The sequence below is a fragment of the Homo sapiens genome, chromosome 4 (genome assembly GCF_000001405.40).
Source record: "Homo sapiens chromosome 4, GRCh38.p14 Primary Assembly".
Taxonomy (NCBI): Eukaryota; Metazoa; Chordata; class Mammalia; order Primates; family Hominidae; genus Homo; species Homo sapiens.
The window spans coordinates 187287778-187532578 of NC_000004.12; the positions used below are offsets into that span (position 1 = coordinate 187287778).

The 244801-nt window shown below is 39.1% G+C and overlaps 3 long non-coding RNA genes and 1 pseudogene across 4 annotated transcripts, besides 1 other annotated feature; 2 read left to right on the forward strand and 2 right to left on the reverse strand.

Moving 5' to 3' along the window:
• Positions 1 to 16305: 16305 nt before the first annotated feature.
• On the reverse strand, positions 16306 to 217836 carry LOC339975 (uncharacterized). Its single transcript, NR_038931.1, has 5 exons — positions 217515 to 217836; positions 21405 to 21901; positions 19329 to 19492; positions 16935 to 17924; positions 16306 to 16764 (listed from the first exon to the last, which is right to left on the reverse strand). It is a non-coding gene; the product is annotated as an uncharacterized LOC339975 (long non-coding RNA).
• LINC02514 (long intergenic non-protein coding RNA 2514) lies at positions 82871 to 84144 on the forward strand. Its single transcript, NR_149103.1, has 3 exons — positions 82871 to 82998; positions 83518 to 83649; positions 83907 to 84144. It is a non-coding gene; the product is annotated as a long intergenic non-protein coding RNA 2514 (long non-coding RNA).
• Positions 88894 to 89094: a silencer, noted in NCBI's record as "peak5158 fragment used in MPRA reporter construct". NCBI's record gives its function as "represses an SCP1 promoter by STARR-seq MPRAs in K562 erythroleukemia cells {active_cell/tissue: K562}" and the evidence as "EXISTENCE:reporter gene assay evidence [ECO:0000049][PMID:32103011]".
• On the forward strand, positions 121073 to 128301 carry LINC02515 (long intergenic non-protein coding RNA 2515). Of its 2 annotated transcripts, NR_183821.1 has the most exons (3): positions 121073 to 121122; positions 125785 to 125934; positions 127533 to 128301. It is a non-coding gene; the product is annotated as a long intergenic non-protein coding RNA 2515 (long non-coding RNA). The 2 variants fall into 2 exon arrangements; NR_183820.1 differs by having other exon boundaries at positions 125785 to 128301.
• On the reverse strand, positions 153901 to 156521 carry COPS3P1 (COPS3 pseudogene 1; annotated as a pseudogene).
• Positions 217837 to 244801: the final 26965 nt, after the last annotated feature.

Below are 244801 nucleotides of genomic sequence, written 5' to 3' on the forward strand. Positions count from 1 at the left end.
TGGTAATTAAAAGATGAGAACAAAATATTCATTCTGCTTTTTAAATAAGAATTTTAGTTTCAAGGTTAAAAAAAGGTGATCCTAATTGATAAAGAAAGCTTTTATTTGCAGAAGAATGCCAGTTAAAAATGTAACAGGAATAGAATTGGATAATCATTTTGCTAATCATAATGAAACAACTTAAGGAAGAAACTTAGTGGTGCTAACATCTTTCATAAAATGTTGGGAAACGGAATATTCACACAATGCTGATTATCTCTCCACAGACTACTTCATATTTTCAGAGGAGGAAACATGTATTTATAGTGGAAAGGTCTGACTGTAACAAAATTAATCCAGTATTACCACTAACTAATAGGACTCCTTAGACATTCTGTTAATGAAATGCAACCGGAAACACCAATTTTCTCCATGAACTATTATATTATGAAAATACAACCAGACAAATACAGGAAATAGAACATCACACAATATCTGGCTGATGTCTTTAAAAATTAATAGCTCAGGGAGAAAAAGGATGTAAAAACTATACTTGACTTAAAAAGACAAGTGACATAACAAAAAAATGTATTAAATGCTTTTTGATCGAATCCTGCTTAGAAAACAAGAGTTAAAACAGACATTGAGGAAACTTGAATTTGGGCCACGTATCTGGTATTAGGGAATTCCTGCTGATTTTGTGGGGTGGGTACAATAAAGCCATGGCGATCTCATGGGAGAGCACTTCTGTTCATACTGAAGAATTCAGGAGAAAGTGTCAGGACATCTGGAAGTAACTTCAAATGATTTAGCAAACAGATAGGAATAGCAATATAAATATGGATATTCATATAGAGTATAGATCTACAATATATACCCTACTCATATAGCGTACAGATCTACATAAGCTAAATATCAATAATTGTTGACTCTGGATAGTGAGTATATAGGTTTTTTTGTAGTATATTTTTTGTTTTCCTGTTTGTTTTAAAATTACTATAATAAAATTTTTTTAAAGAATGCATATGTTCATAATGCCCCAGAAGGTACTTGGGTAACAATAAAAAAGATACACTGGCCCCATGGTCTCAAGGCCTTTGCCCTAGAGATGCAAATAATCTACTTCTGGGAATGAAGGTCAAAGAGATAAAAATTTAACTTGGGATAATTAGTGGTTCTAAGGGAAACTCCATTATTGCAAACACTATAATAAATACCTGTGAAATGAAGAGTATGCGACTGTTCCAACATATATTTTTAGGGTTTAGAGTGCTTAGATCCTAGAGGATACTCAACTCTGGAGATTCTCTGGGTGTGATTTAAGAGTGGGATGGCCCAGATTGGACCTATGATCCTTTCCTTGAGCTTTCCTGGGGCCAGGCTGCCCCTGTTGAAGTCTTCCAGGCCAGGGAAGGCTGGGATCCTACCTCCCGATGCAGATATTGCAAGGCCAAAGTAAAAGCACCAATTCTCTTGAAATTTACTTCTGCTTCCAGGACAGCAGGGGAGAACTTCCAAAGGTCTCAGAGACTGGGTCACACTGTGCCCCACATCACAGCTCCCTGGCATGTCAGGTCATCCTAATAAATGCAATCAGCTCAGTAACACCTGGGCACTCTGTAAATACCCTCTCACTGGGAAATTACATGAGAAAAAACATCTTGTCCTTAAACTTCCACCTCGAGTCCAAGTTCTGTAAATCAGTCGTGCATTCAACAGCCTCTTTTTAGCCATTCCAGTCTTATGACTGACTCTCTGCTTCCTACTTCTTTGAATATGAATTTCAGTGAGAATCAATTATTTTACAGGAAAAATATTTTTCACTAGGCAGGAAATTCTTTTCATCTTACTAAAGCTGGCACATAATAGTTTAGACATTTCCATTCTCTAAAGCAGAAAACATCTAGTGCATGGCCATTACCCCAACCACTAAAGCATAATGCTCTTGAGGTAGAATGTGCTAGTATTTAGGAAACTCATTAAGTCAGAAAGTACTCACTGAGCCCCTATAGCCTGGAAAGTACAGCACTGATCACTTAAGGAAATCATCAATATCAGACTAACTCCAGGTCCTTAGGGAGTTGCAAATATTTATGAGAGAGAAGGTAATCAGCCTAAGATCAGTCTTCCTTGAATGTAGCCATAAAATATTTATTTTGCTCATATAGATTTTATGCTTTGTTTCTTTAAAAGCTAAATTCTGAAAGTTAAAACAATGCTGTTTCTGATAATGCTATGGTTGTACTTTCTGATATCTTTTATTTTTAGATACTATGAATGAAATCTTACCAAGTGTCATATTTAGTTACTAAACAAACTATGAATAAACCATCAGCATTTCCAGCATGTGGATGTTAGCATTAAAGAGTAAATTCTGATTCTTTTAGGTCAAAGCTGTTGAATTGAGGCCATAGTTTCAGAAAATGGATCACGTAGTCTTTATGTGTTTCATTTCAAATTATGTCTCTATCAACCTTTACTAGATCATGTATATTGAAGCTTCCATACAATCTCCATTTAGTATCCGCTGTGGTACAAATGTCTGTGTCCCCCGGTACTTGGCCATTTTCACACAGCTATAAAGAACTACCTGAAACTGGGTAATTTATAAAGAAAAGAGGTTAATTGACTCACAGTCCGCATGGCTGGGGAGACCTCAGGAAACTTACAATCATGGCAGAAGGCAAAGAGGAAGCAAGACACATCTTACATGGCAGCAGGAGAGAGAGAGAAAGCAAAGTGGTAAGTGCCACACACTTTTAAGCAATCAGATCTCGTGAGAACTCACTCACTGTCATGAGAACAGCAAGGGGGAGACTGCCCCCATGATTCAATCACGCCTCTCCCCCAAGACATGGGGATTAAAATTCCAGATGAGATTTGGGTGTAGACACAGAGTGGAACCATATTACCCCCTCAATTTCATATACTGTAATCCTAACTCCTAGGTGGTGGTATTCGTTGGGAGGGCTGTCTAGGGGGTAATTAGGTCATGAGCACAGACCTGTCATGAGTGGGATTAGTGTCCTTATAAATGAAGCCCTGGAAAAGCTCTCTTGCCTCTTCCTTCTGCCATGTGAAGTTAGAGTGAGATGGCTGTCTATTTCATGCTGGGATCTTAATCTTGATCTTCCCTGCCTTCAGAACTGTGAGAAATAAATTCCCACTATTTATAAGCCATCCAGTCTATGGTATTTTGTGGTAGTAGCCCAAAGGTGGTACCCATGTGATACTTCATAAATAAAAAGTTGATTATGCCACTCCCCTGTTAAAATGCTGTTATTGATTTGTACTGAGAACAGGATTAAAAAAAAAACAACCTCTTCAATGTGGCCTCTTTAACGTGGTTTACCACTGTGGCTGCACCGAAATCACACTTGTTCTTACCCCTCACTCCAGCTACCCAGGTTCTCTTTAGCAAAGACAGGCTACAGGGTCTTGGCAGGTCGTGTTCGATCCACTGGGAAGGAAAAACTCTTTTTTCCCCAGTTAGTGCCTGCTTATTTATTAGCTCTCAGCTGAGTAATTCCTTTCTCCCTTACTCCCTTGCCCTGTGTGTGGGCATTGCTCTCTCCTCGAAGGCCTGCAGTCATCTCCCTGTGCCTCATGCAAAACCAACCTGCAGCAGTGGCCCTGGTGATGGTTCACAGAAGCTCAGTTTGCGCTAGCTGGAAAGTGACCTCAGGTGGTTCCTATAAGCTTGGAAGCAGCGATACCTCTGGGGCTTCAAGGAAGTGCCTATCATCAGAGACATATTTCCCCCAAGTCTGCCTCTTTTATATTTTATGTCATTTCCCATTTTAACGCATTCATATTCCTCTGTATCTCTTTCAGGTTAAATTCCAGATTCCATATCTGACCCAATCTATTAGGTTGGTGCAAAAGATTTTGTCATTAAAAGTAATGGCAAAAACCAAGATTACTTTTGCATCAACCTAATACAACCTTCTGCAATATGTAATCAATCTCTCAACTAATCAAGTTATAAGATTAAGCTCAGTGATTTTGAGGGAGCCTGCTGGAAATCCTCTAAAGATGTTTCAAATATTATTTTTGTGGCTAGTTTTGTATTGTTGGTAATAAAAGTTTTTGAGAGACTTTCCATTTCTAAACACAAATCAAATATCTCTAATTCTTCTAGGAAAGAGACCATAAAATCTCTTGATTATAATAAAATTTTGCTCTCTCAATTTCTAATGAGAACCATGGTAGTGAAAATAATTTTGACATATAGAAATTGTTTTGATGTTTTAATAACTAGTTATCTGTATAGTGTCTGGCTTCCAGAATTTCTTTATAAATAATTCTGATGTTGATTAGCCATGTGGTTGCTAACCTTGTTCCAAGTGCATCACAAATTCAAATTTTACAAAAAATTAGGAGGAATTATGTGATCCACATGAATCACTGATGCCCCGGGGAAAGTTTTCGATGGAAACCTCACAATGTGGGAGATTTGGAGAAGAAACTGACTACATAAGGTATCTGCTTTTGAAAGGAATAGTTCTATTTTGGGAAAATTTTTCATGCCATAGAGAGGATGTTCCATAACTCACTGCAGAGACAGAAAATCATGAGAGTTCCTTTGTGTTTCTATCATAAGACAGAAGAATGTGTACCATCCGCAACATAAACCCTAAGTCCTACACTGGGATAACTTCCCTGAAGTCTTGGAACAGCGGTTCATAATAATTATAGCTGAGCGAGGGGCACCCTCTGCTTGAGGCGGAGAAACTAATACTGACCTTACAGACCAGGTTCTCTTGTTTTGTGTTGTTGAAAGGCTTTTTGCTACCATCATTCTCCACCATGATGAGAAATTTTAGATCTAGTTCATAAATGCAATTAATGATAGAAATGAGAACTTATTGTTAGATTCAGAATTTCTAAAGTACCTAGTGAGAACCTAGTAAGAAACACAATCATTCTTGACTGTGCATACAGTTAAGATCGTCTAATAGTGGAGAGAAACAAAGATGGAAGGGAAGGAGGGAGAGAGAAGAGGGGAGGGGTAGAGGAGGAGGGAGAGAAAGGGAGTGGAGAGAGAGAGAGAGGGAGACAGGAGAGAAATTCCTTTTGATCCCTGAATATTATAGAACTAATGATATTATTAAAATTTAATTTTAAATCTGCGTGTGCTTTTTTTATAAGATGAAAGGAAAATTTTGATTAAGTTTCTTAAAGAAGAATTCAATGAAAATATATAAGATGAATGCTCTGGACTAATTAAATAAAATAAATATATATGCAACAGCACACACTTCTCAAGGGTCCTAAAAGGTATTCTGTTACTTAAAAGCAAAATATTCAGTGATCTGCATGTATTTACAGAGTGAATAGCTTCTTTACTGTGGAAGAATGTTTGATTTTTTTACATTATAAGATTTTAGAAATTACAATAACATTTTATACTTCTATGAATGTTGACAGTATTTTGTTATAATTTCATTAATTATTAAAAAAATCAACTGACTCATAAATTATGATTCCTAAATAATAGCAGAACCTATTTTTTTCCTACTGGGCATTTACATTTACTTAGTTTCATTCTTGTAAGTTGACTGTTAATCTCCTTCTTTGTTCTCTTCCAATTTGTCATTAAATATTGGGATCTTCCTTTAGGGCATACAATCATAAATAAGAGGAAATTCTCCCTGAAATCAAAGGAAGCCTGCTGGAAGATGTTCATTTGTCTGTTGCTGGTTCTGACAGATTCCTTATACTTGATGCTTGTTTACACATCGGGGTTCCCCATGTTAATACGTCTGAAAAGCTCTTTTGATACAATCAATTCTGCTGTTATAGAAATGAACTGATCAAAAGTATCTTTTAAAAGACATCAGTCATCTGGCATATTATTTCCCTTATGGTTTTTCCCATTATGATTTTTAAATATTCTGAGAAATAAAAATTGCTTTACTATATGCATGCTACCACATATTTCTATGTCACTCTTCATTGAGTGTGTTAGGTCCTATATTAAGCATTTTGCATTAAGTTCTATTTAATTCTTACGAGAACCAAGTATACTGTGTATTAACAGGTCAATATTACAAATAAAGAAACAAAGTCTCACAGGTGCATTTCAGTTACCTGCATGGCCACAAAACCAGGAGTAGTAATGGAGTCAGCATTTATTCTACATTGGTCTGACTTCAGCAACTGCATTCTTCCAAATAAAGCAGTTAATAATAAAATAATACAAATAACTGGTAAAATATACTTAAATAATTATCTCCATCTATTTAAATAAAATAATTTACATAAAGTGCTTGGTACGGTGTCTAATATAATCATATAATTAAAACAAAAAGTGGTCACAACTTCTATTTGAACAGTTACAAAAACTGGGTTTTACAGTTGTATTTACCAGAAAAGGTCAATTGCTATAACAACACATCCACAATCTCAATTATTTAACAAAATAAAGGTTTGATTCTTGCAGCCGTTAGAGTCCAATGGCTATCAACAAGGTCAGAATGAAGGGGGGAGGCTTGCCAAGCAGTTACTCAGGGACTTAGGTTCCTTCCACAGAGAGGACCTGAAATCCTTGAAACCCTCCACTGAAAGATTCTATCTTTTCCCAGCAGATATGGAATCACAGGACATCTTGCGAGACATTGTAGGGGTCAGGCCTGAAAGTAGTATATATCACTCCCACTCATATCACATTGGATGGAATTCAGTTGTATGGCCTGCCCTAGCTGAAAGCAAAGCTCAGATACCTTGTGTAAACATAGAGCTTTGTGTCTGCCCCAGTAAGCAAAATACATCATCCTCCAAATGAGTGGCGATTGGAGTTTTGGCAGTGTAGTTGAAACCTTAGTGAATAGAAATTATGTTAGAGATAAAAAAAAAATTCCCCCCTTTGAGAAGAAACTTAGTTTCAGCACCCAAATTACAAAATGAACTACCAAAGATTATGCATTTATTTTAGCATTATAAATGTGTGTTACTAGTTTGATCTCCTTTGCAATGCCAGGGTAAGCTGAGTGTTTTAATTACAATGGTAATTTTTGTAGCACATTTTAATAAAACTGTAGCGTTTCATAAATTTCCCAATTATGACATCATTCTAAAGCACTATTTAATTCACACTTAATTAAATTGGAGGATTATGAAATTCGAGCTCATTTTTAAGAATAAAAAACTAATTTTCTTAAAATTATAGACAGTGACATTCTTGAAAGGAAGAAAAAGACTAATGATACTATCTCATATCCAAATATACTAGAAGCAGCAGTTGAAGAATTGTCTTCCTGGAGCTTGGCCAATGTATATGATTCGTAAGATACATTACCACACCCTGTTTACAATCCTTGGCCTGGATTCAACTGGAGACTGCCGATTCCTTCTGAAACAGCCAGAGACTTGTGGCAACCTTATTACAAATGGCCTCTTTTTTTTTTCCCACAGAAACATTTTATCCCCTTTTTCCCAGTACTATGACTCTGGGAAGAGCTTTGTTTCAAGATGGTGGCTGTTTGACCATTCTAATGACTAAGCTCTCAGAAAGGAGTTCTAGAAGGGAATGTATAACTTTACTACCACTGACATTTTTAACTCAAATCACAAATTTCATTCATCTAGGCATTTATTCTTTCACTCCAGAGTATTTTTGTCTTATCTTCTGTATTAGTCCATTTCACACTCCTGATAAAGACATAACCAAGACTGAGAGGAAAAAGAGGTTTAATTGGACTTACAGTTCCACATGGCTGGGGAGGCCTCAGAATCATGGCGGGAGGTGAAAGGTATTTCTTACATGGTGGCGGCAAGAGAAAATGAGGAAAAAGCAAAAGCAGAATCCCCTGGTAAACCCATCAGATCTCATGAGACTTATTCACTTTCATAAGAATAGCATGTGAAAGACAGGCCTCCATGATTTAATTACCTCCCACTGAGTCCCTTCCACAACACATGGGAATTCTGGGAGATACAATTCAAGTTGAGATTTGGGTGGGGTCACAGCCAAACTATGTCATTCCACCCCTGGCCCCTCCAAATCTCATGTCCTCACATTTCAAAACCAATCATGCCTTCCCAACAGTCCCCCAAAGTCTTAACTCATTTCAGCATTAACCCAAAAGGCCACAGTCCAAAGTCTCATCTGAGACAAGGCAAGTCCCTTCCGCCTATGAGCCTGTAAAATCAAAAGCAAGCTAGTTATTTCCTATGTACAATGGCGGTACAGGTATTGGGTAAATACAGCCATTCCAAATGGGAGAAATTGGTCAAAACAAAGGAGTTACAAGGCACATGCAAGTCCAAAATCCAGCAGGGCAGTCAAATTTCAAAGCCCTAAATGGTTCTCCTTTGACTACAGGTCTCCCATCCAGGTCATGCTGATGCAATGGGTAGGTTCCCATGGCCTTGAGCTGCTCCGCCCCTGTGGTTTCACAGGGTACAGCTGCCCTCTGGCTGCTTTCATGGGCTGGTGTTGAGTACCTGTGGTTTTTCCAGGTGCACAGTGCAAGCTGTCAGTGGATCTACCATTCTGGGGTCTGGAGGACGGTGGCCCTCTTCTCACAGCTCCAGTAGGCAGTGCCCCAGCAGGAACTCTGTGTGGGGGCTCCAGCCCCACATTTCCCTTATCCACTGTCCTAGCAGAGGTTCTCCATGAGGGCCCCACCCCCACAGCAAACTTCTGCCTGGGCATCCAGGAGTTTCCATACATCTTCTGAAATCTAGGCGGAGGTTCCCAAAACTCAATTCCTGACTTCTCTGCACCCTCAGGCTCAACACCAGGTGGAAGCTGCCAAGTCTTGGGGCTTTCACCCTCTGAAGCCACAGTCTAAGCTGTATGTTGGCCCCTTTCAGCCACGGCTGGATCGGCTGGGACACAGGGCACCAAGTCCCTAGGCTGCACACAGTATGGGGAACTTGGGCCTGGCCCATGAAACCACTTTTTCCTCCTGGGCCTCCAGGCCTGTAATGGGAGGTGCTGCCATGAAGGTCTCTGACTTGGCCTGGAGACATTTTCCCCATGGTCTTGGGGATTAACACTAGGCTCCTTGTTACTTATGCAGATTTCTGGAACTGGCTTGAATTTCTGCCCAGAAAATGGGTTTTACTTTTCTATCATATAGTCAGGCTTCAAATTTTCCAAACTTTTATACTCTACTTCCCTTCTAAAACTGAATGCCTTTAACAGCACCCAAGTCACCTCTTGAATGTTTTGCTGCTTAGAAATTTCATCCACCAGATATCCTAAATTATTTCTCTCAAGTTCAAAGTCCTACAAATCTCCAGGGCAGGGGCAAAATGATGCCAGTCTCTTTGCTAAAACATAGCAAGAGTCGCCTTTCCTCCAGTTCCCAACAAGCTCTTCATCTCCATCTGAGACCACCTCAGCCTAGAGTTTATTGTCCATATCACTATCAGCATTTTGGGCAAAGCCATTCAACATGTCTCTAGGAAGCTCCAAACTTTCCCACGTTTTCCTGTCTTCTTCTGAGCCCTCCAACCTGTTGCAACCTTTGTCTACTACCCAATTCCAAAGTTGTTTTCACATTTTCAGGTATCTTTTCAGCAGTGCCCCACTCTACTGGTACCAATTTAGTGTATTAGTTCGTTTTCACACTGCTGATAAACACATACTTGAGACTGGGGAAAAAAAAGACATTTAATTGGACTTACAGTTCCACATGGCTGGGGAGGCCTCAGAATCATGGCAGGAAGTGAAAGGCACTTCTTACATGGTGGCAGCAAGAGAAAATGAGGAAGAAGCAAAAGTGGAAACCCCTGAGAAACCCATCAGATCTTGAGACATATTCACCCTCATGAGAATAGCATGGGAAAGACCCACCCCCATGATTCAATTATCTCCCCCTGGGTCCCTCCTATGACACGTGGGGATTCTGGGGGATACCATTCAAGTTGAGATTTGAGTGGGCACACAGCCAAACCATATCATCTTCTATGCCACAGGTACTGGAATATAACTTGAAGAGATCCTGGATCCCAACTCACATTATTTTGGGGAAGAGAAACAAGTAGTTGAATAAACAAAATAAAATCCAGTTTATGAAAAGTGCTATAAAGAACACAAATGGGGATGCTGGGTCTTTATGTAATAACAATGGGGCCTTTAAAATAGAGTATGGAAGAAGCTACTTTAGATGGCTGCAAGTGGGAAGCCCTCCACGGAGGTTCAAGCTGAGATATAAAGGATGAGAAAAGTCCAGTCACATGAAAGCACAGGAAAAGAGAAACCTTGGAGGCCCAGCAATGGGGGAGATTGGAGTGTGACTGCTGCAGTGAGCCAGTGGCTGGGGAAATGCGTGATTGGAAAGGAGAACAAAAGCCAGGCCATGCAAAGGCTCGATGTGTCATGGAAACCTGTGGAAAGATGTTAGGTTGGGACATGTTTTGTTCCTGGGATATGAATTACATTTTTAAAAGTTTATTTTTGTCACTTAAGAGAATAGATTGAAAAGGGTAAAATTAAACACTAGGAGATCAGTTAGTGAATGATCTGGGCAAGAGAAATCTGGCTTGAATCATGGTGGTGAGGGTGCAGGTAGAAAGAGGTGAGTCTGAGATCTATCTGGGAGTGTCACAGAGAGCCTGATGAGAGGAGGTGAGGGATGGGAGAAGGGAGGAGTGGAAGTAGGTGACTTTTAGGTTGTTGCCTGGTAACCAAGTGGATAATGGTGCTATTTACTGAAATGTAAAGATGACTCTGCTGGGCGAGGGCAGGAGGGAAGTCATAGAATGTACTTGGGATATGTTGGGATATCTAAGGCTACTTGAAATGCCTATGAGACATTCAACATAAATTTCAAATAAATAGTTGGATATAAGCCTAGATCTAGGGGGAAAGTTGGAGCTAAAGACATAATTAGCATTTATCAGATTATAGATGGTAGATAGATCTACATTCATGGGAGTGTGTGAGATCAACTGCGAAAAAGTACATATGTGTAAGAAAAGAGTGCTTAAAACCTACTCGTGAGAAAATTCAATATTTAAAGATAAGTAAAGGAGGAGGCTCATGTGTAGAGTCTATATACAAATTGGAAGTGGTGGTGACTGAAAAAAATGCATTAAAATTAACCAAATTTTCTCTTTTCTAGGCACTGTCCTAATTGTAGATGCTTGAGAAAATAGAGATGTAATCATGGATACCCACCAGGTATTTGAGTCAGGTTCTTCAATGCAAAAGTCACATAGAAGCTGCTGCTTTAATGTTTGTAACAGACTTCCAAACTAATGTCTCTTATAATGTCCCTGTGTATTAAGATTTCCATAAAACCATTACAATTTCTATTTATTTTGTCTAGATGTAAAGCAGACGGCATATCATATTACATATATTGCTAAAATTCTTGCAGCCTAATGTATACAGATTTGTGAATTTTGAGTGATCTGAAGTTCATGAATATTTTGAGGTTGGTTTGTTTTGTCTTGTTCAAAGCCTAGATATCATGTTTTTTCAGTTTAACATATTTCTTGAGGGAAAAGAAATGTTTAGATTTCCAGCTAGTTATAAAATTGTCAGAAAGAATAGAAGTTAAACATACAGAGAAACAAAGGTTACACATCTGGGAAAATAGTAGAAAAGCCTTTATATAGTCTTGGCAAATGAATTCAGAGGTTTTATTTTTAATCACAACTGTGAAGAAAGAAAGATTACCTTTTGGGGAAATTAATGAATATTGTGGGCTTAGACATAAAATAATTGTTAATTGCTCCATTTATTAGAAATCATATGTCAAAAGTGTTTTATCATCAGTAATACAATAGCAATAGAGATAAAAATATATACGGATATTTGATTTTGATGATTTTAATCTCCTATGCCATTTCCATAACAACATGATTATTCACACCTGTCAAACTGATGGGTGAGAATGTCAACTTGCCCTTGAATGCCAAAGACTATTTTCAGACCCTTGAGTTTTCTCACCAATTCAATCCATTTTGCATGCTTCTGACATGCCTTTTAGAAGACCAATTTGCTTATATCTCTTTACCTATTTACTGAAACCCTCATTTATTAGCTTGGCATTCAAAGTCTTCTACAGTCTTGCCATATCTCACTTTAAATCTGTTTCTCCCCCTACTCACCTTCTCCAATGCAATCCCTATGTTGTAATATGGCTAATCTACTTGTTTTTTTAATGTATTTCATGTTACTACTATCTTGAAGTGTTTTCTATGTATTTCTGTCTCTACACTGTGATCCTGCATTGTGCCATCTACTTAGTGACATGCATTCCCTTCTTTGACACATGTGTCTTACGTGCCTTTGTCCCCCACATATTACCTAGACTGGTGCCATATCATAGACAGTAGGTTATCAATAAATGCTTCTTGGTTAGTTAGATGATTAGTATACAGTATGCTTTTGATGAGAAGGGTAAAGAAAATCATCAGAGAAGTTAATGGAATTAGACTCCACCCTGGGTGTCTCTGCCTTCAAAACTCATGTCTTTCACATTATTCCACGCCAACTCCCACAGAATAGTATTTGTCTTAGTCCATTTCTGATGTCATAACAGAAAACCGGAGATCAGGTAATTAATTATATGATTAGTTAGAAAAAGATTCATAACTAGAACCTAGTGCTCCCCATTTCCCTCATGCTTGATAGGTTTTTAAAAATTTATTGAAATAGTTGCAATTTTGTCAAATTATTTTTGACTCATAATTCATACCTTCTGATATTTCTTACTTTGTAAAAATGATTTTCTTCTTTCCATTTTGTATCTACAATTCAGCTTCGGTTTCTTTCTTTTCATTTCTACTTTTCCCTTTTGTTTAAAATATAACCCATTACAATAAACTTAGGAAAGACTGTACTGAATATTGTCTCTATAAAGGGCATGAAAGTCTCCTTAATGTGAAGTTGAGGTAGCGTTAAATATACACTTAATTCAGCAAACTGACATCTCACCAAGCAATCTTTTTGCTATGTGGACACATTTGTGTGTTTGTGTGCGTGTGTGTGCGTGTTTGTGTGTGCGTGTGTGTATGTATGTATTGCGCATGTGTGTCTGCACATTGTAGAGAATGGCATTTTCACATTACCACAAAAACACTTTATATAAGAAAATAATTCTAAATTGGTCCATAGGAGAGGGAGCCATAGGATGGGTTAGAACTGACTTCTGTCTCTGACTTCTCCATCCCCATTATTTTGTTTTGTGTTTCTGAAGCCAGTTTTACATCTTAGTAGAGCCATAAATAATGACAATAAGCTGGAAAGGCTGGCATCTACGAGGGTGGAGAGAAGAGGTCAATAACATACATATATAGTCTTGGGGGTGCTAAATGTTGAGTAAAGCTAACTCCAAGCAGAGCACAATGAGTGGCTGGAGAAAAATACCTGTCAGTCTCCACACTTTCAATTCCAGGGTGAGGAAGGGTCCTTACCAGACTTGAGGGAGCTTTTGAGGTGTTCTAGCCAAGCTCTTCAATGAATTGTCATTCAGGCTACCTGCCTACTCCTTCGGCTACTCTACCCAAAGTTCCTGCCCCATGGGTGGGGCCACTGCATCAAACAACTCTCCAGGGAGAACCATTCACATCATCACCTATGCCTATCTGAATGGCACCTATGCCTATCTGAATGGAGCCTATTCAACCACAGTCCATACGGCTTTACCTGCAGCCTTGCATAAAACCTTGTAGAAATATTTCTTCAAATTCCTTTCTATTTTCTGATTATCTTTTCTTTTCTTTTTTTTTTTTTTTTGCTTATTTTTAGGGCGCAAATATTTAAATTTTAGATTTTCTTTACATTAACAATGCAAAATACACACAATTCATTCACAAGTTAGCAACTCAGCTAATGTAGACACTTCTGGGCAATGGCTGGTGTTTTGTTTTCAGATATGGTTAAGAAAATAGCCATACAATGGCTCCTGTTTGGGCTCTGAAGCCAACAGACTCCTTCCTCTGTCCCCAAATAGGATAACAAAAGATTTAGGGAATATTCAATACTTTTCTCAAAGAAGTAAGTGATTTGAGTGTAAGTTGCTACTTCCCTGTAAGAAATAACAGCAAGCATAGATACGCCTAAGGGAAGGCAGGACGAAGCCGCCACTTTCCTTGGAGTCTAAAACTCTGACCTGAAAAGTGTTCGCAAGGGATTGGAACCAAAGCCAGGATTGATTTGCTGAGATTTGCACTCTCACCTAATGGCCTGAGGAAGCAGTGCTGCTGTCTTGGTTTGTTCTGGCAGCTATAACGAAATACCATAGACTGGGTGGCTTATAAACAACGGAAATTTATTTCTCACCGTTCTGGAAGCGGGAAGTCCGAAATCAAGGCCTGACAGTTTCCGTGTCTGTGGGAGGGCCGATTTCCTTGTTCACAGAGAGCACCATCTTGCTGCATCCTCACACGGCGTGCGGGGCGAGGCGGTTCTCTGGGCCCTCTTTCATCAGGGCACCGATCCCCTTACTGATGGGGGCTCCGCCCTTACGATCTAATCACCTCCCAACAGCCCCCCTTCCCAACACTCTCACACTGGTGACTAGATTTCAGCATGAATTCTAGGGGAGCCACAAACACTCAGACCACAGCAGTGACCAACGTAGCATTAGTCAAGAAAGCCCAAGACACTCAGTCTCTGCTAGGGAGGAAGATCTTATCGGTAAATGTGAACATGTATTTCAGGATTCAAGAGGTGATTAGAAGTGAACAGTTTTAAAGATTACAGAAAGCACAGTGGCAATGCTTTAAAAGAAAGACTGCTTTCCTGTTTGAGTAAGAGCAAGAATATTAAATCAGGAGCATTCGCCAATTGACATTCCTGTGCTGGTGTGAGGAGAGGGCAGACGTTCAAGTCAGAGCTCAGCTATCCAGCTCATCTTCACTCCACTGGACTCTGAGGCCAGATAATTAGATTCCTTCTTTTCTCCCAAATTTATATTTCATCACAAAGCTGAATGACCTTTCCTGTCAGTGCAACCAACAAAGATGGCTGGGCAGGAAGTAACCAGACGTTGCAGGCCCTCCCACACCAAGGAAGTTGTATATTGCAACCACACAGACTGATTTTTGTTTTAATGCCAAGCTATGCAGCTCGGCTGTCAGAGCAATGAAGTGAAAATAAAATTAGGGGCCAAATGTCTAAACCCTCAAGAAATGTCATGGATAAGAAGAATAAAACAAGTAAAAGGTTTTCCTTTTTTTGTTTTAATGTTTAAATATATATGAATTTTGTTATCAGTGCACTGAAAATGGAATCAGTGACCCGTTGGACCAAATGCTTATGTTCAAGAAATGCCTTGAACTTTAAATAAACTCCATGTTATTTTGCTTTGGATTAATTTACTTGCAGATGTGTGACATTGCTTGGGAATATAGGTCCAGCTGGAAAATACAGACAGAGGCAGGGCAGAACCTAATTTTCTTACGATTCAGACTTTGCTGAACAGACAACATAGCTTTCAAAAGAAACATGAACTTCTCTTTCTTATTCACTTCAGGGACAGAGAGATTGAATTGAAGGCAGAATTCGGAGTTTCCTCCAATGACCACAAAATAGCATTTTAAAATCTTGTCGTGTTTGTTTTTTGCGGCTGTTTTGATTTTTTTTTCTTTTCCTCAGCAGGCTTGTGAATTTCCAAGTAGCCCCATCCTGCTGCTTCTTCCCTTATTCCTGTATTTATTAGCAGAGAGGATGCAGTCAGCAGCTCTGCAGCCATAGGGAATTCACATCACCTCTCTGAGCCTTAGCTTTCTCTCTGTAAACTGAGAGCATTGGGCTAAATAATTTCTTCCTCCAGTGGTTGGTCTATTTCCTAGGTCTGTGTGGAGTTACTACTTGGATGTCCCTGAGGGGGAGGTAGAATCTCTTCACTATAGCCCCCAATACTAGAGGATCAGTTAGTCAGTCAGCCAAAGAGATCATTCACGTCAATTTGTGAAGGAGGCCGGGGTGGTGGCCTACCTACGCTCCAAGAACCTAGTACCTCCTTTCCCCTCTCCTATCAGATGACTTTTTTTTTTCTGTTTTCAGTTTGCTCTTCTATAGAATTATACTACACTTTTACTGGTATATATAGAAAAGCAATTTTCATTACCATAAAGGATTAGAAAGCAAAACTTTAAAAACTAAGCTCATGCAAGTATCTTCACATCTTAGAATATTAGGGGAGATATTCATATGGGATGCTGACTGATGTCAAAAGGCCAAACATACAATTATGGGGGTTACCATCCCATTTGTATATTACCTCCTTGTTAGAAATCAATAGTTTATTGATTATTTTTCACATTATTTTTAAGAATATTTTTAATTGTCAGACAGTAACAGTAAGACATTTTTAAATTGTTAGTAAAATAACTTCTATGTATAAATAACCTCTGTCTTAGTGAAGTAACTTTTATTTATTAGCAAAACTAAATCTTATTCATGCTCGTTTAAGCAAAATGAATTACAGGACTATGGGGTCTATTAATTTGCTAGGTCTGCTGCAAGAAATTACCATAAACCAGGTGGCTTAAAACAACAGGAGCTTATTCTGACAGTCTGCAGGCCAGAAGTCTGACACCCAGGTGTCAGCAGGCCGCGCTCTCTCGGAAGGCTCAGCGGGGGGTCCTTGCTTGGCTCTCTCCCAGCTTCTGGTGGCTGCCTGGCAGCCCTTGGCGGACCTCGGCCCAGCCTGTCTCAGCATCACTCCAATCTCTGCCTCCGCCTCCTCCTCTGGGTGGCCCTGTCTCTGCCTCCGTCTCCTCCTCTGGGTGGCCCTGTCTCTGCCTCCGTCTCCTCCTCTGGGTGGCCCTGTCTCTGCCTCCGTCTCCTCCTCTGGGTGGCCCTGTCTCTGCCTCCGTCTCCTCCTCTGGGTGGCCCTGCCTCTGCCTCCGTCTCCTCCTCTGGGTGGCCCTGCCTCTGCCTCCGTCTCCTCCTCTGGGTGGCCCTGCCTCTGCCTCCGTCTCCTCCTCTGGGTGGCCCTGTCTCTGCCTCCGTCTCCTCCTCTGGGTGGCCCTGTCTCTGCCTCCGTCTCCTCCTCTGGGTGGCCCTGTCTCTGCCTCCGTCTCCTCCTCTGGGTGGCCCTGTCTCTGCCTCCGTCTCCTCCTCTGGGTGGCCCTGTCTCTGCCTCCGTCTCCTCCTCTGGGTGGCCCTGTCTCTGCCTCCGTCTCCTCCTCTGGGTGGCCCTGTCTCTGCCTCCGTCTCCTCCTCTGGGTGGCCCTGTCTCTGCCTCCGTCTCCTCCTCTGGGTGGCCCTGTCTCTGCCTCCGTCTCCTCCTCTGGGTGGCCCTGTCTCTGCCTCCGTCTCCTCCTCTGGGTGGCCCTGTCTCTGCCTCCGTCTCCTCCTCTGGGTGGCCCTGTCTCTGCCTCCGTCTCCTCCTCTGGGTGGCCCTGTCTCTGCCTCCGTCTCCTCCTCTGGGTGGCCCTGTCTCTGCCTCCGTCTCCTCCTCTGGGTGGCCCTGTCTTCCCCTTTCAGACCCTGAGAAGCACACCTGCCAGTGGACCTAGGGCCTACCCTAATCCAGGAGGGTCTCATCTCCAAATCTTTACCTTACTGACATCTACAAAGACTATTCCAAATAAGATCTTATTCTGAGGTTCCAGGTGGACATATCTTTTGGAGGTCACCGTTCAACCCACCACACAGGGAGGGTCATGGAGCTCAAGTGAAGAAACAGCACCTGGGCTCAGCAGCCACCGAAAATAGCAATTGCGGAACCCGTTGGAAACCAAGCTCATTTTCTTGGCCCTCCTCTCGCCTTCCAGGCTGCATGGCTCCTTCATCTGCTTCTCTCTGACTGGCAGCATCAACCACTTTTCTCTGCAGCCTGTGTCAGCTTAGGACAGAAGAGAACCCTTACACTTACATGCGTTTAGCTCCAGAGCACACGGACAGTGGCTAACCTCTGCCTCATTTCTACATTCCTGAGAAAAACAATCTCATGGGCTAGTTTTGGTTAAGCTTCTGTCATGGATCCCATCAGCTGTAGTTGAGACAATGGTCAGGTAAGTAGGTGCTGGAAGGGAAAGACATTCTCAGTTTAACAAAGTATTTTAAATGAAGTCACAATAGTGTAAAAGTTAATAATAATGAGGTTTCTAAATACTCTTTCCAATGTTTTTCACTAAAGTTCATTAAGTACTATTCAAATAGTACTTACGTTTTTAAAACTATCCCCCAAATACTTCAGAGCCATCTAAAATGGTTGCTGGGTTTAGACTTCCCTGACACCTATGATGAGTCATAATTTAGTTATCAATTTTAGTGGTCTACTCTTATCATAAGGGCCTGTGAGGAAGGTCAAGGTAGTTTGCAGTGGCTTTTCTAGAAAATCTTTCAGAAGGCTCCAAGCTGTATTGCCTGCAATTAGGATAATAGGCTTGGCTTCTGTCAGAAGGCTCCTTTCAGTTCTGTAAAAGTTCCTGTTGGTGAGTGGTTTATTGGGCCTATGAGATGTGATCTCTTTCTTCTGGAAAGAGGTCCCTATATGGCAGTAATGGAGGAATACGTCCTGGAAATGAGAGAGCATATGTGCTTGGAAGCGAGGTGGTGGTGGTGGGGGGTGTTAATTAGCATGACAGGAAGAGAAGACCTATTCAGAAAACATAATGGTGAGAGAGGGAAATCAGAAGCGATATACTGGTTGGAAACCAAAAAGCCTCAGGGAGACAGAGTCAAATATGATGGCCATAATTAAATCAAATAATGTACTCCTTTTCCTTGACAAATCAGTGAGCCTTCAGAAGTGTGTGAAGCTTGAGATTCAGACATGAAATGCGAACATGTGAGGATATGAGACAGCCCCTGTGGCCCATCTTCCAAATCTCAGAAGTGTGTGAAGCTTGAGATTCAGACATGAAATGTGAACATGTGAGGATATGAGACAGCCCCTGTGGCCCGTCTTCCAGATCTCAGAAGGACAGAATGAACAACTTCAGAATCTTAGTGTCAAATGTAGGCATGGTGCTTGATAGCAAAAGTGCATCAGGTTCAAATCTTAGAAAATAGAATTGGCATGGATAGGGTAAAAAATTGGTCGCTATGAGAAAAGCAGCATTGTTGATTTCATTTACTAACTGTTGTAATAATGCTGTGTGTGTGTTAACTGAACCAACTAGGAGGAAAATGTAAGGAAGAGTGCTCCCTTGTTATTGAAATGGGCTTGGAAGTCAAAGAGGGAATGTCTGGTAAAGGCTATAGCATAAGTAGGATGACCCAACAATAGATTTAACAGATTATATCAATTATCTGGATAAACTTACATAAGAGTGGTACTGATATGGCTATTACATGCGAGGGACTAAATTGTGTCCCTACAAAATTCATGTGGAAGCCTTAACCCCCAGTGTGACTGTATTTGGATACCAGAATTTTAGGAGGTAATTAAAGTTAAGTGAGGTGATAATGGTGGGGTCCTAACCTGACGGGTTTGGTGGCCTTACGAGGAAATGAAGAGAGAGAGCTCTCAGTCTCTCACATAATTTGGAGGCAGAAGATCCAGTCTGAGGGCTGGTCACGTAGGCATTCTTGGGAGAGGGCAGTACAGGCATGCCTCAGAAATATTGTGAGCTCAGTTTCAGATCACTGCAATAAAGAGAACATTTCAATAAAGTGAGTCACAAGAAGAATTTGATTTACCAGTGCATATAAAAGCTACGTTTATACTATACTGTAGTCTACTAAGTGTGCAAGACACCACATGTACTTTTCTAATGTTCTCTCTCTCCATGCAGATGCACACAGGAAAGGCCATGTGAGGACACAGCAAGAAGGCTGCCTCTACAAGCCAAGAAAAGAGCCCTCATCAGGAACTGGTCTGCTGGAGCTTGATCTGGGACCTTCAGCCTCTAGAATTGTAAGAAAATAAACTTCTGTTGTTTTGACCACCAGACTTACAGTATTTTGTTATGGAAGCCTGAGAAGACTAGTACATATGACCATAGCCATTTTCACAATGTTTAGCATATGTTTACATCTCTTTTATTTATGCTATGAAATTACCCTGACATAATGCTCATATTTAAAGATATTACCTACTATATTTTTCTTTTTGGATGGGTGTAGCATTTTGTGGGTAGCTGGATTTTTTGATCAGACAAAGTTCAGAATCAAACTGCCAATATAATAGTTCTGTACGAGAAAAAAAAAGGTAAGGAATGGAAGATAGGGATACTATAAAGTAGGAGATATACGACAGGAAATCCATGCCAATAACTCTACATTTACCTCCTAAATGAAGATGTAGCCTTGTTGATCATTGGTTTCAACAAAGTATCAAGAGAGGCACTGATGTCTGCCCATAAGTGTGCAAACTTTTAGGATGTTCTTCCTGAATGGGTATAAAAAGGCTGAGGAATAGTAGGAAACTGAGATACTCTGATCAAGCAATACCCCTTCTGATGTGAACCACGTCTGCCTATATATTTGGCTAAATAAATTGGGAACTTAATCTAATTTTGTCTTGGTTGTCTTTGTGTAGTAGTTTTTTCCTGCTGAATTCTAAGTCCACCTTAAGTAATAAACTTTAAAAATCATTTGTCCTTTCTGGGTTCTATGCTGGGGTCGAGAAGGTGTCATTTTAGTATAGATAATGTAGGCATTTTTTTTCCAAGGAGTGAAATATTTATTGTGAATAAAATTGAAGATATTAATTTCCAAATTCCCCTTGTTGGTAAAGACATAGGAAGAAAACAGAAATGCCCTTGGCAGATGAAAGAAGGATTGCTAGGCACTGCAGACTCAGTACATGGGGAAGTTTAAAATTAAGAGACAAAAGAACAAGTTTGTAAAGCCAGCTTTAGAGGTTTCACAATGAAGGAGCTTAAAAGTGAAGGCTTTGGACATTCAGATGCTGGAGCCTCGGTAGAGGCAACATGCTGGGTAGTGCTGAGTACATTTATTTAGAAGTCATTGAATTGTCTTTTCTATTTATGATCTGTGTATTGAAGCTATTCACCAGATTCTTATTTGTGCTTTTCTTCATAGCATGCATTTTACTTGCCATTAATTGATTCAAAATTATTTTTCTAGCAATTATTCATGCTGATGTGCTCAAGCTTTATTGTTAGATCTAGAAACAGTGATAGGTAAGATGTCCTGAGTACTTGCCCAGGGATATTCACTAAATCTTCACAGCAATTCTAGGACAGAGTCAACATTACCCTGTCACAGCTGGGGATGCTAGGCCTTAGAGAAGTTTAGGAACTTGTCCAAGGTCACACACAATTAGTAAAAATAGTAGAATTGGAATTTGAACCTGGGTAGTTGGGCTCCAGGCCTCCTCCTCTTATCCATTTTATCAAACCAAGTAACACTGTACATTGTTTACGTTGTTTTATTGGAATTATACATAGCATTCTGGAGTGCAACTTAGATTCAAGATACCACATGTACTTTTTATGTTCTGAAGTTTTACATCTAATCTATTCCTACAAATTAATGTATTTTAATCATAATGTCAGTGTAGCATCTAGACATAAAAAAATGGGTATATTACCTTGAACCACCCAAATTTGACCAGTAGGTTGAAAAGAAGTATGGCTGCATTCTGCGCTTCCTCTCTGACACTCTAGCACAGGGCATTGAGGTATAAGAGAATATCAATATTGGCACATATCCAACTCACAGATGTTTGTCTTTTCTTGATGCTCCCTGGTGCCTTAGCTTTGGCCACAGTGCACATAAGCAAAGTGACAGGGCAAGAGAGCCACAAGGAGAAGAGGCTGGAAGTGCAAGAAGGCTGAATGTACGTGAGATGTAGACCAAGGGCCAGGGGCCCAGATTCACAATAGACATCTGCAGTGGGAGGTTGCTGCAGCTACTAGAGATTGCAAGAAGGCAACTATTAGAATCGAAGTCTGTCATGCCTGCTACATGAACTGCAAACATAATTTGGAGGCAGAAGATCCAGTCTGAGGGCTGGTCACGTAGGCATTCTTGGGAGAGGGCAGTACAGGCATGCCTCAGAAATATTGTGAGTTCAATTTCAGACCACTGCAATAAAGAGAACATTTCAATAAAGTGAGTCACACGAAGACTTTGGTTTCCCAGTGCATATAAATCTATGTTTACACTGTACTGTAGTCTATTAAGTATGCAGTAGCATTATTAAAAAATACTCTACATACCTTAATTAAAAATACTTCATTGCTAAAAATGCAACCAACAATCAGAGCCTCCAGCAAAGTCATAATCTTTTTCTGGTGGGAATCTTGCCTCTATGTTGATGGCTTCTGACGGATCAAGGTGTTGAATGCTGAAGGTTAAGGTTGCTGTGGCAATTTCTTAACATAAGACAACAGTGAAGTTTGCTGCATCAATTGACTTTTCCTTTCAGACAATATTTCTTTGTTGCATATGATGCTGCTTGATAGCATTTTTGTCATATTAGAACTTCTTTCAAAATTGGAGTTAATTCTCTCAAGCCCTGCCACTGCTTGATCAACTAAATTTATGTAATACTTTAAATCTTTTGTTGTCATTTCAACAATGTCACAGCATCTTCACCAGGAGAAGATTCTGTCCCAAGAAGCCACTTTCTTAGCTGATCCATAAGTTGCGATTCCTCATCTGTTATAGTTTGATCATGAGATTCCAGCAACTCAGTCACATCCTCATGCTCCACTTCTAATTTCAGTTCTCTTGCTAGTTCTACAACATCTGCAGTTACTTTCTCCACTGAAGTCTTCAATCCCTCAATATTATCTGTGACAGTTGGAACCAACTTCTTCCGAACTCCTGTGAATGTTGACATTTTGACCTCCTCCCATGAATTTCGAATGTCCTGAATAGCATCCCAAATGTTAAATTCTTTCCAGAAGGTTTCCAACTTACTTTTCCCAGATGCGTCAGAGCAATCACTGTCTATGGCAGCTGTGGCTTTATGAAATATATTTCACAAATAATAAGACTTGAAAGTTGAAATGACTCCTTGATCCATGGGCTGCAGAATAGATGTTGTGCTAGCAGACATGAAAACAACATTAATATCTTTGTACATCTCCATCACAGCTCTTAAGACAGGTACATTGTCAAAGAGCAGTAATGTTTTGAAAAGAATCCTTTTTGTTTTTCTGAAAAGTAGTTCTCAACAGTGGGCTTAAAATATTGAGTATACCATGCTGTTAAAAGATGTGCTGACATCCTAGCTTCCCTGTTCCCTTTACATAGCACAAGAAGAGCAGATTTAGCATAATTCTTAAGGGTCCTAGGATTTTTAGAATGGTAAATGAGCATTGGCTTCAACTTAAAAAGTAACGAGCTAGGTTGGGTGTTGTGGCTCATGCCTGTAATCCCAGCACTTTGGAATGCTGAGGTGGGAGGATTGCTTGAGCCCAGGAGTTTGAGACCAGCCTGGGCAACATAGTGAGACCTTGTCTCTAGTAAAAATGAAATAAAATATTTTTGAAATTTGAAAAAAAAATACAGCAGTTACATTAGCCCTTCACAAGAAAGTCAGCCTGTCCTTTGAAGCTTTGAAGCCATGCATTGACTTCTTTCCAGTTATGAAAGCCTTCTTAAATAGGAGATGCCATTTGCCTCTGATGGCTCTTCTTTCAGTAGGAGGGTGTTTTGTATAGATTAAAAATCAGTTGTTTAGTGTAGCTACGTTCATCAATGATCTTAGGTAGATCCTCTGGATAACTTACTGCAGCTTCTACGCTAGTATTTGCTGCATCACCTAGCACTGTTATGTTATGGAGATGGCTTCTTTTCTTAAACCTCATGATCCAGCCTTTGCTAGCTTGAAACTTTTCTTCTGCCAATTCCTCACCTCTCTCAGGCTTCATAGAATTGAATAGAGTTAGGGCCCTGTGCTGGATTAAGCTTCGGCTTAAGAAAATATTGTAGCTGGTTTGATTTTCTGTGCAGACCACTCAAACTTTCTTTAAATCGGCAGTTAGGTTGTTTTGCTTTCTTACCATTTGTGTGTTCACTGGAGTAGCAGTTTTAATATCATTCAGGAACTTTTCCTTTGGATTCACAACGTGGGTAACTGCTTGGTGCAAGAGGCCCAGCTTTTAACCTGTTTTGGCTTTGGACATTCTATCCCCACTAAGCTGAATCATTTCTAGCTTTTGATTTAGGGTAAGAGATGTGTGACTCTTCCTCTCACTTGAAAACCTAGAGGCTACTGTGGGGTTATTAATTGGCCTAATTCCCGTCGTTGTGTCTTAGGCCTGAGGAGCGGGAGAGAGATTGGAAAATGGCTGGTCAGTGGAGCAGTCGGTGCTCATGCAACATTTCTGGATTAAATTCTTTGTCTTACATGGGTGCAGTTCATGGTGCCTCAAGACAATTACAATAGTAATATCAAAGGTCACTGATCACAGATCATCATAAGAAACACAATAATAACGACAATTTGAAATCACAAGAATTACCAAAATGTGACATGGTGATATGAAGCGGGACATGCTGGGAAAATGGCACTAATAGACTTGCTTGAGGCCAGGTTGCCACAAACCTTCAATCTGTAAGAAATGTAATATCTGCAAAGCACAATAGACTGACATACAATAATATGAGCTAGGCCTGTGTTATCAAACCAGAGTTTGCTTTAGCAACAGGGACACCATCTTGGTTAGTCCAATTCTCATCTTCGGAGATCTGGAGTGCATCTCTCTGAGAGTCTGTACAATCCTTGTTAGAACCCTGAGTTCAGAGTAATAAAAAGGGATGAAATGATTAAGGGACTGGACTTTTGCTAGACAGTAGACTCCTCTGTGTGCCCTAGGTTGTTCTTCTCCTCTAACACATCAGAGTAGATTGTATCTTAAAAAGGAGTATTTGTGTTCAGAGCAACTGCTGTTGTGCCTGCTCTTCAGGTGACAGATGGTAGGCTTCTCTCTGAACCAAAAGCAATGTTTGCCATCCTAAAAATGTGGACATAATATGTTATATGAAAGTTTTTATTTGAGGCCACGTAATATGGCTTTATAGTTTTGTTTCCTGGTTATTAGTCTTATCAAAGTTACTGCTGGAATGCCTGTGCAGGGAACAAAAAGAGGATGTCAAGGAAGCAGTGACCAGCAAATCCTGATAGAAGTTTAAATTCCCTGACAATCCAATAGGAATAAAGACATAATCAGCTGCATATTGGAGCACATTATTAAAACAGCCACTCAGGTTTTGAAATATCCATTTAAAATAGTTCAATTAAAACCCAATTACAGAAACGTTCCACACGAACACTGAAACATCTATTTTATTATGATTCTGCATATCAGTAGCCTTTAAATCTTAAAGATGAACCAAAATGTCTTTTAAAATGAGCACTAAAAGGGGAGACCCACAACATAGTCTCTGCTGCTTCAAAGGGGTTTCTGCCTTGATTTAAGAACATGAGTTCCAGTTGTCCCAATTACCGTTTACAGTAACCGAAAGAATAATAAATAGAGGATGCCTGTGAGTATCTGTTGTGATGCAAGAAATATTCATCTTAGGCACACTAAGCAACTAAACCACAAAATTGGACTTTTTGCAACTGTTCGAAAAGTTAACTAAAGATGAATATGCATTTTATGCATATCAGTGCTTTTATCATATGCCATTTAATTATAGGTTATTTTAAACTATTCATTCATAAAAAATTAATTTATTTAGCACTTTAGAATACCTAAGACATATAGTAATATAAATGTATGCAAGATTTTCAGAAAGTCACTTCTTATTTTGCATTTTTGGCTAGAGTTCTCTTTCGGCAAATATAGGTGTGAGCCAGACCTCACAATGTAGCAATTATGCTTTTTTTTTTTTTTTTTGAGACAGAATCTCACTCTGTCACCCCCAGGGTGGAGTGCAGTGGCATGATGTCGGCTCACTGCAACCTCTGCCCTCTGGGTTCAAGCGATCCTCCTGCCTCAGCCTCCCCAGTAGCTGGGATTACAGGTGCATGCCACCAAGCTCAGCTAATTTTTGTATTTTTAGTAGAGACGGGGTTTCACCATCTTGGTCAGGCTGGTATTGAACTCCTGACCTCATGATCCACCCGCCTCGGCCTCCCAAAGTGCTGGGATTACAGGCGTGAGCCACCGCGCCCATCCACAATTATGCCTTTTTCCCGGCTCACTAAGGATTTAGAGATTCATATTCCTCTTCTTGTCACAGCCATGAATTCCTTTCAGCATCCACCTGCATGCTTTGCCTGGCATTGTCTGCTTGGGAACCAGAGCCCTGTTACTGTCTTACTTGAAAGGCAAGTTTTCCTAAGCTATCTACCAGATTACTTTAGATCATAGCCTTCTTTAGATTTCTCTAAATTATATGTCTTTGGACCTCAGATATACATGGTCTTCTTTTGAGAAATGTCTATTCAAATTTTTTGCTCATTTTTAAATTGGATTGTTTGGTTTCTTCCTATTGAGTTGTTTCTTGTATATTTCAGATGTTAATCCCTTATTAAATGTAGGGTTTGCAAATATTTTCTTCTATTCCACAGGTTCTCTCTTCACTTGGATGATTGTTTCCTCAGATGTGCAGAAGCATTTAAAGTTGATATAATCTCATTTGTCTATTTTTTTTTATTTTCTTGCTTGTGCTTTTGGGTTCATGTAAAAGAAATTATTGCTCAGACCAAAGTTATAGAGCTTTTCCCCCATATTTTGCTTCAGCAGGTTTATAGTTTCAGGCCTTACATTTAGGTCTTTAATCTGCTTTGAGTTTACTTCTGTATGTGGTGTGAGATAGCATAAGACATACAAAAGGCCAGCAAGTATACGGAAAAAGAAGACTTGCAAATAACCAACAGGCATATGAAGAGATGCTCAGCATCACTAATCAGCAGAGAAATGCAAATGAAAGCCACAACAAAATAGCAGCTCACACCTGTTAGAATGGCTTTTATCAAAGAGATGAAAGTTAAATGTTGGCAAGGATGTAGAAAAGACGAAGGCCTTGCATACTGCTGGTGGGAATGTAAATTAGTACAGACGTCATGGAAAACTGTACAGAGCTTCCTCAAAAAGTAAAAATAGACCTACCATATGATCCAGCAATCCCACTAGTGGGTATATATCCAAAGGAAAGTCAATAGCTCTGTATGACAGGTATTTGCATTCTCATGTCCATTGCAGCATTATTCCCAATAGCCAAGATATGGAGTCAAACTAAGTGTCCATTAATGGTTGAATCAATAAAGAAATGTAGTATATATACACAATACAATGCTATCCAACCTTTAAAAAGAAGGATATCTGGTCATTTGTGACAACATGGATAAACCTGGAGGACATTATGTTATTTGAAGTAAGCCAGGCACAGAAAGAAAAATATTGCATGATCTTACTTACATAATTGCATATTAAATTGAGAGAAGCTGAACTCATAGAAGTAGAGAGAATGGTGGCTACCAGAGGTTTGGGAGATGTTGGACAAAACAAACAAACAAGAAAAGTAAGGATGTAACTTCAAACCAAAAATAAAGGAGTACCAACGGCTTTTTGACTGAATGCCCACAAATACGGCAGCTGTCACTTTGTTTACCTTTGTCATACTGATTTTGTAGTTGGACCTGTCATGGCCATTGCTGGAATTAACAAATGAGTGGAATGATTACAAAGAAAAATTGAAGAATCTATTTTGTTAATTTTTATGGTAATGTATATTGAGAGATTATGGGTTTCTCAAGAATGCCAGTAACGGCCAGATGCAGTGGCTCATGCCTGTAATCCCAGCACTTTGGGAGGCTGAGGCAGGCGGATCACCTGAGGTCAGAAGTTCGAGACCAGCCTGACCAACATGGAGAAACCCCCTCTCTACTAAAAATACAAAATTAGCCAGGCGTGGTGATGCATGCCTGTAATCCCAGCTACTCAGGAGGCTGAGGCAGGAGAATCGCTTAAACCCGGGAGGCGGAGGTTGCGGTGAGCCCAGATTGCGCCACTGCACTCCAGCCTGGGCAACTAGAGTGAAACTCCATTAAAAAGAGAGAGAGGAGAGAGAGAGAGAGAAAGAGAAGGAAGGAAGGAGAAAGGAAAAAAATAATACCAATAACATACTTGTGCATGGCTCAACAAATAATATTTTTATTCAAGATATATTTACAATATAAGAATGCACAAACACTTCAGTGTGTTTATACATTGGCATATCGGGGTTTTATTATTAATGTTGGCGTATAGCTTTTCATCAGGCCTCTTCCTTACTCAAAAATATGTGAATTTCCCCAATTTTCTGCTTTATCAATCCCCAGACTCCTCTGTCTGGTTGTCAATTCTCTCTCCAGTTCCGCTCCACCGTATGCATTCAACAATATATTTTTTGACTCCCCAAGGTGCACACTCTACTTAAACTTGCCCCCTCTTCACCTGTGTTAACTCCACCCAAACTTCAGGCAACTGTATCACATCAGCAACGGAGCGTTCTCTCAAATACCTCAGCCCTTACACACTCAGCTCCCCAACTGAGCACTTACTTGAGGACTTAGGTGTACATTTATATCAATTTGTGGTATGACACCCTTTTATCATTTTCTACTTGTCACTCTATCTCCCTGCAACTGCTCTGTAAGCACAAGCATCTACATAGTGAATAGCCAACAATGAAGTTCAGACTAGCAAAGTATTGACAATGCCATTTTCTAGGTCAGTTTCTGAGTGGGCTGAGATGACTGAAAGTAGAAGTCAACTCCAGAAGCAGCTGATTTCCAGCAAAAAGAGCGATGATTACTCCTCTGCTTACCAGCAGTTACACCTATTGATACTGGAGCCTCCCCCTACCACGAGGTAGCTTCTGCTGCTATTATCTTGCTGCTCTGGGTGAGTCCCTGAGAATTCGGGGTTAGGGAAGTAAAGAGGGGAGCAACAGTCTGTAATCAACTTAGGACATTTCATTGCTATAATCTCATTACTCAAGAGTTTTTTTTTAAATATCATAGAATATAATTAAGTCTGGTCCCAATTTTTGCCCAGATGGGAAGAAAAGGAAAAATTCATGAAATATAAGTCTAAGGTGACTTTTTAAAAATTGTATTTTCTTTTTGGAAATAACAAAGTCTATAATAAAATGTTTATGTAATTTTAATTATAAGATTGTAAATAAAATGCATGCATATGAAATGCATTTATTACAACTTTTATACAATTTTGTGAAGCTAATCATATATATGTGTGTATATATATATATGTGTGTGTGTGTGTGTGTATATATATATATATATACACCTCTGTCTTTATATAGATTTCTTTGCATGGATCTATCCAGACAGATACCACTCTTTAAAGTTTTATATATTTTAATCTCCAGTGAGAAATACCAAAGTGAACTAGGTCATCTCTTTCCATGGTGGAGCTGATGGCTGACTCCAACTGTGACCAAATGATCTCTCCTTGAGGCCAGATAAGAAAGATGAACATGGGATTATTTTTCCTTATGTGTATTTTCAAGAGCTCATTAATAATTTCAGTTTCATGTTGATGAGAGTTAGCTTTCAGAAACATTTATTTTATACAAAAAAAAAAGACTAAGAGCTCGTTATCTCTTCATGATGATATAACTTTTCTGCAGAATTTCTAAAAATCTTAAAGGACAATTGTGTGTGTTTGAGGAGAAATACAGGGCCTGACTCAGAATCTTCCAGTTACATTCTCTCTTGTTACGTTTATAAATTCTATACCCTGAAAACAGGAAATATGTTCCAACTGTTGGAAACTTTCAGTTACAACTGATTTGTGTTTTTCTGCTATGTTCATTATTTCAGTTTGTTATTACCAACGATCTCTCTTTTCTTAATAGACCAAAACATAAACAACTCAGGCTTCCTTAAGAAATCTTGGCTCGCTGCAACCTCTGCCTCCAGGGTTCAAGTGATTTTCCTGCCTCCACCTCCCGAGTAGCTGGGATTACAGGTTTCCACCACCACACCTGGCTAATTTTTGTATTTTTAGTAGAGATGGGGTTTCACCATGTTGTCCAAGCTGGTCTCGAACTCCTGACCTCAGGAGATCCACCCGCCTCGGCCTCCCATAGTGCTGGGATTACAGGTGTGAGCCACTGCACCAGGCCCATAATTTCTAATAATTATTTATACCTACTCTATGTTCTGCACTGTGCCAAATTCTTTGTATGGATCATCTCATTTAATCTTCAAAGAAACTCAGTGAGGTCAATATAATTATTATCACTGTTTTCTGAGAAGAGGACTGAAGCTTAAATTGCCTAATGATCCATGAAAATGCACTCATGGACATCGACACCCCCCACCCCACCCCAACACCATTGCTGCTGCCACTGGTGCAAACACGCATGCAGATGCTCATGGCCAAGCCCCCGCCAATGAACCACCCCTGCCGCTGCCAGTGCATGCACATGCGGGAAGACCACAGCCCTGTTACTGCTGGTACCCCCCAGAAGCTAACACGTGTGCACCTCCCCACAACACAGCTGCTGGCACACATGAGCAAGCATGGATCTCAAAGCCCCAACAAAGTGCCTTGGTGGGTACCACCCAACAAAGTGTTGTGGCCAGCAGACTGGGAACATCTCTGCCCCTCCAGCACAGCAGCTTCCTTACCTGGAACAGACAGAGAACAAAGCAGGGGCCTGGTACCAGCTCCCAGAGTTAGAGTACACACCCTGGGAGTGCTGAGCTGAGCTTTGGCCCCCTAAAATCTTCCAGAAATGAAGCCATTTGATTGAACCCACCTTATACCACAAGCAAAACCCCAAGGTCATCAAAAGAGATAAAAGCAAAAAATCTCCATCCAAAAGACAGCAACTTCAAAAACTGAAGAAACATCAACTCACACACATGAGAAAGAACCAGTACAAGAACTCTGGCAACTCAAAAAGTCAGTGTCCTCTTACCTCCAGACAATGGCACTAGTTTCCCCTCAATGGTTCTTAACGTGGCTGAAATGACAGAAATAGAATCCAGACTATGGATATGAATGATGATCATCGAGATTCAGGACAACTTTGAAACTCAATCCAAGGAATCTAAGGAATACAATAAAATTTTCCAGGAGCTGAAGGATGAAATGGCCATTTTAAGAAAGAATCAAACTGATCTGATAGAGCTGAAAAACTCACTTCGAGATTTCATAATATGATGGCAAGGATTAACAGCAGAATTGACCAAGCTGCAGAAATAATCTTAGAACTCAAAAAATATATGATTTAAAATAATCAGACAAAAATTTAAAAAAAGAATCAAGAAGAGTGAACAAAACCTTCAAGAAATATGGGATTATGTAGATACACCAAATCTATGACTCATTGACATCACTGAAAGAGAGGCGGAGAAAGCAAACAATTTGGAAAACATTTTGGTGATATTGTCCATGAAAAATTTGCCAACCTCACTATTGAGGCCAACATTCAAGTTCAGGAAATGCAGAGAATCCTTGCAAGATACTATACAAGCTTACCATCATCAATACAATAGTCATTAGAGTCCCCAAGGTCAAAATGAAAGAAAAAATGTTAAAGGCAGCCAGAGAGAAGGAGCAGATCACCTGCAAAAGGAACCCCATTAGGCTAACAGTGGACCTTTAAGCAGAACCCTACAAACCAGAAGAGATTGGGAGCCTATATTTAGCATCTTAAAGAAAAGAAATTCTAACCAAGATTTTTATAGATAGCCAAATTAAGCATCATAAGCAAAAGATAAATAAGATTCTTTCCAGAGAAGCAAATACTAAGGGAACTCATTACCACCAGATCTGCCTTATAGGAGGCCCTTAAGGAAGTACTTAATATGGAAAAATTACTGGCCACCACAAAAGCACACTTAAGTACATAGACCATCAACACTGCAAAGCAACTGCACAATCAAGTCTGCATAATAACTAGCTAACAACATGACAGAATCAGATCTGCACATATCAATATTAACTTTGTAATTGGGTGAAATGCCCCAATTAAAAGGCAGAGAGTGGCAAGTTGGATAAAGAAGCAAGACCCAAAGGTATGCTATTTTCAAGAGACCCATTTCACATGCACTGACACCTATAGGCTCGAAGTAAAAGGGTGGAGAAAAATCTACCAAGCAAATGGAAAACAGAAAAAAGCAGGGGTTGCTATTCTAATTTCAGTCAAAACAGACTTTAAACCAACAATGATCAAAAATACAAATAAGAGCATTACATAAGGATAAAGCGTTCAATTCAACAAGAAGACCTAACTATCCTAAATACATATGCAGCCAACACAGGAATACCCACATTCACAAAGCAGGTTCTTAGAGACCTACAAAGAGACCTAGATAACCACACAATAATAGTGCAAGACATCAAAACACCACTGACAGTATTAGACAGATCATTGAGACAGAAAATTAACAAAGATATTCAGTACCTGAACTTGACACTTGAACAAATAAAGGAAGTAATGGACATCTACAGAACTTTCCACTCAAAACCAACAGAATATACATTCTTCTCATTTGTACATGGCACATACCATATATCAGCCACACAATGGGCCATCACATAATTTTCAGAAAATTAAAAAAAATAATTGAAATCATACCAACCACACTCAAGAACACAGCACAATATAAACAAAAATCAACACTAACGAAATCACTCAAAACCATACAATTACATGGAAATTAAACAACCTGCTCCTGAATGACTTTGGGGTAAACAACAATATTAGGGCAGAAATCAAGAAATTCTTTGAAACTAATGAGAACAAAGATATAACATATGATAATCTCTAGGACACAGCTAAAGCAGTGTTGAGAGGAAGGTTTATAGCACTAAATGCCCACATTCAAAAGTTAAAAAGATCAAAGTAATGACCTAACATTACACCTGGGAGAACTAGAAAAACAAGAGTAAGCCAACCTCAAAGCTATCAGAAGACAAGAAATAACCAAAATCAAGAGCGGAACTGAAAGAGATTGAGACAGAAAAAACATATCAAAGGTCAACAAATCAAGAAGTTGGTAATTTCAAAGAACAAAAAAGATTGATAGACCACTAGATAGGCTAATAGAGAAAAAAGGAGAAGATCTAAATAAACACAGTCAGAAATGACAAAGGGGACAGTATCACCAAACTTACAGAAATACAAAAAACTCTCAGACTACTACTACAAATACCTCTATGCACAGAAGCTAGAAAACCTAGATGAAATGGATAAATTTCTGGAAACATACGGCCTCCCAAGATTGAACCAGAGGGAAATTAAGTCCCTGAACAGACCAATGATTGGTTCTAAAATAGAATCTGTAATAAAAAGCTTACTAACAAGAAAAAGCCCGGGACCAGACAGATTCACAGCTGAATTTTACCAGATGTATAAAGAAGAGCTGGTACCATTTACACTAAAACTATTCCTAAAAATGGAGAAGAGACTTCTCCTTAACTCATTCTATGAGGCCAGCATCATCCTGATATCAAAACCTGGCAGAAACACAACAAAAGAAAACATAAAGCCAATAACTTTGATGAATATCAGTGCAAAAATCCTCAATAAAATACTAGCAAACTGAATCCAGCAGCACATCAAAAAGCTAATCTACCATGATCAAGTAGGTTTTATTCCAGGGTTGCAAGGTTGGTTCAACATATGCAAATCAGTAAATATGACTCATCATATAAACAGTAATAAAAACAAAAACCACTCGATCATCTCAATAGATGCAGAAAAGACTTTTGATAAAATTCAGCATCCCTTCATGTTAAAAATTCTCAACAAATTAGGCACTGAAGGAACTTACCTCAAAATAATAAGAGCCATCTATGACAAACCCACAGCCAACATCATACGGAATGGGCAAAAGCTGGAAGCATTTCCCTTGAAAATCACAACAAGACAAGGACACCCTCTCTCACCACTCCTATTCAACACAGTACTAGAAAGTCCTAGCCGGAGCAATCAGGCAAGAGAAAGAAATAAAAGGCATCCAAATAGGAAGAGAGGAAATCAAACTATCTCTGTTTTCAGATGATATAATTCTATACCTAGAAAACCCCATAGTCTCTGCCCAAAAGCCCCTAGATCTGATAAACAACTTCAGCAAAGTTTCAGGATATAAAATCAATGTACAAAAATCCATAACATTTCTCTACACCAACAGCTTCCACACTTAGAGCCAAATCAAGAACACAACCCCATTCACAATAGCCACAAAAAGAATAACATACCTAGGAATACAACTAACCAGGGTGGTGAAAGATCTCTACAATGAGAATTACAAACCACTGCTCAAAGAAATCAGAGATGACACAAACAAATGGAAAATCATTCATGAGTGGATAAAACATACTCCCCGTCTTTACCTTGGCTTTCCTTCTTCATGATTCTATTTTGAAACTATGTGAGCTGTGGTTAGGCTCCTTATTTTGAGAAACTGCTCAAGATAAGACAAGTTATTAAAATAAAATATTATTGGCAAAAGGATGAAAAGCTAGAAAACAGAGCAAGATAGATAATGCAACGGATAGCTGAGGGCTTTGAAAACATATATTATATAAAGTTCTGTTTTCTTGTTCTTAAGGAAAAGTTTTTTAACCAAAAAACACAAGCTACTACTCCTAGAGTGGATAAAATTCTCAAATGCATTTTCAGAACCTTACAATGTGGCTTCAAAATGGGCATTATCAATAATTACTCAAAGGCCTGATGCTATTTAATAGCAGACAGAGGAAGGTCACTGTCTTTTCCTGATCCAGAAAGTTTTTCCTATTTTGACTCCATTTTTTTCAGATGTAGTTTGACTCCAGTGATCAATACAAATTCAAATTGAATACCGTGCAGCAACAAATATGCCATAGTGCCTTTTCCTTTCTTTTTGGCCTTTTTTTGAACAACATTAATCGACAGAAGAAAGTCAAATGGTTATAGCTAAGAGAAAAAAATAAATAAAAAGGCTTCTGAGCCATAAAAGTACAAATAAAAATGTGAAAATAATTTTTGGAAGGCTTGATGAATTTTATCTTTTAGATTTAGTGCATTAGTTTACATTATGTTGGGACTTTGGTTTATGTAAAAACTGGATAGTCAAAATTATTAATAATAAAATAATGTGTTCTCAAGAGTAAATCTCATGTCTTTAAATCATATGAATCATTCATCATCATAGGAAGCCATGAATTTCCATTACATAGCTGAACAGTTGGAGCATCCCACAACAATGGAAATGTATAAGTGGGGATGATAATCGGAGGGTTCATGTGGTAGAGTACAGTCTAACCAGCTGGAGGTTCAGTGAGGCATGTGTCTTTCCCCCTGTGGTCACACAATGACCATGCAGTTGGCATGACAACTCTTTTTTCCTACCCTACGAACTTCAGGCACTGCTACTATTTGTCAGATATCTTTAAACTAAGTCAACAAGATCTATACTTAGGAATATTTAATTAATTAGATGTCCTTACTAAAGTTAATTAATTTATGAGATATGAAGGATACTTTGTAATAAGAATAGTTTTTTAAAAATATGAAACAATTTCCAATCCAGATATGGACAATAAAATTAAACTGAATGTGAACTGTTTGGTAAAAGACACAGTGAGATTTGGATGATATGAAACTTTTTCTTGGAAAAAAGTCTTTTTTGATATGTATGTGAATGACCCTATATAAATGGTAATTACATGTACTAACACTTGAAATGATAAGTGAGCAAAAATAAGTGAGTGGTTTTATAATATATTTTATTTCAATAGTTTAATACACATACTTTTTGATAAATCACAATAATATATTTTATCCATATGAACTAAAAGGCAATACTTTGAATAGTAGAAAAAATTAAATTTCCCTGCATTATAGGGTATCTAACCTTTTCAACTAATTTTTTGAGCTACTGAGCCATGATATTTTTCCTTAAAAAGCATTTTTAGAAGCATAAAGTAAACGTAGGTGATAAATTAGGTGTACACACAGGCATGTATTAATGACAGCACCCTTCTCCAGAACTTTAGGATGTTTCACGAGTGGGACATCATCTCTCTTAAATTACTATGGAGAAATTAAGGATTAGTTTCTCATGATGTTAACTGATTTCTTTAATCAGCTAGGGGTTGGCATTTGGCATTATGGTGTGCATGTGAATCTTGGGTAGAATGCATTGTATTGTTGTAAAATTTGAATTAATGTGGACATATCTTCCTTTCTCGCTGTCGTATAGTAGGAAAAGTTTTGAGCTTACACTTTGTTCTCCAAAGGATTCAGATGTGTTTGGTCATGTACAAGTGACTCAGGAAGAGTTCACGGCAGGAGAGAGAGTTTCTAGGTGTTCAAATTGGGTCCCAGGATAATAAGTTGCCGTGAAAGACCTTGCTTATGTGCCTTTCTTTCTCCACTTTGTCCCTGCCTGACCCATACCAGAGGCTTGTGTTGGAGCTCTTAAAAGGGTAGACGACAGTAAAATATATAGAAAAACTGTTTCACTAAAGGCTCTGTGAGATTTTGCAGAAGTTCAGGGCAGCCTATACCGGGTAAGCATGCTGGGTTGTATAATATAATGAAATGCGGCCCAGGGATTGGGTGTCATAAAACGATAACCTTTGATCAAGCTAATATCTGAAACAGGAGTGGGACTCCTGAACCGTGAGGCACATCAGCCGCATCATAATCAAATTAGAAAAAGATATTATTTTTGTCACTTGCATTACCTCTGAAAAAGATACCGTTGGCTACATTGGCCTCTTTCTGAGTTTTGTTACAGATATCTGAGATAGAAGCACAGCCAAGGAAACGTTGCTTTATACTTATTTATAAGGACATTTTTAATCTGCTTAACATATAGCCTGTACAACATAGGTTGTGTGTGTATACATATATACATACAGATGCACACATTTATATACGTATATATTTGTATACACACACATCTGCCTGGTCTTCTAATTAGAGGGGCTGAAACCCAGTTTCAGGCATAAAAACGATCACTGATGTCACAGTGCTGTTCAGAGAGTGTCAGTAAAGCTGAGGAATAACGCCGTGCTTACAACGCAAACAGGGCATCCTGTGTGGAAAACAAACAAAAATTGTCAAATATCAAATATCTAAAATATTATCCTTCATACGTTGTTAATTTTGTTACATTAAACTTTCATCATTCTATTTAATTGGGTATCGAATCACCTTTTAAAATTCTTAAATTCTTAGTATTTCAAGCTCTTCTGGAGAAAAAAATGAATGACAAGTACAGAAATAAAATACAATCCTCAGCAGGTGCGGTGGCTCACGCCAGTAATCCCAGTACTTTGGGAGGCTGAGGCGGGAAGACCATGAGGTCAGGAGATCAAGATCATCCTGGCTAACAGGGTGAAACCCCATCTCTACTAAAAATAAAATTAGCTGGACGTGGTGGCACGTGCCTGTAGTGCCAGCTACTGGGGATGCTGAGGCAGGAAAATTGCTTGAACCCAGGAGGCGGAGGTTGCAGCAAGCCGAGATTACGCCACTGCACTCTAGCCTAGGTGAGAGAGTAAGACTCTGTCTCAAAATAAATGAAAGAAGGAAAGAAAGAAAGAAAGAAAGAAAGAAAGAAAGAAAGAAAGAAAGAAAGAAAGAAAGAAAGAGAGAATAAAATTCTCAAATGAATCAGCATTCTAATCCATTTTCGATTTTAGTAGAAGTTGAGAAGATGTCCCTTTTCAAAACCTAGCAACTCAGATATTCTACACTAATAGAAAACTTAGTACTAACTTTGACTTCTGATAGCCCTAAAAAATAATACAGCTATATCAGAGGTACGTGGGTAACAATAAGGTAATGTTATCAAATACAAAGTCTTTACTACGTTCAAAACTGCACTCAAGTTTCTTTTATCTGTTCCTTTGAACAAAGATTTTGCAGTCTTTTAGGAACCAACTCTACCTCTATAAAGTATTCTGCTTCTGACCTGGTACTGTATTCTCCTTGAAGTGTTTCACACACTGATTTTGTGTTGATTTCCCCCCTTTCTTACACCCCCAGGATTTTTCTCAGTTAGATATGCTGAGTTTATAAGTCAGAAATTTCAAGGATTATTCCTCTAGGCTATCAACCAATAAGCACATACAGCAGAACAGAGGGAAGCAATTGTTTCATCATGAGGACCACATTGTGAGTCCTATCTGCCTTCAGAGCTAATTGCCCTTGAACTTTGCCATACTTGCTTGCTATGTTCCTGTTCCCATTCAAATATCCATCTTCCTGCATCCCACAACACCTACCCACCTCTGCTTACCTAGTAGTAATACAGCAGGGATTCACATGAATAGGGCACTGGTACATGTGAAAATGCACCTGGAATAAATATAGGGATGGGTCTGCGGAGCCTCTTGCTGCTCATCGAGCCCAGGGTAAGATTCCTTGAGCTACGTCACACATCACCATCCTGCAGATATTTATTATAATAGAAACCAAAATCTCCTGTTTTATTGCGTTTCAGGCAAATGACCCATTCATCCAGTTGCTACTGTTTTAAAACACATTCCTCCATGTTTGTGTTTTCCATGGCCACGAGCAGATTGAGTGAAGTAATAAGAAATTGTGGAAATAATTTCTCATCACATACATCAATCTATGTGAGTTTTCTTCCAGGCATGTTGCTGAGCATTTTGGAAAATTGGTTGATAATTATCCATGTAGTAAAAGAGCATCTCTCTGTACATCTTTGATGGGAATTATGCAAGAGAGGTCATCTCATTAAATTTGATCTAGCTAAAGGTATCTCGGCCTTAAAAGGGTGGAAGTGAATTTTGCAAATCAGGAAAAATAGTGACGATGTATGGCTCACAGGTGCTTCATTATTTGAAAAACAAACACAACAAATGAGGTCAAATGTTAACTACTGAGCTTATAGATAGGATGACTATATTACATGTGTGAATAATGAAATAACTAGTCAGAACTTCTAAGCTGAGATAAAATCACAGTGTGAGAAAAGCCTGGGATTTTTGTAGCATTTAGTTGTGGCCATTCACTTGATTCTAATTCAATCGTTGTATTACTCGGTTTTCACGCTGCTGATAAAGACATACCTGAGACTGGGTAATTTATAAAGAAAAAGAGGCTTAATGGACTCAGTTCCACATGGTTGGAGAGGCCTCATAATCATGGCAGAAGGCGAAAGGCACAAGCCACGTCTTACACGGCAGCAGACAAGAGGGAATGAGAACGAAGCGAAAGGGGTTTCACCTTTTAAAACCATCAGATCTTGTAAGATTTATTCGCTACCATGAGAACAGTATGGGGGAAACTGCCCCCATGAGTCAATCGTCTCCCACTGGGTCCCTCCCACAACACATGGGAATTATGAGAGCTACAATTTAAGATGAGATTGGGGGGGACACAGCCGAACCATATCAATCATTACATTCAGAAATATATTGAACCCATCAGTTAAATCAGTTCCTTAGTGTGTGCATACAAGACATGGGAAGATGTCCTTTTTCCTCTTTAAGAGTTTTCAGGGGTCATTGCAAACAAGAGACCCTACATTGTCTCTACAAACATGGCGTGTGGCTCTTTTTATCTCATTTTTTTCCCTCTAACCATAAATACCTCTTGTTTTCTAGGGGGCCTTTCTAGTACACGTGTGTGTTTGTGGCACAGGGAGAAGGGTGCGAAGAGAGAGGAGATTATCAATTAGGCTTTAAATCTTACACTAATTTAAATTTATGGATTTCATCAACTCTGAAAAAAATGAATCATTTCAAAGTTGTCAGTAAATAAGTCATGCCATGTTATTACTAAAGTTATGATGGCATTGCTTGGATATTAAGTCTATTTCCGGATACAATTTAAAGAGTGATGTGAATTTCTATTTTGGAAAATATATAACTGTCTTCCATTGATCACTGCCATTAGGTGAGCAAGGATTGCCATGGACATGGGACTGCCTGGGAGGCTGACTAGGCAAGAGTAACTGGTAACTAGAAGTGGGTAACTCTCCCTCCTTTCCTATATCACTACTCTTTTCCCTCCACTCCTGTCTCCCTAAGTTTACACTCCCTAACAAAAGAGTAGCATATGCCAACACAACCTTTGCTTTATGGGGACCCAAATTAAGACAATGGCACTAAAATTTATTTTGCACCTTGCACTTGGGTTCACAGCCAAAGTGCATTGAAAAAAACATAGCAAAATTTTGATGTGATAATTAAACTCTCCTCTGTGTTACTGAAGACTTTCTTATCTGGGTCATGGTAAAGCTGCATCATAACTGCAGTCTTATGGGTCATGTTAAAACTGCATATATCTTCTCACAGAGATGGAGACATTTATAACATCTGCCTGGTGGCTTGCCCAGCCTTGATTGCAAAAGGGAATAAAAGCACCTTAGAGAGTAACAAAGATGACATGAAGTTTTGAAAGAGAAAAAGAGAGATGGGATTGATTGAGAAATAATATTCTCATAAAATCTCAGTGTCATGAAAAATATCAAGGATTTCAGCAAAGCCTTTTACAAATATAGACTCATTTCCATGGAATCAGAGCAGGCTCCTATAAAGCCTTCAGCCTTTTTAGGTTAGAGGTGGAAAATTTGGGTGCAGAGGAGAAACCCCTAACTATAGAGCACTGCTCTGGGGCCTTGGGGATCTCCATACACATCCAGAGAGGGTCAGAAATTTGCGAAAGATGAAGGCTTGCACTGTCTCCATCAGCAGCTTCTGTTAGGAAAGAGACGAGTGAGCCAGGCAAGGGAGAGCATCATGAACCCAGGGGGCGGCTTGAGCCAAGCAGTCCACAAGGCCAGGTGGCCCATAGGCATGTGCTATGTCTATTATAAAAGCCACCACAGAGTCCACGGTAGATTCCTTGAGAAATAATGGCTGGAATTTAAAACCATAACTATGTCTTAAGGCACAGAGATACTACGGTTTTTCCTCCAGGAAGAGCAGTATAAATCTGTGTTGGCATCATGGTAACTTTAAAATACATGATCACGGTCAGAGAAGGTTGGGGCCAAAGGTTTCTAAAACAATTCCTTGTGACTCCTTGCTGCTGGGAATGCAGGAAAATGTGCTATCTGTCCAGAGTAGGCTTAGTTCTTAGAGTAACATTCTGAAGTTTCAAAAAAAAAAAAAGTATTTGATGGTTTTGAATTCCAGGGAGTCAAAGGAAGCTCAATGAAGTTTTCCATGTAGCCTCTTCATTCATTCTGCAGTCAGTGCAAATACTTTGCACAAAGGTTTCTGCAGGAGAAGTGGAATGAAGAAGTCAGCTGAGGATGATCAGATACAGCAGCCTCCTAAAGTAGATGCCAAACTAGCAGGTGTAGGGCAGCGTGATTCCGCACTCCTCCGTTGCATGCATGGATAGATATCTACTATTAGAAAATGTAAATGATGATTGCTATTTTCCCCTTCATATTTGTGAAAACAATAGCCAGTAGTTTGTTAGATGACAGATAGATGAGGATACTTTGAGACAAGAAAAGCATGGTTTGTTATTATGGAACTGGGTTAAAAGGCTATGCTAAAATATTGAGCAAAATGTAAACTTTAGTGCATTACAAACTGCCCAAGCCATTTTAGGCTTTCTTATCAGTATTACAAAGATAAATGGTTGTTTTCACATTTTCCCCAGTCAGATCAATATTGTATCAAGAATGTATTCGGTAATGCTTAGTTGCCCTCAAAGGGTTATTGAAAAGAATAACAAAAATGATGGCTGTGAACCAGTTTTGTAGAAATATGTGTACTATACTAATGTCGGTTATTGTTATTTCTGTTACAATAATAGTTTTGATTTTAACCCAATCTTAAGGGGAAAATTTTAGAATATGAATTGCAGTTATTCTCAGTAGCCTAACTACACCTTGCGTGTTAGAGGAATCCCTTTTCAATCTCATTCTGCTCAGTCTTGCTATTAAATACTTGGTAAATTGAGTTGAGAGTGTGCTAATTGAATTTGCGGACAATCCACAGCCAAGAGTAAATGCTTTAGGAGAGAACTGAAGTATAATAGGACTCTGATAAACTGTAGGAAATAGGCCAACTGTCCACCAAATGAGATTTCCTAAAGCTGTCTACAAAGCTCCAAAGCATACAATAAAATAAAATGCCAAAAATAACAAATGCATTTATCTCTAAGCAATATTATACACGCACACACACACACAGAATTTTCATTCTTCTACATTTTTGCTAATTCTAAAGTCAAGTTTTCTGCCGCTCCATTCTCCTCTTTGTCTTCTCCATGTTTCTGAGTATTTCTCCTATACCATATTTTCTCCTTTGTGACTCTCCCTATTTGAGTTAAAATGTGATTCTGCATAGATCGGATTAGCTATAGTGAAGAGCAGCATTGGCTATTTCTGGAAAAGCTGTCACATGGTTCCAAGCTTAGTGCCACAAGAAGATCACCAGGAAAACCGTAGGCCTTTCCATGGATCATGGGATCAGGAGAGCCCCACACCATGAGCCTGACACACTCGGGACCAAGGGAGGGAGAAACCACTTAGCCATCTTGTTCATCTGCACCTCTAACATCGGAGACTTGATTGTTGCTAGGTTCACTTCTTGAATCGTCTCACCCTTTCCCTACAGTCCAAGATCTTCACTTACATTTCAGTTTCTTGAGATATTGAAATTTTTGAGTCAGTGTAGGATGTTGCCACTGAATATTTGGTTATAATCGTTGACTGTCAATTCCTATAGCACTAAAACGGTTTTGGTTTTCTTTTTTTTTTTTTAATTTTGTGTGTATCTAATTTTGATCTCACAATGTAACCACTTTTGTTATTGCTTTTAAGGGTTATCTTTCAAGGTCTTTTGATAATGATGTCTAACACTTGCAATAGTGAGGCCACACTCTCAGGCATAATCACTAAGGTGTGTGCAATCTCTGTCTCCTTTTTCACTAAATCTGACAGGCTCCTCCTATAATTATCTAAAACTAGTACTGATTGAGGTTTCTTTAGACTAATGTGTTTTCCCGAAGAGAATTTTGTTTTTAAAATAAATGAGAGTGTGTAGTAGCAAAACAATCCACCACCAGATCGCCCTTCAAGGAAGGCTGTAATGCCTTCCCTGCTGAGGTGCTGATTTGAGAGATAGTCTCCAGCTCTCCGCCATCTACAGGGATAGACAGCTTCCTGTGTCTTACTTCTGGACCAGAGCCAGTTTTCAGACTTAGAACCCCTTGATTGAAGAAGAATGAGGTCTCCAGGAGGAAGGACCCTGTAACACCATGGCAAGTGGTTATAAGGAATGATTCTCTCTGTCCTTCCCCAGAAGAACCTAGGGCCATTAACTCAGCTTACCTCACACTGGAGAATGGACGTTAAAAATGGGGAATGCTGGTAACAAAGCCTGACTTGATATTAATACCTGGAGACCTGAAACAGCATTAGAGTCCCTTTGCTAGTGTGAGGCAATATGAGGGGCAGGGAGAAAATGATATTCTGTTCAACACCAGCCTCATAGTGGGTCCACATGGTCTGCTAACCCACTCAAGAGTAATTTTTCCAGCCCTCAAATATATAATTGGAATAGACATATTTGGTATTAGTTACAGTCCCACATTGGATCCTTTGCCTACAGAAAAAGAACAATGATTGTGGGAAGACTAGGCGAATGTCCCTGAAACTAGTCTCCTATACAGCCAAAATAGTAAATTAGTATTGCACCTCAGGGTGAGGAGGGGGAGAACAGAAATTAGTGCCCCCCCATGAGATCTGAAGGATAATTCTCATATCTCTGTTTAACTCAACAGTCTGGCTCCTCCAGAAACCAGAGGATCCCGAGGATGACACATCATCGTCTGAATTGCAGCCTCCATGCTTACATCTTTAATAGAACTGACGAATAGGACCTGAAGTACATGCTATGTGACCTTGATTTAGCCAATGATTGTTTTTCTATTTCTATCAGAAAAGAGAATCCTAAACAGTTTGCATTCACATGTAACGTACAAAAGTGTCTATCTACAGTTTTGCCTGGGACAATGTTAATTCCCCTCCCCCTGTCATAACATAATCTGCAGTGATCTGAACTGTCAGGATAACCCGCAGATTATCACATTTATCCACCATATCACGTTAGTCAGAGCGGATATGCAAGTGGCTAGTATGTTGGATGCCTTGTTTGGACATATGGGCTTCAGAGGGTGAGAGATGAACCATGTGAATATTCAGAATTCTTTTGACATCAGTAAAAATTTTAAGCATAGTCACAGGCATGCCATGAAAATTAAAAGATAAATTATTTCATCTTACACCCCATGAAGAAATTTCAGTCTCTTTGGGTTTTGGAGGTCACATAATCCACACCTGAGAATACTGATCGGGCCCATTTATTACTGACAAGAAGGGCTGCCAGCTTAAAGTAGACACAGGCAAGAAACCTCTGCATCACATCCAGACTTCGGTGCATGCAGCCCTGCCACTTGGGCCACTCAGCTCAGGAGACCCTATGATATTAGAGTTTTCTGCAGTAGGAAAATATGCCATGTGGAATATATGGCAAGCCCCGTGAGGAAATCACAGCACAGGCCCCCAGAGGTGTGAAGCATTGCCAAGCCGTCTGCAGTGGAGAAGGAAACCACTGAAGAAACAATTCCTGGCATATTACTGGGCCCTGCTACAGTAAGAGAACCTGACCATGGTACATCAAGTGCAGCATGTCAACTGGATCAGGTGGACCCAGAAAAAACGCCATCATCTGATGAAAGTGATACATTCAGGATCGAATATGAGCAGAACCAGCGAGTACAAGCAAATTGCACAACCAGGCATCCCAGATTTCCATGTTTCCCTCATCACGCAGCACCTCTCTCTCATGTCATACTTATGTCCCTGTGGCGGGAGAGGGAAATTTCTTGTAAATATCTGACGGGAGGAAAAAGAAAATCCAAGGTTGAATTATAGATGAGTTGACTGGGAGCGTGGATGCAACCCAAAATTAGAGAAGAGCTACCCATTACAGCATGACTTAGGCATAGCCTTAAAACACTGTGGTGAGGAAATATTCCCACAGTGGGCAGAGTTTCAGGCAGAAAAGTGGCCCAATGGTAGATTATATACAGATTCATGAACAGTGGCGGATGGCCTGGCCAAGCTGTTCAGACACCTGGAAGAAGACATCTAAATTATCAAAGACGAAGATGTCTGAGATAGAGGCATGTAGGTGGCCAAATGGGCATGAACACTAAGTATAAAGATCACACATTAACACCTACAAGAGAACATCCACATACAAACGACACTAGACCCCAAGTAGACAGAATAACTTGGTTAATGGACGTCAGTGAGCCTCCGTCAGTGGCCACTCCAGCCCTGGCACAAAGAGCACAACTACAAAGTGATCACAGTGAAATAAACGGAGGCGATGTATGGGCTTCTGCTCAGCAAGTCTGGTCAAGCTATTTCTTCACCAAACGTCCAACTTGCTAGCAACAGAGGCCCACACAAGGTACCCAAGATGGCACCATCTCTGAAGATGACCAAATGGCCACTTAGAGAAAAGGATCTGTTTTACTATGGAAAGAGAAACAATGCATTCTCACAGAAGTAGACATATATTCCATGTTTGGGTTTGCCTTTCCTACTCCAAGGGCTTACAGACTGTTTGATCCACTGTCACAGGATTCCACACAGCATTATATCAGATAAGTGGATCCACTTCATAGCAAAGGGCATTTGAAAGCAGGATGGCATGGGATCCATCTTTCATATTACACAATATGCCCCTGAAAGCTGCAGGTACAGTAGAACATTAGAAGGCCTGCTAACAGTAAAGCGGAAGCACCAGCTCAGTGGTGACGTTTTATAAAGATGAGTCACAATCCTCCAGAATGCAGCATCCACATTGCAGCAAAGACTTTAAATAGCACTGTGTCCCAAATAGGAACAATACATAGGTCAGATAAGCCAGGAGCGAAATCAGAAGTGAACTTGCTTACCATCATTCTCTGTAGGCACTAGGAGACTTTGGGCTTTCCATTCTGGCGACTCTAGGCTCTACAGGGTTAGAGATCCTAGTCCTCAAAGGGTAGCACTTTCATCAGAAGACACAAGAGTCCTATTCAGCAATAAGTTGTGATTGCTGCTTGGCCACTTTGGGTTCCAAGCCACTTTGGGTTCACTAGGAAGTAGCAGCCAAGCAAAAAAATCACCAACTCGGCAAATGTAACTGACACTATCATCAAGAGAAAGTAGGGCTTCTGTTCCACAAAGGGGCAGGGAGGATGGCGTGTGGGACTCGGGTGCTCTACTTGAGTTCTCTCTTGTCCCTCAGAACTGAGAGAGTACAGTCACTAAGCTCATGTAGTGAAATCCGTCCATGGACACCAGCTAGCTCTCTTTAGTGGCAGAGATGGCTGTAGCTTGAGCTAAGTCATCTTGTAAATGGTATGTCCTGGTCATAAACAAGACTAGATAGGAATGGAATTGCCCATCTGTCATTGAACCTAAAAACAAAACATCAAACACAACATACTTAAATAATGTGCCCTACTAACAACAGGAGTATTTAATCAACCACCAATAATTCCACCTCATACTGAGGCTTCTTCCTAATGTGGAAGGATGAGAACAATATGAGGAATTCCAGAGCCCGAGGTATGAGATCTATGAAATTGAAACCCTGAGCTCCTTCTTTCACCCAAACTGTGAACCACTCTTTCCTAAAGGGTTTGGATAATGGGAGAACACATCTATCTGTTGTAGGAGAGCCCGTAAACCTCACAAGGCTGGACATTCAAGACAGCACTGAGCAGGAGGCTGTGAGTTGCTTTAGCTGAAGATGGGAGCTGCCTGACAGCTGCCAAGTTATCTACTGCCAAAATCTCTCCTGGATGCAACAGCCCAGATGTTAGAGAATTTGTATTTGATCCCAAAACTGAGGGTGCCTTGTAAATTTCACATATAGTTCACTAAATCCTTGCGTGTGTGGATTGAGCGAAAGAAGCAATGAACTTAGAGTCAGAGATCATGGGCTTAAGTCTTAGTTCTGCACTTAAGAGCTGGTGAAATTCAATATATTTTTTCACTGACACACACAAAAATTAATTAACCAACCAAAAAAATTTTAAAAGAAGAGTTAATGGAAAAACAAGGAAGTAAAACTATCTATTGCAGTACCTGACAGTTAGTAGAGCTCAATGTCTGCTAGTTAGTTTTTTAGGTGAATTTCAATTATTGGTCTTAGGCTGATCTCTCTCTCTCTCAATCTCTCTCTCTCTCTCCCCCTCCACCCCCCCCATTCCCCAACCCCTCTACAAAACATGCTAAATTTCTACTTCTAATTCTCTTTAGTAAATAGCCATGCACAACCTCTATTGTTACCTGTGACCTCCTGATCATAAGGAGCTCTGCTCCTGCTCTCCCTCATCTGCGGTTGGGCGCTGGTCTTTAATGAGCTACTGCTCTGCATGTAAACACAACCGTATCTAATAGCTGAAGCGACAAGAGCATGTGGATTAGAAGGGTTGTGAAAATACAGATTCTTTGATGAACTTTTCTAGTAATGAGTATTTCAATTTCTTATTTCGTAGTAATATAGTTTGGTTAAAAAATGAAAACACAGAAATATATAAGGAGGTAAAAGAAAGAAACCTATAATTCTATTCTCCAAAGGTGTCATACATACCTTATGAAATGTTTAGTATCCATTTTTCTATTTTGCCATGCGTATATTAATATATTTAAACAAAATGGTATCATTTAATAAATTCTGTTCCAAGTTGAACTATTCTATCTGTCAATATACCTTGATAGTGAAGACGTTTATGAATCACTCATATCTTAAGGTTCTTCCATTAAAAAAAAAAAGAAAAACAAGAAATTGATTCCAGTTACAGTAACAAGAAAAACACTGTTAGGATATTGGGTAGCTCATAGAATTAGTCGAATTTGAAAACAGGTTGAGGCAGGAAACAACGAAGACAAAGCCAGAGTTGGAACCGGCCCTAGGAATCCTGCCCGGGACCTCGCAGCCCTGCCTCCCAGCCCGTGCGACTGCCCTGGGCCCTGACCGCTTGTCAGGACCTTGCCTGCACTTGGAAATGCGATGCTGATGAGTGAAGAGGCAGCGCTTACTGTATTCGCTCACGTAGGAAAGGAGCTGTGTCCTAGATAGTAGAGGTGAATTATCTTTTCATCAGTCTCTCAAGTCATTTTAAGGACCTCTGGGCCTTGAGTGCTTCTCGGTTTCTGGCAGTTTGGGGGCAGCATGACCTTCCTGCAAAATGGCCTTATGCACGAGTGACCCTTTAAGAATCACTGTTGGTTTTCTAGGTTTATCGGTGAAGTGGACCATGTAATCTGTGTTCTATTCTTAGCCGTCCCTGGGCCTGACCTTGGGGGTGGTTCAAGGTGTGTGAAACTGGCTCTTCACCTGAGGATGTTTCACACTGATGAGCTGGGGAAGACGCTCTGCAGCAACTCAGAAGAAAGCACTTAGTTCTGAGAGTCAGATATTTTTCTCTCAGGACCAATTTGATTCTGTGCTGTTAAACCTTATCTTCATTATCAAGTAGCACTGATTAAATGTTCAAATGCTCATAGCGCCGCTCTAGGAACCATACAAAAAGAATTATCCTGCCCGGTAGGACTTTAAAATCAAAATCAGAGATTTATTACTTACAAGGCGTCACTTGGCACCCCGACACGGTAAGAAGGGGCCTTCCAATCACCTCGACGCTGCAGGCCCTTGAGAACACTGGTTCAGTTCGTGGAAGTCTTTTCCGTTTTTCTCTTCCATGCCATTTAATCCCACAATTTGGGGACAGAACTGAGTATACGGAGAAAACACACATTAGATGTACACTATGATTTTATTTTGTTGATTTATTTCATTTTCATAGAATATAATACAACAGAATCTTTGCTTCATTGGTTTTGAACCAATGTTTTCCCAGGCAAGTCGCACTGGGTAGTTATATACAGCGACAGTGACTATAAAAGAGTTTCCGTGGGCCTTGTCCATTGTCACAATCACAGCAGTCTCACCTCGTCTTTTTGGCTCCATGCTCTTTGTAAGCCATTCAGAGAAAACCTGGAAGCGGTTCTTCAATAAACCTGCAAGCAGTTCTTCAAATAAACCTGGAAGCAGTTCTTCAATAAACCTGGAAGCAGTTCTTCAATAAACCTGGAAGCAGTTCTTCAATAAACCTGGAAGCAGTTCTTCAATAAACCTGGAAGCAGTTCTTCAATAAACTGTTGCCCTGTACACTACACCCACGGTGACTCTGTGCTCTGAATACACCGACGTGACCCTGAGTTTTCTGAAATACTTTTTTATATTATTGGCCCCAAAAACTATGATATTATCTTGGAAATTCCAATATTTTGATACTCAAGCCTCATCTGCCAAGATTTATTTTTATACTTAGAAGTGGCATACACATTCTTTACTGAATGATATGTCCTCATTTTGGTTTAGTGCTACAGATTACACTATACCTTTGCTATCAATAGCTTCTTTCTCTCCCTACTGCCATCACAATAAAAACCCAACCTTCAGAAAAATCAATGCAATCAAAGCATAACAGAATAGGATTGACGGAGTTGTGGTTATCCAAGGAGATTTCAGATATGTCAAAAATAACATGATAAGGTTTCAATAATTTTGTGCCCAAAGTGAAATGCTTTGCTGTGTTGTGGATGCTCCCTCGGGGAGGTGTTTTCTTTCATTTTTTGTTATTGTGAAAGTTCATTATTCCTATGCCCAGGGTGTCTGTGTCTCTGTTTCTTTTTTACTTTTTCTTTCTTTACTTTTTTTTTTTTTTTTTAAGATGGAGTCTCACTCTGTCACCCAGGCTGGAGTTCAGTGGCACGATCTCTGCTCACTGCAACCTCTGCCTCCTGAGTTCAAGTGATTCTCCTGCCTCAGCCTCCCATGTAGCTGGAATTACAGGCACCCACGACCACGCCTGGCTAATTTTTTGTATTTTTAGTAGAGACAGGGTTTCACTGTGTTAGCCAGGACCGTCTCCATCTCCTGACCTAGTAATCCACCCGCCTCAGCCCCCCAAAGTGCTGGGATTACAGGCGCGAGCCACCGCAGCCCGCCCTCTGTTCCGTTTTATATAATCAGTGACAAATAGTCTGAGGGTTGAGATTTGGGGCATTTAGAATAATTTTTGTCTCCTCCATCTCCTTAGGAAAGATGTCTGCCCTTTTCTCCTATTGGAGAGGGACACCGTGGGGATCTTTGAGCAGAGTCAGGCAAATCCATGCCGAAGAGGTGGGCCCGTGCCACCTTTGCACAGCAAAGTAGAAGAAACCATTGGCAGTTGGTGGGCGGCTGTTGCGGGGAATTGAGAAGTCCGCCTATAACAGTTTTGGAGCTGCCATATTCTTGGGCATGGTTTCAGACTAAGAATAATAAGAATAATAGCCCTCAAAATGAGGGCTGTGGCTCTTCATCATACTAGCTCTGCTGTCTGGTGTCAGGGATCTGATACTGCCACCAAGCAGCCCAGTGCTTTATGAATAGGATGAAACTCTTCACAGTGTGAAAGCCTCAGGCAGCACTACTCTCCACACTGTCCTACAGAACAATGTCAAGATTATTTATAGTCTTCAAAGGTACAGTAAGCCTTTTTATTCCATTCTTAAGATAAACAAATAAATCACAAGCACTTTGGGGTTTGTGTAAACAGATACAAAAGCAACATAAATTACAGACCGAAAACTTAATTTATAAATAGGAGCTATAAATTTAATAATCGATAATCATAAGTAATTTCAAAATGAAATAAAAAGAAAAGCCCCACTAGAGAATATTATGCAAATTTTTATTAAATTATCTATTCTATTCTACCTCATTTCAGGTCTTAAGAATGTGTTTTTCTTATCCATAATCATAAATAGGGAGATAAAGGGAGATAAACTCATTTCCTCATTTTTTATTAAATTCACCTTTCCTCCTTGGGTGGAATTTTATGAGCATCTAGAGTGTCAGTTTTTCTCCCAACACACTGAAATGTTTATAGTATGGCTATTTACTTCATCAAGCTAGAACATTTTTCTATTAAACACACCTCAGTTTCAAAGTTATACAAAATATACCTCTACTTTGACTTTTTGATGTATTTCAAACTATGGCCTTATCTGAAAACTTAAAATAGTAGTCAGCTATTATTTTTAAGAAGTACTTAAGGTAGCTGTCAATATTTAACAATATATAAACCATTTAAAGAGTCACGTACCTACTCATTGCAATTTTGAGCACCTAATATGTGCTATTATAAAGTATAGAATGATGTCAGAGTAACTACTATCAGAATAACCTGCCGTAAGGAAAAAAAAACTATTTTAATACTATTTTTAAAATATTTGAAGCCACTGGCAAATGGCCAATGTTGGGTAGACAACGGAGGGAAAACAACCCTTGAAAGAGGTGGACTATACTGGGTGATATTTGCATTTGTGTGGTTTTTTTTTTTTTGCCTCAGGGCACCACCTTGTCCACATCATATGGGACAACCAGGATTGAAGAAGATAGCCACAGTTTACAAGCTTGAAAAATCAGACAGCAGTTAGAGGTCTGACTTTGGGGCTGTTATAGGAGCCTGAAAATAAGGTATAAAATTCCAGAAGAGAGGAGCAGCAAAGGTGGGAGCCCCTCAAATATACATGTGAACTTCATCTAAACTTTTCTTTGGCTGCTCTCTCAACTATGTTTATGCACAGCATGGTGACTATCATTAACAATACTATATTGTACATGCCTATAGTCCCAACTACTCATGAGTCTGAAGTGGAAGGATCATTTGAGCCTAGGAGGTCGAGGTTGCAGTGAGCCATGATTGTCACTGCACTCAGGCTGGATGCTGTCTCTACGTAATACTACTAATAATAAGAATAAAATATACATGACTTTTTAAACAAAAATTACAGTAGTGTTTGGTGGAGTTTGTAACCAATACAGGCATACTTTAGAGATATTGCAGGTTCAGTTCCAGCCCACCTCAATAAGAGTATCACAATAAAGTGAGCCAAATAATTTTTGGTTTCCTGGTGCATATAAAAGTTATCTTTACACTATACTGCTGTCTATTATGTGTGTGAGAGCATTATGTCTAAAAAACCCAATCAATATGTATTAATTTAAAAATACTTAATTGCTAAAAAATGCTAATAATCATCTGAGCCTTCAGAGAGTTGTAATCACTTTGCTTGTGAAGGGTCTTGTCTCAATGTCGATGGCTGCTGACTGATCAGGGTGGCGATTGCTGAAGGTTGCGGTGGCAGTGGCAATTTTAAGAAACAAGACAACAATGAAGTTTGCCACAGCAATTCTTCCTTTCATGAAAGATTTCTTTGTAGCATTTGATGCTGTTTAACAGCATTTAACCTAGAGTAGAACTTCTTTCAAAATTGGCATCAATAATCTCATACACTGCTACTGCTGTGTCAATTAAGTTTATGTAATATTCTAAACCCTTTGCTGTCATTTCAACAATATTCACAGCATCATCACCAGGAGTCATTTCCATCTCAGGAAACCACTTTCTTGGCTTGCGCATAACAAACAACTTCAAGTTTTATCATCACATTGTAGCAATTCAGTCACATCGACTTCTAATTCTAGTTCCCTTGCTATTCCCACCACATCTGCAGATACTTTCTCCACTTTAGTCTTGAACTTCAATATCATCCATGAGTTTAGGAATCAACTTCTTCCAAACTGCTATTAATGTTGATAAATTGACCTCCTCCCATGAATCATGAATGCTCTTAGTGGCATTTAGAATGGTGAATCCTTTCCAGAAGGTTTTCAATTTACTTTTCCCAGATCCATCAGCGGAATCACTATCTATGGCAGCTATAGCCTTATGAAATGTAGTTCTCAAATAATAAGACTTGAAAGTCAAATTACTCCTTGATCCATGGGCTACAGAATGGATATTGTATTAGCAGGCAAGAAAACACATTAATCTCCTTGTACATCGCTATCAGAACTCTCAGATCATTAAAGTGCCCAGATGGCCCAAAGCAATATATAAATCCAATTCAATTCGTATCAAATTACCAATGTCATTTTTCACAGAATTTAGAAACAGATCCTAAAGTTCATATGGAACAAAAAAGAGTCATAATAACCAAAACAGTCCTAAACAAAAAGAACAAATCTAGTGGCATCACACTGTCTGACATCAAATTATAATACTAGCCTATAGTAACTAAAACAGCATGATTTTTGCATAAAATAGATACATAGAGCAATGGAATGGAATAGAAAATGCAGAAATAAAGCCACATACCTACAATTAAGTGGTCTTTGACAGAGTTGAAAAAATAAACAATAAAAAAAGACAGTAAATGGTACTGGGAAAATTGGCTAACCACATGCAGATAAATAAAACTGGACCACTATCTCTCACCATATACAATAATTAACTCAAGATAAATTAAAGACATAAATGTAAAACTTAAAACTATAAAATTCCTAGAAGAAAACCTAGGAAAAACTCCTCTAGATGTGGGTCTAAACAAAAAATTTATGACAAAGACACCAAAGCAAATATAACAAAAATAAAAAAGATAGATCAGAATTAATTAAACTAAAAAGCTTCTGTACAGCAACAAAATAATCAACAGAGTAAACTAATATACAGTATAGGAGAAAATAATTGCAAATTATGTCTTCAACAAAAGACTAACATCCAGAATCTACAGGAAACTCAAACAACTCAACCAGAAAAAACAATCCCATTAAAAGGTGGGCAAAGGACATAAACAGACATTTCTCAAAAGAAGATATACAAGCAGCTAACAAACACATGAAAAAATGCTCAACATCACTAATCATCAGGGAAATGCAAATTAAAACCACACTGAGGTATCACTTTACACCAGTCAGAATGGCTACTATTAACCAGATGCAGACAAAGGGAAAACTTGTACACTCTTAGTGAGAATGTAGATTGGTTCAATCTCCGTGGAAAACACCATGGAAATATCTCAAGGAACTAAAAATAGAGCTTCCATTCAACCCAGCAGTCCCACCAGTGGGTATCTACCCAAATGAAAAAAAAATATTTATATAAAAAGACAGCTATACTTGTTTGTTTATTGAAGCACTATTCACAATAGCCAAGTCACAGAACCAACCTAAGTGTCCCATCAACAGATGACTAGATAAGTTTTATATATATATATACACACACACACACACACACACACACACACACACCATGGAATACTACATAGCAGTAAAAAATGAAATATGTCTTTTGCAGCAACAAGGATGGAGCCCTTCTGAGAACTGACTGAGAAGCAAAAAATCAAATATTGCATGTTCTTACTTATAAGTGGGAGCTAAACAATGGGTACACATGGATATAGCAATGGAAATAACAGACAGTCGGAACTCCAAAAGGAGGGATGGAATAGAGGGGTAGAGGGGTGAGGTTTGAAAGATTACCTATTGAATACAATGTTCAGTATTTGAGTGACAGTTACACCAGATGCCCAATCCCCAGCATTACACAATATACCTATATAATGAATATGTACATGTATTCATTAAATCTAAAATTAAAAAGATAAATAAAATATACTGGAAAAAAGAACTCAAGTTACTAGGTGCTTTGTCTGTGAGCAGAAATATTTTGAAAGAAATTTTTTTTCCTGAGCAGTAGGTCTCAACAGTGGGCTGAAAATATTCAGTAAACCAGGCTGTAAAGAGATGTGCTGTCATCCAGACTATGCTGTTCCATTTATAAAGCACAGGAAGAGTAGCTGTAGCATGATTCTAAAGGGCCCTAGGATTTTCAGAATGGTAAGTGAACACTGGCTTCCACTACATTTGCCCCTACCAAGAGAGTTAGCCTGTTCCTTGAAGCTTTGAAGCCAGGCATTCGTTTCTCCTCTTCACTAAGAAAGTCCTAGATGGCATCTTCTTTCAATAGGAGGTTGTTTTGTCTACACTGTGAATTTGTTGTTTAGTGTGGCCACCTTCATCAATGATCATTACAAGATCTTCTGGATAACTTGCTACAGCTTCTCCACTAGCACTTGCTGCTTTACCTTGCACTGTTATGTTATGGAGATGGCTTATTTCCTTATCTCATGAACTGACCTCTGCTAGCTTCAGACTTTTCTTCTGCAGCTTCCTCACCTCTCTCAGCCTTCATAGAATCGAAGACAGTTAGGACTTTACTATGGATTAGGCTTTGGATTAAAGGAATGTTGTGCCTGGTTTGATCTTCTGTCCGGACCACTAAAACTTCTAACATTAATGAAGCTGTGTCTCTTTCTCATCATTTCTGTGTTCCTTGGAGTTGAACTTTTCCCTCAGGAACTTTTCCTTTGCATTCACAACTTCACTAACTGCTTGGTGCAAGAGGGCCAGTTTTCATCCTATTTTGGCTTTTGACGTGCCCTCCTCATTAAGCTTAATCATGTCTAGCTTTTGATTTAAAATGAGAGACATGCAACTCTTCTTCTCACGTGAACACTTAGAGGCCATTGTGGGGTTATCAATTGGCCTGATTTCAATATTGTTCTGTTTCAGGGAATAGGGAGGCCTGAAGAGAGGAAGAGAGAGAGAGAGAGATGGGGGAACAGACTGTCATCAGAGCAGTCAGAACACACACACATCATTTATTGACCATTTGCTGTCTTATATGGATGCAGTTTGTGGTGACCCAAAACAGTTACAATAGTAACACCAAAGATCACTGATCAAAGATCCCCATAACAGATGATAATTTAAAAGTTTGAAATGCTATGAGAATTATTAAAGTAGGACACAGAGACATGAAGTGGGCACAAAATGTTGGAAAAATGTAACCAAATGAGTTGCTTGATGCAGGGTTGCCACAAACCTTCAATTTGTAAAAAATGCAGTGTCTGTGAAGCTCAATAAAGCAAAGCACAATAAAATGAGGTGTGCCTGAATATATCATATATAGTAACAAGAATACAAATACCAGATAAATGCATGTATACAGATGCAAAATTTTCATATATTACATGCTACAGCACAATATTAACTGCATAAACTATAATAATTTAAGGGTGCATATGGTAATCTCTGGAATAATTTCCAAAAATATATAATAACAATGCAAAGAATTGTAGCTAAAAGACCACAAAACAAAAACAAGAAACATGTGGGACAAACAGAAACCGAACAGTAATATAGTGAACTTAAATCCAACCATAACAAGAGTTACATTAAGTATAAGGTGACTAAGCCTTACAATTAAAGGGTATGGGTTGTCAGACAGGGTTGAAAAAGAATAATTTTCTTTTTGCTTTCCTGTATGGAGACTACCAGTTTTAATTCATAGTATTTGAATTATCTTTCAATGTTTCATACATTTTAATTCTCATTTTGATTTATTCTTTGATCCATAAATTAAGCAGAATTGTTCTGACATTTACAATCATATGAAATGTTTTCCTTATCTTTTATGACAATTTCAAATTTAACTGCAATCACATAATGTAGTCTCTGTGTTACGCATTTTTTGAAATGTATTGAAGTTTACTTTGTGATTTAATTAATGGTCGCATTTTGTTAATGTACACCTGAAATAACACATATTTTCTAGTAGTCAGTTTCAGGGTATGATACATTTCTGTTCAACCAAATTTTGGAATTGTGTGATTCAAATCTGCTATGTGTTTACTAATATTTTTCTGTTATCTATGGCTAAGAGAGGTATGTCAGAGTTTCCCAGCAAGATGGCAAATGTGTCCATTTCTCTTTGTCCATCTTCCAATATCTGCTGCATATCTGCAGAGCTTGTTTTCTTAGGGGTCTTTGAGTGGAAAATTCCTCCTGGTCATTTAAATTCTTCATATTCCTACATGTAATAATGCTTTTCACCTTCAAGATTATGATATTTTACTTATTATTAATAATAATATTGCTGCTCAGCTTTGTTTTGTCTATTATGGAAGCATCTGTTTGTGTCCATTCTCTTCAGCTGTTTAGCCATGTCTTGACAATAGTGTATAGTGGTTCTTATTTAATCCTATCTAAAAAACCTCAGATTGTTCAATTTGCTTAGTCCACTCTCAATTTGTGTGATCATCGCTATATCTGAATTTGTTTAATACAAGCTTTCTTTTTATCTTCCACTTGTTTCACGTTTTCTGTGCTTCTTTTTTTCTCTTTTGTAACCTATTTAGAAGAAGGAGGTAGATTCTCAAATTACTCATTTGTTTTTAGGGTTTTTTTTCTACCTTTTTATTTCCTTTTGTCTACTGGTTTGGAAATAATACTCATCTTTATTTCTGTGGTTTTACCTGAAAATTTTCCTACATACTTAACTAAATAAATCAAAGTTGGTATCTTAACCCCTCCCAAACAGTGCTAAGAACTTAGAGCAATTAACACTGATCAGCCTCCTCTCAATTAATGTTCCATTGTTGTGCATAGTTTTAGTTCTGTTTTTGTTCCCCATCACAAATTAAACCTTTTTGTAACTATTTCATATGAACGTTTTGGGAGTTTTTGTGGTGCAAGTTTACCAGTGTCTTTGTTCACCATTTCTTCTTTTTGGTCCTTCTTTTCTTTAGACCTTCCTTCTGGGACCACAGTCCACCTTCTAGATATACAATCTTTAGGGTTTCTAAAGGTATGTTGGTTGTAAACCCTCTCACATTATTTTTTCACTCCTGTATTCTGCATGCCTATAGCCCTCAATAAATAAGAGAGAGTCGGTGCTCAAGTCACTGGAATAATGAGAATCTCTCCACATCCCCACATCCCACAACACACTGGAATTTCCCTCAGTCTTGGTGATACCACCCATAGTAAAAGGCAATCTTTTTACCAGCATTAGGCCTAAGGAACCCATATGGCCAGATTAGCTATTGGCTTCCTCCCTAGGGCTGGGCATCTGACCTATAAATTAAACACACCATGTACTATAGTAGCAAGAGGCTGCCATGCTAATATGCCCACTTTAAAGTCATAAAGGCTAATCTCAAGCAGGTTAATGATGCTCAGAAATCATATCACATTTTCCTGATACATTCCTTTTCATACTCACGAGATGGCTGTTTCATGCCCTCCATTTGCTCATCAAATCTTCTGTACCCTTCCCCATCCTACATCCATCTGATGACCTATGCCACTGATAAAACAGAAGCCATCAGGAGAAGCCTTCCACAAGCTCCCTCCACCACATACTTGCATCCCCAGCACCTGCTTTCCAATACTATGCTTGTCCCCTATTTCTGAACTACTCATGCTGCCGTTTACAGCCACCCACTACGCAGGAACACCAAAATATGGCAAAAGCACTGCTCCCTGCAGCCCTTCCCACCCTTCCCATCGCCTTTCCCAGCTCTGGCCCAGGTCATTCCCCTCAGCGTGCAAATGTGTTGTCATTTCTCCCATGTGGAAACAAACCCGCTATGGACCCCACTTTCTTCTCTTGGTTCCAATTATCTGCCCCTCTGCTCAGCAAAATCCTTGAAAGCTGTCCGTCCACTTTCCACTTCCTTGACTTCCTTTTCTCTTTAACCCAGTCCAATCAGGCTTATACCCCCACTACACCACAAAAACTGTGAAGCTCACAAATGGCCGCGCCATTGCTGACTCCTGTGGTTATTCTGCAGTCTGCATGTCATCTATGTCGTTTGCAGTCTCCATGACATAGGTGGGCAGGTCTTCCCTTCCTCACTCAGTGTCTATGGTCCCAACCTCCTCTAGCTTTCTTCCTGCCTCACTGGCCACTCTTTCTGTCTCCTTTGCTGGTTCCTCTGTGTTTCTCAGACTTTATATGTTTTGAGTGTCTCTAGTCCGGTCCTTGAATTTCTTTCCTGTGTTTTCCTCTGTGAAGATCTTATTCAGCCGCATGGCTTTAAAATCATCTACATACTGATCTCTCTCAAACTGGTAACTCCAACCTTGTCCTCTCATAAGACTCCAAAGTCATTTATTTAATTGCGTTCTTGTCCTTGCCACCAATACGTATCTCAAATTCAACAGGTCCGAAAATGAGCTCCCATGTTACCCTAATCCTCAAAAATAGGAAAAAATAAACTGATCTCTTCGGTCTTCCCTGTCTCAGTTGATAGCAATTCCTTCCTTCTAGTTGCTTTAATCCAAAATTGTAGTCTCCTTGAGTCTTCTAATTCTCTCATATATTCAATCCGTTAGCAAACCTGCTAGCTCTGTCTTCAAAACACACCCAGCTATTTTAATATGCCCGTTTCTACCCACGCTTGCCTCTCTATGGTCTATTCCCATCACCGACAGCCAGAGTGTCCCCTGTTACACTGGCCAGGTCACATCGCTTCTCTGCCCAAAGCCCTGCAGGGGCTTCAGGTCTCCAGTGAAAGGCCACCATGGTCTGATCCCATTCTGCCTCTGTGCCCGGCCCGAGCTTCCTGCTACCCGTCCCCTCACTCCTGATCCGACCACAGCCACTGCCTTACCACGCTGGGTACACTCCTTGGGGCCTTGGCACTGTCGTGGTGCTCTCTGCCTGTTACAGTCCTTGCCAATATATTCACATCTGCACGACTAGAGCCTTTATAGTGGTATCAAAATCTCAACTTCTTAGTGAGGACTCCATGACCACAAAAATTACAGTTGCCCCCCACCCCTACTTCCTTCCCCCACTGCCACAGCACGTGTTATAGATATCAACTATTTTGTTTATTGTCTGTCTGCCCTAGGACTTTATTCCAGAGTCAGTGCTTGACCACGGTTTGGTGCATAATAAATATTGAATGTGGCATTATCATTTTTCTGAAGTATCATCACACACAATTTACCAGTATTATCATCATGGAAGCTTAATAGAAATACAAATACAAAACAAAAATAATTTTCGGGAAATAAGAACAATAATGTATTTCTAAATTTCTACCTCTGATTCTGTAAAGCTGATGAACAAAACCATCATCTATCTATTCACCCATCCATCCATGCCTCCATCCGTATATTTGCATGTAAGTAGTTTCAAATACAATTATTTTAGTTTACATACAGACATTTCCTACTTAGGTAGTGAAATTAATTCTTGCTTAGGTGTTTATAATACTCCTATGAGAAAATTCTGTTTCATTAGTTTACATTTAAAATTCTCATCTTTATAAGCATTTTAAAAAATGTTATCATCTGCCTGGGATAGAGATAGGCAGTTGATTCTTATATTCAACTTAATTGCATTTTGTTGTCTTATTGTGATGTAAATTACATGATATTATAATGCATCTAAATATCTGGGAATTAAATATTCATTAGTGTCTGTAAATCAGTATAAACCTGTATCTGAGTATTTTGTATCTTGAAAATACACCTCAAAGTAATACCAAATATGGCACTGAATCTAATGGAACAATAGAAAAAAATAGGAGATAAATATAATGTAAAGTATGTATCGTATTTGTATAATTGAGTATTCAAAGTGTTTTATTATGAACATTTCCAGAGTCAAGTTCTAAAATGTTCATTATCACTGAATATGTTGATTGCAGAATTGAATTACATAATTAATAAAAGATGATAAATTTCACAAAATCATATAAAAGTTTTCTTAGTCTTTTCTAGGAACTAAATGTGTTAATGGTTTCATGTATCCAATGAGATTTTTTTTAATAAATTGAAGAAAATTTTTGTGTTACTGATCAATTTTTTCATACCTTTTACTTTTTCAGTCATTAATTTTTATTTAATTATCACTGAGTCATAGAAACAATTCACAACTATTAAAATAAGTACGTTTTTCATGATGCCTCTTTATTCTCACTCTTGATTACTTCACAAGAGTCTCAGGAGAGCAGCAGGGAAAGTGAGAGGTAAATGAAGCCAGAATCGCACCACATCTTCCCTCCTGTTGAGCACTGGACAACAGTACTTGTGTGCCTTGTTATGGTAGTCGGTTACAATTTAGTACTGAAATTAATGACTAATTGTGCCTAATATATTTTCCTGGAGATTTTAGTTGAAGAAAATTGCTTTGAGTTCCAAAATATTTTCAGGGATCACTTAACATTAGGTAACTGGGAAAAGATCCTGAAATTGTCCCTGTGGTTAAAAAACAAAACAAAACAAAACCCACCTTTATTTTCCCTAATCTATTTTTAACTTTATATAGCCTAAAACACTAATGGGTAAATATACCTTTCTGAACATAAATAATAATATAGAATATTCACTAAAAATGTAACCATGTGAGGTATAAATTAAAAGACATTTTGATTAAAATATGAATCTTGTAGGAGCACTGAGATATTTTGGTTTTGGATCACTTGTTTTTTAAAAATCTAATTCGATTTGATATACATTTATGGAACAATGTGTTCATCCATGGCATTACGTTAAGTGCTGACAAGATAAAGACGACGTAGTCTCTCCCCTCAATAAGAACTTAAAGATACTTCTCTCAAGTTATGAAATTAACCTCACTGAAAAAAAAATGTGATGAAAAGTTTACTTCAGACAAGGGATTTTGAGGGTTTGCACTACTTCTCCTTGAGCATAAACTAATGGGTTTTCCTTGAGTGATCCATATTCTTTGGCCAGAAATTTACATTTGACCTGTGAGACATATTTAGCCTAAGTTATAAGAAATAGCTTAATCTTTCTGACAAATCAAGAGCAAATATTTGAGTAATTTTTTTGCCTGAAATATGATAGGTGAAAAAGACACTCATCTATGAGTTTTCAATCATTAGATAAATTTAGCTGAAATGGGCTTCCAAAATTTTCTCTGTTAGAGATAGAGGAAATGGAGCAGCCACAAGGAAGCAACTTCAAGTATGATAAAATCACTTATATTTTGAAAACCATTTTTCAAATTCTTACTATGGATCAGTGATAATATGGTAAACTTGTTTATTAGTAAGCTCCCTCTACACTGCAAAATCATAAAATGTAAAATTATAAATAAAACAATACAGAATGTGATCTTGCTATGTTTATAGTAGGAAGTTCAAAATTAATAAAACAAAGTAGCTGTATTAAGGACATAACAGTAATGAAATATGTATAAACTACACTAAAAAGATAACCAGATAGGAATGGCTCCTTCAAATGTGAGAAAGTTTGGACATCCAAGTATAAGAGCTGTGGGTTTCAGTCTGTAACTGGATTTTCATTCAAGCAATGATAACCCTTCCCTGGCATCCATTTCATGACTGAATGCTAATTAGATACCCCAAGTTTAAAATGTTTCTTTTTTTTTTTTTAAGAGATGGAGTCTTGCTCTGTCACCCCAGGCTGATTCTCCCTCCTCAGCCTCTTAAGTAGCTAAGAACAGGCACGCACCACCACAACTGGCTAAATTGTATAAAAATTTTTGCAGAGATATGGTCTTGCTGTTTTGTCCAGGCTGTTCTTGAAATCCTGCCCTAAATCAATCCTTCCACCTCGGCCTCCCAAAGTGCTGGGATTATAGGCATGAGCCATTACACCTGGCCTTCTTTTGTTCTTTAGTCTTTAATGATTTCTGAATAGCCTGCTTAGATCCTCTCTAGCCAACACATGCGCACAGACCCCAAATTTATGTACCGTAAAAAATGCCAACCCCTAAATCAATGACCTAAATTAAAATCCTTGCTATGCCCTTAGCCAGCTATATGAAGATGAATAAATAGAATCAGCCTCTCTTGGCATTCCCTATCTGTAATACAAGTTTGCTGAAAAAGTTCATCTAAAACGGTAGTCTTAGCCCCGGGCTGGTGTGCATATGGCTCTGTGTATTTCCTCATCTGCAGTGGGGCCAAAGGTGTTCATACAGCTATTCTCGTGATGCTGATGGGAAAATTTACAACAAAAGACTTTTGAAATGGATATAAACATAAACATAAATGTAAGTTAAAAAGTTTTGGTTATCATATATGTATATAAATTTTTCTAATAAATATGAGTAACTATCATTACTTATAATATGGTAATTACTAATGTTTTTATATCTAGAAATCATATATAATATGTAATTATATAACATATAATATTATGCACATTATAAATTGTTACTATGAGAAGATATATAAGTATGGTTGTATATAATAGAGTTACCACATATAAATATATATGTTGTATGTAATAGAGTTACTATATGTAAAATATATGTTTACTATAAAAATAAGCAAACAGATAGCTCAATATATAGTTATTCTTAAAACTCAACGACTTTGGGCCGGGCACGGTGGCTCATGCCTGTAATCCCAGCACTTTGGGAGGCCAAGGCGGATGGATTACGAGGTCAGGAGTTCGAGACTAGCGTGGCCAACATGGTGAAACCCCGTCTCTACTAAAAATACAAAAAATTACCCAGATGTGGTGGCATGCGCCTGTAGTCTCATCTACTCAGGAGGCTGAGCCAGAAGAATGACTTGAACTCGGGAGGCAGAGGTTGCAGTGAGCTGAGATCGCGCCACTGCACTCTCGCCTGGGAGACGGAGCGAGACTTCGAAAAATCAAAAACAAAAACAAACAAACAAAAAACTTCAACAACTTTGGAGAAATAAATTATTTTTTGAAATTCTGCTTCCAGAAAATCTCTTATTTGCTTTACACTAGCTTAATTTTTTGTTTCTGAACAAGAATTTTACCATGTGGGTGCTGCCTGTTTCCAGCAGTGATTCTCTACGAGTGGATTAAAATAGCCAACCCTTTGGATAAAGAATTATACTCCATGGTTTTTCATGTGCTAATGTGCTTAGTAACAATGTAATGAGGATCAACTACAAGCCACATACTGTGTAATGTCAATGACACGAGGCTAAATAAGACAACATTCCTACACTTGAGCCACTCATCACCTGGCCCTACTGACCATGCCATCTTGGAATAAAATCTCCAGTTCTTACAAATTTGAAATCCATACTTGTTTATTATAAATGGATTATAATTCAAATTAAAACAAAATATGAAATTCCACCATTATTTTTATAGTTAACTTTGTTTCATTTAAACTCAAATAATTTTCAGTTAACAGAAATCACATTAATTACTCAAGCAATTCCTCTGAACACTTAGGGACCCTGCTAGACTGTGGGGATAAAACCAGCTATGCTCATAAGCCACCTCTTTGAAGAAAAAAAATGTTCTTATATGTGGTGTCTGCAAATTTTGTGGTATAAATACTCCTACTGCAGTTGATTTCAAATAACCACAATGTAACCACCAGCTCACAAAATCCTCAAATATTTAATGATCATCTCTCACAAGCTTGTATTAGCCAGCTTTAGCAGACCACTAGATAAATCATAAATATGTTCTATGGTAGTCTTCATATCTTAGTAGGGAGAAACAGGAAGACATCTAACAGGATCATTATTTTAGTAAAAGTTCTACGGGAACCCAAGAGGAAGGAATGCTAGAGGCCAGGGAAGGCTTTAGAGAGATGGGGATATTTGAATTGTGTCTTGAGGGATGAGTAGGACTTCCCCAGGGTGACAATGGTTCTCCAGGTCGAGATGGTGTAGAAACACGAGGATGGGATGTCTTGACAGAAGGGGCAATGTAGTAGAGGAAAGTGTGTAGAGCATAGTATGTTTACATTTTGCAATAATATGAGATGACCAGAGAGATGGGAGGGGCCAGGAAAGAAGAGGTACATACAGTAAGAATTGGGGATGTGAGGCAGAGCGGCTAAGAAGGCACTTGTGTGTCATATTAATGAGTTAAAGGGGCTTTGGTAACTTCCCCAATTGAGTAGGGCAGTGCCATGCTGGGCTTTTCATTTTAGGAAGAACACTCTAGAAGCAGTATAGAGGATACTTTGGAGGTGAGAAGAGGGGTGGCAGGATGACTTAGGAGGCAGCTGCAGTGCACTATGAAAAAATAAATGAAAGCTTGACCTGAAATGTTAAGTTTGAGGTGCTTGTGAAGATCCTTTATTATTTAAAACAAATCTGCCCACCCTAAAGAACAACCAAGGGGGAAATATGGTTTTAATGATAACAATAATGATGTTTAAGTACATAAGCATATTCTCCTCAATCTGTTTTCCCTTTTCATTATGGGACTTTGTTGTCAGCAGACAAATCTTATTGCCTTCCCTTTCTTGGTGTAATTAAGATAGTAAATTGAGTGGAATATTCCTTTTTTGTCATATCTCTATATTATGTTGCTTCAATCAACTGAAAATGTATTTGACTCTAGATGTAGTAACAAATCAGATGAGAAGATAAGAACAAAAGGGCATATTTGATTCACATGCACATTCTGACCAGTCCAGCATTCATCAAATTACATATTTTATGGAAATTCAATGATCTTGCCAAATGTGTAAAGAAAGTGTTAATCTTACCTTAAGGGGCAGGCCATGTTTTGTACAAAAAACAAAAACTGCTCTTTCAAAGCTAATTCAGTGCACAAAAAATCTGTGTACTGTTCTTATCATACATTTATCTCCCCATCCAAATCTTTTTCCCCAGTTTTGAACTAACACTTGCATATTTCCAATGTAGTGAAAATTATTTATGCTCTGTTTGAAATCTACAGTGTCCCAGCCCAGTGGTGATGTCAGCACACATAGGTTTCAAACTGATGGGTCTTAGCTGGCTTCTAGTTCTTCATGGCGGTTGTAGTAAAGGTTCCATGCAGAAGTTTTAAACTTCAGGCACTTGGAATCTTACTTCCTTGTGGCATCCTGCCAAACCCCAACAGATCTACTGTTTCTTTAGGACATATTAGCAAAAATATTAGTGGGGGCAGAATCTGAACACCACTCATGTATATGCCTGCTTGTAAAGCTTCTTTTCTACTAAGGATAAAAGCATTCATTTTTTATTATCAGAGGAGATAAAGACAAACTTTTATTTGAAGGACAAATTTTAAACCCATGTGAAAATTATTTTAAGAGCATGTTTATATTAGAGCAATTAAACTAACGAAGTAGTATATCATGATGCAGTTACAAGCTGGTGATTTTCAGGAAAAATTGGTTCCCTACTGCCCTTTTTGGGTAAACTTAATATTAAAAAAAATTTTTTTGGTACTACTGTTAGATAGGTAAAGCCCTGTGAAAGCCCCCTTCCTGCCAACTGGAGGGTCCACCTCAGAAATTCCCTTCACATGTGCTCCCTGGGCCGCCAGGTCTTTGAGTTAGCGACGCTCAGGAACAGAGAAGTGCAGAGACGTATGCGTCGCACAATGCTGGACTGGATTCAGCTTTTCTTTTTTCTTTTTTGAAACTGATGATTTCTCTGTCACCCAGGCTTGAGTGCAGTACAGTGGTGCAATCTCTACTCACTTCAACCTCCACCTTCCGGGTTCAAGCGATTCTCCTGCCTCAGGCTCCTGAGTAGCTGGGACTACAGGCACCCACCATCACCTGGCTAATGTTTGTACTTTTAATAGAGATGAGGTTTTGCCATCTTGGTCAGGCTGGTCTCAAACTCCTGACCTCAGGTGATCCACCCGCCTCGGCCTCCCAAAGTACTGGGATTACAGGCATGAGGCACTGTGCCCAGCCTGGATTCAAATCTTAACTCTTCTAATTATTAGTTCTGTAACCTCTCAGAGATTCATGTCTTCATTAATCACATGAGAATAATATTGTTCAGTTTATATAGATTTTGAGAAAACTTCCTAATCACCAGTGACAAATGTTTGTCATTTAGTGAATACTCAAAATGTTACTTTACTTAGCAAGTATAATTGCTAATAAACTCCAGATTGAACGGAAATAATTGAGTTAAACTTTCTTGATATTTTCAAGTAGCTCACTTCTTATTTTGTCTTCGCAACCACAACTTCCTTGCCCTTTCTCTTTTTGTGTCCCTTATTCTATTCTTTTACAAAGTTACAGCAGTTAAAGCATGGAGATTCATTCTGGAGAAGAATCAGTTTTGTGCATTCTCCTATGTTCTCTGCTCGTAATGGAACCGTCTCCAAACTGCATGCAACATTGCAAACGCACAGTGATGCTACATATGTGATTTCATGGGATAATATGATAGTCAAATTTTTCAAAGCACCAGGAGGAAGAGAAAACAGTTAACCTATGGTAAACCGTGTCAAGATAAACTGATCTTCAAATGACAAAATTAATATATAGGCAAATGTTAGAAAGAAGCAATTCAAGGACTGATTGAGAAGCTGATGGTCATTTTCTATGTATCTTGAAAAGCATTACAAACTAGTATGATATTCTTTCTTCTTGCTCACAAGTGGAAACTTCTCCTACTGTTCCTAGGCTGCCAATTTTTTTCTTTTTTCCTTCGCAAACTAGAGCCCATTCTGCACTCTCTCTCCCTGAGGTACATGTGCCTTTCCAAACTAATATCTCTCACTTTTTCCCTTCGGTTATATTCTTGTCCTGTCTTATTTGTCCTGGTGCCTTAGGGGAACCTTTCAACACACCTCATAAGGGCCAGGGAGTCCAAGAACAATACTCACTTTTATTTCCATACACTCCATCCTTCATCCAAACAGTCAGTTCTAAAATATGTTGAACTTCAGGTTTACCAGTGCTGCTGGCAGGGACAGGGGAGAAGGAAGATTTGCCAGGGAGATTTCAGAAGCACACAGAGCAAGAGGGCAGGGAGCGAGGGAGCACCATGTCTTGGCTTCTCACCTCCCTGTGTACGTTAAACATCATGATGCCAGTTTCTTCAGCTCTGGCTGGTGACAGTACTGGTTCAACCATCCCATGCTTTCCCCATTCTTTCCCTTGTTTGTCATCATTGTTAACCTTGACTTTGGGCAGAGACTTCACTATACAAAAGCTCTTTACAAAGGAAATGGATACAATGAAAGAAGAGTTTTATTTTTTTAAGCGACGTTGTAGAAGCAAAGAAGGTCTAGTTTTATCTCCCTTCCACCTTTTCCGTTCTCATTCTTATTCTCATCTCTCTCAGGCACCATAGACCCATCAGACTCCTTCCTTGCTGCCTCCCTCACAGGGTCATGAAGTTTTCCTTGTGCCTGGCCCCACAGCACTTCATGTTTCTCTACTGAGAAACATATCTAGGACAAGATACAGTGCTTGCCTTACACATATCGTATCCTCAAGATTGGTCAAATCTAATCGTGCTTTTCCCACATACTAGACATAAATTATTTGAGGGTAGGGATTGAATCTTCTCATCTGTCCATAACTTTCAGCACTGAGCACACTGCCCTGAGCAAGGAAAATGCCCTATACATTTTAGTTGAGTTAAATTGACAAAGACTGTCGTTTTTTGCTTTGCCAGATAAGGATAACGAAAAGTCCAAATCCATCATGTCAATCTCTTCATTAAAGTTCCCATTTCCTTAACTAATTCTAATTAAGGCATTAAGGCAAGTATAGTGGTAAAAATCCAGTCTTTGGAGCCAGAAGAAAAAGGTGTAAATTTCAGTATTCAGTAGAGGCTTAGGTCTCCACATCTGTGAAATGAGGTAAGGCCGTCTTCATGGAAATGCTGTGCAGAATGGAAGGGTTTCATGTACTAACGTGTATCCCAATCCCAGGAGGGTTTATGTGTAGAAGAGGAACTGGAAACAGCCTAGTACATTCACAATAGAGGAACAATTCAAAGGGTGAGGTCTCATTCCAGAAACTCAGCTGGATCCCTGTCTCCCACATTTAAACACTTGATTTCCCTCTCATTTATTTTTTCTTATGTCACTTAAGATATTAATTACAAAAAGCATGCAGTACATAATTTGTTAGGATATTTTCTACCAAGTGGGCCTAAAACCAGACTTAATTGAAAATGATCCAAGGTTCATTTTCCATGAAATTTTTCTGAGATAAAGCAAGAGAGCAAAGAAAGAAAGATTAAATCATAGAAAATAAGGCAAATCTACATCGCTCCCTACTCTGCTTACTTTTTGCATAACTCCAAGGTTATGAGCAATACAATGCTGAGAACCTGCAAATGAACAATTTGGGGTGGGTGTTCGCTCTATGTGTAACTCCAACAGGGAACATCTAACATCTTTTTCAAATACTTAAGCGAATTTAAAGAATCATGCCCAAGGGTTGACTAAAGCTATTTTATTGTAAAGAATTATTTAAGCAGCTCTTATTCCCACTCAGTGAAGTCAAGACATTCTAAAACATAATCTTGCAAGCTAGGTTGAGTCATTCTGCCAAGGGGGCTACTGACAGGATATATTCTTGAAAATACTCCTTTATCAACCCTATAGGAATGCTGTGCACCCTTTTTGATTATCACAAATTTGTGTTTAAAATCTTGATATTTATGTACTATGTACTTTGAATACATGAGCATGATACTTTAAATTTGCTAAAGTATTTGAAAAAGATGTTACAGGTATTCACTGTTAAGAGTTAAACACAGAGTAAACACCCATTCCAAATTGTCCATTAACAGCTCTCAGTATTTTATTGTTCTTTGGTATTCTTGTATATAATATGATATATACGAACAGGTTAAATACATTAGTTCTTTGCTTTTGTAAGTAACTCATTACAAATGATTTGAGAAAATTAAGGTAGACTTTTACATTTAAAGCATCCTTAAGAGATTTTTAAAGTAAATTGACCCAGAAGGTCCTTTAAATGGAAACAGTTGGGATTCTAAAGTAAATTGACCCAGAAGGTCCTTCATATGGAGATGGTGGATTCTAATGCAGACACTGGAAAGAATGTCAAGGGAGCTGTAATCAAATACTATATTTTGGCTGTTGGTAATTTACTGAACAGTTGACTTTTGGTAATTTATGCCAAAGGTGCTTTGATGTATAAGTAATCTATTTTCTTTTCACTTGCAGTTCAAGTACTTTGGGAAACACATTCACTATTTCAGACCATTCAGGCAGCTTATTGCTGCAATACCTCAGGGAACAGTTTATTCTTTAAGAAAATTTGGTGGAGTGTTCTTGAATTTTTGTTTTCTAAGGACCTCTGTACCTATAATCTAAAATTTTAGTATCTCTATTTTTCTAGAATAAAAGATACCATGCACTAAAGCCACCAGTTCAAATACTCTTGTCACCCTAAGAGCTCTTGAAATTGCACCTGGCGGAAAGCATTTCCCAGCTAACTGGAAATAAGGAAGAGTTCCCTTTCCCTTACCCTGTTTGTTCCTGAAATGCTCAAGAAGCTTCATTTCTACCTTCAGAAAACAATTGCAAGACTGCTTGTACTTTCCTTAGCTGTTGAAGTTCCTATGTCTAAGGATGTAAACATTTGTTTTGAGACAGTATTTCTTTTAATTATATATCTTAGAAGAGCAAATAGCCTACCTAGCATATTTAACTCAATCCCTTCAGAGGTCCCCAGTGAGAATTTATACACCTGAGCCCTAAAAGTCTGGGGTCATTCAGTGTTTCTGAAGGGCAGGCAGGTGGATATCAAGTCCACATCTTTTTAGGCATTACTTTTAATTACTTTAAAAGTAAACACACTTCCCATTTGAGTTGTGTTTCTTCCACTAATGAGATAACAGAGCAGTGTTCCTAGGACACTGGCTGCTCCTCAGTGATAGCAAGTAAACTGCACAAGCTACATCTGTAATTGGTTTTCTGATCCAGCCTCAGCAAACACACGTGAGTGAAGTTCATGGAAGGGATAAACGGATTTAGTTACCTTCACGAGCTACCTTCAAACAGCAGTTTAATTTTGTTTCCTTATAGCAGCTTCCCTCCCCCAGCCCATTAGAGCTTCTTGATTTATGATACAGTAGTTGTAGCTTTCCCAATCAAGACAGGATTTTCTCCTGTCAGAAAATGTGGCTCCCTAGGATACCGCCCTGGGAGAGTAAATGAGATTCTAATAGTTCCAGATTATCACTAAAGGCAGGGTCAAGGAAATAACTTTTATTTTCTTTCTATTAACCGCACATAGCAATGAAAATTCTCAATTAATAGGTTAATTTATATGATTTATAGTTCAATATACAGAATATTAATCATGAGACATTAAAAGAAATGCTTCCTGTTAATATCACTTTTCTATAGTATCTAAGTCGCTTTATAAGCTACATGATTTGTTACAATTAGGCAGGCATGTTACTTATGAAGGTCAACATAATATTGGAAGGGCCCAAGGGCCATTTGTTTTTACTAATACTGTACAATTTTCACTTAATATCTAGAATTTGCTTCCTTGGTCTTACAAAGTCAAATTCGTTTACAATGGAATCTGTTGCTATTTTTTGAGTATTTTGTGTATCAGAGCCTCCTTGTAAGTGGTTTGCTATCAACAAATAATCAAACAATGACAAGCTGGAGGTCATTACCCTTGAAAAACTTCATTGGTTTAGAAATTCAATTCAAATTTTGTACCTTATTGTTATCAATAAAATTTATGGCTAAATAGCAGTAACATTACATGTGGGATGTCTACTTGAACTAAGCACGGAATCTGTTCCCAAGATCTTAGGATCTAAAAGGGGAAACCAACAAGAAGCTAGACCATTTGCAACACAATGTGACCAGCGGTGCAAGCCATGTATGAACATGCGTCCTGATAGTGCCCCAGCTGGGAGTGTCTCTTTGAGTGACCTTTAGGCCAGCACCTCCTAGATACTTGGTCATTTTACTGGGAACTCCTTAAGTTCAGTCACTGGTTACCTGCATAATTGGAAAAGAGTTTTTATGGATGACTTTAGGAGCCATAGCAGAGAATTAGCTCCTAAAGTCATTCTTGACTCTTCTGCAATCAGAAAAGCACCATGATTAAGTAACAGTCTCTATGATGAAGCCACCTAGAACAAGCAGATCTTGAAGAGGAGTGAGTCTAGAAAGTGAGGTTAGTTTTTGGCCTCTGTGGAGAAGGGAGGTGCTGGCGCAACCCTTCACCTGCACCCCAGTTATGTGTATTTCCATTTCTAGGTGCAAGAATGGCCCTGCAGCATGTAAAGAAAGTCTACGTAGAAAATATTTTAATTTATAAATTTTTAATCTAAAAAATGTATGTTATTCTCCATTACAAGTTGTAGGGTGGGATATTTAATCCCACAGATTTTACTCTATTGTGTATTAGAAAAACGGAGAAGGTTAATGCCCTAGATTTAATTCAGATGATTTAACATTTGAAGTTCCTATCCCGTGAGTTCTGTTCTTTGCATGAGAGAGCCAGTGCACACACACCTATGTTAATAGCAGCAATATTCACAATAGGCAAGAAGTGGAAGCAACACAAATGTTGATTGACAGAGGAATGGAGCAACAACATGTGATATACACTTACAAGGGAATATTACTCAGCCTTGACATCATAGAAAATCCTGTCCCATGCTGCAGCATGAGTGTACCTTGAGAACATTATGCTAAGTGAAATAAGCCAGTCACAAGTTGACAAATACTGTACATTTCACTTATGTAAACTATCTAAAATAGTCAAATTCATAGAAACAGAAAGTAGAACGCTGGTTACCAGGGGCTAGGGGAGGAGGAAAAGATAAATTGTTGTTTAATAGGTACAGAGCATCAGATTTACTAGATGAAAAGGTTCTGGAGATCTGTTTCACAACAATATGAATACATTTGACACTACTAAACTATATACTTAAAAATAGTTAAGATAGTAAATTGTGTTATGTGCTTTTTCAACAAAGAGATAGTCTACTGTTTTCACATTTTAAAACATTACTATGTCAGAAATCTTGACTATTGAAATCCACTATATATATAGATGTAGGCTCGAAGAAATATAGTACCAAGTAAGCAGTGCATGGCACACATTTCTGTCACGCAACTTTAACAGAGGGCCTGCAGAAAAGGCAGTGAAAATAGACCAAATATGATGATTTAATCCTGACCTGGAAAATGATTTAGATGAACTCATAAGGTTCCCTCTTTCTCACTTATCTGATAACAAAATTGAAATACCCTTAAAAAGGAAATATAAGCTCACCATTGCATATAACAGATCTGTTGTTTGGAAAATCAGATCTCATAATTGTATTTGGGGAGGGAAGAAGGGAGGGAGGGAAAGAAGGAAGAAAAGAAAGGAAAGAGGAAGAGAAGGAAGGAAAGGAGGGAGGAAGACAGGGAAGGAAGGAAGGAAAGAAAGGAGGGAGGAAGGAAGGAAGGAAGGGATGGAAGGGGGAGGGAGGGAAGGAAGGAAGGAAAGAAAGAAAATAAAGAGAGGAGGGGTAGAGAATAGAGGGCAGAAAGAAGGAAAAAAGGTAGGAAATGAAGCCTGGATGCAAAACCTAATTCTTAAAGAAAGCTTTATGACATTCTCATTATTCCTACAGAACCTGCCATTGGAAAGACACATATTGCAAATGACGTGGAACTTACAAAGAAGGAAACAAACTTTCTGAGATCTAAAGTGTAGTTCTAGAGGCCCACGTATTTCATTCTCTGCAAATGAAAACCAGAGTGTTTTTATTCATTCCGCATTTTTCCCTAGAGATTTATTTGGCTCCAGAGGAGACCTATACTATATGCTTAAAATGATTGGTATTAATGTTGACTTTCAGACAGCCAAAACGTTTGAGATGTAACAGGGAAGGACTGGCAAGCTTCACACACGTAGGCATTATTCTATTTGCTATCATATTTGTGTGAGATATGTTTATTGCAAAATGCAGATTACCAAGTGAAATCTGGGCAAGTGTTTCGAGGCAATCTTGAGCATATGCTTATGGTACCAGTTAAAACATTTTAGACTGAGAATGAGAAGGGCTTAAGAGAGCTACTCTGCTGGGCGCGGTGGCTCACGCCTGGAATCCCAGCATTTTGGGAGGCCGAGACAGGCGGATCACAAGGTCAGGAGTTCGAGACCATCCTGGCTAACATGGTGAAACCCCATCTCTACTGAAAATACAAAAAAAAAATTAGCTGGGTGTGGTGGAGGGCGCCTGTAGTCCCAGTTACTCGGGAGGCTGAGGCAGGAGAATGGCGTGAATCTGGGAGGCAGGGCTTGCAGTGAGCCAAGATCTCGCCACTGCAGCACTCCAGCCTGGGAGACACAGCGAGACTCCGTCTCAAAAAAAAAAAAAAAAAGCGAGAGCTACTCCAAGAATAATGACTGTGAATATCAGAAGGACATATTTAGGCATGTTTCATTCTACCAGTGACCAAGAAGTGATTATCCTTTACATGGTCATTTCACTGAGAAAGACAACAAAGAAAATGGCTGAGAAAAAAGATGGTTGATAATAAATAGAATGGAATGTTGGCACCCACAGAAAACAAATCTAGAATTGGAAGACTATGAATGTGCACATTTTTAGATTGAGGTGAGTGAGACTGTGGGGAAAGCAAATGCCTTTCTTGAGTTTGTGAGTTTGAATATCTCTTTGCCTCTCTGTACTCTATTGTCTTTTAATCTATTAAAGAAAATAGTTTCATTATACTTTCTCCTTTTAAAACCAAGAATAGTTGTTCTTTTCTTTCCTGATGGAAGAAATCTGTCAAATGATAGTTTGGATGTGTTTGCTGTTTTGATATAAAGACTCGTCATGACTAGATGACAAAACAGAGCAGCAATTTCACATTCTCCTATGAAAGACTTAAGCAGTTGTTTTCTGTTGCCAAAAACACCCATACAGACTTAAAAGCAGATCATAACTTTCGTAGTTACGGGCTTTAATAATGGAAGGGGTGTGGCTATATCTGAGGAAAATATATTTTTTATCTTATCTTTATGATGCAGGTTAACTCTTTTAGTGAACTTTGCCTGAATTATTATGCTTTTTACTTGATTGCACTGTATTTGAAGATATAATTTGTATTTCAAATAGCACTCAGCAAATGTATGTTAAACATTCAGTTCTGGCCTGGGGTGATGTCTCACACCTGCAATCCCAGCACTTTGGGAGGCCAAAGCGGGCGGATCACGAGGTCAAGAGATCGAGACCAGCCTAGTGAACATGGTGAAACCCTGTGTCTACTAATAATACAAAAATTAGTTGGGCATGGTGGTGGGCACCTGTAGTCCCAGCTACTCGGGAGGCTGAGGCAGGAGAATCACTTGAATCCAGCAGGCGGAGGTTGCAGTGAGCCGAGATCACACCATTGCACTCCAGCCTGGGCGACAGAGCGAGACTCCATCTCAAAAAAACAAAAACAAAAACAACAAACAAACATTCAGTTCTATAATATTTGTTGAAAGCTAACACTATAGGGAAGGATGTTTTGTTTTTGAAATTTTCTCTCACTTTCTATTTTTTAATTGCTAGGAAATTACCTGACTGACAGAACACTTTCTAGTGTTTTTTCTTAGAATTACATAAATTACAGAATTGAATTATTTCCGTTCAATACAAGCTAATGTAAATCTTGACTCCACTCAGGAAGTTAAGTAGCAGTGTTCTAGGTATTTACGCTTCATCGTGCTATCTGGAGAGTAACTCATACCTGTCCTGAACAGAAAAAAAATAGTGGTGATACAAATAAGATGTTGTATACCACTTTTAACTTTTCACAGTTTTTTCTTGTGTGACTTTTAATTCTCACAACAGTGGTGTAAATTAACTTGGGTGTACAGTGAAAATCAAAGTGTTTAAATGCCTGAGCTTGCACACATATGTAGTCACTATGGAATCCAGGATTTTGTATTTAAATGGGAATATGTACTCAGCTAAGGCTCAGGGAAAAACAAAGGAAAGCTGATATACACCAGGCGCACATACACACTGACACCCAGGCACACACACACACACAGACGCCCAGGCCCGCACACACGCTGACACCCAGGCCTACACACACGCTGACGCCCGGGCGCGCATACACACTGATGCCCAGGCAAACACACACTGACGCCCAGGCCCACACACACACGGACGCCCAGGCGCACACACACACTGACGCCCAGGCGTGCACACGCACTGACGCCCAGGCACACATGCACTGACGCCCAGGCGCACACACGCACTGACGCCCAGGCCCACACAAACCCTGACGCCCAGACACACAAACGCCCAAGAGATTTCGCATGTAATTTGCAATCTGGCTGTGTCTGTTCTCAGTTTGGAGTTTGCATATATCCATACTTATGTTTGTAATCCCATGATAGACTTTATCTTTTTCCCATTACTCTTCTCAATTCTTTACCCTTCTTGGATGCGTACCCTTTGCCATTTGACTAGTGACAGAGCAGACTTGCCTGCTTTGGTGCGGCTGGGCATGGCCGTGTGTTTGGCTCGGCACATGGTCAGTGGATGGGTGTTAGTCACAGTGTGCCAGCTCTGAGCATCAGCGCTGGGAGGCATTGCAAGCCACAGAGCTGTCCCTATTCTTCTGGTCTTGGGTAGCCTGCTGGTCCAAGGAGAATGAAAGACAAGTGGAGCGTAACTACATCTAATATGAAGCTTGGAGCCAGCCTGGCTGACTCAGTCCAGGTCAGCTGGCTCCCAGATGACCCCAGACACATGGAAAGAGTGCCAAGTGTGGTTTTAAGATGCTAAGTTGTGGGTTGTTTGTTTCCTGGCACTATTGTTACACTAGCTAATATCCTACGTATTATGTACTATCAGCAGCCATGAAATATGTTCTAATTCATACATGATTGTGAATCCTCATGCAAAAAAGCTCTTTTTCTTTTCTATTCTTAGGGTATAGTAAAGTAGCCTCTTGGATCCAAATAAAGTGAGCTCAATAATATTCATTGTTACATAACAAATAGCCACGCTAAGAATGTGCCATCATAATTTAATCACACTATACTGATCATCAGGATTCTTCTTTACAAAACAGAGAAGATAATACCTTTTCATTCCACCCCTTGGAATTCATTTGTTCATTTACTAGCTTATTCAATTATTAGCTGTTGAGAACCTCTTATTTTCCTAGGATATACCATGGAATAAGATAAAGCCCTTAATGACACAGGCTTCTAATCTATTCGGTGACATAGCAAAAGGAATGGCTACTTTTCAATACAATGAACACGATAATGAAGCTAAGTTCTTGGTAGTGTAGGCAGACAGTGGAGAATATTTTAGGCAGGGAAAGCAATATTTGAGTTAAGCCTTAGAGGACTGGAGGAGGGGAGGACATACAAACTTATATTCTCATAAGCTTAATAAGTACAATTAGAAAAAAAATAACTTGACACTAGACAATCTGTTTAAACAATTTTAACCAAATAATCAAGGTTAATTTAACTAATAGTGAGACAAATGAACGTCTTCTACCTCCTGATCCGAAGCACTGAGAACACAGTATTACTTATGCAGTGCTTTTTGCTAAAAATGCATAACCTGAATCTAATCGTGAGGAAGTAGCTGACAAATCTGAATTGACAGACATTCTACAAAATAACTGGCCTGTACCCTTTTAAAATGTCAGTGTCATGGAAGACAAAGGAACACGGTGGAACTGTTCCGCATTAGAGGAGACTTAACAGCACGATATCTTAATGAGTTTGCAGCATAGGACGTCATTGGGACAATTGGCAAAATATGAATAAAATCTATAGGGTGTATAATAGTATTATATAAATGTTGATTTTCTAATTTTGATATTTGTACTATGGTTAAGAAACAGAATATTCTTGTTTTGAAATAAACACTGAAGTATTTAGGAGTAAAGGGGAAAAATCTGCGTGTATGTATCAGAAAAACCAACACTTCTTCTTCCCTTGCACAGTCAACACAACAGAACGTTCTGTGACCAAAGTGTGGTGGATTTCTCCAAGCCAACAACTCATTGTCCAGCAGACACCAACTGGGTGTCCTGCAAGTTATCTGGATCCTGACACTCGCCGGAGTCAGTGCAGAACCCACAGGGGAAGAGCCCAGTCTTGTAAGATGCCCTCACTTCAGCAGCCCATCGCAAGTCCCACGTGGCGACCTTGTGACCTGTGCTTCTGACTGCCCAGCTATCCACAGGGTTTTCTGGACCCTCTCCTCAGGTTTAATAGTTTGTGAGAACAGCTCATAGAACTCAGGAAAATATTTAACTTATATTTACCTACTTATTATGAAGGATACAGATGAACAGCCAGACGGAAGAGATGCACAGGACAAGACGTGGGAAGGGGCAGAGCTTCCATGTGTCTCCGGGTGCAGCAACCTCCAGGCACCTCCGCGTGTTCAGCAATCCAGAAGCTGAATCCCAACCCCACAGTGCAGGGGTTTTTATTAAGGCTTCATCACATAGGAGTGATGGGTCATCAACGCCATCTCCAGCCCCTCTCCCCACTTCCTGGAGGATGGGTGATGGGGCTTAAAGTTCTAAACTTCTAATTCTGGCTTGTTCTTTCTAGGGGCCAGTGCACCTCACCCCCAGAAACCCCCCAAGATTTGTTGCATTCAAATAAAAGTGCTCCTGTTACTCAGGAAATTGCAAGGGATGAGAAACTCTGCATCAGAAACCTGGGTCAAAGAACAATGATTAGAAAACAAAATGCACCTACCACCCCCATGGCTCAAAAAAATCAAAGGGTTTTAGGATCTCTGTGCCAGAAAACAGAGGACAGAGACCAAATATTTATTTTGTATTGTACCACAACATCACTGTGTGTGTGTGTGCAGATGGATAAAGAGGAAGAAGTGTGGATAGAGCAAATGTGGCAAAATGCAAATATTTGAGGAATCTGGGTAAATGATATGTGTGGGAATTTCTTGTATAATTCTTGCAACTTTTATGTGATTCTGAAATTATGTCAAAATAAAAATTAAAGTAAAACAAGACAAAAGGATGGGGAAAAGGGTTGATCCTAGGGTAAAATGATGACAGAATTAAAGGTACCAGAAATAGTATGTATCAAGTCGTGGGTACATGCCCAAACTTGACATGGAAAAATAAAGACTAACGGCTCTCTCTTTTCTGCATTTAGATGCAGCATTTTACTGTACTAACTTTTCTACATGAAAATAAAACTCACAAAATCAGAATGGGCTCTGAAGGTTGTACCAATGTCAATTTCCTGGTTTTGATATTGTGCCATAATTACATAAGCTGTTACCATTGGGGGATACTGGGTGAAGGGTACACAGGACCTCCTAGACATTTCTTTGCAACTTCCTGTGAATCTATAATTACTTGAAAATGAAGGTTTGGGTTTTTTAAAAATACTTTTCTAACTCCCCCATACAAAGGAAAATTTATTTTGTTAACCTCATATTGATGTGAATAACTTCGTGTACTGAGACTTTTACCTCTAAACAGGACTAAGATTTTTCACATTTATGTTAGTAAAAAAAATTAGTAAATTTTAAATTTAGTATAAAATTTCCAAGACCCATTTATTTAATATTCCATTTTAGGATGGCAGAGATTCTCTCCTTGACTGAAATCCAGCCAGCCTCCTCTGAGCTCTCTTCTCCACTAGGGCCCGACCTTGGCCTATCAAGACTTGAACAAACACTAGCACAGTTTCCCACAGCTGAAGGCCGCAACCCTCAGGTGACCCCAGTCCCCCATAAGTGCCTGCCTGAGCAAACTCAAGGCTGCCAAAAGAATTTACTGTTTGTTCCAGCCCACACCTGAAGCTGGAGCCCCTGCTTCCCAGCCTCTGTGTGAGGGTAGGAGCCTAACGTTAACTCATGTCCAGCTTTGGCAAAGAGTACATTTTATTTTTATTTGCTCTGTCACTAGGGCATCCACATTAGCCATAGTGCTGCAGGATTTCACATTTCAGAAAATCTCAAGCAAAATGTAATCATAGCTCCTGTGAATTGTGCATCTGCTGTGACCCAGACATTGTGCTTTCCTTTACTCCCACCCATTCCTCATCACAGCCCTGCAAAAAGAAAACAACAGCAACACCGTGCACAGGCCAAGTGGCTTGGTGATAGGGCTAGTACACGGTGGCGGAGACTGCGGACCCAGCGTGGCACATCACGGGATGTATCATTCTGCTCAGCTCGTCAGGCTGGCCTGCACCAGTGAGCGCTTTGTGTGCTACCAACTGTCATAATTATTGAGCTAAGGAGCTCGATAATTATCAGTGGAGAAAATTCCAAGGCTGATCATATTAGAGCTTTACTTAATTTTTGATACCTGATTGCCGACAGTTTTGAAGCCTGACCTCTCCCTCCTCCTCTTTGCTCACATCTGCGCAAGCTGATGAGAATGTGTGGGCTGCTGTCTTTTGGCACCCACAGGAAGGCTCTGCCCCACCAGGGAACCCTCACCCCAGCCCCACCTTCAAGCCACCACACCAGTCTCCTTTCCTGGCTCGTTCAAGACATTTTTGGATCTGCCTGGGAATTGCTCCCTGATCTCCCCAAAAGCTCTCATTATGTGAGAAATAAAGCTTTTCCTGTTCTCTTGGTGTATGTGTGGAATCACCAGTCTTGACCTCTCAATCAAATTTTGTGTGGGGAGTCTCTTGTACTTCTTCAGAGTGGCCACAAAAGGATGAACCACTGAAATGTTTAAATATAAAGAAATCTGTATTTTCAATTCAGTTAATCTTCAGGCCATAGAATATAACTTGTCTCTCATATGGAGCTTAAAGTTAGCATTTAGTTGACATAAATGCTCCAAAATTCACGGTACACGTTGATGCTAATACCTCGCACACCGTCCAGTAACTAGGCACATTTCAACTTTCATTCTCAAAGATGCAAAGATTTCTGGTTTGTAAAAGCAGCTTGGAATGTTCTTTCTGTGAAAATAACACATTTACGAAAACACACTTGGTGTGCATTTCTTCTGAAGGGAATATATATTTCTTTATGGAGCTTAGAATTGCTTATGAAAACAATATAAAACCTGTCCGTATTCTATTATGGCCCTATTTATACCTTCATTCCTAATAAATATTTTGCATTCATTACTGACTTTTGACTTTGGGTGTAATATAAAGAAAACATAAAAGCATGAAATGGTGGTTACAATTTTCAGTTTTAAAAAGTCATCTTAATGTTTCTTTGGAAAAACATGTCTCCTCATGAAAAGAAATAGTCAACAAGTTCATATTTTTTAGAAAAAGTTAAAAGCACATACTGCCAGAAAAACTAAATTCTCTCAAATTATATTAAGCAAAGACAAATAAACTTTTATACATTCCTTGCTTTAGCATTCCCACAAATGCATACTTGCTGTTTTAAAGAAAAATGATCAGAGAGCACAAGAAAGTTAGTAGAAAGTAAAATTTTATACAGAAGTGTAGCTGCACATTTCAGTATTAACAGAAGTCCTGTAATAGAATTACCATGCCATATTTCAATATTAATACCAATAAAAAGAAATACCAGTTTTCAGAAGCAGTATAACAGCCCTCTGCTGTAATTGGGCCCTCCTTAGTGGGAGACAGTTTTGACTCCCTGTTCTTGATACACACAAAGCTGTAAATATGGCCACTTCCCTGTTCAAACCCAGAATGGAAAAGCCCCTGATAAGAAAGTCTCGCTTAGCATGAATTTTTAAATTATTATCCTCCAGCTATACTTTTCACCTCCATGCACAGTATCTATATCAAACAAGCTAAACAGATTCAATTTCTTTCCTCCAAGAATTTGTTCAGGCCATACTCAAATGTATAGGCTTTAAGTGGGGTGGGTCAGCAAGAGAACAGCCAACCCAACATGGGTAAATCTTGTTTATGAGGGTGGAAAGTTTTAATGCTTTACTTGATTCATTGCTAGACAACCTTTCCATCCAAGAGGCCACTATTTTTACAGGTAGCTTCAAAGTATATCAAATATAAAAGAAACAGAAATAATATAAAGAAAATAAGAAGCCATAAATAATTTCAATGTACTTATTTAAAATTTTATTAAGTAGTCATCATTAATTTCTTAGATGTTTGAGAGCAAACCGTGCATAACGTGCCTGAGCGTAAGAAACTAGCAGTACAGAAGAGGAGATAGAAATCTGAATGCAAAATAAATAAAAATAAATAAAAGAAATCTGAATGCACGCCGGCAACAGGGTGTGATGAGTTCAATTACAGAATTCTCTACCAGACACAGTAGAACTCGTTAGCTTTGCCTTAACTACTTACGGTCACCAAAGCAGACATTTTAGTTGGACATAGAAGAAAAGGAGTCAGGGAGGGCAGGGAGAGGGTAAGGAAAAGGGGGTGGGACACTTTTTAGGAGTAAATGGCCTGTCCGAAGCACAGAAATACGGAAGACCTTGATAGATTCTAGACAGTGTAATAAGAGCAAACTGTTGGCAAGAGGACTGCGAGATAAGACTGCCGGGCTGACGGAATCCATATACAGAGACTGGTGATGGAGGTCCCTGGAAGGCCAATTTTCTGTATAAGCAATGGGGAAGTGTATCAGTCAGATTTTTTTTTTTTTCAGAGTCTTGCTCATCACCCAGGCTGCAGTGCAATAGTAGCATCTCAGCTCACTGCAATCTATGCCTCCCAGGATTAAGTGATTCTCCTGCCTCAGCCTCCCGAGTAGCTGGGACTACAGGTGCGCGCCACCACGCCCAGCTAATTTTTGTAGTTTTAGTAGAGATGGGGTTTCACCATGTTGGCCAGGATGGTCTCGATCTCCTGACCTTGTGATCCGCCCGCCTTGGCCTCCCAAAGTGCTGGGATTACAGGCGTGAGCCACCGCACCTGGCCCAGTCAGGGTTTTCTACAAGAATCACAAACAATTCCAGTCATTTTAAGTGGAAAGACATGTAACACACAAAGTAAAATATTTTCAGGATCTGTAGAAGGTCTAAGGAGTAGGTCTGAGATTAGCCTCTTGGAATCGCATTACACTTCAAACAACACAGACTGGAGTAATAGAGCTATTCTCTCTGAGGCCACCACACTGGAACTATGCTGGAAATAAGGGGTTAAAACTGGCATCTCTGCCACCACCACCTGTCAATATTCAGGAGCCTATGTAACAGACGCTGGCTGGCTGCTGGAGGAACATCATATTTCCATGGACTTTCTTATAAACGGCACCCTCCAAAACTTTCACAGAGACGGACTCTGCTCACTCCTGCATTCCAAATATCTCATGAGTTCATCAATACAGAATTCTAGCATCAAAAGAATCTAGGAAGTGTAACTGAACTTTCCAATCTTCCCAAAGAGAGAAAAGATGCAAGGGAGACTGAGTGAACCAACATAAATAATACAGCAGAAATACCATTAACAATGCTATGCAAAAAAATTGTATATTTGAAATCTTCTAATATTTCTTATCTGTCAATATAGAAATATGGATGTCATAGAAAAGGCATAAATTAGAATAGAAGTTTTGCATATATATTTCTAACCTGAGTGCTTATTTATAATATGGAAATCGGTTTCTAGGACAAGGAAGAAAAGAGAAATCGCTCTTTTATTTAATCAGGAAAGTTTATGAAAGGCAGGAGATTCTGAGACCTCTCCATAAAGGAAAAGGAAGCTTCTTTGCAAACAAAGAATAATGATTCACTTCAGCTCTAGAGAAATGTATGAAGGAAGGGAGGAAAAGAGTTGAAATTCAGAATAAGAGTGTGATTCCATTACCTGAAGAGGCAAAAGAGCAGGAGGAAATTGGACAATCTAGGGTGGGTGAACTCCACAGTATGCAGAAGCTGGTGTTCTTGCCTGTGAGGGTGAGGTTATTTAAAGTAGTTCATCAGGGGAAGACACAGGGTATCTCCCAGGTCCACGGGAACTGGGGTGTGGAAATAGTGTCAACACTGTTCATTGAAATAATGTGTCAGCTGGAGGGGAATGGTCAGCCTGGAAAAGCAGAAGTAAAGTTGGTGGGAGTTCAGCACCATCTGAGCAGAAGTGAACCCAGAGGCCTCCCTAAAGCAGAATTCTTTCAGTACAGCAGGATTGTTGCAGTGAGCTTACCCAACACCACCTTGATGACATTCACACTCATCACTTTTCCCCTCTTGCTATAAAAAGCTAATACACAGTCAGTGACACAGTGTTTGACCTTTCAGTTACCTGAACATCAGGAAGCACATGTTGTGGGTGGGGTGAGAAGGAGACAAGCCCTATTGTGCATATGCATGTCTATATTATCTTCTATACATACCTTTTCATGATGTCAAAAGATCTTTCATCTACAGCTACATAATGTTGAAGTGTACAGAAAAGGAAGCTGAGATTGAAATACTGGAGTGTGATGAATGAAACCCAGAGACCAATGTCCCAAACATAGCCCAGTCTGCATCTCCCACATGAAGGAACCCAAGGAATGGGTAGGAATATTGTGATACTCCTTAAATCATAGTTAGGTAAATTATTCCAACACCTGCTACCTAAGTAGCATTTACCCATGCCTTTCATAGGAAAGAGAGTCTGCCAACTATCTATTGGAATAGAAAGTGAGGCAGGTGGAAGAATCTTATTTGTCAGTGTTAGATTCCTTTGCAATGACAAAAACACATCTATACAGGAAGAAAGCTATTTTATCCCAAATACTGAATGCAACTTTGTTTTCCTTTTGTCTTATTAGTCACGTTTCCATATATCCCCACTTAAGTGACATGAGATGGATGGGTTTCCACAAGGATCAGCTGGAGGAGTTTCACATCCATCTGGCAAAGCTGCATGAAGATAAGCCTCGTGTTTTCCAGGGAACTGCATTGCTCTACAGAGGCAATGCCGAATTATTCAATTGCTTTATGAATATTTCCTCCCATTAACCTCTCTCTGAAAATTTGCTGATACGCATTAAGTGTCTCTTAACCAAAATGCTTGGAACCGGGAGTGTTTTGAATTTTTTCAGATTTTGGAATATTTGCATAGACATAATGAGAACTCTTAGGGATGGGACCCAAGTCTAAACGCAAAATTCATTACTGTTTCATATGTATCCTATACATATAGCCTCAAAGTAATTTTATAAAATATTTTAAATAATATTGTGCATAAAACAAAGTTTTGACTGTATGTTGACTGTGATCCGTCATGTGAAATCAGGTGTGGAATTGTCCACTTGTGTTATCATGTTGGTGCTCAAAAATTTCATATCTTGGAGCACTTCACATTTCAGATTTTTGGATTAGGAATGCTAAACCTATATTGCCCTGTGTCATGGGTCCCTAACACAATCCATTTACTCTTTACTTATTTATTTATTTATTTTAAAAATGTTTACTGAATTCACACTATGAGCAAGACATTGTTTGGTACAAAAGACCAAATTTGGTAAAACAAACAAACAAAAAACATGCTCTTATGGCTAAGAAAAATAAGCGAGGAATAAAATGGATCTTAAGATGAGGAGGATGATGAATGACAAATGTCACAATTAATATATAGAAGGTACTGTCACTTCACCTAGGGAAACTGAGAAAGCTTCCTTAGCTTTGGAGCCATGAAGGATGGCTAACATTTACACAGGCATAGGTATGAGTCTCAGTAGAGAGCCAAGAAGAGCAGGAGCCTGTTGTGAAAAGCAGTGAATTACTTATTTGGCTAGTGGGTAGGAGGCAGGAAAAGTAAACCTGAAGCCTTTGGGGATGTTTGCAGGTAGCTGTATCTATTGCTGTTTGGTGCCCAGAGTATATGACTGTGTGGCGTCATTTAATAATGCTTTAGTGGAACATTTCAAAGTAGCCCCGCATAAAATCGTTCAGCGTAAGCCAGATAATCCTACCTAGTTTGAGAGGCATTTCCAAACTAGACTCCTGGGCCAATTTGCCATATTGCTACATTGTGCTGGGGCTAGGATCTGGGCCAATATGAATCTAGCTTTCTTTAAACCAGTTATTATATCTTTGCATAGTATGTGTTGCATCCTGGGCTGAAACTGAGCCTTGGAGGGAGCCTAAAAGAGAGTGAAGAATAGCAAGGTCTCTAAAGTCAGACTGCCTAACATTTCAGTTCTGGCTGGAGACTCCAGAATAAGTCACCAACTTTATGCAAATATCACCTGTAAAAACAGGACAATAACAGCACCTGTCTCATGGAGTCATTATTAGAAATCACTGAAGTGAGAGCTCAATAGATATTACCTGTGATGATGACATTTGAGATGCTCATGGAGTTAGTCTGTTCTCAACATTGCTATAAAGACATACTGGAGACTGGGTAATTTATAAAGAAAAGAGGTTTAATCAGCTCATAGTTCTGCAGGCTGTACAGGCTTCTGTTTCTGGGTAGGCCTCAGGAAACTTACAATCATGGCAGAAGTTGAAAGGGAAGCAAGCCCATCTTCATATGGCTGGCAGGAAGTGTGGGGAAGGTGCCTTTAAACACACTTTTAAACAAGCAGATATAAGGAAAATTCTATCACAAGAACAGCAAGGGGGAGGTCCACCCCCATGATTCGATCACCTCCCACTGGGCCCCTCCTGCAACACTGGGAATTACAATTTGATATGAGATTTGGATGGGAACACAGAGTCAGACCATATCATGATGTAAGGTGCTGGTAGTTTGGCTGACATTTCAAACAAATCTGGCTCAGGCCTAGGGTTTGCAGAGTCACATGGGCCTACTTGGGAAATTACAATAGCAGAGCAAACCTTCTAAATACATTTCACTTCCAGAAGCTGCACTTGGATGAAATACTGTCTCCTGAAGCTCTGAAAGTCCCTTTTCTGTGCTGCTCAAGGAAGCTCTAAAGACAGGTTGGTTCTGTGCTACTCCAAATAGCTCCAAAGACAGGTTTGGAACAATGACCCATAAAATGTCCATACATTTTAGGATACTAATGAAGAGCAATACTGGTCCAAAGTTCAGTGGTCAGAGTATGGGTGTGTTTGTTTTATTTCAGAACATCTGTATAGCATTTTCATTGCTTATACAATAGCAGGTATCTTCAGTATTATTTAAATTGAACTTCTAAACCTTCTTTGACAACATACCACGTATCCATTTATACATACACACTAAAAATAAGAGGGTGCATCCTTAATTTTAAATCAGTTGCATAGATTTCATTGTATAGATATAATTAGTAATTTTCCTGTTTATTGGCATCTCAGTTATTTCCAGGCTTCTACTAGCAATATTATCATGAATAAATTGTATGTATGTTAAAAAATAATAAGCTCATTCTTAGTCCTTGTTGAAAAAATTTTGTGTTACTTTTATGAGCAGGATGCAAGACTCAGACAAACAAGGCCTAGGTAGCTCATACTTTATTCTTTTTGCAACAACTTTTGAAAGGCTTGGAATATTCTGGTTATAGATGAAAGATGCTGTTATTTGCTATTTCTCTTCTTCTCCAAGTGAAGTTCTAATGAAACCATGTGTGGAAGAAATAAATCATTGGAAGGTCAAGAAGCTTCAAAAACAAAGTTTGAACAAGTTCCTGGTATTGTTGCTGAGTGTTAAATATTCTCAACTTATCATTTGCTCTTCTAGCTGCAGTTTTGCACAAGGAAGACAAGTGGGAGCAATTAAATCCTGCACCACTCCTCTTGAATTCAAGGCTGAGCCATTTGGACAAAGAAAATTGGGGAACAGGAGCAAAGACCCTCACTGACTGTGTTCTTTTTTCCATGAATTAGAAGGAAATTTAAGAAAATCACTTTGATCCTTTTTCTACCTGTAATGTTAAAAACTGTAAATATTTTCTTTCATTGAGAATTCTGGGATACAGTAGCAGACTTGGTAAATTTTAAACCGAAAAATTTATCAGCGTTTATTGCACGGACAAAGCAATAAAAAATTGCATCATCTAAGATGCCAAGAAACCACATGTGATACAGTCCAAGGACATCCAGAATTCCCATGGTCCTATGCAGTAGCTTACAAACTTAACTCTTTTTGGAAAATATGGACATACAATATGCTGACGGGCTTCCCATTCATTTTAAGTGTTTTTAGTGCAAGTCTCTCCACTCTATGATTTCTTGATAAGTTCCTCATAATGAAAATTCTTTTGTCATTATATACCTTGTTAGTTCTGATTCTTGTCCTTGGGAATCAAAGAATATTAGGGTTATAGGTGCAACATCACTCAGTCATTTAGGCAAAAGCCTTTCATTTTAAAGATTAAGAAAGTAATCTCTGAGCACACGAAAAGACAGTGGAGCATTGCACTTTCATCTTCATTTCACTCTTTTGCTTGCAAACTCCTTGAGGGTAGGAATTTGTTTTACTCATCAATAAATCTGCAGTAATACAACGTGGAGAATGCAGTTGGTGCACAAACAATATTGAAAGATTGTAGATATCTCTGTCCAAAGTCACACAGCTGCCAGAACCAGTGGCTCACTGGGATGAGTCTTGTGTCTACTGATCACCCGTTAAGGATGTTGCCTCTGAATTATTCCTCCAAGGGTTTTTTTCCCCCTGGGATGAAGAATAAATATCTGTTGTTTTCCTTATCATGTAAAAAAAGTGTATATGTTTCTGCAAATACTAGCCAAAGCATCCTACTTTAAAACTTCTCTTTAAAATTCCGGGGAGTGTCACCTTGACAACAGGCACAGAATCTTCCAACTGCAATAGAAAATTGACAAAATTTTTTAAACTCAGTGAAAAAAATAAACCCCACTACCAGTAATTAAATAAACAAAATGAAACAATTCCTTGCCATAAATTTCAGAAGGGCAGGGGAATGAGAGGAGAAAATAATAATAATTTTTTAAAAAGGCAAGGAAAGAAGTAGAAGATTGAGGCTTAGCTCTGGGAATCTCGTAACCTAGTCTCCACTCTTTGACAGGTGGTACTGAGGATATCAACAGAATTAAGAAGGAACATCCAAGACTTTACACTAAATAAGTATTCAAGTTGAAGATGAATTATCACCAGGGGAATAGAGTAATTCATGGTAGAGAATATTCAACAAAATCGCAGAAAAGAGTAAAAAACAGGTTCAGTAAAGATCTACTCTTAGTTTAGCTTTCCCCTTCTTACTTGTGCCTTTCATAGCCTCACTATATAGAAATCTATGGCTCAGAAGAAAAGGTAAACAGGTCCAGATAAGAAGATAAAGATGTTGGGGTTTCCAGTTTCATCTCAGACATGTAAATAACCTGGAAGTCATTATTCCTGTTCTTACAACAATAAAACACAGAATTAACTGAAAATAAATGACTTCTTTGACCCATCATAAAATTGAGGTTGCATGGCGAAACTCCACCCCGAAATCTAGAAGACAGGTAAATACAGAAAATCATAGTCAAGATCAGTTTACCCGGAGTGGAAGCCCCTGAAGCCATGCCTGGCATGCACATTGAGAAGTGACCGGGCAAATTGCTGGAGGCTGAGTGTGGACTGCATGAGACTGAAAAACTCTCGGAACTCATAGTCTCAGGGACACCCCACTGCCCCTGCCACGCTTTTGTGATTAGACCTCCAAAAAAACTCTCTCTCCTCTCTCTTCCCAACCTAGGTTCTTAAAGTAAAAACGAAACAAAAATCCTTTCATGTTTCTGACAGGAGGAGAGGAAAAGTATGTATTTTGAAATACGTCCAAAGCGTTCTGTATAACAACACCTACTCCATAGAGGAAAACTTGACCATAGCCTTATCTGACTTGTGAAAAGGGCAACTAAGCAACTCCAGCTACTCTAGCCTTCTTGTCTCTTCTAAAGGAAGGTTGGGCGAAAAAGCTAAGAAATACTTTTAAGTCAGAGACCAGGGAACAGATTAGGGAACAAGACTAAGATATAATTGTAGAGTACAGAATGCTTCTGTAGTCCCGAACCTTATCACCACCTCAGCAGGGCTTCCAAGTAATAACAGTGGGCTGTAACTGAAAGAGAGGCAAGATGCAGACTCCAGTTAAGGAGGGAAGCAGGGTCTAAAGAAGCCCAAAGACATCAGGAGAGACAAAAATAAAAACATTAGACATATTTGAAGCCTCTGGAACCTGAAGCTAAAGTAAACAGTAAACATAAGCAGGATTCCTAGGCAGAACAACAAAACTTCACACTGAAGGTCTACTTACCTCAGTTTCAATTCTCCAATACATTAAGTCCAGCTTTTCACAAAAAATTTTATGACATGTTAAAAAGGCAGGAAAAAAACACAGCCTGAAAAGACAAAGCAAATGTAAGAACTAGGCTCAGATATAACACACACTGTGGAATTGTCAGATAGGAAATTAACTGTGATCAACATGTTAATAGTTCTAATAAAAAAAGTAGACAAAAAACAAATGGGAAGTATAAACAGAGAGATGGAACCCCTGTGAAACTACCAAAAATAACCTGTTAGAAATAAAAAATTATCCAATAAAGATGAAAAATTCATTTGACGAGATTATCAATAAACTGGATTTGGCCCAGGAAAAATTAATGAGCTTGAAGATATGTCAACAGAAACTATTCAAGCTGAAATACAAACAGAAAAGATTTTTAAAAAGAACAAAATTGTGGAACAATTTCAAATGTATAACATGTATAGTTGGAATATCAGAAATAGAAGCAAGAGAAAACAGATCAGAAGAAATATATGAAGTAATAGTGGCTGAGAATTTCCCAAAGTTAATGACAGAAACAACCAGCTACAAAGCCAAGAATCTCAGAAAATACTGAGGGGAATAAATATATATTTAAAATTCTATTGGGCATATTATATTCACATGATACAAAATAAATCACAAAATCAAAAATGAAAAAGGCCAGGGAATGAAACATTAAAAATATTTTAAAATATATGTCTAAATTACCCACAGAGGAAAGAATTTCAAAAGAAATTACAAATATTTTGAAGTAAATGAAAATGAAAATACAGCTTGTCAAAATCTGTGAGATGCAGAAAAAGCAGAGCTTACAGGGAAATTTAAAACATTAAGTACATATATTAAGAAAGACAGAATGTAACATTAATAATTTGAGCTTCCATGTTAGCAAACTAGATAAAGAATAGTTTAATTCTAAATCAAGCAATGTAAATAAAATTAGAGCAGAGATAATGAAACTTAAAATAGAAAACAAAACCCAGAAAATCAGTAACCCAAAAATTGATCTTTGACAAGATCAATAAAATTCATAAACCTCTGACTAGGATAACTAAGATAAACACAGAAAAAAAAAGAGTATCAATAAGGATTCACCCAGTATATAAATGCAAGTAGAACTTCTGGCTCAAGCTGCCAAATTTTAAGGTCTCTGACCTTAAAAGTATTTCTTAGCTTTTTCACCCAACCTTCTTTTAGATGAGACAAGAAGACTAGAGTAGCTGGAGTTGCTTCATTGCCCTTCTCACAAGCCAGATAAGGCTATGGTCAAGTTTTTCCCTAAGGAGTAGGTCTCGTTATAGAGAATGCTTTGGACATATTTCAAAATACATATTTTTCTTCTCCCCCGATTAGAAACATGAGAGGATTTTTCTTTCCTTTTTACTCTGAGAACCTAGGTTGGGAAGGGAGAGTAGAGAGAGTTTACTTGGAGGTCTAATCACAAAAGCGTGGCAGGGGCAGAAGGGGCATCCCTGAGACTATCAGTTCTGAGAGTTTCTCAAGTCTCATGCAGTCCACACTCAGCCTCCAGCGATTTGCCCAATCACCTTCTCAATGTGCATGCCAGTCATGGCTTCAGGGGCTTCCACTGCAGGTAAACTGATCTTGACTATGATTTTCTGTATTAGAAAGGTGAGAAAAAGAAAAACTATTTGACAATTTTTCAAATATACCAAAGCAGATTTTTTTTGGAGATTAGAAAAGAATGGAGTATGCAAAATACACACACTCCTGTCTGGAAGAGTGAATAACCAGGGAAGAGAAGAGCATCCTGCAAGACAGTGTAATAATTAAAGGAAATAAGAAGCATGCAAGTTCAATCAAATACGTTCTGAAAGGTAAAATCCCAATGAAATGAAGAGGAATATTGGAAAGCTATCATCATAAAACAAGGAAGAACAAAACTATTTTTATTACCAAATAAATTGGGATGAAAGGCAAAATGGGCATAGATAAGACTAAGTGATCAAGTAAAAGGAATTTTATAGATTAGAGAATACAAAATAAAAACACAAATTAAATCAATTAGAGAGTATTTAATAGAGAGGATTAGGGCACAGGCTGAGGCATGGAAATAGAAGTGGAATTGGTGGCCCCGAAGTAAAGACAATAACCACATAAACTTTAAAAAAATGTAAAGATATATTTGAGTAGTTTTCTTTGAGATGATTGAATCTGAAGAACAAAAAATATATCACATTGATTTCTAGGAAAAACTGATATAGAAACTGATATGCATTCACCTAGTTTTTAAAGTTTAATATTAAAGTAAAGAAAAAACTTTACAGAAACCCAGGCATAATATGTAAGCAACTGACACGGAATTTTTTCTTTTACTGACTTATACTGAAAAATCTTCTAAGTCAATAGCTAATGTCCCTAGTGAAGGATTTGTAACCTTCCTTTACACAGGCAGCCTCATTATAGTTCAGACATAAAGGCAGTAGTCAGACATTCTCAAATATGAGAGAACTTAGCATTAGGAGACCAAAAAAGTAGTGAAAATAAAGAATTAAAGAAAACAGAAATCATCCCAAAAGTCTGATAAATAAGAAACATTCCTATTAAAAAACAGAAGCAGAACTAGATAACCAAGATGATTTTGGTTATAAAACAGAATGCCACCAATTTATAATACCAGTTTAGACCATTCTATATCACAGACTATAGATACAATAATATAAATAATTTTTCAAAAGAACTGTATTTTTAAACATATAAAACTTTAAATTTATATTTTAAAAGCATAAATAATAAAATTTAGCAATTAGATAAAATAATTTCATCATCTATCCATGGGTAGTGAATAAGATTCAAATATATTTTTAAGTGATTCCATTATTATTTTTATAATTTTACATAGAAATTTACAAGAATCTTTAATGGCTTATATTTTTATAATTATACAATTTTAAAATTTTTTCCTTTTTTAAAATTTGGTCATGTATTCATTATTCACTCAGTCAAAATAATATTGAGTTTTAAACTGAACATAGCATGTATAGTAAAGTCTTCTAACAATTGATGATTTTCAACTATAACACACAACTACAAAACCTCAGTGGCAAACAACAAAAAAGACCTAAGCTTACGAGTCTGTGGGTTCAGCTGATACAGTACAGGTTCAGCTCAGCTGAGCTCAGTGGCTCACCCTGCAGGCAGCTGTGAATTGCCTAAGAGCTCTGCTGACTTCTGCTGGGCTTCCTTATGTCTAGGGGCTGGCTTACTGCTCTGATATAGAAAGGTCTCAACCAGTATGACTGGGCAACTCCATTCTATTCCATGTGTCTCCTTCTTCAGCAGCCCAGCCCAGCCTATTCTTGCGGTGACTGCAGACGGGAAAGAGCAAGCCAGCCTATTCAAGTAAACACTGTTCAAGTTTTCCGTGTGTCATGTTTGCTTATATTCAATTGGCTGCAGCAAATCACAAGGCTGAGGCCATAGTCACAGGGCAGGTCAGACCAGTGTTACATGGTGAAAGGGCCTAAATATAGGGAAAGATAAAGAATGGAGACCAGGGCCAGGCACGGTGGCTCATGCCTGTAATCCCAGTTCTTTGGGAGGCTGAGGCAGGCAGATCGCCTGAGGTCAGGAGTCCAAGACCAGCCTGGTCAATATGATGAAACCTTGTCTCTACTAAAAATACAAAAAGTTAGCCTGGCATGGTGGCGTGCGCCTGTAATCGCAGCTACTCGGGAGGCTGAGGCATGAGAATTGCTTGTACATTAGGGGACAGAGGTTGCAGTGAGCTGAGGTCATGCCACTGCACTCCAGCCTGGACAATAGAGTGAGACTCTGTCTCAAAAACAAAACAAACAAAAAGAGAATTAGGCCATTTAAAACTCTACATATTTTTTTCTCTCACTGAGTACCTATTCATTTAACAAGCTCCTATCTAGCTATCTATCTATATGCATATTGAGATAAATAAAATATTCTCAGAAGATTGAGTAACCTAATATAAGTAATAATTCCTAAACAAATACATTTATATATTGAAGATACATTAAATCATATTTTGACATCCAGGCAACCATTATTTAAAGTCAGAATTGGCCAAGTGTGGTAGCTCACACCTGTACGCCCAGCACTTTGGAAAGCTGAGGCGGGCGGATCACGAGGTCAGGAGTTCGAGACCAGCCTGACCAACATGGTGAAACCTCCTCTCTACTAAAAATACAAAATTAGCAGGGCATGGTGGTGCACGCCTGTAATCCCAGCTACTTGGGAGGCTGAGGCAGGAGAATCACTTGAATCCAGGAGGCAGAGGTTGCAGTGAGCCAAGGTCATGCAATTGCACTCTAGCCTGTGCAACAAGAGTGAAACTCTGTCACAAAAAAATAAAAAATAAAAACAATAAAGTCAGTGTTAAATTCAGATTGGAGATCCAATTCCAGAATTGTGGCAAGAAGGACTCCACAGACCCACTAGTCTTGCCATAATTGGTGAAAGTCTTTTTTTTTTTAAAGAAGTTTGTTGGTTTTTTCTTTTTTCTTTTTAAAAATAATTTCAACTTTTATGTTAGATTGAGAAGGTCCATGTATAGGTGTGCTGTATTAGTCAGGGTTCTCTTAGAAGGACAGAACTAATAGGATATATATATATATATATATATATATATATATATATATATATATAATATATGTAAAGGGGAGTTAATATTAAGTATTAACTCACATGATCACAAGGTCCCACAATAGGCCATCTGCAAGCTGAGAAGCAAGAAGAGCCAATATGAGTCCCAAAACTGAAGAACCTGGAGTCCGATGTTCGAGGGCAGGAAGCATCCAGTATGGGACAAAGATGTAGGCTGGGAGGCTAGGTCTGTCTTGCTGCTTCATATTTTTCTGCCTGCTTTATATTTGCTGGCAGCTGATTAGATGGTGTCCACCCGATTAAGGGTGGGTCTGTCTTTCCCAGCCCATTGACTCAACTATTAATCTCCTTTGGCAACACCCTCACAGACACACCCAGGACCAATATTGCATCCTTTAATCCACTGAAGTTGTAACTCAGTATTAACCATCACATGTGCTATGTGAGTATATTGTGTGATGCTGATGTTTGGGATATAATTGATCCAGTCACCAGGTAGTGATCATAGTACCCAATGGTTAGTTTTTCAATCCTTGCCCCCTCGCTTCTCCCGAGTAGTTCTTAGTTTCTATTGTTGCTATCTATCTTTATGCCACATGTCCCCAATGTTTAGTTCCCACTTATAAGTGAAAACATGTGGTACTTGAAAACCAACAATTTAAAGTTTTTGAAAATTGTCCTAAAGATATATAGCAAATGGAGAAACTTTTTTTTATTTTTTTATTTTATTTTATTTTGTTTTGAGACAGAGTCTTACTCTGTAGCCCAGGATGGAGGGCAGTGGGGAGATTTTGGCTCACTGCAACCTTTGCTTCCCAGGTTCAAGCGATTCTCATGCCTCAGTCTTTCGAGTACCTAGGATTACAGGTGCATGTTGTCACACCCAGCTAATTTTTGTATTTTTTTGTAGAGATGGGGTTTTTCCATGTTAGCCAGGCTGGTCTCGAACTCCTGACCTCAGATGATCTGCCCACCTTGGCCTCCCAAAGTGCTGGGATTACAGGTATGAGCCACTGGGCCCAGCCAAATGAAGAAACATTTATTCAAGGATGTCTACTCATCTTGGTAGGAATAGCAAGAGTCTGACACTGGGTCCACAACCTACTCTTATCTTTCTCACCCCCAGCTTAGCATGACAGAAGCTCCACTCCAGGTAGACGTGATCAAAAAAAAAAAAAAGAAAGAAAAAAGACAGAGTTTCTCTCTCCTCTACCTTCAAACTCCATAGGAAGAGATATGGTATCTTCCTGGGAGAGTCAGGAGCCAGCATTTCTTAGCTCCATCTCCCTCCCTACTTTCAGCCCTCTATTGCAGAAGGTAAATTTCAAGCAAGTTTGGCTAAAGGTTGGGGGCTACCTTGCTTCATCCAGCCCTTATTCGTAGGACAAAGGCTCTACACCAGGTGTGGCAGGCCCAGAATATTGGAACCATAACTGCCTACCTCCCTGATCAATCATAGGGTGGAGGTTGCATATTGGGAGAGACAAGTCAAGAAGACCAACCAGGGGAGTGAGGAGGGCTGCCACCACCAACCAGGAGAGTGAGGAGGGTCTGTGGATGGAAAATTATTAAAAGGAACTTGATTAGGGGTACAGGGATTCTTGCTCAACTTGCTTAGCAAGATTCCTTATTAAAACTGTTCTTGGCAAGCCAGAGGAAGGTAGCAGACTAAGTTTGAGGCCTAGCTGGGAAAAGGGCCTAGAGGAGGGTGACTCAAGTTTGGTCAAGGAATGAGTCCTTATTAGTTGAGAGTAATATCTGGAGACATCAATACCCCACTTTGAAAAATGAATGAATAATAATGCAGAAGAACAACAAAGAAACAGAATGCTTGAATAAGATTGTAAACCAATCACACCTAAGAGATAACTACAGGAATTCCAGCCAACAACAGCAGAATACATGTTCTCAAGCACACATGGAACATTTGCTAGGATAGATCTATGCCATAAAATAAGCCTCAATAAATGTAAAAGGTTTGAAACCATAGTTTCTTCTCCAACCATGATTTTTTTCTCTAATTTTGAAATTGGGCATTAAAAACAGAAAGAAATGAGAGAAAGCCATAAATATGCAGAAATTAACATGTTTCTAAATAATTAATAGGTCAAGAAAATCACAAGAGAAATTAATATGAATATTAATATAAATTAAAATACACAACACACCAAAATTTATGATCTACTGCTAAAATCTTGCTTAGAAGAAATTTGTGGATATAAATATCTTTTTTTAAAAAAAGATCATTAATCAAGAATCTCAATTTTACTGTAAGACATTGGTAGAAGAGCAAATGAAACCAAAAACAAGCAGAATAAGAGACTAAGAAAGATCAGAGAGGAAATTAATGACATGGAGGATAGAAAAACAACAGAGAAAATCCACACTGCCAAAAGTTGGCTTTGAAAAGGTCTTTGAAAAGATCAACAAAATTGGGAAAAAAAAAAAAAACACCTTTTAAGCTCAGCAAGAAAAAATGAGAAACAGCCAAATTATCAAAACCAGGGATAAAAGAGGATATTATTACTGACTTTAAAAGAAAACAAAAAGGATTATAAGGAAATACTTTGGATAATGGAGCACCAACAAATTAGGTAACTTGCATGAAATGGAGAAATTCCTATAAAGATACATACTACCAAAACTAATGCCATCTGAAGACTATACACTGTATGATTCCAATTACAGCCTGTGCTTCAAAATTCATCCCTACCCTGACCCTAAACTATGGCAACCACTGATTTGTTTTACTATCTGTATAGTTTTGCCTCTTGCCCTACAGGTGATTGGTTCCAGGAGCCCTGTGTATACCAAAATCCATGTGCACTTGAGTCTTGCAGTCAGCACTGGAGAACCTGTGTATCTAAAGTCAACCCTCTATATACACAGGTTTCACATCTCATGAATATTGTATTTTCCATCTGTGTTTAGTTGAAAAAATACACACATTAGTGGACCTCTGCAGTTCAAACCCATGTTGTTCAAGGGTCAACTGTATATGACATTCTGGAAAAGGCAAAACTATAGAGACAGTAAAAAATATCAGTGCTTGCTGGGAGTTGGGGTGGGGGTAGGGATGAATTTTGGAGCACAGAGAATTTTTAGGGCCATAAAAATTCTTCGTATGATACTATAATAATGGATACAAGTCATTATACATTGGTCCAAACCCACAGAACATACAATACCAAGAGTGAACCCTAATGTGAACTATGGACTTTGAGTGATTTATAATGTGTCAGTGTAGGATTATCAGTTGTAACAAATATACCAGTCTTTTAGGGGATGTTGACAATGAGACTGGCTATGTGTGAGAGCAGGGGAAATATGGGAAATCTCTGTACCATCCTCCCAATTTTCCTGTGAACCTAAAATTGCTCTAAAAAAAAGTCTTTAAGAAAAGGAAAGAAAATGGCACATCAATATCTCTTATGAATACATACACAAAATTCTCAACCAAATACTAGGAAACCAAATCCAGCAACCCATAAAAATGATTATACATCATAAATGAGAGGGGTTTACATCAGGGATGCAAAGTCAGTTTAACCTTAGAAAATCAATTAATGTAATACACCATTTCAAAGGAAATAAAGGGCAAAAACCACATAATTATCTCAATAGATGCAGAACAAGTTTTGACAAAATCTAATTTCTTTATGATGAAAGCACTCAACCAACTAGAAACACAAGGGAACTTCCTGTACCTGATAAAGAGCATCTACAAAATCCCCCAGCTAAAAACACACAATGGTAAAAGACTGAATGTTTCCCCCTGAGAAAGGAACAAGATGGTGATGTCTACCCTTGCTCCATTAATTCAACATTGTACTGGAGACTATAACCAGGGAAATTAGGCAAGAAAATGAAACTTAAAATGCCAGAATTGGAAAGGAAGAGGTAAAATTATTTCCATTTGTAGATGGCGTGATCTTGCATATAGAAAATCCTAATGAATGCACTGAAAGAAAACTATTAAAACTAATAAGTTCAGAGTGTTTGGATATACAACATCAATATAGAAGAATCAATTCTATTTTCACACACTAGCAATAAATATTTTGAAATGAAATTAAGAAAACAATTTCATTTACAATAGGATACAAAAGAATAAAATGCTTAAAAATATTAAAAGAAGTGCAAAATTTGTATGTTGAAACTATAAAACATGATTGAAAGAAATTAAAGAAAGACATCCCATGTTCATAGATCGGAACATGTAATATTTTTATCATGGTCATATTCCCCAAATTGGTGTACATATTCAATGTGGTCATTAAGAAGCTTAACTTAAAATTCACAACAAAATGCCAGGACAAAGAATAGCCAAAACTATTTTCAAAAAAGAAAAATAAAATTGGAGGACCTACACATCCTGATTTTAAAACATAGTATAAAACCACACTAGTAAAGATAATATGGTGCTGGCATAAGAATAGACATACAGATCAATGGAATCGAAATTAGAGTCCAAAAATAAACGCTCATGCTTAGGGTCAACCGATTTTCATCAAGAGTTTCAAGGCCATTTATACGGGAAACAACTGTCTTTTTAACAAATAGCAATAAACACCTGGATATCTACATGCAAAATAATAAAGTTGGGCTCCTCCCTCACATCATACATAAGATGGATCCCAAATGGACCAAAGACCTAAAAGTACAAGCTAAAACTATAAAGCTCTTAGAAGTAAGCATAGAAGTAAATCTTCATAACTTCAGGTTAGGCAAAGTCTACTGAAAGCATAAATGACAAAAGAAAAAAATAGGTAAATTGGACTTCATTGAAATTAAAAACTTTTGTACTTTGAGGCCATCCAGAAAATGAAAGTACAACCCACAAAATGGGAGAAAATATTTGCAAATTATATATAGAACTTTATACACACACACACACACACACACACACACACACGACTTGTATCTAGAATATATAAAGAACTCTTGCAATTTAACAATGAAAAGGCAACCAATCCAATTAAAATATGGGCAAAGAATCTGAATAGAAATTTCTCCAAAGATGCATAGATAACCAAAAGCATATGAAAAGATGTCCAACATCAATAGTCACCAGGGAAATGCAAGGCAAAAGTCACAATGTCATTCATGCCTACTAGGATGGGTATAATAAAAACGACAGATCTAAGTGTTGAAAAAGATAAAGAGAAATTGGAACCCTCATACGACGCTGGTAAAATGTAAAATGATGCAGCAACTTAGAAAAACATCGGGCACTTCTTCCTCAAAAGGCTAAATACAGAGTTACTATCTGAGCCAGCAATCTCGCTCTTAGGTATATACCCAAGAGGAATAAAAACATGTCCCCACAAAAACATGTACACTAATGTTCATAGTAGCATTATTCATCAGAACAAGAAGTAGGAATAATACAAAGGTCCTTTAACTGATTAATGAATAAACAAAAGGAAGTTTATTCCTACAACAAAATACTATTTGGCAATAGAAAATAATGCAATATTGATGTGTTACAACATGGATGAACCTTGAAAACATAATGCTAAGACAAAAGTCAGTCGCAAAAGACAACATATTGTATAATTCCATTTATATACAATGCTCAGAATCAGCAAATCTATAGACAGAAAGTAGATGAGTGGCTGCCTAGGGAGGCCAGGGTGGGATGATTGGGTGTGATAGCTAATGGCTGTAAGGTTTCTTCTAGAGGTGATGACAATATATAAAAATGTATTGTGGTGGTAGATGCACAACTCTGAATACACTAAGGACCATCAAACCGTACACTTGCAGTGGGTGTGTTTTATGGTATTTGAACTATATCTCAACAAAGCTGTTTTAAAAACAGATTATACCAGTACTGGAAAACAATTTTCTCAACAGAAATCAAACATTTGTAAATTCATGGTCATCAGATTTTCATTTACATTTTAATTACTAAATATAAATCCTAAATCTAAATATATATCCAAACATAAACTTGTTTTTCTCATTTTTATGATTATTTAGCTTATTAATTGTTCAATTTTAATTTATCCCTCTACTGATTGCTGAAAATCACTAAATTTTTTTGAAGAATAATTTTAGATAGATTTTTAAGGTCAATAAATACCTTGGAAAAAGACACTTTCTTTATTTTGAAATGTAATCTTTCACTGTTTCAGAGTAAATACACATCAAGAATGACTCACATGTAAATAATTGCAGATAAAATCCGGGAACTACATTTGAGCAGAGCCAGACTGTCATCCTGTAGTTCTTCAAAGGCTTTGGAACTGCCGCCAGTGGTTACATATTTTGCCGCTCTAAGTATCTTAAAATGGAAGAATCCCCCTCATACTTTCCATAAAGATTCGCCCACCACAAAGCATATTTGTTTGGAGACCTCCTCAGTGACATTTCACAATTGTGAGCGTGAATTATAGATTCCTATTACTTAAGCTTTTCATCAGGCCTAACTCTATGAATTTTGCTAGACTTTTTATTTTTCACTGAATTCTATTTCAACCTCATATCCATTGTGGATAACAGGAATTTTTCTCTCCTTCCGGAAATCCTTGTTTTGTGTGTGTGCATTTCAGAACACATTTGTGTGTGTGTATTTCTCTTGAATCAACAACCAGTGACTGATCTCTGCAGATCTACTGATAAAGGACATTTATTTTACATTTGTACTTTATAATGTCATGTGATAAAAGTTAAGCCAAAATTCTGGGTGACAAGTCGCCTAAGGTGTCTTAAGAGCTGAGAACAAGTTATGTTCAGAATGCATGGATTTCTAGAATGGATATCCCAAACAGCTACTATATACATTATTATGGAGCTGCTTTCTGTTTCTTGAGAACTTGCATTTTCAGAAAGCAATGTCCCTAAATTAAAAATGGCATTTGAACCTAGACTCCTACATAAATCTGTAGTGGGTATTACATATGCTTTGGGGTCTGGAATTCTAAATCTAGCTCCCGTTCTGGCATCTTCAATTAGTGCCACTTGGAAAAGATGGCTTTAGTTCTTCTCACCTCAGTCTCCTAACATATAAAATGTGTACAATTTTTACCTACTTGATAGAACTGTTGAGAAAACTAACTGAGGCAGCACATGTAAATTACTTCACACAGTGACAAAAACACTAAAGTTTTTAATAGTAGAATTTAGGTTGCACAATGTCTTAAATATAGAAGCTAGATAGTCAATATACATTAGTTTTAAAATTCTGCTTCCTTAACTTTCTAAAACTATGGAGTGTAGATTATTTGTATAAATCCATGTATATATGGCACCACATTAATGAACTGTATAGATTAACTATCTTATATTATCCTGCTTGGTTTGTGATGAAGAGGACAGCTTGCTCCATCTTTCAGTGTAATTTTAAGACAGAAAGCCTGTTATAAAACCAGTGAATTTCCAGGCCATCATAATAAAATTTCCTATGATAATAATAATGTGCTTTTGTTCAAAATTAAAATATTTGAAGAGATGAGAGTTTTAATATTAGTTTCAAAGACTGACATGACTTATTAAAATTATATTAATTTACGCTCATTATATCTTTTATGATAAAAATTTTAAACCTCTGAAGCAACTCTGAGTTCATTCTAGCAATAAAATAAATATTTCAACACCTACTATGTGCCAGGAAGTTTTTAAGTGCTTAGACTGTATCAGGGAACAAAACAAAGATCTTGCTTTGGGGAAGTTTACTTTTCTGAGGAGGGAGACCGACAATAAACTATACACACAAAAATAAGTCAGCTGTTTAGTATGTACAACAGATAAGGAGAATTAAGAGTTCCATTGTGGTGCCATTTTAAATAAGATGGTTAGTGTATGTCTGGTTGAGAAGGATTTTAAGTGAAACCACTTAAAAGAGGTGAGGAAATTAGCAGTGCTGATAATTCAGAAGAGTAACCAGCAGAAGGAGGGCCAGGGCAAAAAGGCCCCAGAGCTTGAGTGTTCCTGGCACGTTTGAGGAACAGTAAAGGGCCATTGAGTTGGAAGAACAGTTAGAAATGTGCTCAAAAGGTAACAGAGGAGCTTCATCAGGTGGAAACTTGTAGTCCATTGTAAGTTTGGGGAATTTTCGTCTAAGTGAAATTAGAAGAGTTCTGAGCAGAGTGGCATGCTCTGACCGATACTCAGAAGGAGCGCTCCAGCTCATATGTTAAGAATAGACAGCACAGGAAGAGGCACAGAAACAGGGAGCCGCTCAGCAGGGCATCGAGGTAGAGGAAAGAGAAGATGGCGGCTGCAGAGAGGCAGAAAGGAAGCCGGAAGCAGTAGGGATCTCGATTTCGGTATATTCTGAAAGTGAAGTCAGAATGATTTCCTGACATAGTGGAGCTGGGATATTAAAGAATGAGGGAAATCAAACGGGATTCCGATGCTTTTCACCTGAACGGGAAGACAGACGGAGTTTCACCAACCAAGATAGGGGAAGCTGTAAGCAGATCGTTTGAGGGAGGTGGAAATCGGGAGTTCAGTTTTTGGAAACATTTAGTTTGACATGTGTATTTGTCACCCAAATGGAGCTATCAAGGGGACAGCTGGATACTTAAGACCACAGTTCAGGACAGTGGTCTTGGCTGGAGATTATCAAAGGAATGAAAGCACGCAGAGTAGACGATCAAGGACCGAACTCAGGTTATTCAAACATTAAGAAAGAGACAAAGGAGTGACGTTGGAGAAAAACCAAAGATAATGTAATATTCTAGCAGCCAAGTGTGGAAAAAAATGTTTAGGGAGAAAGGGGTATACAACTACATCAAATATTTCTGGTAAGTCAAGAAATATGAGAGCTGATCATTGACTATTGGTTTTAGCAATCTCGAGGTTATTGGTGATCTCTGACAAAGCAATTTTAGAGGAATGGATGAACTGAAAGCCAGATTTGAATGCCTTAAGAGAATAAGGAAAGGAGAATCTGAGACTATGAAAAAAGACAATCTTTAGAAGAGTTTTACTACAAGGGATAATAAGAAAGTGGGAATTAAGAATTTTAAAGATTCATGAAATAACAGTAGTAAAGGCAATAATTCAGTAGAGAAGGGAAGGCTGATGATGTATGACAGAGAGACAATTATCTCAGAATAGACAAAGAGTAGGCTGTCCTGCATAAATAGAGGGGCTGCACTTACATAGGATCATAAATAATTTGTGGTTTCAGGCAGAAAGACAGTTGGTGGGTAGATGGCATGATAGGATTCTGCAGAACTTTCTTTTGGTTTCCTGCTTTCTCAATGAAGTAAGGAGCAAGATCATCAGATGAAAGTGAAGATGAGGGAGGAAGTATTGGAGATGGAGGAGGGAAGAAGAGAAGATATGCAACTGTCATCAAGATGCTCGGATAGATTAGCAAACATAACAGGGTTGCTGGGAACATCAAGGACCCACTTAATAATTTTGGTCATAAACTGAACATGTGAATTTAAAGCTGGACCAGTCATTGTTTTTACCCAACTATGTTCAGTTACATGGATGCAAGTATGGAATAAGCAGGAGTTGGAATTAAGGTTGTGTTTTCATTTTAAGTACTAAAAACTGAGTTGATTTGTTTCCCATAGTTGTAACAAATTGTCACAAATGTGGTGACTTAAAACAACAGGAATTTATTCTCTCACTGTTCTGGAGGCCAGAAGTCAAAATCAGTATCAAGGGCTATAGACGGGTTGACAGAGCTGCACTCCCTCTAAGGCTCCAGAGGAAAATCGTTTCTTTCCTCTTCCAGCTTCTGGTGGCTGCCGCATTTCTTGGCTTGTGGCTGCATCACAATGAGCTCTGCCCTCGTGGTCACAGGGCCTTCTCTTCCATGTGCCAACTTTCCCTCTGCTTCTCTCTTAGAAGGATACATATGACTGCACTTAAAGCCCACACCAAAAATCCAGAATAATCTCTCCATCTCAAGATTCTTAATTTAATCACATTTCCAAAATTCTTTTTTTTGCCATATAAAGTTACCTTTGCAGGTCCAGGGATCAGGACATGAATATCTTTAGTAGGGGCCTTACCTAGCACAGCACACTGAAAAAAGGAAAGGGAGTGAGCACATATTCAAAGTGAGGTTACTATCATTGGCCATGAAATTTAAGCTTTGATAAGTTGTTTTCATAGATTAAGTGAGCTAAACAGAGGAGGTAGTGGTCAGGAAATGTTGACTTATAAAACCAAAATCATAGTGGGCCAGTACATGTCGGTAATGACAAGGTCTAGTTCATGTCTGAGATCGGATGGAAGACAAAATTATCGGAAAAGAAGAAGTCAAATTGAGAAAGCAAACAGTTGGAAATACCACCTTCAGGTAGATTAAAATTGTCAAAAATTAAGAGAAATGGATACAGAGAATAAATAGAATTAGTAGGTAGAAGGATAAATGAAAATGTGATAGATTTAAATTCATACTGTTCACTCTTTATATGATATGTATCTGTGTGTGAAAAATTCCAATGTAAATCCTTCTCTTTCCCCAGGTAACTAAATTATGCCACTTGAAGTTAAAAAATTATCAAAATTCAATTTTCATTGAGAGGGTTTTTCTAATATATTTTTATGCCTGTGTTCTTAGGTAAATGTAGCCTGAGATATAGACATGAGTTTATCCCTTGAGTTGGAGTGTGTGATGATGCTCCAGGGGTCTTTTGAGGTGTCTGAAAATGTTTACTTTTACTTTCGCTCTAGACAGCTGTGTGTTTTAAATCTTGGGTCTGCTATTTATATTTTCTATTACCTTTCTTGCTGCTTAGCTGTCATCTGTCACTTACTTTTGTTGTCAGTGTGCTTTTAGGCTTTTGCATTCCAATTTGTAGTTTATAAGATGTCTTAGAGAGGGCAAACAGGGAGAAAAGCTAATTATAATTGTGTTCTAAAAATGAGAAATGTGACTCTGAATGAGATCCTTTGCTTCTAAATTAAGTTTATGGACTACAAAGTCTACGAACAGATAGTCTATGTTGTATGGCTATTTCTCATTTTTACTTGTATTACGGATGTCTGCAAATTTGCTATTAGGTGTCTATTCAGATACCGTACTTATGAACACTAATAAATCTCCATAAAAATTAAAAGATTGTATATCAAAGTTTATGGACAATATACAAAAATCTCATTATCTCCAGATAATGTGTTGTTATTACTGTATTTCCAAACCCATAGACTCTGTTCCATATCCATTTTCTAAAATATGTCGGGGTCCTGTCTGGAAACAGATGACTCACTCAAATTTAGCATTTTTAGGAGAGTTTTATAGATGACTATTTACAAAACTGAAAACAGGATTTAGAAAAACCAAAATGGGAGGTACAATATTCCAGAGCTAGTAACAGGAAGCTGTTTGCAGGACTAAGCTGACAGGAGTTTTTATCAAAATCTGGAGAGATCCTTGTGTTAGGAGCTGCTGGAGAGGAGCTGTGGCCTCCCCTGGACTGATAAGTCAGCTGGAGGATACCTGGCAGGGAGAAAGCCAGAGGGATAAAGAACCGACTTCCCTCTTCAGCCACCGTGACTTCCTAGCGATGCCTCCCTGGCCCACGCTGAACAGGAAATCAGAGCTGAAGTGAGCCCACTGATTTAGTTTGTGTTACCTGGACTTTCCGGGGCAGAAAGCAGATACAGTTGGGTGAAAGGTGAAGGGTGGCTACGGAAGGGCAAATGGAAGCCATCCACCATGGTACAGAAATGAAATTTGAACCTGAACCTCCCTCAGCAAAAGAACAACATATAAAAAATTACATGTAGTAATTGAACCAATATTGTTTTCCATCAATAGTATTATAAATACATGCTAATATATTTATGATGACATGTCATCCCTTTTGGAGGTTCCTGCAGATAAATTATCTCTAAAACTTAGGAGCAGTCTCAGAAAGAAGATTATAACAAATGTCATTTCCTCATTCAAGGCAAAAAGTTAGTATTATTCTTTTACCATCTATAAAGTCTTAAAAAATACCAGATTTAGACTGACTTTTCTCAAGATCAAATAATTTACTTGATGAGTCATTCTTCATAGGAAATGTATGAAGAGTTTGTAAGTATATAGGCCCAAATGAGATAAGGGTTCCCTGAGGCAGCACATGTGGTCTGTGTTTGTTGGATGCTGGCAAATGACTTTGTCTCAGTCCTTCTAGAGGGAAGCACACAGTTCACTTCCATCAGAAAGTTAGTCTGTGGAGTATTATACTTTCCCGTATAGCAGATTCAGATTCAAGTTAATTTTAAAATAGAAAAAGTCTACATTCTGCTCTCGACAATATGTTTTTCCTATTCATAGTTTACAGGCCAGATGTTATTTTCTGAAGTGCAAGTAATGAATGCAAGAATTTTAGGAACTTCATGAGAGTATTTCAGAGTGAGGAATATTAATACTTAGACAATAAAAGAGAATAACAAATTCGTATTAAAGTCATTAAAGAAGGTCACATGAAAAAATGTTCAAATTCCAGAAGTATTCAGTCTACCAGCAATCATTTGTATTTATTTTCTCAATGTTATTTATTTTCTAAATATTTGAGAGCACAGTCACCCTGCTATAATCTAACTATGGGTGGTTTTTTTTTTAGAAAAAATTTTGTTGTTATAATCAGAGGGAAGGTTCTGCATTCTAGTCAACTCAATGAGAGATAACACTTCAGAATGCATGACAGAAAGACCTAGAGAGAATACTGCAACTGCAGGCTAGAAAAAAAGAGATAAACAAAATCTCATTATCTCCAGATAATGTGCTGTTATTATTATATTTCCAAACCCATAGACTCTGTTCCATATCAATTTTCTAAAATTGGGCAATTTTGGTAAGTTTTCTTTTTATAACATTAAGTAAAAATAGAAGCATTAATGCTAAGTGAACCTAAATAGATGCTAATATCCCTTTTAGTGGTTCAACTTTGCAGTTCAAGAAAGACGCCTCATATTCCATCTGTGGTTAGGCATTGTGTTGGGCACATCAGAGTATAAAAATAAATGCAGCAAAATTAACCATCTGAACATACAACAACTTCTTAATGCATCTACTGTGCCAGACACTGTGTTAAGTGTTAGAAGTATTGAGAAAGAAAAATGCAGTCATGTCCTAGGGGAACTTCAACCAAATAAGAGGGAAACAGGCAAACTGATCACATAGAGTGACAACTGAAAGTGGGATTTGCACTCAGTGTTTTGAGAGTATAAAAAAGAAGCCCTCAATTTTGTCTGTGAGATGGTAGATCAAAGTAGCTTATTAAGAGGAGGACAACATAAGTATTGAAGAATGACTTAAGCAGAGGGAGGGGATTATTCAGGGTAGAGGGTTATAAAATGTTCAGGGAACCATAGATGATTTTATATGATAAAACGAACCCTGAAGTTGAACAGTAATTCATCATGATTCTTAGACACAGTCAGAAGTTGTCAAATAACTGAATATGCCCTTCAGCAAGGTTTCTGATTTTGAAAAAGGAAAATATGCCTTAATTTTTCTTGAACAAAGACATCAACAACAATTAATTGGAAAATCTTTGCCTGTAGGAGGAACGGGACACTTCCCCAAATTGTTTTACATTCTGTTTAGATTGGAAATGCTGTAAGAGAGAATTGTTAAAAACATACAAAAACTAAACAAGTTAATATTGAGTGCAGTTGAATAGAAATATTATTCAAATATGAACCTACATGGAGTTGATGTGGGGCTAAATATACAGATTTATATATGTTTCTATAATATTTAAAATAAAGTTACTTTTTTTTTTTTGAGACAGGAGCTCACTCTGTCACCCAGGCTGCAGTGCAGTGGCACAATCTTGGCTCACTGCAACCTCTGCCTCCTGGGTTCAAGCGATTCTTCCACCTCAACCTCCCGAGCATCTGGGAGTACAGGCGCCCACCACCATGCCTGGCTAATTTCTGTATTTTTAGTAGAGACAGGATTTCACCATGTTAGCCAGGCTGGTCTCGAACTCCCGGCCTCAAGTGATCCACCTACCTCGGCCTCCCAAAATGCTGGGATTACAGGCATGAGCCACCATGCCCAGCCAATGTTGCTTTTGAATTAAAGATTTTATTATTATTGAGGCTAGTTGAAAGCAAATGGCCTAGCTATATAAATTATCATTGCACAGGAAAGTCTCATGTAGTACCATGTATTGTGTGAATATATTTACTGTTTATATATATACATAAATATCTACACACATACCTTTATGTACATATGTATATATAACCAGTAAATACACATATTATCATATTTATCATTGCACAGAAAAGTCTCATGTAGTACCATGCATTGTGTGAATATACATTTATATTTATTTACTGTTTGTATATATACATATCTATACACATAGATTATGTACATATTATATATACGCAGTAAATATATATGTTCACTTGTATATTTTAAAAATAAAACAATGGTCATCTAACAAGAGACCTGCATCAGGATATACAGAAGGATGGAAACTTCACTTGTCTGATTGCATCTTGCTTTATACTGTATTTCAAATCCATGTAAGTATTTTACATAATAGAAGATCATATCCAAAAAACAGAATCCACAAAATTAAAAACTATCAAGTTGTGCTTTGTGCTACCGTCATGTGCCAATGACTCTGAAGAGTGCAGGTGGTAAACGGCTCCTCCCTGCTAGGAAGACCCTGCCCCCGCAGCGTGTTGCTAGTTAGAGCTACTGAATCAATTCTTACCTGAAGGCAGATCGCCCCCAGGACATTTTAGTTGCACAAGTCATTGGAGTCTCTTTTCTGTATAAGTAATTTTGAGCTGAATTTCTGTCACTTCCCACTAAAATAACTTTCAGTGATTCACTGAATAATAGTGGAGTCTACGTGGAGCTGACAATAATTGGAAAAAATAGAATCAATTAAGAGGGAAAGAATAGGAAGAAGGGATACATTCAATCACAGGAGAGTCAGGACAAATACGCGGGTGAAAGACATGACAGTTTTTAACCAAAAGCATGTCTTGAGAAGGAATTGGATTAGAATTGTTTTAAAAAGCTACATGATTGTCAAATTTTTAAAAGCAGCCTAATGCATAGATTGCAACATACAACGTGATATTTAACCATGCTTTGGATGATTAATGTTAACAATAGTGATGGATTGAAACTGTTGCATAGTGCTGGAATTTAAGTGGTAGGGATAAATTTCTCTTTATTTTTGTATGTAGATGCATATGTGTATACACACACACACACACACACACACACACACACACACACACACGTCTTGGAACTCATCAAATAAAGCAGATCTTTTCCAAGTAAGTCCAGTAAATGCAGGGCTATGCACTCAAAGTGAAAAAAATTACAGAATTTTAATAAAAATCAAAGTCATCGTACCATCGTAATTCTCTCCCCATTTCGCTGCTTCTCCAACCCTGTCTTACATACAGATGCCTTAAAAACTGCAGTGAATCTTTTTTCTTGAAAAATGTCTTTATGCCATATAATCATGGCTTCCACTCAATCTTTTGGCACTATCCAATATTAATATGTTTTTGGAAATAAACAGAAGAAACAGTAATGGAAGAGGTACTCAATAGAAAAGTCTCTTGAGGTCTAATTTGGGTGGCACTGGGGAAAATGCCCAGAAGGTCTGCAAACAAGTAATGGGCAATCTAGACAGTGTTGAGAATAATACAGCAGATTTTAAAAAGGAATAGCACGTATAAAAAGACTTTTCCATTTAGGGTGCCAAAATCCTAAAGTAAGGACTTCAAAAAATAATGGAAAGAAACCTCTACATTGAGGCTATAGCAGATTTTGTTTGATAAGAGAAGATTTAGTACATGGAAGTTGTGTTTGTCTTCTGAATAGTAAAAATATCTCACTAAGGATATGCAATATCTTTCTACTTTCATGTGATCATTTTAAAAGGGCAGGAATATGAATTCAACTGACAAAAGATTACTTCAGTGTTTCTGGTTTATTTTAATGTGCATTTTTTCAGTAAAACCTTACAGTAATAAAGATTTTGCTGTCATCTCATGAACAAATAAGTGTATTACTTTACAGGCAAGAAAGGCAAACTAGAATAATGACCATAGCATCATTTATGGGTATATAGAAATTATGTCCTTTTTATAAAGGAGATCTTAATAAGCGGTTTGGGAAATTATATTACAAGCCATTCTGTATTGATTTATTATCTTCTAATGCTCATTTCTGCCATGCACTCAAAGCTCCAAAGCATTAAAATTGGTATCCACTGTAGTTTGATGCCAGTTCTGAAGTTCAAATGGCAAATAAATTCTCATATTAATGGTAATGGTGTGAAACTGAGAATTTATTGAAGTTATTTGTTAAACTTCAGTAGGTACCTATAGCTAGTTTTCATGTGAAAAAACCTTTAGTAAGAGAGCAACTTTGAAATTAACTCATGAAATTAGTTAAATTTTGGCTTTCCTGCCACTCTGGCAGTTTTGTTAACTCATGGGAGTCTGTTCAGGGTAATAACACATAGAGAAGTATGGACCCTAATACCAGTATAAGGCAGAATGAAGCTGTTCTCTACCACGAGAAGCAAACAAGAACCTATCAGAGCCATCAGACAATCATGATTCCAGTGGGCCATTGGGAAAGAATATATGCAGGTGTTCCAGGCAGATTTAGCTCATAGGAACAGTTACAATATTTTATACACATTTTACAAAGGATATTCCTAAGGATTTTTTTGCACTCATTTCCAGATGGTGACTTCTTTAAAAGTAGAAACAGTCTGACATCCACCCAGAATTAAGACCAAGAGAGTACTGTATTAAACTAATTTAAACGTCAAAGCATGTTGCTTTTAATGCTGTGAATTCACCCAGACTCACCTTCTCAGAGCCTTCTTTGTTGAAAGAACATAATGAATAACCTTTAAGTGTTGCTTCCTGCGAGTCAGTGCCAGAACGTTCTAACTGGTAGACCAAGAAGCCTGTCAGCATTTCCATCATAAACCTATATTATCTGGAGCTCATAAGTTGGCTGTAAAACTCAGGCAGAATCTAGGCATTGAAACCTTTCTGGAAAAGTGTTATATTTTTAGGCTGTGTAGACTACAGGGTGGTAAAAACACAGGATTTTCAGGCCCAAATATAGCAGTACTTTACACAAATTTAAACACATTAAAGTAAAACAGAAATGTCCTATTTCTAAATTCACAGGACACAAAAAGAACACATAATTTTAGGCCACTATCCAAACCTTGTAGCCTGATTTTGTCCAAAGTCTGTCTTCCATTATGATTATACAGAAAGTGTTGAAGGCATTGGTAAGTTTTCAGAAACCGATGAACAAACCTAAAAACTTGATGTTTTATAAACTATTCGTCTTTGAAGTGTTGCATATGTTCTAAAGTGGTCATGTGAAATAGCTAAAGCTCTTTGTTATTATACCCTTAAAAGTATTTTTTGTAGAGTACTTTGCATTGTATAAAATAATTTAACATGCAGTATTTAATTTAACTCTAAAAAAAGAATCCTGTAATATTACCCTCATTGCACAGAAGGTAAGCTTAGCACATAAAAGTATTACTCAGTCATGCACAGAAGTTAAGTTCAACCCAGGTCTTCCGATTTCAAGTTCAGTCTGGTACCACTGAAAACACCCCTATCATGTCAACCCTCCTAATTTCTCATTCATACTGAATCTGCCGCTCACTATCATTATGGCCTCTCCTGCTGCGACTGCTCTCTGCTCCCACATCACTCAACCTTCTTCCTCTTTCCACAGCTTCACAGGTTGACCTCTTTTAAACATACCTGTGGATGTCTCGTAAGCTCAGCGCAACTCACCTGGGGCAGTTTTGCTTTCCAGGGGACATTTGGCAATGTCTGGAGACATTTTTGGTTGTCACAACTTCATGTGGGAGGGTAGGGTACTGTTGGCCAATGTCCAGTGGTAGAGACCAGGGATGCTGCTGAACAGCCTACAACACCCAGCACAGCCCTGCCCAACAAATAATTATCCAGTCCAAAATAACAACAGTGCAGAGGTTGAGAAACCCTGCTCCGGCCAGAACTCTAGATTAACAATTTAGGATTATTAACCTGCTTAATTCACTCTTGAACCCCAGGTGACACATCTTCGACTTTCTTTGGTTTCTAAACAATGGTATGAAATGTCAAATGCTACTTTGTCGTTCTAGAACTTAGATCTAAGCTCACAGAAAAGCAAGAATGTGAGCTCTATGAGGATTTGGGATCTGCTTTCTTCTTTCGTTTCTATTGTTTAGTGGCTGCCTCATAGTGGGTGCTCAAGAAGGATCAGCTGAAGCAATGGCAAGTATAGGCATACGTCTTCACTGGATTATAGAAATATGTGCTGTCCATGGACATGGGGAGGGGAACATCACACACTGGGGCCTGTAGGGGGTGGGAGGCTAGAGGAGGGAGAGCATTAGGAGAAATACCTAATGTAGATGATGGGTTGATGGATGCAGCAAACCACCATGGCACGTGTATACCTGTGTAACAAACCTGCACGTTCTGCACATGTATCCCAGAACTTAAAGTATAATAAATTAATTAAAATAAAGAATTAAGTGCTGTCTGTGACTGACCCCTTGGGCATTGCCATTAGTGGCTCCTCTAAATCATTCCCTGTCCTGAGGTCCCCTCCCCTTCCTCCTCATTCCTCCTGCGTCTTCTAGGCCTTCCTGAAAACAAGGCCCTATCATTTCCATTATTACACTCTGTTAGCTCCATCTTCATCACTTTCAAATACGCTGAAAAATCCTCCTTCTAGAATAACTCTGCTACCAACTTTTCTTTCTGTATTTCTTTTACTGCTAAACCTCTTGAGTCGTGATTGGCTCCAATTCCTTAGCATATACAGTGAGTAACCTTTTGCAATCTGAGTGGATTTCCCAGCATGCTACAAATACTGTTCATCTGAAATTCAATCTTGATTTTCTGCTTACAAACCAAGAAAAGGCCTTTGTTCTTGGAAGTGCCCTTGACCTTGCTAGAGCCTGCAACAATTGTGATCTCCTTCATGAAATTCCTTCCCATACTTTCTAAGAGACTGCATATTTCTATCTTTTCACTTTTATACTTAAACCCCAGTTTTTATTTTTCTTAGTGGCAACTTTTCATCTTCTATCCTCCTTAACTGGATGTTTTCTAAGCTTTGTTGTTCTCTGAGGTTATTTTTCTCTTTCTAAGTTTTCTCCCTTGGTCCCTGCATTGACTTCTCTGTGAATAACTAGAAAATCTTTGCTCCCAAGCATTCATCCCACATTTCAAATCACCAGTATAACATGGCTGCTGTAACTTCAAAGTCAACACACTTAAACAAAAACAACTATTTCTTCCCCATCCTTTTTTATAACTTACCTCCTCATGCTCTGTGGCCCCCAGACACAGGAAGGTTCTATTTAGGGGCAGAACTGACATAAAAAGCCTTCTTTCCCTGAGCCTGCTCCATACTTAAGCCATCTCTGCCATTTTGCCAAGTTATTGACCTAAGATCCTGAAATTGATCTCTCCTAGCTACACGCAACTCTGTAGAATTAGCAATTCCACTGGCCATTCCTGTAAGTCCACCCTTCAAAGTGACACCACGTGCTAAAGAAAACAACTCTTGAGAACTGTTTCATAATGGTAATTGGCAACACTCACGTGGACATGCTTATCCATACTAACTTATTAATACCACCATTCTATGGGGTAGGTTCTACTCCCATACACAGTTGTTACAGATAAGGATCCAAGGCAGCATGGCTTAAGTAACTCATTTAATGTTACACTGCTAATGAGGTAGCCAGGATTTGAACAAAGCTGTGTGGCTCCGGTGTCCATGCTTTTATTCACTATGCTCTATCTCTTCCTTACTGCAGGGCACATATGAAAATGGTGATTGGGTGGACATTTTCACATATGAAAATGAAAGTGTGATTGGGTGGACAGTGTAGAACAAAGAGCCATGCAATTTTAAAGGTGAGTTCAGAGGGTTGAATAGCACCCCTCAAAATGATATGCCCAAGTTCTAGCCTCCAGAATCTGTGAAGATGACATTATTTGGAACAAGGATCTTTTCCGATGTGGTTAGCTTAAGGATCTCCAGATGACCTCATCCTGGATTTAGAGTGAGCCCAAAGTCCAATTATTGGGGTCCAAATAAGAAGAGAGGAGGAAGCTGACAAAGAAAAGGTGACGTGAAGTTGGTGTTAGAGACTGGAGTGATGTGTCAATCAGCCAATGCATACCGAGGATTGCTGACAATGCCGACACCTGGGAGAGACGCAGCAACAGGTTCTCCCTCACAAATTTCAGAGGCAATCAACTCTGCTGACCCCTGGAATTTAGACTTTGGGCCTGCTGCATAGTGAAATGATAAAGCTCCATTGATTATGGTGCCAACTTCGTGTGGACTTGTTAGTGCACCTCTGGGAAACAAATGCAATGGGAGAGATCACTGTGAGCTGGAGCAGGGAGTCCAATAATGGAGCCCTCAGGCAAGTGGCAAATCTCTAATGAAATGCATCTCACAAACAGAATGCTGCCAAAGACTAAATTTTCTTTTAGTTTTTCTAACATTATTTTTGTTATTATACTTTCAGTTCTGGGATACATGTGCAGAATGTGCGGGTTTCTTACATAGGTATACACGTGCCATGGTGGTTTGCTGCATCCATCAACCCATCATCTATATTAGGTATTTTTGCTATCCCTCCCCTAGACCCTCACCCCATGACAGGTCCCAGTGTGTGATGTTCCCCTCCCTGTGTCCATGTGTTCTCATTGTTCAACACTCACTTATGAGTGAGAACATGCAGTGTTTGATTTTCTGTTCCTGTGTTAGTTTGCTGAGAGTGATGGTTTCCAGCTACATCCATGTCCCTGCAAAGGACATGAACTCATCCTTCTTTATGGCTGCATAGTATTCCATGGTGTATATGTGCCACATTTTCTTTATCCATTGTACCACTGATGGCCATGTGGGTTGGTTCCAAGTCTTTGCTATTGTGAACAGTGCTGCAATAAACACACATGTGCATGTAACTTTATAGTAGAATGATTTATAATCCTTTGGGTATATACCCAGTAATGGGAATCCTCGGTCAAATGGTATTTTTGGTTCTAGATCCTGCAGGAATCACCACACTGTCTTCCACAATGGTTGAACTAATTTACATTCCCACCAACAGTGTAAAATTGTTCCTATTTTTCCGCATCATATCCAGCATCTGTTGTTTCCTGACATTTTAATGATCACCATTCTAACTGGCGTGAGATGGTATCTCATTGTAGTTTTGATTTGCATTTCTCTAATGACCACTGATGATGAGCTTTTTTTTCATATGTTTGTTGGCTGCATAAATGTCTTCTTTTGAGAAGTGTCTGTTCATATCCTTCACCCACTTTTTGATGGGGTTGTTTTTTTCTTGTAACTTTAAGTTCTTTCTAGATTCTGGATATTAGCCCTTTGTCAGATTGATAGATTGCAAAAATTTTCTCCCATTCTCTAGGTTGCCTGTTCACTTTGATGATAGTTTCTTTTGCTGTGCAGATGCTCTTCAGTTTAATTAGATCCCCTTTGTCAATTTTGGCTTTTGTTGCCATTGCTTTTGGTGTTTTAGTCATGAAGTCTTTGCCCATGCTTATGTCCTGAATGGTATTGCCTAGGTTTTTTTCTAGGGTGTTTATGGTTTTAGGTCTTACATTTAAGTTTTTAATCCATCTTGAGTTAATTTTTGTATAAGGTGTAAGGAAGGGGTCCAGTTTCAGTTTTCTGCATATGGCTAGCCAGTTTTCCCAACACCATTTATTAAATAGGGAATCATTTCCCCATTTCTTGTTTTTGCCAGGTTTGCTGGAGATCAGATGGTTGTAGATGTGTGGCCTTATTTCTGAGGCCTCTGTTGTGTTCCTTGGGTCTATATATCTGTTTTGGTACCACACTATGATGTTTTGGTTACTGTAGACTTGTAGTATAGTTTGAAGTCAGGTAGCATGATGCCTCCAGCTTTCTTCAATTTGCTTAGGATTGTCTTGGCTATACGGGCTCTTTTTTTAGTTCCATATGAAATTTAAAGTAGTTTTTTCTAATTCTGTGAAGAAAGTCAATGTTAGCTTGCTGGGGATATCATTGAATCTATAAATTACCTTGGGCAGTACGGCCATTTTCAAGATATTCATTCTTCCTATCCATGAGCATGGAAGGTTTTTCCATTTGTTTGTGTCCTCTCTTATTTCCTTGAGCAGTGGTTTGTAGTTCTCCTTGAAGAGGTCCTTCATATCCCTTGTAAGGGATATGCACTGTGTCTGAGAGATTGTTGTGATTTACAATTGTTTGCGTTTGCTTAGGAGTGTTCTACTTCCAATTATGTGGCTAATTTTAGAATAAATGTGATGTGGAGCTGAGAAGAATGTATATTCTGTTGATTTGGGGCGGACAGTTCTGTGGATGTCTATTAGTTCCGCTTGGTCCAGAGGTGAGTTCAAGTCCTGAGTATGCTTGTTAATTTTCTGTCTCATTTATCTGTCTAATATTGACAGTATTCCTAGTTATTTTATTCTCTTTGTAGCAATTGTGAATGGGAATTCACTCATGATTTGGCTCTCTGTTTATTACTGGTGTATAGGAATGCTTGTGATTTTAGCACATTGATTTTGTATCCTAAGACCTTGCTGAAGTTGCTTATTAGCTTAAGGAGATTTTGGGCTGAGACGATGGGGTTTTCTAAATGTACAATCATGTCATCTGCAAACAGAAAATTTGACTTTCTCTCTTTCTACTTGATTCCCCTTTATTTCTTTATCTTGCCTGATTACCCTGGCCAGAACTTCCAATTCTATGTTGAATAGGAGTGGTGAGAGAGGGCATCCTTGTTTATACCAGTTTTCAAAGTGAATGATTCCAGCTTTTGCCATTCAGTATAATATTGGCTGTGGGTTTGTCATAAATGGCTCTTATTATTTTGAGATACATTCCATTAATACCTAGTTTATTGAGAATTTTTACCATGAAGGGGTGTTGAATTTCATGAAGGGCGTTTTCTGCATCTATTGAGATAATCATGTGGTTGTTGTCATTGGTTCTGTTTATGTGATGGATTACGTTTATTGATTTGCATATGTTGAACCAGTCTTGCATCCCAGGGATGAAGCCTACTTGATCGTGGTGGATAAGCTTTTTGATGTACTGCTGGATTCGGTTTGCCAGTATTTTATTGAGGATTTTCACATCAATATTCATCAGGGATATTGGCCTGAAATTTTCTTTTTTGTGTGTGTGTCTCTGCCAGGTTGTGGTATCAAGATGATGATGGCTTCATAAAATGAGTTAGGGAGGAGTCCCTCTTTTTCTTTTGTTTGGAATAGTTTCAGAAGGAATGGTACCAGCTCCTTTTTGTACCACTGGTAGACTTCGACTGTGAATCCATCTGGTCCTGGACTTTTTTTGGTTGGTAGGCTATTAATTACTGTCTAAATTCAGAACTTATTATTGGTCTATTCAGGGATTCGACTTCTTCCTAGTTTAGTCTTGGGAGTTTTTATGGGTCCAGGAACTTATCCATTTCTTTTAGATTTTCTAGTTTATTTGCATAGAGGTGTTTATAGTATTCCCTGGCAGCAGCTTTGTATTTCTGTGGGATCAGTGGTGATATCCCCTTTATCATTTCTTATTGTGTCTATTTGATTCTTCTCTCTTTTCTTCTTTATTAATCTGGATAGCAGTCTATCTATTTTGTTAATCTTTTCAAAAAACCAACTCCTGGATTCATTGATTTTTTCAAGGGTTGTTCATGTCTATCTCCTTCAGTTCTGCTCTGATCTTAGTTATTTCTTATCTTCTGCTAGCTTTTGAATTTGTTTGCTCTTACTTCTCTAGTTTTTTTCATTGTGAAGTTACGGTGTGGATTTTAGATCTTTCCTGCTTTCTCCTGTGGGCATTTAGTGCTATACATTTCCCTCTAAACGCTGCTTTAGCTGTGTCCCAGAGATTCTGGTACATTGTGTCTTTATTCTCATTGATTTCAAAGAAGGTATTTATTTCTACCTTAATTTTACTAAGGTTGAAATTTAAGTTATTTACCCAGCAGTCTTTCAGGAGCAGTTTGTTCAGTATCCATGTACTTGTGTGGTTTTGAGTGGGTTTCTTAATCCTGAGTTCCAATTTGATTGCACTGTGTCTGAGAGATTGTTTGTTGTGATTTACGATTGTTTGCATTTGCTTAGGAGTGTTTTACTTCCAATCGTGTGGCCAATTTTAGAATAAGTGTGATGTGTAGCTGAGAAGAATGTATATTCTGTTGATTTGGGGTGGACAGTTCTGTAGATGTCTATTAGTTCCGCTTGGTCCAGAGGTGAGTTCAAGTCCTGAGTATCCTTGTTAATTTTCTGTCTCATTTATCTGTCTAACATTGACAGTGGGGTGTTGAAAATCTCCCACTATTATTGTGTGGGAGTCTAAGTCTCTTCGTAGGTCTCTAAGAACTTGCTTTATGAATCTGGGTGCTCCTGTATTGGGTGCATATATATTTAGGATAATTAGCCCTTCTTGTTGCATTGATCCCTTTACCATTATGTAATGCCCTTCCTTGTCTTTTTTGATCTTTGTTGGTTTAAAGTCTGTTTTATCAGAGACTAGGATTGCAACTCCTCCTCTTTTTTTGCTTTCCATTTGCTTGGTAAATATTTCTCCATCCCTTTATTTTGAGCTTATGTTTGTCCTTGCATGTGAGATGGGTCTCCTGAATACAGCACACCAATGGGTCTACACCAATGGGTCTTGACTCTTTATCCAATTTGCCAGCCTGTGTCTTTTAGTTGGGGCATTTAGCCCATTTATATTTAAGGTTAATATTGTTATGTGTGAATTTGATCCTGTCATTATGATGCTAGCTGGTTATTTTGCCCATTAGTTTGTGGAGTTTCTTCATAGTGTCAATGGTCTATACAATTTGGTATGTTTTTGCCATGGCTGGTACTGGTTTTTCCTTTCCATATTTAGTGCTTCTTTCAGGAGCTCTTGTAAGGCAGGCCTGGTGGTGACAAAATATTTCAGCATTTGCTGTCTGTAAAGGATTCCATTTCTCCTTCACGTATGAAGCTTAGTTTGGTTGGATATGAAATTCTGGGTTGAAAATTCTTTTCTTTAATAATGTTGAATATTGGCCCCCACTCTCTTCTGGCTTGTAGGGTTTCTGCAGTGAGCTCTGCTGTAAGTCTGATGGGCTTCCCTTTGTGGGTAACCCGACCTTTCTCTCTGGCTGCCCTTAACATTTTTTCCTTCATTTCAACCTTGGTGAATCTGACAATTATGTGTCTTGGGGTTGCTCTTCTCAAGGAGTATCTTTGTGGTGTTCTCTGTATGTCCTGAATTTGAATGTTGGCCTGCCTTGCTAGGTTGGGGATGTTCTCCTGGATAATACCCTGAAGAGTATTTTCCAACTTGGTTCCATTCTCCCCATCACTTTCAGGTACAAACATAGGTTTGGTCTTTTCACATAGTCCCATATTTCTCGGAGGCTTTGTTCATTTCTTGTCATTCTTTTTTCTCTAATGTTGCCTTCACACATTATTTCATTAAGTTGATCTTCAATCTCTGATATCCTTTCTTCTGCTTGATCAATTCAGCTATTGATACTTGTGTATGCTTCACAAAGCTCTTGTGCTGTGTTTCTCAGCTCCATCAGGTCATTTATGTTCTTCTCTAAACTGGTTTTTCTAGTTAGCAATTTGTCTAAACTTTTTCCATGTTCTTAGCTTCCTTGCCTTGGGTTAGAACACGCTCCTTTAGCTCAGAGGAGTTTGTTATCATGCATCTTCTGAAGCCTACATCTGTCAATTTGTCAAAGTCATTCTCCATTCAGTTTTGTGGCCTTGCTGGCGAGGAGCTATGATCTTTTGGAGGAGAAGAGGTGTTCTGGTTTTTGGAATTTTCAGCCTTTTTGCTCTGGTTTTTCCTTATCTTCACGGATTTATCTGCCTTTGGTCTTTGATGTTGGTGACATACAGTTGGGGTTTCTGTGTGGACGCCCTTTTCGTTGATGTTGATGCTATTCCTTTCTGTTTGTTAGTTTTCCTTCTAACAGTCAGGCCATCTGCTGCAGGTCAGCTGGAATGTGCTGGAGGTCCACTCCAGACCCTGTTTGCCTGGGTGTCACCACTGGCGGCTGCAGAATAGCAAAGATCGCTGCCTGTTCCTTCCTCTGGAAGCTTCGTCCCAGAGGGGCACCTGCCAGATGCCAGCTGGAGCTCTACTATATAAGGTGTCTGTCGATCCCTGCTGGGGGGTGTCTCCCAGTTAGGAGGCACGGGGGTCAGGGACCCACTTGAGGAGGCAGTGAGTCCCTTAGCAGAGCTCAAGAGCTGTGCTGGGAGATCCACTGCTCTCTTCAGAGGCAGCAGGCAGGAACATTTAAGTTTGGTGAAGCTGCGCCCACAGCCGTCCCTTCCCCCAGGTGCTGTATCTCAGGGAGATGGGAGTTTTATCTATAAGCCCCTGAATCGTGCTGCTGCTTTTCTTTCAGAGATGCCCCGCCCAGAGAGAAGGAATCTAGAGAGGCAGTCTGGCTACAGCAGCTTTGCTGAGCTGCGGTGGGCTCTGCCCAGTCTGAACTTCCTGGTGGCTTTGATTTCACTGTGAAGGGAAAACCAACTACTCAAGCCTCAGTAATGGTGGACACCCCGCCCCCCACCAAGCTCGAGCGTCCCAGATCGACTTCAGACTGCTGTGTTGGCAGCGAGAATTTCAAGCCAGTGGATTTTGGCTTGCTGGCCTCCATGGGGGTGGGATCCGCTGAGCTAGACCACTTGGCTCCCTGGCTTCAGCTACCTTTTTAGGGGAGCGAACGGTTCTGTCTCACTGGTGTTCCAGGTGCCACTGGGGTATGAAGAAAAACTCCTGCAGCCAGCTGGGTGTCTGCCCAAACGGCTGCCCAGTTTTGTGCTTGAAACCCAGGGCCCTGGTGGTGTAGGCACCCCAGGGAATATCCTGGTCTGCCGGTTGCAAAGACCGTGGGAAAAGCGTAGTATCTGGGCCGAATGCACCGTCCCTCAGGGCACAGTCCCTCATGGCTTCCCTTGGCTGGCGGAGGGACTTCTCTGACCCCTTGCGCTTCCTGGATGAGGCAACACCCCACCCTGCTTTGGCTTGCCCTCCATGTGCTGCACGCACTGTCTAACCAGTCTCAGTGAGATGAGCCAGGTACCTCAGTTGGAAATGCAGAAATCACCCACCTTCTGCATTGATCTCGCTGGGAACTGCAGACTGAAGCGGTTCCTATTTGGCCACCTTGCCAGCCCATCTCGAGTAAGTTTTCTTATCTTTGCATGTATATCCGATAAGCTAGATTTAGTGGTCAATAGCGATTTTTGGAATGAATGAATAAATAATAAGGATTGCTCTTTTTTTTACTGCACTATAAATGTGTAGAAGTCATGTAATTTAAAATTTATTTGTGTTAAAATGTTGGGTAAAATATTTTTACTCTACTTTAAATATCTAAGTTATTAAATATAACTGGCTGCATTTATTTTATTAAAACTTACAAAATAATTTTTATAACTATACAAATTATAGGATCATCTACATATTGTGCCTATTAAAATTTTACTTAAATATGATTTTAGTTTTTTATAGACAGAAGTATAAAGAATGCTTCAAAATCTTAATCATTTAGAACTAAAATTATGTCTGGTGTCTTGAAATCCAGATTTACGTATGTGTTAAAGATACTGGTTATTTCCTCAAGTCAAATCATGGAATTGAGAGGTAGAGTTGAATACAGTTTTAATAAATATGCATTGGTTCCTATGTGGCTATTCTTGCTGTAGTAGTACACTAACACTCTACAAAAATCTGTTTTACAAAAAGAAACCTTTGGAAGTAACACTTATATAAATTAATGAAAAAAATGAATGAATATATGTAATGTAATAAACATTAAATGATTAATCAGTGGAGATCCTGGATTATAAGACAATAAAAATATTAAACAGTTTTCTCAGGGAAAACATTTTAGGACAACTATATATATATATATATATATATATATATATATATATATATATATATATTTATTTATTTCCCCCCTATTATTTCAGGGGCTATATCGTAAAGAAGAAATAAAACTTGAAAATAAATGTACATTGACTAAGAATTTAACTGTTGAAACTCAAACACCTATATCTTTCATATATATGTACATATGTGAAATATATAGCTCTGATAGATATATGCACACACACATACACACATACATATATAGTGGCTAAAGATATCTTTATTTCAGATATATATTTTTTCATATATCTTTCATAAATATTATTGACATACATATTTCATATATGTATGTACCTATATTCACATACACATAGCCCTGATTTTATCTTAGCACATACATTTATTATTATCTTACTTTGGAAATATTGGAAATAAAGTATTAGGTGTTTTTTAGCACATGTAGAGCTCAGCTAAAAGCAAAAGCAATGGAAACATTTTCAAGGACAAATTTACTAAGTATCGTAGCAATGCCACTTATTTCCATGTAACAAAAAGTATTATTTATACATTTACTATTTGGGTTAATTAAATTTTTTGCCCTGATGAAGACCTGAAGCAATTTCAGGATAGAATTTTTAGAATGAAGAGGAACCACGAAAAGTTGATATGCATAAACAGAGAAGCTTGCTAATTCTAGACACTTTCATATTTAGATATTGGTTGTATCTGTGTCTATGTACAAGATACCCAATCTTTCTTTTTTTTATTCTTTTTTTGAGACAGAGTCTCCCTCTGTTGCCCAGTCTGGAGTGCAGTGGCTCAATCTCTGCTCACTGCAACCTCTGCCCCCCAGGTTCAAGTGAATCTCCTGCCTCAGCCTCCTGGGTAGCTGGGATTACAAGCATGTGCCACCATGCCTGGCTATTTTTTGTATTTTTAGCAGAGACAGGGTTTCAGCATGTTGGTCAGGCTGGTCTCCAACTCCTGACCTCGTGATCCTCCCACCTCAGCCTCCCAAAGTGATGGGATTAGAGGCGTGAGCCACCATGCCTGGCCGATACCCAACCTTTCAAAGCCTGGATTTCCATACACAAAATATACCTAAAGATGCCTACTGTATTTGGTGGGGAAGTCAATGTGAAAATTAGTGTAAATGCTACACAGTAGATAGAGGTTGATGGCCTCTTGGTCTTTTCATAATCATTATCACAGGAAACACAATGCTTACATTGCTTTACCTAATTCTACTTGTTCCATACAAGAAAATTAGAGCTGGTCACTGGATTAAATTGTATTTGTTACCTTCCTATTCTAAGTATCCTTAAAATAATAGGAAGGTAACAAACATAATTTAATAGATATATAGATAACATCTATAAGACATATCTTTAATAGACATGTAGATAACAACTCAAAGAGATCTGGCAGCTTCTCTTCTAAGTAATTAACCTGCACACATATGGTTTACCTAGACAATATAACATTTTTTGAGTATGGGGAGATTTGAAGCACAAGACTTGATGGGTATGAGCTTATAAGTATTATTATTCTATTGAATATTGTTTTTTGGTTTGAAGTAAAATGTTAATTGAATTGGTAATGGTTTTGGTAATAAAAAGATGCTTCTGCAAGAACATAATGAAATTTGATTGATTCACTAAGCTTGGTCTTAAGTACTCGCATCAATGCTTTTAGCTTTTAAAATAAATTGTATCAATTATTGCTTAAATTTAACATTGATGAAAAACATTTCTAGCCCCTGGTTACCATTAATGTCTATATAGTTAACAAAGACATGGGGAGTTAGCTGCACCATTATGTGAAGGCTCTTTAAATTAGGTTTACTGTAATAAACACACACAAGTTATTTCTACAGCTCTGAAAATCGGAAAAGGAAATAGAAGATGTTTAGGGTCACTGTCAGTTCTGTCTAAGCCTAGATTCCTTTTCTGTAAAATGAGGATGATAATAATGATATGCCCCTTTGTGTTTTTTAGAATAACAGAATAAATGATCAATAAATTTTAGCAATGATTATTATTATGCACACACAGGCACTGTGCTATCCTCTATAAAACTGTAGGATGGATGAGATGTAATAATTATCCTTGTATAAGTTTCCTATTGCTGCTGAAACAGATTACCACAAATGTAGGCTAGGCTTAGAACACTAATTTATTATCTTACAGGTTTGTATCTCAAAAGTCTGTTGCTGGTCTCACGAGGCTAACGTCAAGGTCTATATGCTGGAGCTCCTTTCAGGAGCCTCGCCAAGAGAATCTGTTTCCTTGCTCATTGAGGTTGTTGGCAGAATTAATTTATCTGCAGTGGCAGGATTTAGATTCCTGTGTTCTTGCTGGCTGTAAACTCTGGGTCATTATTAACTTCCTGAGGCTGCCACATTGCTGGCTTTCTGACTTCTTCCTCTATCTTCAAAATCAGCAATGATGGATGGAGTCTCTCCCATGTCAAATCTCCCTGACCCACCAGTCAAAGTTCTTAGCTGTTAAGAATTCATGTGATTACAGTGGACCCACCTGTGATAATCCAGGATCCTCTCCCCATCGGAAAGGTGGTACCATCTGCAAAGGGCCATCTGCAAAGTCCCTTTTACTGTGTGACATAACACATTCACGGATCCCAGGAACTGGGGCATAACCTCTTTGGGAGAAGCATTATCCCGCCTACCACAAACCCCAAGCTTTTATATATCTGGGAAAGTAAATAAAACAAGTATATAAATAACAGCCACATAAGGCCGAATGTGCATCTTGCTTTAAGAAACTATAAATTCATTGTTCAATATCTAATTAGAAGGGAGTAATATAACTCTTCCTTTTATCATATATCATTATAAAGCTTTTATACTAGGATCTTCCCCTGTATAAGGGATTGTTTTCTCTTATCTTGGTCTCCTCGTTCCTCATCGATTGTTGTTCCTGCAGCAATTACCGAGCAGCGAAAATGCAGTGGAATGGCCACTTTACAGGAGGGAAGCCGTTTCCAATACTCACGAAGTACAACTCCTAACCTGGTGGGCTTGGGCATCCTGGGTATTTGTTCAGATAATCAACTTTAAGGCTTTTAAAAACATGTTATTTTGTGAAATATTTGTATAGAAATGCTCCTGTTCCTTCTTTATTTACCCTTAAGAGATTATGATCAGAGGTTAGTTATGTGACATTGGTTCTCTCCTCTGTGGCTGAATTCTTGAGAACATTGCCAATATTAGCAGACCGTATTGTATTTCTCATATCTTATTTTTTTCCTTTTCATATCTGTCATTATCATCTGATGCCCTTCATCATAACCTAATTCTATTCTTCAACTCAATCACTGCAGAATGGTGTTTTTTTCCTTGACCTTTATCTAGCTGTACAGAGTTTTTCATTCTTTAAGTATAAAAATATTTCCTCCCACTACTTGAGTATTCTACTTCTAGACCTTCCCAATTTAAGCACCTATATGTATCTTCATCTCTTCCTTTCTGATGGAGTTTCACAGAAAAAAAAATAGTAAAAAATTCTGACCTAGATCAGACTGGTTAATAGCTAGCTGGTTTCATATGAGCAAAACGACAGCTTGTAAAGTGCTAAGCTTGTGTCCTAAAAAAGACATGAAGCGCTTCCTTTAGCATAACATAAGATAAAGCCAAGGTAAAATAGAACATTGTAGAATAGGATTTAATGAATTAATAAAAAAGAAAGAGTAAGTCATACAGACAGAGGACATAAGGAATGGTGTGTGAGTACATGGGCTTGGGAATCAGACGACCTGAGCTTGGACACCAGCTCTACCACCTGCTACTTGTTGAGCCTGGACAGGTAACTTACTGCAAAGCACAGATTTCCTTATAGGATAAAAGGCTATAAAAATATCCATCTTGGATAGTAGTCATGAAGAGATGATATACATAAAAACTTGGCATATGCTAATTGCTCAATAACTGAGAGTTTAATATTTCCTCAGACATCATCTAAAAGGACTGGACCTACATCTGCAGTTAACTGCACAATGGAAGAAACGGCCTCTCCTGGGCAGCCTCATGGATGGGGTGAAGAGACAAAGCTTGGGAGTGTAGCATGTTGAGCACATCTGCTCAGAGGTAACATTTAAGCAGTAAGTCTTGTGTTTTAAATCATGTTATCAGCCTACATGCATTATCTCTTTTAGTCATCATCATAACTCTGTAATATAAATACTGTAAAATATTTTATAGAGGAGAAAAAACTCCTATGTAGTAAGAAGAGAGATAACTTGTCCTAGTACACACTGCTAGTTGGAAATAAACCAAACAAATGAACCCAAGTTTTGCCCCCAGAACCTATATGTTCATATTTCAAACTAAACAACCATCTTTCCTGGAAAGCAATCTCTTCTCCAGACATCTCTATTTCTCTCAATAGAATGAACTTCTTAGTGATTTATTTTTTAAAGTTAAATGTCATAAAATAGGCATATGTTGTAGATATAACCAAATTGAAGTAGCATGTTTATGTATTAGAGCACAACTTCAAAATGGAGAGATTTAAACAGCTGTTTCATCAGCTCTTGTCAGGGCTCAGCTGCGTGCCTCTTCTGCTGCTCACATGTGTAGTTTCTCATGCAGTTACCATCAGATTGGGCTGAAGCTGCCGTGGCTCCAGGTCTAACTCCCTCATGTTCCTCCCCAGGGGCTTCACTCTATGTTGCTGTTTTAAATAATCTTACTTTTTAAGAACAGTTTTCGACATACAGAAAACTTGGGCAATACTACAGAGGGTTCACACATACCCCACACCCAGTTTTCTCTGTTACTAACATCTTATATCAGTGATGTACAAGTGTTACAATTAATATGCCCATATTGATGCATTGTTATTAACTAAAGTCCAGATTTTTTTCAGTTTTTTTTTATTTTTTTTATTTTTTATTTTTTTTAGTTTTTACAAAATGTCCTTTTCTGTTCCAAGATCTCATCTGGATACCATGTCATATTTAGTTGTCATGTCTCCTTGGGCTCCTCTTGGCTGTGACAACTGTGGCCTTGCTCTTTATGTGTTGTCTTATCCTCCAGGACCACACACACACATGCGGGCACGCACACACACACACACACACACACACACACACACACACACACGGTAGTTTGGACTTCTTACTTACTGGCCAAAGGCTCTGAGATGAGGGAAGGAGAAGCTGTCACATTCTAAGGCCTGGGCTCCAAAATCCCAGAACAGCAATTCCTCTGCTTCATCTTGGTCCAACCAGTCACAGGCCCAGCCTAGATTCAAAGGGGAAGACATAAGTCCCATCTCTTGATGGGCAGAGAGGCCTGTGTGTGCAGGAAGCATGAGCAGAATAGTGAGATTGTCAAGGGTCATTTTAGGGTCAAGCCACACACAGATGCCCGGAAAATACCACCATTTGCTTAGTTGATTTTAAGCAGAGAATGACGAAATCATTTTAAAAAATTGAGAACAAAATGGCATATTGATATTGAATCCAAATTCCTGTTTAAGCTATGTACCTCCAAATCAGTGGTTGCCATAGGGTATCACATTGTAACACAAATACCTATTTCTCATGCAATTGAATCACTCATAAAAATGTTGAATGTGCCATGTAATAAATGTAGTAATTTGTTTTCTTTAGTAAATATAACAAATGTGTATATTTAAAATAAAATTAGCCTTCCATTGCCATAGAATTCGGAACTGTGGCTTTTTTTTTTTAAGTTTAGGTTGTCTCCAAGCATAAAAATGGAAATACTGATCCTGTGACAACACAGCCTGAATTTTCTGCTTTGCAGATGCCAGATTTATTTTTAAATGGTGTGAATCAAATCTGTGCTGAGAGGCCAACTTCAAAATATAAAAGAAAAATTGGCAATGGGAGGATTGTGCTGGTTTGGCTGAAATGAAGTGCTCTACGGCATTTCATTCTAGTGGAGCGTCTGACTGTGAAAATCCTTCCAATTGTAATTTTCTTTGGCTTGTCAAAAGAGGATTATGAACTAAAGTCAGTGTTGCAGGAAATGTCACCTGTCCTTTGAAAGAAAATAATAAATCAAAATGGCTTTTGTTCATCATGTTTAAAATGAAAAAAAAAAAAAAGTTGATCCACTTGGAGTCTTCTCTCATTTCTTGACAAGGCAGTTAAATAAATAAAACGGAATTTTTTGTAATTGTTACTTCTTGCTCATCTCAAAAGGGGAAAAGGGAAATCTTCATTCAATACATATTCATACAGAGAAAATAGAAGAGCAGAGACAGAGACAGAAAGAGAAATGAGATGAAGAGTGAAACAAGACCCTGGTAGAGTTCCTCAAGTCAGATGTTAAGAAAGGTATCTTTAAATTATAATTTGTTTCTTTGATAGATACTATATTACAAATTCAAAAATGTGAGGTAAATAAAAACAAAAGGAGTAGATAACTATTCCTGAAAAATTCTAAGTGCTTGTATATTTTGCTTTAAGCAAATAAAGACAAAATTACCAAACATATAACAGAGCTTGAAATTATCTGAATTCTTTTGCCTTGACAATTTTTTTCAGTTATTTTAGCAATAAACATTGCCTGTGATGAGTACATACCACTTCAGAGAAAGAAAGTGATATTTCTGGCTTATCGTATGGACATCATGGCCATGCTGACACCATTTCTTTAAAAAAGTAATTGTTAATGCTACTTTGTATGTATTAATCTGAAAATATAGAAGAGCATTTTAATAGTTGATGCCACCACCATAAACTCCGTTTCTTGTTGCTGTTGTTATAATCATGTACTAATGATAACATCTGGAATGTTAATGTGGTGACAAATTTAGAAACAGCCATAGATTGCAAAGCTGGAAGATAATGGCTTACGACATTTGCTCTCTAATGTTGCAATGATATGATTTCAGATGTGTAATAAGCCAGTATGTCAAAGAAGCCAATAAGCCCATCATAAAAGCTATATAGAATTTTGATAGAGCATTATATCATCGCTGTGCATTTTCTAGTATGGTTTGGTTTGGTATAGTACAGGCAAATTTTAAAGTGTGGTTTTAAAATTAAGAAATATTGCAGCCAGGCGTTGTGGCTCACGCCTGTAATCCCAGCACTTTGGGAGGCCGAGGCGGACAGATTACGAGGTCAGGAGATCAGGACCATCCTGGCTAACACAGTGAAACCCCGTCTCTACTAAAAATACAAAAAATTAACTGGGCGTGGTGGTGGGCGCCTGTAGTCCCAGCTACTCAGGAGGCTGAGGCAGGAGAATAGCGTGAACCCGGGAGGCGGAGCTTGCAGTGACCAGAGATCTCGCCACTGCCCTCTAGTGTGGGCAACAGAGTGAGACCCTGTCTCAAAAAAAAAAAAAAAAAGGAAAAAAAGAAATATTGCATATTATTTGATTTTACTTATTGATTTTAACTGTATAAAACTATAAGTCAAATATAACTGGAAATTTTCATGTGAGCAATGTAGAAAAAGAAAACGAACATTCTCTTTATCAAGCCAGGTTTAATATGATGACTCTCAAACAAATACCAACACTAGGGTATATGACACAGCCTCAGAGTCTTTTTCTGTCCTTTTTCTGGCACTGAAGATTAGAGTACCTTCTTTACGATTGTACTGTGAGCATATTGAGGTAAACCACAAAACAGGTATCAGGTTAGGAGAAAATTAGCATTCTATTTAAATTCTGATTTTGAATCAAAGAAAATTAATAGATGGAAAGATAAATAGATGAATATATAGATAGAACCCTTAGCAAACATTTGCATGGTTTCACAGTGCTAGTATGTCTTTATTTCTTCCTTATTTCAGATTTCCTGGTATAAAGAGCAATTGTTTTTTTAAAACAATTTAATGGCCATGTTAATTTTAATTTTTACTTTTTAAATTTTTTATTATTGAGTTTTAGGGACTATTTAAATTGTGTATTAGCTATTAACTATGGGTCAGCTTCTCACTTGTCATCCTATCTGAATTTTCACTGACATCAAAAGGACTCTTTCCTTTGTAGAAGCATTAGTAGATCATCTTCTCCAAACCGGATACATGTTTCAGAGTTTTTCAACACTTGTGCATATAATCTACTCACAGCACCCAGTAAAAGTCCAATAAGTCAGTGTTGACTGACTGCTTCCTATCTAGTTCAAAAGTGGGGAGAAAATTAAACATGTTTTCGGTACATTTCCCAGCTTCAATATTTTAACTTCTCAAAGGAGCTAAATGTGCTTGGAAATGGTGTACGACATTTTAATTATGCTACCAGAAGAATCCGAGAAGAGTGAACATATTGAGAAACAGGGCAGAATGGAAGAAGAAAGTGGCACTGCTTTAAAGCCAAATTATCTGATGTTTACATCTTTCAACACTTTGGCCCAAGTTCAAGACATTAAGCCTAGTTTTTCAAATGCAATTATGTATGGAAAGCAACAAGTATAGTCATGCCTGATGATAGCAGGGGTCAGGCTGAGGGACACACCATTCTTTGGTCAAAACATGAAAGTTAATTTCAAAATCCACCAGGCCAAAAAGAAATATTAAACAAAGTTTTTGAAATAGAACATTTTGATGTCAGTATGTTTCTTTTATCTTAAAAAACCCAATCATTTTGAAATTCTCTGAGTATTATTCAGGTAAAGAAAAAACATGCTTTCTCACAATTAGGAAACACCAGGCCTTGATGGATATTTAGACACAGCTTGCATGACATTTTTAGCTATCACACTAGCAGGTGACATGACAGAATATGGAAGAACCGTAGCTCCTTGTGACGTGATTTCTGTGGTCCTCCCTGTTTGAAGCAATCTAAACTTAAAAAGTATATGACTTTGCCAAAATGAGGTGAAAACCTTTTTAAAGTGAAAGATTGCATTAAATCAGTAATTTGACATCACACTTGAGAAGAATGAACATGAATAATTTTTTATTCTGATGAAATTCACTTGTTTAGGCAGATGTAATGAACACTTGTTTGTTAACAAGTTATTAATCTTTATGAAGAGCTACTAACATTTCTGCTATGATTGAACAAAATATTATAGACATTTGGGGGTCACTTTCTTCCAGTTCTCTCCATTCTCTTGCCCTTTTTCTTCCCGGTTTCCTCCAATTCACTTCCCACCCATCCTCAAGAGCCTATAAATTGGCATCATAACTCTAGACTAAAATAGCGTTCTGAGAACTGAAAGCTCATCCTTCACCCATTTTCTCATACTGTTTGCCAAATACGGTTTTTGGCATCTGAAATTAACATTCCAACATTAACAGAAATTGCTGAATATTTAATAACATGTTTAGAACTGTGCTTGCAATCCCTTGAAGCCATGAATGAGTACCAGCCCCAGATGAAATTGTCCAGCCTCATGTGAATCGACGGCTTCCATCAGAGCTGTGCCGCCCATTCTCATGGCTAATCTTCCCATGAATACTTAGACTGCCCTGCTAGTTAAAGTATGGCGCATTGGCATCACCTGGGAGTGTGTTAGAAATGCAGAACTACTGAATCAGAATCTGTATTTTCATAAGACCACAGGTGACACACGTGCAAATGAGAGAGTGAGAAGCATTGGCCTGGATCTATCCACCCTCCTGAAAAATAGACCAATGCTGTCCCCAACCCACTGCTCTCTTTCTGATGCTTGTCCGAATGGCCTCCTTCACATCTTCTGTCCTTTTCCCCTGCTCAGTCCCTTCTCTTTTCTAGGCAGCACAAAGAGGCCAGTTGCACACCCCATGGGCGTGGAGAGACACCTGCCTCTATCCCATGCCCCTTTGTGAGTACCACACTCACAAGACTAATAATGTTTAAGGATTACTTCAATAATCTAAAAAGAAAAATTGATTTTCTTTCCCCATTTTGAAACTCATCATTTTCTACATAGCTAAAATAGTTGAAATTCACTATTAAACATTTGTAATATGCAGATTTTTTTACAAATATTACCACATTGTCTTCATGCCATTGTGTCCGGAATTGGTGGGTTCTTGGTCTCACTGACTTCAAGAATGAAGCCTCGGACCCTCGCGGTGAGTGTTACAGCTCTTAAGGTGGCGCGTCTGGAGTCTGTCCCTTCTGATGTTCAGATGTGTTCGGAGTTTCTTCCTTCTGGTGGGTTCGTGGTCTCGCTGGCTCAGGAGTGAAGCTGCTGACCTTCGCGGTGAGTGTTACAGCTCATAAAAGCAGCGTGGACCCAAAGAGTGAGCAGTAGCAATATTTATTGCAAAGAGGGAAAGAACAAAGCTTCCACAGTGTGGAAGGGGACCCGAGCGGGTTACCAATGCTGGCTCGTGCAGCCTGCTTTTATTCTCTTATCTGGCCCCACCCACATCCTGCTGATTGGTAGAGCTGAGTGGCCTGTTTTGTCAGGGCCTGATTGGTGCGTTTACAATTCCTGAGCTAGATACAAAGGTTCTCCAGGTCCCCATCAGATTAGCTAGATACAGAGTTTCGACACACAGGTTTCTCCAAGGCCCCACCAGAGCAGCTAGATACAGAGTGTCGATTGGTGCATTCACAAACCTTGAGCTAAACACAGGGTGCTGATTGGTGTGTTTACAAACCTTGAGCTAGATACAGAGTGCCGATTGGTGTATTTACAATCCTTGAGCTAGACATAAAGGTTCTCCACGTCCTCACCAGAGCAGCTAGATACAGAGTGTCGATTGGTGCATTCACAAACCTTGTGCTAAACACAGGGTGCTGATTGGTGTATTTACAAACCTTGAGCTAGATACAGAGTGCCGATTGGTGTATTTACAATCCTTGAGCTAGACATTAAAAGGTTCTCCACGTCCTCACCAGAGCAGCTAGATACAGAGTGTCAATTGGTGCACTCACAAACCTTGAGCTAAACACAGGGTGCTGATTGGTGTGTTTATAAACCTTGAGCTAGATACAGAGTGCCGATTGGTGTATTTACAATCCCTGAGCTAGATATAAAGATTCTTCATTTCCCCACCAGACTCAAGAGCCCAGCTGGCTTCACCTAGTGGATCCCACACTGGGGCTGCAGGTGGAGCTGCCTGCCAGTCCTGCACCCTGTGCTCGCATTCCTCAGCCCTTGGGTGGTCAATGGGACTGGGCGCCATGGAGCAGGGGGTGGTGCTCGTCGGGGAGGCTCGGGCTGCACAGGAGCCCATGGAGTGGGTGGGAGGCTCAGGCATGGCAGGCTGCAGGTCCCGAGCCCTGCCCCGTGGGAAGGCAGCTAAGGCCCGGCAAGAAATCGAGCTGAGGCCGGGCGCGGTGGCTCACGCCTGTAATCCCAGCACTTTGGGAGGCCGAGGCGGGTGGATCATGAGGTCAGGAGATCGAGACCATCCTGGCTAACAAGGTGAAACCCCGTCTCTACTAAAAATACAAAAAATTAGCCGGGGGCGGTGGCGGGCGCCTGTAGTCCCAGCTACTCGGGAGGCTGAGGCAGGAGAATGGCGTGAACCCGGGAAGCGGAGCTTGCAGTGAGCCGAGATTCCGCCACTGCAGTCCGCAGTCCGGCCTGGGCGACAGAACGAGACTCCGTCTCAAAAAAAAAAAAAAAAAAAAAGAAATCGAGCTGAGCGCCGGTGGGCCGGCACTGCTGGGGGACTCAGTACACCCTCCGCAGCCACTGGCCCGGGTGCTAAGTCCCCCATTGCCCGGGGCCAGTAGGGCTGGCTGGCTGGCTGCTCCGAGTGCGGGGCCCGCCAAGCCCACGCCCACCCAGAACTCCAGCTGGCCCGCAAGCGCTGTGTGCAGCCCCAATTCCTGCTTGCGCCTCTCCCTCCACACCTCCCTGCAAGCTGAGGGAGCCGGCTCTGGCCTTGGCCAGCCCAGAAAGGGGCTCCCACAGTGCAGCGGCGGGCCGAAAGGCTCCTCAAGTGCCGCCAAAGGGGGAACCCAGGCAGAGGAGGCGCCGAGAGCAAGCGAGGGCTCTGAGGACTGCCAGCACGCTGTCACCTCTCACCATTGTCTTTATACCATTCCTATGAGAGAGATCAGCAGCTTTATCCTGACTTACAGGTTTGGAGTGGACTATAAATAAATTGGGAAGGTATCGTAAATTAGCTTTTTGAAACTGGAATTAGTGTCCTGTCTTAAAGTCTGCAGGAATTACAAGACTCGAGGAAGAGAATCATTGGTGGTTTGGGAAGCTCTGACAAACAATTAAGTAGAGAATGATTTAGTACACAGCTCAGTTCCTGAACATTCTCATTGCTGCCTCTGGTTACAAAAAAATCTTGCCAAGACAAAAATGTTACTTCTGTATAAATCCCTCTCATTCGAACTTAAACATAATAACTAATAATATCCAGAATGATGACTTGAATTTTATAATCAGTGTTAAGTGGATTTTAAATACAGAAAATTTCATGAACTTTCATGGCTTTAACTAAACATGTTTGAATATGGTAAGGATTTTTCTATGTGTATATTACTATGCAGTGTGGCTCTGACTCTGATTGCATTCAATATTCCATCTGATTAAACCATGTTTACTCATTTCTCCCCTCACTAGATGCCCTTCTTGAAACCTTCCCTCAATACTCCTATGAGGAGGCTTTAAATGCTCTGAATCTATTACAAAGATAAATACCAGGGAAGTCAATTTTAACAAACCTTGAAATAACCTAAATGTCTATTAGTAAGAAAGTAATTAAATTAAAAATGTTGTATACTCATGTGATGTAATATTTTGCAGCTGGAAAAAAGTAAAATAGAATACAGTTGTTTATTTGGAAAAATGTCCATATATGTTGCTAATTTCTAAGACAAAAAGGAAAGTTTCAGAATGAAGTGTATAATGGTTGCACTTATGTTAAAACTCTATACACCCATAGCTTCAGAAACATGAAGGTAAATAGATTAATATCTATAGCTGTAGATAGGTTAAAATAAAGAAAGGTGGATGGATAGATGGGTAGAAAGACAGAAAGGAAGTAGACATGAAGATATTCATGAGAATTTTTGAAAAAGAATCAAACGATTCTGATAACAAATGTTAATTTCTGGGGAGTTCAAATGAAATGTGAGAAAAGAGACTTTCACTTTCTTCTAAATACTTTTACAGAGTGTTTGAATTTTTTGTAAATGCGTATTACACTTAAAATTTTTAATTATTAATTTTTGTAGGTATGTGACTGAGTATCCCATTTTTCTAAGAGATAGCTTATTATTTTTCTCTCTCTTCTTTTTCCTCTCCTCCTTTTCCTCACTTCTTACTTAGCTCTTTAGAAATGCAATTATAGCCTCTTATCTCCCATTTACCAGGCACTCCTTACAGGGCAAGTTCATCTCCAGAGCAGAACCCTCACCCATCAGGAGGTTGCCTTGGGAGATAACAGTTGATTGACAACCCAGCATATGCCTGCTAGAGTTTTTGGCTGCATTTACAGCCTGTTTCTGCCCATGAAGAAGCCAACTCGAATGCCCGGTAGATAAGGCACCAAAGTAAGTACGCAGCCCTCTTACCTGCTCCCTTCCATCTCCCATAGGTCCCCCCTTTAAAAGGGCCCACTCTGTGCTCCAAAAGGGAAGCAGTACCCTTATGGTAGGAACCTGTGCTTCTTCCCCAAAGGTAGCTTTGGAAAAAAAAAAAAAAAGTCATTTTCTTTATACCAGACCTCACTCTTTTTAACTGGACTCTGCAAGTGGCAAGGGACTAAACCTGCATTTTGGTTCCAACTACAGAGTAGGTATATACACTTATGGGGTAGGTGAGATATTCTGATACAGGCATACAGTGTGTAATCATCACAAAACAGGGTATCCATCACCTCAACTATTTAACTTTCGTGTTACAGACAATCCAATTATACTCTTTTAGTTATTTTTAAATGTACAATTAAATTATTATTGACTATAGTCACCCTGTTGTGATATCAAACACTAGATCTAATTTATTCTATCTTTGTACCCAGTAATACACTTAAATTTTTACCATTACATCTTTTCAGAGTACCTAGCATTTGCTTTGTATCCCAAATATTCTGCCTGTCTCATTGCTAGACATTTGCATTGACTCAGTCGCTTATTCCCCAACTAGACATCTTAGCTATTTCTACTCACTGCCTGTTGTCTGAAATAGCTTCCTACCTCGATTTTGCCTTTCTTTGCATTTTCAAACTCTAAAGTTTACTTCTCCTAGGAAATAAACTGGTTATATAAATGTGGGTAATCATTCATTCCCATCTACTGAGCATAACTTCAGACATTTTCCCTCTTAGTCCAAAGAGCAATTAACTTTATTTTTAAATTAAATATAGGTTGGTGCAAAAATAATTGCATTTTTTGCCATTGAAAGTAAATGGCAAAAACCGCAATCACTTTTGCACCAATCTAATATTTAAATTACATGCTTCCAACATGAGGCACACAACCTTCAATAAAGATATTTTCTCTAACAACCATGAATACATGTTAAAGATTCAACAATGGGAAGAAATGTCTTGGAAGAATCATGTTATAGGAAAGAATAGAACTAATTAGGAATGTAAATATAATTTAGAATACGGTCTCTCAAGAGAATTGATCCTGGACTTAGCCAATTATTAGCATAGTGTCCCGGCTGCTTCAGGACTATTATTCAACTTCCAAACTCTTACCCTTTGAATTAAATTGGTATTTTACTAGTTTGCAGAGGACTGGCAGATTCCTTGAAACTTGCGCCCCATCCCACTAGAAATTTCGTCTTCAGGAACCACTTCATTGCAGGCATGCCGCAGCCGCCCCCGATCCCTTCCCACCGCCCCACTAGGCTTATGACTTTAATAGAGTTGTCTGCTTCTGGGTTATCTGCCTCACACTGTGATGGCCTCACTTCCATTCCATTTGCTTAGCTTCTAGCACTGTCGCGCATAGAGGTGGGCACTTAATAAATGCTGCCAACCATGTCAAGGTAATGAGAGCAGTTAAATGAGCAGCTGAACTCCATTTATTCAGAAGTGCTTGTTGCATGTTTACTGTGTACATTGTGTTATATGTTAATGGGAGGCTGTAAAATGATTCCATTTATTCATCATTGCAATGAGGCCATTGAACTGGATGATCTCTACAGTAATTGCACATCTAGTACTCTGTGATTCTAAACGTAAATTTCCACATGAGAGAACAAAGTTTCTTTCCTTGATTTAAACTTATGTATGCAGAAATACAATATTTGTATGTAAAAATACTAGAAAATATGAGCAAATATTTAAGTAGTATGAAAAGTGCTAAAGGAATCTAAAGAATTTGAGAGAGATGGGTGGAGAATGCTTTTTGGACAAGGTAGGTCTTTAGCAGAGTCTTTAAGAATGTGATGAATGGGACTTAATAGAGTAAATTTGAATTAATTCCAAGTAGTGAGTGATTGGAGGAGAAATCCAATGTTCATTCTTGTCCCTTCCACACCCAGAAATGAAACCATGACCCCTTTACTTAGAGGTAGGATGATTTGCATTTACAATCAGTGATAGGCAATGCAACAATTGACAAAATATAAAGGTAGAGTTACCATTTAGTGAACCCTAAGAAATGCAGTAGTGCATCTGGCACAAGCGGGAAGGCTGGAATTTCAGAATGGAAAGAACTGGGGCCGGGAGCAGTGGCTCACATCTGTAATCCCAGCACTTTGGGAGGCCGAGGCGGGCAGATCACGAGGTCAGGAGATCAAGACCATCCTAGCTAACATGGTGAAACCCCATCTCTAATAATAATACAAAAAAATTAGCCAAGCGTTGTGGCGCACACCTGTAGTTGCAGCTACTCAGGAGGCGGAGACAGGAGAGTCGCTTGAACCCAGGAGGCAGTGCTTGCAGTGAGCTGAGATCGCACCACTGCACTCCAGCCTGAGTGCAGAGCGAGATAGAGCGAGACTCCATCTCCCAGAAAAAAAAAAAACAACCTGGAGAGGAAAAGGCAGTGGTGTGAAGACGAAAAGAGAGGAGCTCTGTGTGAAAGCTATAGACGTCCAGGGAAGACCTGAACACCTCCACTTTACAGCTCTATGCTTTTGCACAACGCTGGTAGAAAAGAGATCTAGAAAGAGGCATGTTAATTTCTCCACTCTCCAACTCAACTCTGCACAACTGAGATTTACAAAAGATAACTCGAGTTAAAGGCTGCTTAAAATCTAGGTCTCTTATGTGTCTGCTTGGTAAGAAGCTGGACATGGATGGAGGAAATGGTAGCCAGGGACTTCACTGGTTCAGGATAGCAAATCAAGATTATTTCCTAGTCAAAAAGACAAGAGTGAAGAAAGCAATCCAACTTCCCCCCAAGAGCATCCTAGCAGTCCTACATGAGACTAACTCCAGGAACACAAATCCAGTGAAGCAGTCACGATCATTTAAAAAATTTTAAAAATCCGTAACATCTTTCAAGAAAACACTAAATTTGTTGACCCATTTTCAAGACTCTTTCTTTAATGATTGCTCATAAAATTTTAGAAGCTGACACAAACTAATAGAAATATGCACAACTCAGTATACCCTATTCCTTACTACCACTAACTGAAAACCTGAATGAGCTACACTCTCTTTTTTATACTGGATTAAATAGACATTGTTATTTTCTCTGACTCTCCAGAGGCAAAACTGAACATAAGCTACAAAAATTTACATTTTCAACAGAATGCAGTTTTCTTTTGTATAAAACCTTCTAGATATTTATTCTCTAGCTTCATTTGTTCACCTGCTTGCTTGGAAAAAAATGATTTATAAGAAGTCTCTCTGGCCAGGTTGCCCAATGTAGTTAGCAAACTAGCAAGATGAAACAGCTGAGACTATCTGTTAGCTTCCTAATTTTCCAAAGATCACCTTACAAACCAATTAAAGTTTATGATGAATTATGAGCAGGACTATCATGTGTCTAGCATTAGAGGTCATAATTTAAGCCCCCAAAAATCTATGATATTAGACAAATTATGAATTCTGAGATTTGTTAGCATCATACTCTGAAAGGAACTGCAGATTCTCTAGTTCAAATCCTTTTATTAATATTACAGATGTGGAAACAGTTGGATTGCTCTGAGTGAAAATCCCCCCCTTAATTGTGACCTTAAAATTATACTTGATGTATCCATCCTGCCAAATGAGTAAGAGCTATTATGACAAAAAAATATAACAGAAAAGCAGAATATTTCTTCTAAATAGCCACAATGGGTAAAACATTTCCATGTCTACTAATCTAGCTGACATGTGACACTGTTCTGGGCCAAGTGAAGGCTTTGCTGATGTATTTTTTGTCTCTGTACTTCTCATAGAAACTCATACAGAGATCATGATTGAAAAAGTTTCTTTCAGCTGTGTAATTTAATCAACCTGACCTCCTAAGCCTCTCAAGACTTTAAGAACAGGCTGGCCGGGTGCGGTGGCTCACACTTGTGGTCCTAGCACTTTGGGAGGCCGAGGTAGTAGATTATGAGGTCAGGAGTTCAAGACCAGCCTGGCCAACACGGTGAAACCCTGTCTCTACTAAAAATACAAAAAAAAATTTAGCTAGGCGTGGTGGTAGGCACCTGTAATCTCAGCTACTCAGGAGGCTGAGGCAGGTAATTGCTTGAACCTGTGAGGCAGAGGTTGCAGTGAGCCGAGATCGTGCCACTGCACTCCAGCCTGTGCAACAGAGACTCCATCGCAAAAAAAAAAACAAAGAACAGGTTGATGTAATTCCTTCCTAGACAAGATTTCAGTTGAAGAACTACTTGATACGGTTCATTTGGAGCTGTTCTTTGTCCCTTAATTGTAACAGACTTAGATGGAGTTGGCTTGGCAGGTTATAAAACTACTACAGGGACAGAGTACTGTGGTGGTTTTTGTTGAATAAAACCTGAGAATCTACTTCCTAAGATTCTACTGTAGAGATGTATATCTGTGTACGTGTGTGTGTATATATGTATGTGTAAAATTATAAATAATTTGTGTGTGTGTGTATGTATACACATATATATATATGTATACATACACACACACATTCAGAGACACTTGTCTTTATTCTATCACTACATGAAAAAACATTTTTAAAGCTTTCCTGCCGGGCATGGCGGCTCACGCCTGTAATCCCAGCACTTTTGGGGGCCAAAGCAGGTGGATCACGAGGTCAAGAGATCGAGACCAACCTGGCCAATATGGTGAAACCCTGTCTCTAATAAAAATACAAAAATTAGCCTGGCATGGTGGCGGGCACCTGTAGTCCCAGCTACTCAGGAGGCTGAGGCAGGAGAATCACTTGAACTTGGGAGGCGAATGTTGCAGTGAGCCAAGATTGCGCCACTGCACTCCAGCCTGATGACAGAGTAAGACTCCATCTCCAAAAAAAAAAAAAAAAAAAAAAAAGGCTTCCCATGATTAAATAACAACTTTGAATTGTCAAAGCAAAATACTATTTTGTCTTATAAATTTATTCTTCTATCTTAAATTTTAGGTCTAAATGACTGATCCTCAAACCACCTACTTTCACAAATGCTTTTAAATATGTTCACGTTTCCACTCACATATATCATGATTATGTAATATATTTTAATTGAAGTCCTCATTCCTTCTTTTAATCATTCATCCAACAAAAGGTAGAGGACCACTCTGTGCTGGGCACAGGCTTGGGCTCTGAGGGTTCATCAGAGGCACAGAGCACACATTTCACTCCGCGATAAGTATCCTAACACACCGTAAATGAGTAAATAGAAATGAGTAAACGATATATACTATCAGAAGGTGATAAGTACTATGGAGAAACATATAGTATAGTAAGTGGGAAGGGGGACAGAAAATCTGGGGAGGTTGCAGTATTAAATAGGGTGGCCAGCTGAAGATATCAGTGAAAGGATAACATTAGAACCCAAAAAAATGAATGTAGTGAGGGAGTAGTGGGAAAAGTGGATTTCAAGTAAGGCACCAGCAAATGCAGAAGTCCTGAGGCAGGAGCATGTGAGGCTGGAAGCCACTAGACAACCTAAGGAGAGATGTCATGCGGCCTAAAAATGGACCAAGGACATGAGCAGCTACTTTTCAAAAGAAGACATACAAATAGCCAACAGGCATATGTAAAACTGTTCAACATCACTAATCATCAGAGAAATGCAAATTGAAACCACAATGAGATAGCATCTCATGCCAGCTAGAATGGCTATTACCAAAAAGACATAAAATAACAGATTTTGGAGTGGATGCAGAGAAAAGGGAACTCATACACTGTCGACAGGAATGTAAATTAGTGCAACCTCTTTGGAAAACAGTATGGTTTAACTTAAACTTGAGTAGAATTACTCTTGACAACTGTGTTGTCAACAGGCTGTTCTGGGATAAGGCTGAGAGTAGGTGAGACTCGTTAGGACTCTAAAAGGCATGACAGTATGCATTATTTTTGTAAAGGCTGTGTGTTAGTCCATTTTGTATTGCTATCAAGGAGAACCTCAGGCTGGATAATTTATAAAGAAAAGAGGTTTAACTGATTCACGGTTCTGCAGGCTGTACCAGTATGGCGCCAGCATCCGCTTCTGGTGAGGGGCTCAGGAGGCTTAGAATCATGGTAGAAGGCAAATGGGGAGCAGGTGTGTCACATGGTGAGAGGGAGCAAGAGTGAGAGGAGGGAGGTCCCAGACTCTTTCGAACAACCAGATCTCAGGTGAACTCATTATCGTGGGGGCACCAAGCCGTTCATGAGGGATCTGCCCCCACGACCCACACTCCTTCCACCAGGCCCTACCTCAAACTTTGGGGATCCCATTTCAATATTTGGAGGGGACACATATCAAAGCCATATCAAACTGGAAGGCAGGGGAGACAATCAGAGATTTTCTCTGATTTGGCTCTTGCCATTTAAGAAACCTCAGACTGTTAAAAAACAAGTGTGACGTTAAACTATTCAGTTATGAAGCACTGATGATTTAAACTTAGAAATCAGTGCTGGCTCTAGAAAGAAGTTCAAGATTCTTCAGGGCAGGAGCGATGACAAAGCAGACAATGTTGAGCAGGCTAAAAATCCCTTAAATGGACCAAAAGCTTCAGATTATTTTAAAAAATAAACAAACAATGAAACAATAGTGAGAAATAGCATACTGATGAACAGCTAAGACTTTAGAGTGAGAGAGACCTAAATTTTGATTCATGATACTTGCCTGTTACCTGTGAGACCCCGTGATAAGTTACCTTACAGCTCTGAGGCTCAGCTTCCACACCTGCTCATGCTGATAGTAACAGCACCAAACTCAAAGTGTTATTAAAAGGATGAAATACAACAATTATTAAAAACACTTAACACAGTATCTGTTGTGAGTGCCCAATAATGATAATTATTAGTTCTCAGCTACAATAATTGAAATGTCTCAATTATTTAAAGGCAAAAGAAACTTTATTTTTGGAAACTGCACAGGATCAAAATACCTCATATATATTACATGAACTTGAAATTAGTTACTGTCTTAGAGGTTCACTAAGAACACACTGCTGACAAAATTGCAAAGAATAAGCTTACTTAATCAACCTCTAGTTAATTGACCCAACAATTATCTGATAATCTCCACTTCCTCTGTTCAACAGGACTGCCCTGTCATGCTGAGACCCTGTAGCTGGTCAACTCTACTCCATGCCACTGTGCAATTTTACCCTCATAAGTTGGGGCCTATGCATATTAAGTGCTACGTGTATTTTTTCCTAAGATTGTTTATTCCAATTTCACTTATTACTATAATTATATATGCTAATTAGCTGTTTAATAAAGTGATGAAATATGAGTACAAAAAAGGAGAGTTGCTTCCACAAAAACTAATAAAAATTATTTTGAAGTCTTTTCAATATAAACTGTATCACTGTTGATTACATGTGGGTAAGACAACGACAACAAACCCCAACTGGCATGGGGAGGAATGTTCCGTAGGATTCTACATCTATATTGCTGGGGCGGTGTTAAGTTGTCATTCAGCCTGAAGAAATAATAGTTCTAAAATTGTAGATGTATTATGAGTGTGGCTTATGAAAAAAAAGTGGATCCTCAATCTGGGAACCCACATTCAAAAATGGATCTGGTCTCCTATAAAAAATTAACAATTAAATAGCTGGGTGAATAATAAAATATAAAGGTATGTAAGCATCACTTTTTTATGACTTTCCAATTTCTCGTCTCTAATAATCAGTCAGCAAGTAGACTTGATTGAATCAGGTAAGAGGACATAACTTTTTATCTACTTGTATTGTGGCCCTTCCAGGCCTCCACGTGAGTGTCAGTGGCCATGGAGAAGCAAGATTGACAAGCTGTTCAGCTTCAGAAGCATCTACTCCTAGGCCTTCACTGTTGAAGGCATTCCCTAGTAACCACTTTCATAGTCGTCCCTTTCTTTTGCTCAAGGCCTGTGGCTCACGATGAAAGGGCAGGTAAAAATGGGATGAGTGAGGCATTTCTCTAAGAGAGGAAATGTCTCTTCAGCTCTAAGGGAGGTATGGGGGTACAGATCTCTCCCTCTTTCCAAGATTGTCAGTCTTATAACAAAAGATATGAAAACTTAGTAGTTTCTTGGTAGAAACCTAAGCGAAGGGGAAAAAAATGCAATCACAATCCATTACATAAAGAGTAGATAATTTTGTAAAGCTCTAATACAAGCTTGCAAATTACCATGTGCCAAGACTCCCGGGGTAAGTAGAAAACGATATGTTTTAGTCATGTTAATAATATCAGAAAAGCCATGTAAGGAGAAGAGACCTGTTAAATGTAGTCACGTTTACAAGGATGCTTTATAGTCATCAATGAAGACTTGTGCTAATTAATGCTTACATGATTAACTCAGTCTAGTTTTATTTAATTTAGTCCGACTACACACACACCCAAAACTGAACTGAAGCAGGGAAGACATTTTGCAAAAAGACTCGCCAAATCATTTTACAATGGATTGTGGAAGAAACTTTCTTTGAAAGACTTTGTGTAAGTTTTTTGAGGCTATGTAATTACGGTATTGTTTGACCAGAGTATCATACTTCCTAGCATAAGCTTGGATGTAAAATATATTGGAGTTTTGATTGAATATGTGGAAATAAGTGAAAATAAAACATAAAACAGGGCCACTCTGCCAATAACATGGATATTTTAATGTACTGGATTATAGTTTTGGTCATGTGGACAAAAACATTCCTGTTACTTAATCTGTGTTCTATAATAGTATTATATTTTTGTCAGGATTACTCTAATTCTTGTCAACTCAAGTATATTAGATTCTATTATGGGTCAGCAGAGCATTTTTCCATATTTTTCCAAACAAACTATTATTTATTTATCTTATTTTATATTTTATTTATTTATTAGTGTTTTTTTGAGATGGAGTTCTCTTGTCACCAGGCTGGAGTGCAGTTGCGCGACCTCTGCTCACTGCAACTTCCACCTCCCAGGTTCAAGTGATTCTCCTGCCTCAGCCTCCCGAGTAGCTGGGATTATAGGTGCCTGCCACCACGCCCAGCTAATTTTTGCATTTTTAGTAGAGATGGGGTTTCACCATGTTGGCCAGGATGGTCTCGGTCTCTTAACCTTGTGATCCGCCTGCCTCAGCCTCTCAGAGTGCTGGGATTATAGCTATGAGCCACTGCACCCAGCCTAAACTATTATTTATTAATTCAATAAGCACACTAATAGGTGAACAAGGATGCCACCAAGTCTACCAAGCAAAGATGGAGATTTGTCCCTTCAGTGATTTAGACAGGAATGACGGCAATTCCTTACTAGTTGACCTCCCTTTTTCTTTTTCCCTGCCAAATAATCTGCTGTCAGATTTTCCTTCTAAAAACAGGGCTCTGGGGTGGTCATCCTCTGCTTAAAACTCTCAACGGCTGCCCATTGCTCCAAGCTACAGTCCAGTGCTCAGCCTGGCCCCACAGCCCGCATCAGGGAGCACTTACCTACTGCGAAGCTGCTCCCCACTTCCCACCTCTTCTGTTATCCCTACACTCCAGCAGGAGCATTTACCTACTGCGAAGCTGCTCCCCACCTCCCACCTCTTCTTCTGTATCCCTACACTCCAGCAGGAGCACTTGGCTACTGGGAAGTTGCTCCCCACCTCCCACCTCTTCTTCTGTATCCCTACACTCCAGCAAAGCTGTTGTGGCTCACCTAAGTATTTTATGTTCCCCCAACTTGATCGAGATCTCTCTTTTCTCCTCCATTTCCGCGCATCCAAATTCTAGACCCTATCCAAACCCCACATCTTCCAAGTTCTTTCCTAATTCCCCAACCAGAAGTAATGTTTGGATTCCAGCAGCATTTTACTTGTATCTTCAGAGGATACACGATCACTTTCTACCTGGGATTAGAAGTTTTATGTGCATACCTTGCTCTTTTTACTGGGATGTGGTATTCCTGAGAGCAGGACTGATACTGCTTTATCTCTTTAACTCTTTTAATAGTTGTCATAGTTTATATGTTTAGAAAGAAAATCAATATTCATGGATAAGGTAGCAAGGATTCATTTAGAATACAAAAGACAGAAGCTTAGATCAGACAAAATCTAATGCTAACTATATAACTGAGTCAAATATTTCAATGTGAAAGGATGCTAAAAGATGATTTGGTCTATTCATTTTAAAAATTAGAAAATTAAGAAGCAGAATATTAACAGACTTTTTTTTGCAATTCTATATTGTGTACCCCCAGATAGGATGAAATTTTAAATAATTTTCAAAATGTGATCACTTTTATTTCACTGTCTTAACTCATTCCCACAAACATATCCTAAATCATCAGCTGAAATGACCTCACCAGAACCAGCCCTCTTGTTCTTCTCCTTCATGCGCCTAACCAGCACAATGATCTGATTGTTTTTCTAATTTTATTTTGACCCGTATACATGGCAACAATATGGTGACGTGGAAAAGAACATGTACTTTGGCATCAGGTATCTCCGGGTTTTATTCCCTGCTCTGTTACTTTCATAATTTGTAGCCCTCAGGCTCTCTGAGCTTCAGTTTGCTGATTTGTAAATTTAGGATATTGAAAAGATTACAATAGCTAATATTATTGAGACCTTGCTAAATATATACTGTTCTGAATGCTTTACATTTATTGTCTGAAATCTCAAAACAACTCTATGAAGTAGGCACTATTATTAACCACACACTTATAGATGAAGTAGATACTATAATTATCCCCATATGATAGACGGAGAAGTGACGGCTTAGAGAAGTTAGCTGGCGTCTAGAGTCACACAGTTACTGAAGAGTGGAGCTAGAACCGAAACCCCGTTCTTCCGACTTGCGAGCCCATGAACAAATGATTATTGTGAGGATGATTTGCAAAGGCCAGTCCTACTGTTTGCTATAAAGAGTGTTTCTCAGGACTCAGGTTGAATGCTGTTATTTTAAGTATGTATGAGTTAATTTTACTCCAATTACAGAAACTCTCTAGTTGTGGGGTTTAAGGAACAAATGTTACATTCTCTATCATGAGCACTCCCCATCTGTTGACATTAGGAATCTTAGCTAATTTTTCTTTTACTGTTGCAATTTCTTAAAGTATGGCAACTCTTTTGAGTTAAATTGATAGTGCCTGTCCATTTTGCCAACTGAAGAATCTCACTAGTGACTGAATGTCCTGGGGTGCTATCTTCAAGTTTGATACCCAGTCCTTCCCCCACACCCCTTTCTAACTGCCCTCAAGCAGAGGAAGAAATATCCTACCAGGTGCAACAACCACCAGGTAGTTCAATAGATTTTGCAAAGCACATTTTTCTGAACTATTCAGTAGAAGCTTCTAAACATATCTTTATATGTTCTGAAACATATAAAACAAAGCACATTTTTCAGAATTATTCAGTAGAAGCTTCGAAACATAACTTTCTCTATAAAGTTTGCTTGTTCAAGCTTTTATGTTAATATCATAGTTTAAATGAATCATATTCCTTAACATTATTTTTAAAAACAAGGCTTTGATGGAGAAATAAGTCACGTGTGAAGCACAGGACGTCTTTAAAAATTAGCAAGGAGGGAACAGAATTACCAAATGCACTCATTTACTGGCATTTTATTTCTACAGACATCAGCTCAATTTCTTCTAAAATAAAAGCTAATGAGGACAATGGCATGTCCAAATGCCTTTACTGGATTATATATGCCACAAGTATACTATGTGAGTGAGCCCTGTAGCAAATTGGATATAATAGTGTTGATTCTGTATTGTTGGTACATTGGGAAGGGGTTTTTATAGATTTGAATTTTCCAGGAAGATTACTAGGGCTATAAGAAGATACATCCAACCATGCTATTTGTCCTTTTGTCTATAAATTTGTCTTTCATCTATAAAAAAGGTGATTGTTTGTGTGAGGAGTCCAGCAGACCTTACAACTATAAAACATTGTGAATCTGTGATCCAGAGAGGTAGATGGATAGGACAAACCAATGAATCACCTAAATAGCATCCAGGCATCTCTGTGTGTGCTAAACTGTGCCATAAATGAAAGTAATCATCTTCTCTTCTCTTCCCCCACCTCTCTGTAAAGTAACCTCCTGACAGAAGCTTCACCTCTTCTTGTTGTGCTCATGTATTCCAGATATCAGCTGAGGTTTCCCAAGCTCCCTAAAATCTACAGAAGTTCGGCTCAAACCCCTATCCCAGATGCTGGAGATGACCAAGTTCTCCAGAAACACGTAGCAAATTCCAGGGTGGGAAGGAGAATCTGAGCAAGGAGACAACGATTACATTCTCATGGTCACTTGTCTCTTGAGCTAGTGCTTTATTGGAATTAGTTTATTCTGTTAAGAGTTTCCCAAATGTCCTGTCTTTATGTTACACTCACAACAAAACAGACATAAAGCACTGGCTTAGCCTCCAGTTCCACAGGAGCCTCATCAACCCATGCCTTCAACTGACGCCTAAGCTGAGACTAAAGAAGATGGTAACCAAGTGAAGAGATGGAGGTTTGGAGTGTCCAAGCAGAGAAACTACATGTGGAAATGCATCGAAGCAAGAAAGAGCATGACATCTTCTTAGTACTGAAAGAAAATACGACTGGACTTCAAATATTTTCTCATTCGTGGGGTTAAGAGGTGGGTGTTTCTTTACTCCTCCTTTTCAATACATCCCAACAAAACATCTGTGCACTTCTTTAGACAAGACCAAAATGCAAATATTTTCGTTGCTGTTCTTTGTACTGTCACCAAATCAAAATAGTACCTTAGTTTTGTATAATTCTTTACAGTTTTCAAAGCAATTTCCACTATCTCATTTGAAATTCTCAGAGGCCCCTCACCACCAAAGATAATCAGTGAACTATCTTTTTCATGGATCCATTTGTGGGTTTCAACAAAAATTAACTATAGAACTTACTGAAACATCAAACATTTTAAGAAATGGGAAATATTATTTTTTTAACCAAAAAGCAAAAAGAGTGGTTTTTCAGACACACTTATTGCATATAGCAAAGCAGCTCATTTGGTGGGTGGGGGTGGGGTATGGCATTTTTTTTGTCTTACAGCCACGAGAAGCAGCATTTTAGAATAATTATTTACAAATTTGTAAAACTTTAAAAAGAATAGACTATATAACATGTTGAAATAGAATCATTGTTACACTTTGATAAAACATTAAACAAAACCCAGGTCTCCCTTTTCACCTTTCTAACCTCCCCTTTGGTCTGATGACAGTCATGGGGGTGAGGGATTCACCGGGATTCAGGTAGGGGCTCTGGGCCTGCCTAAGCCTTGCCAAGAAGCAGTTACCAGCTTGGCAGTGCATACCTGAAGAAGGACAATTGAACATAAGGCTCTGTTGACGTGCCTGTAAATTGTTCTGTTAGAGTTGGTCTATTTAAAGCAATTATGAATGCATGGGTCAGTGCTATTGGAAAAGAGCACTTTTGTACCCTTTCACAGGCCTCAGAAGCAGTGTATTCTCCCCATCTGACCCTCCGGATGGTTCCAGGCCAAGCGTCTCTCAGGGAAGGCTGGTTTCTCTCAACGCCCCCTTTCTGTCTGTGTTTCTTGGTTACCAGACTTGCTTACTTTGTACTATCCTCAGAGCCCATGACTTCCTCTGCTTTTTTCCCTATGGAACCTTCCTTTTCTCAAAAGTGCTCACAACCTTCTCTGTGTCTTAGTGATCACAAGACTGAGCACATTTCCTGTTCGCTGAATAAGCTCTATTCAATACAAATAAATTAAAGAGGAATAAGCAAATTGCTTTAACGTTGTGATTGCTCATTAAGACTCTGAAAAATACTCAAGAGCATAGACTTGTTCCCTTAGAAATACGATCAACAGGTCATTGAAATCTTTGAACATTAAGTAACTGCTATGTGTAGAAGTGTTATATTGACATTGTTACTGTGGATCTCATTTTCTCGCTGTTTTGATAATTTTTACTCCACATTCCATTAAAATTATTATTTTAAAAAATTAACACAAAGGCTTTCCCTTCCTCTGTGATGGGCACCAGACCAAAGTTGATGTGCAATAGAAAGGAAATATTAATCAGAGTGCAAAGCAGTGGAAAGATCCCCACTGCTTTGCAGATTAGAAATGGATGTCAGGAAGTTTCCTGCAGGAGGCCATGTTATTTCTTTACTCTCTTTGTAAAGAAACAATTTACAAAAAATGTTGAGTCTTGCCCTAGGAGGAAGGCGGTCCTGGAGACAATGGCTTTGCCCTGAAGAAGACCATGCTGTTGAACACCATATAAATGATGTGGCAGTGAGAGCCGAAGGCTGTGGGATCTGAGAGCTGGCTCAGCCTCACTGCCCACCAGTCATGGGATCTTGGTGAAATCACCAATTCCTCTGAGCCCCAGTTTCCTCATCTGTAACGTGGATTTCATAAAAATCACTTCTTGTATTGTAAGCGTTGAAAGCATGAATATACATATAATGTAAATAATTTCTCATTGGATAAATCACATGAAAAGTACTCAATAAATAAAACATTATTGTTTGTTAATTCTTGATTTAGAGCCATCTGAGTCTTTTCTGTACCCTTGTAGATACCTTGGTCAGCTCCATGGAGCAGAGCTGAGTTGACAGTTTTGGTGGTAGTGAACTGCTAAGGAATAGAATGTTTGATGAACTAATATCCCCTATTCCATGAGTCAACATATCCATTCCTGCAATGTTACTGAGGGAAGGCCCTGGGTTGTCATCACTGTGACAATGCTGGTGCAATAATTCAATGAATTCTTTCTGCTTGTTGCACAGACAAAACAAATTCACTGAGATGGTGACACTGCAGTAAAAAAAAAAAAAAAAAAAAAAAAAAAAAAAAAAAAAAGGTTTAATTAACACAAGACTGGCCATGCAAGAGAACTAGAGTTATCACTCAAATCAGTCCCTCCAAGAACTCAGAGGCTAGGGTTTCTGTGGATTCTTTGGTGTGTAGGAGGCTAGGGAATGGGTGCTGCTGATTGGTTGGGGATGAAATCACAGGGTGTGGAAAATGGTCCTTGTGCAGTGAGTACGCCTCTGGGTGGGACCACAGAACCAGTCGTCATGAGTCACAGCTCCAGCTTGGGTCTGTCAGTTGCCAGAATGCAAAAATCTGAAAAATATCTCAAAAAACCAGTCTTAAGTTCTACAATAGAGATGTTATCTGTCGGAGCAATTGGGGAAGACACAAATCTTCGGACCTCTGGCCACATGATTCCTGGGCAGTAAGGGATTACAGAAACTATAATTCTGCTACATTTTAGAATTCAGGCCCCTCTCATGATCTTAAACTTATGGCCTTTCATTAGTTTCTGGTCCTTGAGCAAGGATGGGGTTGGTTTTAGGGAGGACCTGTCGTCATCCTTGCTTTTAAGTTACTAATAACTGAATTCCTCCCATGGTTAGCTTGGCCTACACCTAGGAATGAGCAAAGACAACCAGCCTATTAGGCTAGAAGCAAGATGGAGTCAACCATATTAGATTTTTCTCACCGTCATAATCTTTGCAAAGCCAGGGTTTCACTAGCACCCGGTATAATGCTAGAAACAGCATAGGGCCCAATTGAGATCTACTAACTTGAAATGTTCTGACATACTTGGTAGTAAATTTTTTTAGTAGTAGAAAATCTAAAGTTTAACTGTTGCACACAAACGTTTTTTTTAATCACATAGGAATAAAATTAATTCTGAATGGAAATGAAAAATAACTAACCAAGAGCAACAGATCATCTGCATTGTTATCCAGACATATTCAGTTGTTTGCCAAGAAACTGTAAGTTAACCTTTGAGAATAAGAACAGTGTCTTTGTTCTGTTTATTATAGATGGAACAGAAATTCTGTGAGGATTCCCCAATGCCATCCATGGAACTGTGTGTGCTAACATGAATTTTTAAAATGTTGAAATTATATTTAGAAATGATAAGAAAACCAAATACCCCATGTTCTCACTTACAAGTGGGAACTAAACATTGGGTATTCATGGACACTGGGGACTAATAAAGGGAAGAAGGAGGGGACAAGGGTTGAAACACTAATGATTTGGTACTATCCTCACTCTCTGGGTGATGAGATCATTCATATCCCAAACCTCAACATCATGCAATATAGCATGTAACAAACCTGCACGGGTACCTCTGAATCTAAAATAAAAGTTGGGATTTTTTTTAAAAGAAATGATACAAATGGAACAGCATTTAGAGAGTTCATATGCGAGGTGCAGAACAATGACACTTGTTTTCTTCATTTTCCTTTTGTATTATTTACGATGAACTGGAATCCTGTTCATTTATACTGTATCATGAAGGTTTTACCAGAAAAATTTTAGATTTATAAAAGAGAAATCAAGACTAACATTTAATAGTTTCATACACTTAATATGCAAGTCTGATTAAGCTAATAAAGGTAAGTTTTAATGTGTATTTTTGTTTAGAAATGCTTATTTATATTCATCTTTAATAGTATGGGTTGAATTAGCATTTTAGTCGATTGGATAAATGTGACCTTCAACTTGCTGATCTAGCTTTTGCTTTTCCTGTATTAATTTATGAATAATTTACATTTGGCCCATGGGCATTTTACAATACACAATGACATGGATATCTTGATAAACTGCTAATTAACAATTTTATCAGCAAACTTTCCCCAAAACAGAGCAGATATCGTGCTTTAGTAACTTTGTGCTTTTAACTATGTCTAACATAGTGCTTTGCAGGGGGTAGCAAAGGATAAACATTAAGAAATTATTAATTTCCATGAGCTACTCCATGAATATTTCAAATGTCATTTCAAGTACTTTTCATGGAAAACTAAAACCTTGTTCTTTTCATCGTAAAGGATTGTATTCATTGTTTATTAGTCTATGCATTTGGACTGTGTGACTTAGCTGCTGATAACTTTAAGCAAACTGAAAATTTTTCAACTAAAGACAATTTTCTTGTAATGGCAAAATAAATAAAACACATGTAAGAAATGCAACTCAAGCACAAACCTTTATAGAAAATACTCGTAATAAAGTCAACAGAAGTTTTTCTTTAAATTGAGACATAATTTTCTGTTGTCCAATTAGAAAATATTTTAAAAATTAAGAAAATCCATTCGTAGGAAGAGCAAAGAAAATGGGCATGGTCATATTCTTCTCGAGCAGTGGGCAGTAGCATAATCCTTTAGATAGTAATTGGGCATTAATGTAGTAATCATTCCAAAATTGTGCATATTTTTTGACCTAATAATTACATAAGTAGAAAAATTTAAGGAAGTAACTCTAAATTCAGAAAATGCTTTAAAGAAAAGTGTTCATGAAAATATTATTTATATAGAAAAGAATCAAAGCCTAATTCTCCATCAGAAAGGAAATAATTACTTGTGATACAGCCGCATGATTGAATAATGTGGACGCATTAAAATGCCTACAATAATCTGGAAAAATATTTAAAATTAAATTACATAAAAAATACAGTATAAAACTCTATTCAACAATGTTAATAATACTTTCTTTGAAAATTGAATTATGGATTTTTTTCTCTTTTCTAATTTTATGTATTTAATATCTTTTAACTACTATATATTTGTCTTATAGTTTAAGAAAAATAAATTACTGAGTTCATTGCAGGAATCCTTTTGGAGATTATGCTCTGAATTACTTTGTAGCCCAAGAGGTTATATCATGTGAACTCAAGATAGCAAAGTATGGTTTTAAGAGCTCTCAGATGTAAGGGGGCCCATTAAAGATTCTTTGTCTAACCCAGTCAAAGGCAGAGGGGAGGTAATCTGTGGAACTCCTGGTCATGTGCAGAGATCTGTGTGTCTGAAGAAATCAGTATGACTACAGCTTAAACAAAAACAGATGGAATATCCGCAGATGAACTGAATATATAGACAAGGAACAGATCAAACTTGCCCATGTTCCTCCTCAGGGAAATGGAAAGATTTCCAAAAAGTTTGTAAAGAAAAATGACAAGATCCGATTTACATTCTACAGAGATCATTGTGATTGTTTAAAGGACAGTGGATTGAATCTAGGAGACCAGTTGAGGAGCTATGGCTATAGCAGATGGACGCAGTAATGGGGCCTGAATTATGATGGGGAGTGGCAGTGGAGATGGAGGGAGGTAGAGATATTTGAAACATATTGTGAAGATAAAATTAGCAAGACTTTGTGATGGATTGACGGTGGGAAATAAATGAAAGTGAGACATCAAGAAATTTACTTTGATTTATAGTTAAGAATTTTGTGTTTTTTTTTAAATCACAAGTGAGTGCTGAATTTGATTAAATACTGTTTTAGCATCTATAATATGATTATATGATGTTCTTATTTCTGTTAGTGTGACATGTCGTATTTATTGATATTTAAATGTTAAACCACTTTCGTATTTTCAATATAAATTTCACTAGGTTGTAATGTAATTATCTTTTTATATATCACTATTAAATTATTCATTTATGTTTTGCTTAAGAATTTTTTATCTATGTTTAAGAGAGATACTGGGCTATAATTTTCTTTACTTATCATGTTTTTCTTAAGGTTGGGTATCAACTGGTGTTTGCCTCATAACAGTAGTTTGGAAGAATTTTTTTCTTTTTCTATTCTTTGGGAGAGTTTCTATAAGGCTGAGGTTATTTCTTTCCTAAATATTCGGAAAAATTCACAGTTGATCCATTTATATCTGGAGTTTTCTTGGTGAGAATGTTTTTTAGTAAAAGACTCAATTTTTCAATAGATAATCACATCTTGTATGTATTTGTTTCAATTGTGACATCTCAGGATGTCTGTTAGCTTCAGTTGTAATGAGACTTTTACAGAATCCTCTTCTTGTGACCTCATACCCTTGTTACACCTTGGGTATTCACTGCAGTCTCTTGGTCCACGGCTTTCAGCTGCTTATCAAGTGCTTTCTGTTTCAGCATCTCCCGATCAGTGTTATGACGCATGGCTGGGTTATATATTATAATTTTCAGGGCCATTATAAAAACTAACCATACCATTCTTTTGCTTAATACTTGCAAAAATTTTGCCATCTTCTATCTTGCTTTGACATATTTTTCTGCCTTTTAAGGTCTAGCTGTCTGCACAGGTTTTGCCATACCTTGTAAGAATAGAGCTAAAAAGTCTTTGTAAGCCACTGAGTGTTGTTCTTATAAAGAGATAACAAGCGTTGCTTCACCAGCCTTTTTTTGTTATCATAAGTAATAATTTCACTGTGCTTGTTTACCAGGTTCAGATTTTGGAGTTCTGAGAGATTACTGGTTGAATAGACTTGGGCTAACTCATAATATGCATTGCTAAGGAGCTTAATGAATATACCAGTAATTTGAGATCTATATTTGGTAGCTATTGTACTCTGACAAGTAATAGCAAAAAAACTATCATCAACTTTTTACATGATTCTGAAGTCACCCTCACAGAGTTATCAAGAATTATCGACAGAAATGTAGTTATAATTAAGCATTTATCAGGCTGCCCTTTGACCCATTTCCTTGAAACCGAAACTCCCGTTGCACTGGGTACGGACCACTTGCATCCCCACTGTTCCTACAGGTAGGATTTCTGACCTTAGAATCATAGGGCTTTTGCTTAAGACAGGATCTCTGATATTGGAATCATAAAGCTTTTGCTTAAGAGTTGCTTAAGCAGATCCTGACTTCCAGCAGGACAATAGAGGTTAACCAGCTTCAAGGCCCCACCGAAGACCTGAATGAGCATGAGAAGATGGTTTCTTCATCTCCCAGCCCCATGACTTTGCCCTGGGCAATTCAGCCAGTCAGTGATCTCCACACTGCAGCCCATGCCAAAACCCTTAAAATTCCCAGCACCAAACTACTCAGGGAGACAAATTTTGAGGTTTCCTCCCATCTCCTCATTTGGCAGCCCTACAATTAAACTTCTTTCTCTGCTGCAACTGGGTATATCTATGTATTGACTTGCCACACTCATGGGGCAAAACTTATGATTTCAATCCAACATGATATGACGACCTGACATGGCAAGAGTGGGTTCAGCTTGTTCAGAAGGTAAAGTGCTCTTCAGCCGGTGCAGGTCATCCCTCCATGAGAGGAGTAACATAAACATTGCTTTGCATTGTCGTTTTCTATTTTACAATGTGCCTAGGATTTTGTCTTTAATTCAGGTATGGTAATGCCAATAGATCAGGAGTCAACTACCATTGAAAAGATAGTTGGGGCCGGGCATGGTGGCTCATGCCTGTAATCCCAGCACTTTGAGAGGCTGAGGCAGGCAGATCACTTGAGGTCAGGAGTTCAAGACCAGCCTGGCCAACATGGTGAAACGCGTCTCTACTAAAAAATACAAAAATTAGTCGGGTGTGGTGGCATGTGCCTGTCATTCCAGCTACTCAGGAGGCTGAGGCAGGAGAATCGCTTGAGTCCAGGAGGCAGACGTTGCAGTGAACCAAGATCGCGCAAAGAGTTTGTCACTCATGATTCCCAAGAGAGGGGCATGACACACTGAGGGCCACAAGAGAAGATACAGGGGCAGTCAGGAGGGAAAAGGGGAGGGGAAAGTATGGACCAGAGCCAATACTGTCCTTGTTGAGGCAGTAAATGATCAAGGTAGGGTAGAAAAGCTGAGTGGGAGTAGGATTGGGTAGTTTGAATAATTTCAGCAGACTCTGGGACATGAGGGTCATCCCTAGTTTTCTGGTACCCTGCCCTGGGGCGATTTAGGGCAGGAGGAGAATGCCCTGTACTGCAGGAGACTGATGAAGGAAAGTGGATGTGGGTATGTATTTAGAACTGGTTGGCTTGCATATTAAAGTTGTGCTCATAGGAAACTTGTTAGCCATCTCTAGGAAATTAGCTAATTAGCAGTCCCCCACCCCCAGGTTCATAAGTCTCCAAATATGTCAAAGCATCATAAAATACAGAAAGTAGAAAATATTATTAATACAGCTCCATTCTCTTTAGAGATATCCATCATAGCCATGTCAAGAGCTGGAAGGGCAGGCTTAAAGCATGTTGCCTGCAAACAAAGCTGGCAGAAATCAGCATGTATTCAGGTCAGCTGGTTTGTATTCATCCGCAGCTTGTTATAGCTCCTTTAAGGATGCCAATTCCTCTCAGGGGCTGTTTTCTTTCCACAAATGCATTAGTTAACTGATGGCAAAGCCCATCACAAGTACTGATGAAAAGTGAAACCTGTGAGAATAGTGTTTCCACGTCAGGAACAGTAGGCATAGAAGACCTCACAAACAAAACAGCAAGAAGCCTCAAAAGGTGTTCCTGTACATCAGGAGCCCCAAGCACAATACCCAGATGATATAAGTTCTTTGCAAGGAATTCTCTACTCCAGTCAATCAGTTCACAAAGCTGAGTCATTTGCCCTTGAGTTGAGAGCTGTGGTTCACTGGTCACATATTGCTTTGGGGCAGTCATCATTCCCAGATACAACCCAAGCGGTAGAGGCAGCTCAGGCAGGACTAGGTGGCCACTCTGGGAGGAAGGACTGCAGCAATTTAGCAAAGGGATTCAAACATTTTTGAAGAGTGGATAAGCTGATTTGCAAGGGAACCGAGGCAATAATCAAGATTGTGTGGCACTGGCAAAAAGATAAACCTGTAGATCAGTTGAATAGAATTACAGTTCATTGACTTTGACAACAGTGCCCAAAATCAATCAATGGGGAAAAAATAGTGTTCACCAAATGGTTCTGGAAAAACTGAATAGACACATGCAAAAGAATAAATTTGGACCCCCTTGCTCATACTGTTTGTAAAGATTAACTCAAAATATACCATAGCCCTAAATATGAGAGCACCCCAAAAGCACAGGCAACAACAGCAACATATATAAATTGGACTACATTAAAATTTAAAAATTTAAAAAATTTAAAAATTTCTTGATACCATCAAGAAAATGAAAAGACAATCCAGAGAATGGGAAAAAAAGTATTCGAAAACTCATATATCTGACAATGAACTTGTATTTACCCACACTATGTAAAGAACTCTTACAGCTCTATAATAAAAAGACAAATAATCCAATTAAAAAATGAGTGTAGAACCTGAACAGACATTTCGACAAAGTAGATACACAAATGGCCAATAAACACATAAAAAGATGTTCAGCATCATTAGTCATTAGAAAAACGCAACTCAGAAACACAATGAAATACCAATCCACCCTCACTAGAGAGATTATAATCAAAGAAACAGACAACAACGTGTGTTAACAAGGACGTGGAGAAACTCGACTTCCCATTCCTTGCTGAGAATATAAAATAGTCCACCTGCTTTGGAAACATTTTGGCAGTTCCTCAAAATGTTAAACCCAGAGTTACCATATGACCTAGCATTTCAATCCCAGGTATATACCCAAGAGAAATGAATACATATGTCCATACAGAAGTTTGTACATGAATGTTCATAGCAGTGTTATCCAAAATAGCAAAAAGTGGAAACAGCACAAATGTCCTTAAACTGATGAGTGGATAAATAAATATGGTCTGCTCATATGATGGATTATTATTCGAATCAAATAAATGAAAATAAAAGGAATAAAAATACTGATACATGTTACAACAGGGATGGACCTTGAAAACATTACACTAAGTGAAAGAAGCCAGTCACAAAAGCCACATATTTATGTAAAGTATTCAGAATAGGCAAGTTTATAAAGACAGAAAGCATATTAACCCTAATATCTAGGGCTGAAGACTGTAGGGAAGAAGGATTATGAGGTGAATGTTAATGATGATAGGATTTATTTTTGAGTTAATGAAAGTTTTCCAAACTTGGATTGTGGTCATGCCATACAACTCTATGAATATACTAAAAACCATTGGATTGTAAACTTCAAGTGTCGATTTTATGGTATGTCAATTATGCGCTTATAAAACTGCTAAAAACGGTACTCAGAAAATGCAATAAAAATTACCTTGAAGTTTGAAAATACAATGATTTAAATTTATTTAAATTATATCAGATTATAATACTTAAATTTTATGTAGTAATACTTATGTTTATTTTAAAGTTATCACCACTTATTTAAATATACAATCATGAGCCTGGCAGTTGGTTACCAACCCAATTTCTGTGCTTTGACCAACATCATTGAATTTGGAAGGCAATGTAATAAAAGGTCATGAGGGCCTTCCACATTTTTCTACCAGAAATCATGGTGAACCTAGTTAAAGATGGTCTCTTATACAGTTGACAGGAAATCCTGATCTACCTGGAAAAATCTCTCACTGATATTACAAGAGCATGTCCCTTCAAAAGTAGTAATTCATTGCTAGAGAAGGGTAACCTACCGTTTTCATAGCACACTTTTTTGAGAAGTCCTTGATAAGACTCATTTCTATATGTGAGTCAAAATTTTTCCCTATAAGTTCACACTCTCAATTATTTAGTGCCCACAGTATAGGGATAATGATACAGAGCTCAATAGTAAAAATGTATATGGTGTCTCTCCTCCTGTGGCTATAGGCCTGACAGTGAAGAATGGAAAATTCAGATAATTAAGAATCTTCACAATGTGTGATAACATTTAAAGCCCCAAAGAATATGAAACTAGATAGAGAATAAATCTGTTGATAATTTCTAGTTTTAAGTAGCTATGGGTGGCACAAACTCTGTATAATTGCATATAATCCTCAAGAAAAGCCTGTACAGATACAAATGAAAAGACATAAACTCAGAGAGGCAAAGCATGTAGTCTACGGCTACACAATTAATAAGCATATATAGACTGTAAATAAAAATTCAAAAAATATCACCCGCTTATGTCAAACACAGTAACAAATGTTGACAAGAATGGGTAGAAATTGGAATTCTCATTCCTTGTTGAGAATATAAAATGGTGCCTCCACTTTGGAAACATGTTGGCAGTTCCTCAAAATGTTAGACATAGAATCGGCATGTGACCCAGCATTTCAATCCCAGATACACACCCTAAAGACATGAGAACATAAGCCCATACAAAAATTATAAATAAATATATACATAGGGGTGCATATATGTACACATATTTAACCAGTAGTAGAGTTTCAAAATAAGAGCATTAATTAATGTTTCATGCCAGTTTACAAAGTTTATTCAGCAAGGCTCAGAGATGGTCAGTGGCTTGCTACGAGTTAACTAGCTAGTTCAATTAGAACCAAGACTAGACTCCAGTGTCAGACTTTTGGTGAAAAAGTACTTAGAAATGTATCAAGGGATTCCTGTGATATAATTCCTTACCTTTGATGAATACTGAGATTTCTGTTCTAGGTCAAGGAGCTGACATCTTTTGTTAACTTTTTTTTTTTCTCTTCTTGGTCCTGTTTCACTTTAGGAGTTTGAATTGTAAATTCCATTATAAATATTCACTGTAATTTTTCCATCTTTTACAATTTTCCCCCTTTCTATCCAGAAGCTGATTATTAAGAGCTAAATGTGCCTATTCAAATGAACTAGGAAGCTAAATAATTGTACAGTGGAATCCGAGCCCCAGTTCTTTTGGGAAGGTGATAATAGTCTAACCTGACCAACCAACTTTTAAAAAAATCCACTGAGCCAATACTATTCAACTGTACTTCATTTAAGTAATGTAGATTTGGAACCAGTCAAAACTGCCTACTTTACAAAAACACTTCTTCTTAACTTACTACTTCCAAATTACAAAAAGAGCACCTTTCAGAATATGTCTTCAGTAATGAGTTCTGCCAATTTAAAAGTAAGAAAGTCTAGCAGAATGTGTGAATGCCAAAAGAAGAATAATAGATGAAATTCAAGAAATCTTTAGGACTTACGGTCTTTAGATTCAGTATTTTTCATATTCTTGGTACATTAGCTCATGTCTTTCTCTTTCTTGTTTCTAAACTCCCAAGCAACATAATGATGTATTGTTAACCAATTTGGTGATATTTTTACAATCGTTAGAGTACTACAGGCTATATTATGTAAAATATTTCTTTGTGCCCTGTTACTTCGGCCTGCTTTAGTTTTACTTCTTTTCCTTTATTTTTAATGACTTTAGTGTTTAACTCTCTCAAAAGAAACATGGTGCTAGTGAATACTGTCAATTTCAGGCCGTTACCTTCCTGGGCACAATAACTGGCCAGAAATGGGCCCAAACTAGACCCATTTAAAGTCCCTTTTTACTTTTGAGACTTTTCTAAATGGAGCTGGCAGAACAGTTTGTTTGGACTATGATTCTACTGAAGCATGACTCTAGCTGTGTCTCTCCTTCAAATGTCATAGTTACGACAGTGAGGACCCTCTGGCTCCTCCTCTCCATTTCTGGATGGTTTTCCCATTCTCCTCCATAAAACCATCTGGTTTGGAATCACATATTGTCAGACCACCTGCTACCACTTTGAGTTGTAGGCATCTACTGGCCATTGGCTCACTCTTCTCCTTTCCAGATTTTAGTTCTTGGCTTAATGACTTGCTTTCTAACACTATACATTCATTGTTCTTGGTGATTTCAATATCCACATAGATAATCTTCCTAAAACAGACCACTTGGTTCTCTGACTTCCTCTCAAGTACACTTGTTCTCCCCAATTTAGCATCTCCCTTCCATCCTTATAGCCTAGACTGTCATTACTTATAAGAACAAACCCTTCATGATGGAAATTTCAAGCATTGCATCCTACCATTTATTGTTCTAAAATGCTCACTCTAAAACACAATCCTCCCACCTCCTCAAAACAAAGAACTCACCTTTTCACGATCTAATCCCCTCTTCTAACTGTTCTCATTACCCAGCTGAAATTACGTGATCGATATTTTATAATCAGTCTCTCAACCACACTTTCAACTCCTTTCTTCTTTTTCATGCTACTGCGCTAGCAAAACCCAAACAGATCTTATCTATCTTTCTGCTCGCCCCACCCTAGCATAGGTACAGGTAAACAATCTGGACCCATTGGACCCCCCAAGACCAAATGGGTCCACATTAAAACACACCTTCCTTTGGCCGGGCGCGGTGGCTCATGCCTGTAATCCCAGCATTTTTGGAGGCCGGATCATCTGAGGTCGGGAGTTTGACACCAGCCTGAACAACATGGTGAAACCCTTTCTCTACTAGCAATACAAAAATTAGCTGGGCATGGTGGCACATGCCTGTAATCCCAGCTACTCGAGAGGCTGAGGCAGGAGAATCAATTGAACCCAGTAGGTGGAAGCTGCAGTGAGCCGAGATCTTACCACTGCACTCCGGCCTGGGCGACAGAGGGAGACACTGTCTCAAAAACAAAACAAAACAAAACAAAACAAGCAAAAATACATTTTCCTGAGGAGTCATTTAAAGTGCATGACCATTAACCTCAAGTTGGCCCTGAATGCAGCCAGGCAATCAGCTGAGCTTCCCTTGCCCTTTTATTCTTCTCCCCTCAAACCTACAATACATCCTCATTCTGTTCACTGTTATCTGATGACTTTGCATTCTATTTCTCTGAAAAATATGGAAACAAGGTGCATTAATCAGGGTTCTCCAGAGAATCAGAATCAAATATATGTGTATGTGGAAGGATGGATAGATAGATAGATAGATAGATAATAGAAACAGACAGAATTAAGGCAAGAGTTGATACTGCAGTCTCAAATCCAAAATGTGCAGGTTGGAACTCAGGCAAGGTTTCTGTGTTGCCGTCTTAGAGCACTATTGCTTCTCCTTTGGGAAACCTCATTTTTGCTCTTAGGGCCTTCAACTAATTGGATGAGGCTCACCCACATTACAAAGAGGAATCTGCCTTACTCAGTCTATTGATTTAAATGTTAATCACATCTAAAAAAATCACAGCAACCCCTAGTGTTTTACCAAACAGCCAGGCAGTGTAGCCTAGCCAAGCTGATGTGCAAAATTAACCATCATACAATGAGAAGAAGGATTTCTCAAGTTCCCACCATCACTTCTACTCCCACGGACGACAGTGCCCAAATCCTCTCTCTTTCCTTATGTTGCTGTGCGTCAGGCTTCTCAGCCTCAGCACTATCTGTGTTGGGAGGATCCTTCTCATTGTGGGGAAGCTGTACTCTGCCTTGCAGGAAGTTTAGTAGCCTGTCTGGCCTCTATCCACTAGATTTCAGTAGCACCCCCACTTGTGACAACTAAAATATGTCTCCAGACATTGCCAAATGTTCTAACAAACTTCCCCCAGTTTTAAATAAACTCTCTGTGCTCCTAGAGTCAGGCCCTCAAGTTGAGCATGAGATTCCACCTTCTCTCAGGTTGTTGCTCCAGCAATTCTCTTCTCACTTCATGCTATCCCCAATTTCATCAGTTTTCCCCTCTTTGTTGGATCATTCCCACTATATACAAATATGCTTTGTTCTTTCCCCAAAATATCTCATAGCCCACTTTACTTTTTATCTATCCCGTAATTTCTTTTGTTCTGTTTGTAGTAAAATTCCTTGCAAATGTTTGTACTTATTACCAATTATGTTGTTCTTTCTCAAATTCACTTCAGAGTTTTCCCTTGCTACTCCAACAAAGCAGCTCTCATCAATGTCACCAATGACCCTCACGTTGCTAAATCCAATAGTTCTTCTCTCACTTGTCTTATGTGCAATATTTGACAGTCGATCACTTTCTCCCCCTTGACATAATGATAAAATGAGATCTTCCTCACTGTCTTGACCACATAAATTTTGAGTTCCAAGATAATCAGACCTTGAACCTCTTGTCTATCACACTCACTCATTTGATAATCTTATCTAGTCCCTTAGCATTTAATGTCACTTACATGCTGATGAAACCTCAATTTATATCTTCAGCCCAAGCTGCTCCCATGAACTCCAGACTCATACGCCCTTGCCCTTAGTTGTGGGACTTTGCAGTTCCTTCGTCTGGTGACAGCCCCTTGATTTGGGGTTTGATCACATGACTTTCGTTAGCTGATGAGATGTGATGGGAAGTCGCAGGGTGCCAGTTCTAAGCCTAGGCCTTAAGAAAAATTGACGCTCCTGTCTTCCAAATTCCCATAGTGGTTTTACATTCCATGAAGACATTCTCCAGTTATCCTGCTTGTCCAAAGATGGTAAAAGAGACATTGGAGTAACTAGGACCTAACCAGCAGCTTAGAGTTATGAACTGTGAGCTCAGCCGCACTCAGCCGAAACCAAGCAGCTCAGTCAAGAGCGAATCATGGCTTTTCTCTGCAGTCACTCAGTTTTGGAATCAGTTTTTGGGATGCCGGAATGCTGTGTTACGTGGCATTATTATGGCAATTGTAAATGCACCACAACTCCTAATTTTCCTCCTGCACCTGTTTTGCCCTCAATGATCCTCAATTCTGTGGATAATAATTCCAGCCTTCTAATTTCTCAGGCCAAAACATATTAGAGTTATTCCTGACATCACTCTTCTTCTCATAGCTCACATCCAAACCATTATACGATCTTACCTTTTGTACCTTTAAAATATTTCTACCATACTCCCATTTCTCGGATTCTCCGTGGAGACGAAAGTGACCCCACCTTGGATGCTAGTCTGCCACAGTCCTGTGAATGCCTCCTGATTCCTACTTTACTTACTCTCCCTTGTGTAAGAACATGCCAACCTTGATGATGTTATTGCACAAATTACAGGCTGTGACACACCTGGCATTCTTGCCTGTTCTGCAGGGCTGCACTTAGTTGTCCATACAGAGGACATACACCCTCTCTCTATGGTATACAAGCCCTGGGTCTGGGGTTTAACAGTGTGGAAATCTACCTGACCTGCTACTGCCCAAGACCATGCTGCTGTTCATAAGTTTTCCAATAAATTGCCCTCTACCAACAAACCGAGTTTATCTGCCTCGTTCTTTGGCTTCTCTGTTCCTTCTGTGTTTGGTGGTCTTTTTGCATATATGGCCCTTTTATGGGACATTCATTAACCCGATGCAAGCTATCACCATCTACAAACTGGAGTGTCACAATGGGTTGCCAAATGGATTCCCTGATTCTATTTGCCCCGTTCCCCATAGAGTTGTTTTTCAACACAGAAACAAATTGATCTTGCTGAGTAAAAATTATATCTATCTCCTGCCCAAACCCTCCAGGATCTTTCTGCCTCGCTCAGAGTAAAAGCTAAGGCCCTAACCCAGGCACGCAAGGCCTCATTGGATCTGTGGCTCCCAACATCCCTTATCTCTCCAATCTCATCTTCTGTCCTTATCTCACTCCCCTGCAGCCGCACCCGCCCTGCAGAAGACATGTGCAGAGCACATGCCTGGCCTGAGTTCTTCATGCTGACACTGCTCTCTACTCCAAATAGCTCTATAACCCGCACTCCCGCTGCTCTCATGTCCTCACCAGATGCTGCCTTCATGATGAAGCTCTCCGTGTGAGTCGGCTAGGGCTGCTGCCATCACAAAGTACCATGAAGCAGGTGGCTTAAGCTACAGAAATATCTGGTCTCATTGTTCTGGAGGCTAGAAGTCCGAAGTCAAGGTGTCATCGAGGTTGGCTCCCTGTGAGGCCTGTTCCAGGCCCCTCTCCTTGTCATGTGGATGGCTGTCTTCATGCTCTCTTGGGGTTTGTCCTGTATCTTCACATTGTCTTCCCTTTTGTGTCCAAATTTCCCCTATTTATAAGGACATCAGTCACACTGGATTAAGGCCCATCCTAAGGTCCTCATTTTAATTTCATTACCTCTGTCAAGATCTTTTCTCCATCCGAGGTGCTGTGAGTTGCGATTTCAACGTATAAATTTTGAGGAGAAACAATTCAAGCCCAAACACCTTCTCTAATCATCTATGTTAAACTACATCCTCATCTGCACCTTATGTCTAATCATCTATGTTAAACTACATCCTGTAAAATGAGCATGATTCCAAAAGGTCCTTTTCTCCTTTATACTCTTCTCTCACTATGAATGGAAACTGTCAGGTGTCTCCCAGAATTATGTAGATATCCTTGGTTTTAATTTATTTACTTGACAGAGAGAACTTGTAGTTCAGACAATCCAAAAGAATACCAAGAAAGTAACATATAATAGCCTTAGAAATACCAAAAGGGAGTATTTATTGCTATAAATACTAAAGGCTAACACTCTGCAAATCCCAGCACCTTCAATTCTGCCCCGTTTGTAGACAATAGACATAGAAGGGAAGCAGCTTATTAACTTAAAAGGGAGGAGGAGCTGTTAACATCACTACAAATAATATAATATTGTTAGGCAGAGTATAATAACAATAAATCTCTAGATAACTTTGTGGCCAATATTTGAATGATCTTTGTATTTAGAGATGACAGTTACTATACTGATACACAACTATCAGTGTGTGCTTACCTTTTATGCAAAGAATGAATAATATTTTGTAATATGAGCTTGAAACTATCATCTTTTGATTTGTGGCTATAACATTCACTGAAGATCTTAGAGCAGGCGATTTAACTTCTTTTTTCACCTTTGGCCTAAAATATTATAATTCCATTTAAGAACTTTTGGTTTTTAAAGAAAGGCATGAAGCTTATAGCTCATATCTTCCTAACACTCCAAATAATTAATGAATAAACAGGTATAATGCACAAAGGTGTAGAACAAGCTTTGCAGTATGCAACCTTTTGCCAAGAAACTAGAAAAATGATATTTATATCTGTATATATAAACACTAAAGCATACAAAGAAACTCACAAATGTGGTTATTTTCCATATATATATTTTATATGCTGTTTTGATTTTCAAACCATGTCAATACATTACCTATATAAAAAATACAAAACTTATTATTTTACCTTATCAGATATAAACAAAACATATAGACAAGAAAAAGAGGGCTTGCTTTCACCTCACTTCTCCTGAAGCAAATTAACATAAGAAATGAGAATCAAAGCTTGTTCCTGTGTATTTTCCAACTATTGTCTTCATTTTTATGAGAATAAGAGTATAAAAAGAGTGATGCTATTTTAGCCAGAGTACTATGTATTGTAAACTGAATGTTTTTAGAAGAGCCCTTTTTGTATTCACTCAGAATGAGGACTTATTTTTGTCCCCAGCTGCTTTTGGAAGCATGTGCCTATAATCGGAGGGCTGCAGATACCCAGGCGTCTGCCAGGAGTCCCCGGAACAAAGCCGCAGAAGCTGGTGCCCTCTGCTTGTTTGTGTTCATGCTTGGTTCTGGATGTTGCTTTTCTTGAAAGAATTGACATTAAGTGCAGTGAAATAAATCCATTTTGTGTGACATTAAATATTTTTATCGGCTGTGTAATCATATATATAAAATCTCCATTCCTGATGAATCCTGAAATATGCTTATAAGGATGACCACATTTATTGTAGAGCAGGAAGACAGCAATGCCAGTTCTATAAAAGCCAAGTTGAAAGAAGCAAGTTTATGCATAGTGATCTGGAGTGTCCTTAGTTTATTTTTCATGTACCTCACTTTCATCTTGGTGACCAATTTATCTATATTTGACTAATATATGTATACAAAAATAAGATCTGCATAATGCATAACACAAACATCAAAACTATAAAGGACATTATAAGTGAGGTTTCAACTTAATGCTTCATGATTTGTTGACCCTAAATATTGCTACAGATATTAGCAAAGAGATCGTAGAATAAGAATTTTATTTGGAATAAACTACTCTCTATGTAATCGGCTCCAAAACTTTTAGGAAAAAATGAGTTCCAAGAGAAGATGAATTGTGAAAATTTGTTGAATGGAACCAGTAGACACAAAAAATTGCTAAAAAAAAAAAAAAAAAAGTTTAAGAATTAGGTTTTCTCCATAGATGAATGACATTTCAGTATAAAACAGTCCTCACGGAATTGCTAATTAAGTAAGAGTTATACAAGCAAAGACTGAATTACAATACTCCACTTCAGTTTATCCACCACCTTAGTGCCTAACTTGAAATTTTTTCATCTATTAATTCAGTGTTAACCTGATTAAAATTTTAAAATAATCTGATAAAATTTAATGAAATGGTCATCTCTCTAATTTTCCAGAAATTCCTCATGTCTATGCCTGTAGTTCTATAAAATTGTAGTCTGAAATCTGGAGAAGAGAAAGAGAGGGAATAAGAGTAAGTTTTTTTTATTGTGTTATTTATAACAACAAATGGTCTTTTGAGTACCAAATATATAGTCCTTTTATGCACAGGGAGACAAAATTCTAGCTGTTTCAGTAAATGCTCACTTGTAGATAATTCAAACAATGGAATATTCCAATAACCATTTTCTTTATGTATTAGCAGATAATTTCACAGTGACCTTGAATCACTGCAGCATTCCAAAGTGTTCTGAATTATCAGAGTTACAGTTATGGTCAATTTAGTTTTAGTGCTAAGAATATGTTATTAATATGAACTATTTGAAATTGTTACATTAGACTAATAATCTCTATACGTTGCTTATTAATGTTAGAAGTTCATAGATATCCTTGCTGATCATATGTTTGAAATTTGCTATACTTGACATTTGAAAATAAATAATAATGATAATGCTCTAGAGATGTTCTTTTGAAGCACAAGTTTTGACTCTTTCAGAATGCCTTTAAAAACCTTTTTATATTGAAATAAATGATCCTGTCATGGAGGCTCCTCCCCTGGATTCTCATGCAGCCTTTTTACTGCATGTTATATTGCAATGTTTGTCGACATGTTCATGCCTCCACTAAGACATGAAGCATCTAGAGGGAAGGGACTGCCTGTGCGTGTATAATGCATGAACACCTGTTGCATTTAATTGCATAATATGGCCATTTCCCATTTCAGTTTTATGGGTGCCCAGACTTTTATTCAACAAACATTTATTGAACTCCTGTAATATGATTTTCAGAGTGTCAGGATAAGAACAAGAAAGTTAAAAGATCAAAGATCCAGAGATGTTTGTTGATCTCCATTCAGTGTCATCTGGTGAATGAAGTAACTAGGCCATAATTACAATGCAAGATCAATGCTACAGGGGCCGACTGGAATACAGAGAATGAAGAACCCTAGTGTGAAGAAGAGGTGATACATAAATATCACCCTAGACATTGAACTAGGGTTCTCATATAGTGGACAGAGTGGCAAACGCAAAGATGTGGATTCAGAAGAGGTCAATGGTGTGGACTGGGAAAAGATCAGTGGGCCTGGATGACAGAGTGTATGAGGGGCTGATGGGAGCTGAAGCAGGAAAAGGACACAGTGGGCTTTGTGCACCTCTATTCTTACACTGCAGGATGCAGATGGGAAAGCAGGAGAGTCAGTGAACGGTGTGGAGTATTGACTGGAAGCAAAGAGGAAATGCAGAAAAACAAACTTTACAGCTGCTTATTGAAAACAGCTACCATTTATATAGCACTAGACAATTTGCTAGGCTACCTGCATATACTATTTAATGTAATCCTTGCAATAGTCCTGTGGGGAGGGACCATTTCCACTAGTTTCCATTTACAGGTGAGAAAAATAAAGCTGCATGGTGCTCAGTGACTTGCCCAGCTATGAAGGGAGAAAATAGTACAGTCTGTTTTCAAATCCGGAGGCATATGACTCCAAAGTAAATTCATATGATCACTGTTCTATGCCTTATGGCCAACGTCTGTTTCCGGGAACGTGATCAGAGGGGATTACAAAACAAAGCAAGGTATATGTGCCCTGGCCACTCTCCTCAGGCGTCTTGCCATTGGGGCCGGTGGCAAGTCAGAACGTCTGCCATGGAGCAGCGAGCCTCAGAGTGTGACGATTGCAGTGAGTGTGTGACATTGAGGTGATTAACTGTCACACTTGTTACACTAAGGCAATTTTTAAATAAAGGCACATAGTAGAGAGTTTTCCATAATCTGCACAGTTTAGAATTTTAGCGGAACCCAAAAACCACTAGGAACAAAAGAAAACGTGACTACAGTAACAAGGCAGCCTATGCAAATAGACCCGAGGTCACCCCGAATATGCACTTTTGTGGTCAACTGCCTGACATCCTTGCTGTTTTATGTTCACTATTGTTTGAAGATCCATATTATTAGTTTGCTCTCCTTTGGCCTGTGAAATTGATCTTACGAATTTTCTTTTCAATCTGTTTCAGTAGGCATCCTAATTTACATTGAAAATATATGGCCAGTGAAGAAACAGCCTGGAGAGATCTACACTCACATGGATCTTGGTGAGTACGAACATGTGTACATTGTGTTTACTAATCTTTCGGCGGAGGGCAAAAGGGAGCCCAGAAGAGATGGAGGCCTCTCAACCATGACATATTTGGTTATGTTTTCCATCATCTGATCTGCTATTGCAGTCAAAAAGCAAAGCATTAAGTAGATGTTAAAGGCAGAGATGTATTTATTTATGCATTTTCTGGCAGCCAAAAAGTAGAGATGGATTAAATGTGTGGTCTTAGAGCTGGATAGCTACTTGTATCTATCATCACATGGGTTTGATTTTGTGGATGGGAGTCTCAATCCACATTTAATTAAACTCCCTTGCTCTTTCAAATGAAAGCTCAGGAACACATAAAAAAGTGTTTGCTTTTAGTGCAGTGCTTCTGTGGCTTCCAGAATTGGATGGATTTCATCGCATCCTGACTGATCTATCTCAACAGGAAAAATTTAATTGATTCCATTTTTGCCTGTGCCTTCTCTTATTTTATTTTAGAGGGATTTAGAATTTGAGTTGTCTGAACGCTTTTGAAGGCTCAGAGCTCCAATTTAGTGTGAATTTATATTGTAAATTTGCAAAATTCTAGCAATAATATGAATGTGAGTAAACAAAATGTTGATCCAAAACATTTGATTTCATAAAAGACATTTGCATAGTATCTAAAAATTAGTGTCAATATTAGCGTCTTTCATGAAGCTCTGAAACTTCCAATAGTTAAAAGAGATAAAGAATATAGAGAAGATTTTAATAAGTAACATTTCCCTCATATCCCCACTACCCAATGTAAACCCAAATATATTATGACCTGAGTGAGATGAGATTAGAAATGTGATTGAACACAAATAAGTGGAACATGATATATTTTATAATCAAAATATCATAAATTCTCTAATTTCCATTTATACAGCATTGTCCTTCTGAGGATCTCAAATAATTTTATATCAATTCATAAGACAAATCAACATATTAAAAGTAGAAATTACATTGTTGTTATAATATGCTCTGCCTTGAAACAAGCAAATTTGTATATGTCAATTAACTTTTATCATAAAGAATAAGTGTAGATTATTACTCCTATCAATTTTCTCTAATACTTTGGTGAAAATTAATACTTTTTATAAATATATCCAAATATCTGCCTTTTATTGCTGTCTTTCATATCTCCAGTCTATTAGAACAAAATATAGTCTATTTCCTGATGATTAAGAATTGTAATTATAAACGCATATTTAAAAATAAAAAATTGAAATAAGCAGCATTCACTAAAATTTAGAAAATAAGAAAAATTAATATAATCATGCCTGAATTATTACTGGTATATGAAGAAATCACACTAACCAAATTTTATGATCCACATGCGAAGAAAATTGGAATATTAGGCAAACATTTTAGGTCAGAGCACACAAACTGTTTTGCGTATTATTTTTGTTGCTATTAATGTGAAAAATACATAGTTTCCAAGATGCAAACCTTTGCAGCCATATGAATCATTCCTCTGATGTCAACTCAGCCCAGAGTCCATGTTAGAGTCCCATCATACATCTAATTACCCAACCAGTCAGGGATTTTGGTTTTTTTTTGTTTTTTTGAAACAGGGTCTTGCTCTGTCGTCCAGACCGAGTGCAGTGGCACAATAATGGCTCACTGCAGTCTCGACCTTCGGGCTCAAGCGGTCCATCCTCCCACCTCACTTCCTGAGTCGCTACGATTAAAAGTGCATGCCACCACACCCAGCTAAGTTTTGTATTTTTTCGTAGTGATGGGGGTCTCACTAAGTTGCCCAGACTGATCTCAAATGCCTGGGCTCAAGCAGTCCTCTCTCAGTGCAGCCTCTGAAAGTGCGGGGATTACAGATGTGAGCCAACACGATCCCCCAGGATTTTTTTTTAACAATTTTTTTCAAATTAGCCTAGAAATATTGGAAACTAATATAATGAATCCACAAGATACATTTATTTATTTATTTAATTTATTTCGTGGTTCAGCCATCCTATCAATTAAGGGAAATATTGATAGGGTGGCTAAACCATGAAATAAATAAATGTATTGTGTGGATTCATTATATACTTGCCAAAATTTTTCGGTGTAATTAATTATGCAAATATTTTGTCTAGTCTTAACAAACATTAAAACTTGCTCACCATACGTGAAACAGTTTGCCAGATTTGGACAGCAGCAAGTCCTATGAGGGCAAAGTGGCCAGGGCAAAACTCGGGGGATCATCTGGAAGCACTGCCTTCAGGACAGAGCCTCATCAAGCTAAGCTCATAACTATGACGTGCAGAAGACATTGCCCTAGTCATGGTTTGTGCTTGGGCATCGCATGAGACCTGGCTTGCCCCAGGGCTGTTGGGTTCCATCAGGGAATATTTGGCCTGTGCAAACAGGATTTTGAAGGAGATTTGAATGGAAAGCGTATTTACAGAGGTATGGGCAGAGCTGTGGGAACCCAGGGGGATACTGAAGCCTCCTGGTAGCAGCAGAAAGCCATCACCACTCCTAGACTCAAAGGATCACAGCTGTGGGAGACGGATGCTGAAGAGAATCTGTGGCTTTTGGCAGAGCCCCACTACTGGTCCATTATTCAGTAGGAAAGGAGTCTGGGAATAAATAGTCCAATCTCATTATTCTTGTGTCCTCTGACAATCTGCCTAAATTTCCCATTGGTTACGCCTAATAGAGAAGTCTGAGAAAGGGAGACCATTAATGCAAGTCATTAAAGGTCAGCCTCCCAGGGCACAAAACAAGTTGGAAAAGGGTGAAGACAGAATTTGGTTGAACAAACAGATCTCAACCAGCACACCAGGCCTGCTGGAGGATGGTCACCAGGGCTGTGCTAAGCCATGCTGGACCCAAGACTAAAGGAAATATCTGTAATGATGATGCTGTCTTGCTTAAAATTTTGATATTGTTGTTTATCATAGTTTTTTGCCATTGATCTTATTTTTAAGATGTGGCATTACAATATTATTTATCCTGATTACTCAGTTTTTTTGGTAACCCCTTAAATTTTGCGCTCAAGATGAATATCTCACTCCCCAAACTCGAATCTCAGCCCAGGTAATTGGAGTCAATATACTGCATTTTGCTTTCTGATGATTACCCATAATTTTACTGTGTGTTTCATTATGTGTGTTTCTTTCATTAATACATTGTGAATAACTCTTTTAAAACCCAAGTTCTGAAAAACTGTGTGCACACCTGATGTATTTTATAATATGAAGTCTGGAGAGCATCCCTGTTTTCTGAAACAAGCAAGGTTATGTATCCTGATAAACTTTCTTTCCCGGAAACTGCTGTGTTTGGATCCTTTGTTTGTGACCTGACCCCTAGAGATCAGCTCATCCTTGAATGACAGCTGGTAAATAAATGACCAGCAACATTTTATTCTGTGGCTTCTCTGCCCCTTGACCCTGCTAGAGTCGAAGATTTATGAGGGCAAGGATAGCGGTTTTTGTTGTTGATGTTGTTGACCTCACCACTCTAGCAATACATACTGATTAATACAACAAATGAATTAATCAACAACCATATCATATGGGAACCATGGATATCAGATAACACATCTCCGGCTAAAGGAAAACAGGATAACCACCTCATTAGGTGCTCCTGCTAACCTTTTGTCTTCTTGTTTGTGATGACTTAGAATCAGAACATTCAACTATGGAAAAACTGGGGGATTTATTACAAGTGGCTGGAGAGCCTTATGAAGCTACATACAAATGCTAGAGCATTCAATTTCTTTTGCTTGGGACATATCTCCTCCCAGCTAATCTCCATTCATCCATGGGTACTATGTACTACAGAATCAAAAGGAGAGCGTGGAGGAAATGATGTCATGAGCGTCTGTGAAGCTCCTTACATAAGTCACTACAGTAAAGTTGGAATTCTTGACGCTGTCACTAGAATACAACAATTTAACACTTGACTACATAAAATTCTTAAATATCTAAAGCACTGGGATTTTGAATTAAAATACATTTATTATTTAGAATGTCACATGCTTTTTATTAGCTGTTGGTAGGTATGTTCACAGTGAATGAGACATGAATCGACGTGAGCTCAAATGTGAAAACTAGACATTTCAATTTTGGACTTTGTTATTTGAAGGTATACTAAGGAAAGATCTCTGACACAGCAGCTGTGGACAACAGTTTACAATGATCTAACTAGCTCACATTAGAATTTCCCAAATGTGTTTCTGTGGGATGTTAATAGGTGATGTATGAGGGGGTGTGTGTGTGTGTGTGTGTGTGTGTGTGTGTGTGTGCATGCGTTGATGGTAGTGAAGGTGATTACGTGGTTGAATACTTTTGCTAAGTGCTGGGCTAAACAGATTCTTTCAACCTACTGGGAGCCTAATATGATTATTTGAATCTTTAATCTTTAAGAAGGATGTGCGACATTTGCCACAAAGTATGTGACTACAGTACCCATTTTCCCATAGCATTTCACAGGATTTTGAATTCCCAGAAAACATTTTGGAAAGTGCTGGTGTCTTCAATAGTAATACTTTTAGTTCTGTATTAGTTTCCAATTGCTGCTGCAAAAAAATTACCACAACTTAGATACTTGCAACCACACAAATTAATTTCGCTGTAGCTCTGGAGGTCCCAATTCTGAGGTGAGTTTTACACAACTAAGATTGCAGTGTCCGCAAGGCCGCGTTCCTTCTCGAGGCTCTGCGGAGCAGAGACGCCCTGGTCTTGCCGTTTCCAGCTCCTCAGGGCTGCCCGTGCACTCTTTGGCCCTGGCGCTCCAACTTGCAATTCTGTCATAAGATCTCCTTTTTCCTGTAAAATCGTCAAAGATGCTCCAAGAATCACGTTTGAACAGGTCTCATTCATTTTAAAGTAATCTCATGTAATTTCAAAAGCATGTTGAGTATCCACTCCGGGGATGACTTTCACTCATGCGATGTGAGGTGTTCATCCCAATGAAATGCAATCTAGCCCTTAAATAATGAATTATTTAATTGTAGATGTAAAATTAGTTCCCAGGTATTTAAACTTCAAAGAAGAATATAAATGGCCTAAAAACAACTCACAAAAGTGCTTCAGGGGCTGGGCGCGGCGGCTCACGCCTGTAATCCCAGCACTTTGGGAGGCTGAGGCGGGCGGATCACGAGGTCAGGAGTTCGAGACCAGGCGGGCTAACATGGTGAAACCCCGTCTCTACTAAAAATACAAAAATTAGCTGGGTGTGGTGGCGGCTACACAGGAGGCTGAAGCAGGAGAATGGCGTGAACTCAGGAGGCAGAGGTTGCAGTGAGCTGAGATCATGCCATTGCACTCCAGCCTGGGCGACAGGGTGAGACTTCGTCTCAAAAAAAAAAAAAAAAAAAAGTGCTTGAGGGTGCACGCCAGGGGTCAAACAATGGGTAGTGTTCTGACCTGTTAAAATTTGGAGAAGCAGCCAGGGCTGAGACAACAGTGCAAAATGAATGCCCGAAAATATCTCAGTTAAACGCAGGAAATTGGTGTTTCACACGTGTTCCTAGGAGCCAAATGTGAGAGTAAGGTATAATACATGTGACAGAATGGGAATGAAGAAGTCTGGAAAAGCAGACTGAGGCCAGATGGTATTTTCTCTTATGCTTTGAATGAGGTAATTTGTCTTAACATGGTTGGTAGTTAATTTGGTTGTTTATAATTTTTTCAACAAATAATTATGAGCACCTACCAGTGTCTAACCTCACCCTGGGTGTAGAGGTGATGGAGAGCCATCAAAGGCTTTTCACCGGGGCAGTGGTAAAATCATGCAGAGCTTTAGAAAGTCAATTCTGGCAGCAAATTCGAATAAATGGGGGGCTCTGTATTAGTTTGCTAGGACTGCTGTAGCAAAGTGCTACCAACGAAGGGGCTTAAACACAGGAGTTTATTGTCATAGTCCTGGAGGCCAGAAGTCCAACGTCAAGGTGCGAGCAGAGTCATGCTCCCCCTGAAGGTGCCAGGGAATGATCTGTGCTGGGCCTCTCTCCTGGCTGCCTGCAGTTCCAGTGGCAGCGTAACTGCAGTCCTCACATGCTGTTCTCTGTGTGTGTGTGTCTCTGTGGCTGTGTCCAAATTTTCCCTTTTTAGAAGGTCATGTTTTATTAAGTCATATTGGATGACTGTGCCCACCCTAACGATTTCCTCTTAACTGACCATCTGCAAAGACCCTGCTGTGGTCTGAATGTTTATGTTCCCCCCAATACCTATGTGAAACCTAACCCCCAAGGTGATGGTATTAAGAGGTGGGACCTTTGGGAGGTGATGGGTCAGGAGGACTTCCCCCCTCATGAATTGAATCAGTGGCCCATAAAAGAGGCCTGACAGCACTTTTTCACTCCTTGTGCCATGTGGGCACACATAGAAGGCACCATCTATGAGGAATGGGTCCCTACCAGAAAGGGAATCTTGATTTTGGACTTCCCAGTCTCCAGAACTGTGAGCAATCAATTTCTGTTCATAAAATTACCCAGTTTTGTTTATTTTGCTATTTTGCATGAATGGACTAAGACAGACCCTATTTGCAGATAAGGTCAAATTCATAGGTTCTAGCAGTTAGTGCTTCAACATCTCTTTGGGGAGATATAATTCAACCCGTAACCCACTGGAAGTGGAGGATGGAGGAAGTGGGAAATCTAGTTAATTTTCAGTGGTTTTGGAAGACGTGCCTGGGCAGAAGTGAGGAACTTGCAGTGTCCTTAGGAAATAACGGGAGCCCAAATGAGGGCAATGGCAGCAGGATGGGAGGAGGTCCTGCGTGCCATATCGAGCATCCACACCACAGCACTATTTATCATGAATCTGCTTCTGAAAACTTCAGCATAAGCAGTACAACTTCTCGTTTATTGCTTTTTGCTAAGATGAAACAGAACTAAAAATGTGCTGAAAACTGTAAACTCTCCCATACATTTCTCATCATGATTCTCTTTCTACTACTGACCAGATAATGAAAATAATCAGCACTATCTACACAGCACAAATATTTTCATTTATATTAAATTGGATATGCTTTTTCTTTTTTAAAAATGACCAGCATTGCATTTTAAAGTGACTTTTTTTTTCTTTTTTCTACTGACTGTACATTTCTGACTTTATGTATTGGCAACTGGAAGATTTCAACATTATTCTATATTTGAATCAAATGCATATACTTTTCTTTCCAAATGTAAGCAAATTGCGATCATCTGGGAGTGAATGTTTTTAAGAATCATGCAATACTTAGTCTTCAAGAAACTTGTCACGCAGAAAATCCTTGGTGTATGAATTTTTGCAGCCCATCTTATTTAATGAATGTTCTAAGAAGACTTCAAAAAGACAAATTAAAATCAGTTGTCCCTGACAACTGAGGAATATCAAGAGCTTTTTAATAAATTTATTTAAGACTGAATATGGGTCAAAATATTTTTATACCCATTCTTAGAACTGACAGATTGTCACATTTGTTAGTGTGGGTGAAAATAATATTATATTTCAAAAATCAATGAAAAATAAAAGTTAAATTGAAATGTCACATATGGTATTATAAGCAATTGTGCCACTCCTGCATATTAAAATTAAACATAAGCATAGGCAACCAGCCCTTGGTTTCTGAAAGTCTTCACAACTTAGCCTGAGAAATACAAAACCATTTTCCCTCTTGTTCCCTTCACCAACTTTTGACTCAGATCCCTTTTTCTTTGCTTCTGAAACTGCCCCAGGTCACCCCCTAGGCAGCCAGCCAGTCTAAAAGAATCAAAGTAGCTATTTTACAGGGCTTTGCTCATTATGATTTCAGCAAACCCTTTCCATGCTCCTGTTTCCCTCTGACACACTTCTCAGAAGAGAGATATTGGCTTACACTTGTGCATTTGTGTCCTCAGAAATTACTGTTCATACATAATTGCCTTGTATTTAGAGTGCCCTGACAAGATTCTTCTTGCTCTTACAATTAGAAGTAGTAGAATGTATTTTGCCATTCCAATGCCAAGAACAAAACTCAAGTCTCTCAAGATTCAAGATTCATGGAGAGCTGGCAAGCCAGGAACTCTTACTGCAAAGGAAAGAGATTTAAGGAGGCTTAGAAGAGAAGTTGTAAGGAATTGGAATGCTAATATTTCTTGCCAAATCAAACTTTCTGGAGGTATAATTACTGTAATTAGAAATAGGTGACATTTTCCTTGAGATATTTATATACAGAGCTCAAATCCAAAGGAAAAGCACTCGTTTTGTACCATCTCTCTTCTCAATATCTCTCTCTGTCTTTCTGTCTTGTCCAATTAGGAAATTCAGTGGTAGCTAAAACACAACTTTGCCTACTTTAGAATTCTGTCTGTGTCTAAGCCCCAGAATACAACTTTTAATAACTCCAAGCCTCCTTGAAAAGGTGACAACAAGACAGCTTTGACATTTTGTGCACATTCATCCTTACTGCTGGGAAAACCACAAAACCTGGAGTCTGCCAATGGAGCATCAATAATCTTTGTGTCATAGGTGAAGACCAGTAAAATTAGCACTTAAGACAATTCTTCCTGGCTTTCCTAAACAAATTCGTGAAAAGAAGTGGATTCGTCTTTCTCTACTCTTAGCTCGTCTATTTGAGTATATACTTTCTTCTTTGAAGACATCGTTCGTTTTCATGGATTTCTTATCAACCTCTTTGTGGCTGACTTCCAGCCCTTTCATTAGCATGGTCTGCACGTGTAAATCATCTGACTCGTTTAGCTTTCCAGCTTTGTCTCTCGCCTCCCTTCCTTCCCTCCCGCTTCACCCCTGCCCCTCTTTGTCTAGGCACAGTGGAGTTCCTCTGATCCCCAAACCGATGTTCCTTCACATTGCTGTGCTTACTATTCTAATGTCCTTTTATTTCTCTATTTTCAAAAAATGCATTCTACTTGGTAGTTTTCTCTCTATGGAAGCTTCATCTGAAGACTTCTATCTTAAAACAAATTTTTCTCTTTTTTTTAACTCCAGAAAACTTTGTTCTAGTATTTACCATATTTCATTGAAATGATACAATAATTCACACAGAGTAGATAATAAATATCTCTTTAATTAATTAATCATGTATATTTTATTCTCAGCACTCTCTTTACCAAATTGCCAGGGCATTAGAAACTCCCTCCTCTGTAACCCATAGAAGCTCTACATATTGCCTTTATCACATTACCTGGCAGCTAATCATTGGCGTTGTTTCTCCTCAGATACCCCAGACATCACAAACTCCTTGAGGTTACAGCTTGTGTTGCACTCATCTTTATATTCTGAATCTAACATTGTGACTGGCACAGAGCAGACACCTGGTGAGTATTGAATGAGTGACTAAACTCAAAGGGCAGCACATACAGTCTCCAAGGTATGTGTTATGACTGCATTAGGCTGTTTTTGTATTGCTATAAAGAAATACCTGTCACTAGGTAATGTATAAAGAAAAGAGGGTTAATTGGTTCATGGTTCTGCAGACAGTACAAGGAGTGTGATGCTACCATCTGCTTCTGTGGAGGCCTCAGGAGGCTTACAGTCATGGTGGAAGGTGAAGGAGGAGCAGTCATTTCACATGGCAACAGCAGAAGCAAGAGGAAGATATGGACGGAGCCACTTTTAAACAACCGGATCTCTCGAGAACCCGTTCATGATCTGGAGGACAGCACCAAGCCATGAGGGATCCACCCCTCTGGCCCACACACCTCCCCCAGGCCACACCCCAGCATTGAGGATGACATTTCCACATGAGATTTGGAGGGGTCAGGCATCCAAACCCCATGTCAATGACCTTTCTCTCCCAGTGATGTCAGAGGACACTTATCATTTGTGCCACGCTAACCTGTGGGTACAGCCTGATTCTTATTTTCCCTTTGTTTATTTACTCATTTTTTTTGTTTGTGAATTTTGTCTCTCCACTGGGCCATTAATTAATTCATTATATTAGTTAGAATTCTCCAGAGAAACAGAACCAACAAGAGATAGATAGATGATAGATAGATATATAGATAGATAGATAGATAGATAGATAGATAGATAGACAGATAGATTGATTGATAGATAGATAGGAGGGGTTCAATATTATGAGAAATGGTTTGCCTGATTCTAGAGGCTGAGATATTGTGCTGCCTGAAAACCGGAGAACCAGGGAAGGTGTGGTACAAATCAGTCCAGGGCTGACAGCCCAAGAAGCTCAGTCTGTGACAGTGGGTGTCCCAGCTCCAGAGAAAGAGTGTGTTCGCCCTTGCTCTGCCGTTTTGTTCTCTTAGAGCCCTCCGTGTACTGGGGGGTGCTTGCCCACATTGGTGAGGGTGATCTCCTTTACTGAGTCCACTGATTCACATGCTACCCCTTCTGGAAACAGCCTCACACACACACCCAGAAAGAATGTTTTACCAGCTATATGGGCATCTCTTAACCCAGTCAAGGTGATGCATAAAATTAATGCTCACACTCACCTAGATCTTACAGCTCACATTTTCCTAGCAGAGAAGAATGGATTGCTATAGCAATGAGGGTTCTTAGAGACTCAGGATGTTCGCCCTGCAGAAATTACCTCTAAATTAATCCCAGCTGGAAGTCAGAGAGCCTCTATAAAACATAGCCTGTGTTCAGCCACATTGATTTTTATTATGGGAAATATATGAAAATTCAGCAAAGGTGACGGAGTGCCTTCTGAAGAGAACCCAGTGGAGATTCTTACCACCATTAAAAACAAGCTCATCATCAGTTCATCTTATTGGTGTGAGATTTGCTTCACAATCTTCAAATAATGTTACAGAAGATTTCATCTGAAACTACACATTTTGGGGATTTTTATTTAGGCTTTCATTTAAAACACCGAACACTGAATAAAAGAATCTAAGCCTATTATCTATATATCTATGGCAAAGTTTCTTCACTTTATTGTCAAAAGTTTACATAAAGTTGAAACCAGAAAAAAACATTTTTTTCTTAACTATCTAATATTGGTGAGAAATTGAGAGATACTTTTTTTTTTTTTTTTGGATGGAGTTTTTGCTGTTGTTGCCCAGGCTGGAGTGCAATGGCACAATCTCGGCTCACTGCAACCTCCACCTCCTGGGTTCAAGCCATTCTCCTGCCTCAGCCTCCTGAGTAGCTGGGATTACAGGCATGCACCACCATGCCCGGCTAATTTTGTATTTTTAGTAGAGATGGGGTTTCCCCATGTTGGTCAGGCTGGTCTCGAACTCCTGACCTCAGGTGATTCGCTCGCCTCGGCGTCCCAAAGTGCTGAGATTACAGGCATGAGCCACCGCGCCTGGCCGAGAGATATCTTTTTACCTTGAGGTATATTTAGAGTTGACCTCAACATACCACTGTACTCAGTTGAACAGATATAATTAGATTTATAATTATCTTTTAAAAAGTTGTTCTAATACTAACAGTTTAAATAATGTGAGTATCCAATTACTTGGTTTTATTATCCTACATATTTAACACTTACATCCAGGAACATGCAGGTTTTCTTTTATGCTTAGCTTTGTTTTCTGGGGTAACAATGAAGAAAATAATCTCTAGAGAATAAAAGATAAGAAACCATGAATTATCTGAAAGACTTAAGGTTTATATCATTTGGAGCCTGAACTTAAATGATGTGTTTGCAGGAGAAAAACAATTCTAGAAGACCATTCTACTTAAATGGAGCTTGTACTAAAGTGTTGAAAAGCTGCAAAATGTTGCTTATTTTTAAGTTTAAGGCAGCTATACCTGGAATAATTACCATGACAACTTAAGGCCAAGTTCAAGAGCCCGAGTGAAAAATAGAATCAGTTCTATAATTGATTCTCTTTGAAACTACTAAATTCACAGTTGCAGAATTGTACCACTTTAACTATATTCTTTGTCTGAATTATATGCAGATTGTACAGGTTATGTGTTTTTACTGTAGCTTTGGTATTTCATTTCTGGAGAAGAAACAAGGTTGTCAGTCAAATATCTTAAACTATGAAATAGTGCATGGACTCACAGAGCTCCGCTTCACATGCATAGTGTGAGATGAACAGAAAGTGGCCACTGGCATGACAAGAACATCTGCTACTTAAAACTATGTGGCCATAAGCAAGATAATTAACCTCTTTAAATTTTCTTTTTTATCTTTATAAATAAGAATGTCAATGAATTCCTTATACAGATATAATGATAAAATGAGATAATATATTTAAAGGGTATAGAAAGGTGCCTAGCATATTTAAACCATCTAAAAATAGTTTTGCTTTTATGTATTGAAAAGTTCGGTTGCACCAAAGTCACTGCAAAAGTGACTAGTCAAAGGCAAGTAACACAAAACTTAAGAACAATTGGATTACATGAGTAAGAGATTTGTAGTTCTCCCCCTACAAATATGGAGTTGGCTCAGGACAGAGCTCTTCAAGAATGTTTTCAAGGACCTAGGCTCCTCATCTCTCCAGTCCTAACCCTTGGTCGTGACTTTCATCCTCATGATTCCAAGACAGCTGCTGCACATCCAATGCCATGTCTGCATTCCAACCACAAAGAAGGAAAAAGGATAAAAAGCCAAATATCTTCTTCACATAGGAGGTTTTTTCTTTTTAATTTGGAAAAATAACCACTTTCTAGCTAACTTTTAATTATATTCTATTAGTGAGAAGAAATATACCAAATTGCCATTTAACACAAAGAGGGGTAGGAGGTTTTAGGTCTTAACTGGAAACATAGCTATTCCTTTCTCTGTATCTGTTATCTGTCTCTGTCTCTACCTCTCTCTTTCTGTGTGTGTGCATGTGTGTGTGTTGTGTAAAGAGAGACACACACAGAGAGAGAGAGAGAAAGAAAGAGAGAGAGAACAAAAGAAGAAAGGAGAAGGTATATTGGATAGCTAACCAGCAATGTTAGCCACGGTTATATTTAGACAATTCGTTTTGCAGCTTATAAGAGGGCATGCTTGAATATAAACTCATATGACAAGCATAGTTAAAATACTTTCATTCAATTTTGCATTCCATGAAGCTTCACTATATACTCTAGTCCAGTTTAGCAAGGAGTGTTAGACTGGGGCTAGAATCTGGACAGCCTGTGTCTGTCTCTAGTTTACTGCTTAGCTTTGTGCAAATTACCTAATTATTCTGCATATAATTTTCCTCTCCCATTAAATGTGGAGGTCAGATGAGAGGCTACCAATTTCAGATCTTAAATTTGGTGGTTTCATGATTGTTATATTTCTCCCTATTCTTTTAAAAAACAGTTTCATATTTTCAAAAACTTAATAATTTTCTGGAACTATTGAACTTTGGTTAAGACAGTCTTGCAGAGGTTATGTATTGTTCTCAGCACTGTGCCAGGCTGCATGTGAGACACAAAACCAGTTAAAGACATGCCCGCCGCTCTCCGTGTATGACACTAAGCACCTTCAGTGTGGCCATGACTCACTGTTGGTGCCAAGGTTCCAAGAAGAGATAAGTCAGAATGACATGAGGAATTTAAAGATGGCTTCACAGATGAATGGAACTGGAACTCAATGCCATCTCACTAACATTTGAAAATTAAATACAAGGTAGAATGAAAAGATATGGTTAGGTGGATAAAATATGAAGGAACATCTCAAACAAAGGGAGATGCACCAACAGAAACACAGATGAGAACGCAGGTGCTATGATGTGGATGTTTGTCTCTCCAACCCCTGCATTGAAATCTCACCCCAGTGTTGGAGGTGGGGCCTGATGAGAGGAGTCCGGGTCATGAGGGCAGATCCCGCATGAATAGATTAATGGCCCCCATTGGGGGTGAGTTCTCACCTCAGAGTTCCCACAAGAACTGGTTGTTCAAAAGAGGCTGGCACCTGTGTCCACCCACCTGCCATGTCCTCTCGCCATGTGATCTCTACGTACCAGCTCCCCCTCACCTTCTCCTGGCACCATGGTGGACGTTCCCTGAGGCCTCACCAGAAGCCAGGCATTGTCAGCACTGTGCTTCTTGTCCAGCCTGCAGAACCATAGGCCAAATAAACCCTTCTTTATAAATTACCCACCTCAGGGATTCCCTTAGAATACCAAATTAGACTCAGACAGTAAGCTTGACAAGTTGGGGCCGAGGAAGGAGCCTCTCCCAGTTAGGTGAGAAAGCATATGCTAGTGACTGATAAAAATAAGGTTGCCCGAAGACTTCGTAAACCTGTTTCCTGCAATTCTTACTCTAACACAAATACACAGCTAGGACCAGGAGGCTGCTTCACCATAAGTGTCTCTACCACTTGCACACACAGTGCACACAAGTTGAATCAGAGCAACTTGCTGTACTGGACCCAGGTTCCTGTGAGCAGAAAGTACAATACACTCCTCAGTATCCATGCCATGTATCCGACTCAGTGTCACTCAGTGTTGCTAATACTGTATCCGGACTTAGCCAACTCCTGGATCCAGAGCTGGCCAAAATAAGCAAAACAAACAAACAAAAACCTACCTGAATGCCTTTGTTGCACCTTCAGTTGTGAACTAATCAGTCATAAATCCCAACCCAACTCTTTCTATCTCTTGCCTATAACTGTTCCTGTCACTTATGCATTGGTATCACAAATGGGAGAGACCTGGTGTTAATTCATTGAGTAATGAGAAGCCACTATGGATACTTGAAGCAGAAAGGAACTGTTTTACGAAGTTCTGTTCCTCGGCAGCATTTGAAATAAAAAATAATGTAGTCATCTCACTAGGCAGATGAGATAAAGGATTGCTGTGTCTATTATCTTGGAGAAAGACCATAAAGACCTAGATTGAGGTGGTAGACTTTCAAGTGAGGGTGAAAATAAATGGGATTTGAGCTACAGATTGGAAACACAGAATGGATTGGAACAGAGAGTGTGCAACTGTCTTTATTTCAGATTTCTATTTGCCCAGTGTTTGTCCATTTTTCACCTGGGGAACAGGACCCAGAGGTGCCAGAAGTGACATTCAAGCTGAGGGAGGGCACCAAGTCTATATGACTGGGAGGAAGTCAAAGGTAACTCTTTGTCGTGGCAGCTCATCTGACATAAATGCAAGTATCAAGTGGGGCTTTTGGCTAGTGCTGAGATTTAGCTTTTTCAACTGCCTAAAATTTAGATCATGGCAAAAACATTTTAGTAGGGATATATTTTAGGTAGTTATGCTTAAAAATAAGAAAATGGGGACATGGGAGAGGTTGGTCAAAGGATACATCATTACGGTTAGGAAGAATGAACTCAAAAGACCTAGTGTATAGCAAGGTTATGATAATTAATGACAATTTATTGTATTCTTGAAAAATGCAAAGAGAGTAGGGTTAAATGCTCTCGCCACAAAATAACTATGTGAGATAACGCAGTTGTTAATTAGCTAGATTTAACCGTTCAAAATATATGGTAAACAATAAATAGCTACAATGTTATCTGTCAAATTAAAAAAATTTAAAAGTAAAATAAATAAGGAAACAGGCAAACAAAACTTTTAAAAGTCTGCATTTTAATATTCTAGCAGTGTTTTAATCTATTTTATCTTATCTATAGATTTTGTTTCTCTCTATATAAAGACTATAAAGATATCCGAAAAATAATCTCTCTGATATCTTTATAGTCTCCTCAATTTACAAACTATTCGATTTTAAAAATAATTGACCATATATATCCATATTATGTTGGTATGTGTGTCAACCATAATCGTACTTTTTTTTTTTTTTTTTTTTTTTTTTTTTTTTTTTTTTCAGACGGAGTCTCGCTCTGTCACCCAGGCTGGAGTGCAGTGGCACGATCTCGGCTCACTGCAAGCTCTGCCTCCCAAGTTCACTCCATTCTCCTGCCTCAGCCTCCCGAGTAGCTGGGACTACAGGCGCCCGCCACCAGGCCCGGCTAATTTTATGTATTTTTAGGAGAGACGGGGTTTCAACGTGTTAGCCAGGATGGTCTCAATCCCCTGACTTCATGATCCACCTGCCTCAGCCTCCCAAAGTGCTGGGATTACAGGCGTGAGCCACCACGCCCGGCCAAATCTTACTTTTTGTAACTAATTTAATAGAGGAGGAGGAAAGAAAAGTATATGAAAGTACCTTCAAATAATGGAGTGATAATTTTAGTTCAAGTTCAATAGTTAACATACACTTAAGATATTTTTAAAGAAACATCACATTGTAATCACCAGAGCCTTTTAAGCACTGGCTAATTGAGAAATATACTAAGTCTCCAAAAATACATTTTTTGTGTGACTTTGACATGATGCTGTGGTTTCTCTTTGTCTAGAATCACTTTACCTGTGAATCCTGTAGGCTCACATGCCACTAGCCAAATCAAACTTAACAGCTCCTGGGAAATCTTTAAAGATTATTTCATCAATTTGCTTGCTACATATGTGGCCTTAGTTAATGTTGTAAGTGCTTTTTTTCCCATTTCAGATGATTTTTTTCCTTCATTGTATTTGAAAAAATTAACTTTCCTATTTAAAAGGCAAAGTCAACATACAGTTCATTCTGAGAGTATTTCTTAACATGTTTGGGTCAAATCTTCTTTGTAGATACTGGTAGAACTCACAGAGACTCCGGTAAGATGACACATTTCCCAGTACAATTTCAGGGGGGTTCATAACCCCAAAGCCACTCTATGAAATGGAACAGGAGACACTTCCAGACTGTATGATTAATTAGTAATTTGTCAGATGTAAAGATTTTTATTGAAGGAGGGCTTGCAATTGGAATAAACATAAATTATTTCCCAGAACTGGGAGCACGTGTCCTGAGGAGGATGACTTGTTTGCTCTGTGGAGGTGAAAGCGATAGCCTGAGCCACAGCCTCGCTGAGCCATTGTTGCTGACGGGTAAATGCTGGAACCCTTATATACCAGAGGGAACCACTACCCTGCAGTCTCAGTTGTGCTTCTCTGTCTTCCTGGATGACCACAACCCCAGGCAATTTAGGCCCACATTATCCATTCCTCTTTCTACCTTCTCCCATCCTTCATGTAACAAATATTTATTGTGTCTACCACAGATCAAACATTTGAGAAAAATCAAAACAGAAAACTCCTCGATCTACAGAACTTACATTCCAGTGGGGGATGATAGAAAACAGAAAATAATCATATTAGAAAGTGATTAACACTGTGAAAAAAAGTGAGAGTTAGCAAAAACACTCCCTCCATCCACAGTGTGGTGGGCTCTCTATCCACTTTGACCCACATTTGGTGGTGGAAGTGGCTCTGTGCTGGTTTTTGGTCCCAGGACTGCAGGCCTGGCTGTTCCCTGTCCCTGAGCCATGCTGTTGGAAGTCTGGGTGTTTGAATGGAGAGTCCATGGGAAGGTCCTGAGACAGAAGCAGGGGAAGAGGGACCCAGGCCTGCAAGGCCCCAGCCATCCCTGCCAAGGTGCTGGGCCCTCCAGATACCCCAGCCACGAGCTGGAGACCCCTACAGTCATTACATGGAGCAGAAGATCACCCAGGCATGCCCTGCCCTAGAGTCTGACCGACAGATCACAAACAAAATAAAGTGGTTATTGGTTGAAGCCATTAAATGTGGTGTGGTTTGCTAGTCAGCAGCAGATAACTGGAAGCTTGGTGGTTGTCTCCACAAAAACAAAACAAAAACCCAAACTACATTATTTCAGGCACGACCGCAGTGGCCCTGTCAGTTCTTCACTGCACCCTGGCTGTCGGCTGTCTCCGTCTCTCATTTCCTACGGCCCTGTTCTTCCGGACCTTTCCCACTCAATTCAAACCCAAACCACATCCTTCGCTTTTCTTACAATCATCACAAGACCTCGTCTTGCATTAAAAACAAGTATCAAAAATATCCTAAATGAATGGTGAATACAAGTTTGAGAGCCTCAAATCTTTCACTATAATCTCCTCCTCTTTTTTCTCTTTCTTCTCTTAGAAGAAAAGCTGACACTAATTTTCAAGGCTAATCCTCCCACTTCACTTGTAATATCAATCCCTTTGTTCTCTTCTACTTACCCCTGGTAATTATTTTCAACCCGTTCCTCCATCCTCCTACCTTACCTATGCCAACAAGAGACCTGTTCTCAGTTCTCATCCAACTTCACAGTGGCAACATTCTTTTTGAAATACTTTCTTCCCTGGCTTTCTAAAACACTGACTTTTAAACCATCCTTCACAATGCTGCAATAATGGTCTTCCTAAAACAAGCATTATACTATGAAGTTTTCTCCCTCAGAAACTGTCAATGGCTCCCTGTAGCTTTCTAAGTAAAGACCACGGTCCTTTCACCGTAGTCTTAGCTCTCCATAAATAATCTCACACAGCTCTTTCTATTTTGCAGGCCTTTATTCAGTTGCATGTTTCAGACAACTCTGCTTTCCTTCAAGTTACATCTTCATTCTGAAAACCTTTTCCTCTCCTCCTGAATCCAACCCATTCTTCAAGGCTCTGCTGAGGTCCACTTCTCCAACTCAGGCTTCAACCAACACATTATACACTCACCCTTCTTCCAATGGCATTGAACACCTGCCCCTGCATTCCTGTTTAGCATTCCTTTTCTGTGCTTTGTTAAATATTCTCTATCATCTTCTCTTTTTTTTTTTTTCATTTAGTAATCTGCTTAACATTTTTAAGGCATATGGGATAAGAGACACTGGGACCCATGCTAAGAAAACAGAGGCAATAGACTCTGTCCATCCTCAAGAGGCACACACTCTAACATAAAGACAGTCACTTGCAATAGGTTTCTTTTAAACCCTCATAGAAGTAACAGTTCAGTGGGAGTTTTGAAGAATAAGTGCTCAAGACTATGTAGGAAACTCAGAGACGGCTTCTAGAAGGAGGCTATAGTTGAGTCTTTAAAAAACACATAGAAGGCCGGGCCCGGTGGCTCATGCCTGTAATCCCAGCACTTTGGGAGGCCGAGGTGGGCGGATCACGAGGTCAGGAGATCAAGACCATCCCGGCCAACATAATGAAACCCCGTCTCTACTAAATATACAAAAATTAGCCAGGCGTGGTGGCAGGCGCCTGTAATCCCAGCTACTCAGTAGGCTGAGGCAGGAGAATTGCTTGAACCCAGGAGGTGGAAGTTGCAGTGAGCCAAGATCGCACCATTGCACTACAGCCTGGGTGACAGAGCGAGACTCCATCAAAAAAAAAACAAAAAAAAACCACATAGGTAGTCAAGATAAATGAGGAGGGCATTCTAGATGAAAGGGGTAACAGAGATGAAAAACACTGTGAAATGCTGCAGAAAGTTTGGGCAGCCTGCTGGTGTGGGAGTGCTGGATGCCAGGCAGGAGAAAGGGGAGGTGAAGTGGGGAGGCAGCAGGACCAGATGGACTATAGATGATCTCACTTGCCAGGACAAAGAGCTTGACTTGTCACAGGGGAAATTGAGGGTGCAGGGAGGACTTTCAGAGGTATAGATGGGCTATGACATGATTGGATAAGAGATCATTCTGGCAACTCTGGTTTCTACGTCTGCCTTCCCCCCATCTCCCTGCCACCACCACACACACAAATTAGGGCTTTTAAGTGAGAAGGAACTGTTAATTTTACATTTGTTCCTCTCCTAGAAGTTCATGCAACCTCCCACATACAATAGGTACTTAATAATGTTTTTATTTTATGAATAAAGAGGTTGAAAGTTACTATGTTTAAGTGGTCTCTTCACTAAATGTGTTATTATCATTATTAATCTTGCAGCAAAGGGAGGAGAATAGTATTTGGAGAAAGGTGCCTATGACTACATGTTCTCCCACTGACCTTGCATGGGAGAAACTGGGTGCTCTGGCACAATTCTGCTCATTGATCCAGGCTGTGGGGTCCTGAGGCAAGACTGTGGCCCATTACACAGCCTTTGAGATGGCAATGCCCTTTAGGAGGCAGGATTTCTGCACACCTTTTCCTATGCCTTCTGCTTTTACACAAGGAGAAACTGATGAGTTTGCAGTGGTAACCACCCTGTTCCTAAGTGTGATGCCTCCAAACTGGTCTGAGACGTGAGGGTGAAGTCCTGTAAAGTCCTTTGTTGCTGTTTTTTATTCTCTTATCTATATGTAAGTTCAACATCTCTTGTTATAAACGCTTCAAGTGCATTAACCCTGACTAGGACTCTTGTTGGAGAGTAACCTATATCTCTTCTTTGTCATAACTAAGATCAGAACCTGAGATGCCTTTTGGGAGGAATCCTAAGACTTCCTAAATCAGATACTTTTAAGTCTGCTGAAAGAGATGAAAGAGGCACAGGAACTGCCCTGAGAGCCGACTCATCCTTCACAGAACCGTTGATAGGAAAGAGACCTCCAAGGTCAAAGCTGCAGAAAGTGTGTTAGGAATTGCACCTTCGAGTGGTCTTTGCTGAGTGTTGAATTTTTCCTACTTTCTTCTCACCCATTTTATCTCTGTGTGTAAGTGCTGCTGAAAGGCAAAACATGATGCTTGAACAGGGAAGGGGAGTTTCCCAAATAGGAGGCATATGGCCTAAATTCAGGTGCAGACCGTGTACATTTCAGCCAAGTGTATGACAGTGGGATCAATAACCATGGCATGCACTAGAGGTGCAAGACCCAGAGGATCTCAAATTGTTCCCCAAAGCTCAGCTCTCCAAAGTCGTGGCTTACAATAGGCGACTTTGTGTGGGTGAAACTGTAAGAGCATCTCTGCACAAGGCCTTTGTGGCTGCACTTTTCTGCTTGCTGTTCCTTCCCAGTATGTATCTGCTTTACGGGCAATCCCCTTACTTCCTCCTGTTAACTCCTGGGCAAAAATTACTTCTGCGAGAGTTTTAGAATTCAGATAGGGTCTGAAGAGCAAGCTCTGTCGTTTATCTTACCTAACAAAATTGTCAGCAAGAGAGAAGTGCAACCTTTTCTTGATACAGCTCTCTCATTTGGATTGTAAAATCTTATGTTGAGGGAGTGATGAATGGGGGAGAAAGAAACATAACTTCTTTCAGATGTAAAGAATGCTGACTGCTTCAAAAACATTGCTTTACCTGATTTTCTTGGCAAATGCGATTTGAAAGCAAAGCAAGGAGTAGAAAATATGCAGGTGTCACTTTGGTAGTCACTTTTGTAGGCAGAGCCATCGTGATTATGTGGTGATACCAAGTACAGGACTCTGATCAGCTGCAGGTAGCACGAAAGCCTCACCTGGATATAAAATTCCCCAGCAAGGGTGGTGAGTGTCCCGGGGACATTTCATAAAAGGAAGATACATGTGTTTCTTTGCTTATTGCTTGTTAGTAAGTGTTGCAAGGTGAGAGGAGTTAGACTCTGGCCCTTTTGAGCTGTGGGCCACTGGTAAATGGCTGATGCCCTCTGAGCTCCCTTTTGTCTAAATAAGATATACAATAAAATCTATGCTCAATGGGAAAAGGTATGCTAAGCCACCACTCCATTACTCGGTATCTGGTAATGGGAAGCTATGATTACTATTTCATAAGCTCTTTTCTTCACATGCTAAATAACACCAGCACACACTGAAAGTACACAGACCGCTCTTTTATTTAGAGAAGCTCAAAATTCTTTGTATAATTAATCGTATCTTTCTAGGAACGATCAAATAAACATGACATTCTCGGTTGTTTCCATAGTCATTTTTTTAAATCTTCTACCAGCTAAGTACGTCAATAATTTACCGTCATTTTACTTCAGATTCATTCATTTATTCAACAAATATTTATTGAGCACGTGCCAATGGAGCACGTGCTAGTGCCAGGCCCTGTTCACAGTCAGGAAACCCAAGCCCATGCTTTTGCGGAGCTTATGTTCTGCTGCATGTGGACATGGGGATGGAGGGAGTCTAACAGTCTACGAGTAGGAAATACGTAGTAAGTCTCACAGCGGTAAGAGCCATGGGAAACAGGGCAGGGCAAGGATAGAGCAAGCACAGAGGCAGGGCTGGGACTGTTTATACAGGGTGGTCAGGAAAGGCCTCTCCAGCAAGGTGCTAAATGCAATTCAAGCAGAGACGACGTAAAGGAAGCTTAATTATTTTAAGAACATTATAAGCTACCTTGCAGGGCTGGAGATAAGGGAACGTTTCAACTTGCAATCTGGCGTCTGGTGTCAAAAGCTGGCCTGAAAACATCAGCCATTTCTGTGCTTTTCTCTGTTTCTCAGGCCCCGGCTTCACTGTGTGCCAACAGCCAACAGCACACAGCCCTTCGGGGCTGAAACTCTGCACTGTCTGTGAGTCATGGTGGATAGAATTCCAAGGGTCTATATTTGTCTTGGGTAAAATAAACTGTCTTTTCTAAATATATGCCTTACCACTTCCCATTAGCCAAATTCCCCAACACATATTTCTGCTGGGAAAGCTGAACGCAAACTATTTTGCTCATGTACAGTGCAGCCAGCTTCCCTGTGGCTCTCAGAGGAGACACAAAGCTAAGAATCGAAAACGAACATATCTGATGACAGAACAAAGGTTTAAAAGACCTTGCTATGCTGGAATTATAACAAAATCAACATCATGAAATTAGGAAAGATATGGAGAGGGTGCAGCATTTAGATTTTCGAATGGCACAGGTCTGGAATGAATCCTTAATGAATATCAAGTTGTCTGAAATAAGCAGAGATCTTCCATTGTGTAAAAACCTAATATGTCAGTTACTTGGTGATCATATCTTGCTCTACCTCAATTACAGTGCTGAGACAATATCACAATTTATTGAGAGAGTATTTTTATTTTGTTAGGTTGTAGGCTTCTTGAAGTAAAGACTGTCTTACCTTTGTATCCAAGAACAATTCCTAGCTAAGAATATTTCGATCCATTTATTCATTGAATATAGTAAAAACATCTTATTTTGATAAAGAAGTATATTATACACATAAGATGAGACATGTCTGCAATGCTTAGGTACACTTGCAGTATTGTGTCCACATTTGGTTACATATTGAAGTGTGTGCTTTGGAATATGGCCAGAGAGAGCTGAAGGCTTTAAACGAATATCACATAAGAAATTATTGCATGAAATGAAGTGTTTCTAATCTAATGGAAAAGAAGCTTTTGGCAGAAATGATAGCTGTCTTCAAATACATGAAAAGTTTTCACACGGAAAAACAAGTTGATGTGTTCTGCGTAGCTCTGGAAAAACGACCAGGGCCAACGGATTGAAGGCAGATTTCATCTCAGCCTGAATAATCCAAAATTAAATGAGCTGCCTCCAGAATAAGGAGATGCTTCCCTCTCCAGTGATGAGACTCCCATTTCTGGAAGTGTTCAGGTAGAATCTGGACTGGCATCTCTCCGGAAGTCCTGCCTTAGGTGGGATGCTAGAATTAAGGGGCCCTAATGCTCTCCCTAACTGTGATGAGCTAATTATAACATTACTCAGGTAAGCAATTCCTTCAGAAACAATTACATCTTACAGAGAAGAGTTATCACTTTTCAGGCCATTATTTTTAGATTTTTTTCCTTGCAAACTTCGTTTATTTTTGACCTAACCATACCATTCCACTGAGCAATATTCATGCTTGGGGTTTTGATGCTGATTTTAGACAATGTGGTTGTAAACTGCATGCATTTCTAGGTGGTACTAGAGGCTAGTATGTCACCCTGCTCAAAATTTCCCAAGACACTTGGTGTCACATTGCTATCCTCAGCATGCCAAGAGACGGGTTCTGTGAATTCATGCACTGTCTAAAGCTTCTTTGTCACAGATTATAACCTCTAATAAGAGAATAGTGTCTTTTTGGCACTTGTGAGTACCTTGTTGCTCAAGAGTAGATTACCCATTCATTTGTTCAACAAATGATTCACTTAATAACATTTATTGAGCTCAAGTGCATGTGTTCTAAGGATACAATGCCAAGATGTCCCTGCCTCCAGCAATTTCCAGCTTAGTAGGGAAAACAGACCTAAGTCCAGACCTTTAGGACACACTGTAACATCCGCTGTAACAGTGTTTACACAAGACCGAACACTAGCAAAAAGAACAGAGCTGCAGATTCTGGGTAGATTCAAAACAATGCCATGGAGGAAACCTTGAAATGAGTCTCAAAAGATAAGTCAGGTATTTTTTCGTGTACACAAGGTCATTTCAGCAAAGAGAGAAAGTGATATTGTCATGGAGAAGTATTAGCATAGAATTTGCATTGGCTGTTCAGGCAACACTAAGTAGCCTCATGGGTCAGTTGTGAAGCTTGGGTGGTAATCTGCGGAAATATTGTCGAGAAGGAAGCAGGGAATGAATCATACAGTGGATAGACTGAAAGTAACAATACGAGGCAGGAAAACTACTCTGCAGATTATTTCAACTGTCCACATGAGGTAATGACCTAATGCATCGGAAGTGGGTTTTAAAAGGAGCAGAGAGAGTAAAGGATATATGTTTAAAAGGTAAAATTGGGAGGCCAAGGTGGGTGGATCACGAGGTCAGGAAATCGAGACCATCCTGGCTAAGACCATCCTGGCTAACACGGTGAAACCTCGTCTCTACTAAAAATACAAAAAATTAGCCGGGCGTCGTGGTCGGCGCCTGTAGTCTCAGCTACTCGGGAGGCTGAGGCAGGAGAATGGCGTGAACCCGGGAGGCAGAGCTTGCAGAGAGCCGAGATCGCGCCACCGCACTCCAGCCTGGGCGACAGAGCGAGACTCCGTCTCAAAAAATACATAAAAAAAAATTTTTTTAATTAAAAAATTGAAAGGTAAAATTCACAGGACGCATTGAGAAACTACCAGGTGCTATACTAGCATTGAACAAGTAAAGGTGAATATGCACAACACTTCCTCAAGCAATGAAGATGTTCTTGGTGGAGACAACAAGGCTTCGGCACCAGAGAGTGCTCCGTTCAAATCTCTGCTTTTCCATTTGGAAAATCTTTGTTTCAGTTTCCTTAATCTGCTGCATTGAGACTCTTTCCTCACTTTCTCTGTCTGGAAAATCACATGCCCCTGTCATGGTTACGTCTTCAGTGGACCCTTTCCTCCAAAAGCCTCTTCCCTCAAAAGAAAAGTCCTGCCTATTAAGGCAAATTAATATGGAGGCTAGGCCTGAACAACCCTTGAGCAGACATAGCCAGTGAGGCCTCATCAGTGACCCTAACCCTGCTTGATCGGCAAACAGAAGTGAAAGTTAACTTGAGCTATTTCTTGTAAACGCCTATATTAAATAAAAACGGAATTCAAGCCCAATCAATATGAAGCAGCCAACTAACTTATAATTATAGAAGCAGGGACTTTCCAATAAAATAGACCACATAAGGAAAACTGTATAACTGCAAACAATCAATTTTTTTTCCTTTATTCTGTGCTCATCCTAACCCAGTTGTGGTTTGGAGCTTCCTGATTCATTAATTGCTGTTTGCTCAAATAAATTCTCCAAAATGTTCTTGTGTGCTGTTTACTTTTTTTTTTTTCTTTTCTTTTTTTTTTTTTTTTTTTTTTTTTTTGAGACGGAGTTTCACTCTTGTTGCCCAGGCTGGAGTGCAGTGGTGAAGTCACGGCTCATTGCAACCTCCACTTCCTGAGTTCAAGCGATTCTCCTGCCTCGGCCTCCCAAGTAGCTGGGATTACAGGCACCCGCCACCATGCTCAGCTAATTTTTTTGTATTTTTAGTAGAGACAGGATTTCACCATGTCAGCCAAACTGGTCTTGAACTCCTGATCTCAGTTGTTCCACCCTCCTCGGCCTCCAAAAGTGCCGAGATTACAGGCGTGGCGTGAGCCACCATGCCGGGCCTCCGTTTTACTTTTAATATGCCTAAAGGATGGCATAAAACTTAACTGAGGCAATGAAAAACATGCAAATAATAGAGATGTGGGCCAGAGTAAGTACTCAAAAAAATAAAGACTAATGAGGCATCTTTTATTTTCTTTTTTAAAGATAGCATTTTTAATAGAAGATGAACATGGGCATTTTTCTGAATACATAACAATGTATGTTTATTTCTTTTCACATGTTAGTCCCATCAAAATAATTATTACTTTATATGCTAGGATATGTACCAGAACATTAATTTTTGTAGGTTTCAAGTTATTTTTTGGACTACTTTATCAGTATTCTCTAGAAGAAGAAAAAAGGAAGAACAAAACTCAAAGAGAATTAAAAAAAGAAAGGATAAATAATACCAAAGTCAGTGTATATTTGATTTCTAACCTTATTGTATTTATATTTCAATGAATTCTAAAATGCTTCTCACATATTTCTCTTTCAATGCTGTTTTTTCTTCTTTTACTGCCATGAGTACCTTGATTCTTCAAATGACTTTATAAAAATGGCTATATTAATTAAGAATATGCATAAAGATGTCTTAGATATATCCCTCCATTCTGGAATTTACAGTTGTTTGGAAGAAATGTTGGCTACAACTAATCATACAGAAAAATTTTACTTCATTATATAAGCAAAGACAACGTGGTTTGTTATTAGTTTTAAGGATCTTAAATCAGTATTACTCCAAATCTTGTCCATCTTGAGCTACCTTGCTCATCTGCATTTGCTTTGGGATGCTTTAAAACCAGCATGTCCAGGTAACCTGACTTAGCATCCAGGAATGCAGAGGCAATAGGAAAGAGAACACATTGGCTAGGCACACTCTTATCTAGCTCCTGGCCTTTGGTCCTTCTGATTGTGAGTTGTGTTGGTAGAAAGGTCTAAACAAATGCCCAGAATACTTATTCATATTAATAGTAAAGAAATGAATCAGCACGATCAATTTTCATTCTGTTATTTCATCTCAGTAATATAGAGAAATACATTCTAATGCAGAAAAATAAGGTTTTCTAGTGCCATCTTCTCTTCCAATGACGGAGCTATTGAAGTTAATTCTCTAACAAAAGACAGAAGCAGCAGCAGCAGAAAAAATGAAATATCATTTTTTTTTTTTTGCTCGTTTCAAATTAAAGAACTCAGAATGTTTACTTATGCTGGATAAAATATACCCAAATGTTACCTTCACTAATCAGGAGCTTAATTCTGTGTTTAAAGATCACCCCAGCTGCAAATTCATCTGAGGAGCTGAAGCAGGGAGATTTTAAAAATCTAATTATTTTTATAATTATTTTCACCAAATGCTTTATACCTCTATTTGGTGGCTGGTTCCTGAGAACTCCATATGAAGTCAGGTCAGCTTTGTTCACATACACCCTTCTCCATGGACTAGCCACCTAATCCACCCTCTGATTAACGGAGAGGCAGAATGTTCGCAATGTGTAACCAGATATGCTGGTACATCAATGACTACTGTACACCCAAGCATTGGGAACTCAGTCTTAAAAAAATCTACTGCCCCCTTATTAGTTTTCTCCTTAGTGAAATAGTCTTCCCTACATTGGAATATGAGCAGAATATATCCCACTGAGAAATGAGTTTGAATATAATGGGAGACTGGCTCTGTCCAATGCCCAGACCCTATTCTTCAACCTGACAGGTGAAAATTCTTATCTTGGGTTGTGGAGGAAAAACGAAGCAGGGGGAAGGGCAAAAACTGGGTGGCGAAATGGGGGCAGCCAGGGCAGAGGAAGCATGAAGGCTGAGTCAGTCCCCACTTCCTAGTCTTCTCCAGACCCACGCTCTCCAGGTTGGGTTGTCACGATGATGGACTGGGACTGACAACCAGCATCTCCACTGCTGCCGTGGGAGTCACAGTGAGCACAAGACCCAGAGTGTGCAGAAGTTTTTAAATGCAAGTGGACAACCATAACCAGGGGGAGTCACCTGTTGCCCAGGTTGGACGGGAGAGTGGACCATGCTATCAGGTGACTCCATATTTTATTCAAATGAAGTTTTTGGATCTCCTTATTGCATAATGTATAAGGGAGAGCAGGGGGGCTACTAGTTGTTTTATATTAACAGTTGCTTTAGTCTTTGGGAAAATAGCAATAATATTCTATTGCTGGAGCATATAATCAACTGCTTCCATAGATTCACCTTAGGAATTTTTCACCCCTGATAGAATTACTTGACATTATGCCATTAAGTCATAATGAGCACTGTTATGCAATCCTTTAATCGTTTTAACACATTTATTACAGGGGTGTTCTGGATGATATTTACCATATTACTTAGAGTCTTGTTTGTGGGTACCTCTTAAATTTTAATTTGCAAAAGAAAAAAAAATCACCTAGGAATCCAATTAAAGTGTACATTCTGATTTAGTTGGTCTGGATGGGGCCCAAGATTCTGCATTGATAGCAAATTCTCAGTGACGCTGATATTGCTGTCCTGTGCTACACTTTGTACCTGGCTTTATAGATATCCCATCGTAGAAACTTACTCTCGGAAAAGCTCTGAATGTTGAACAAGTGGTTTGTTTTTATTATGCAGTACTGTGAATTGCATTGAGTTGGGCCATATGAAATCACCAATTTTTGATCATATTTGACATATATTGGGCAATTTCTCATGAATTGCATTGAGTTGGGCCATATGAAATCACCAATTTTTGATCATGTTTGACATATATTGGGCAATTTCTCATACTGTAGATATAGCATGACAATAGCATAGTATGCTAATTCAATGTTTCTCTTTGAGTTGATAGCTATGGAGCTTGTAACCAAAGGAGTGACCCACCTAAAGCGAAGTGTACGGAACCATTTACCTGGGGCATAGTTTAAGTTTTAAAATTTATAAAACCTTTCCCTCTTTTATAAGTGAGAAATCTTTAGTTGCAAGTAATAGAAATCTATATTCACTAGCTGAAGAAAAAAAAATGTAGACTTAAGTATTTAGGAATTGCAGGTTTAGACCGTCTCCTGTTGGCACAGGTGGATATAGGGACCTCAATGGTGACATCAGGCTTCAGGCTTCAGCTTATCTGCCCAATCTCTAGTTTTGTTTGCTTCTATGATGAATTCACTTTTAGCAGCTTCTTTCTCCACCTAGATTGTTCCTTGTAGCTCCTGGATTACAGGCCATCTTCTTAGCAACTCCAACAGATAACAAATTTCCCCTTCCAGGAATTGGATTTTATTAGACTTGCTTTGGCCAGAGAAATGGAAAGCTCAGGTTAGTAATCTTGGCTCCCATGCCCCCTGGACCTGGGTCAACTCTGTCAGATGTATATTGGCTCAGAGTTGGCAAGGGATTATTCTCCTAGAGAAAACTGGGTAGCTATTCCCAGAAAAAGGAAGAGTGTTCAGAGTTGTTCCCAGGATGCCTTTTCTTGCAGGACCGTTATCCATGCCCAGCCCACTGCTGTCAGCATTGACCTGTGAGTTGCTCTGACAGATGGTATGTGAGCAGAAGATGTGTGTCACTTCTAGAGGAAGTTTAAAAACCCGAATGTGCTTCTCTGTGCTCCCCTAGCCCATTGCAATGTCCCAGGTAAGGGCAGCTTCTTCAGCCTGGGTCCAACACATATGGATACATCTTGTGGGTAAGAAATAAGCCTCTGCTGCTGTAAGCCACTGCTTCCAGGACTTGCTTGTTATTAAAGTAATTCTTAGCCTAACCTGACTGATAAAATAGGCAGAAACAACAGTTGTTCATATTATTCCACTCATCTCATTCCAACATGAAAACCAATTCTTCTTTGCCAATATAAGGATTTCAAAAACACCCCAACTGCATTTAATTTATACATTAATTACAATCTAAAATCCACTCACTTCCTCCTCAAATAAGAAAATTATAAAAGTCTGTTCACTTACTGTCCAATTACTGCCTAAGATCTAAGTTCAGGATCTTTTGGTGATGGGAATTTATCTAGGTCAAGTCCAGATTAGCTTCTACTGGTGGAGATACCTATGGTTGAATGGGGTATTTAAATATATTTAAGTAACATATTTAATCACCTCCCAATACATATAAGATTCAGTAGTGGAAATCAAAAGGACTAATTATAAAACTAAACAAGGTAAAATTCTTTTTTGTTGAAAAGGAGGCAAGGAAAACAGCAGAATTGTATGGTTAAGTGTTCATGGCAAGTTAGCACTGCAGCCCTCTGGCAGAGTGAGCTCCTTGGTTAGCCAGCCCATCTTTCCTGACTCCTCTCTCTGTGAGGATCTTCTTTATTTATTGACCTCCCATGTCACATCTGAGATGACATTGGAGAGGCCTCCCTATCTGGGTTGCCCACATTAGCTGGTATCAGGCTCTATCCAGGCCCCCACTAGAACTAGAATTTTCAATTAAAGCTTCAGATGAGGAGACCAAAGTTACCCATCCCTTATTTTTAGGGTGCATCTTAGTCTTGGCTTTTTACAATAAAGACCTTTCCCAGGAGGTGTTCATGGTGAGCTGAAGTATCCGCCCCTCCTGAGGTCTCCTCTTGGCTTCCCCCATATTCCCTTCCTTACTGCTTTGCTGAACTCAGCCCAGTGACTGAGCCCAGCGCAGAGAACCCAGCTTTGCATCCTCCAATACTCCAGTCTCTCAGTGCTCACAAGTTTCCTGCCCCAGGCCAGAAAAGGAACCCTTAAAGACAAAATGAAACGAGGCCGAGTGCGGTGGCTCATGTCTGTAATCCCAGCACTTTGGGAGGCTGAGGCAGGCAGATCACCGGAGGTCAGGAGTTCAAGACCAGCCTGGCTAACATGGCAAAACCCCATCTCTACTAAAAATACAAAAATTAGCCAGGCATGGTGGCACACACCTGTAGTCCCAGCTACTCAGGAGGCTGAGGCAGGAGAATCTCTTGAAGCTGGGAGGTGGAGGTTGCAGTGAGCCAAGATCGCACCACTGCATTCCAGCCTGGGTGACAGAGTGAGACTCCAACTCAAATAATAATTTTTAAAAAGACAAAATGAAACCTATTTTTGCTTTTTTTTTTTTTTTTGGCTTTATGTTTTAACATGATCCAGTTTTAACTAAAGTGAAGCTTGTCTCTTTTTATCAAACCTTTGAGAATTAGTCAATATATTCCAAAATCCTGTGAATTTTCTACCATGTTACCAATCTCTAGCCTAGGAATGTGTATGATATGGTTTGGCTGTGTCCCCGACCAAATCTCATCTTGAGTTGTAACTCCCATAATTCCCATGTATCATGGGAGGAACCCGGTGGGAGGTGATTGAATCATGGGGGCTGGTCTTTCCTGTGCTGTTCTCATGATAGTGAATAAGTCTCACAAGATCTGATAGCTTTAAAAACGGGAGTTTTCCAGCACAAGCTCTCTCTTTGCCTGCTGCCTTCCATGTAAGATGTGACTTGCTCCTTCTTCCCTTCCACCATGATTGGGAGGCTTCCCCAGCCGCATGGAACTGTAAGTCCAATTAAACCTCTTTCTTTTGTAAATTGCCCAGTCTCAAGTATGCCTTAATCAGCAGGGTGAAAACAGACTAATACAGTAAACTGGTACCTGAAGAGTTGGGTGCTGCTGAAAAGATACCTGAAAATGTGGAAGCAACTTTGGAACTGGGTAACAGGCACAGGTTGGAACAGTTTGGAGGGCTCAGAAGAAGACAGAAAATGTGGGAAACTTTGGAACTTCCTGGAGACTTGTTGAATGGCTTTGACTAAAAGCCTGTTAGTGATATGAACAATAAGGTCCAGGCTGAGATGGTCTCAGATGGAAATTAGGAACTTGTTGGAAACTGGAGCAAAGGTAACTCTTGTTATGTTTTAGCAAAGAGACTGGCAGCATTTTGCCCCTGCCCTAGAGATGTGTGGAACTTTGAACTTGAGAGAGATAATTTGGGGTATCCGGTGGAAGAAATTTCTAAGCAGCAAAGCATTCAAGAGGTGACTTGGGTGCTGTTAAAAAGGCTTTTAGTTTTATAAGGGAAGCACAGCATAAAGTTTAGAAAATTTGCAGCCTGACAATGTGATAGAAAAGAAAAACCCATTTTCTGAGGAGAAATTTAAGCTGGCTGCAGAAATTTGCATAAGTAACAAGGAGCCGAATGTTAATCCCCAAAACAATGGGGAAAACGTTTCCAGGGCATGTAAGAGGTCTTCACAGCAGCCCCTCCCATCACAGGCCCGAGGACCAAGGAGAAAATGGTTTTGTGGTCCAGGCCCTGGGTCCCTGTGCTGTGTGCAGTCTAGGTACTTGGTGCCCTGTGTCCCGGCTGCTCCAGCCATGACTAAAAGGGGCCAAGGTACAGCTCAGGCTGTTGCTTCAGAGGGTGGAAGCTGCAAGCCTTGGCAGCTTCCACATGGTGTTGAGCCTGCGGGTTCACAGAAGTCAGGAATTGAGGTTTGGGAACCTTCACCTAGATTCCAGAAGATGTACAGAAATGCCTGGATGTCCAGGCAGAAGTTTGCTTCAGGGGTGGGGCTCTCATGGAAAACCTCTGCTAGGGCAGTGCAGAAGGGAAATGTGGGGCCAGAGCCCCCACACAGAGTCCCTACTGGGGCACTGCCTAGTGAAGCTGTGAGAAGAGGGCCAGCATCCTCCAGACCCCAGAATGGTAGATCCACTGACAGTTTGCACCATGCACCTGGAAAAGTCACAGACGCTCAACACCAGATGGTGAAAGCAGCCAGGAGGAGGGCTGTACCTGCAGAGCCACAGGGGCGGAGCTGCCCAAGATCATGGGAACCCACCTCTTATATCATTGTGACCTGGATATGAGACATGGAGTCAAAGGAGATCATTACAGAGCTTTAAGATTTGACTGCCCCACTGGATTTCTGACTTGCAGAGGCCTGAAGCTCCTTTGTTTGGGCCAATTTCTCCCCTTTGGAATGGCTGTATTTACCCAATACCAGTACCCCCATTGTATCTAGGAAGTAACTAACTTGCTTTTGATTTTACAGGCTCATAGGTGGAAGGGACTTGCCTTGTCTCAGATGAGACTTTGGATTGTGGACTTTTGAGTTAATGCTGAAATGAGTTAAGACTTTGAGGGACTATTGGGAAGGCATGATTGGTTTTGAAATGTGAGGACATGAGATTTGGGAGGGGTAAGGGGTGGAATACTATGGTTTGGCTGCGTCCCCTCCCAAATTTCATCTTGAATTGTAACTTCCACAATTCCCATGTGTGGTGGGAGGAACCCAGTGGGAGGTGATTGAATCATGGGGGCGGGTCTTTCCCATGCTGTTCTCCTGATGGTAAGTCTCATGAAATCTGATAGCTTTAAAAATGGGAGTCTTCCTTCACAAGCTCTTTCTTTGCCTGCTGCCATCCATGTAAGACAGGACTTGCTCCTCCTTGCCTTCTGCCATGATTGTGAGGCTTCTCCAGCCATGTGGAACTGTAAGTGCATTAAACCTCTTTCTTTTGTAAATTACCCAGTCTCGGGAATGTCTTTATTAGCAGCATGAAAACACACTAAAGGCCGGGCAAGGTGGCTCACACCTGTAATCCCAGCACTTTGGGAAGCCGAGGCAGGAGGATGACAAGGTCAAGAGATCGAGACCAGCCTGGCCAAAACAAAAATTAGCTGGGTGTGGTGGCGCATGTCTGTAGTCTCAGCTACCCAAGAGGCTGAGGCAGGAGAATCACTTGAACCGGGAGGCGGAGGTTGCAGTGAGCTGAGATCATGCCACTGCACTCCAGCCTAGGAGAGAGTGAGACTCCATCTCAAAAAAAAAAAAAAAAGAAAGAAATGCTTATTTATTTTGGAATCTTCTGTGATCCCTCATATAGTGCCTAGCACATGCCCTGTACTAGTTAAGCAAATGAGAAGAAAAATGCTTGTAAGCTGCATGAGGGCCCCAGTTACACCTATCTTGCTCAGAATTATGCCTGCAGGGCCTAACACAATGCTGGACACACAGCAGGTCCACAACACATATGTGAGAATGAATGTGTAAACAAATGGCTTTGTGCACAATTTCATACCATCTACAAAAACGTTTTCTACACGCAGCATCTCCTTAGTCTACACAGGAATTTGGGTGGCACAAAGGAGGTTATAGAAGACTCTTAGCAAGGTGAAAGATATTTCAAGTTGGCTGGGTACGGTGGCTCAGGCCTGTAATCCCAGCACTTTGGGAAGCCGAGGCGGGTGGATCACGAGGTCAGGAGATCAAGACCATCCTGGCTAACATGGTGAAACCCCGTCTCCACTGAGAAAAAAAAAAAAAAATTAGCCAGGCGTGGTGGCGGGCACCTGTAGTCCCAGCTACTCGGGAGGCTGAGGCAGGAGAATGGCAAGAACCTGGGAGGCGGGGCTAGCAGTGAGCCAAGATCCCACCACTGCACTCCAACCTGGGTGACAGGGCAATACTCTGTCTCAAAAAACGAAAAAAAAAAATTCAAGTTAACAAAGTGACAATCTGTATGCACATATTTAGGAAGAAAAGATAGACTGACAATCTACCTCAAAGGGAAAGCAAATATTGGAAGTTTCATTTGTTGCTATTCTCTTCTCTGTTTTTGGTGGATCTTTTACCTGGACCATGAAGTGGTTTTCTGCAAGGGGAGTATTGCAGTAAAGGCACGTACAGACAGAGATGAGAACATAACTGAGGCACAGAGGGAGAGCCGTGGTGACAGATACTTTCTGTCCTTGGCTTTACTTCTGGGGGAGACTTCTTTTTCACATACTCCTGGCAATTATTAGTCCAACAAATCCATCATAAAGTTTTAGGGGAGATGTAGGAACATTCAGTCCCGGTATATGCAATCATTATCCTTTGGGCCGAATCTCCTCTGAGTTAATTAAATTCAAATAAGTATCTTTCCATTCCCCGGGACTTGGGAGGAGGAGTCCAACGCACTTGAGAAGTCACAAAACAGCCATTAGATGTTAATAACTAAGAACTGTTCCAACCTCTGCTGGTTTTAAATGAGAAGACCAGAGGCATAAAGCTCCACAGGGCATTCCTAACTTCCTGAGGCACTCAGCTGTTGAAAATCAATTCCTCAAATAATAGTTTCCTCTTCCAAAATTTAGCTGGATCAGATATTTTTAGTTTAAAGGTCCTAATGAGACTTTGTAGGAACACGCACAGCAAGGGAGAATCCTGCACGATAAATCACTGGAGGTGTGCCACCTTACGGCTGGAAATTTGAATAAACAGCTTTGATGATTTATAGCAGATGTTTTTCCACTTAGTTGTAGCCCACCAAAGCACATACTAGGCAGCATACTCCAGGAGAATGGGAATTAGAACCATTTTTGTGTCATTCGCCACTGTCTAAATGGCACCTGGCAGTGTCTGGTAGATAGTAGGTGCCCAACAAAATTTTTCTAGTGGACAAATGACAGTTCTATTTAGACACAATGCAGTCTCCTCTGGTCAGTCCTAGGAAGAAGAGGGCATTAAATCACGTATTGGTTTTCAGGCACAAAGAATAGTGGACCTATTTTGAAGTGAAAATGCTATTGCCTTGGTAAATTCTTCTGTGGGGCTAGAAAGAATAAACTAGAAGTCTGGGGAGTTGCACGGTTCTTCTGAAGGCCTTCTAGACCTACTCTTTATAGATAGATTGCCTTCCAAACATAGCATGTTTCCACATGTATTTCTCAATTATTAGTTACATTACTTCTGCCTATTCTTGGACCCTAGCCCAGTGTCTTTAAGTTTGAACTTAATAAGTGTTCATTGAATAAATGCTGACTCATATCTAATAGGGCATATGTTCCAAATTTACTTCTAACCATAAAGATGTGTTTTTTCTGCATCAAGCTATCCTTGCTGTCAGTCCTTTTTGTGACCAAAGCCTTTATTGGAAAGAAGATTGAATGGACATAACAGTACGATCAACAGATGTGATGCTTGGCAGTTTCCCCATCTCTGCCTGTAACTCCAGCACTTTGGGAGGCTGAGGCAGGTGGATCACCTGAGGTCAGGAGTTCAAGACCAGCCTGACCAACAAGGCGAAACCCCGTCTCTACTAAAATTACAAAAAATTAGCCAGGTGTGGTGGCGAATACCTGTAGTCCCAGCTACTCGGGAGGCTGAGACGGGAATCGCATGAACCCTGGACGTGGAGGTTGCGGTGAGCCAAGATTGCACCACTGCACTCCAGCCTGGGAAACAGAGCAACACTCCATCTCAAAAAAAAAAAAAAAAAAAAAAAAAAAGACAGAAAGAAATAGCACCTAATTCTTATTAGAGTTATTTTGCAGTCTAAATGATTTCATATACGTAAAGTAAATAGAATGTTACCTGGCACTTGAACTCTCAATAAACGCAATTTCAGTATCCACAATATGTATTATTGTATATTATCACTGTAGTTCCAAGTGATCACCACAAATATCAAAACTAATTTATGTTATATAATCCCAACTGGAATCAGAAGAATGCTTTGGGTTATCTTGGGACTCTGCAAATACTTAAGTTTGAGAAACACAAAGAATAAAAAAATCTAAAGAGAACCAGAATTTATGTAAAATAAAAATTAAAGTGAATACGTATTCCAGTTGAAAGGAGAAAATAAGCACAGAGAGTTCTCAGGGTGGAATTTATGAAAAACATCTTCACCTTCATCAGCAAACACATCTTTTTTTTTTCTTTTTTTTTTTTCTTTTTTTGAGATGGAGTCTTGCTCTGTTGCCCAGGCTGGAGTGCAGTGGTGCGATCTCGGCTCACTGCAACCTCTGCCTGGGTTCAAGCGATTCTCCTGCCTCAGCCTGCTGAGTAGCTGAGACTACAGGCATGCACCACCACGCCCAGCTAATTTTTGTATTTTTAGTAGAGACGGGGTTTCACCATGTTGGCTAGGCTGGTCTGGATCTCTTGACCTCACGATCCACCCACCTTGGTCTCCCAAACTACTGGGCTCACAGGAGTGAGCCACCATGCCTGGCCAACAAATACATCTTAAGTACTAATTGTGTATTATGACTTGTTAAGTTTTATCAACACGGAGAAAATAAACTTGGCCATTGTCGTCAAAGGAATGGCCATTGAGAGTAAAACAGTCGGTCACTCACCACGTAGGTCCCACACTGCAACTTGTGGAATAGAAATACAGGAAAAGTGCAATGCAATGTGAAAGATCACAAATGTTCCTTTAGAAGGGTTGGAGACAGCTTCAAGAGAAAAGGTAACATTTGGGTTGGGCCTTGAGCCCATACAGATATTTATGTGGTGTAGAAGAGGCTGTGGTGGAAGTGGGGAAGAAGAGGGCTTCTAGCAAAGGAGCAGAGAGGAGGAGAGGCCTGGGTCTTAGGAACCACCACATGCTGGCATGGCCAGATTTTCAGTTTAGTGAAGAGAGGGCAAGGGCTGCAACTGGAAACATGCAATGCATTTCCTGTGCCCTGGTAGGCAATTTGATCACTATCTTACTGGCAATAGAAAGCCAACAAGGCCTCAAAGCAGGCTTGGAAAGGATGACTCTTTTTCAGGAAAAATAGCCTGTCAGTAGTGTGGAAAATAAATTAGAAAAGGGGAGCAATTAGGTGGTGAGACAGTTGTGACAATAATCCAAACAGTGGCAAAGCCAATTGTTGAATCTCTGATTCAGGCCTCAAGACAGCATTGGAACAGACAGAAATGGAGACTAATTGCATGTGGAAGAAAAATGGAGCAGGACACTATAGATTCCAGAGCAAAGCCTGGATAGAGATTGACATGGTTTGGATCTATGATTCCACCCAAATCTTATGTTCAATTGTAATCCCCAGTGTTGGAGGTAGGCCTGGTGAAAGGTGATTGGATCATGGGGGCAGTTCCTCATGGTTTAACACCGTTGGCCTTGGAGCTGCCATCGTGATTATGAGTTCTTGTGAGATCTGGAGTGTGTGGCCCCTGCCCCCTCCCTCTCTTCCTCCTGCTCCTGCCATGTGACACCTGCCTGCTTCCCCTTCGCCTTCCTTCCACCATGGTCCCCTGAGGCCTCCCGAGAAGTGGGACCCGCCGAGCACCGTGCTTCCTGTACAGCCTGTGGAGCCGTGAGCCAATGAAACCTCTTTAAAAAAAAAAAAAAAAATTACCAGTTCTCATTCCCAGAAATTACACAGATATGCCTGTTTCTTTTGTTTTGTTTTGTTTTTGTTTTGTTTTGTTTTTGAGACAGAGTCTCGCTCTGTCACCTAGGCTGGAGTGCAGTGGTGCCATCTTGGCTCACTGCAACCTCCGCCTCCAGGGTTCAAGCAATTCTTCTGCCTAAGCCTCCCAAGTAGCTGGGATTACAGGTGCGTGCCACCACGTCTGGCTAATTTTTGTATTTTTAGTACAGATGAGCTTTCACCATGTTGGCCAGGCTTGTCTCGAACTCCTGACCTCGTGATCTGCCTGCCCCGGCCTCCCCAAGTGCTGGGATTACAGGCGTGCACTGCACCTGGCCCTGTTTCTTTATACCAGTGTGAGAGTGAACTAACACAAATTAAGGGGATTGGCAGAGACAATAAAAGATTCAACAAGAAAATGTTTTGAGCCACTGGAGGGATATGATGGGGAGGGAATGGTAAGGTTTACCTGGAAAAGGTCGAGGCCGAATTGTTTGATTGGTTGTGAAGGCTCCTTGTTTGTCCTCCAGCTACAGTCCTTTCCACACATCTCATTCATACTTCAAATTGTTCCATTTCTCTTCAAGCCCCCCAATCCTCAATTAATGGGCTTTCTCAAAGACCAGGAATATACTTCAGTCACTAAACCCAGTGTTCTCTTTTCAGGCCTTAACCTACTTGTCCTTTTGTAGAAATGGAAGATAAGTGTGTACCTCTATAATTAAGGCAGTCATGTAATGTATTGTCCAGACAGATACATTTCTGAATGTAGAAGGACATTGTTAATAATTATGTTGGGGCAGTCCTGGACTAAGCAGAACGTTTGGTCTCCTGAGAAGCAGGATCGTGCCAGGTGTGGAGGCTGCTCCAGAACAGGCAAGCACATAGTGAGAAACAGTGGTGCCACTCAAAGAGCATCTTGAGTAGTAGCGGAATAAAGAGCCTAATAATTCAGGGACAATAAACTTTTTCCATTCCCTGCCTACCCCACACTGCCAACACCTCTGGTCCCCAAGGCTGAATAGCAGATCAGGCAGAGGGTGAGGGAGTGTGGTTTTCAGGCGTCCAGACTAAAGCTGCTTAGTGGATGGAAGTTAAAGTACCAAAGACAAATAACCTAACTCTCCGTTCTGCCCAGAAGAGCCCTAGAACTGAAGATCGGGAATATTGGTTCAAGTACCCATACGGCTCCTGCATGTCCTACACTGCTGAAATGGAATATACACCTTGGAGCTCTATAGGAGCAGGGAAGAGTTTCGGGACTCAAAGTATTTCACCCTTTTTTAGAGCTATGAGATAAATGAGGAGAAAACAAACAATGATAACAACAAGATTGTAATGTTAAGTAGCTCTTGATTTCTGAGCCCAAGTGACAGGTTTAGCTCAGTGCAAGACTGAGCTCATGAATATTTTTGTTTACTGTTTTCATGAAGCCTGCTTGTGGCAAAGATAAACACCTGCCTTGCAAATTTATTTCTTAAATCAAAATATATCTTTCATATTTTAAAAGGAGGTGTGTTTAAAGAGGACAAGGATTAAAAACATTCATTGCTGGATTTGTGCTATAATATGCTTGCCCTAAAAATTTTATTTTTCCTTAATTTGACCATCAAGATGTTTGCTATGCCTTTCCAATTTGCAGTTTTCACATACCAAACTTCTGCAGAGAATCTGGATGTTGTAAAGCATTTCTGAAGTTACAGACCATCTGAAAGTTTCTTAATGGGTCTAAGAGCCACTTCATTATCTTTTAAAAATATATACATAAACTTTAGTCTTTGAAAAAGTGCATTTTTCTAAAATGCTGATAACGCTGCCATATGTTGTTTTCATGCCTTTGATTTGTAATAGAAAATATGTTCCTAAGAAACAATAGTAGATTCACATGTAGTTGTTTTCCTTCCAAGCCCCAAATTATATTTTCTACTTTACCAATTTATAAGCTGTTAAAGCCAAAAGCATTCTTCAAAATAGTCTGCTTTGTCACATCACATACACCTACCTATAATTTATAATTCTCTATGGCTATCATTTAACCTTCAAAAAGTGTCATTGATATTTTCTGGGCTACAAAGAAGTTGGCTACTCTTTCTGTTCAATGAAGGAAATAAGAAAAATAGGCAAATTAGGTGAGGTCCTGAAATAGACTGAGAGAAAAGAAATGCACTGAATATAAAGTTTATGACTGGTTCTGTTTGATTGAATTTTACAATGTCCAGAGAGGAGAAAAATGCAAAGCCCTATTAAAAAGCATGTTTAAATATGTTATGAATCTCCTGGGCTGGTTGTCTCATAATCTGGATTATTGAAGTATAGCACAGGAAAGGCCTAAGACCTTAATTAGAGTAAGTGATATGGCAGCTCGGGCATCAGCAACACAATCTGCCGATTGTGAGAAAAACAAAATTAGACAAAGGGCTGTGGTTTAGAGACATGCTTGAACAGTTAGGATTTTTTCCCTAGTTTTTTCTAAAGTGAAAAGAAGCAGATAGCCAGTGCAATAAGCCAAGGGGAGAGGGGGTATAGGCCTATTTGGTGGGCCCATATGTAAGCACAACCCAAGGCTCATATGCGCTAGACAAATCACAGCCATGGAGCCAGGAGGAAAATAGGAGTCTCCATAAATCCAATTCTGCCAGTCCAAGTCCAAAATTTATTTGGACAATCAAAGAGAGAAATAATGCTGTGAAAAGTAATCTTCTCTTCATGTCTTCTATATCTCCATGGATTTCAATGATTTTGAATTGGTTCCCCGTAGAAATAATTGTGAAGATTGGCTGTCAGCCAAGAAATATTTTTTTGTGCATTTACTATGCATAAGTAAATGAGTTCCCTGTGTCTCCTTTTATCATTGTGGGGTCTCCAACCCTGAGATCTCAATCCTCTTCAAAATCTCCCACACTTGTAAGTACAAATGTTTCAACTGAGCTCATGAGTAATTTATCTTAGTTCTTCTAATGGCCAAGGCAATTTCTGTGCAAGAAAACACAAAGCATGTCATGAGTTCAGTTGGCGTCTGAGAGTGGTGATGTGTCTGACACTCAAGCCAAGCACGGAGTCCCCCAACACTATTAAACTACCAACTCAGGCCATGGTTCCCCTGATGACCGGTTTGTAAGCAAAGCGACAGTGCCCCAAATGCACTGGATTAAACTGTGCTGTGTCCCTTGGGGTCCTAATTACATTGAAGCCTCTTGGCATTCCATGTGACAGACAAGGTCTTAGACTCTTTCCGCCACAAAGGTACTTTTGTGTGTAAATAAATCTCAATTTTGTCTGCTTTGTTTTATTGTTATTTGTTTTTGTCTGTAGAATCTCTCTGTAAGTTTTATGTACATGAAGTGAGGGGATGTATCTGAGGGCTACATGCTCAAAACTATCCTTTGTTTTGGAGAATGATGGTGTGATTTTGAACCCGATCTTTGTTTGCCTTAACCTCACTTCCCTTAGGATGGATTAGGTCACAGAAGATATCCGGATTTGCATGGAGACGTCTGTGCAGGACAGCCCTTGGGCCCAGCGTGACTTCCAACCGTGATTCCTCAAGTGATTCCTGCAACTGTGATTCCTCACAAGTTCCAGCAGTGCTGCATGCATGTGCAGGGGAAAACAAGGAGGCATGAGGCAAGGATCACACCCTCAGAAAATGTTCAGTTTACCAGAGAAGGTAGACACACAGCAAATAATGATGGCACAAACTGAAAGCGATGTCTGCCACACAAGTAGCCACGAGAAGAAAGGACACAAATACAAGCAAACACTGTCAGGCCCCCTAATGTGAACACGACCATCAGTTTCAGGTGGGCACAAGGAATGAAGGCTTAGTCCGGTCTAAGATGTGGGTGTCTAAGCGGGTGGTTTTGAGGGACAGAACTTCTGTCCTGTTTCACCCTCTTCACTTCCTTTCTCCTCCTTACTGAGGGTCATAGCCTTTGATTGTGCTCCATTTCACTAAAAGGTGCAGGTACTTTTCCTTCAAAATAAGCTCAAACCCTTCCTGAACGCTTTCTCTTTCAACTCTTAAGCACGTGTGCTGTGGAGTGACTTGTTATTTCCTGCCCTACAGATCTGTAAGAGAGCTAGGGCCTTTGCCCAATGTGTGAGAAGAGGTGCAACTTGCTTCCTCTCCTGCATTCACCTTAGCAGGGTTGTCTTCCGCGCGGCTGAGGTGGCCAAGCTGCTCACATCCCTGCACCCAGGTCTTGGCCACTACCAAATGGAGAAGCCCAGTCGACAAATGCTGTGGCCGGGCATTGTCACCCCAGCTGCGAGACCTTCTCTCTATCCATGGGGAGGGAATAGAAGGCTTCATTTATGCCACCATATGAGCAATAAGAACTTTGGACTGGTTTTATAAGTGAATTTGTAATCTCACATCCCAAGAAAAAAGTCTTCTGCAGTTTCCAAACCCTTTTAGGTTCACTTGCTTGTTAATTTTATTGTGAGAAGAATAAATAAAATCAGAAATACATAAATAAAAATATTTTGATGAGATTGTCATTCAAAATGGATTTGTTGGTGCAAAAAGAGTATTTTTAAAAAGAAAAAAAATCCACACAAGAATTATCACTAATCTCAAAAGACATAAACGTCTTAGTAGCCTGCAGAGATAGCTTTTACTTTATTTTAATATCAAAGCAGATGAACTCAAAGCAGATGAATTAACTTCCTTAAAATATCAAAAGCTGATTGTCTGTTCTCATAATTCAATAAATTTGGCAAAGAAAAAGTGTTTCAGGTAACACATGCTTTATGAAAGTGTCTCAGTTTTGTAAATTACCCCTTAGCCTCCAGTATTAGAGAAGAGCTTCAGATTTTTATAAATATTAATCCTGTCCTGGTTTATTACGTGCTGATTCAGATATAAATTACTTTTAAAATTTAAAAAATGTCATGCTTATTGGCCTAAGAAAATAATGACTTTCCTATCAGAGACTACAACCAGACTTTAAGAACTCAATATCATAAAAATGTCCATTCTCCCCAAATTTATTTACAGATTCAGTGCAATTCCAATAAAAAGCCCAAAAGTTTTTCTATGTAATTAGACAAGTTGACTTTTAATTTATATGGAAAAGTAAAGGGCCAAGCACAGTGGGGATTCATCATTGGGTGTATCAAACCTTATTGTAAACCAGAAGTAATTCAGACAGTGCAAGTGTTGTCTAGAAATAGACAAATAGGCCAAGGAAACAAAATAGAAACTCCAGAAATAAACTCACATATACGGAAATGTATTAAGTGCAAAAGCAGGGATCGAAGCTCTGTGGTGAAAGGAAGGGCTGTTTATGAATGGTACTTGCACATTAACTTATGGATACCAAATAATGGAAATTGGATTCCTACTTCACAGCCTATACAAGTATGGTCATGCACTCCCACATAATATTTTGATCAACAGTGGACTGCATATACAATGGTGGTCCCATAAGGTAATCAGGGAGCTAAAATATTTCTATGGCCTAGTGATGTAGCAGCCGTCATAACATAGTCACATAATGCATTACCTTTTCCATGTTTAGCTGTGTTTGATACACATAGAATCATGTTACAGTTGCTGACAGTACTGAGTACAGTAACCTGCTGTACAGGTTTGTAGCCTAGGAGCAATAGGCTATTCCGTATAGTGTAGGTATGTGGTAGGTTGTGCCATCTAGATTTGTGGAAGTACACTCTGTGATATTTGCACAATGATGAAGTTGCCTGATGAAGCACTTCTCAGAACGTATCCCCATTGTGTTTCTCAGAATGCATCCTCGTCATCAAGTGATGCATAACTGCATAGCTTTAAGGTAGATTTAGGACTTAAATATTTAAGGCAAAACTACAATCTTTCAAAAGACAGTATCAGAAATATCTTAATTACCTCAGGGTAGGACTTTGCTTTAAAAAGATGTAAAAGAACTAACCATAAAAAAGATGGATAATTCGACTACATTAAAATACAGAGCTTCTGATCATCAAAAGAAACTATTAGAAAGTGATTGGACAAGTCTGAAGTAGGAAGAATGTCTGAACAACACAGAAGCAGCAAAGGCTTGGTTTGAAGAGCATAAAAACGCTTATAAATGAATTTTAAAATGATAAGCGATGTGATAATTGGCAAAAGCTATAAATAGAAATTTCTCAAAATAAGCAGCATAATTGATGCATGAGATATGAAAAATACCCAATCTTACTAGTAATCAAAGAAATGCAAATTAAAACTACAATAAGACAGCATTTCCTATCCACCTCAGATAACGTTCTTAAATAGCAGAGCACATATATATGATTTCACTTTTTGTGGTTTAGCTTTTCATTCTGAGAATGAGAATAAACCTTTTCACCCATGTTTTCCATAGTCCGGTCTGTTATTCTACATTCTTTTACATTCTAATACCTTATGTTTTCCATTACATCCTTTCTTCTCACCCTTATATCAGTTTCTAATGGATTTAGCAGGAAACCAACATTCCTGTTCAACTTGTACAAACTTGTGAAAACATAATTGAAATGAAAATGGAAATTTCAGGCCACCAGATGTCTTTATGCATCTGCATAAATAACAGTGCCATGAAATTGACCCCAGCCTACCTTTTAAGTAGGAAAACACTCTCCTTTAATCCAATGTGGATGATTATGGATGATTCATTTGCTACTAATTTGCTGAAAACTCAATTCAGAAAATACTAACAATACGTATATTAAGCCTTAACAAATGACATTCAACAGAAATCTGTTTCCTTTGATACTTTTCCTTTAAGGAAGTCTCCAGACAGTGTTTCCTAATCAGTATAATGAGCTTTCTGGAATTTATGAAAGCGAAGGCTCCTTTCAGATCTAAAGTTTCAGCTCTGTATTTTCACTATTAAGAATTGTTTACACCTATAAAACCAGATTGAAGAGCTTTGCTAAGTCTCCGTCCCTCTTCTCCATCCCCTCTGCATCCGTGTCTCCCAAAGCTCTTTATTACCCTCCCCATTTCTTTGCTCTGTTTCTGGCTGCCGCTTTTCCTCAATCTTGCTCTCATTCTCCTTCACACTTTACTGCTCTCTCACTAACTCCACAAGTTTAAAAAACTAACCCAACTTAGAAATGTCTACTAACTTCCTAAAACATCCTCCACAACATTAAAAAGCACTGCTAATATTTTTACAATACAATACACAAATATTTAATAAAATCAGGACAACACACATTCCCACTTTGTACCATCGTGTTACCAAATGAGATTCACTTGTAATGAACAAATCATCAATCTTCGCTGTTATCAGAAACTAGCTTCCCCAAGCCTTCCAGTAATTTTTTAGAGTTCTGGAAGCAATAGCTCCAAACCTAGTCTGTCAGCAGGAGACTCGGCCTGGCTTACGCTCCACTTGGACTTCTGCTCGGGCTCCCGGGAAGCCATCTGGGGCAGCCTGGCGTCCATCTGCCCTTCTGAAGTAGGTCGCAGACCCTGCCAAGATACTGACCCTGGATGCCAGTGAAACCTCATCCCTGTCATGACAAAGAATCTCTGGAGTCCAGGTAAAGGTAGGGAGAATGCCTCCTCTCCAACATCTCCCACACTGCATCGTCTGGACAATGGCACAGTTCTACTTCTGTGGGCACCTCTGTTCTTCATGAAAAACACCACTGCCATATTTTGGCCAGATCTGGGCAATACAAGGCTCACTCTCAGCCCAAAGGGCATGCATGAAACAGATTTCTTCCCACGAGGGAGAGACCCTCCTATTATCCTCCTAAATTCCATCCCCACTTAGAACCATCCTCCCATGTATCCTCCTATAATCAATCTCCCATGTTATTTATCTCCTAAAGTCTATTCCCAGCTTAGAACTGAGAATTCTTCCTTTCTCCCAGTTCCCACACTTGCCTAGTTAAAAACTGTCCAGTTTAAAACAACGACTTCCATGCATGCCAAAGACAGAAGCAGATCTTAGAAGAAGATGGCTTCCCAACCCCACCTTTCTCAGGGCTCTTGCTAAATAATTTATTAGATTGACCAGCCAGACCTGGAATTTGAACCTGACGCATGATCTTGGTGGAGATACTAACTGCTCATTTATCATCCCTAAAAGGGAGAAAAACCTGCATTTGCCATACTTCAAGATCTAGTCCACACTTAGCTTCCCTTTGGACTGCTGCCTTTCACTCTTTCATTTATCTAGAATGCTGTGTATTTTCCTGACTACATATAACTACACCGTAAAACATCTGAAGACTGCATAAAAACATAAGAAAAAATAAATAAATCATTTCAAAATTTCATCACACTGAGGCAACCACTGTCAAGATCTTGGTATCTGTTTCTGTTATGAAAATATGCAAACATAAATTAATTTTACATAAAAGGAATCATTTCTGTTTACATCTTTTAAATTTTTACTGTTGCCCTTTTCTTGCTTTCCCCACTCCACAAGTGTCCTTATTAATTTCTTTATTCCTCATATCATTCCTTGAAAGTTGTTTATTACAGGTATATTTTCCTTTTTCTCTTTCTGGCTGCAGAATTGTGTTAAGAATGAGATAAAAATTACCCATGTACCCATGACCTTATTAAAAATCATCCATCACCGAAACAGCTGATATTCCTCCTAGTTCTTCCCCAACTGCCTCCTTCTGCACCCACATTAGCCAGCATCTTCCTTTGGTGTTTGTCATTCTCACGGATACCTTTACATGTGTGTCACATACGTCTTTGGCACTAAACAGTATGTAGCACTGCGTTATATGTTCCTAACCGCAGTACAAATGGCCACAGCTATATATATTTTCCTGGAATCTCTCTTTTCTCACTTAATGCGGATTAATATGAGTAAGTCTAGTTTCTTGACTTTGCTATTTTGCCACATTCTCTTGTGGGAATGTACATCAAGGTATTAGTCAATTCCTCTGTTAATGGACATTGCTGTTGTTTTCATCCTTTTGCTCTCCTGTGGTCTGTGGCTGTGAGCCTTTTTTTCAGATTGAGGCAGCATAGCAAGCAGTTTTGAAGGGGGACTCCAGTGCAGACTGCATGCATCTGATGTGTGGTGGCGCCATGTAGGAGCTCAGCAGCCTTGGCAAGTTAGTTAATCCACTGTGCGTCACTTCCCCATTTTAAAATTGAGATAAAAATAGTATGTACTTCATAGGACTATTGAGAAGAGTATTAACTTGAAGCATATGCAATTATAATTTTCATAGTCCAAAAATGGTCACATATTAGCATTTTTATATGGTGAAACCTAATAAATGAGATAATTGATATAGCATATTTAGAATGGAGGTATACAGTCAGTACTTAGTATTAGCTGTAATGATAGCAGTGGTGATGACAATGATGGTGTCTCTTTGTATATGTTAAGTCTCAGGCTTTCTCTGGCCTAAACAGCCAGGAATAGAATTGCTGGGTCACAGGATCTATCCAAATTCAACCTTTACCTCCAGAATGTTCTCCAGAGTTTTCTATCCAAGATATGTTTTATTTTTCTACATATTTGTGTCTTAATATTTTTCAATAACGTTTTATAATATTGTTCATAAGAATTATTCGTTTTCTTCTCTCTTTCCCCTCTCCTCCTCTCTCTTCTTCTGTTCTTTTTTATCTCTTTCTTCCTCCTCCTCTACCTCTCCTTCTTTTTCTTTTTTCTCCCAAATTCGAAGATGAACACTCTTCTGCTATCAGAGTAGAAAGGTCTGTGACTTCCTCATGTTTCTAGAAGATCTCCATGGATCATGCAAAAGGTCAGATGCCATCTTTACTTTCACAGCTCTGGAAATCCATTTGCTAAGCTCTCAATTATCACCCAGAGCTCTAGGACGGTATTTCTAAGACTTTTGTGTGGCTCACAGAGTATCATGCTGTTAACTGTCCCAGAAGCCTAGAGGATCCCTTGGCTTTACAGCGCACAGCTCCTGACCCTGCAGCTCCACTGGAAATTGGACTGAGCCATCATCTTCCCTGAGCCTCCCCGCTTCGCTCTTCATTGTCCTCCCTCCCTATTCGGCAGATCCAGAGATTCACTCTGCTGCGTAAATTCTTTTAGTCCCAAGATAAAGCACTGCCTATGAAGAGATGTCTAACTTTTAAAACTGGCCAATTACATCAAAATTTATTTGGTTCTATAAGCAAAGATATGGCCCAGCAATTTATTAACAGGAAGGGAATGCTAAGTGAATATCAGCAATCATTAATAAAGATGTTGTGAATGGTTTCAGAACGCACAGTAAACAATTTAATTCCAAATGATATATTAAGAGAGAACTAAGAAGAGGATTTCTTTCAGATAGCACAGAATAGAATATTTTTCCAAATTAATAGTTACAATATTCAGGAGAAACAAACCGTTCAAAATAACTGAACCCTGCCTGTAGTCTCTTTCCTGTATTGCTAATCCTCTTTCCTATTTCGTTTTTCTGTCATTTCTTTCTCTCTCTACTTGGCTTTTTCCATCAGCATGTAAATCTAATTTAGTTTTTGCCATCCTTAATAAAAACAAAATGATGCCTGCGACTGTTGTCTAATGTCTACTTTTCAAAACCAAAATTTTCAAAAGCACTATTTATGCTGTTTGTCTCTTCCTCTTCCCCTTTCCTCCCAGCCCATTTCAATAAGGCTGACTACCGCCAACCACTCCGCCCCAGAGGCATCTGCCCCCGGCCGCGCACCCTCTCTCCCTCACCACGCCTTGGTGTCCTCACGTTCCCGCACCTCTCAGAAGCGCTTCCTCCACGCTCCACAACGGCCTTCCCCGCCCAGAAGCGCTTCCTCCACGCTCCACGGCGGCCTTACCTGCTCAGAAGTTCATGCTCCCAGCGGCCTTCCCCACCCAGAAGCGCTTCCTCCAGGCTGCGCAACGGCCTTCCCCGCCCGGAAGCGCTTCCTCCAGTCTCCACAGCGGCCTTCCCGCCCGGGAGCGCTTCCTCCACGCTCCACAGCGGCCTTCCTTGTGAGAGGTGACAGCGTGCTGGCAGTCCTCACAGCCCTCGCTCGCTCTCGGCGCCCCCTCTGCCTGGGCTCCCACTTTGGGGGCACTTGAGGAGCCCTTCAGCCCACCGCTGCACTGTGGGAGCCCCTTTCTGGGCTGGCCAAGGAGGAGCCCGCTCCCTCAGCTTGCAGGGAGGTGTGGAGGGAGAGGCGGGAGCGGAAACTGGGGCTGCGCGCGGCGCTTGCGGGCCAGCTGGAGTTCCGGGTGGGCGTGGGCTTGGCGGGCACTGCACTCGGAGCAGCCGGCCGGCCCTGTCGGCCCCGGGCAATGAGGGGCTTAGCACCCGGGCCAGCGGCTGCGGAGGGTGTACTGGGTCCCCCAGCAGTGCCAGCCCGCCAGCGCTGCGCTTGATTTCTCGCCGGGCCTTAGCTGCCTTCCCGCCGGGCAGGGCTCGGGACCTGCAGCCCGCCATGCCTGAGCCTCCCACCCGCTTCACGGGCTCCTGTGCCGCCCGAGCCTCTCGGATGAGCGCCGCCCCCTGCTCCATGGCGCCCAGTGCCATCGACCACCCAAGGGCTGAGGAGTGCGGGCTCCCGGCGCGGGACTGGCAGGCAGCTGCACCTGCAGCCCCTGTGCGGGATCCACTGGGTGAAGCCAGCTGGGCTCCTGAGTCTGGTGGGGACCTGGAGAACCTTTATGCCTAGCTCAGTGATTGTAAATACGCCAATTGATACTCTGTATCTACCGCAAGGTTTGTAAACACACCAGTCATCACCCTGTGTCTAGCTCAGGGTTTGTGAATGCACCAATCAACACTCTGTATCTAGCTACTCTGGTGGGGCCTTGGAGAACCTTTGTGTGGAGACTCTATCTAGCTAATCTGGTGGGGACGTGGAGAACCTTTGTATCTAGCGCAGGGATTGTAAACGCACCAATCAGCGCCGTCAAAACAGACCATTCGGCTCTACCAATCAGCAGGATGTGGGTGGGGCCAGATAAGAGAATAAAAGCAGGCTGCGGAGCCAGCAGTGGCAACCCGCTGGGGTCCCCTTCCACAGTGTGGAAGCTTTGTTCTTTCATTCTTTGCAATAAATCTTGCTGCTGCTCACTCTTTGAGTCCACCCTGCTTTTATGAGCTGTAACACTCACCGCGAAGGTCTGCAGCTTCACTCCTGAGCCAGCGAGACCACGAACCCACCAGAAGGAAGAAACTCTGAACACATCCGAACATCAGAAGGAACAAACTCCAGACGCGCCACCTTAAGAGCTGTAACACTCACCGCGAGGGTCCGCGGTCCCTCTTCATTCTTGAAGTCAGTGAGACCAAGAACCCACGAATTCTGGACACACCTGCTCAGCAGTTCATGCTCCCAGCGGCCTTACCCGCTCAGAAGCGCTTCCGAAGTGCTTCCTCCAGGCTCCACAGCGGCCTTCCCCGCTCGCTCCTTTGAGCTCCTCCTCGGTCGCTTTTGCCAGCCTCTGCCTCCCTTTCTAGCGTCCTATTTCAGCACACTCATTTTCGTTTCAGGCAGGTGCGCTTTCCGTTCCCAGAGCGCACTGGAACCTCTTTCCCGCTGGCCTCAGCCTTTTCTTGGAATGCCCTTTCCAGCCTTTTCACGTGGAAGCACCACTCAGCTTCAAAGCCACCTCCTTGGGAGGCCTTCTCTGACCGCCCAGCCTCGTTCGCGCCACGTGTACATTCTCAGTGCAGCCAGTAACCGCCCATTTATGTATACATACACATGTAAATGCACATATAAATAATTCACCCACTATAATTTTGATGAAATATATATTTAAGAATGTGTTGTTTTGTCCATCATTAAAGTCCAAGCTCCACAAAATCAGAAACTATAACTTTTTTATTCACTGCCACATCTCCAGAATTAGCAGATTGTTGGTATAGTGTTAATTGAATAATTGGATAAAATTTCCAACATACAAGCCCTACAGAAAAGAACATGTGTGGTGGAAACTAAAATACATTTTGCCTATTTACAGAAGGAGATCAGTTGGAAGCTTTCCTTGGACTAAGAGCATCCTTAGCTATGAAGGCGAATGGATCTTGAGGCTGCAAGGTATTCAACAAATATTGGTATGATGGGGTCATATTGTTGACTTTTAAAAATACTGCAATATACTGACATATCGAAACAGCGACGTTCGGCTATGTTTTCTGGTGAGTATGCCTTCAGGAAGAAGAAAAGACGAGATGCCTTCCCATTCGAATGGTTTATGCTCTGAATCACAAAAGTTTATAAGATCAAAGTGAAAAGTCAATGTAGATTTTGTAGAATATTTAATGAAACGTTTTGCGTGTTAGGGCTCCAGGTAGTGCACGATCTTTCATGGCAGGAAAGCCCCACTCCGCCACCATGGGAATCTGTGAGGACGCCAAGCTTCAGTTCTAGATCCAGAAGCTTTCCCAGGGAGCAGGCTGCCGTGCCATTTCACATTCCACGTGGCATTTCCAATGGGGATGATGAGAAGCCACTGAGATAACTCTTTGGAGAAACATTCAGCTCTAGGAAAGTACTATGTAACCTGATAGGTTCACTTTTGACATTTCATTTTATATATTTCTAAGAATTTTTTAAAATTCCTGCATGCAGCCGTTAGACAAGGATCATAATCCTCATTGATGCTGTTTAATGCCTAATAACAGATGCATATTGGCTCTAGTAAATGGCTTGTAAGGTATTAACATTAATTCTAGGTATAATATAATAATACAATCATAAAACAAGTAGGAAATGACAAAGATGAGAACGGTGAAAACAGCATACAATCTTCAAGGAAAAGTTATACATATGGATTTAAACCACAGGTATACAGTCATTTTTATTCATTTTTGTATACCTATACCACTAATATAAATGTCAGAAGCACCACATTCTGAATTATTATTAGTGTTGTTTTTGTCTCCTTTTGGCCTGAAGAATTTGAAAGCCACTATTTTTTACTCTGCTTCAAAGCACGGGCCTCATGGTGGGTATGCTGTTTTAATTGAGGCGAGGTGGTTCCTGTAATAAGTCATGGTTCTTCTGCACTGTGGGTTAGACTCACAGTTTATAAGGCTGAGAAAAGTGCAGTGGAGTCAAATTCTACAGTTTCCCAGCAGCAGAACACGTCTAAAAATACTCAGAATATCAGGTAGTTCTCTCCCTTCCTCTACTTTTTTAAAAAAACTCTTTCTTCCTCCCTTCCTCTCATCTTTCATTCCTGCCTTTCTCCCTCCCTTCCTCCTTTCCTTCCTTCCTTTTTCTATCATATCGTATCATATCTATCATCTATCTACCTATCTAATCTATCGTCTATCCATCACCTTTCTTCCTCTGTCTCTTCCACCGCTATCTTCCTAAAATAGTTTCTATTTTTATTACTCCGCACCAGCACTGTCTCATAGAACTTTCTATGAGGTCAGTGGCATTTCATACCTGCACTATCCCTACAGTTGGCAGTAGCCACACTTGAGCTATTGAGACATTTGAAGCTGTTTGTCACTTTAAATGCGGCTAGTGCAACTGAGAAAATGAATTTTAACTACTTAATTTTAATTAATCTAAATTTAAATAGCCAATATGGCTAGCGGCTAGGATACACTTACGAAGAAAATGCTGCCCTGACCTTCGGGATATCACATTCCAGGGCACTTGTACTGACAACATTCTGCACAGTATATTTTGAGGTTTATTGAATCGGTGGGCGTAACATTCCTCATCACATATGAGCTTAACAAACCAACAATACAGCAGAACGTCAAGCTATATAAAACAAATTTATATAAGCAAAAATTGATTACGAGACTCAAGACAGCAAGACAATTCATTGTCAACAAACATGTTAAACAATTCCACAAAATAAGTAGGTTTTTGATCAAGTAATTTGTCTTCCCAATATTTTATATTCTCCTACAAATCATTTTGTTCTCAGAGCTGCAACCTGTGTTCTAGGCTGGGTCCCTCTTTGACATATCTCGCTATGTGATATTAGACAACTCAAATTGTTCTCTAAGAGCCATAATCTTTCCACCTGTAAAACAAAGACTAAGGCCAGTGATCTACAAGCACTCTTACTGCTGTCAGATTCTGGAAATAAAGCTCTTAGAGAATTTTTTTTCCCACAACATCTTTAACACATAGTTAGGTTGTCTTTTAAATATTAATCTAGAGATGTGGAAAAAATACTTATACCACCTCTATGTGTTAGTCTTTGCAGTAGTATTTTGTTGGTTTATGTGTGTGTGTGTGATGGAGTCTTGCTCTGTCACCCAGGCTTGAGTGCAGGGGTGCGATCTCGGCTCACTGCAACCTCTGCCTCCCGGGTTCAAGCGATTCTCCTGCCTCAGCCTCCCAAATAGCTGGTATTACAGGCACATACCACCACGCCCAGCTAACTTTTTGTATTTTTAGTAGAGACAGGGTTTCACCGTATTAGCCAGGATGGTCTCGATCTCCTGACCTTGTGATCCGCCCGCCTCGGCTTTCCAAAGTGCTGGGATTACAGGTGTGAGCCACTGCGCCAGGCCTGCAGTAGTTTTAATATAGCTGCTAGATACAATCTTAGATTGTTGAAACACACACACACACACACACACACACACAGGGAAAGAGAAGGAGTGCTAAACTGAAGCTATAATTTTTTTTTTATTTTATTCTACTCTTTTTTCTTTTTTTTTCTTGGAAGGGAGTCTTCAAGTAAAACTATGTGTGTTGATAGAGCATAGTCTTTTTCTCATCACATAGCTAAAATGCCCTTAAGAAGTATGGGATTGCTCTGCCCTTACTGGTTTATGGAAGCTCGGTTTACAGCTCCATCTAAAAAGATGGCCTTTCGAGAATATGCTGTTATGGGTGTTTTCTAGGGAAGAGTATCTTTTAAGAATGTGTGTGCACGTGTGTGTTTGTGTGTATGTGTGTGTTAGACTAGATCTATCTTGCCCCCTTCAAAAATGTTTCATAAATATTTAGGAGGGGAGGTCTTGTGTGTTGGCTGGACCACAGTTGTTTAGAAAACTCTGCCATATGTTTGCTTAATAATGCAAGCCTGTGGCTTTTAGAGTTTGGGTATCCCATGGATTGTTTTGTAAAATAATTTTAATTTCAAATGATTATAGTATTTAATTTCCCTTTCATCAGCCATTAAATACCTCAAGGAGTTATTATTTATTTTCTACCTACTTTCAGTAAGGATTCGGGGTGGGTTTTGAACACATTCAGTAACTGCAATAGTCACTCTTGTAGAGGAAGAGTCTCATTCGATTGTTCCTGCATGGAAAAGATGTTCAGTCAATTCTCTATTATCCGCACTAATAGATGGGTGCAATCAAGCAGATAATTTAAGTTATCGAGAGCAGCACAATCCAGTTTGTATTTTACTTTAGAACATGTAGGTATGATAGGTGTTTAGCCATTCAATCTAAATGGCAAAAGCAAACATCTGAAAAGCCCTTCGGAGGCACAGAAGGAAGCCCGCTGTCTCCTCTCAGGATCCTACCCCCTGTCCCAGATTCACCACTGAAAATGGAATGCATCACCGATGACAAAATGAGAGCCTAGTGTGGAATTTTCTTACCTGAGTTTCTGGCTGAGACCCTTCCTGGGAGAGATGCAATTAGGTGTTCAAGTTTAGATCATTCCTCTTCCAGTTACCGCAGGAAGAGACAGGTTTAATTTCTTATGGCAGATGAGAATGCTGGTAAGATTCCACCCGTGCACCACTTTGCAAGGCAGTTGAAGAATCCCTATGCCGTAGTTAGTTTCCACTTGTTAAATACTTCTGTCACTGTTTCACAATGCCAAAGCTTTGCTTGCTGTCTTAGCCAACTGTAATAGGGTAACCACTGCAGTAGAAATTTCACAAACTGTACCCGGTCTCATTGCTAGTGCATTAAAGCAATTCATACATAACAAAATATGACAGGATAAAATGAAATAAAATAAAAAGTCTCCTGAAAATCAGTATTGTGCTTATCCTTCCACAAAACACATATCAGATGGGTATGACCGAGGAACTACTGGATTCTTCAGTCAGTATCCACTAATAATTACTATATGTTCATTATGAAATTGAGAGTAATGCACAGGAGAGAGACATATTTCATGTTCACTAAAAGCACAGGTATAAATAAGTGATAATACAAAAGAAGACCTACTTTACAATGTACATTCAATATATTACATTTCTCTTCATTGAGATCCAGACTGAAATGGGGAGGAGGTTGACATCTAAGTCATTTATAGAATTTTGAGTGTTTCCCAAAGTTCTTAGGTCTAATCAGAGAGACTCTGCTATAATACAATCCATGGGAAATGATACTGGTTTCATTTTCAACTGGAAAACTTATTCTATATGAACAGAGAGGATGAGTAACAGACTAATTAATGACATCTGAAAAGAGTAACACATGGTTTATAATCAGCTGATGTACTGTTGAGCATTTTAGTTTTGACCTTGGCAAGATTTGGTTCTAAGACTATCTGTGAAAATTTTGATTTCAATTCTGTATAACTACTAGACTGCACACAAATCTGATTCAGAAGAAAGTTAATCATTAAAATGTTAGATTCCTTCTAAGTAGTATTGTTTAAAGCATTTAAATTTAGTTTCTGGGGTTTTCTCATTACCAAATATAATGGAAAGATTGTATATAGCAAAGACTTTTCCCAGTGTTCTGTAAATGTAGTAAAGATGTTTAAATTATAAAAATGCAGCTAGAATAAATCCATATTCATTGTAAATATCTCATTGTATGATAGTTATATTTGTGTCTTCTTTGCCAAATGTATGTATATTTTTATTCTGACTCATTACTGACCTTTCATCAATATTTGTTAATTAAACAAAATTATTACTACATATGGTAGAATGCAAGCTGAACAGGAACTCGAAGAGTGCAGCAAACAATGAAGTTTTGAAGGGGGAGGTGAAGACTGTGACAATGAGCTGCGCATTGAAAGGCAAATAGGGAATGAAAAGGAGAAATTATAAAATTTAGTTTTAAAAACTTTTTCTTTTTACTTCCAGGAAACTGTTTAAATACATTTCTACAGGAATATAGACTCAAAAGACTATTTAACTGGATACATAATTTTCAGTAAATTAATAGGCATTTGAATCCTAAAAAGAAAAAACACAGTAATAGCATTTTGATGAATGGAGATGAGTTGAGTAAAGGAGAACATATTTTTGACATATCCTCAGAGGAGGCGTAGAGAAATACACTAACTTCCAACTGAATAGGAACAAATTCCTGTTCAGAATATTATGAGGCCAATTCCTGCCTACCAGTCAATCCCCTCAAAATTCAGAAGAGAAGGAAGAAATAAATTTATATTTATATATCACATATATATATATATATATATATATATATATATATATATATATATATATACACACACACACACACACATATTTCATTCAATTGAACAATATTAATTTTAGGTTATTTTATACCCGTTTCAAGACTCAGACAAGTTAAATAACATGCCCAACATGACGTAGTAAATAGTGGATCTGAAATTCAAGCCCAGAAATTTAAATGCAAAGTCAAGCCCTTTCTGCTACAATATTCAATGTTAGAAGAAACGATAGAGTGTCATAATTATTAAAAATAATTATGCTTTCTGTAAAACTAATTAATGTTATTATCTTTAATAAGTAGCTTCAAAGTAAGATAAATCAATTGTGGAATTAATTAGATAAAATTCAGAAAAAAGATTGAAATAATGTCTGGATATTAATTTTAAATGTCATAATTTCAATTATATTTAAATTTCTTTTTATTAATATATTTATTAAATATGTATTAATGTACCCTATGTGCCACACACTGTGTTGAGAACAGAGTATTCAATTGTGAATGACACTGTTCTTGCCCTTGAGAAATTCATCATGTCGCCCTTTTGTATTTTCAGATTTTGCCCAATGGGAAATTTGTTGCTATGGGGATCAGCACATGACAAATATTAGCAGATTTATGAGTGTAGTGTGATTCTGAAGTAAGAGGATATCTCCACAAGCCTCACAGGGATATTTATCTCATTATTTTATAATCACACAGGTGCCTAATGATTTATTTTAATTTGTTTCTATGAATAGGCACTGTCATAAACCCTTCCCTATGTGCACCTCATTTTTGTTTTGTTTTTTTTTTTTTTTTTTGAGTCGGAGTCTCGCTGTTGTTGGCCGGGGCTGGAGTGCAATGGTGCGATCTTGGCTCATTGCAACTTCCGCCTCCCGGGTTCCAGCAATTCTCCTGCCTCAGCCTCCCGTGTAGCTGCAATTTTAGGCACGTGCCGCCACACCCGGCTAATTTTTGTACTTTTTAGTAGAGACAGGGTTTCACCACCTTGGCTAGGCTAGTCTCAAACTCCTGGCCTCAGGTGATCCACCTGCCTCGGCCTCCCAAAGTGCTGGAATTACAGGTGTGAGCCACCGCGCCCGGCCTCACCTCACTTTTTTCCCATTTTTTTAACGACTCAGGCTCCACACGTCACTCACTTTTTGGGCTCCTGCTTGGTTTTGTGAAACAATTTTCAGTCTGTGTCCTGAGGTCAATTCTACTCTCCCTTTCAAACATGATGCATTCTTTTGCAAACTCTCATCAGCATTAAGAACTCCTTACAAGTAGGCACAAAGTTCTACGACTGGCAATAAATATAAGATCAACTATGATTGGGTGCATATACATGGACAGAAAAGGGCATTCTATCATAAGCATATTTTAATTAAGAAATATTTTAACTTGATTGAAAAAGTACTGTTCTTTTTATTATCTGTGAGCCTATGATGCATTATGAGATTTTATACTAATGTTGGTTATTATTATTAAAATAAATTCCTATCTGTAGTGGCTGATCTTTTTATTTTAATTGCAAAATATAGAAACTGAAGAAAGCGAGAACGACGAGGGAACCCACTATCCCATATTGGACAAGAACAACACCTTTCTGGAAGAGATTTTTTTTGGCTAGGGAATGTCTTTTTTTTTTTTTTTTTTTTTTTGAGACAGAGTCTCGCTCTGTCGCCCAGGCTGGAGTGCAATGGTGCAATCTCAGCTCACTACAACAAACCGCCTCCTGGGTTTAAGCGATTTTCCTGCCTCAGCCTCCTGAGTAGCTGTGATTACAGGCGCATGCCACCATGTCTGGCTAATTTTTGTATTTTTAGTGGAGACGGGGTTTCACCATGTTGGTCAGGCTGGTCTAGAACTTGGCTAGGGAATGTCTTATTACATTTACAAACATTCCTCTGAAGCTGCATCCAAAAGAGCACTGCAGACGAAGAGATGCCCATGTAGTTCATGTATTTCAACTCATCAAGGCAATTCTGTTGGTTCTTTGGGCCACCTGTTTCTAGAGCCTTCTTCCATTTTGACCATCTGCTCTAACATGCATACAATGTAGTGCTTAGGGACCAAGCAGTGAGAAACTGTTTGTTTAACACAAATCCATCCATATGATTGGAAAAGTACTCTGTGCATATTTCCATTAAGTTTCAGCTTTTTTTCCAACTATAATAAAGAGCTCTTTGTTATCATCACACAAATGTCTAATGCCATAAAGTATAGCTTAAAATTTTGCAAATACATTCCACCATTTAATATTTTCCCATGAATCTTTAATAATGAGATAAAGTTATAAAATATAGACACATAAAAAGCAAACATTTTCTTTTAGTTCCTCAGGTATTTCAACCTTTCTTATGCATTTATACAATGCTCTCTTTCTCTGGCCTGTTACACAAAATCCACATGTGCAAACACATAGACACACAGCATGCTGCAGCCTCAACCCTGGTTTCTTTCCAGCTTACTGTTTACTTCGGCAGGCATTAGCTGCCTCTACAGCAGAAGACCTTCACGTTTTTTTCACTCGTGTTGTATTTTATTGGAGCTATCAAATTGCAGACCATTTTCTACCTATCCCTGATTCCAACAAGAAAAGAAAAAATCTGAATTATGTGAATAATGGAGATAGCTTTGATAAAAAAAATTACCTTCAATGAAGTATAATAACTTAAACTTTTTTACCAAATATCACAAATTATGTATTCGCAATAGAGACGTATGGATAAGCTATTATGACATTAATAAGTGATCAGTTCCCAGAATTTGGAAGACTCTCATGGACCCCAGTGAACCCACAGACCACTGCATTAGGAAAGTCACTACTAGTAGTTGTTTCCTGTGAATTTCTCAGTTTTTCCCTTTGTCTTTGACCAAAATCTTCAGTTCCATTCTTCCATCAAAACTTTTCATGAAATATTTCTAACAAAAATACACAAATTAAATTTTATATTCCAATAATACACTCAAATTTTAGATATTGAGAAACTAATAAGAAGTGATTGCAGGGGGGTTGGGAAAATAGAATTGATTTGTAAATGAATATATTTTATTTCATGAATAGCCATACTACCTCTAATGTAGACAGCAATAGCTATAAAATGATTCCTTTTATTTTCTATTTAACAGAGGCTCTTACATTCTCATTTCCTAATATTAATCTCCTCCATTATATAAATTTATTTTCACTGGTCCTTAAGTCCTGTATTCTTTTAAGATAAATGGTACCTTTAGTAATCTATCTGGTTCCTTCTTAGGTATTCAATATTTTATACTAAAACATTGCTAAATGTATGAGATGGGAGTTCCATGAATAATGAGATGGGGAGACAAGAAATGACCAGTGTTAACAAAAAATATTCAATTATTGAATTTTTTGATATAAAAATATGAAAAACAAGGTAAATAATTAAAATTTAGTAACAGACATGTGAGATCTCTTTGAAAGAACTGAGATTACAGTATCTGGTGAGAAAATGGTTGATCTTGAACTTGAATAGACAATGAGCTATGATTTGAAATTATAGTTCTTTTTTCTTCAAAATAATGGGAAAAAGGAAATGGGAATTATGTGTTAAGAAATGTTTTCAGATAGCAAGTGAATAGAAGCTGTCATTCCACATGAGTGCATTGTTCAGGAATCTGTTGCATATAATGATAAATAAAACTCAAACTGTCTTAAATAATGAAGACATATCACTGGCTTGGAAGATGTCTGCAAAGCCTTGATCAAGTGGCGCAATATTACTGAAGACAGATTTCTTCCATCTCTGTCTTCTACAGTATTTTGCTTCAATCCAAAACTGGCTTTAGCTTTCATCTAAAGCTCTGTTTCTGGTCACAAGACGGAGGCCAGTCGTTAGCAGGAGAGCCATGCTTCTAATCACACTCAGTAGGAAGAAAGGTTGTTTCTTCCAGTACGCTTCTTGGAAAAACAATCCAACTTCTATTGGGGAAGTCCACAGAAAATGTCGCTACAATTTGCATTGGCCAAAACTGTTTTACGTTTCCAGGGGTGGAGGCGAGGGTTGGGGCAGCGGTCAGTTTCCATGAAGTACAGGTGTTTCATGGACAAGGGGTATCATGCAACTGGGGCTTAATTAACAGGATGTAAGAGGAAGGGATCTTGGGCAATCCCATTTGGCAAATATCTACCAGTGAGAGGCTATTTGATGAGATTCATCCTGGGTTTTGCTGCCAGCCCTGTAAACTCATCTGGGGAAAACTCCATTGCTGAGATTACTCAGTACAAGTTGCCTACCTTAAGTTGAGAAAGAATGGTAAATGTATCTATAATACTTACAATCAAAGGGTCCAACATCTTTAAAGCTAAGTTCATTATCTTCTTGTTTCTTTCTTTTTCTCCTCATTCAACCCTTGCCCTCAGACACCTATGCATAATTGGAGCAGAAACAAAAAATAGAGCAATAACATGGCATGACATTTCTGAATCCACACAATTCTTTCGGTATTGTTTTAATACTTTTCATATATATATATATATATACACACATATATATATGAAAAGAATAAAAATATATAGAAATATACTTTATATATTTTTATTCTTTTCAGAGGTGATACATAAAGGAATTTGAGAAGCATATAAAAATTAGGTTGGTTGATTGTGGCAAAATGGCTTTGAGCATTTGTTTATTTTACATTTACTAAATAGGGTATATGTTTTATGATTTTCTTATGATGCAGTGACAAACAATGCTGAATAGAAGTCTTCAAAGGGAGCTTAATTGCTTTCACCTTTCCGTGATTCTATTTGCAAACCCCTTCATCATTGTACTAAAAAACATTTATGTTTTCTGGTAACTGTCTCAAACCCTTCCCGTTTTCAAAGAATCTCTATGGGGTTAAAAGAACTAGATATTCCTTCTTCTTGGCATCAAGGGAATCAGCAGAACTGACATCAACTAGGCTCTGGCAGTGCAGGTTTCTACTTCAGACTTTTGAATATTAACATGGGGATTTAAATATAAGATAGCTAATACGTATGTACTTCTGATTATGTTGCAGACTATGTTCTAAATGGTCTCATTTAATTCTTACCACAACTTTATGTAATAGAGACTTCTATTTTCCACATTTTTAAGATGCAGAAACTGAAGTCCAAAGATGAAAGACCAGTTAATACAGTATTAGTAATGGCAATAAGCTTTGAAAATCTCCTGAGAAAAAGGGAAGCATGACCCAAGATCCAGGAAGTGCATTTCCACGTCCAACCATGCTGGAGTAACTCTCTACAAGCAACTCTAAAACTAAACTCTAAAAGCATATATGGATAAATGGTTTTCTGGCATTGGACAATAGGATCACATGCTTTATGCGATTTCTGAGAGAACGGGGCTCTAGGAGATGAGATGCGTGGCTGCCCCACTCTCAGCCTGGAATGATTTCCTAACCAAAACACAAGGAGTTGAAGTCCAGGCAGAGAACTATGGTCTCATTGGGATGAGAAGTGGAGATCAGAATCTGAGGCTGCTGAAGGGGCTGCTATCTGCAGGGCAACGGACCGAGGAGATTCAATACTGACGTGATGTCTGTTCTCCAAAAATCTATACACTCAATGCAATTCGAATCAAAATTCCAACTGACTTTTTAAAAATTGGCAAATTGCTTCTAAATGTTGTATGAAATCAAATGACCTAGAAAATTCAGCAATTCTGAAAAAAAAGAAGTAACTACAAAGTTGGAAGATTTAACCTACTTGACTTCAAAATTTATTGTAGGGCTGCAGTAAACAAAATACTTAATGTTGCATAGGATCAATTAAATACACCAGAGTCCAAAGTGTGCCCACACATATGGGCAATTGATTTTTTTATAAAAGCACCAAAGTAATTTAATAAGGGGGAAATGGTCTATTTTCAACAAATAGTGATAGAATAGTTAGACATCTGTATGATTACGAACAAAAATGAACCCTGAATAGGGTAGCATGCTCCCTCACACTAACACAGTAATTAATTTCAAATAGATCATAGAATTCAATGTAAATGCCAAAACAAGAAAGCTTTAGAAAGGAAACACAGAGGAAAAACGTCTTTGACCTTGATATAGGTAAAGATTTCTTAGAGAATACTTAAAAAGCATGAAACACTTTTAAAATGATGAAATAGACTTTAAATTAATTCTGCTCTTAAAAATACTATGAAGAAAATGAAAAATCCAGCTGGACTGGAAAATATCTGTAAATATGTATCTGACAAAGTGCTGATGTCCAGAATATAAAGAGAATTTTTACAACTCAATGGTGAAATAAATAACCCAATTACAAAATTGTCAAAGGGCTTAAAATAGATGCAACAAAACAGAAGATAAAGATCAATAAACACATGAAAATATCCTCAATATCCTAATTTACCAGTAAAATACAAATTATAATAAAATGACATACTACTTACCCACTGGAAAGGATAAACTTAAAAACTGACAATATGAAATATTGGTAAGAATATGGAGTACCTGGAGCTGTCATACACTGCAAGTGAAATGATGAAATGATGTAACACCTGAAAACTGCTTGTTAGTTTCCTGTAAAGTTAAACAGATACTTACAACATTGTACAGCAATTCAACTTCTGTATATTACCTAAGAGAAAAAATATATACATATGTCCATACAAAGGCCTATACAAGAATGTTGACAGCAGCATTATTCTTAATGGCCTGAAAGTGGAAACCAGTGCAAATGTCCATCAACTGATGGATGCATAAACAAATTATGCAATATTTATATGATAGAATACTATTCAGCACTAAAGAACAACCAACTGAGATGCTCAACAACACTGATCAATCTCAAAATGTAATGCTAAGTGAAAAACAGCGAAACACAAAGACTCCGTTAGTGTATCTTTCCATTCATAAGTCATTCTAAATAGGCAAAGTTAATCTGAAGTGATAGAACTAGATCAGTAGTTGCCAGGAGTGGGAGACTAGGGATTGTAAAGGGAGTGTTCTGGGGGATGAAAATGTTTTGTGTCTTGACCATGATGGTAGTTATGGAGGTACACATGGTTATCAAAACTTGTCAAACTATACATTAAAATTGTGTATATTAGTCTATGTAAATTAGACAGCAAGAAAGCTAAATTTTTACAAATATCAGGACTAACCCTGGAGTCTTGCATCCATTGGCAAGAATATCAAGCATCCTATGGGAACCATTGTAACCACAATTTTCCAATGGCTTGATCTTGGCTGAGTTTGCAACTCCTTTGGTTCTTGTCCTGCTTTAGAGCCTGAATTCCCAGGCTTCACTTTGTTTCTGTAAGCTCGCCAATGCTTTCACTTTATTATTATTTGCTTAAGTTGGTCAGGGTGAGTATCTGTTGACTGCCTACTAGTAGGCCTATCTCCAGATATATAGGAGCAGAGTGACATAGGCTCTTGATATGGAAAATTACAGTCTGCTTTTTAAACACCTAACTCTTAACAGTAATGTGTTGTTTGATCTTCAACAAATTTTTTCCCTACTATGTGATGCAGTCTCCTAATTTGGTAAGCATGCCTAATTTCCCATGCAAGTCTTCATTAGTACAATGTCCTCTGCATGTTGATTGACTGAAAGCTTTATCCCTTATAAAGGCCCAACTGTATGAGTAATAAGTGACCAGTGAAAAAATAAGTTGGTAATTTACAGTATTTTCATTCCAACTTATCCTACTTTCCTTATGGAATGAAAATAAACTGTATGTATATATGCACCATTTGAAAACATCTTGTTTTGTTCATCAATGTTATAGGAAGTCACAATTTAGACTTTAAAAACATAATTGAAATACTGATTTACAAGGTAAAATTATGTAAGAAATATCACTGAGCATCTCCTTAGTTTCAAATTAAATGGGATCTAGTTAATACTTTTCTTTCTTTGGAGACACATGTTCTACATCTTAAATGTTTTTGAATGTTCATTACTTAATTCAACAAGTAAAAAAACAAATAAACCAATTAAAAAGTAGGCAAAGGACATGAATGGATACTTCTAAAAAGAAGAATACAAGTGACCAACAAACATGAAAAAATGATCAACATCACTAATCATCACAGAAATGCAAATCAAAACAACAATGAGATTCCATCTTACAACGGTCACAACAGTTATCATTAAAAAGTTAAAAAACTCTCTAGATTCCTCCTCTCTGGACAGGGCATCTCTGAAAGAAAGGCAGCAGCCCCAGTCAGGGGCCTATAGATAAAACTCCCATCTCCCCGAGACAGAGCACCTCTGGGAAGGGGCGGCTGTGGGTGCAGCTTCAGCAGACTTAAACGTTCCTGGCAGCCAGCTCTGAAGAGAGCAGCAGATCTCCCAGCACAGTGCTTGACCTCTGCTAAGGGACAGACTGCCTCCTCAAGTGGGTCCCTGACCCCTGTGCCTCCTAACTGGGAGACACCTCCCAGCAGGGGTCGACAGACGCCTCATACAGGAGAGCTCCAGCTGGAATCTGGTGGGTGCCCCTCTGGGATGAAGCTTCCAGAGGAAGGAATAGGCAGCAATCTTTGCGTTCTGCAGCCTCCACTGGTGATACCCAGGCAAACAGGGTCTGGAGTGGACCTCCAGCAAACTCCAGAAGACCTGCAGCAGAGGGGCCTGACTGTTAGAAGAAAAACTAACAAAGAGAAAGGAAAAGCATCAACATCAACAAAAAGGACATCCACACAGAAACTCCATCCGAAGGTCACCAACATCAAAGACCAAAGGTAGATAAATCCACAAAGATGAGGAAAAACCAGCGCAAAACAGCTCAAAATCCCAAAAATCAGATTGCCTCTTCTCTTCCAAAGTATCATAACTCCTCACCAGCAATGGAACAAAGCTGGACAGAGAATGATTTTGACAAACTGACAGAAGTAGGCTTCAGAAGGTGGCTAATAACAAACTCCTCCAAGCTAAAGGAGCGTGTTCTAACCCAATGCAAGGAAGCTAAGAACCTTGAAAAAGGGTTAAACAAATTGCTAACTAGAATAACCAGTTTAGAGAAGAGCATAAATGACCTGATGGAGCTGAAAAACACAGCATGAGAATTTCGTGAAGCATACACAAGTATCAATAGCTGAATCGATCAAGCATTAGAAAGGATATCAGAAATTGAAGATCAACTTAATCAAATAAAGTGTGATGACAACATTAGAGAAAAAAGAATGAAAAGGAATGAACAAAGCCTCCAAGAAATAAGGGACTATGTGAAAAGACCAAACCTACGTTTGATTGGTGTACCTGAAGGTGACAGGGAGAATGGAACCAAGTTGGAAAACACTCTCTTCAGGATATTATCCAGGAGAACTTCCCCAGCCTAGCAAAACAGGCCAATGTTCAAATTCAGGAAATACGGAGAACACCACAAAGATACTCCTCCAGAAGAGCAACCCCAAGACACATAATCATCAGATTCACCAAGGTTGAAATGAAGGCAAAAGTGTTAAGGGTAGCCAGAGAGAAAGGTTGGATTACCGACAAAGGGAAGCCCATCAGACTAATAGCAGATCTCTCTGCAGAAACCCTACAAGCCAGAAGACAGTGGGGGCCAATATTCAACATTGTTAAAGAAACGAATTTTCAACCCAGATTTTCATATCCAGCCAAACTAAGCTTCGTAAGTGAAGGAGAAATAAAATCCTATACAGACAAACAAATGCTGAGAGACTTTGTTACCACCAGGCCTGTCTTACAAGAGCTCATGAAGGAAGCACTAAATATGGGAAGGAAAAACCGGTACCAGCCACTGCAAAAACATACCAAATTGTAAAGACCATTGACATTATGAAGAAACGGCATCAACTAATGGGAAAAATAACCAGCTAGCATCATAATGACAGGAACAAATTCACACATAACAATATTAATCTTAAATGTAAATGGGCTAAATATCCCAATTAAAGGACACAGACTGGCAAATTGGATAAAGAGTCAAGACCCATCAGTGTGCTGTATTCAGGAGACCCATCTCACGTGCAGAGACACACATAAGCTCAAAATAAAGAGATGGAGGAATATTCACCAAGCAAATGGAAAGCAAAAAAAAGCAGGGATTGCAATCCTAGTCTCTGATAAAAGATTACAAAAGGTATCAACGCACAAGAAGAGCTAACTATCCTAAATACATATGCACCCAATACAGGAGCACCCAGATTCATAAAACAAGTTCTTAGAGACCTACAAACAGACTTAGACTCCCACACAATAATAGTGGGAGACTTTAACACCCTACTGTCAATATTAGACAGATCAACGAGAGAGAAAATTAACAAGGATATTCAGGACTTGAACTTAGCTCTGGACAAAGCAGACCTAATAGACATCTACAGAACTCTCCACCCCAAATCAACAGAATAAAACATTCTTCTCAGCACCATATTGCACTTATTCTAAAATTGACCACACAATTGGAAGTAAAGCACTCCTCAGCAAATGCAAAAAAAAAAAATGGAAATCATAACAATCTCTCAGAACACAGTGCAATCAAATTAGAACTCAGGATTAAAAAGCTCACCCAAAACTGCACAACTACATGGAAACTGAACAACCTGCCCCTGAATGACTACTGGGTACATAACAAAATTAAGGCAGAAATAAATTAGCTCTTTGAAACCAATGAGAACAAAGACACAATGCACAAGAATCTTTGGGAGACAGCTAAAGCAGTGTTTAGAGGGAAATTTAGAGCACTAAATGCCCACAGGAGAAAGCAGCAAAAATCGAAAATCAACACCCTAACATCACAATTAAAATAACTAGAGGCCAGGCACGGTGGTTCACGTCTGTAATCCTAGCACTTTGGGAGGCCGAGGCAGGCGGATCATCTGAGGTGAGGAGTTCAAGACCACCCTGGCCAACATGGTGAAACCCTGTCTCTACTAAAATACAAAAATTACCCAGGCATGATGGTGGGTGCCTGAAATCCCAGCTACTTGGGAGGCTGAGATGGGAGAATCACTTGAACCTGGGAGATGGTGGTTGTGGTGAGCTTAGATCGCACCACTGCACTCCAGCCTGGACGGCTGAGACTTTTTGAGTGCAACTCAAAAAATAAAATAAAATAAAATAAAATAACTAGAGAAGTGAGAGCAAACAATTCAAAACCTAGCAGAAGACAAGAAATAATTAAGATGAGGGAAGAACTGAAGGAGATAGAGACACAAAAAGCCTTCAAAAAATCAATGAATCTAGGAGTTGGTTTTTTGAAAAGATTAACAAAATAGATAGACCACTAGGCAGACTAATAAAGAAGTAAAGAGAGAAGAATCAAATAGACACAATAAAAAAATGATAAAGGAGGTATCACCACTGATCCCACAGAAATCCAAGCTATAAGAGCATACTATAAACACCTCTATGCAAATTAACTAGAGAATGTAGAAGAAATGGATAAATTCCTGGACACATACACCCTCCCAACACTAAACCAGGAAGGAGTCAAATCTCTGAATAGATCAATAACAGGTTCTGAAATTGAGGCAGTAATTAATAGCCTACCAACCAAAAAAAAACCCAGGACCAGAAGGATTCACAGCCAAATTCTACCAGAGGTACAAAGAGGAGCCGGTACCATACCTTCTGAAACTATTCCAAACAATAAAAAAGAGGGAATCCTCCCTAACTCATTTTATGAGACCAGCGTCATCCTGATACTGCCAAAATCCGGCAGAGACACAGAAAAAAAGAAAATTTCAGGCCAATATCCCTGATGAACATCAGTGCAAAAATCCTCAATAAAATACTGGCAAACCAAATCCAGCAGCACATCAAAAAGTTTATCCACCACTATCAAGTTGGCTTCATCCCTGGGATGCAAGGCTGGTTCAACATATGCAAATCAATAAACATAATCCATCACATAAACTGAACCAATGAGAAAAACCACATGATTATCTCAATAGATGCAGAAAAGGCCTTCGACAAAATTCAACACACCTTTGTGCTAAAAACTCTCAATAAACTAGGTATTGATGGAATGTATTTCAAAATAATAAGAGCTCTTTATGACAAACCCACAGCCAATATCATACTGAATAAGCAAAAGCTGGAAGCATTCCTTTGAAAACCGGCACAAGACAAGGACGCCCTCTCTCACCACTCCTATTCAACATAGTATTGGAAGTTCTGGCCAGGGCAATCAGGCAAGAGAAAGAAATAAAGTGTATTCAAATAGGAAGAAAGGAAGTCAAATTGTCTCTATTTGCAGATGATATGATTGTATATTTAGAAAACCTCATTGTCTGAGCCCAAAATCTCCTTAAGCTGATAAGCAACTTCAGCAAAGTCTCAGGATACAAAATCAATGTGCAAAAATCACAAGCTTTCCTATACGTCAATAAAAGAGAGCTAAATCATGAGGGAACTCCCATTCACAATTGCTACAAAGTGAATAAAATACCTAGGAATACAACTTACAAGGGATATAAGGACCTCTTCAAGGATAACTACAAACCACTGCTCAAGGAAATAAGACAGGACACAAACAAATGGAAGAAATTTAGATGCCCATGGATAGGAAGAATCAATATTGTGAAAATGGCCATACTGCCCAAAGTAATTTATAGATTCAGTGCTATCCCCATCAAGCTACCATTGACTGTCTTCATAGAATTAGAAAAAAAATACTTTAAATTTCATATGGAGCCCGTATAGCCAAGACAATCCTAAGCAAAAAGAACAAAGCTGGAAGCATCACACTACCTGACTTCAAACTATACAATTCCACAGTAACCAAAACAGCACGGTACTGGTACCAAAACAGATATATAGACCAATGGAACAGAACAGAGGCCTCCGAAATAATGCCACAAATCTACAACAATCTGATCTTTGGCAAACTTGACACAAACAAGCAATGGGGAAAGGATTCCCTGTTTAATAATTGGTGTTGGGAAAACTGGCTAGCCATATGCAGAAAACTGAAACTGGACCCTTTCCTTACCCCTTATACAAAAATTAATTCAAGATGGATTAAAGACTTAACTGTAAGACCTAAAACCATAAAAACCCTGGAAGAAAACCTAGGCATTACCATTCAGGACATAGGCATGGACAAGGACTTCATGACTAAAACACAAAAAGCAATGGCAACAAAAGCCAAAATTGAAAAATGTGATCTAATTAAACTAAAGAGCTTCTGCACAGCAAAAGAAACTATCGTCAGAGTTAACAGGCAACCTACAGAATAGGAGAAAATTTTTGCAATCTATCCATCTGACAAAAGGCTAATATACAGAATCTACAAGGAACTTAAACAAGTTTATAAGAAAAAACAACCCCAACAAAAAGTAGGCAAAGTATATGAACAGACATTTCTCAAAAGAAGACATTTATGTGGCCAACAAACATATGAAAAAAAGCTCACCATCACTGGTCATTAGAGAAACGCAAATCAAAACCACAATCAGATACCATCTCATGCCCGTTAAAATGGCAATCACTAAAAAGTCAGGAAACAACAGATGCTGGAGAGAATGTGGAGAAATAGGAACACTTTTACACTGTTGGTAGGAGTATAAATTAGTTCAACCATTGTGGAAGACAGTGTGGTGATTCCTCAAGGATCTAGAGCCAGAAATACCATTTGACCCAGCCATCCCATTACTGGGTATATACCCAAAGGATTATAAATCAATCTACTATAAATACATATGCACATGTATGTTTATTGCAGCACTGTTCATAATAGCAAAGACTTGGAACCATCCCAAATGCCCATCAATGATAGACTGGATAAAGAAAATGTGCACATATCATGGAATACTATGCAGCCACAAAAAAAAGGATGAGTTCATGTCTTTTGCAGAGACATGGATGAACCTAGAAACCATCATTGTCATCAAACTAACACAGGAACAGAAAATCAAACACCGCATGTTCTCACTCATAAGTAGGAGTTGAACAATGCGAACACATGGACACAAGGAGGGGAACGTCACACACCAAGGCCTGTTGTGGGGTGGGGGGCTAGAGGAGGGAGAGCATTAGGAGAAATACCTAATGTAGATGACAGGGTGATGGGTGCAGCAAACCACCATGGCACGTGTAGACCTATGTAACAAACCTGCACATTCTGCACATGTATCCCAGAACTGAAAGTATAATTTAAAAAAAATGTAAATAATTACAAATACTGGCCAAGCTGCAAAGAAAGGGGAACACTTATAAATGGTTGGTGGGAATGTAACCTAGTTCAGTTACTGTGAAAAACAGTTTGGAGGCTTAAAACAGGTCTACTATTTGACCCAGAAATACCATTAACTGGGTATATACCCAAGGGAAAATAAATTATTCTACCAAAAAGCCAGGTACATTTGCATGTTAATTGAGTCACTATTTATAGCAAAGACATGGAATCAACCTAGGTGCCAATCAACAGTGGATTGAATAAAGAAAATGTGGCACATATACACCATGGAATACTACACAGCCATACAAAATAATGGAATTGTGAACTTTGCAGCAACATGGATGCAGCTGGAGGCCATTATCTGAAGCAAATTAATGCAGGAAAAGAAAACCAAATACTACATGTTCTCTTTATAAGTGAAAGCTAAACATTGGAAACTCAAGGAAATACAGATGGTAACAATAGACGCTGGGGACTAATAGAGGGGGAAGGGAGAGGGAAGGGTTGAAAAACTAACTTTTGGGTTCTAGCTTCAATATGTGGGTGATGGAATCATCCGCACCTCAAACCTCAGCATCACACAATATACCCACATAACAAACCTGCATATATAACACCCTGAATCTAAAATAAAAGTTGAAAATAAATAAACAAGTGAGCATAATACCTAAATGAACTTTTAAGAACCAAGCAAAAATAGAAAATAAATGAAAATGTTCATTGATTTTTAAATGCTCACTGAAGAAGACATAATTTTGATAATATTATCACATAACTCTAGTGGAATTTAAGATCTTATTACATCATGAATATATCATTTCTAAATTTTGATTGTATATATTACAAAATAAAGATATTCATTTAATTTAAAGAGTCCTATAAACGCAGGAAATTTTCTTGATTTTATTTTTTATTTCATTGTCTAGATAAATTTCATAATATAACCAAACAAATTACATGTTTAAAATGAAAGCATTCTTACGATACTCAATTGCTGTATACTTATAGTCATCATGCTGGTTCCTAATGATCTGACAGTCTGTCAAAAAAAATGAAAATAGTCATTAGAACATTCCCTTTCCTTTCAAACTTAGATTGTAACAATTATAATGCCATGAAAGTAAGTCATCCAATCCCAGAAGACAACATGCATGCATAATTTAAAATAATAGGCCATAGTATGTTGTTTGGTCTAATTAGTGTCATAAATAGTGCACAACAATAACTGGATTTACAAGAAAAATTTTAAGCTATTAAAGAGATTTTGGGCATCATACAAATGATAAAATAGAGGGGATTTTGGAATCTGGACAGCTGCTAGAGATGTGAAAGGAAATGAGATATCATGAGTGTGTCAGATTTCACGTATTCATTGAGAGGCATGAAATACATTTTTGGTGAGCTGCACATTTGTCCATGCTTTGCTTTTCTTTTTCTTTCTTTCTTTTTTTTTTTTTTAATTGAGACAGTCTCATTCTGTTGCCCAGGCTGGAGTACAGTGGAGTGATCTTGGCTCACTGCAACCTCTGCTTCCCGGGTTCAAGCAATTCTCATGCCTCAGCCTCCTGAGTAGCTGGGACTACAGGTGCACGCCACCACGCCCACCTAATTCTTTGTAGTTTTAGTACAGACGGGGTTTCACCATGTTGGCCAGGCTAGTCTCAAACTCCTGACCTCAGGTGATCCACCCACCTTGGCCTCCCAAAGTGCTGGGATTACAGGCATAAGACACCATGCCCAGCCTGTCCATGCATTTTCAAACCAAGGGTCATTGAATTATGCCTGGTGTCTACACTGTATTTGAGACTTCAACTAAAAATCTTATCTTTTAAAATATGGAGTAAGAGGGAGAACAGCAAACACAATGAATGGCTTACTCAACTTCTCTTCAACTTCATTTTGATAGTGTATGTATTGTTTTGAAGATATTTTTCCTTTTTTGTGTTGGTTTTAATAAAAAGTGTTTAACTGTGTACATTGGGATCAATAATATCTTATTTATAAAAATTAGACATCTCTATTACAGATTCTTGCTGTCTGGCATGTAAGAATGATTTCAGGATCTTTATCAGGCCAGTTGTGAAGACCTTCATAGCCATTATTTTTCATCTAACATTTAAAAAATTGTTATTAGCCTGTAATCCCAGCACTTTGGGAGGCCGAGGCGGGCGGATCACGAGGTCAGGAGATCGAGACCATCCCGGCTAAAATGGTGAAACCCCGTCTCTACTAAAAATACAAAAAATTAGCCGGGCGTGGTGGCGGGCGCCTGTAGTCCCAGCTACTTGGGAGGCTGAGGCAGGAGAACGGCGGGAACCCGGGAGGCGGAGCTTGCAGTGAGCCGAGATCGCGCCACTGCACTCCAGCCTGGGCGACAGAGCGAGACTCCGTCTCAAAAAAAAAAAAAAAAAAAAAAAAAAAAAAAAAAAATTGTTATTAGTGGCCAGGTGCGATGGCTGATGCCTGTAATCCCAGCACTTTGGGAGGCCGAGGCGGGCAGAACACGAGGTCAGGAAATCGAGACCATCCTGGCCAACATGGTGAAACCCCGTCTCTACTAAAATACAAAAACCTAGCCAGGCATGGTGGTGCATGCCAGCTACTCGGGAGGCTGGGGCAAGGGAATCGCTTGAACCCGGGAGGCAGAGATTGCAGTGAGTTGAGATCAAGCCACTGCACTCCAGCCTGGTGACAGAGTGAGATTCCATCTCAAAAAAACAAAAAAAAATGTTTTTAGCATTATATTAATGCGTTTATGTATTTATTTACATATTACATAGTAATACAATTAACTATTTTGGTCTTCTTAATATAGCACTTTGTCGTAACATTACGTCAATGACTAAAACAGGTTTTGGAAAGAATTAGCATTCTGCTGAGGCAGACTTGACTGCAGACTGAGAAGAATAACGTATATAAAATTACTACTAAATGCCTTCCTAGGGTCAAAATAATGACAGATGTTAAAAATGCATGCCAGTGTAAAATTCTCAGATTAATTTCCAGAAAATTAAGTAAACACTATAGCTGCATATAAATCTTTGGAACTGTTCTTATTGACCTTTCATCTGTCTTTGCTGATATCTCCAAATTGACACTACTTGCCATGGTCTCTAAATTGTATAAATGCAATTTGGCTTGAATGAGCATGGGAAATCCCCACCAAGTTGCAAGTTAGGGAAATGTGTCAAAATATTTCATAAGTAAAAGGACTATGAAAGCTGGTCCACTGAGGGATCCTAATGGAGCTCCGGCCAACCTCCTCCCCAGTAAGATGGCCAGGGCAGTGTGCCCACAGGACTCCAAGTGTTCTGAAGTGCCTGCAGTATATCTGGGGGTGTCTGGCTTCCTTTTGTATTGAGAAGTGACATTTTGCATTATGGGATGAGTAAATCGAGCCTCACCATAGTTTGGATCAGCCTATCTGAAGTAATCAGTGTCCTTATGCTACGAGTACATAAAGATGATCAGTGCAGCCCAGCTATTCCATTGTGCCTCAACATGTCATTCTGTTCAGAGCAGAGTCTCTCTAGAAGCTCAGCCTGTCTGGCTGTCACTACAGCTCGGCCCATTGGGAGATGTACATGAAGCATGAACACCCACATCTTCACCCAGTTGAAATGCATCCAAATGGAGGCCATTTTCTAGGCCAGGGGTTGTCAGCTCCCTGGGTGGCAAACCGGTACACATAGCAGGAGGTGAGCAGGAATAAGGAAGCATTCCTGCCTGAACTCTGCCTCCTGTCAGATTGGAGGTGGGATTACATTCTCATAGGAGCGCGAACCCTATTGTGAACTGTGCATGTGAGGGACCTAGGCTGTGTGTTCCTTATGAGAATCAAATGCCTGATGATCTGAGTGAAATAGTTTCATCCTGAAACCATCCTCCACCCCCTTCATGGAAAAATTGTCTTTCACAAAACTGGTCCCTGGAGCCAAAAGGTTGGGGACCAATGGTCTAGGTGACATCAAAGTGAGACAGTGGGAACCACTGTCTCAGCAACAGCCCTCTGACTTGTGGATGCTTCCAAAGAGCCTTCACTTTGTGTAAAGGGTCATCTTCCCTTCCCTTTCCCCACATGGCCTCTACTCCTGCCCTGCAAATCCTATCTATGATGGTCCATGACCTGGGAAGATGGGAGAGGGAACCCCAGGAGAGATCCCCACTATCCAACTCCAAGGACGTCTGACGTTTGTGGAACACTAAGATTATGAAAGAGAAACAACACTGCAGTGAGGACCGCTGATTCTGGGGCAAATAAAAATAATGAAGTGAGAAATGAAGAACCTTGAACAATTCTAATTCCTTAAGAGATGTGAGAACATACATTACCATAAAATAGGTAGAGGTTGCAATGAGGAAGGACTCATCAGAGACTAAGAAACAACTCTTGGAAATTAAAATAAGGCTGTCAGGTAACTACCCATGAAGCTGAATTCCACACTAGTCAGCTGGAAAAAAAAATTTTTTTTAAAGTACAGAAAATTTCACAGAATACAAAATAAAAAGGCAAACAGATAATATGAAACAAACGGTAAGAGAAATGGAGGCTAGACCCAGATGGTCCAATAAATATCTAATACAGGTGTTTGAAGGACAGACCTGTGGCAGCTGAAGAGCCTTTCTTCTCCAATAATTAAAACATAAGTCCTGGGATTCAGTCTCACTGGACTAACTTGAATTGTAACCCTATCCTTGAAGCAATTACTGTACCAGAAATATGGAGAAAACATGAAAGTGATATATTGATTTTCAAATGTTAAGATGGCTTAAAGACAGAACAAATACGTAAAAATTTATGGATCTGAATGCAAATGTTATCAGTCTTGCCTATGTAAATATAAAGTTGCAGTTTACATAAGATGAGAAAAAGAACTACATAAGATATGTGTAGAGAATAGGTTCCTAAAATTGAAGCTTCAAGTGATGCTTAAAATTGTCAAAAACAGAAAACCATTTATGTACCTTATTTAAAGGTACTATAATATTAACTGAAGAACTAAAATAACTTTCCTTAATTTAAGAAGAGGGACTGTCAAGCTAAATCCCTCCTCTTATGTAGAAGAGAATCAACAGTTAGTACCTAAAGCTGATAAACTGAAGAAGTATGTTATTTACAATTACAGTAGGGAACACCAGCAGAATTTAAAAGAGAAATTATTACAAGTTCTCTCTGGAGAGTTGGATTTGGTTTCAAAATGGATTGAGGGGATTCTATTAGCTTTTATTTCATACCCTTCTCTATTTTTAAAAAAACAATTTGCATGTAGTCAGCCCTCTGTATCTGTGGGCTCCACATCCATGGATTCAACCAACCGTGGACAGAAAATATTCAGAGGGAAAAAAATTGAATCTGTACCGAATATGTACAGATGTTTTTCCTTCTTGTTATTTCCTAAACGACACAGCATAACAACTATTTATGTAGCATTTACATTGTATTAGGTATTATAAGTAATCTAGAAATAAAGTATAAAAAGGGTGTGCATGGGTTATATGCAAATATTACACCATTTTCTATATCAGGGACTTGAGCATCCCAGGATTTTGGTGTCCCTAGGTGTCCTGGAACCAGTCCTCCATGGATACCTAGGGACAATTGTATTATTTTGTGATACAAATGTGTGCATAAATACATGAGTAAAATATGTAATTATAAAGCTAGAAAACTTTAGAT